Consider the following 243,793-nt stretch of genomic DNA (forward strand, 5'->3'; position numbering starts at 1 on the left):
CTGCAGAATGAGGTGATAATAGTACCCACCTCGGAGCGCTGTTGTAAGGAGTAAGCAAGTTAGAGCAGGTGAAGTGCTTAGACGTGCCTTTGTCACTGCTATTGTTAGATCATTCCATCTTCACTTTAACACTCTGCAGTGCTGTGACTCAGTGGGGGCTCGGGGGCCAGAAGGCTGAGTTCAAACCAGCTCTGCTGCTTGCTAGCTGTGTGACCTCCGGCAAGTCTCTTAACCTCTCTGTGTGTCCATTTCCTGCTCTGCACAATGAAGATGCCAACCCCTGCCTCCTACTGTTGTTGGGAGCAGTGAATGGGGTCAGCCAGGTAAGGGACCCGACTTCCTGGAGGCAGGCAGACCATTCGGCCCCTCCCCCCACGCATTCCAATTTCCAGATGAAGAAATTGAGACTCAGAGCCATTGGATGATTTGCTAAAGGACACAGATCAGTGAGACCAGGCTGCACCCCCAGCTCCATGACCTGTGCTGGGCCACCACGCCAGGGACTTCCCAAGGAGACCTGAGGCACTAGTGGCAGAAGCGTTGAGTGGGCTGAAGGGTGATCGTCTGTGAGGCCAGGCAGCAGGGGCCTCCCGTCGCGCAGCTGCGTCTCCTCCAGTGTCCCGAGCGTGCTGATGCACGGCTCCTGCGGCTTGTCGGTTAGGCCTGGGTCTTCCAGGCATGGGGTCTGAGGGTCCAACGCCTGCAAACTGCCCAGTCTCCAGGGCTTTACCATGTTACCTATGGGGAGAGACTGGTGCCGACCCTGCTGTCCCCTCAAGTCTGCTTCCCTATCCGCCTGCAAACTTTGGGGCCCACCAATGGTCTGTGTCCATCCATCTTTCCAGTGTTTACCCAGTGCTGGGAAACTTGGTGGTTAAGAGTGCAACGTCTAAAGACCTGGGTTCAAATCCCAGCTTGGCCTCTTCCATGCTGTGTGACTTGGGACAAGTTGTTCAACTCTGCCCCTTCGTCGTCCCGTTTGTAAGGTGGGGAAGAGAACAGTACCAACCTCATCATGTCGCTACAGACACACAGTACCTGTTCCCAGTAAGCTTGGATTCCTCTGGGCTGTATCGTCATTATCAATGTTACCATTTTTATGGTTATGGTGCCTTACCCTGCAGACGATGCCAGAGACCCGAGGGAAGCAGAGGTGTCAGCCCTGTGAATGCTCACGGTCCTGTGGGAGAGGCAGACACAGGCACAGACAGCCCAGTGTGATCAGTGAGAGCTGAGGAGGACGGAGCCACGACTTGGGCCCTGGAGGAATGAGGTGGAAGGCAGGGTTGAGGGGCAAATCTCCTGAGCAGAGGTCACTGTGAGACCCTGTGCAACCAGTTCATGCCAAGCGGATCAGATACAAGGCCCTGTAGGACCCCGCCTCTGCCCACCTCTGCAGCCTCATCTCTCGTTCCCCTAGCCCTGCACTGCACACAGCCCTCCTGGGGCCTGCAGTGGCTGTCCCCACATGGCTAAGGCTTGGTATTCCCGGACTCTCTATTTGGAGCCTTCCCCAACCCCCTAGCCTTAAAGCCTGCCCTGCCCTTGCCCCAGAAAGACTTATTCTGAGGCCCTGTGTTCCCTCCATCAGGGTTTACAGCCCAGCACACAGCAGGTGCTCTGTGTGGAATGAAGGCCACCCTTAGGTTTGTGCTTTGCGTGGGAAAAGTGCCTGGCTTGGGACAGGCTCTGCCGGACGCTTTGGGGGGCTCCCCACTCTGTTAAGCAGAGGCTTTTTCTGGTAAGTTGTCTCCTGGAGGGCTGTGAGCACGAGTTCAGGAGGCCTCCCTCCTGGCATGCTAGAGTTAGCAGGAGGCCCCTCCCAAGAGGAAGGAGAGCTGGGGCCACTGAAGGATAAAGGTGAGGGCGGTACTTGTGCTCAAGAGAGCCAGCGAGTGAGAGGAAGGACATCCGCCTGCCGCTGAAGGCACCGACAGCCCAGCTCACTTCGCACAAGTCACTGATCTGCCGAGCAGGGCCAGTCTCCTCAATCAATCCATGCTGACAGATGGTAGCGGAATCAGTGACCTAGAGGCAGAAGGCTCCATTTGTAATCCCGGAGTGGCCCAGGCGCCTGGAGGAGGGCAGAGGAGTTTGTAATAAAGGGAGTGACACAGGGTTTCCAAAAGCCATCTTGGAGCTGGAGGAGGAGGGAAAGGATTAATTTTGCTTCTGGAATTGAAAACACTGATTCAATTCAATATGTAGTTTTTGAGTGGACTGGGCTAGAAGAGAGAGAGAGAGAAAAAACAAAAACCAAAAAACCCCCAACTAATCTACTGTCCTTTCCTTAAACTGTGGTAGGAAAAACAGGATTCTCTTGGGATTGACATATATACACTAATATGTATAAAATGGATAACTAATAAGAACCTGCTGTATTAAAAAATAAAATTGTAAAATTAAAAAAAAAAAGAAAGGATTCTCACAGGTGAGACAGTGAGAGAACAACAGAAGACACTAATGTGATCAAAGAGGAGGGAGCTCCCAGGTATTGTGCTCTGGCCACTACGGGGTCCTGAGCAGTGACTTAACCTCTCTGAATCTCAGTCTGCTTGTATGTCCACATCATAGAACTGTAGCTATTGCTAATGTGTGCCTGGTACTGTACTGAATTTTTTATGCATTTCTCTTTAGATTCCCATAATACCTTATGAGTGAGGTCATATTATCCCCATTTTACACCTGAGGAAACCAAGGTTCAGAGAGGTGAAGTGACTAGTCCAGGGCCACACAGCCCAAGCGTAACTCAAATCTATCTGTTGGTCATAATGCCCACACATGTTCTTTTTCCAAATGGTACTGAAAGGGAAAGTGGCTGTTAGGGGTGAAGAAGTCCAGGCTGGCCTGGCCCTAGGACTGGGGAAGTTTCCAGGTGGAGGTTAACTAGCCATTGTTCCGGCAGGGTCCAAAGGGGTGGGGAGGGGGCTGTAGGGTCAGTCTCAGGACAGGAGGCAGGAACAAACAAGAGCCTGGACTTCAGTTATCTGTCTGCATTCCTTCCCTTCTGCATGAGGCTTTGCATGGCTTGTCACCATCCATTTCACGTTCTGGTCCCCGAGTCTGAGACCTGAATGAGCTGAGGAAGAAGGGAAAGGAAGGGAAGAACGATGGGGCAGGAGACTAAGGAAATGGGCTTCCCTTTTCTTCATGAAGTCTCTCAAGAAATTGAGGGTGCTCCCACCACCAAGTGGAGGCTCTCATGTATCTTTCTGTGTTTGTCCAGAAAACATGGGTCTGTGCTGAGAGTTCCCTCTTTCCCTCTGTAGCTCTGACTCAAGCAGAAGCCAGCACTGGCCTTTTGAGTCTTGGTGCCAAAGAATTTGAAAATGAAACTCATAGAACAATGGGAACAGCCAGAGGGCAGGGCTTGGCGGCCTGTTCAGCTCTGCCCCGGAAGAGACCGGAAGAGACCGGCACCCTGCCTGGCATGCAGGAGGTGCTGGGGAATCAAGTCTCCAAGAATAGCCCTGACCCACATTGGAGCCGGCCCCCACTTTGTGTGATTGGATAGAAGCCAGGAGAAATCACTGCCTTCCCCCGCCACATCCTCCTGGGGTGCCAGAACCAACTCAGGCCCTACCTTAGATCCCTTTGCTGGGGGCAGGTGCTGCCACAGCCAGGACCCTCTTTGCATGGCCCAAGGCAAGGCAAAGTGTTAATGTCTCTGTCTAGGTGGGGTGAGAGGTGAAAGGGTAGATCCAGGCCCTGGGGAGTTATGGACCTCAGATATACTGAAACTGGGCCCCCAGGCCACACCTGGTTCCTATCAGCCTCCACCTGCTACCCTCTTCTTTCAATTCCAATTTACTTTCAAGTTGGGTTGCTTCAGGAAAGGAAGCCACATACTCCCTTAACATCTAGGGCAGATGGGGTCTAATTTAGAATCAGCAATTTTAGTCAACGTTAGGGACATCCAGTCCACACTCTTCTCCTTCCCATTGTACCAACGGGAAACTGAGGCCCGGAGTGGGGGGAGAATTTGGCCAGGTCTCTGGGTGAGCCAGAGGCAGGATCACAAACACTCCAAGCACAACCTAGCCTCACTGGTCTTCTCACTTTTGATAGCAGTGGGTCAGGCGGCACAAACATCTTGTTTTACAACCGAGATATTCTTTAAAAAAAAGAAAAGAAAAAAAATGTCAACCATTCCTTTGCTCCATAAAACATACATGAGATTTGCAAAAGAAGGCTGGGAACGGCCCGAGGCCTTGGCACCGCAAATCCTCCACCTTATCTCCAAATTAATTCTGGACCCTGGGTCCAGTCAGCCAGGCATGGCAGCTTTTTAATGCCGCCTCAGGCGAAGGCGGCTGGCGTTTGGTGAGCATCTATTTTACATGTGAGGTTGGTGGGCCTCCCCACTCCTTGCTTGTATTGCGGAGGAAACTGAGTCCCAAGAGGGCCCAAGTCATTCATCCAAGGACACGGGGCGCCAAGGGGCAGAGGCGTTGAGGGCACTAGGCCTGATGGCCGGGTGGGCGCTAGGCGGGCAGGAGCCGGCACCACTAAGTGGGTTACGGGGAGGAGAGTGGGCCCTCGCCCGCGGGCTCCCCAAGGGTGACAGAGACGCGATTCTGGCTTTGGCGGCTCCAGGGAACTCCAGAAATCCCAAGGAGAGATTCCGGGCCACCAACTCCCCAGAAAGTTGGCTCGCGGCCACTCCCAGGACGGCCGGGAGCTGCGGGCCAAGATGGCATTGATCGAGCGGCGAGACACGCGCGACGCACCCCACGGGCGCCGAGGGGACACCCGCGCGACCCCGGCCGCGGGGCGGTTGTATCCTGCAGCCCGGCTGTATCCTGCAGCCCGGCGCGCGCAGGCCTCAGCGCCGCCGCCGCACGCGGGTGGGCACGCGCGCGCCCGCCGGCCCCGCCCCCTGCCGCCCCGCCCCCGCCGCGCGCCCTCCCGCCCGCCCGCGCGCCGCGGCCCGGAGCTTCTCGATTGGCCGCGAACCGTCACCTGACACTCTGTTATTTCCTGTGTGTTGGGAGAATGGAGAGAAAAAACCCCGAGCCGAGCCGCTTTCGGCCCCTGCGAGGCGGCCGCGGCCTCCGCCAGGAGAGCCCGCCCTGAGGCGCGCCTGACCAGGGAGCGAGCGCGCGGGCCGGAGCGAGCCTCCAGGGGCCGCGGCCCCGGCCCGCCCCGCCGCCGGCCCCGGCGCCCGAGCTGGAGGCGGCGGAGGCTCCCCCACCCCCACCCCGCGCAGCGCCGTCCGCCGCCGCTCCCTCCCCTCCCGCCCCCGGCCGAGGCCGAGGGACCGGGCGGGGGGCTCCCACAGGTAACCACTGCCCGGGCCTGAGGGGGAGGGGTAGAGGTCAGGGTTGAGGAGCTAGGGCCAGGCCGGGTGTCTGGCCTCTGGGGCTGGGGGCAGAGGTCTTTGCCCGGCCCGACCTGGGAGTGCTGAGCCCCAGGACTCCGAGGCCGGGACTCGGGTTGCTGAGGCGACTGTCCCTGCCCGGCCCGACCCGGGAGTGCAGAGAGGAGCGGCCTGCCCTGGCCTCGGAGCGTTGAGGGGAAAGGGTCCGGCCTGGCCTCAGGGCTCTGAGGGGTCTCGGGCCGGCCTGGGAGTCTGGCCGGGCTTCGGCACCGGTCCTGGCCTGAGGGTGCCGGGGGAAGGTACCTGCTCGTCGCGGCCTCGGGTGCAAAGGCGGCGGATGTGAGCGGGCGGCGCCCGGGGATCGGCGGGGTCAGCGCTGCCCGCCCCGGGGTCCCTGGCAGCCCCGGGTATCCCGCGGCTCTCGCCGTTTCGCTGGGGGCGAGGCGGGCGGGCTGAGGGCCGGGCTTGGGGAGGGGCCGGGCGGGCTAGCGGGCGGGAGCGGAGCTGGGGCGCCGGAGCGCGCCCCTGCCACGGGAGGGCCGGGGGCCCGTTTATTGCCATGTGAACACCTGAAGCCATGTGGACGCGGCTGCTTCTCGCCTGTTGGGGGCGGAGGGCAGGTACCGGCTGGCAGGGCGCAAGGTCCCAGCCCTGGGGGCGGGGAGTGGAGCGCGGGACACACTTCCTGCGTGGGGTTTTCTCCCCCTCCCCCGCCGCGGTGAGCAGGGCGGGGTGTTTGATCCGGTGGTCCCCGTGTGCGAGCGAACGCTCTTTGGGGGACCCGGTGGTGCTCTAGGCTTCTCGTCCTTTTTCGGGTGGGGGAAAGTGGTGGTGGAAATAGAGTGGCCGATGCGGCCCAGCCCGCTCTGTCAGCGGCGGGAGGTGGAACATCTCCCGTGCGCCTGGATGGGAGTGGAATTTACTGAGTTGCGGGGGGCGGGCGGTGCAGAGGAGGGGCCACCTTCCTGGGCCCGTGGGTGGGGATTATTGCCTGTTTTTGTGGTTGTGGATACTAGCACTGTCTGCAACCCTTTAGTTTGCCCTTAGGGGACAGATCGAAATTGGGATTTTTCCCCCCCTTTCCTCTTTGCTTTTTTTCCCCCTCGAAGATTAGATGACTGATAAATCCTGTAAAATGGATGGAATTTTCGAGCTATTATCTAACAGACAGATCTTTGAATGATAATTGGACCCTTATGTTAACTGCCTCAGTGAGGAGTTTTATAAAACGTCTTAAATGGGGTGGCAGCTTGGTGAAGTGGGAAACTGCACTGAAGTTCGACTTGGAGGTCCAGGAATCTACTTCCAGCTTTACCACCAAATAAACTGTGACCCTGGCCAAGTTACCTACCTCCCCAAGGCTCCAGTTTTTTCATCCATTCAGTGAAGACTCTCCTTCAGGTCAAACATTACAGGGGTTTTAGGTAGTGCCCCCCCCCCGCCCCCATCTTGTGCTTTTGTTTTAGTCATAGGCGACTTCCTGAGAAATGCAGGCTGTCCCTTACCTGGCTTTTAAAAGCCTGTCTCACTTTTTAGTTTTCAGCCTGTTCCTTCTCCAACAGAGTGTAAGACTTGGTCGGGGTGCAGTTTTTCCTCAAATCCCAGATGCTGGTCTGTGCTTCTCAGAAATATTCTAGCCTATGCTGAAAGTGCCTTGTATTTTTTCTCTTTGCAAGAAGGAGTTATCAGGAAAAAGGTTTTTCAGAGAACATCTGACCACTTGGAGTTGTGGCTAATGTGTGTTTGGGTCTGTGTGTGTTGGTTGGCTCCTAGGAGTTCCAAGATCTTTCTCTGCAGGGTACTGTGGAGGGATCTTATTTAAAGTTCTTTCAAGGGATATTTGGTGTTTGGCTAACTTTTGAAATTTCCAGCTTTAGTATTCTCAGAGTAGGGATAAAGTGGAATTCCATAATATCGCCTGTGAAGTGGTGTGCTAGTGGAGTTAACTGTCACCTCAGGGTGCACTAATTATTTGCATCCCCATCCCCAATTTATTCCTTAATGGGAGCTGGACGTTTCCTCTCAGATGCTGAAGAACCCCAGTCAGTTTCACTGATTTTACGGTGTGTGAGGGCCTTAGGCCATGCCTTTGACTGGTTAGTCCTTCTGGACCAATCTCAGATGTTGGTCTTGCTTGTCTTAAATTTCTAGTACTGGGATGCTTGAAGAACATGTGCCTAATGTGGTGTAATATGTCTTTCTTGGACCTCTTTTTTATTCATTCAGTGCAGACAGTTTCAAAAAGGGTCACAGCATTGGGAGGTATGCTCATAATGCTGACTTTGGAGACGCCTTGGTAGACTTTTTATGTTAACATCAGACCTGTCACATAGGTAGACACTTTTATATGGCTATAAAGATTGATTATTTGGAATTTCCAAAACTAAACAGTTTATTCTATGTTGGTATTTGAATTATGACCTTGTGTTTTGTGTGGCCTTTTTAAAACCTTATAGTTACTTAAATTGTAAACAGTTACCACACGTTAATTTACATTTTTGTTGTAACTTATGAGGAAAACGTTATAAAACTCTTACCGAGGTAAAAGTTTGTTTGTATTTATGTATGTGAGATAAGGTTGCCAAGGTGGTAAGATGTCAGGAGATGTGGGTTTTAGGTTCTGCAACCTTTTGTTTTGTTTTGTTTTTTTTGTTTTTTTTTTTTTGCGGTATGCGGGCCTCTCACTGTTGTGGCCTCCCCCGTTGCGGAGCACAGGCTCCGGACGCGCAGGCTCCGGACGCGCAGGCTCAGCGGCCATGGCTCACGGGCCCAGCCGCTCCGCGGCATATGGGATCCTCCCAGACCGGGGCACGAACCCGTATCCCCTGCATCGGCAGGCGGACTCTCAACCACTTGCGCCACCAGGGAGGCCCCCTGTTTTGTTTTTTTTAACCTTCATAAAATGTAATGAATGTAGACCAAGAAATTAGATTTGGACTTCTGGTGAGTTCACCCTTCTCTTCAGAAAGAGAGGAAAGGATGCTAACATTCGTTGTAAAAAACAAAACCAGAAACACCTCAGGATGCTAGGTTCTGTCCGAGATATTTTAACTTATCTTGCAAAATCCACCCAGCAGACCTGAGAGATATATCACCTCTCCTTTTCCTGACAGGTCATAGAGCTAATGAGAGTCAGGGTTTGATTGTGACTGTCCTCCCCTTGGCTCCAGAGTCTTTACTAGGTCTGTTATAGCTCACTGCCAGCTCAAGACACAAATCAGCCAGTGGTAGGTTAGCTTTGGAATACAAATTTCCTGCTGTGTCCCCCTTCTTTTTTTTTTAAGTTATAATGAATCTGAAATCTGGACTCGGGCAAAATACTGGAAAGGATGGTTTTTGTTACTGTGCCATATAGTTTAGTGACCCCTGCGAGTTTTCTAAAATTTCGCTTTCCCCATACCTGGCCAATTTTGCCAGTGCACCTCAGATTTAATCTAAAAACTTCTCTTTCATACCCAATTCTGTCGTTCTATCTTGAGCTGAAAACTTCTTCTTATATCAGATCAAAGAGTGATACGATATGTAAGGGGCTGTCTCTCTTCTTGTCTGTGTTACTACTGGTTTACAATGCACAGGAATCATTATCTGGTGCCTGGTCTTAGTTTGACCAGATGGGACTCAAAAGATATATTTACAAAAGACAACCCTTTCCCCAGTATGCCTTAAGCTCTCTTCCTCATGGCGGCTTATGTTCAAGGCATCTTAGTGTTCGTTAGATCTGTCTGGGGCTTCTGACTTGGCTGCCTTCATTTTCTTTTTGTGGAGGTAAGAGTAACAAAATAAAACAAAACAATAAAACCCTATTTATATTGGAGCAATACTGTACATAAAAATTATACATTTGAAATATAGTGAAATCAAGGCTTTTATAGAGCATGATTTGGTCACATTGCACTTAGACTGAATAGTTTTTTTATATTATTAGGTAGCCTTGAAAGTTCTCTTAATACCTATGGTACATGCAGTATGGATGGAAAGATTCTCTTGGCAACAAACACAATCAGTACTTTCTGCATTAGAGCTGTGTTTGCTTTGTACGTAATGTGCATGACCCAGCAGGAAGAAGAACTATAAAGTGACTTATTGGTGTAGCTGTGGCTTGTTATCTGATGCTTCGTTGTGGGGAAGAAAGAGAAAACATTAGCTACAGGGGAAAATATCCTTGTTGCAGTCTGCATATGTAAGCTGTTCTGTGGGAAAGGGTGGAAGTTCATTGGAACACTTGAGTATCATCCTGATTGGAAGGTGGATACCATGTTTGAACATCATGTCCATAAACATGGGTTAAGGTCCTCTGTGTTCTAATTTTCATTAACAAGTTTTTTGTAGGCACCGTTCTAAACATGGGAGATGCAGTGGTGAGCAAGATAGAGAAGGCACCTGCTTTGGAGAGGGATTGTAGACAGTAAGTGAGAGCGTCTGGCGGTGATAATAGCTATGAAGAGAATAAAATGACAATATGGTAGTGACTCGAGGGGTGCTGCTTCAGAGTGGTCATGAAGGTGTGCCCTCTTATGAAGTGTTTGCTGCCAGCAGGGCAGTCAGACTTGATCTGTGGGACGGATGAAAATGGAATTAAACAAAGTAAATAATTTGCTTTAGTCCTGAGCATCTTGAGAAGTTAATCCAAAGAGTAGAAGTGGGTTGGTTGAGGTCTTCCCTCTGTTTATATCTATGCTTTGTGAATGGGGACCTGGCTCAAAAGAACTTAAGAGGGGTCATTAGTGGTACCTTATAAAGGTTAAGAAAAAAGAACATGTCTGCTTTATTAAAATTGTTCTCATAAAAAAGAGATGTGTAGGGAATTCCCTGGCGGTCCAGTGGTTAGGACTCCATGCTTCTACTGCAGGGGGCACCGGTTCGATCCCTGGTTGGAGAACTATGATCCCACAAGCCAAGCGTGGGGCCAAAAAAAAAAAAAAAAAAAGCCAGAGATCTGTTATTGTGTTGATGAGTGCTAGGCATTATTAGAAACATCGTTTCATTATGTTTATGTTTCTTTGTTGAGTTGGATTGGGGTGTTACAATCATTGTACTTTGTTAAAGCTTCAAATGAAGCCAGCAAAAGTTAGTGATAGGGCCTCCCTGGTGGCGCAGTGGTTGAGAGTCTGCCTGCCGATGCAGGGGATATGGGTTCGTGCCCCGGTCCGGGAGGATCCCATATGCCGCGGAGCGGCTGGGCCCGTGAGCCATGGCCGCTGAGCCTGCGCATCCGGAGCCTGTGCTCCACAACGGGAGAGGCCACAACAGTGAGAGGCCCGCGTACTGCAAAAAAAAAAAAAAAAAAAAAAAAGTTAGTGATAGCTGTATGCAGGACACTCTGCTAGGCATTGCTTCAGATGGAGGATCCCAGGTGACCTTGGGTTGGGGAGGGAGTTGTTGGAGGGAGCGAGGGTGGCTGAGAGTGGGGGCTTTGGCAGGAGAGGAAACAGCGCAGGTCAGACAGGATTCTTCATCCACAGCCAGGAGGGTTCGTCCTCCGCACTTTTCCCAGCCAGCCAGTGGCATCCTACATACCTTCACCCACCCTTTCTGTGCTCTCTGGTAGAGTTATATAGAGAACTGAAAGAAACCTAAGAAATCGTCTAGTCTGGCACTTTACAACTTCTTTTACAACTCAGGAAAGATGCCAAGAAGGTGGTGACCTGCCCAAAGTTATGTGGCTTTACACTGACAGTCAAGGCTAGGACCCTGTTCTTTGCCAGCGAGGCTAGTGTTCTTTCCACCGTAGCCCATGCTCTGACCAGAGGGTTGATAGTTAACAGTTGCTCCTGAGTAGAAAAAGAAAGGAAGCCTCTGGGTGCTAATGTATGCATTTAGGAAAAAACCTGTGTAGTTGCAATCTTAAGAAGTCAGGGAAAAGACAGTACATCAGTCTTGAAAGCAGAGTACTACTGTTAACTTTTCACAAAGTTAACGTAATATTGGTTTCTTTGGACCTACTGAGATACAGTCTCACCCTGATTATGTCTTGGTCCACAATGGACGACATGGAGAAGCTCTTTGCCACATTCAGCATTAGTTGTGAAGTTCAAATTAGGCCCTTTAGATGTAGGGAGAAATTTCTGGTATGTGGCTAAAATTGAGTTCTAGAATTGAAAAGAGGTAAGGCCCTAGCAGTCCTAAGTTTTTCACCTCTAGTGAAAAAGTTTCAGGGAAGGTTTCACTTCTACATTTAGAAGCGTCCTAAGATAAAGCATTACTTTGGGAGCCCGGAGATTATTCACTGTGCCTGACAAGAGTAGGGATTCTTGGGGCTTCCCTGGTGGCACAGTGGTTGAGAGTCCATCTGCCGATGCAGGGGACACGGGTTCGTGCCCCGGTCCGGGAAGATCCCACATGCCGCGGAGCGGCTGGGCCCGTGAGCCATGGCCCCTGAGCCTGCGCGTTCGGAGCCTGTGCTCCGCAACGGAGACGCCACAACAGTGAGGCCCGTGTACCGCAAAAAAAAAAAAAAAAAAAAAAGAGTAGAGATTCTTGAGCAGGACTACTTCCCTGGACATTTCCCTGACTTAGTACTCTGGTGGGTCAGTTACCTGGGGACAGGTTTGTATCCCTTTGACAGTAATGTGAGAGGACATTCTTGCAATAGAAAGTCCATGTGATGGGAAGTTTATGGAGGCAGCAGAGCATGTGAAGGAGGATGTGTGGCCTCAGTCTGGCTCCATCACTTATTAGCAGTGAGTGACCTTGGGCATTTTGCTTGAGCCACAGTTTCCTTGTCTGTAAAATGGAGATATATCTTCCTCAGGGCCGGTGAGAAAAGGAACTAAAATAGGAAAAGTATATAGTGGAGTGCACCACCTATAGGTGACACTCAGTGAATGGTAGTGTAGTTGTCCATTAAACAAACATTCCACATTGTACTGTGTACCAAGACACTGTCTAGAGCCGGGCTGGTTGCTGACAATCCTGTTGATTTTACATCCTCCAATATCTGCTCAGTAGAGAAGGGCAACTAAACAGGGCTATTGAAAGTGCTCTGATGGGGGAGTACATGGTGCTGTACCAAGATAGGTCCTCCTGACTTAAAAGGTCACAGGAGGCTTCTCAAGGGAGGACCATTCGCTTCCTCATCCAGGCACTTGTCTCAGCAATCTCTTCCCACCTCTGTGGCTCGTGCCTCCCTTCTTCTGCTTAACCGTTGGCATTCTCTGGACCCTCTTATTTCATTGCCCTTGCTCCCTGGGTGCTCTCAGATATCTCTAGGCTTTGATGATTGCCCGTAAGCTGGTGACCCGCATGTTGATACCTTCAGCCAGACCTCCCCAGCTCCTCCAGCTCCTGCTTGATGCGGCCATTTGGATATCTCACTAGTAACTTGAGCTTCGTAAGTCCAGAACTAGCACATATTCCTCAAACTCTCCTCCATTTGTCCCCTTCTCCGTAAGTGGCTTTACCATTTACCCACTCTCTCAAATCACATTCCTCCTTTTTCTCTCACCACCCTCCCTATCTCATCCACCACCATGTTACTGTCAGTGCTGTTTCCATAGTACGACTTGAATCTGTCCACTCTACTACCACAACCACTGAGCCACCATCCTCTCCTACCTGGAACATTGTGATTGCCTCTTAACACAGCCTCCCCATTTCTACCCGTCTGTCTGTCTCTATTCCAGTGTGCCCAGAGCAGCCAAAGAGTCACCTGTCTTTCCTCCCTTAAAATCGTTTAATGGTTTCTCATAGCACTTAATAGAAAATCCAAACTCCTTCCCATTTCTCCCAAGGCTCTGAGTCCCCTGGCCCATACCCACCTCTCTGGCCACCTCTCTGCTGCTTTTGCTTGCCGTCCTTCAGACACATGGACTTTCTCTGTGTCCTCTGAAGGCTCCAAGCTCTTTCCCATCTCAGGGACTTCGTTATATGCTGCTGCTTCTGCTCAGATCACTATGGCCAACCCAGCCTTTTCTTATCTTTCGGTATATTGGTTGAATGAAAATAAATAGCATGAGACAGGCAATAAATGGGATGGGGTAAGGAGGAAAAGTGTCCTTGGAGCGCATCTACAAAGGTCTTAAAAAAAAAAAGAAAGAAATATAGAAATGTTTGAAGAGCTAAAAGAGTGTCATTTTGGCTGTGGTGTAGGTAGTTATTCAAGCGAAACACCTGGGAGCCAGGCAGCAAGAACCCAAGTACACTGCTGATGAGGCTATAAAATGATGCCACCACTTTGGAAAACTATTTTGGAAGTTTCTTAAAAAGTTGAACGTTATGTCTACCCTGTGACCCAGCAGTTCCATTTCTAGGTATTAATCCAAGAGAAATGAAAATATATGTCCACAAATAAGCCTTGTACAAGAATCTTCTTAGGAGCTTTTTTCATGATAGTCGAAAACTGGAAACAGTCCAGACGTCCATCCAGTGGGAGAATGGATAAACAGAACGGTATGTTCATACAGTGGAAGACCACTCAGCAGTGAAAAGAAACAAACTACTGACACATGTAACAAGGAAGAAGGAAGAATTTCACACAAATTATGCTGAGTGAAAAGCCAGACACAAAAAAGTACATAGTGGATGATCCCATTTATAAGACATTTTAGAATAGGCAAAAGTAGTCTGTGATACCAAAAATCAGATCAGTGGTTGCCTCTTGGGTAGAAGGGGGTTCACTGGGAAGGGGGCATGAAGGAACTTTCTAGAGTGATGGAAATGTTCTGTGTCTTGATTAGGCATTCATCAAATCTTATTGAATCATATACTGTATGTAATTTTGCTGTATGTAAATTATACCTAAAAACAACCTACGAATTGTCCTAGATTTCTTTTTCCCCCTCTCACTCTCAACATTTAATCTCCCAGCAAGTTTTTTTCATTTTATGTCCAAAATACATCTTGTTCCTTCCCATGTCAAGCACCATCCCCTCTTATCCGGACAACTGTACTATTAGCTTTCTGACTGGTTTTGCAACTCCCAGTTTTTTTTGCCCTCCCAAACCATTTTTTCTGCTTTTCAGCTAAAGTGATCTTTAAAAATTCAAATTGGGTTATGTCAGTTGTCTTCCTACAACCCTCCAGTAGCTTTCCATTGTTTTCATGGTGGCCGACAAGGGTCTCTCTGACCCCTGCCTCCCTCTGAGCCCATCTGACCTGGCCTCCTTGCTCCCTTAAGTTCCAGCCTCTTTGACCTTCCTTCTGTTTCTTGAGCACCTCAAGCTCATAAGCTCATTTCTACCTTAGGAACTTTGCCCTCGGCCCTTCCCTCTGCCTCCTGGAACACTCTGCTTCCCAAATCTGTGTGAGACTTGTTTCTGTTTGTCATTCTGCTTCAGTTTATCTTTTTTTTTTTCTTTTTGGCCACACTGTGGCATGCAGCATGGAGGATCTTAGTTCCTGGACCAGGGATTGAATCCATGCCCCATGCATTGGAAGCACGGGGTCTTAACCACTGTGAACCAGCGAAGTCCCCAGGTTCAATTTAAATATTTCTTTCTCTGTGAGGTTTTCTCTAGCCCTCACAGCCTAAAGTAGTGCTCCATCACATCAGCCTGCTTTATTTTATTCATAACTTTTATCACCATCTGAAGTTGTCTCATCCTTTTATTTATTTGTTTGCCTGTCTCCTCCCTCTAGGATTAAGCTTGGCTTGTTCACTGCTGTACACTCAATGTCAACAGCAGTATTTGACACACAGTAGGCTGTATGTATCGACTAAGTGAAGGTCTTGAGGCTGATGATGACGGGATGAGAGCAAGCCTACTAGGAGGTGGATTTGTGAGGGAGAAGGAGCAACCAAGGAGCGTCAGGATTTCTGGCTTGGAAATTCGGTGGTGGTGATACCATTCATTGAAGTAGAAAACAATGGAGAAGAAGAAGATTGGCGTGGGTAAAAGTGATGGATTTAATTTTGGACTTAACTTTGAGATGCCTGTAAGGAAGGCATCAAGTGTTTGAGACACAGAACTGACATTTAGGAGAAGGAACTGGGCTATAAAGTAAGACTTAAAGGTTAGCGTGTATGTTCCAGCCTGGGAGTAGTTGAGACTGCTCTCAGGGCTAAACAGGGAATGTCAGTGTGTGGAGAAGTGGTTCCTTCCTTTCTTCCTGCCTGAGTGATGGGCGTCTCCCACCAGTAACAGGGACTTTACAGACCTCAGCCCCTAGAAGGTTTTGTAATTTTAGACACTCCCCACCCTCCAAGCCCATGCCCCAGTTATGTTATTGTTGCTAATAATGACAAGTGCTCAGAGGGTCAGGACAAAATTCTGAGGAATGTGAACATTTAAGGGAGCGGGACAGTGTTGAAAGAGCAGACAGGATGCAACCAGACAGTTTAGGAGGAAAACCCAGAGAGCATGGCATGGGGAAAGAAAGTGTCTCAAGTCAGAGGCGGTAGCTGAGGTTATTGAAAAGGGTCAGCTGGGAGGAGAGGGGTTAACTAAAGCCAGGTGGTTGTGTATTGATGAGAAAGTGAGGTGAAGAAGTGGAGACAAGTTTGGAGTCAAACCTTCCTAAAATTTGGCTGTTGAGGAAAGTAAAAAGTAGCTATAGGGAAAATCTTGGGTCAAGCGAAGACTTTTTTAAATGTAAGAGAACCTTAAGCATGTGTAAATTGAGGTGGGAAGGAGCCAGCCCAGGGCCGTGTTGAAGATGCAGGAGAGTGTTGGGTTGAGGACCTTCCAGTAGAACTCAGGGCCCAGTGTGATCCAGGCGATTGGCCTTGGGTAGTAAGAATACAGGCTTCCAGGGGAAAGCAAGGTGTGTGGGCGGAAAACAGATACGCATGGGGGCAGGAAGGTAAGGAGTGCTTTTCTGTGAGTTCTGAGAAGGTCGTCTTTGGAGGGGCAAGAGCGAGGTGGAGAGTTGGAAGCTTGAAGAATACAGGAAAGGTCTGCAGAAACTGCTGCGGCAAGCAGATAGAGCCGGCTAAGGGAACAAGAACTTCAGGGGGAAGTAAAAAGTAGTTAAGATGAGCTTTCTGCCTCCAGGATTTTAGAGAAATTGGTCAGACCTTTACAGTTGTTTGTCTAGTTTTGGATTCCAGTGATTTAGACTGAGCTTTTCCTGCCTGGTGTCCCCATAAGCTTCTGCCATTCCCATTCATTAGACCAGTGACTTATACATTATGCCAGAGCTCTCGTGCTTTATTTAACCAGTGCTTATGAAGCGCTCACTGTGTTAGGTAGGTGGCAGTGTTCTCAGTGTTGTATCAAAACAGGAAAGGTGGGGGATAGATACTCTTATCCCCTTGGACCTGAGGTGCCCCAGGTGGCCTGGCTGTAGTGGAAGAAGTAAGTCATCCTCTTCCCAACACCACAGCTAGAGCAACTCTCACCATCTCTCTCTCCTTACCTTGGGTATCTGTGGAAGACTTTTGCTGGAAAAACTGCAAAGTATTTTCGAATACCACTGCACTAGGCTCTAAGGTCCTTGCAGTCAAGGCTGTGTTTTATTTTACAGTCCCAGCAGCTGGCACATTGCTTATCAATGCATTGACAGTGAATGCACCATTTTGCTTCTGAGCCCCTGCCTGGAATGCCCTATCTTTCTCCTCTATCTTTATCCATATATTACAGTGATGTATGTCATACGTTAACAGTTACTATGGAATGTGTCTGTTTCACCACAGGATTGTATTCCTAGATGGTCACCATGCCTTGTTAATCTTTATTTCTTTATGTCCCCTTCACATAGTATGTATTAAAGTAATGTTAAATTTGGATTTGTTGTAAAAAACTTGTAAAGCATCTTTAAGAGTAACTAAAATAGTTGAAGAATAGGGGGAAAATTCAGAGAAAATATCAGCCAAAGAAACGAGTTTATTTAGCCTGATAAAGTATCCTAAGCAACGAGTTAATGAGGGTCTTAGGGTATGTTAAAGAGTGATGGCCTGCTGTTCCTCAATCTGAGAAGGAAAACAGCAGCAGATGAGGTCGGAGGGAGTGCTAGTGGCTTGGGTAGACAAACCAAAGAACTCCCTGCCCTGTGAGGAACTCTGGGAATTTCTCCTAGAGAGTTTTAGGCAGTAGAATAGACTCATTTATGTGCAATAATTCCTACTTGATGGCAGAGGCATGGCGAACATGCCTCCAAGATTTCAGCCAAATGACTCCTACACCCTCAACATACACAGTGTAAATGAACCTAAAGACTTACAGGCACCTGTACATTAGTGAACAGACATAGCAAAAAAGTACACACACGTTGCATTGAATTTAGTGCTGCTGTTCTGTTTTGCTTTTACCTAGTGGATATGTGAGTTTAAACATACCGGGAGTAAAATTTTCATCTTTTAGTTAAGAAGTCTTTGTGGAAGTGGAGTTAAGTTCTAACATATTGAATAAGAGAGGTTTGAGTTGGAGTGAAGGACATTGCAGCCTGTGTCACTTATTAAATGTCTTTTTTTTTTTAACTGAAATTTTGCTACCTTGGTTAGCAAAGTGCTAAAAGTTGGCTATTACTAAAGAGATGAGAGACAGAGGCCAAGTGAAGCCTGTGGGAATGAAACATCAGAGAAAATACAAGAAAAAGAAAATTTCTATTTCAATTCAGCCCAGATTGCTAAATCTATACCATGCTAGGCACAAAAAATGCAAAAGTAAATAAAACGTCTTCCCTTTCCCCGGAGTTCAGTGTCTGTGGGAGAGTCAGACATGGAAAATTAACATTCATAAAATCTATATAGGATCTGCAAGACTATAATAGTGATGCAGCCAGAGTTCTAGGGGAGAACTAGGGAAGAGGTTTACCCCTGATTAAGAATGGGAAGAATATCAGAGAAGACTGAGGGGAGGGGACCTGTGAGCAGGATCTGCGAGGATCGATAGGAGAGAGCATTCCAGGGAAGGTCCTTCAAGAAGCAAAGCTTGGAAGTATGTGGCATGTTATATATATATATATAGCAAAGTGCAGGCTCTTAAGGGGGCCTGGAGATTACAGGGAAGGGACTGTCAGAAGGAAGTACGGGCCAAGGGTGAAGTGAATAGCTTGATGATGGGCCTTGAATCTGGGCTAGAGCAGTTTATTCTCACTAATGAAACAAGGTTTTGTGAAGAGAGTTGTGATATGTGGTTGAGAGACTTGTCGATTGTGAGGAGAGGTGGAGGTGGGAAGGAGATGGGAGGGCTGGAAGCAAATGATGAATTGGTCATCTTTTCCTGTTCCTGTTCCGGAGGTTTTCCCATGGCCAAATCCCTAGTCTGCATGAGAAGGAACTAAAGCTGGTTTAAACAACATGGGCTTATAGGAAATGTTGGCATCAACCCACTTTAATTCCAAAACACATAGGCAAGGATATTTTATTTATGAAAAACTTTGAATAAATAATAAAATAAATAATTATGTAATTAAACACTTGAAAATATTAACCCGCTTAATTCTTATAAAAATCCTATGAGGGTATACTATTATCTCCATTTTTTCAGGTGAGGAAACTGAGTGCTTTGCCCAAGTTCCCGTCTAAAAAGTAGCAGAGCCAGGATTTGGAATCAGGCATCCTAACTCCACATTCTGTGCCCTTAACTTGTGCACTGTGTGATTCTGTGCTTCATTTGATGAACTGGAAAATAACTCCTGCAGAATAAGTTTGTGACACCTTTGAAGGGGAGAGTTTGGGTTTGGATTTAGGGGGGAAAAAAATGGAGTGGAGTCCAGAGTTGCCATTTTGGGCCTACTTGTTAGAACAACATCTGTGTGAGGGCGGTTCCCCATCATATCCTCGGCACCTAGAATAGTGCTTGGCGTGTAGTTAGTGCTCAGCAAATAGTTTTTGTGTGAATTAATAAATGAAGTAGAATTTTCCTGCCAGCTTTCAAAGGACTGTGCCATGGAAGCTTCAGTTTCTTTTTCCCCTTTCTGAATTAATGAGTTCCATGCGTTTATTACCTGTTTTTATTGAACTTATCTCACTCAGCTTTCAAAGGATGCCAGCCCAGTCTACTGTTCTCTAGATTAGAAAAAATCAGCAACTTATTTTCAAAATCAAAATATTAGGTTTTAAGATTTCGGCAGAAATCTTTTTATATAAACAAGATTTCTTTTGTTGATGCTTTTTGCTTATATTTAAGATGTAAACCTCGGAAATGTTATTAAGAATTGAAATTGGGCTTCCCTGGTGGCGCAGTGGTTGAGAGTCCGCCTGCCGATGCAGGGGACACGGGTTCGTGCCCCGGTCCGGGAAGATCCCACATGCCGCGGAGCGGCTGGGCCCATGAGCCATGGCCGCTGAGCCTGCGCGTCCGGAGCCTGTGCTCCGCAACGGGAGAGGCCACAACAGTGAGAGGCCCGCGTACCACCAAAAAAAAAAAAAAAAAAAAAAGAATTGAAATTGACTTCTAATTATAGTAGTTGATTATATGTTTATTGAATCTTTTCTCAGCAGACCAAGTGTTATCTCTACTTCCCCTTTTTTGCCAATTCAGATATTCTTAGTATTCGATACTGGTCCTTCTGTATCTGCTGAAGAACCTTCCTCAGTGAATAATTCGTTAGGAAATCTCTTCCAGGAACCCAGTGATAATACTACTCAAGAGGTGTCTGCTAATGTAAAGTCACAACACTGACTATGTATAAGTCACATACCTGATTTCATTAGCAAATTCATAGGTGATATAGGTTCTGAGGAGGAGAGATATGTTTTCTCTCTGCTTTAGTTCATTCTAAATTAAATCATTTGGGACAGGAAAATGGGAAATTTTGTCTTTCCATCTAGAGATACATAAAGACTTGGTTCCATAAGCCAATATATTGTTTTTCTTGTTGACTTGATTCAGATTATTAATACTGTATTAAGAGATACACTTCATAATATTTTGTTTCCTTTTAAGAATAAGATTTAACTCTACTAAATTAAAAATTTGAAAAAAATCCTACTACTCTAACAGTATTTTTGTTCTGAGTTAAAATGGTCATATGAAAATAGTTACTTTTGTTGAAATAGTTATACATGGAAATAATTACATATGTTAAAGAAAAAATGTCAAGAATGTTAGCATTGTGTTTTAGTTGAAACAACTTTTAGAACTTTTTTTTCTTGAAATGTATCCTTTTATTATAAAATTAGTACATGCTCTGGTTGTAAAATTCAAACAATACATAGGTGTATAACCTTACTCTCCAGAGATAACTATTGTTTACAGTTTAGTGCATATCCTGTACTTTAAAAAAAAAAAAAAGGCTTTATTTTTTAGAGCAGTTTTAGATTCACAGCAAAATTAAGAGGAAGGTACAGAGATTTGCCACATACCCTCTACCCCTGCACATGCACAGCCTCCCCCATTATCAACGTCTCCCACCTAAGTGGTACCTTTGTTACAATTGATGAACCTACCTTGACACATTTTCACCCAAAGTCCATAGTTTACGCTACAGTTCACTCTTGGTGTTATATTGTATATTCTGTGGTTGGGAGAAATTTATGACCTGTATCCATCATTATAGTATCATACAGAGTAGTTTCACTGCCCTAAAAATCCTCTGTGCTCTATCTATTCGTCTCTCCTTCCCCCTAATCCGTGGCAACCACAGTTTTTTTAACTGTCTCCATAGTTTTGACTTTCAGAATATGATATAGTTGGAATCATACAGTATGTAGCCTTTTCAGATTGGCTTCTTTCACTTAGTAATATGCATAAGTTTCTTCCATGTCTTTTGATAGCTCACTTCTTTTTAGCACTGAATAACAGAACTGCCTTTTTATTTGTAGATGAAGGTGGTTCTTAATACTGTTTTACAAAATATTCCGAGGTTTCTGTTTGCAGGTGGTTCATCTCCTGAAGACTTCTTTTTTAAAAGATTTTTAATTAATTAATTAATTAGTTAGTTTATTTATTTATGGCTGCATTGGGTCTTCATTGCTGCGCGGGCTTTAGTAGTTGTGGCTCGCGGGCTCCAGAGCGCAGGTTCAGCAGCTGTGGCTCATGGGCTCAGTTGCTCCGTGGCATGTGGGATCCTCCTGGACCAGGGCTTGAACCCATGTCCCCTTCACTGGCAGGTGGACTCCTAACCACTGCACCACCAGGGAAGTCCCTCCTGAAGACTTCTTAAGTATTTGTTTCAGACAGTTGATGCTAAATTATTACCTAGTTTTTAAATATTGCAGTGCAAAAATTTTTACTTTGTATATTAAACCACTGATTTAATGACTAACATTTATACATCCTTTACCAAGTGCCAGGCACAGTGCACAGTATTTATTTTCATTATTTTATTTAATTCTGATGAAAAATAGCTGGAACCCAACTCTGTGTGGCTTAAAACCTTTTTCTCCCTTTTAATATAAAGTGTGTACCTTGTAAAAATACATACTGCATCACTGCTTCCTTCCCCCCCATCTGAGCTTAGAACCCCCCCCCACACACACACAGGTTTTCTCCCTCTGCGCCCCACTCTTTCTCCTCACAGCATTTAAACGACATTTTTGGCTTTTATCTTTTTTTCCCCCCAACTAAAATGTAAATTCCATGGTTAAAAACTGTGCTTCCTTCACCTTTGCATCTCTGTTGCCTAGAGCAGTACATGGCACCCAATAGGAGCCCACATATTTGTTATGAAGAATATGTACCATAGGCTATATCAGTCTGTAAGATTTGCTTTTAATTACTTTTCTGGACAAACTATTATTTTTCTTTTTGTATAGTGATTTAAGTGAGGGAGTTGAAGGAGGGGCCTCTTGAAAAGATGCTGAGGAACCGGTTGACAAGGCTGTTGTGGAAGTGGGGACTAGAAGTGGTTTGGACGAGTGTAGTGGGAGACCTGCCTGAGCTCTGTCAGAGCCTCTTTTTTTTAAAAAATTTATTTTATTTATTTATTTTTGGCTGTGCTGGGTATTCGTAGCTGTGCGGTCTTTCTCTAGTTGTGGCGTGCGGGGACTAGCCTTCGTTGCGGTGCATGGTCTTCTTATTGCAATGGCTTCTCTTGTTGCACAGCATGTGCTCTAGGCACACGAGCTTCAGTAGTTGTGGCACGTGGGCTCAGTAGTTGTGGCGCACGGGCTTAGTTGCTCCGCGGCATGTGGGATCTTCCAGGACCAGGGCTCAAACCCTTGTCCCCTGCATTGGCAAACAGATTCTTAACCACTGCGCCACCAGGGAAGCCCTGTCAGAGCCTCTTGAATAGTAACTCTTCTTCCCTGGGCCGTGGTTCGGTCTCTTCCTAACAACTGCCAGAAGATCTTCTAAAATACACCTTTTGGGCTTCCCTGGTGGCACAGTGGTTAAGAATCCACCTGCCAATGCAGGGGACATGGGTTCAAGCCCTGGTCCGGGAAGATCCCACATGCCGTGGAGCAACTAAGCCTGTGTGCCACCAATACTGAGCCTGTGCTCTAGAGCCCGCGAGCCACAACTACTGAAGCCCATGCGCCTAGAGCCCGTGCTCTACAATAAGAGAAGCTACCTCAATGAGAAGCCCGCACACCGCAATGAAAAGTAGCCCCCGCTCACCGCAACCAGAGAAAGCACGCACACAGCAGTGAAGACCCAACGCAGCCAAAAATAAAATAAATAAAAATTAATTAATTAAAGAAATAAAAAATAAAAATAAAATACACCTCTTGTGTGCCGAAGTAAATGTAGATGCCTTGCTTTGTTATCCGCAGTAGGACCCTTTCCTGCCTTTCCAGCCCCATCTCCCAGTTTCCCTACACGTATTCTCTAGTGCAGCTTCTGTGTTCCCATTTCCATGCATACATCTGTACCCTCTTTTCCCATTCTCTGTCATCTATTGGGGTCACCATCTTTCAAGGCCTTTCTTAAATGCTCTTCTTCCATGAAGCCTAACCTTCCCTTACCTGGGTGTTTCTCTCATGGCATTTTGTAATCTTCTTGTGTACATTTAATCTTCACTTTTTATTATACCCTCTAAACATGTTCTTGCCCTCCCTTCCCAGTCCTCTTTGAGGCCAAGGATTGTGGTTGTCAACACTCCTTATATTTTCTGCAGTGCATTGAATATGAGAGCAGACTGAATAGTTTTTGAAGTAGAGAAGAACAGAAGTAGGCAAAGCACAGAACTGATGGTACAGTTGTCCCCCAGTATCTGCTGGGGATTGATTCCAGGAGACACCACCCCACCCACCCCCACCAGGGATAGCAAAATCTGTGGATGCTCAAGACCTTTATATGAAATGGCATAGGTTTTGCATATAAGTTATGCATATCCTCCCATATATTTTAAATCATCTCTAGGTTACTTATAATACCTAATACAGTGTAAATGCTAGTTAATAGTTGCCAGAGTGCAGCAAATACAAGTTTTACTTTTTGGAACTTTCTGGAATCTTTTTTTTTCTCCCAAATATTTTCAGTCTACGGTTGGTTGGATCCGTGGATACAGAGGGCCAACTGTATTTGGGCACAGGGAAGGCTTGTCCATATCCACGGATTGTTTTGGTGGTTAGGAAACTTTTGGAAAAAAAGTCAGGATGGAGGTAGGTAAAGAACGAAGTGTAGCAGGTCTCGTATGTTGGAACAGACGACAGGAAGCCAGAAATGACTGGGTGAGCAGCAGCAGTTGTTTTTCAGAGGTCTGGGATGAGTCCCAGCCAGCACTTGTCCTCAGGGTGTTCAGCAGTATAGTGAGGGAAGCAAACAGGTAGATCAGTGATTATACATTGTAAAAAATGTGGCCGTAGAGAAGAGAAGGTGCTAGAAAACATTTGTTGATTCTAGAGAAGTGAGAGCAGTAAGAGCCAGCAATCTTAGCAAGATTGTGGTCCTGAACAGGTGGGCAGAAATGTTGGCATCATGCAGCAGGAGGCAGTCTTAGGGTCAAGACATCCATTGTCCTGTCCCCCTTAAATGAGCATCGCAGAAGGTATCACAAAGATATTTTAGAACAATGTTGGTGAAAGGTTAGCTTTTAGTGTTTATGCTCAGATCTTAAGGGAGAAGTAGGCTAGTATTAAAAGAAACAGTGGTGAATTTAGTGTTTGAAACCCATATAGCAGCTCGTTCTTCAGTACTTCACGTGTTTGCAGGACTGGCGATTGAAAGTCACAGGAGTGAGCCAGGATTGAGGGATATGAGTAAGGGTGGGGGGCACCAAGTAATAAGATTACTCACTCTTGGGTGTCCTAGGTTCAAGATACCTCCTTTGGGTTTGGTTTTGTTTCCTTTTTTTTAATTGATGTGAAACTCACACAATATAAAATGAACCATTTTTAATATAATACATTATTATTAACTATACTAATCATGCTGTAAATTAAATCTCTAGAATTTATTCATTTTACACCTGAAAGTTTGTACCCTTTGACCAAAATTAACTATTTTTAAGTGAACAGTTCAACGATTCAGTGGTATTCAGTACATTCACAACATTATGCACCCACAACCTCTATCTAGTTCCGAAATATTTTCATCACTTCTAAAAGAAAACCCCCATACTCCTTAAGCAGATGGTTCAGTTTTCCCCTTCCCCCAGCCCCTGGCAACTACCAGTCTGCTTTCTGTCTATGGATTTACCTATTTTGATTATTTCATATAAATGGAATTATACAGTATGTGACCTTTTGTGCCTGGCTTCTTTCACTTAGCATGTTTTTAGGTTCATCCATATTGTAGTATGTATCATTACTTCTTTCCTTTTTTGGCTGAATAATACTCCAGTGTGTGTATATATCACAATTCGTTTATCCATTTACCTATTGAAGGACATTTCTGTTGCTTACAATTTTTGGCAGTTTACTAAGTTGCTGTAAACATTAATGTGCAAGTTTTTGTGTTTACATAAATTTCAGTTCATTTGGGTAAATAGCTAGGAACCTGGCTGCTGGATTATATAAGACTATTTTAACTTTGTAAGGAACTGCCAAACTATTTTCCAAAATGGCTGCACGTGGGACTTCCCTGGTGGTCCAGTGGTTAAGACTCCATACTTATATTGCAGGGGACACAGGTTCTACCCCTCATTGGGGAGCTAAGATCCTTCATGCCGCACGGAATGCCTCCCCCCCCCAAAAAAAAATGGCTGCACGTTAACTTCTCTTTTTTTTATTTTGGTAAAAAAAAAAGTATATGACAAAGTTGCCATTTTAACCATCTTAATTTACTTTCTGTCTCTTTGAATTTGCCTGTTCTAGATATTTCATAAATGGAACCATACAATATTTGTCCTCTGTGTCTGGCATATTTCGCATAGCTTAATGTTCTTAAGGTTCGTCCATGTTGTGGTACATATCAGAACTTCATTCCTTCTTATGGCTGAATAATATTTCATTGTATGTATATGCCACATTTTGTTTATCCATTCATCTGTTGATGGACACTTGGGTTGTTTCCACCTTTTAGCTGTTTTGAATAGTGCTGCAGTGAACATTGGCATACAGGCATGTGTTTGTGTCTCTGTTTTCAGTTCTTTTGGGTATATACAAGAGTGGAATTGCTGGGTCATATAGTAACTCTGTACATAATCTTTTGAGGAACTGAGGAACCATTTTCCAAAGTGGCTGTACCATCTCACATTCCCACCAGCAATATATGAGGATTCTAGTTTCTCTACATCCTGCCCAACACTTGTAATTTTCCCTTGTTTGATTATAGCCATCCAAGCGGGTAGGTGGTATCTCATTGTGGTTTTGATTTGCATTTCCCTAATAATGTTGAGCATCTTTTCATGTGCTTGTTTGCCATTTGTATATCTTTGGAGAAATGTCTGTGAAAGTCCTTTGCTTATTTTTTAATTGGGTTGTTGTCTTTATATTGTTGAGTTGTAAGAGTTCTTTATATATTCTAGATACTAGACTCTGATCAGATACCAGATATGTGATTTACATTGTCTGAGAATTTGGGATTCTTTTTCGCTAGTAACATTTGAACAAGTTAGTTTAGACACATTGTCTTAGTTCCCTGACCAGGGATTGAACCTGGGACCTGGCAATGAAAGCTCTGAGTCCTAACCACTGGACCACTGGAATTCCCAAGACACATTGGTTTATTTATTTTTATTTTTTTGACTCATTGGTTTAGATATGAATAAGCCTGTATGCACATTTGAACAGTACTTGAATCCTAGAAACAGAAGAAATTTTGAATGATTTTGAAGTTTGTTTGATGTCTGTGTATTTAGTCTTGTATTTTTTCCTGATCTCTTTGAAGCCTGTACAGCTCAGAAGACTCATGAGATCTGGAGAAACCAAGCTTTGAGAGGCAGACCTAGTATGCATAAAATATTGTAAGCCACTTTATCCCTAGACAGAGACATTTACAGTTATGTATTGAATCATGTCTTTGTGTTTTAGTCTGAAGGTCATACTCCAAACACAGAATCACAGGAGCGCTCCCAAGTGATGGACAGCCTATCCTGAAACTTCAGTAGCACTAGGCTTCAGAAAGGGTTTGTCTTATTTCCTCAACACATTGCTGGGTGTATCACCTGCTTCTTTGCATGTCAGCTTTCTGACTTGGGAGCAGGGTTTATGCATTAATGCCAGCTCCTCTCCCACTTGATTCCCAGTACGGGGATGTACATGCTACAGAAGCTTGAGGGAAGGGCAACAACAGAAGCTATTTCCCTCCCTGTGTTTTATCTCCTTGGATTAGAGGGTTCCCTTAGCAGTTTGAGTTTTCTAGAAAGCAGAGATCCTTGGGCTTTTTACAAGATTGATTTTCATATAACTTGAGGATTCCATGAATTATATTTTCACTTGTTTCCTGATTATCTGCTACAGGTAGTGTCTGTTCCCACATGACTGCTCTTCACTCAGCTCCTGGTGGAACTCTCCTTCCTTTGCCTGATCTTCCAAGAGCCAGCTTCTCCACATTGTCTCAAGTAACAGAGGAAAAGATGCTCGTTAGAATTATTTATGTCACCATGAATAGAGCCAAGAGCTAAGTCAGAATTGTCTGTTTAGATTTAACATTTTAAAAAATTTTTAATTAGGTAGACTGGGGAGAAGGTATGAAGAAAAGATTCTTCTTTGAATTTCTCATGCCAAGGACTTTGAGTTTAGATTGTGAGGTATGCTTAATTAGCACAGTGAACAGAATGGAAATAGCATCTAGGCCTGGAACTCGGCTAACATTGGAGTGTCCTTACTTTTACTCCTGCAAGCGCCTTTTAGTTTATTGCCTTTAAGCTTAACCCATTTTCCTTTTAAATACTTCTCTCTAGCATTTTTTTCTGCCTTTTCCTTTTCTTTTCTAACCCCCCTTCTTTTCAGTAGTGCAAAGGTAGAGAGAGTATTAGATTATTGTGATTTTACCTATCTCTTCTAGCTCTTCACATGCTGGGAGCGTTAAGTCTTTACATTCTCTATGTCTGGCCCCTAGTTAATTAGTTGTGGCACTAAACTTACAGAACAGGCCATGTTATTTTTAGAAGACGTTCTAGGATAATAAAGATCACTGATTTTGATTCACCAGGCTTCTTGAATCTGTGGCTTGATTTCTCTCATCTGTTCTGGAGGATTCCCAGCAATTCTCTCCACATACTGCTTTGTCCCCATTCTTTTCTCATTCTGCGACTCCAGTTATATGGGTATGTTAGACCTTCTCACTGTTTCCTTTTGATCACTTATCCCTTCTCCTATATTTTTTATTCTCTTTATTTTTCATTCTGGGTGGTTTCTTTTGACCTGTATTGCATTCAGCCAGTTCTCTCTTTGACTAATCTGCATTTAATTGAAATTAAGAACTCAGTGGATAGGTTTATTGTATTGAAAAATACAATAAAAACTGAAAAGTTTGGGTCCTTTCCAATTTGCTATGTTGTTTTTTATGGATTCCTGCTCCCTGCTAAATTTTTCAAGCTTGGCTTTTATTTCCTAAAACAGGGTGAATATAGTTGTTTCATAATCTCCTTTTCTCTCAGTTCATTTATCTGGAGTCCCTTTGGGTCTTTGACTGTTTATGATGGTTCTTACTCATGGTGTTTTGTCTATTCATGTGTTTGTGTGCTGGATGTAGTATTTGAAACATTATTTATAGAAATAATTAGAGGCCTTCATGTCTTTTTCCAAGGAAGATTTTCATTTGCTTTTTCCAGGTCCCTGAGGGCACTAGCGAACTAGGATTACTTTAATCTGGGTTGAGAGTTTGAGATCTTACCCTGGTGATTTGAAGCTGAGTCCATGAGAAGACTGGTTTACTTCTAGTTCACTCTTACTCCTAGGATGCAGCCCTTTAGGGCCTCAGTCCCCTGGTTTGGGGCTGGGCCGAGGTTACCGAGTGTCTCCCTATGCAGGGCCTAGAAGGGCAGGCATGCCACTGGGCCCCTTGACCACCTCTGGCAGATCAGCAGTCTTATTACATCTTTGGGTTTCCATTCCTTCTAGGATATTAACTTGGTAATTCCTCACTATCCTGTTAGCTTCTTGTTACTTTTTAAAAGATGTATATATATTTCATTCAGTTTTTTTCCCAAATTATTTTATTGAATGCAGAAAATGAGACCTTATTTTCATGGGCTCATTTTTTTTTTTTTTGGCGGTACACGGGCCTCTCACTGCTGTGGCCTCTCCCTTTGCGGAGCACAGGCTCCGGACGCGCAGGCTCAGGGGCCATGGCTCACGGGCCCAGCCGCTCCACGGCATGTGGGATCTTCCCGGACCGGGGCACGAACCTGTGTCCCCTGCATCGGCAGGCGGACTCTCAACCACTGAGCCACCAGGGAAGCCCCTCATGTTGTTTTAACATTCACCTTGAAACAAGTGACCATAAGGTGAGAGACACCACACTGTAGTCTTGGTTACATCTCAGTGTGACACTGAGTACAAGATGGCACACTGGTCAGGAAAACCAAGCAGCGTTGGTCAGAGGATTCTCTAAGAATCAGTATCTAGAGATGGTCTCCAAAGCCAGTTACCCGATTTTTGAATCCCAGCTCTGGCACTTACTAACAGTGTGACCTTAAGCAAATAACTATTCTGTGCCTCTGTTTTCTTGTCTAAAAAATGAAAATATGAATTGTACTTACCTGTGGTCGTGCTGATTAAATTTGTTAATAACTAAAGCTTTTAGAATATTGCCTGACTCATAGTAATCACCAGATAAAGTTTAGTTACTGTTATAACCATCTAGAAAGTTTGGAAATTGCTGATTTTTCAGAAGATGTTTATGTTGTTTTGACTTTTATTTTCAAAATTAGGGATTCCAAGTGGTGATGCCTTTTCATCAGCCACCTGTTCTCTATGGGCTTATTTCAAAACAACTAAAGTTGGTGTTTGCTAATTCCATGCCAGTGTTCAGGGAAGGAAGAGACACTCCCCTGCTTGTCAGAGATGAACTGCCTCCAAGTGGGTCTTGACAGTCAAGCCCGCTGTCCCTCAGTGGGGAAGGTGGAGATTTGTCTTGTGGCTTGCGGCTCCTGCCTATAGAATAAGAATGCGCTCCGTTGGCATTTTGATTGTGAATTATGAGCACTGATGAAGATTTGAATTTAACCCTGCTGTGATTTTTATGAATGGACTACAGACCCCAGGGTATGGGAGCTTTCTTAATTAGAGAATGACACAGAAATTAACTGTCACAGAGTGGTTTTCTATCAGTCATTTGTTATTTTGTTTTTTAGGGTTTTGTTGTATTTTGTTTGTTTGATTGATTGATAGATAACTTCTCCTAGTTTTTTTCCGTGTTGCTTGTCTTTTGCCTGTTTTGTCATTGGTTCAGACTTTTACCTGGCAAAGTGAGAGATGATGGTAGTACTACTGATAATGATCACTTTAATTTATGTGGTACTTAGCAGTTTACAGATTTATTGTTGAGCATTCCTGTGAGGCAACAAGGTAGGTAACTCCATTTTTGCAAATGAAGAAAGTGGGACTTTCAGGTTAAGTAATTTGCCCAAGTCACAGAACAAGTGTGGCAAAACTAGTATTTAAATATAAGTTTCCTGATTCTAAATGTAGTATTTTTTCCAATGCATCACTCAGGAGAATCTATTGAAAACAGGTTTAATAGGGAAAGCAATTGTACCTTGCAAAAATAAAGTTGTATTTTTGCTCATTTGGGTTACTAAAATAAAATTCTATTTCCAGAAGGTTTTTTAAACATGTTTTTCTTGGTCTCTTTCTTTAAGACATTCGGTTTGACTCCTAGGTGAGAAAGCAAGGCTTGGTACTCTCACTGTCCCGTAAGGGGAGAAATGGTTGTGTGCTGATTGGGCGGGGGCAGTCAAGGAGGGCTCTATGGTTATTGCTTTGCAAATCTCTCTTTTAAAAAAAATATAAATTTATTTATTTATTTATTTTTGGCTGCGTTGGGTCTTCGTTACTGCATGCAGGCTTTCTCTCTAGTTGCCACCAGCGGGGGCTACTCTTCATTGCGGTGCGTGGGTTTCTCATTGCTTCGGTTTCTCTTGTTGTGGAGCCGGGCTCTAGGTACACGGGCTTTAGTAGTTGTAGCACGCTCATTCAGTAGTTGTGGCTCGCGGGTTCTAGAGCGCAGGTTCAGTAGTTGTGGCGCACGGGCTTAGTTGCTCCACGGCATGTGGGATCTTCTTGGACCAAGGCTCGAATCCGTGTCCCCTGTATTGGCAGGCGGATTCTTAACCACTGCGCCACCAGGGAAGTCCCGTTTTGCAAATCTCTAGAGAAAGACAGCAAACAGTTGTCAGGAGTAGTTTCTTTTGTCTCTCAGTGCCTGTTACTTGTACACTTGGCACTCTCCTTGTTATGGTTATGGCTTGCCCTTTTTTTTTTTTTTTCCTTTTTGAAATGAAATGAGAACATAAAATACAGTCGAGAGCTAAAGCCATTCACGAAGATCCTACGCTACTGAAATGATCTGTCTTTGTATTTCTTTAAAATCCTCCAATCCCAGATCAATTTGCTGATTCTTGAGGCTCTTCTTGGAGACTTAAAGTTGACTCTTTCTCTTTAGTTTGGAGTTGGAGTTTAGAAGTTTGTTACATGTTTGAAACAATTCTTCCAGCTATTTATAGGTGTGGAATTTTTGTGGTTTTTTTTGTTTTGTTTTTTGTTTCTCTCTTTTTAAGTGGGAAGCTCAGTAATCTTTAGAAGGACACTTAGCTTATACATGCATTTAACAGGAACCAAAACGTTGTCCCTCAGTATTTCCAGGTTGTGGTGAGTTTGAGGCAATGGTGCAAGTTGTAGAGTGTGTCCACTTGGCTCACCTCAGCTCCTCCTAACTCCTGTGCGCTTTCACAGGACTCAGTCATCCAGATAGTATCCCTCCTATGCCTGCATCCCCAGCCATGCGGAGAGGACCCCATAAACTGTAAAAAGGTCCATTCGCTTTTATCTGGAGTGGACTACACCCATAGAGCTCAGTTCTGCCTTTGCTTCATTTGGCAGGTTGACCAGTGGTCTTGGTGTACCTCCAGTAAGATCAAGTCTTAATGCTTCAGTTGACTGCATTTCTCATCGCTTTACCCAGGAAGCTAAGGACATGTTAAAATCTGTTCATCCCATCCTGTATTTCCTTTCTAAGATTGCTGGGGCAGTGCTCTTGTTTTACAGTGTGTTGTTCGTTTGGTCTCAACTTCTGCTCATAAATTCAGATGTGGTCAGATGGTGCTAAAAGAGCTTTTTGCATTTTAAGCGTGTCTGATTGACTAGCTCTCGTCTCTCCGTGTTTATGTGTATGTATAGTATCTTAATATTTTTACATTTCTTTGTGCTAAACTTAAAAAATACTTTTTTGTAAAGGTCAGAGCCTTTGGAAAAAGGTAACCAATTTTCAAAACTATTTAAGATGTCTAAAAAAAAAGTTTTGATTTACACTATTTACATTTTTAAATAAGTTACATGGTTTTTGTTCACCAGAAGTGGCGATCTATAATGTTCAGCTTTTGTGGAAGAGGTGCAGAGAGGTGAGGCTGAAAGCGGGGAGTGAGGGAGGGATCCTAGAAACTCGTTCTCAAGATTAACTTCCCTCACAGATGAAAGCTTTTGGTCTCCATCTGTTATCTTTGCTTTTGTCAGAAGGAGAATTTACATTGTCAACTTAATTCACCCAGCCTTTGAATGCTTGCTACATGTATGGCAGTAGGAGAGCCAAAGCACTAGCTGTTGGGGAAATAGAGGGTTTAATTACTCTCAGGTAATGTTGGTAAACTCCTCTAGGGAGGAGTTAGGGGGAAAGCAGAATTTGCACTAGGCCTTAAAGGTGAGTGGCATGTCAGCAAAGCTAACATTATTCAGGCAGAGGAACCAGCCAGAACAAAGGAAGGATGCTGAGGTGTATGTGGGGGCACTGGGGAAAGCACAGAACAGGAATAAGGACAGGAGAGGTTAAGGGCACATTCTTTTTAGACCTGGGTTTAAATCCCAGCATCTCTTCTTCACTGACTAGCTAACTAACCTTGTGAGAGTTACTTCAACTTTCTGAGCCTCAGTCTCTCCATCTGCAGAATGGCTAATAACTACATCATAGACTTGTTAACATTAAATGAGACTATAATATATTGCCTAGCACATAGTGTAAGGACTCAGTAAAAGTAGCTGCAGTCATTAAATTTCTTTGCTTTTTAAATTTTATTTGTTTTAAAGTTAACATGTTCATTAAACCAGTTCCTGGAAGGTGACTGTCCCCTGCAGTCTCACTCCAGAGACAGCTGTTGTCAACAGTTTGATGAATGTCTCCTTTTTAATTTCATGTCTATACATCTTTTTTCTTTATACTTGTTTTGACTGCCATTGTTCCAGGTTTAGAGTGTTCGGGAGGCAGGGAAGAGGAGCGCTGTATGGCGTTCCTAGAAGACAAGACTGAGTTGTCTGTGTGTTGTACTAATGATTAGGAGCCAGGGAAGGTTCTAGAGGTCAGGGAGTGACATGATCAGATCTGTTTTAGTAATAATGCTGAAATGTATTTAAATTGGGTTGTAGTGGGGAAGCAAGTCTTTGCTCGGCTGTTAGAATGCCAGGCAGATGTCAGAGAGGTTTGTTACATGCTTTCAACCATGTAGCCCTAGTTGGGGAAATGAGGCACTCAGCTGAGGTAGGGAAGTGAGGACCAGGCAGGGACCAGGCACTGGATAGTGGTGTGTGGACAAGAAATGCTGTAGCTCTTCAGGGAAGGCAGGATCACTGAGTGTTTCCTGAAGGCTTCAGTGAGGAGGTCAGATGTGAGCCAGGCCTTGAAGAATGACGCAGATTTGGGAGACATTTTTGGGAGGGGCAAAGCACAAGTCAAGAGGTAGGAGTACAGGTATTGACACTTGGTCTAGATGGAATGGTGGACTTGAGTTGGCCAGCAGTGAGCAGTGTGGTTGGAAAGGAGAACTGCCCGGGCCCTCGTCAGATCTGCTACATGCTCTGCCTTGTGGCACTGACCTCACTGTTTGCAGTTTTCTCCATTCCAGAGTGTAAGCTTTTTCAAAAGGGTGGAATAGTTTTAGTCATCCCTGTATTCCCAGGCCTGGTAAAGAGCCCAGCACATGGTAGGTGCTATTAAAAAAAAATAAAATTGAACGACTGAATATTTGCTGTTTATGGAAATTATAGACTGGATATCCTGTTGTCCCCTCAAAGTCAGGGTCTAAAGATCCTAATCTTGTTTCTCTCCCCTCCCCCTTTCATCCTGCCCTCAGCTGTGAGGCCTTAAACAGGTCACCCTCCCCTGTGCTTCCACAGCACTGTGTGCTTACCTCTCCATCCCATAATCATTTGTGTACACCTGTTTGGAATCACACTGCACAACCCTCACCAGCACATCTGGAGTCCAGCGTGTCACACTCCCTCAGCTCCGGGGATCCCACATTGCCTTTCTTCCTCAGTAGCTGTTTCTTCTCTTCACTCTCCTTTTCTGGCTTCTTTTCCTCTTTCCCAGCCTCTAAATGTTGGAGTGATTAAGGGATCAATCCTACACATAATCCCTAGACCAGTGGCTTTAAACCTTTTTTTGACCAAACTACACACCAACCTGGTATACACACACTACATTCACTTATGCACCTAGACACTCACGCCTGAAGCAGAAGTTTCATAAGAAAGTTCTCATACTTCATCTTACTCTGAGCCATGGACTGTTATTTTCCATTCTGTTCTATTTCATTTTTTTTAAGTACCGTTCATGACCCACTAAATTGATTTCACAACCTTCAGTTTGAAAAACTGCTGTGGGTGATCTCATCCACTCCTTTGGCTTTAAATACTATCTCTGTGCTGATGACCTTCCCATTTATATCTCCATCCCCACCATTCCTCTGAGATCCAGACATGCCAGCTGTCTACCTGACATCTCCACTTGGACGTCACTAGAAATCTCAAAGTTAACATGTCCAGCAAAGCACTCTTGGTTTCCTTCAGTCTCTCCCCCTCCCTGCCTTGTCCCTCTCCATAAATGGTGCAGTGGTCACAGTTGCTCAGTAAGGGACGGTGCTGGAGTATAAGCTCCGTGGACCTGGCGCTGCCGCCTGATGAGCTTTGAGGCCTTGGGCAGTTGCTAAACCTCTCTCTGCCTCACTGTCTTCATTTTAATAAAGTGGCGTTTTCAACTATACCTTCTTCCTGGGACTGTTGTGCAGACAACACACAGGTTAAAGTCCTCCTGGACTTTAACCTGTAAAGGACATAGAGCAGTGACTGGCACATGGCTGCTGCTATTTGTCATCATTGTTGGGTCCCTCACATCCAGTTCTGATCCATTAGCAATTTCCATTAGCTCTGACTTCAAAATATATCCTCTCTTTGACCACATATCACCACTTCCAGCAACACCACATCCATCTCTGCGGCCAATATCTCTTACCCAGGCGACCAAAATAGCTTAACTAACTCCCCGCTTCTGCCCTTGCGCCTCCCAAAGTCTGTTTTTCACAAAACAGCCAGAGTTGCCATTTGAGAATTGAAACCAGAGTATGTTGCTCTCTAGCTCAAACCCTCCAAAGCCTTCTAATAAAATCCAACATCCTTATGTGGCTTAAAAGGCCTTTCATCTGTACTTCTCAGACTTTCACATGTATGTGACTCACTGTTGAGTGTGTTAACATGCGGATTCTGATTCTGTGGGTTCACAAGGCCTGAGACTCTACATCTCCAGCAAGAACCCAGACGGCAGTGCTGCTGGTCTGCAGACCCCATGATAACAAGGCCTGTGTGCTCAGGGTCCTTTCCTCTGGCTGCGCCTCCCTCTGTTCTCCCTGCACTTGGCCATGTCGGCCACTTTGTTGATCCTTTCACCAAGCCCTTTCCTGCCTCACCTCTGTGCTCCTTTCCACAGGTCTCTGCACAGCCTATCCCCTCACCTCCTTCCAGTCACACGTCACCTCCTCAAAGAGGCTTGTCTTCCTGTGTAAACCATCCTGTTTAAATCCCACCCTTTTCCCTACACCCTTCTCTCTGTCCCCTTAGCCTCCCTTACTTCTCCCTAAGCATTTCTTAGTTCCTGGCGTGTATTTATTTGTAATTGTTTTGTCTTTATTTTCTGTTTTCATGGAAAGTTGGGACTTGAGACTTGTTCATGGCTGTCTATCCAGAACCTAGAATCAGTGCCTGGAATGTGATAATTTGCTCAAATGTGTATTGAAAGATGAATATACATATGTGCAAATGTTTCTCCTGTTAGACATGGGCCCCTTGAGGGAAGGCACCTTCCTTACTCCTTTTTGCACGTTAGGTGTTTAGCCTGAATCCTCATTCTGGTCCTCTCATACCCCTCCTCACCCTCATAGCATCAGTTTTCAATGTTTGTTAGCTACTGTTTGCCAGACCGTTCTGGGGGCTTTCAGTAACCTTTTTTGTCTCATAACCAAACTTTTTTTATATAAGTAACACATGACTTTAGTCTTACTAAAAAAAAAAAATCAAACAAGTAAAAAGTTATTCCTCCCCTAGTTAATGTTTTGGTATGTATCCTTTTCAGCCATTTTCTAGACTTATTATTTTGAAATTTATCAGTAATAAAGGAAAAGATGGGACTTGCTTCCAGTATCAGGAGAAATCTTCTTAGTGGAATAGTGCACTGTATCTTTCACCTTATCAAGGGCAAACTCCAGGGCAGTTCTGTTCTGCAGTTGAAGAAACTGAAGCTTAAGAAGTGAGTGATGTGCTCAAGATCTCACTAACAGTATGGTGCAAAACCCAGTTCAGAATCTGACTGTGTCCGGGTTCAGAGTCCATGCATGCCCTTTCTGCTACATCATGCTGCCAGGAGCTGTAGGGACAGAGACAGGAGTGGTTGGCTCACTGGAAGGAGGCTCCCGAGGAAGGGATGTTTGAGCAGGTCTTCATGGAAGCGTCTTAGTTAAGCAGATGGTAGAAGTGGACAGAGAACTAGCATTCTAGACATGGTAACAGCTTGGGCAAAGACCTGAGGTCTGAAGCACCTTTGGGGTATGGAGAGAAGTTCGGTGTCACTGGAGTAGGAGGTGTGAAATGAGGTCATGAAATGTGGAGCTGGAAATGCTGTTGGTGTCAGAAGCTGAAGAATCTTAAATTCCATGCTGTAAACTCTGTGGTGTTTCCTCAGACTGGTTAAGTGGGAAACCAGAATTTTGCTTATTTGCAAAATGTGTCAAACATACAGAAAAGCACAGAGTCTAATGACACCTGTGTACCCATCACCCAGATTGAACAGATGTCACAGTTGGATCCTCCTGAGTACCTCCCTCCCTCCACTTAGAACCATATTCCCAAACACCAGGCCTTTTTCATATGTATCATTTCTAAAATTTATCCATGTTCATACCTACAGAGCTAGAGAACTAGTTTGGAATTTTTCCATTGTTAATTCATCTAATATAGTAAAAAGAATAAAAGCTTGATCCTACAAAATCACAAGTACCCCCTCAGGCTGGTTTGACGTGTCTCCATTCGGCTGAAAGTATATCCTGGCTTTCTGGCACGGTTGAAGTTATTATAGGCTTATACCTTGTACTTTGCCCCTTGGAGGATCAGCCATTTTTCTAAGAAGCCTGGGTTCCATTTAGTGAGGAATGGCATTTATAAACTCAAAACTGAATGTCAGCTTGGTTCCCTAGGATTATTAGCGTTTTCTTCTAAAATTACAATGCCTGTGTGTGTGTGTAATGTTTAGCTTTCTAATTCACCTGGAGTTTATTTTTATGGTTATCATGAGATGGGATCTAACACAATTATTTTTCTTGCTGAAAAATTCCAGAAATGTAGCATGTTATCCCAATACCCTTTAATTTATTTTAATTATAATTTAGAAAAAGTTATGATACACGGTAGGACAAATATCTTCTGACTTTTCAGTTTCCCAAATTTTCTTGACTAGCTTCACATGTTTTCTTTAATTGAGCTTTAGAATTCATTTATCAAAGCCTCACAGAGACAGTGGAGAGTCCTCTGGTTGAGGGGGTGATGGTGAGGAGACTTGAAGAATGAGGCTTCAGAGCTTGGGAGATTAGTTATGTTGAGCAAAATAAGTAAATTGATTAAGCAAGTATGTAAGTATATATTGAGGAAAATGGGAGCCAGGTGTCTTAACTGTCTGAGGAGGGAATTACAAACATGGAAAGATGGAAGGTTGGAAAGATCCTTGAGGGTGTTGGGTTGGAATTGGAGGTGTCAGGATGAACGCGTGGTTCTTAAACGTATATACAACTGTAGATATAGAAGTACTTACAGGTGTGGGTGTTCGTGTACGTGCATAATATTTTCTAGCTAGAAACAGTGACATCCCAATAGCAATGAACAATCCTAGCACCCAGATCCTTGTTTCTAAATATTATCCTCCTCTAAAATGAATCAAGTGTCCTTGGAGAAATGGCTAGTTCCAGGGGTGGGGGTGAGGAAAGTAAATGATGAGCCTGAAACATCTTGTGCCAGGAAGTAAGGGAATGCTCAAGGAATGGAACATGTCAAAAGGATACAGGAGCCAGTTTGAAGAGGTCTCCACTCGCCAAATGTGGATAGTTTGAGAATCAAATAAATGAATGAATACATGGGTGAGGAGGGAAAGTTCTGCCTGCTAATGATGGATAGAGGATCACCATTTGGCAACCATCCTAGACGTGGTTGATTCACATGGAAGTCATCAATGAGTGGATGTTTTGACAAAGAACAAGATGTTGGCATAATCTCAGGATTCTCGCATGAGATACTCAACCGGTTATAGAGGTAAAGTGGTAACTTTACAGTGGAGAAACCTGGCAGAGGTGGGCTTGACCAGGTGAATGGGATTGACATCACCACCAGTGGAGGGATGGCTTGCCATCCATCCCTGATGTGATACATTGAAAACAGCACAGCATCACGTCTCTGATACTGCTGCCAAGATAGCGGGACCCGAGCCTGGACGTGCAGGTTGAGGACCATCGTACAGAATGAAAGGGCTATGCTCTGTTAAGGACTTGGAAGTCAGGAGAACACTGGGGAACTATTTCAGATTGGCAAGACACTGGTGAGACATGACAACTTGTATTCCTGGATGGGATCCTGGGCCAGGAAGGAAAAAGAAACGTTGTTGGGACAGTTAACAAAATTTGAGTGGACTCAGTGGATTGGATTGGTGGTGTAGTATGAATGTTGATTTCCTGGTGTGGAGGGTTTTATGCTGGTTATGCAGATGAATGTTCCTTTTTTTGGAAATGTGCACTGGACTATTTAGGGGTGATGGGGCTTCATGTCTTCAGCCCACTCTCAAAGAGGTCAGGAAGAAGCTAATAGGTATTTATACAGGGTGTATATAGTCATCCCTCAGTATCTGCAGGGGAGTGGTTCCAGGACCCCCTCAGACACCAAAATCTGTGGATGCTCAAGTCCCTTATATAAAATGGCATAGTATTTGCATATAAACTATGTACATCCTTCCATACATCATCTCTAGATTACGTACAATGCCTAATACAATAAATGCTACATTACATACACGTAGTTATAAACTCAGTGTGAGTACTGTATATTATAAATAGTTGCTGGGCAAGCAGCAGATTCAAGTTGTGCTTTTTGTAACTTTCTGGAATTTTCCCCCTAATATATATTTGATCTGTGGTTGGTTGAATCTACAGATGCAGAGCCCATAGATAACAGAGGGTTGACTGTATAGGTAATGAATATGTATAGGTAGTGGAGCAAAGGATATGAAATATTAACTAAAAAATAAAATGATATTATCAGTTGGGGAATCTTGTTGCTTTCCTGTACATGTGAAATTATTTCAAAATAAATTATTTTTTAAGGGGCTTCCCTGGTGGCGCAGTGGTTGAGAGTCCGCCTGCCAATGCAGGGGACGCGGATTCGTGCCCCGCTCCGGGAAGATCCCATATGCCGCGGAGCGGCTGGGCCCGTGAGCCATGGCCGCTGAGCCTGCGTGTCCGGAGCCTGTGCTCCGCAACGGGAGAGGCCACAACAGTGAGAGGCCCGCGTACCACAAAAAAAAAAAAATTATTTTTTAAGACCCTACTGAGATTTTGACCAGAATGTTATTAGTTTTATAAACTGATCTGTGGAGACTTGACCTCTTTATGATACTGTGTCTTTTCATCTAGATACGTTATGTGTTTCCCTGGTGGGTTGGTTTATTTTGTTTTGTTTTTGAGCTCTTCTTTTGAGTCCTTTGGTAAAGTTTATTTCGACATGTAGCTTTTGCCTACTTCTACTTTGGATTGGTCCTCTGGTATCTTTTTAATTTTGTTGCTGTTATAAAATGAAGCCATTTTTGCCTATAAGTGACAACACTGATTGCTTTCTGTGATCCTTTTTGCCTGTGAAGGTTTAGAAATTATGTACTCATACAACCTTTAAGTGAGAAAAAAAATAACATCTCAGAAGCCCTCAGGCTCAACAGTTAGGAAAAACCCACAGGGAGCCCCAGCTAGCTCCAGAGATACCACCAGCTCTACCCCTTTTCCAAAACTATTGGCCATCCTGCCCACAGTTGAGGTCATCTAGATTGATCTTGTGAATATGAGACAGGCAGCTATCTAATGGGAATGGGGTTGAGCCTCTTTGGCCTGTCCAGGAGAAGTTTATGGCATTTCCATGCAGTTACAGAAACATGTGGTGATAGGATGCTGTGGTCTCTTAGCTATTTGAGATTATGTCTAAAAATAGGGCTGCCCACTCTGGGGTGGAATTCAGCTGTTTTTAGGTCTAATTCTGAAAAATAGCTCAGAGAGCCGGTATTTTCTGTGTACACACTCACTTGGGCACCACAGTGTACGTGTGGTGTTGGTGCCAGGTTTTCTAGAGCGAGGATTCCTGCTTGACATTGCCTTTCTCCCCAACCTGCCCCTGGGCTTGTAGGGTCTCCTCTGCCTTCCTTTTTCCCTTCTCAGTCAGGGAAGTGCTTTGCTGTCAGCAGAACAAAGATATTTTTGAGATAGTGTGAGAGGTATAGTTTTTAAATAAGATAAATGAAATTTTAAGTGATTATTTTCTATGCAAGTATTAATGTCTATAGAAATGAAAATGCATCCACAGTCCTGCCACGCTGAATAATAGAAGGGTTTTCATTTTTCCGTACTGTTTGGCCCTGGACTAAATGACTTCCAGATAGTTGTAACCATAGCACAGATATGGTTACTTTTCTTCATCTTAGTATGTAAAATAAGCATTTCCTATGGTGCTAGAATCTTCACAGTTGTTTTCAATGACTATGTACTATTTCATTGAGTGAAAATACCATAATGTGTTTAATCATTTTCAAATGCTAAAAAGTTAGATTCTTAACCATCTTTTCTGCTTATAGATATCACTGGAGTGAATATGTTGGTACCTTGGTTTTTACTTGATTGTTTTGAGATTTCCTTAGGATAGAAATCTAGTAAATATTGATAGAATCACTGGGCCAAAAGATGTTAATATTTATATTACCAAATTACTTTTCCAAAGGGTTGTAATAATTTATGCTGCTTTTGCTATTGTTTGTACCAGCTTCACCCCAACCTCACCAGGTGTCATATCATCTCTGCTTTTTTTCTTTTTTTAATTTAATAGCTATAAATTTGTGCTTCCACTTTTTGCCAGCATGTATTTGATCGTGGTTGAAGTTTTTTATAGCTTGCATGGTTAATACAAAACAGGTTTTCACCCTGGCAAACTTCTTACATCTGTAGCACTCTGGTGGGTGTCTTTTCCTCTAGACGACTGACTTGCAAATTCTGAGTTGGTTCCTTAAGCTGCTTTCTGGGCTCCCAAGCCAGGGACAGGCCAGTACCATCAGCACATGATCTTACTCTTAAGGCCTAATTGTACTGAGACACCTGTCAGCCACCAAGAAAGGTCTAGGCTCTGTTCATCTGCAAATATGATATAGAATATGAAATATCAAATCAAAATCTTGAGCAAATCTTTTTGCCTGATCTACTTAGGAAGATTCCATGTTTGCACATATATAGAGCAAACAACATAGAACTATCCAGGTATAGAAAGTCAACTCAACTCTGGAAAATTTCAAGATTTCCTTCTAAAATAACTCCCAATCTGTCAAAGTCTTGCTGCTGTTTCACGGAAGGCTTCTGTCAGAAGTACAGTTTGGGTTCTGGGGTGGGCATTCCATATCCCATCTGTCTGTTTAGTATGAATGTTTTGCTTGTTTAACTTCTCTGAGCCTCACTTTACAAAAAGGAGCACTAATAGTTGTTAGAGCCTGGTGAGGATTAAATACATTAATATTTACTTAAAGCTCCAGGTACAGTGTGTGGCTTGTGTTAGAGATGCAGGAAATAGGTGATAGCTACAGTTATTGTCTAAGTGTTAGGATTTTTTTTTTTTTTTTTTTTTTTTTTCTGGCTGTGCTGCTAGGCATGTGGGATCTTTGTTCCCTGACCAGGAATCAAACCTGTGCCCCCTGCAGTGGAAGCGTGGAGTCTTAACCACTGGACCACCAGGGAAGACCCAAAGTGTTAGGAATATTTAAAACCTGGATTTAAGTGCTCCTTGCTCAATTTGTGATACAGTGGAAGAAGAGAAAGTGGGTTTTAGAACCAAAAGAATTTGAGTTATAGGATATCAGCTTCAGTTTATCCTAGAAGAGTGACTTTTGGCAAATTACATAATTTATCTGTTTTTTTTCTCACCTATAAGTTGAAATATATGTAAAACTACCCAGTGCCTGACACACAGAATAAATGGTAGCTATTATCATCAGTAGTGCATACCTTTAGATAGCGGTTAAAGGCAAATGCACTTCACTAGGTTTGTTTTTACTAACAGAGAAAAGCCAACAAATGACCTGCTTTAAGGAAGACTTGTGGAAAAAGTCAAATTTCAGGAGCTCTTAAGATTCTGGGAACCATATGACCTGACTCAGTAGGAAGGAATTTGTGGACCTAGGGATGTTTCAGAGATGGCTTCAAGGTGAGGGCAGGACGATGGCCCAGAGCAGACGGAGCAGGTTTGATTGAGAGGGTGGAGGTGAGCAGAAATTGCGTTGGGAAGATGCCAGAGGGCTTCAAGGCATGTGGGGAGGCAGTGCTGTCAAAACAGCAGCTGAAGAAAAGCTGTTCCAGGTGATCGGTTCTGGGAAAGAGACCTTCTAGAGATGTTATTCTAGTCCAAGAAAGATGAGAATGGCAGTGACAAGGCTGGAGAGGTAAAGGGCAAATCCAAGAGGTGGAAAAGTCACAGGATTAGGTAACACCATAAATACAAAGAGTTCAAGGAAGAGATGGGTTTGAGGTTGTTCTAAAGCATCTTGCCTAGGGATATCTAAGAGGTGATTGTGGTTCTCCTTGGGGATAGGAAGTTGGGTCAATTGAGGAAAGAACATTTTTGTCCTTGAGAATGAGTCGGTGACTGCCTAAAAATGTATTTTGTCATCTTTATGGAAATTAATCCAGGCACAAGTGACACTGCCTAGAGTCTTTACACGCAAAAGTGACTGTTCTGTCTCCCCACCACCACCAAAAGAGGGCTGGAGGCCTTGTCATTAAAACCATTACCATATGGTTAGTAAGTCCTGCACACCTGACCCACCCCATCCCTGACGGTCAGAGTCCCAACCAATTTTGAATCCTGGGCATTTCTTTCTTCCTTGCAGCTTGGCTGTGCATTTTATCTGACATTTATAGGTGTTTTGTTATGGGAGGATTTTTAGACCCTCTGGTATGTTGCATGAAATAGAAGTCTCTCCCTCCCCAAGTGATAATATTCTACTCTGAAATCCTAGGAATGAGAGAAGAACGATATTAGTCAGGGTCCTGGCGGGAAACAGATGGCACACTCAGACTGGGTAATTTAAGGAGCATTTAATTGTTTCATTCAGGCAAAGGGAAGCTTTCTATTCCAGGTGTGAAGAGTTTTGATAGAGGAATTAAGGATTTACCCAACTGTTGGAAGAACTGGGATTGGGAAGGTCAGGGAAGCTGCTACCGAGCATCTCACACTGAAACACCACAGTGAGTGGTTCTCGTGAGCTCACGGGGAAGCCGCTTATGAATCCATGTCTGCTGCAGCCACCTCCAGGAGTATTACCCTCTCCTTTTCTTCTGCCTTTCAAATCTTTCTTGTGCTCCTCTTTGTAAACTCTAACCCAGATTATGCTGGAAAAAGGGTTCTGAAAAGGTAGCTCCCAGGTTCTGATCTGCAGAGGAGAACTTAGAAAGAGGGTGGTCACAATGCTGCTGAGTTGTCCACAGTGCAGAACTGGGACTATTTACAAAGGGCGAGCAGGGACTGGGGACACCAGTGTCCTGGGCTAGCAGTAGCAGGAGGTGTTAGTATCCCTGGGCCTGGAAGGCAAGAGGAGGAAGCTGTTCCTCGAGCCTGGAGAAGGCGGCTGCTGAGGTTGCCCACCCGGGGCTTGGCCATTGGTGGGTCATCTCAGCCAGCCTCAGCCACTGCAGGGTGGGAGCCAGGAGGGTAAATTCCTCCTCCTCACCCTCTTCCTGCCTCTTCCAGTCAACTGGACCAGAAGCCAGAGGGGCAGTGGAGCCTCTTGACCGTCCCTATGGTGCTCCCTCCCAGAGACAGTAGGATGGAGGTGGGTGAGGAGTAAGGTTGGAGGGAAAGCAGAATAATCCACCAGACAAGGGCCATAACTAGAAGTATTTGTGTTGTTAACATCTTGAAGATTAAAGCATTTTTTCAAGGTAAGGGAGGACAGTAAGCAGAAAATCAAAGGTTAAACCTGAAATAAAAGAGGAAGCAGGTACTTGAAAAGATCTCTCAAGGAAACTGTCTTGAATACAGTTTGGAAAACTTTGTGGAGAAGAGAACGGTTTGGGGAGTGGGATGATATTGGACACAGGAGGAAGAAGGACAAGGAAGGCTAATGTTGCTTTTCTACAAGACGGCGAGGCCGTTGGCCCTGGGGATGGTGGGGAGTGCAGCTGCAGGGGGAAGCCGTGCTTGTAGTGAGGTCAGTGTGGACTCTGGATCATGGACCATGGAACACGTAAGGCACTACGTTCTGGACTTCACCAGTGCACCTCCATAGCCCTCCCGAAACCATTCAGAAGGTTAGGAAAATGGGAGAGAACCAGGAAAGGGAGAGTTGGGGAGGGAGGCGAGTTGGTAAACCTTTTTCATATTAGGTATAGAAATTCCTTATGGGTGACTTGGCTTCCTTTTAGAGTGTCAGATTTTCTTTACTTCATCTGTACTCATTCAAACGAGGAAATTCAGGCATTTGTCACTATTAATCATGAAGCTGTGAAACTGATTACACTGATGCTCTGCTTTTCTTAAATGATGGGACAGTATTGGAATTATCTATTAGTAGCTTATTTTATACACTAATGCTAAAATTAGTACTTTGGGTTTACATTTTCAATTGCTGGTATACTTGGTTTTCCTAATTGCTTTACTTGGAAATACTAAAAAATGAACTTGCACCCACTTTCTGGTGATGAGATACTTCATGTGTACTGAGAGTATTTAACTTGACTAGTACCCTGCGGGAGATACATGGCTGTGGTTTTTTTTTTTTCTTTTTTCATCTAGTCCATAAACCAGAACAATAAGAATAGGGAAGAGGATGACATCATACAGGACAGGAAACCTCTGAGAAGGGCTGAGAGCACACCTCCAAAGGAACTGTACCCAAATCTGTCTCGCACTCTGGAGATGGGATTCTCCGAGGAGCCAGGCAGCCGGAGGCGGAGGCGGGAAGTGCTGATGTTACAGTGTTCTTTACTTCTTAGCAGCTCTTGCTGAGGAAAAATTTGGAGCAAGTGGCAACATTGTTTATACACTCCTTTTTCAGAAGACTGATTTTATTTACAGAAGGATTAATTAAACAACATGTAAGATGTTTATTTATGGAGAGATGATCTCTCAAGGAAGCTTTTCATTAAACTGCCAGATTTAGTCTTTTTGTTCTCTTTAGCCCATCAGCTGCCTTTTATCATGTAGAGAAAGCCATTGGCATTGAGAGCCAGGGTAGGAGGACACCACAAACAGGAAAAATGCCTGTGTGGACAGAATTGGTCCTGACAGTCTTAGCTCCTAAGGTGGTTACTAACTTACCCTAAGTGGCTTAGTGGGGAGGTCCTTGTGAGAGGGGAATAGAGAAGCACGTAACTTCAAAGCATTGTTGGTGGGGTCATCCACTTTCAAGGCTGACCTCTGACAGGACAAGTGGCAGTTGTCACTGACTGCATATTAGATCCTCTGGGTACTGGAGTGTTAAGAACGTGGCCTGAAGGTGCAGACTGCCAGGCCAGCCTTGTGAACTCTGGAAGATGAGCATACTGATTCTGTGAGGATTCAGTGAGTCAGTGCTCGTAAAGTGCTGGTAGAGTATCAAGCACTCCAGTAAGCACTCCAGTAGGAGTTAGCTGTTGCCCAGCAGATTCACTGGAACACAGAAAATAGCTGTCTGTTGCAAAGGCATTTTGAAGAGGATGAGAAGAGGTTTCCTTTAGATTCTGAGATTATTCTTGAATGTTTAAAGGTGACTTTGGGTCATGTGATTATATAATCAAACTTAATATCCAAGTAGTAGACTCTTGTCTAGCTATTTAGACTTAAGATAGTTCAGGAAGAAGTGGGTCAAGCTTTCAGAGCTTAGAGTTACTGACCATCTTCAGCTGTGGTCCATGTTTAATTTCTGCAGTCTCCTCACAGCTCTCATGTGGACTTAACTGGGGTTTTCTCCCTCTGGAACTGGATAATTTTACAGGCAGCATCTCAAGCATCATCTAGCTCTGCTTTCAGATCAGTCATATTCTATTTTCTCTTCCTGCTCTTCTGTCGTCTCACTGCCACACCACCACCTCTGAGTATGGAAGTTCTCACCTGATTCTCTGAGGCTTACTTCTTGTGCGTTTACTGGTTTATAGAATGCCTGCTGTGTGCTCCTTACTGTTTTAATGACAGGAGGATTACAGCAAGGCACCAAGTCTCTGCCCTTGGAAGTTTACATTCTAGTGGGGGCCAGGGACAGATAGTATAGAAGTAGCACATATGTACCTGTTGGGAACAAATACTGGGGAGGAAACAAGGCAGGGGAATCAGGAAGGCCCAGGTGAGGGTGTGGAGTTAGCTGTTTTTTAATAGGATGGCCAGGGGAAGGCCAAGCTGGTTCCTGGAAGGAAGTAAAGGGGAAGGTCGTGTGCCTCTGGAGCAGGAGCATCACCGGCAAGAGCAAAGTTCCTGTGTAGAAATAAATGCTGGCGGCCCGGCCCAGAGGCAAGGAGACAGCAGAACTAGGGCAGAGAGTGGCAGAGGAGGACGTCAGAGAAGTTAGGAGGTGGGGGGCGGGACTCCCAGACCAGCTTCACTTGGGATGAAATGGGGAGCCACTGCAGGGCTTGGAGGTACGGAATCCAGCTTACCAACTCACCTTTTAAAAGAATCACTGACGTTCCTGCCGGCAACTTCTTTTTCAGCTCCCCTGAGAGGGAGTTAAGAAAGTAGATTCATAAGTCATTGTAGGAAAACTTTGTCTTAACTTACCCTAGCCCATGTGTGTTTTGTAATTTCTTTTTTGAATAATTGATTTTAAAGTCATTTGGAGCAGTTTGACCTTGTCTTATTCATCTCTGACTCTGAGAAGACAGACCCAGGCAAAAGGTGTAAAATAGAGAGCTAGTGGGAACCTGCGGTACAGCACAGGGGGCTCAGCTCGGCACTCTGTGACGACCTAGATGGGCGGGATGGGGGGGTTGGGGTGGGAGGGAAGACCTAGAGGTAGGGGATATATGTATACATATAGCTGATTCACTTCATCGTACAGCAGAAAATACCACAACATTGTAAAGCAATTATACTCCAATTAAAAAAAAAACAGCTCTTGATTAATTGTTTAAGAGGAGTATTATATTACATGAGAATTACATTAGCAAAGGTAATGGAAAGTGTTGACCCAATCAGATGACTTTGGGAAGAGTCTAGGTCCTAGGCTTGGTGAATTCTTATTTTCCTCTATATCTTTTGCTGTTCTCCTGTGTGACTGAGTTCCCTCTTTCATAGGAATGGCCAATAATAACTTTGTGAATACTAGATTGGTAAGTCAAAAACTACATGGGGGGGCTTCCCTGGTGGCGCAGTGGTTGAGAGTCCGCCTGCCAATGCAGGAGACACGGGTTCGTGCCCCGGTCCAGGAAGATCCCACATGCCGCGGAGCGGCTGGGCCCATGAGCCATGGCCGCTGAGCCTGTGCGTCTGGAGCCTGCGCTCCGCAACGGGAGAGGCCACAACAGTGAGAGGCCCGCGTACGGCAAAAAAAAAAAAACTACATGGGGGTTAGAGATGCTAAAACTTCTTGCAAACCTCCGGAAAGAATCTGGACGAATAATCACTGCTACTTTGGCTTATGATGCCTAGCCCTTTGTACCTGGGAGTTGAGGATGGGGGCGGGTGGTGGGGCTTGGACATACTTATGTGTCAAGAAGAGGTTAACCCCTAAGATTGTATAGCTGACTAAAGCAATAAGGAATCCATACAGTGTTAAGAGTTGAGTGTCCCGGGGTCACCCATCATCACAGGTTGTTGGTAATTATAGTAAACCTGCAGTCACATGCATTAGGATATAAGGAGCTGACTTCTGTTCTCAGGCCAGTTCCATTTCTCAAAGTCGGGGGGGAGAGTAACTGCCTCATCATTATGTGAGACTCTCGGTTCAATAATCAGTCTAATGATACATGAAACAAACTAAAAGTGTTTTTTCCTCACCCCTCCCCCACCATAACTGGAAGACTTTAAAAAAATTGTTGGATTTTTTATTGACAATAATAATATAGCCCCATATTTAACCCGGTTGAATTTTGGGGGCTCATTTATCTAATAGTGAGGTTTTTACTGTATTGAATTTGTATTTACCCAGAATGTTTCTTTTCATACTATCATAGACTTCTGCCTCACTCTTTTGGATGTTTCTCTGCTTATTTGCAGCTTCAGAAATGGATAGGATAAGAAATAAAGGAGATGAAATTCAAACCAGTTAACTTCATCTGGGCATCTGAATTTTCACGTCCCCTCCATCTCTAAACTTGATTTTATTTGTACTGAGGAGATGCACGTCTAATACTCGTTTTTTTTCCTTCCATTACCAGGAGGGCTGTTGGCCTGCTGCAGTGCTGCTGAACAGTATGCAGTCCTTCCGGGAGCAAAGCAGTTACCACGGAAACCAGCAGAGCTACCCACAGGAGGTACACGGCTCATCCCGGATAGAAGAGTTCAGCCCTCGCCAGGCCCAGATGTTCCAGAATTTTGGGGGTGCAGGTGGCGGTAGTGGTGGCAGTGGCGGCAGCAGTGGTGGTGGACGACGAGGAACAGCGGCTGCTGCTGCAGCAGCGGCAATGGCCAGCGAAACCTCCGGCCATCAGGGCTACCAGGGTTTCCGGAAAGAGGCTGGAGACTTTTACTACATGGCAGGCAGCAAAGACCCCGTGGCAGCCGGAACCCCGCAGCCTGCTCAGCGAAGGCCTTCTGGGCCCGTGCAGAGCTATGGACCCCCCCAGGGGAGCAGCTTTGGCAATCAGTATGGGAGTGAGGGTCATGTGGGCCAGTTTCAAGCACAGCACTCTGCCCTTGGTGGCGTGTCTCATTATCAGCAGGATTACGCGGGACCTTTCTCTCCAGGGAGCACTCAGTACCAGCAGCAGCCTTCCAGCCAACAGCAGCAGCAAGTGCAGCAGTTGAGACAGCAGCTTTACCAGTCCCATCAGCCTCTGCCGCAGGCCACTGGCCAGCCGGCGTCCGGCTCATCCCACATGCAGCCGATGCAGCGGCCCTCAACTCTGCCAGCCTCTGCCACTGGTTACCAGTTAAGAGTGGGTCAGTTTGGCCAACACTACCAGTCTTCTGCTGCGACCTCCTCCTCCTTCCCTTCACCACAACGTTTCAGCCAGTCTGGACAGAGCTATGACGGCAGTTACAGTGTGAATGCTGGATCCCAGTACGAAGGACATAATGTGGGTTCTAATGCACAGGCTTACGGAACACAATCGAATTACAGCTATCAGCCTCAATCTATGAAGAATTTTGAACAGACGAAGATTCCACAAGGGACCCAGCAGGGGCAGCAACAGCAGCAGCAGCAGCAGCAACAGCAGCAGCAGCAGCAGCAGCAGCAACAGCAGCAGCAGCAGCAGCAGCAGCATCCTCAGCATGTGATGCAGTATACCAACACTGCCACCAAGCTGCCGCTGCAAAGCCAGGTGGGGCAGTACAGCCAGCCCGAGGTTCCTGTGAGGTCCCCCATGCAGTTTCACCAGAACTTCAGCCCCATTTCTAACCCTTCCCCGGCTGCCTCTGTGGTTCAGTCTCCAAGCTGTAGCTCTACCCCATCTCCTCTTATGCAGAGTGGGGAGAATCTCCAGTGTGGGCAAGGCAATGTGCCGATGGGTTCCAGAAACAGAATTCTACAGTTAATGCCTCAACTCAGCCCAACCCCATCAATGATGCCCAGTCCTAATTCTCATGCTGCAGGCTTCAAAGGGTTTGGACTAGAAGGGGTGCCAGAAAAGCGGCTGACAGATCCTGGGTTGAGTAGTTTGAGTGCCCTGAGTACACAAGTGGCCAATCTTCCTAATACTGTTCAACACATGCTACTTTCCGATGCCCTGACACCTCAGAAGAAGACCTCCAAGAGGCCTTCTTCATCTTCTAAGAAAGCAGACAGCTGCACAAACTCCGAAGGCTCCTCACAGGCTGAAGAACAACTGAAGTCCCCTATGGCAGAGTCACTGGATGGAGGCTGCTCCAGCAGTTCCGAGGATCAAGGTGAGAGGGTGAGGCAGCTAAGTGGCCAGAGCACCAGTTCTGACACCACCTACAAGGGTGGAGCCTCAGAGAAAGCAGGCTCCTCACCAGCACAAGTCACTCAGAACGAAGCCCCCAGACTCAGTGCCAGTCCTGTAGCCAGAGAAGAGACCGCCTCACCAGGTGCTAAGGACATGCCATTGTCATCCGAGGGCAACCCAAAAGTCAGTGAGAAGACAGTTGGGGTGATTGTCTCCCGGGAAGCTATGACAAGTCGGGTAGAAAAACCTGGTGGGCAAGAAAAAGGCTCCCAAGAGGATGATCCTGCAGCCACTCAAAGGCCACCCAGCACTGGCGGGGCAAAGGAAACCAGTCATGCGTCACTTCCACAGCCAGAGCCTCCGGGAGGAGGAAATAAAGGAAACAAAAATGGAGATAATAACTCCAACCACAATGGAGAAGGAAACGGCCAGAGTGGGCACTCCACAGGGGGCTCTGGTTTTATAGGCAGAACTGAGCCTAGCAAATCTCCTGGAAGCTTGCGCTATAGTTACAAAGATAGCTTTGGGCCAGCCGTGCCAAGAAATGTCAGTGGCTTTCCTCAGTTTCCTACAGGACAAGATAAGGGGGACTTCACTGGCCATGGGGAGCGAAAGGGTAGGAATGAGAAGTTCCCTAGCCTCCTGCAGGAAGTGCTTCAGGGTTACCACCACCACCCTGACAGGAGATATTCTAGGAGTACTCAGGAGCACCAGGGCATGGCTGGTGGCCTAGAAGGAGCCACAAGGCCCAATGTGTTAGTCAGTCAAACCAATGAATTAGCTAGCAGGGGCCTTTTGAACAAAAGCATTGGTTCCCTATTAGAAAATCCCCATTGGGGCCCCTGGGAAAGGAAATCAAGTGGCTCGGCTCCTGAAATGAAACAGATCAATTTGGCTGACTATCCAATTCCCAGAAAGTTTGAAATAGAGCCTCAGTCATCAGCCCATGAGCCCGGGGGTTCCCTCTCTGAAAGAAGATCAGTGATCTGTGATATTTCTCCACTAAGACAGATTGTCAGAGACCCGGGGGCTCACTCACTGGGACACATGGGTGCCGACACCAGACTTGGGAGGAATGAACGTCTCAATCCAAGTTTAAGTCAGTCGGTCATTCTTCCAGGTGGGTTGGTGTCCATGGAAACAAAGCTGAAATCGCAGAGTGGGCAGATAAAAGAGGAAGACTTTGAACAATCCAAGTCCCAAGCTAGTTTCAACAACAAGAAATCTGGAGACCACTGCCACCCTGCTAGCATCAAGCATGAGTCTTACCGAGGCAACGCCAGCCCTGGAGCAGCTACCCATGATTCCATCTCAGACTATGGCCCACAGGACGGCAGACCCACGCCAATGCGGCGAGTCGCTGGCCGAGTTGGTCGGGAGGGCATGAGGGGTCGTTCCCCTTCTCAGTATCATGACTTTTCAGAAAAATTGAAGATGTCTCCTGGGAGGAGCAGAGGCCCAGGGGGAGACCCTCATCACATAAACCCACATATGACCTTTTCAGAGAGGGCCAACAGGAGTTCTTTGCACACTCCCTTTTCTCCCAACTCAGAAAGCCTGGCCTCTGCTTATCACACAAACACTCGCGCTCATGCTTATGGGGACCCCAGTGCAGGTTTGAATTCTCAGCTCCATTACAAGAGACAGATGTACCAACAGCAACAAGAGGAATATAAGGACTGGAGCAGCAGTTCTGCTCAGGGAGTGATCGCTGCAGCTCAGCACAGGCAGGAAGGACCCCGCAAGAGTCCAAGGCAGCAGCAGTTTCTTGACCGAGTACGGAGCCCCCTGAAGAATGACAAAGATGGCATGATGTATGGCCCACCAATGGGGACTTACCATGACCCCAGTGGTCAGGATGGTGGGCGCTGCCTCATGTCTAGTGATGGTCTTTCTAACAAAGGCATCGAATTGAAGCACGGCTCCCAGAAGTTACAACAAGAATCTTGTTGGGATCTTTCTCGGCAAACTTCTCCAGCCAAAAGCAGCGGTCCTCCAGGAATGTCCAGTCAGAAAAGGTATGGACCACCCCACGAGACCGACGGACATGGGCTAGCTGAGTCTACACAGTCATCCAAACCTAGTAATGTTATGCTAAGGCTTCCAGGTCAAGAGGATCATTCTTCTCAAAACCCCTTAATCATGAGGAGGCGTGTCCGTTCTTTTATCTCTCCCATTCCCAGTAAGAGACAGTCACAAGATGTGAAGAACAGTAACGCTGAAGATAAAGGGCGCCTTCTTCACCCATCAAAAGAAGGTGCTGATAAAGCCTTCAATTCCTATGCCCATCTTTCTCACAGCCAGGAGATCAAGTCCATCCCTAAGAGAGAATCCTCCAAGGACCTTCCAAGTCCGGATGGTAGAAACTGCCCTGCTGTTACCCTCACAAGTCCTGCTAAGACCAAAATACTGCCCCCACGGAAAGGACGGGGGTTGAAATTGGAAGCTATCGTTCAGAAGATCACATCCCCAAACATTAGGAGGAGTGCATCCTCGAACAGTGCGGAGGCTGGGGGAGACGCAGTTACTCTCGATGACATCCTGTCTTTGAAGAGCGGCCCTCCCGAAGGCGGGAGTGGTGCTGTTCAAGATGCCGAGATGGAGAAGAGAAAAGGTGAGGTGGTATCTGACCTAGTCTGTCCAACAAACCAGGAGTTGAGCGTAGAAAAGCCTCTTGCACGGTCTTCGGAGGAGTGGCGTGGCAGTGGGGATGACAAAGTGAAGACCGAGACACACCCAGACACGGCCCCTGCTGGAAAGGAACCCCCTGGTGCCATGACGTCCGCCACCTCACAGAAGCCTGGGAGTAACCAAGGGAGACCAGATGGTTCCGTGGGCGGGACAGCACCTTTAATCTTTCCTGACTCAAAGAATGTACCTCCAGCGGGCTCATTGGCTCCTGAGGCAAACCCCAAGGCTGAAGAGAAAGAGAACGATACAGTGATGATTTCCCCCAAACAGGAGGGTTTTCCCCCAAAGGGTTATTTCCCATCAGGAAAGAAGAAGGGGAGACCCATCGGTAGTGTGAATAAGCAAAAGAAACAACAGCAGCCACCACCTCCACCCCCTCAGCCCCCTCAGATACCAGAAGGTTCTGCAGAGGGAGAGCCAAAGCCAAAAAAGCAGAGGCAAAGGAGGGAGAGAAGGAAGCCTGGGGCGCAGCCAAGGAAGCGGAAAACCAAACAAGCAGTTCCCATCGTAGAGCCCCAAGAACCTGAGATCAAGCTGAAGTATGCCACTCAGCCACTGGATAAAACTGATGCCAAGAACAAGTCTTTTTTCCCTTATATCCATGTAGTAAATAAATGTGAACTTGGAGCCGTTTGTACAATCATCAATGCTGAGGAAGAAGAACAGACCAAATTGGTGAGGGGTCGGAAGGGTCAGAGGTCCCTGACCCCTCCACCCAGCAGCACTGAGAGCAAGGTTCTCCCAGCTTCATCCTTTATGTTGCAGGGACCTGTCGTGACAGAGTCTTCTGTTATGGGGCACCTGGTGTGCTGTCTGTGTGGCAAGTGGGCCAGTTACCGGAACATGGGCGACCTCTTTGGACCCTTTTATCCCCAAGATTATGCAGCCACTCTCCCCAAGAATCCGCCTCCTAAGAGGGCCACGGAAGTGCAGAGCAGAGTTAAGGTGCGGCACAAAAGCGCTTCAAATGGCTCCAAGACGGACACTGAGGAGGAGGAAGAGCAGCAGCGGCAGCAGAAGGAGCAGAGGAGCCTGGCCGCGCACCCCAGGTTCAAGCGGCGCCACCGCTCGGAAGACTGTGGCGGAGGCCCCCGGTCCCTGTCCAGGGGGCTCCCTTGTAAAAAGGCAACCGCTGAGGGCAGCAGCGAAAAGACTGTTTTGGACTCAAAGCCCTCCGTGCCCACCACTTCAGAAGGTGGCCCCGAGTTGGAGTTACAAATCCCTGAACTACCTCTTGACAGCAATGAATTTTGGGTCCATGAGGGTTGTATTCTCTGGGCCAATGGAATCTACCTGGTCTGTGGCAGGCTCTATGGCCTGCAGGAAGCGCTGGAAATAGCCAGAGAGATGGTGAGTACAAGAAATCCCTTACCAGTTGCTCTTTTTGTTACTTCTTTTTGATTCCTTTTCTTCCACCTTCACTTGTTTCAGCCGTATTTTTTATTCTTTCACATCACATGGTGATTCCTCCAAATTAAAGCCCCTAAACTCATGTACAACACAGGGAATATAGCCAGTGCTTTATAATAACCGTAAATGGAGTATAACATTTAAAAATCGTGAATCACTATGTTGTACACCTGTAACTTACATAATATGGTACATCAACAATACTTCAATTAAAAAATAATAATAAAGCTCCTAGACCCAAATAACAGAAAATTAAGTAATTTGGACATTTGTTTCACTTTTTACTTTTATCAGCAATATGTGTTCACAGGTTACAGGGTCATGCTACTGTCCTCCAGCTCATTAAACCAAACGTCCCTGTTTCATCCCTTCTCAAACCTGATTCCTCTGCCAGTTTCCTGTGTTTCTAAACGATAAGTTTTTACTGCCACTTGTGTTATCTACGGATCTTTTTTCCCATTTTTCAACATCTGACTCTAATACTTATGAAATATATGCTATGGATATAACTTCTTTTAAAACTTTTCACTTCTCTAGAATTATTAATTCATGTTTTTATTTGCTTTTTATTTTCTTGGACCACATCTTTCCAATCCAAACGGCTCCTTCCACAGGGGTTTTTGTTCTTCAGGTCTTTTTTTTTTTTTTTTTTATTGGGGTATGGTTGTTTTACAATATTGTGTTAGTTTCTACTGTACAGCGAAGTGAAGTAGAGTTCCCTGTGCTATACAGCAGGTTCTCGTTAGTTATCTACTTTATCCATAGTAGTGTATATATGTCAGGTCTCTTTCATAACTTTCCTGGGGCGTTCATCATCACAATCATCATCATTTACTTCTTCCCTCTGTGGAATGCTCTTACCTTACCCATGTCTTTACCTTACTTAGTCTGGGTCCTTATTTAATGGAGTGCATCATCCTTTAGGATTTTCCTGAGAAAAAGGATGCTTGGGAGGTAAATACATTGAGGTCTTATGTATCTGGACGTCTTTATCCCATCCTCACATTTGATGGAGGGTTGGTTGGGTATAGAATCTAGTTGCCTCTCACAATCTTGGAGTCATGCTTCCTGACCTGTCCTCTACCTCCTAGTGTTGCAGTCGACAGGACTGGAACCACTCTGATTTTCAGGCCCTTATATGTGTGTTGAGTCTTTCTCCTCTGGAAGTTTAAGGATCTTCTCATTTCCCTAGAGTTCTGAAATCTCAAATGATAGGCCTTGAGGTTGGCCTTTTCTTGCCATCTGTAACTCATGGCTGTTAGATCAGGAAGTTTATGTGTTACTTCTTTGATAATTTCCTTCCCTCTGTTTTCTCTATTCTCTCCTTCTGGAATTCCCATTAATTAGGAATTGTACCTCCTGGATTGATCTTCTGGCTTTGTCTTTTCTTTCCTATTCTGTGTTCTTTCTGTCTTTTTGTTCTGATTTCTCCATGCTTTCTACAACTTTATCATCTAATCAACCTTTTATATATTTATTTTCATATCTGATATTTTCAACAACTTTCTCTTCTCTGAATATCCCTTTGTGGGGACAGTTACCTGGTTAAACTGGGTTGAGTAGGGGACCTAACTCCTCATACAGGCTTTGAGCTAATGTTCTGGTTTCCAGCCCCACCTTGTACCCCCCACTTTCTGAGACACCAGTGCTTCCCAGGCTCTGTGCCACAAGGTGGCTGGCTTTCTAGTGGCTCCTCCCCAGCACTCTCCCCTCTTCTTCCCTTCAGTCTGCTGAAGCACTTGCTCTGTTTTATTTCCAGTTTCCAGAATTTGGACATCTCCTGTGTGTTGTTTGTTTCCCCTCCCATTCTTCAGGTCCTCATGAATTTATAAGTTTATCCCTTCGTTTTTGTGGAAAGGAAACAGATGTGTAAATGTATGTTCAGTCTGTGATGTTTAATCAGATGAGAGTTTTTTGTATTGATTTGTATTTAAAACTTTCCATGCTTGACAGATGTACAGGTAACTTTCAGTCATACTTAATAAGGGTTTTATCAGCCAGGATCATAGTATTCTTGGACACTTCATACTGTCCTCTCCTCCCCACTACATCTTCCCCACAATGCACTGTATTTTATCATTGCATTATCCCCAGAATTTATAACAGTGTCTGATGAAAAGGAAGTGCTTGTAAACTATAGTCCAAAAAAGGTAATTAATGTAAAATTTACATATATTTTAAATTAGAACATTCTAATTCAGCCACACAAGGAGTTTGCTTTTCCCTCCAAGACATTGTCCCCACCCCCCCACTTCCCCACAGAATCTTTTTTCTCCCTCCTTCACCCTCTGCACCACCATTGTCACTCCTAAAGCCCCAAGTTTGAAATAGATTTGCTTTTTAGACACAGTGGCTTTTTTTTTTTTTTTTTTTTTTTTAACCACACTTCTTGGCTTGCGGGATCTCAGTTCCCCGACCAGGGATTGAATCCAGGCCACGGCATTGAAAGCCCAGAATCCTAACCACTAGGCCACCAGGGAAGTCCCCCACAGTGGCATTTTAAAATGCAGAAGTCCTAAAGGGACATAACATTTAAGACTGTAAAGTAAACACAAAATTCTTTAGTCAGTTCTGAGAGCTCAGTAATCCATTAATCATCCTCTTGCTCCAGTTGATGGCCTGCTTGCCAACTTCACTCTGATGGTTACAATATTTGGTGGGTTGGTTTGTTTTATTTGTTACTTTTTGGTGTGTGTCGCTATCTGCCCATGTTTTCTTTATTTCAACATAGAACATTATTGACATCTCTCAGAGTAATTTTTATGTGTAAACTTTGGAACATTCTCTAGTAATAACTGGTAACCAGTAATCAGCAGGCTAAATCCTTCTCAGCAAACCACTAGATCCCGTGTCTCAATTCAAGGCTAGTTTATAGAAAGTAGAAAGCACCCTATAATGATGCGACCACCCTAAATCACAGCTCCCTCCATCCTCAAAAGGGCCAAACAGCAGGCCTGCCTTCTAAAACTCCTAGTCAGGAATCATGTCTTCAGAAAGTGACAATTTAGTCTTCTACTTGTCAGCTTTGATCCCAAAATAAAATCTGGAATGTTATAATTGGAACAAATACACTGAATATGATAAATCAGTCTCTTTAACCCATCCCTCATAGCTTTCATTGACTAAATGGTTAAAATAACATGAAGGACATTAGGTAGAGAACATTGAAAATAGTTTTTGATTTTTAAAATATTAATTGCAGCCTCAACTGTTTAAGTTGGAAAGTTTCATTTAAAGGTAAAAGGCATAAAAACAGGTATTTTTGTCCCTACACTTTTTCTATATAGTAGAGGCTCTAAACTTAGATCTTGGGGTTCTGTGATGGCACCATCAGGGCTGCAGATTCCACTCTCCTTTAGTAACTGGTTTTAGAACAGTTGACCAACCTTTTTTTAAAAAATTGAGATGTAATTGACATATAACATTATATTAGTTTCATGACCAATCTTAAATTAAATCTCATACTGCAGCTTTAAGCTTATTTTCTTATATTGTACTCATTCACTATACCAGTGCCCTTTAAGAATATTACCAGGCTTCCCTGGTGGCGCAGTGGTTGAGAGTCCTCCTGCTGATGCAGGGGACATTGGTTCGTGCCCCGGTCCGGGAAGATCCCACGTGCCGCGGAGCAGCTGGGCCCATGAGCCATGGCCACTGAGCCCGCGCGTCCGGAGTCTGTGCTCCGCAACGGGAGAGGCCACAGCAGTGAGAGGCCCGCGTACTGCAAAAAAAAAAAAAAAAAAAAGAATATTGCCTTTCTCTTCCCTTGATCCATTCTATTTTTTTTACATCCCTCTTTTAGAATAGAATGCTCGCTTTGTATATTGAATTTTTTAGTACACTGCACATCTGTTTCGTTCTCACAAGCCACTCAGTGAGATAGGAAGAGAGAAGACACCATTCCATTACCCTCAGAATAAAGGACGGCTTGGCTTTAGTGACACATGCTCAGGTAGTATAGCCCAGTGATGTGCTGATTTTTAAAATGGTTTAAAAAGTTACGCTTCTTGGCTCTTGGAGCTGATGCTCTGCTGTGACTACAAGATCCTTTTCAGTTTTATTTGCCTAGTTTTTACTCTCCTTTTCTTAATGTACTCGAGAACAAATTACACTAACTTGCCTTCTTTTATTTAATTTGATGGATGCTGTTTCCATTTGTCAAGGTCACTTTGAGTCTAGTTTTATCTTGGGTTTTAGCAGATGCCTTCGATTTTGGTCTGCTTAATAAGCGTGCTCTCAATCCTGTCGTGTTGCGATAAGGCCACATATATTTGATTAAAGATCCATTTTGGCCTATGTATTTATCAGGTGTTTTGACAAGCATGATATTATAACAGAATAATACAAAGTCTTTGACAAACAATAGCTCCTCTCCCTGTAAACTTCACACTAATCTAAAAATAGCTGAAAACTAGAACATTCCTGTACAGACGGCCTTCACTGTCTTTACTTTTCTGAGTGTCCTCTTTGGTTTTGTCTAACTATGACCTCTGATTATTTACCTTGATGTAATTATATATGTGAATCCTCTGACATGGATGGTATGACAGAAGTAATTGCCTCTAAATAGACATACAAATAATTTGTTACATAAAAACCTGTTCAATACGTTTAGGAATGGGAAGGCTTTCAGGGATCTGGTGGCCATGGATCTCTGGTGTGTCCCTTGAGACTGCACATCTCAGCTTTGCCGGCCTGTGCTTATTCCCTTCCCCTCCTCCACTACCGAGGCTGGTGGCACCGCTTCCAAATAGATTGTTTTCAATCTTGAAAAGTATATTAAAGATTATATTTAAAGGTTATTTAAAGTATTTAAAGGTTTATAGTATTTAAAGTTTATTTTTATTACAAGTTTAAATAATGGGCAATAATAATTTGCCTTCACACATCTAACAGGCTAACATCCTCCTTAATTTACTTTAAATTGTGACAAAAAACATAATTTGACAAGTATAAAAGTAATAATACGTTGATTATGTTGTGAAAGTGTGACTATGTGTTAAAATGTCAAAAACAGGTTAGTTAGTTTCTCCGGTTATTTGTAAAATAAAGGCATTGTCCCATATTCTCACTGAATTCCCATCTATGTGCTCCTTAAGTTAGCAGCCTGGCACGGATGCTGCCACCAGCCCATGTCCTGCGGAAGCCTTCCACAGACTCCTGGTCTCTGCTCTTAGCTCCAGTATCCTTCTTCCCCCATTGACTCTTTCCTTTCCCTCATCCCGTGCCCCCAGCTCATCGCCCCTGCACGCTCCTCTACTCTGCCCCTCCCTCTCTCACATTCCCACACTCTCTCTCATTCTCCTCTTCTGTCTTCCTCACACTCCCTCCCTCCCCAGCCCCCGTCACTTGGTCTTTGTCATCACAGTTCTCATTTCTGTCACAGCCTGTCCACATTACACATTAAGGCACCGAGGCCTATTCATCTCTCTATTCCCATGACTTTTATCATACAGCAGAAAGTTGTGTAATTATCTTATTTCCTATTTTTCTTAACATTTACCTGTGTGATAGATATCTCTTTTTATAACACTACATGATGGCCTTGAGACTGAACCTACAGAGAAAGGGTTAATTTTCTTTCAGAATTTGGTTTTTCTGAATTCTAGGGAATCTCCTGTGAAATTTGAAGCTTAGAATTTTATTTTTGTTTATGTTACCTTACAAATGGAAAGACTTAGTGTTCCTACAATCTATTTCTTTATTTCTTTTAGGGATGAGAGAAGCATTACACCTGATTTTTAAATAAAATTTATAAGGGGCACACTCTTCTTTGAAAATGCTGAAGGACCATAAATAAGAATATTGACAAGTCACTGTATGTTAGGCCAGATAATTCATCCCTGAGATGTTAAGCTAGTTATTGCTGATATGTTAAAAGAGCTCACATGATCAAATAGTATGTAAAAGTAAGTATTCATTTCAATTCAACAAATATCTGAGTCCTTGTTAGAAAACCAATAGAAGTCTGAAGTTAGAATGCTGTGAGGGACCTTTGTCACTTCACAGGTGAGTGAGCCTCAGCCCCGGGCCCCAGGGCTGGTGCGTGAAGAGAAGCCCTGTGTGAGGGCTCCTAGACCTTGTCAGGAAGGTTCGTGCGCTTCCTGCAGAAAGCAGTGCCTTGCCCCACACAGCTCCTGCACGAGGGAGGCACAGCTTCCTTTACCCAGCTTTGTTAGAAAAATGGAGCTTCCTCCCCCTCATCCCAAGCCAAGGCCAGTTTTGCAGGCACCTGAAGGCCACAGCCGAGACCAGTTTCTTCCCATCTTCCCATGTATTGGAAAGAAGTCTAATAAGGGAAAGTCCAGTCAGCTTAATGGTTGCCCTCAAAGATCGTCCTCACCTTTCTGCCTTTGCCGTTCTGCTCAGCAGCTGTGTGTGTGTTGGCGGGGGAGGGGGCTAGGTCAAAGACCTGGAATCATGTTGCTTCCTGTGAATTTCCTAGCTGGTCACTTGCTCAAGTCACTAACCTCTGTACTTCACCTTCCTCATCTGTAAAATATGGAAGCTGATGGCACCTGCTGTAAAGAGGGTTGTCCTGAGCATTAAATGAGTTACTCTTTGGAAAGTACATAGAGAAATGCTTGGCATGTACTGTGGGCTGGTGTCTGCCCTAGAACGGCATCCTCACTTGTTGTTTTGGCGAAGATGTGTTCCTGTTATAAGCTCGCTCAGTAAGCTGTGGTTTATATCATTCCATCCTAGCACAGTTAGTGATTCGTCCCAGGAGTGTCCAGAACGTATCCTCCTGGATAGCAAAGTTGCCCTGCATGTGAAACAAACAGTTTCTCCTCATTTTTATTACTCTGGTGGGAAACTCAAGTTTGCGGGGAGCGGGGAGCGTGGTGTTTAAGGTGTAATGTTAATTACTGTCTCATGAAATAGCATTAGCCCACACGAACACTCTCAGGAATTCGAGTCCTCAAGGAGAGGAGGCAAAAGGAAGAGAATAAAATCTGTCTACACATTAAGTAAAGACATTAATATTCTTGTGAGTTGGTAAATTTTTGATAATGATTATCTAAGGCCACAGTAAAGAGTCTACCTAGTAATAAAGTTTTTTAAATAAACATTTTTGACAGGTCAGCACTATAAAGGAGATCCAAAATTATTAAGAATTCATGGAATGATTTGGGACAACCACACTCCACCTCCCACCAAAACTAGTTAATATGTGTAGTATAGATGGACCACAGAGGGCTCTATTGTAGTCTTGGGGTTGAGCCTTTATAATTTATGGGCACTGCGAAACCACCAGCAGTTGGTGGGTTCCAAACCATTCCTGGAGGCTTTTGAGTTGTGGTTTTTAGATGAAATAAGTACTGTGGGCTGATGTTAGTCCTAGAAGGTGTCCTCACATGTCATTTTAGTAAAAATGTGTTCCTGTCATTAAGCTTATTGGGTAGAAGTCAAACCAAAGAGAAAATTCAGCCCTATATGACCCTGTCCCACTAATCCAGGTACAATGGAGTGATTTTGGCTATGTGTGCTTATGACTGACGCTTGATTTGAATATATTGGCAGCATACTGCTGTCAAGTAACGTGCATTGTGAGAACAGAACTAAAGAGCTGCTACATAAGCAGACGCGTGAGACCAAGGCCAACAAAATAACAAACTTCAAGTCTGAAGTGGTGCAGGTCCCTTCTGATGGGAGTGAGACCCAGCTGCAGTGACATCAACTTTTGTTTTTTAATTTTATTGGAGTATAGTTGATTTACAATGTTGTGTTGTTTTCAGGTGTACACCAAAGTGAATCCGTTAAACATATACATATATCTACTCTTTTTTAGATTCTTTTCCCATATAGGCCATTACAGAGTATTGAGTAGAGTTCCCTGTGCTATACAGTAGGTCCTTATTAGTTATCTATTTTATATATAGTAGTGTGTATATGTCAATCCCAATCTCCAATTTATCTCCCACCCCTTACCCCCTGGTAACTGTAAGTTTGTTTTCTACATGTGTAACTCTATTTCTGTTCTGTAGATAAGTTCACTCGTACCGTTTTTTTAGACTCCACATATAAGCGTATCATATAGTATTTGCCTTTGTCTGACTTCATTCAGTATGACAATCTCTAGGTGCATCCGTGTTGCTGCGAATGGCATTATTTCGTTCTTTTTTATATGGCTGAGTAATATTCCATTGTATATATGTACCACATCTTCTTTATCCATCTGTCGATGGACATTTGGGTTGCTTCCATGTCCTGGCTATTGTAAATAGTGCTGCAGTGAACATTGGGGTGCATGTACCTTTTCGAATAATGGTTTTCTCCGAATATATGCCCAGGGGTGGGATTGCTGGATCATATGGTAGTTCTATTTTTAGTTTTTTAAGGAACCTCCATGCTTTTCTCCATAGTGGCTGTACCAGTTTACATTCCCACCAACAGTGTAGGAAGGTTCCCTTTTCTCCTGTGACATTACCTTTGAAGGCATTTTATTTCTCACCTGTTTTACTAAGCAGCTAGTAGAAGAGTTTCTAGTAAAACGTATGCTCATTTAACAACCCTCAGGCATACTCATTGTGACTGGCTCCGTGGAGATGCCAGGTGGTTCCAGACTTTGAAAATAGTGTCTATGAAATTTAAATCTTGGTTCAGACAGATATCAGATGTAGGTCCTTTGTTTGCTTGAGAGTTACTTTTTTTTTTCCATTCAAAAACTACTTAAAACTGGTTAAGATAAGCAATAGGGTAATTGCCAGATGGTTCTCTTTGCTTGTTTCTAGGTAGAGTTCTCTCTGGAAAGAATCAAAATATATTAATGCTTTGAAAAGGCAACACCTCACAATATATTTGTTTGCTGACACAAGCCCTTGCACCTCCCAACAGGCCTGGGCATTTTAATCCACTGTTGTTCATGAAAAGCACATGGATTTTAAAAAACCAGCTCACCTGTCACCTGGTTCCCCAAGCAGCAGGTCCCCAGCACTCCCATTATACCTGTTGCACTACTTAGCACCGTGTACTGTGACTGTCTTCCTCACCAGATTGGTTCCCCAGGGGCTAGGTCAGCCCTCGGGCGCACTGTAGAGAATGACACAGGGCTGATCAGCACAGCGTGAACCTGTGACTTAAGAAAGACATGTAATGAGCAACGAAATATCTGGTGGAGGAAGGTGGGCCTTTGGATGTCATTTAAAGTATTTTTCGAAGCATGTAATAATTGAAGAGAAATGTTAAAATGTGTTTTGGTAATGAGACTGAGTGACAGTTTTTTCTATATGCCACTTCATAGTTTCAGCAAAAAAAATTAATGGTTAAGAGATAGTCAACCATGGTAGTGTTAATTGCTCATCCCGGTAGTTCTTTGTGAGGCACAGCATACAAGGCACTCACCAAAGGTTTTGTTGTTTGTGTGTTTTATTACTGTGTGCCCTTCGAGACAAAAATGTGAGATGGAGGTCAGTCACCCAGAGCCCTAACACTGGTTTATTGTCCTAGACTGACCACCTAGAGGAGAGATTTGACTCAGAAGGGAGAGGAACAGTCCCTGTATGAGAATATGACCTAATGACACTCAGAACTCATGTTCCAGATCTGTCTATGAAGCTGCCCACTGGCCTCCCTCAAAACCAGCATATGTGTGTCCCCTGCCTAGTTCTGTGCTCTCCTCTGCCCCAGCCAAAACCCTTGGAGCCATCATAGACTCCTTCCCTTGTTTCCTATTGAGACAGTCATTGTTCTTGTTTCCTAGAGAACTCAAGTCTCTCATATCTTCATTGAAACACCCCAGCCCCCCCCAACCATCATCTTTTCAATTAGGTACCATCTTAATCAGTCTCTCTACTCTTTAGTTTGACCCCCTTCCATTTTCCACTCTAAAGAGATCCTTCTAAAACCCAAGTGTGGCCATGCCGTTGCTTACAACCTTGGTTTACTTACACCCTTTACTAGTTGGCATCTGATAGGTGCCAGGAACAGATTGGTGCACGTAATTAAAAGAAGACAATGTGGTAGAAAGTAACCAGGTAGCTGCTTTAGGTTGGGAGCCCAGGGGAAGTTCCTGGAGGTGCTGAGGTGGCAGTGGTATAACGAGCCAGCCTTTGAGATCAGAGAGGTACAGGGTACAGGGGCTGCAGGGAGGAGTGGAGCTTGGTGGATTTGAGGGTCAGGAAGAAAGCCAGTGTGGTGAGGCTGTAGCAGAAAAGAGGAGAGGGTAATGAGGTTGGAGAGGTCGGCAGGAGCTATCCCCATGGCCTGTGTGGGCAGCAGTGGAAACAGCAACTGGGCGAATGCGGTGCCATTTCTTTAAACAGGAAAGCCTGGCGGAGGAACAAGTTTTGGTGGGGAGATCAGGAGGTGTACCACGTCCATGTTAAGTCTAAGATGCCTCCCTTTTAGACATCCAAGTGACCATCTACGAATTAATGAATTTCTGATGGATAGTTCCTTGCAGCTAAGAGCAGCTCTAGATTAGCTTAGATCAGCACGTGTGTAAGGACTGTGAGGGTGTGGGGTCTCTGTAAACACCGAAAAGCTGCATCTAACTTGGGCGAGGGGAAAGGTGAGTCAGGAAGGCTCCGGAGGCCCGACCTGCCCAGAGTTACTGTGCGCTCGGACCAGCCCAAAGCTCAGAGTGAGCGGTGGGAAAAATAGGCCCACGTCACGATCCACACCTTCCCGCTTTCCCAAACCCCTCCATCAAGCCCTCTGAAACTCACAGTCCGCCAGGAGCACACTCTTAATTCTCTTCTCTGAACGACCCCTCCCTGGCTTTCTCAGTGTCACTACCTCTGTCCCCTTATCCCTCACAGGTGGACACAAACAGTCATTAATATTTGCACCCTCACTCTGGTCCAGGTACTCTCCAAGAGTGACATGTCAGCCCAGGGGTATAAGCAAAGCACCCGCAGTAGGAACTGAGGAACAGCATGCAAAGCTACCATGCGCTTGTGGGTGGCGTACTTACAAATGGCTGCTGCTGCCTCCTGGCAGGCGAGGCTTTGCAGTGCTGCAGACCTTTTCCTCATTAAAGCCAGTCACCTCCAAGGATGCTGCCTCTCCAGCAAGGGAATTCCGTTCTCCCATGCCATCTACCCCACCCACACTTAGCAAAAAAGCGAATTCCATTTAAGTTGAATATGCCAACAAGATCTCGTTGCTCAGCTCTGGAAGGCTCTCCATTCAAAACCTTCCAAATTAACTTTCAGAAGCCCAGGAAATGATCCAGCCACACATACACACACACACTGAGACCACCAGCAAACACCAGTTGTTGCCTTTAGCTCCTTAATTTGACTTGGGAATTATGAAACCCCATCTTCTGTTGCTTCTTTGTAATCTCACTCATGAAAGAAAACCCACATATATGGTGGAACCACCTTTCATCACATAAATACTGTGTCCTGACCAGGCTGCCCAGAGAACAGGTACCAGAAGGAGAGCAAAAGAGGTTCTTGGATTTACCCCACAGATGGTCTCCGAAGACACCAGAAGAGATTGTTGGGAAGGAGTGCTGGTGACAGAACGTTGTAGATCTCAGTTTTTCCTTCATCCAAATATTGGTAGGGGTTGACTTCTTGGAAAATTGTAATGGTAGACAAGTCACTTCAGCCTCTCCCAGCCTAATTTCTTAACCTGTGAAGTGGAGATAATAACTGATCTACCCTGTCAGGTTGTAAGGGGTAAAATGAGATATGTCAAACAGTCACTTGACATTAAAAAATTGAAGGTGGAGGAGGTAGTCGTTGAATTTAATTAATTCTGATCTTGGTCATATTATCTCCGAGTTCCCATTTTCTCCATCTGTTGAAGTGAGGATTGGCCTCTTGCTGAGTATCTTCCTGCTCTTGAAATGAAGAAGAAAGTGTCCCCATCCACGAAGGTGGATTGAGCCAATAGCTGTTAGACTTTCTTGGGGGTAAGAAACACCTGGAATGCTGCATGTTCAGTCTTCTTGGGTGGCGGCCACGACGCTTCTGGTGATGCCGGGACAGGTGACAGACTGAAATCAACTCTGAAAACTCAGTGTTTAGCTAGTCAGCTAACTTTGGTACCAAAGTTTCCATTCTAGGTTTGGACCAAGTTTTTTTTTCCAGTGCAGGGTTTCTGGGAAGTCACGGTATGGAAGGACCTGAAATGTCCTGTGAGGTGTCTCACACATTATCACCTCATTAAGTGGCCCCATAAAGCCTGCTGAGAGAGTTGGTGGGATCTGGCTCTAGGGTGTGGGGACCAGTGACCCTGTGGATAGTTGAATTGGCATGGCAGTAGCTTAAATATGCCAAGATGTCCTCATTTTTTAAAGTTCCTTTCTGCTGGGACTATGCCCCCATATAAAAGTGCCTCTGCTGTCTGTCCCTTTTTAGGCTGCCCCTGCCCTTAAAGAACCTGCCACTTCCAGGAATAGGGTGGCTTTGCCTGACAAGATCTTGACTTGCAATACTCAAGTTGTTCTGTTGGGAAGATGGGGATGGGTGAGGTGGAAGCAGATCTGGTCAAGAAGGTATTAAACAAATGCAAGTAGGAAGAGAGGCAGTGAAAATAAGGAAAAAGATCTCCAAGAGTTTGGAACTTCTTTGGAGCTTTAAGTTCCAGTATGAGCTGCACAGGTTTGAGATCTTGCTCAAGGAGGCCTGTTGTGGCAGCGAGTTCATCATTTCTGCCACCAAAATTGTAAACAGTTAAATATAAGTGCCTTTCTGGATGCATAGACCCAACTCGGCGCTGGATGATCAGTGGAGAGGAGCAGGATTATCCTGAGAGTCACTTTCCTGGCAGGTGATTTCTTTAAAAAAAAAATGCCTTTTTAATGCAGACGTAGAGAATGGACTTCAGGACATGGGGAGGGGGAAGGGTAAGCTGGGATGAGGTGAGAGAGTGGCATGGACATACGTAGGCTACCAAATGTAAAATAGATATAGCTAGTGGGAAGCAGCCACATAGCACAGGGAGATCAGCTTGGTGCTTTGTGACCACCGAGAGGGGTGGGATAGGGAGGGAGGGAGGGAGACGCAAGAGGGAGGAGATATGGGGATATATGTGTACATATAGCTGATTCACTTTGTTATAAAGCAGAAACTAACACACCGTTGTAAAGCAATTATACTCCAATAAAGATGTTTAAAAAAAAAAGATGCCTTTTTAGATTCAGAAAGCACAAAAGGCAATCATTTCTCCTTGTAGGCCAATCCACTGTTTGAGCAAAGGGTAAAAAAATTAAGCTAGTATGTGGTCTTGTGCAACTTAAATTTCAGTGTTTTAAACTCTGTCTATAAGCATTTATCTGTACACTTAGAGAAAGCTGTTCTCTTTCTTCTCACAGGGCTTCCGCAGGGCTCCTCCTCCTGCTGAGCTAGCCTTTCTCAGGTTCTCAGCTGCTATTCAGAGCAAGCATGCTAATTACTGCCTTAAACCTCCTTTCTAACTTCTTAAAGGGCACACATCCCTTTTCTTCCTACCATGTGGAAACTCCCCTCAGACAAAATATATAATGTTCTCAACAGAGTTACAGCTTTCTGCTCCAGCTATAAAAGAAAACCTCTGATTACAGTTGTTTTAATGGAGTATATGTACCTGTGAGTTAGATAAAATGCAAACTGTTTCAGGAAAAAACCAAAGTCTGGTTAAGCCAAAGAAACATCATTAGAGAGGCCTGTGTTGACTTTCTTGTAAGTGGAATTATGAAGAATATGTATTTACATAGCAATGTACATTTTAAGATCAAGAGAAAAATGATTAAACTAAGCCTTTTTATAATGCTTTAATATTCTAGAAGGGCAGGGATGAAGACTGGTTTTAACTTAATTGTGGCAGGTAGATACATTTTATCTGGGATATTGCCTTGTATTGCTTTGGTTTTGCCTCTGTAAATTTGTTATTGCTGAATCTGAAGACTATTAACCCAGGAGAATGAGAATTAGACCAGGAATTATAGGATATTTAAAACCCACAGTGAATGGCCAGCATCTGTGCCCACCATATCCACGTTTGAAGTTCATTCCATATGTGATCATTAAAACTTTAAGCTTTGTGAGCACCTTGGTAGAAATAATGACTAGTACCTGTACTAATACATGTTTAGAGAACATTATCATCATTTTTTAAAAGTCATTAAATACCGTGCCTGTCCTATTAAAAAATGCTGTTGTAATAAAAAGATAAATGTTCAAAACAAGTGCATGAAAGTGGCAACATTGCTGGGTGTAAGCATTAGTAGTGGATTGTTTTACAAGCTAGCTCCTCCTGGATGCCTGCACTGCCATCCCCAGCTTCCTGTGTCCTTGCAGATAAGCCCAAAGGTCTCTGCTGTTCAGGAGGCCATCCTGGGACTGCTGCTAGGCCCTCATTTTCCCTACTTTTTTTTTTTTTTTTTTTAATCAATTTTTTTTTCCTGGCCATAGGCATGCGGGATCTTAGTTCCCTGACCAGGGGTTGAACCCGTGCCCCCTGCAGTGGAAGTGCGGAGTCTTAACCACAGGACTGCCAAGGAAGTCCCATCCCTTCTGTTTTTATACAGAGTGTCTTAGGAATACCCTACACGTCATTTAAAACATACTCTTCTCCTTCACTGTCAAGCACATTCTGGGTTGATTGGGGGGATTTGGGGTTTGTTTTCCTCATTGATTTTCTTAAAAGATTCTCCACCCTCCTCCTTTTTTCCCATCTGGGTACTGTTCCCAGTTTACTGTTGAGACGAAATTGAGGCTGAAATTAATTAACTGGCCCAAGCTGGTCTAGCGGAGGAGGCAGGACCGGACGCTGGTCTCCTGTCTCCTGTGGAGCCCCTGCTGCCGGTCCACCTCCACTGCCACTTCCCTGGACAGCTCCACCCCAGGAAGGAACCCAGAGCCTCCTCTCCAACCCAGCTGTCTCTCCATTTTTCTCCTTTTGTGTCTTTGTCTCTTTTTAGGCTGCCTATATTTGAGGCAGGAACCAAGAAAAAGAGCCCACTGAATATAAGGCAGGCAAATCCAGGAGATGTCAGCAACGACTGGAACATGTCTTTAACTGGATCGTTTTCTCCCTTCCACTTTAGGATAAACAAGAAAATGATAAGGAAAAAAGCTTGATAGAGATTTATTTTGAAAAGCAAGTTTTAAGTTATACCTCCGAGTCACTTTGATTTAAAAAAAAAAAAAAAGCCTAGTATCTTACAAGAGTATTCCTAATAATAGAATCATCACTCTGAGGCAATAGAGAATAATCAGTTTAATTCAAAATAGTGTAGACTCATGTGTTCAAGAAAGGGTTTCTAGTTTTACCTTCAGTTACCCAGAAAATGTCATTTGAAATTAAACCCTTTCCTCATCATTTCAGCTGAGATATTGCTCAAAGTCCACGACATTGTATCCTTAACTGGAATTTTTCTAAGAGTAAGTAGCTTTTAGAGCAGGGGCCACTTGTGTCCTCTCCTCATTGGAGTCCTGCTGCACAGGTGCTGGAAGGGCTCCCCTTCCACTGTGCCTGCCAAGTGAGGGTCCCGCCACTTACGCCACACACACCTAGGGCTCACGAGACACATCTCAGACCCCCGTCTCAGACCCCCGTGGCTGTGGCTGTAGCTTATCACCAGGTCCTGTTGGTTTTATCTCCAGATCTCTAAGTGCAGCCTCTTGTATGCACTTCCACCCCCAAACCCCCGTACCCAAACTCTTCTGTGACATGCCTCACCCAACAACAGGCCACCTTTGACCCCACATTCCTGCGCCACTGTGTCAGCTCTCCACACCCTGAGTGCTTGTTCCTACAAGGCAGTTTGTTCCTTCTGCCCTGACATCTGAATGCTTTCCTGACCTGCCTCACTAGGTCAGGGATACTACCTCTAAGCTCTAAAGTACTATTTACCTCTTAACACATCACAATTTTGGTGTCTTACCTACAAACCATTCCATAAGTTCCCCAATGGCAGACTTTTGATCTTCAGTTCAGCCCCCTTGCCTGGCACATAGGCAGGTAAAATTTGTTGAATGAATAAGAAGGAAAGATGATTACGTTTCTGAAGTTAATACCATTTAAGAAAACTTAAATATCAAGGCAAAGACCACCGAGAATCAAAGGCACTTTGATCATATGGTCTCTTACAACCTTGAGAGAAACCAGGATATTAGAGGGAAAGATAAGGAATAGAGAAAACTTGAGCCAACACAGACCAAACTAATTGGGTTCTTATTAATTTTCTTCTAGCCCATGTTTCCATTTTCTCGACTTTGCGGTTCTATGCTGTAGACTCAGAATTGACGTGTTAATAAGGCAAATTAAAAGTCCCAAGAACAGCTCATTAGGAAGTCAAAATCCTTTCTTTTCAGTAGAATAACTTGTATTTCGTGATTCTGTAAAGAAGCACCAGCCTGGCTTTTTACTGTTAGCCAGTGGTTACTCACCTTCACCTCTGATGGAGGCACAACAGATGCGTTACTTCTAGTGCACCTAACGTGTGAAAGTCCAGATGTGTAAACTAGCAACAACAAAAAAAGAGATGTGATAGAATCTTCTAGAGAAAAGACACCCTTCCCCAGCTGCATCTTAGACCTAATAAGTTTTCATTATTTGTTTGCTGAATGGTAAAGTGAACAAATCCATTGTAAAAAGGCATGTGCACTCTAAATGTATTCTTCGTGTGCTCAAGGTTGTGGGTAAATTCTGGCCTCCTCTGTTTGGCAGACGAAGTACAGAAAAACAAGAAAGGATATTGTTAATGAAGAAAAAAGTCCTTTAATCCCAAACCTTGTAGCCTAATTCAAAGCATCAAAACTTCAGTGTAAACCCATCTGCAAGTACAAAGACAGTAGGAAGGGAATTCAGGGAACAGGCTTTCCTCGTGGATCAAAACAGAGGCCAGGGATGTAACTGGGAGATGCTGCCAGAACAGCCACACTTAGATTTTGACCTTGGTCATGCTGTCATGCGTTTTGTTCCACTTCCAGGGCCAGTCACCCCTCAACTCCCACTGAGCCACAAAGACATTTTTTATATGTTTATAATGTGGTTTGAAAAGCTTTCTCAAAGAAGCTAATATTTTTCAGGGTCAGCAGCAGAACCGCTTTTTGACTGGGGTTTTTATGGGAGGAAAATGGGAATCTAAATGAGTAATTTTATCCCAGATTTTTATATCTAAAAGATGACAGTTGGATTAAAGAAAGTTGTGCATGTGTGTTTTCTCTCCTGGTTTTGAGGGGAAGCAGATGACTCTATCCTGGAGGCAGAGAAGATGAGCCACTAGGCTCTGGGTGTGTTGTGAGGATCAGAACCACCAGCTGGGTCTCGGCCCCTCATCGTGAGGGATCCAGAAGCAGAGGTGGAAATTATTGTAGATTATCCTGACGTGAGTGAGGGGTTGCATAACAAGGGTGGGGACAGGCTGGGAGAACTGTGGCTAGGAGCACGTGGCAGGTGACACTGGTGCAGACAGCCTGAGTCAGCGTCATACAACAGGCAGGGGGCAGTACCTACAGAGCACAGCAGGCCAGCCCACAGGGCCCTTTTCCTCATTCTGGTTTTGCTCAGCTTTGGACACTTTTGACCTCCTGCTAGTGTTTAATTTGTACTTGATTGCTTTATTCCTTGTTTGTTAAATTTTATTATTATTTATTTTACTTATTTATTTTTGGCTGTGTTGGGTCTTTGTTGCTGTGTGCAGGCTTTCTCTAGTTGCAGAGAGCGGGGGCTACTCTTCATTGTGGTGTGCGGGCTTCTCATTGCCGTGGCTTCTATTGTTGCGGAGCATGAGCTGTAGGCGTGTGGGCTTCGGTAGTTGTGGTTCGCGGGCTCTGGAGCACAGGCTCAGTAGTTGTGTCACACGGGCTTAGTTGCTCCGCGGCATGTGGGATCTTCCCAGACCAGGGCTCAAACCCCGTGTCCCCTGCATTGGCAGGCAGATTCTTAACCACTGTGCCACCAGGGAAGCCCCTCCTTGTTTATTTAAAACCTTTCCTTCCAATGCAAAAGTGCTTCACAAAACATTAAAAATACTTCCCATTAATCTGTATTGTTCAAGGACAGAATTAGGAGGGGAAATAAAATGAAAGTAATAGTGAATAGTAGCTAAGAGATGCAGTGTTCAGAGATTTGGCCAAGAGCTGTCCATACACACCCTCAGAGGTGAAATACTGTTGAAACACACACAGCAACTCAAATTACAAAAAGACTGACAGCAGATGCTCAGGACCACCCAGGGTTTGCTTGTTTCAGGCAGTATTCTAAAGGAAAAAATTAGTTCCAAAAAACAATTTTTAAACTTACTTTGTCTTAATAGAATCTACTTGGTATGTGTTTTCTAATTTTGACATCAGTAACTGCCAAAAATATGACACATAATAGGGACTTCCCTGACAGTCCAATGGTTAAGACTCTCTGTGCTTACACTGCAGGGGGGGCACGGGTTTGATCCCTGGTCATGGACCTAAGATTCTGCATCCCACACTGTGTGGCCAAAAAAAAAAAAAAAAAACATGTTAAGTCCTAACAATTATGTAACTTTCTAGTTTATAAAACACTCTCACACTTATTTCGAACAACTTTATGAAGAAGGAAAACAAAGTTGACCCTTGAACAGCACGGGGATTAATCCGAGTATAACTGATAGCTCTCCATACCCTCGGTTCCTCCACTTTTGCCGATTCAGCCAACCACGGACTGTGTACTACTGTAGTGTTTACTATTGAAAAACATCCACGTATTAAGACCCGGCAGTTCAAACCTGAGTTGTTCAAGGGTCAGCTGTATTGTTAGCCCCATTTTGCAGATGATAAAATTGATGTGACTTTTTTGGCTTTCATGCAAGAGCTGACACCCTCAGGTTCTCTTTTCGTTGGCCCCTGTGCTGCTTCACACGAGCGTAGTATTTACATTAGACCATCCATGTTTATTCTGAAAAGCCGGTCAGACGGGGAGCTTTTGTCTTAAGGCACAGTTAGCCGTTAGCCAGTGAATGCTGCTGACATGACTGATGGTATTTAAACTAGTATCATCATAATTTTTTAAGATTTAATGGTTTTGCTGGAACAACTATGGGACATAGATGCTACTTTAAAATATATACCTCTCGTAGCACTGAGTAAATGGATGGGGAAGGACTGGGTGTCTCTCCCCCCTGAGGGGGGCTCTGAAGCCTTAGTGGTGCTCTGGGCTGTGGTGTGGCCTCCAGAGGCCGGTGCCAGTCTCTTCTTCCAGGTCTTGAGAATGGCAAACAGCAGCAGAACTTTCCAGCTGGTCTCATGAGCTTTCAGGGGACATAAAGAGATTATCAAACTCTAAGGAAGCAAGAACCCAAAACATAGAGGGTTTTATATGTATTGCTTTGGCCAACACATTGAAGTGCTCTTGAAAGAAAATTGACAGGGTGCAGAGTTGCCTCAAAGAAAGCTGCTCCCAGGGCAGCTCTACCTGTAAAGAGGGCAGCTCTTTACAGGTAGGCTGTGTCGCTGCCACGTGGCTGGAGTAGACTGCTCGGGCGGCAGAGGCTTCTGTCCTAGATATGGAAGGCGTAATTAAAAGGAAAAGGAAGATCTTGCTGGTGGCCAAAAATTAACACATAACTTGTTCCACATGTTCCACGATCTACTAGCACCAGCTTTTTAACTCCTGTTGAAGAGTATCCTCGTCAGTTATCTCCACGTTCTCAACTGTGTCAGGCATCGCGTTCATTCCATCAGCCCACATTTACAGTTCCTACAGTGTGCCGGGCCCTGAGGATACAAGAATGAGTCTCGCAGTTTTGTGTGTGGGGGGGGGTGCGTGGAGGGTGGACAGACATGAAAAAGTTAATACCGTAAGCACGAGCAGAAGTGTGTGCAATGCTGGCTAAAAGCCATCTTGGGCACAGTAGTGGCAACGTCTGTGATCTTTAAAGCTCTAACGGAACTGATCATCATCAACACTAACAATACCCTGACCCAAATGCTTCAGTGCACTGAGGCTGCTCAGAGATGCTCGTTAAGCAGAGCGACTATTCAGGTCACCGTTACATCTCATAGGAAAGACATTTCTGTAAATGAAGAGGCATGCAAAATTCTCCCTCAGAGCTTCCTTTAGATATGAACTAAACTGCTTTTAGGTGATTCGGCACCAGCAATTTGCCACCTCCAGTATTTCCCAAGATCTACAGTATCAAGAAATGCACAGTTGCTTAAAAATAACTTTTATTCCCCCCTAAATAAATGAAAGATTCATGGTTGAGATGATTGGACCGTTGCTTGTTGTAAAAAGTACTTTGATTTAGAAACCATGATTGAAAAGTCCCACTGTGTGTCTCACTTGTGTGGGGAACAATATTGTGTGGACTTATCTCTCCTGGAGATGAATATCATTAAACTTGTAACAACAGTGGTGTCAAAAACAAAGGACATTGGGCTTCCCTGGCAGCGCAGTGGTTGGGAGTCCGCCTGCCGATGGTGGGGGGGCACAGGTTCGTGCCCCGGTCCTGGAGGATTCCACATGCCGCGGAGCGGCTGGGCCCGTGGGCCATGGCCGCTGAGCCTGCGCGTCCGGAGCCTGTGCTCCGCGGCGGGAGAGGCCGCAGCAGTGAGGGGCCCGCGTGCCGCAAGAGGGAAAAAAAAAAGAAAAAACAAAGGACATTTAGCTGTACACTGACTTTATTAAATTATTTGCACTATGGGAGAGTGGTAGTATACATAGTTTCTTCAGGTAAAAACTAAAGAACAAAAAATCCAGTTGGAAATGGTACTGCCCTGGGTATTGATTTTAGGATAGAAGGGGCGAATAGAAACAGAAGCTATTATACAGATAAGTTTTTATATTGTCTTTGGCACCTGGCATGTAGGAAGTACTTTTCAAATGTTGGATAGTTGAGTAAATGAAGGGGACTAGAAGGCAAGCACAGTGTGGTATAAAGAATGGTTGAACCTTGGTGTTCAGAAGAAAAAAGGCTTTAGTTCTAAGTTCTGGTACTTCTAGTTATGGGATCTTCAGCAGGTCACCTTGCTTCTAGCCTCTTTTTGAACCAGAAAAAAAAAAGGTGTTGAAGACAGACCCAGTGTCTCTTCCAGTTCCAGTGTCACTGATCTGATGCCAGACAAGTCTGATGCCTAATAAAAAGAGTGAGTGAAATTGTGGGGGTTTCCATGAGGGAGAAACTTGTTACACTGAGGGATGTAACAGGAAAATGAACGGTCGCTTCTCTTACTGTGAGATTCTCAGGAAATCCCCACTTACTAGATTTCTATCACTGCTGTAACATATTACCACAAACTCAGTGGCTGAAAACACACACTTGTTATCTTACAGTTCAGATTAAGGCATCAGCAGGGCTGTGTTCCTTTCTGGAGGCTCTAAGGAAGAATTTTTCTTGTCTTTTCCAGCTTCTAAAGGCTGCCCACATTCTTGGCTCATGGCCTCTTCCTCCATCTTCAAATCCAGCAGTGTTGCATCTCTCTGACCCTGCTTTCATTATTACATCTCCCTAAAGCCTGCAGCTCTGATACTTCTGGGAGAGGTTCTTTACTTTATGGAACCGTGTGATTAGATTGGGGCCACCTGGATAATCCAGCTTACCCTCCCCATCTGCACAGTCCCATTGCTGTGAGGCAAAGATTTTGAGGATGAGGTTGGACATCTTTGACATCTTTGGGAGTCAGTTCTGCCTATCATGCCCCACTGTCTACATTAGTCTGCCGGGGACAGAAGTATAGTGGCGAAAGCACTAAATGGCTCCCAGGAATTCTGAAACCCTACCTCAGCCAGTCATAGCATCTCTCTGGGTCTTTGTTTTCCTCATCTAAAAAGTTGGGGAGTTGATGGGACTTCCCTGGTGGTCCAGTGGTTAAGTCTCCGCGCTCCCAATGCAGGGGGCTGGGGTTCAATGACTGGTTTGGGAACTAAGATCCCATGTACCGCAACTAAGCCCGCACACTGCACTAGAGAAGCCCGCACGCCACAATGAAGAACCAGTGCAGCCAAAATAAAATTAATTTTTAAAAGTTGGGGAGTTGAAATTGGACCAGTGGTTCTCAAACTGTATTGGAGCATCAGAATTGCCTGGAGATTTGTTGCACATTGACATGGGGCTTGAGAATTTGGATTTCTTTATCTTTTAAATTCTTTTATTGTGCTGAAATACACTTAACATAAAATTTACCATCTTAACTTTTTTGTTGTTTTTTATTGAAGTATAGTTGATTTACAGTATCATGTTAGTTTCAGGTGTACAGCACAGTGATTCAGTTGTACATATATATATATATATATATATTCTTTTCCAGATTTTTTCCCTTATAGATTATTACAAAATATTGAGTATAGTTCCCTGTGCTATACAGTAGATCCTCGTTGTTTATCTATTTTGTATATAGTATGTGTATATGTTAATCCCAACGTCCTTTTTTATCCCTCCCCACCCCCCCTTCCCCCTTTGGTAACTGTAAGTTTTGGAAATAAGTTCACTTTTATCTTCCTTTTTTTTTTTTTTTAAGATGCCACATATAAGCGATATCATATGATATTTGTCTGTCTCTGTCTGGTTCACTTCACTTTGTATGGTAATCTCTAGGTCCGTCCATGTTGCTGCAAATGGCATTATTTCATTCTTTTCTGTGCCTGAGAATATTCCATTGTGTATACATACCACATCTTTATCAAGTCATCTGTTGATGAGCCTTTAGGTTGTTTCCATGTCTTGGCTATTGTAAATAGTGCTGCAGTGAATATTGGGGTGCATGTATCTTTTTGAACTATAGTTTTCTCCATATATATGCCCAGGAGTGGGATTGCAGGATCATATGGTAACTCTGTTTTTAGTTTTTTAAGGAACCTCCATACCGTTCTCCATAGTGACTGTATCAATATATATTCCCACCAGCAGTGCAAGAGGGTTCTTTTTTCTCCACACCCTCTCCAGCATTTATTATTTGTAGACTTTTTTATGATGGCCATTCTGGCCAGAGTGGGGTGGTACCTCAGTGCAGTTTTGATTTGCATTTCTCTAATAATGATGTTGAGCATCTTTTCATGTGCCTGTTGACCATCTATATGTCTTCTTTGGAGAAATGTCTATTTAGATCTTCTGCCCATTTTTTGATTGGGTTGTTTGTTTTTTTGATATTGAGCTGTATGAGCTGTTTGTATATTTTGGAAATCCCTTGTCAGTCACATTGTTCGCAAATATTTTCTCCCATTCTGTAGGTTGTCTTTTCATTTTGTTTATGGTCTCCTTTGCTGTGTAAAAGCTTTTAAGTTTAATTTGGTCCCATTTGTTTATTTTTGTTTTTATTTCCATTACTCTAGGAGACAGATCCAAAAAGATACTGTTGCGATTTATGTCAAAGAGTGTTCTGCCTATGTTTTCCTCTAGTGTAGTTTTATAGTATCCAGTCTTACATATAGGTCTTTAATCCAGTTTGAGTTTATTCTTGTATATGGTGTTAGAGAATGTTCTAATTTCATTCTTTTACATGTAGCTGTCCAGTTTTCCCAGCACCACTTACTGAAGAGACTGTCTTTTTTCCATTCTATATTCTTGCCTTCTTTGTCGTAGATTAATTGGCCATAGGTGCATGGGTTTATTTCTGGGCTTTCTGTCCTATTCCATTGATCTATATGTCTGTTTTTGGTCCAGTACAGTACTGTTTTGATTACTGTAGCTTTGTAGTATAGTCTGAAATCAGGGAGCCTGATTCCTCCAGCTCCATTTTTCTTTCTCAAGATTGCTTTGGCTGTTCAGGCTATTTGTGTTTCCATACAAATTAAAACTTTTTTTGTTCTAGTTTTGTGTAAAATGCCATTGGTAATTGGATAGGGATTGCATTGACTCTGTAGGCTGACTTGGGTAGTATAGTCATTTTAGCAATATTGATTCTTCCAATCTGAGAAGGCAGTATATCTTACCATCTGTTTGTGTCATCTTCAATTTCTTTCATAAGCATCTTACAGTTCTCAGAGTACAGGTCTTTTGCCTCCTTAGGTAAGCTTTTTCCTAGGTATTTTGTTCTTGTTCTTTTTGTTTGGCTGTGCCATGCAGCATGTGAGATCTTATAGTTCCTTGACCAGGGATCAAACCCGTGCCCCTGAGGTGGAAGCGTGGTGTCCTAACCACTGGACCGCCAGGGAATTCCCTATTTTATTCTTTTTGATGAGATGATAAATGAGATTGTTTCCTTAATTTCTCTTTCTGATCTTTTGTTGTCAATGTATAGAAATGCAGTAGATTTCTGTGTATTAATTTTGTGTCCTGCAGCTTTACTGAATTCATTGATGAGCTCTCGTAGTTTTCTGTTAGCGTCTTTAGATTTTCTATGTATAGTATATCATCTGCAAACAGTGACAGTTTTACTTTTCCAGTTTGGATTCCTTCTGTTTCTTTTTCTTCTTTGATTGCTGTGGCTAGGACTTCCAAAACTATGTTGAATAAAAGTGGCAAGAGTGGACATCCTTGTCTTGTTCCTGATCTTAGAGGAAATGCTTTCAGCTTTTCACCATTGAGTATGATGTTAGTAGCTGTAGGTTTAGCCATTTTTAAGTATTAGGTTAGCCAGAAGGTTTGTTTGTTTCTGTAAGATGGCTCTAGTAGCGCTTGGTTGTCTTTAACTTCATTCGAAACAATTTTGTTAGATTGTATCGTGACAGCTGTTGCATCAGCATGCATTTAAAAAATGACATCAAAATTGGTGAATTTTTGTGTAGCCATTTTAATATTGAAGATGGAAGGAAAAAGCAACATTTTTGGCGTATTATGCTTTGTTATTTCAAGAAAGGTAAAAACCCAACTGAAACGCAACAAAAGATCTGTTCAGTATATGGAGAGGGTGCTGTGACTGATCAAACGTGTCAAAAGTGGTTTGCAAAGCTTTGTGCTGGAGATTTCTCACTGGATGATGCTCCATGGTCAGGTAGACCAGTTGAAGTTGATAGCAATCAAATTGAGACTTTAACTGAGAACAATCAATGTTATACCATGTGGGAGATAGCCAACATACTCAAAATATCCAAATCAAGCATTGAAAATCATTTGCACCAGCTTGATTATGTTAATTGCTTTGATGTTTGGGTTCCACATAAGTTAAGCGAAAAAAACCTTCTTGACCATATTTCCGCATGCGATTTTCTATTTAAATGTAATGAAAACATTCTATTTTTAAAACAAATTGTGACAGGCGATGAAAAGTAGATACTGTACAATTATGTGGAATGGAAGAGATCATGGGGCCAGCGAAGTGAACCACCACCAACCACACCAAAGAAGTTGTATATGGTGGAATTGGAAGGGAGTCCTCTATTATGAGCTCCTGCCGGAAAACCAAACAATTAATTCCAACAAGTACTGCTCCTAATTAGACCAACTGAAAGCGCACTCTACGAAAAGCATCCGGAATTAGTCAACAGAAAATGCATAATCTTCCATCAGGATAGCGCAAGACCGCATATTTCTTTGCTGACCAGGCAAAAACTGTTACAGCTTGGCTGGGAAGTTCTGATTCATCCACTGTTTTCACCAGATATTGCACCTTCGGATTTCCATTTATTTCCGTCTTTACAAAATACTCTAAATGGAAAAAATTTCAGTTCCCTGGAAGACTGTAAAAGGCACCTGGAACAGTTCTTTGCTCAAAAAGATAAAAAGTTTTGGGAAGATGGAATTACAAAGTTGCCTGAAAAATGGCAGAAGATAGTGGAACAAAAGATGCATATGTTGTTCGATAAAGTTCTTGGTGAAAATGAAAAATGTGTCTTTTATTTTTACTTAAAAACCGAAGGTACTTTTTTGCCAACCCAATACATCGTTTTTAAGTACATAGTGGTATTAAATACCTTCACATTGTTGTGTAACCATCACCACCATACGTCCCTATAACTGTTTTCGCCTTGTAAAACTGAAACTCTAGGGCTTCCCTAGTGGCACAGTGGTTAAGAATCCGCCTGCCAATGCAGGGGACACAGGTTCCAGCCCTGGTCCGGGAAGATCCCACATGCCGCAGAGCAACTAAGCCCGTGCGCCACAACTACTGAGCCTGCACTCTAGAGCCCGGGAGCCACAACTGCTGAGTCCGTGTGCTACAACTACTGAAGCCCACATGCCTAGAGCCTGTGCTCTGCAACAAGAGAAGCCACCACAATGAGAAGCCCTCGCGCCGCAACTAGAGAAAGCCCGCGCACAGCGATGAAGACCCAACGCAGCCAAAAATAAATAAATTAAATAAGTTAATTTAGAAAAAATCTGTGTGCAGGTTTAAAAAAAAAACTGAAACTCTATACCCATTAAATAAGACTCCACACTTTCTCCTCCCTCCATACCATGGCAACCACCATTATACTATGATTAAATTATTCTAGATACCTCATATAAGTTGAGTCATATAGTATTTGTTTTTTGCTGACTAGCTTATTTCACTTAGCACAATGTCCTCAAGGTTGTAGCATGTGTCAGAATTTCCTTCCTTTTTAAGAGTGAAAAATATTCCATTGTATGCATATACCATATTTCGCTTAGCCATTCATCCATCGATGGACACTTGAGTTGCTTCCACATATTAGCTATTGTGAATAATGCTGCTGTGAACATGGGTGTACAAATATTTTTCATACTCTGCTTTCATGTTGGTGGGATATATATGCAAAAGTGGACTTGCTGGATTATATGATAATTCTATTTTTAATATTTTGAAGAACGACCATACTGTTTTCCATAGTGTTTGTACCATTTTACATTCCCACCAATAGTGCCCAAGTGTTCCCGTTTCAACACTGTGCTTTTCTGTTTGATAGTAGTTATTTTAATGGGTGTGAAGTGGTATCTCATTTTGGTTTTGATTTGCATTTCCCTAATGATGAGTGATGTTGAGCTTTTTTTCCTTTGTTTATTGGCCATTTGTATATCTCCTTTGAAGAAGTGTCTATTCAAGTCCTTTGCCCATTGTTGAAATGGGTTGGGTTTTTTGTTTTGTTTGGGGTTTTTTGTTGTTGTTGTTGTTATTTGGTGAAGTTTTAGGAGTTCTCTATATATTCTGGACATTAATCCCTTATCAGATACCTGATTTTCAAATAGTTTCTCCCATCCCATATGTTATCTTTTTACTCTGTTGCTAGTGTATTTTGATGCACAACATTTTAAAACTTTCACGAAGTCCAATTTGTCTACTTTTTGTTATGTGGGCCTTTGGTGTCATAACCAAAAAATCATTGCCAAATCCAATGTCATGAAACTTTTGTTTCATGTTTTCTTCTAAGAGTTTTATTGTTTTAGGTCTTACATTTAGGTCCTTGATCCTTTGTTAGTTGATTTTTATATATGCTGTTAGGTAAGGGTCCAGCTTCATTCTTTTGCATGTGGATATCCAGTTTTCCCTGCATCATTTGTTGAAAAGACTGTCCTTTCCCCATTGGATGATCTTGGCACCCTTTTCAAAAATCATTTAACCATATATGGAAGGGTTTATTTCTGGGCTCTCTATTCTATTCCATTGGTCTATATCTCTGTTTTTATGTCAGTGCTACACTGTTGACTACTGTAGCTTTGTAGTAAGCTTTGAAATCAGAAGTATGGGTCCTCTGGCATTGTTCTTTTTCAAGATTGTTTTGGCTATTCAGGTTACCTTAATATTCCACATGGGAATTACCTGCCGGTCCAGAGGTTAGGACTCTGTGCTTTTACTGCCAAGGGCCCGGGTTCAATCCCTAGTTGGGGAACTAAGATCCTGCAAGCTGTGTGGCACAACAACAACAACAAAAAAGATTCCATATAAATTTTAGGATAGGTTTTTCTATTTTTGCAAAAAACGTCGTTGGGATTTGATAGATTGCATTGACTCTGTAGGTCACCCTGTAGATCACTTTGTAAACATTTTAATAACACTAAGTTTTCTAATCCATGAGCATGGGATGTGTTGCCGTTTATTCATGTCTTCTTTAATTTCTTTCAGCAATGTTTTGTAGTTTTCATTGTACAAGTCTTTCACTTCCTTAGTTAATTCCTAAGTATTTTATTCTTTTTGATGCTATTGAGAATCAAATTGTTTTTGTAACTTCCTTTTCAGATTGTTCATTGTTCATGTACAGAAATGCAACTGATTTTTCTGTGTTGACTTTGTATCCTGCTACTTTGCTGAATTCATTTTTTAGTTCTAGCAGGGTTTTTGTTTTTTGTTGTTTTGTGATCTCTAGGGTTTTCTACATGTAAGATCATATCTTCAAACAGATAATTTTACCTTTTTCTTTCCAGTTTGGACCCCTTTTATTTCTTTTACTTTCTTAATTGTTATGGCTAGAATTTCCAGTGCTATGGTGAATAGAAGTGGTGAAAGCAAGTGTCCTTGTTTGTTCCTCATCTTAAAAGAAACACCACTTGTCTTTTACCATTGAGTATGATAATCTTTCTCTGTTTTTCATATACGTCTTTTGTTTCCTTCTATTCCTAGTTTGTTGAGTGTTTTTATCATAAAAGGTGTTAAATTTTGTCAAATGTTTTTTCTGCATATAATGAGGTGGTCATGCATGTAGTTATTTCCCTCATGCTATTGACGTAACGTATTACATTGATTTCTGTGTGTTGTACCATCCTTGCATTCCAGGAGTGAATCCCACCTGGTCATGGTGTATAACCCTTCTAATGTGCTGTTGGATTCTGTTTGCTAGTGTTTTGTTGGGGATTTTTGCATCACTGTTCATAAAGGACATTGGTCTGTAGGGTTTTTGTGTCTGTGTATGTGTGTGTCTGTGTGTGTGCGCACGCACCATTTTCTGGCTTTGGTATCGGGTGATGCTGGCCTCAGTAGAATGATTTTGAAAATGTCCCCTTCTCTTCAATTTTTGGGAAAAGTTTCCCAAGGACTGGTACTAGTTCATTCTTAAATGTTTGGTAGAATTTACCAGTGAAGCCATCATCGGGTCCAAGGCTTTTCTTTTTCAGGAGGTTTTTGACTACTGATTCAATCTCCGTACTAATTATAGATCTATTCAAACCTTTATTTCTTTGTGAGTTAATCTTGGTAGGTTTTGTGTTACTGGAAATTTGTGCATTTCATCTAGATTATCCAATTTGCTAGTGTACAGTTGCTCATAGTACTCTCTTATAATCCTTTTTATTTCTGTAGAATCAATAGTAATGTCCCCGCTTGGGTTTTTCTCTACTATTCTCTGTCTGTTCTCTGTTTCATTTATTTTTGTTCTAATCCTTATTATTTCCTTCCTTCTGCTAGCTTTGGGTTTAGTTTGTTCTTCTTTTCGTAGTTCCTTAACATGTATAGTTAGGTTGCCTGCCACTTGGCTGGGAGTGGGAGATGGGCAGAATTAACTGCTGTTTACCATCCACATCTCCCCTGGAAGTTGCAGGTCTTCAACAGACTCCAGAGCTCCAGAGCAGTTACATCAGACAGATTCTGCCAGTGCAGTTATTTTCCAGGTGTGGGGACAGATTCCCAGTGCTACTACTCTACAATCTTCCCAGAATCCCAAAATTTGCATTTCGAACAAGTTCCCAGCTGATGCTGATGCTGCTGGTCCAGGGACCACACTTTGAAAACCACTGACCTAAAACTCTTTAAGGTCCTTTCTCTAAGGCCCTACCTAATAGGTCATGCAGGGTCTTTCTCCTCTGGAAGTAATATAGTAAGTTAATTGTGCTTTTTTAATTGAAAGAAGCATGCATCATTTTATTGATGTGATTTCCTGGTGAGGGATGGGTTTGCTTTCTTTATGAGAAAAATGGGGCCTGTGGGCTGGTTCAGGGCAAGAAGCTTTGAGAAGCCCTGCCGGGGGCAGAGGGGTGTGTGTTGAGGTAGGAAGGAAATGGACAGTGCTCGGATCCGAGGGTGATGACAGGGCTGCTCCACAGGTGGCTGTTTGTCAGTCTGTGTCATGTGTCTGGCGCATGGTCATCTTGGGTCACATTTACGGAGCATTTTTGATCCAGCCACTGTTGTAAGCCTGGATTAACACATTGAACCCTCACAATATCTCTGTGAGGTAGATTGTATTACCAGGTCTACGTTTGCAGCTTGAAGAAACAAAGTTTAAGACTTTGGCCAAGAACAACACAAAGATGGTCAGTGGTAGAATCACTTACCAGGGAGTTATTTAGGTTCCAGAGCCCACATCCTTAACCTTATACAGCAGGGCCTCAAGTACTAGTTCCCTTCCTGTATCAATCAGGATATTTTGACTGCAAGTTACAGAATTAAACTAAAAAGTGATTTTTTTTTTTTTTTAAGAAAAGTGTCCTCCCCCTTAACAAGTCTGGAGATGGGATGGTCCTGGGGTTGGTTACTTTAGTGCTAATCATGTCACAGAAATCCAGGTTCTCTCCATCCTGTCACTCTGCAGCCCTCAGCAGGTTGGGCTCTGTCTTCAGAGCTGTCCCCTTGTGGTGACAAGATGGTTGCTACAGATCTCACCATCCCCTTCTCACAGAGGTCGAGCGAGAAGATGGCCTGTTCCTGCCTTTCTGTCTTGTGTCCTTGTTAAGGGTGCAAAACTTTCCCAGAAGTCCCTTTCCCTGCAGACTTCATTACCAGAAATGCTTGACCCACCCATTCCTAAATGGCCACCACTGAGATTCACCCCCCAGGGGTGTGGGGAGGGCCTGGAGCATGAGTCCTCTGGATGGCTGACCGTTCGAGGCTCCTTTAGGAGGAAGGGGTGTAATGGGAATGGATATGGGTGACCACTGAGAAATTAACCATGTTCATTCCCTCTGGTTGATGGTGAGACCTTTGTACTGAAGGTGCCCTGTGGCACTGATAAAAGCAGATAAAGTCTAGGGCTGCCGAGAAGCTGCCAACTGTCCTTGGTTTACTCTGGGCCAAGTAGTCTTTTGTTTCTTGGCAAGGGTGTGAGGGCACATGATAAACATTTACCGGTTGTCAGCACCCAGAAGAATGTTGGTCTTCTAGGGCTGTCTTACAGCCCCGTTCCTGCTGCATTTGCCTCTGGAGGATGCCAGGCGTGGTCAGCTGGGATCAGCTCTGACCTGGAGCAGGTTACTTCCCCTTATGGTGCTTTAGGAACCTCATTTGTAGAGTGGGGATGTTGCAGGGTAGTTAGGAGGACCAAATGAGCCGCATCATTCGGGTGATGCCTGACGCATTATTCAGGGTGAGCGTTGGGCTGTGCTGTTGGTGGCATCTGTGTGGTTTTCCATCAGCATCAGCATTAGGGAAGCTTGATCCAGCTCCCTGTCATCCTGCTCCTGCTGCTGTGAGTTGGAGGTGTTCATTCCATGGCACCGTCCAGGTGGGCATCACTTCATTAGGTGAGGCATTCCTGACTGCTGCAGGCCTGCAAGCCACACAGACCCTGATAGGCTGACATCCCAGGCAACAGAGAAAAGAGGGAAGAGTGCCCTTTGGTCGCTTTGCCCCAGGAAGGGTGCAGTATATGTTGGGGAGCCATTTTCCACAAGTGTAACTGCTTATGGCGCACCTTTATTTTCCCTAGAATCAGAAACAAGTGTCTGTATCATTCAGGTAGCCTTAGCTGTGTGTCCTCGGCCACCAGAAGGGTCTGCATCTTTCCTCAGTAGGGCCAGTGTGGTTTTTCCAAGTACGATTATTGTTGACAGGACACAGGACTGAGCGCTCATAGCAGCTGCATCACATGATAGAGATGTGCCCCACTTTATGAAAACCTGACCGAAGAAGGAGGAGCATCTCAATTACAGAATAATGTCTCAGCCAGAAATTCATGGCAGGTTTCCTAGTGCCTTTAAAATAGGATTTGTGTGTAAAAATACCGTTTGCACACAGGAGCCCATATTTTCTGAAAAGAGAAATATACTTGTATTGGGCATTTGGGATAAGCAGAATAAAAATAAAATCTTACGAAAATAAAAACTAGAAACCAAATTCCACTTTTAATTCTAAAAGGTTTATATATAACTCTACTATCGTACCCTCTTCTCCTACCCCAGACTTCCACAACAGAAATAGATGGGCAAGATCTGTAGGCAGTTCACCATAGTGGTGAGGACTGAAGAGAGGACAGGCAGGCTCGCAGGCGGGTGGACAATGGGCACACCAAAGGCAGGGCTGGGCGCCTGTGTCTTGTTTCATTTATTTGTGAACATTTGTAAGGCCTGGCCTAAAACATTACTGCTGGATCCCTTGCGTGGTGTGGTCAGTGAGTGGTGGTTAGAAATTGACAGCCTGTCCTGCTGCCAGACTCCTGTAACCGCAGAGACATGCGCTGAGGTCTGACCCATGGGGTCTGGGGAAGGCCTGGGGGAGAGGGGTGAGGTTGGGATGCTGACACGCCTGACTTCTTCCTTGCTTTCAGAAATGTTCCCACTGCCAGGAGGCAGGCGCCACCTTGGGCTGCTACAACAAAGGCTGCTCCTTCCGATACCATTACCCGTGTGCCATTGACGCAGGTAAGATGGGACCACAGACCCCTTGTTCAGAGCATCTGAAGGGTAGGAAATAGCATTTTGATTCTCTCTTCTTTATAGTTCTTTTTGTCTCTTCTGACCTTGTTCTGTTTGTAAATTCTGAAGGAATGCAGAGAAGATAATAAAAAGGAATTAAATGGGGTGATATTTTTTATAAATTTTATAATTCACAAAAGATTTACCTATTTAAGTGTACAATTAAATGATTTTTACCATTATATTCACAGAGTTGTGCAAGCACAACCACAATTAATTTTAGAGCATTTTCTTCACGTCTTAAACTACTACCTGTTGGTGGTCTCTCTCCCTCACCCCCAGCCCCTGGCAACTACTAATCTACTTTCTATCTCTGTGGATTTGCCTTTTCTGGCCATTTCATGTAAATGGAATCACAGAATATGTGGTCTTTGTGATGGGTTTCGTGTGACTTAGCTTCCTGTTTCTCTGGTTTATCCACATCGCAGCATGTGTCAGTACTTCATTGGTTTTATTTTCTAACAATATTTTATTGTAAGGATATACCATATTTTATCATTCTTCAGTTGATGCATGTTTAGGTTTTCCACTTTTGTATTATTATACAATAATAATACAAAATAATGCTGCTATGAACATTCACAGACAAGTCCTTGTGTGGACTAAATGTTTTCATTTCTCTTGGGTATAAACCTAGGAGTGGAATTACTGGGTCATATGGTAACTCTGTGTTTAACTGTTTGAGGAACTGTCAGACTGTCTTCCAAAGTGGCGGCACCATTTTACATCCCTCCAGCAGTGTGTGAGGGTTCCGGTTTCTCCACATCATCACCAACACTTGTTTTTATGTCTTTTTTATTATGGCCATCCCAGTGGGCAAGTAGTGGTATCTCATTGTGATTTGAGTTTGCACTTCCCTGACAGCTAATGATATTGAGCATCTTTGGTGAAGTTCAGTTTATCTGTTTTTCTTTTGCCACTTATGCTCTTTGTTGCTTGTTGCTTTTCTTATATTTAAGAAGCCATTGCATAATCCAAAATCACAAAGATTTATGCCTGTGTTTTCTCCTAAGAGTTTTATAGTTTTAGCCCTTACACAGGTCTTTGATCCATTTTGAGTTAATTTTTGTATGTGGTGTGAAGTAGGGGTCCAGTTCATTTCTTTCCATATGGATTCCAGTTGTCCCAGCACCATTTGTAGAAAAGACTACTCTTTTCTCATTCTATGACCTTTGTCGAAAACCCGTTGACCACAGATGTATGGACCTATTTCTGGACTCTCTCCAGTACCACACCGTCTTGTTTACTGTAGCTCTGTAGTAGATTTTGAAATTGGGAAGTGTGAATCCTCCGACTTCGTTCCTTTTTTTCAAGATTGTTTTGGCTATTCTGGGTCCTTTGCTGTTCTGTATGAATTTTAGGATCAGCTTATCCATTTCTGAGGGGGGCGGGATTGCATTGAATCTGCAGACCAGGTTAGGGGTTGTCACCATCTTATAAAAAAAAAATAGTGTGTCCTCCAACCCGTGATCATGGGGTGTCTGTCTTTGCATTTACTTCAGTTTTTAATTTCTTTCAACAGTGTTTTGTAATTTTCAGAGTACACATTTTGCACCTTTTTTGTTAAATTTATTCCTAAGTATTTTATTATTTTTGGTGTGGTTATAAATGGAATCGTTTTCTTAATTCCATTTTCAGATTGTTCACTGTGAGTGTATAGAAATATAATTGATTTTGGTGTATTGATCTTGTATCCTGGAACTTTGCTCCACTCACTGATCAGTTCTAATAGTTGTTTAGTGGATTTCTATATGCAAGATATGTCATCTGTGAGTAGATTGTTTTACTTCTTCCTTTCCAATCAGATGCCTTTTCTTTTCTTTGCCTAGTTGCCTGGCTAGACCTTCTAGATAATGTTGGATAGAAGTGGCAAGAGCTGGGACTTCCCTGGCAGTCCAGTGGTTAAGACTTCACCTTCCAGTGCAGGGGGTGCGGTTCGATCCCTGATCGGGGAACTAGGATCCCACATGCCTCGAGGCCAAAAAAACAAAACATAAAACAGAAGCAATATTGTAACAAATTCAATAAAGACTTTAAAAATGGTCCACAGCCAAAAAAAAAGAAGTGGCAAGAGCTGACATCCTTGTCTTGTTTCTGGCCTATTATGATGATAGCTGTGGGCTTTTCATAGCTTTCTTGACGCAACTGAAGAGGTTCCTTTCTATTCCTAGTTTGTTGTGTGTTTTTATCGTGAACTGGTGTTGGGTTTTGTCAAACCTTTTTTCCAGGTCTCTGGAGATGATCAGAGCAGTGTTTTGCAGTGTGATAACTGTTGAAAGAAGGACACCATTTGTCTGAGAAGCGCCATCCAATGAGCAATGCAGAAGACTGGAGTTCTGACTCAGAGCTTCAAGCAGCCTGGGAAATCCTCTTTCTTCCTCCTGACTTTTGGCTTTTTGTTGATTGTTTTCACCAGTTACTTTTTGAGCATCAGATGGGTCTGAGACCTTCACCTAGCAGGTTCTCATGCTTTCAGTCAGGATGGAGGAAGAGAAAATGGGAAGACAAACAAGAGTGCTCAAGTGGCCGGGTGGCTGACCAGGTGATGGGAGCAGGTACAGAGGCGTAAAGCACATGGAGTCGGATCCGACAGGTGTGGGAGGAATCTGAGTTCCTCTCGACCACCCTTCCTCCCAGCGCTCCTGATGTTTGCTTAAGCGCATCCCCCTGCCTTTCACATCCTTCTCGTTGCCCCTCCTTTCCACTTCCCTCTTTTCTTTCCAGGTTTCTGTAGGGGGTGCAGCTAAAAAGACCAAGAAAGGGAATTCCCTGGTGGTCCAGTGGTTAGGATTTCGGGCTTTCACTGCTGGGGGCCTGGATTTGATCCCTGGTCAGGAACTAAGATCCTGCCAAGCCACACAGTGTGGCGAAAAAAAAAAAGAAAGGTACAGAAAGATGATGCTTATGCCAAAGTTAGATGCTCACGAAAGTTTGTTTGCATGTGCTGAAGGGCAGCTGGTGGCCAGGGTGCCGTGTGACCAGAGGGATAAGTGGGCAGTAAGAAGAGAGCCTTGAGGGCTTCCCTGGTGGTGCAGTGGTTAAGAATCCGCCTGCCAATGCAGGGGACACAGGTTCGAGCCACGGTCCGGGAAGATCCCACATGCCACGGAGCAACTAAGCCTGTGTGCCACAACTACTGAGCCTGCGCTCTACAGCCTGTGAGCCACAACTACTGAGTCCGCGTGCTACAAGTACTGAAGCCCGAGCGCCTAGAGCCCATGCTCCGCAGCAAGAGAAACCACCACAATGAGAAGCCCGCGCACCACAACGAAGAGTAGCCCCCGCTCACCGCAACTAGAGAAAGCCCGCATGCAACAACGAAGACCCAACACAGCCAAAAATAAATAAATAAATAAATTTATTAAATTTAAAGAAAAAAGAAAGAAGAGAGCCTTGAAATGTCAGTTCAGGGAGTTTGGGTTTCATTCTGTCCCTTCCATCCTCTGTCCTCCTCTGCATGTTTACTTGTTGAGCCTGAGCTGTAACTCACCCGGGGTCGCGGTCTGGCATGTTCTATAGAACAGCCGTTAAATCCTCTTTCAGAAGCCCAACCACTGCCTTTTCTCATTTCCATGATACCGCCCAGGGTTACATCAGAACGTTTTGTTTCTTTTTCTAGTTTAAGCTTCGTGGTTTTTAATGAAGATGTTCAAGTTCTGGGTTTTCGGCAGTTGTGTGTAACTCTTTTGTGGGGAATGCTGCAAGCATTGGCTTTCCCTGTCGGTGGGCGGTGAGAGGTGGTCTCCTGCATGGAGGCTCTACCCGGCAGCCTGAGGTGAGCAGCAGGCAGGTGCCTTGTCCCCCGAGCGAGCGTGCTCCCTGTGTGCACACAGGGCACCTGCCTCCAGGTACAGTTTCTCCAGGGGTTGAGTGGAGTCGCTCGGTAGAACTTGCTGCAGTGAGGGAATGTTCTAGATCTGTACTCTCCAATACAGTAGCCACAAGCCATGTGTGACCATTGAGCGCTTGGAAGGTGGCTAGTGGGAATGAGGGACTGAGCTTTTTCTTTCGTTTAGACTCCCATGGCCATGTTCAGCTGGCCGCTGGAACGCCCTGCTCTAGCCCAGGCGCTGGGGGTTCTTCGGGACAGGCACTGGGCTCTCCTCCCTCAAGTGGAGGCCCTCCAGCGCGCACCACCAGCAGTGAAGCAGGGCCTGCTCTACCAGCTGAGTGTTAGGGAGCAAAGGCTGCCCAGATACATTGGTAACGTCTCTGTTTGGCAGAAGTTGGTGGCCGAGTGTCCAGGGAGAGGACGGCTGTCTGGGTCGGGGCCTTGGCCCTCTGGCTTTGCTGTCCCAGCTGCTGCAAACTGCTCCTCCATGCGGAGCTGGGACCAAAGAAGCAGCTTAACAAGGTGACCGTGTCTTTGTTGGTCTCTTGGATGACCTGAGTCACAGTGACCCGGAGCCTGCACTGCTCTGTGTAGCTTGATGCTTGTATTTATCCCACACAGTCTTCTCAGGAATTCTGTTCTATATGTAATGGATCTTTGTATCCAGGAAAGGCATTCATTGATTGACTTTCTTTCTAGTTATAATAAAAATAAGTCCCTGAGTTTGAGTCCCCCATCTCTGTATGGAGCAAGGAACAGTTTGTCATTTTCATCTCTGCCCTGCTGCCAGCTGCCCAAACCTTAAAGAGCTGTTCATAACGAAGGGAAAACTTTTATCACCGGGGACATCTCCATGGAAACATGAGGATCTGTGGCTCCTGCAGCGTTTCCCCTTCCTAATAGTGATTGCACATTTGTGACATCACAGTTTGCTCTGTTGTGCTGCTTGTTATGTCACAGGCATAGGATTTGTCTCCAGGTGGGAGAATGTAGTAATAAGAACATGAGCGCTGTTTAAAAAAAAAAAAAAAAAAAAGATTTAACGTATTTAATGCAATAAGCCACAACAATTAATACCAAAGGAAAAAAGAGCTGTGGTAGCTCATTTATAATCCCACTGTGCATATAGAATCTTGCCTAGAGGGGCTTTTTCTTTCACCCTCATGAGGAAACGCAGCTGGGAATTTCACTTCTGTAGCCACCCTTCCAGCAGCATTTTAAAGCTGCTCTCTCCGCTGCTGACTTTGATCTTGCGGCAGTGGGTTCAGAGCCCCAGATGGGTCATACGAAAGAACTGGTGGTCTGGCCTCTCCCTGGAGAGGAGCTCTCTGCATCACAGGGCCTTGCTCCTGCCTTCTTATTCCCCTCCTTCGGCCCCAGGAGCTGAGGCTGCCTCTCAGCGAGGTGGGGTGAGGCTGGCGGGTCCCTGAGTCCCAGCCTGGATTTTGCCATTATGAGTACTAAGCGTAGCTCTGAGGAGACTGTAGCTGAGTTGGAGACTGTCGGGGCCTGGCAGATCCAAAGGACGCTAGACATCCTTTCGTTTTCTCCCTTCCCGGGCTCACCATCCTCAGCATGGGGTATATATGGGTGCATGTGGGTATCTGAAGTGCCACATAGCTTGTTATGAGGAGCTCAGCAGAGTCCTCTGCCTTTAAGCCTAAAGAGAGGACTCAGAGTGGAACGCTGTTCTGGGGCGCTGACGTTTGTGTCTGGAAGCCACCCTGCCGACTAGACAACCTGGTGAGTCTCTTCCAGCCAGCGTGATGATCCAGCCGTTGACTCTGACCTCACTGTGGGGAAGTGCTGACCAGGCCCTCTGCACAGTGCGGGATGTTGCCAGGGGCTTAAAGGAATCAGACGAGAGGCTGGCGGGCCGGCAGTGTGGGGCCAGGCGCCTGTCCAGAGCCCTCAGGAGAGCTTTTACTGCACTTCCTGCCACTCTTGGCTCTTCCCCAGCAGAGCCTGGCTGGAGGCAGCCCAGGAGAGGCTCCCCGGCCCCTTGCAGGTGTCTAAGCCCTCCAGCTGTGGTTCTCGCCCTGCCAGGAACAGGAAGTGCGGTTCCTGATGGCCGGTGGGCATGACGAGAACGGGGACAGCCTCTGCCTGCTCGGGAGGCCTAGCCAAAAGATGCACCCTGTCTCGTAGATTCGTTTCGGAGACTTCCATCCCCAGAAGTACCTGGCATTAGTTCCAAGTTGCCTTTAGTGTTTACTGACATTGTTTTATTTCTTCTTTTTAACTTTGAGGGAACATGTTTCCTAACTTTAAGCATGTTTTACTAATGGTCCATCACAGCTGGTCACTGTTCCGTGGCAGTGAGGGGCCCTGAGCCACCTCTGCCTTTCTGATGCATCTTTTCCAGCTGACACGGCCCCCTCCTTATTTCTGTAAACCGCTGTGGTGTAAGGGTGGCCTCCCCCCTCCGCGTGGCCTGTGCCGTTTCTCTTCGGCCCAAACTGTAGGCTCTGCCAGCATGCGCTGCTGCCTCAGCCCAGGTAAGGAGAAGGTGCTTCTTCCCCGGAGCTCCAGCTGTCCGTCTCCTGCTGTTCGTGAGCTCTCTGGCACGTGGGAGCAGCAGGAGCCTCGGTCACACCATGTACTTGTGGGTTTTAAATGAACACGTTTCATTTACTGCCTCGCTGTTTGCTTGGAGGAGGGAGGGGATGGGGATGCAAAGGTTAGCAGGACTTGCTGTTTCTTGTGCCCCGAGGCTTGCCCCAGGCTCGCCCCGGGAACTGTGAAGACTAAACCCGTCTGACCCTAGAGATTCTAGGACTCCAGAAGGGGAGGTGGCTTAGCCGAATTATGCAAGGGTCTTTATTTAAGATTATAGAGGACCTCAAAAGTTTCCATTGGTGTGCTCCCTTGCTTATTACTGTTTCACTTGAAATCTGTGGGTACACAGGCCGCTAATCTGGACCTCACTTTATTTTTTTTATTTATTTTTATTAGTTTCTGCTTTATACCAAAGTGAATCAGTCATACATACACATCTGTTCCCACATCCCTTCCCTCTTGCGTCTCCCTCCCTCCCACCCTCCCTATCCCAAACGTAAGGTAGATAGATAGTGGGAAGCAGCTGCATAGCACAGGATGGACCTCACTTTAAACCTGAGTAGAACTGGAAATTTAACAAGGCTGAGTACCACGGCCGCCTCCCGCCTTGGTGCCTGGGAGCTCTCTGCGAATGTGTGATCAATAGTTATTAACATTCTGCCACTGCGTCCCGCACCAGCGACCTGGCTGTCCGTCTCCGGGAGCTGTGGTGTGCAGAGTGAGCTCGTTAAGTCGGTTTCCTCGCCCTGCTCCGCGCACGACGCTTGTGCCGCAGAGCACAACGCCCCTGGAGGCGGGTGCGCATCCTTGCCGTCCTGGAGGATGTGTCACCACCGTGTTAACAGTTGGAATGAGTGATTTTCCTCCAAGGATTAATCGCCCCCTCGTGGGATTTCACATTCCTCTGAAGCATTTAGCAGGGATTATGGAGCTTCTGCAGTGTGTCCATGGGTTGTGTGTGGGGCAAGGGTGGCAGCGGGGCTCATGGGCCTGGCCTCCTTGCTGTCTCTGACCTGTGACTCCACGGGGGAGAAAAGATGCCTCCAGATTCAAAGTGTTTTCACAAAGAAGCTTTGGCGTGGGCCTGTGGAATGGCCTTAACCTAAGATAAGGAATTTTAAAAATAACATTTATTGGAGATTGTTTCTGATGATTAGAATAATAGGATATGATCATGGAAATACAGAAAAAGTAAAATTAAAATTACCTATAATCTTACTATCCAAAGAGAACCACTGTCATATTTTGGTAGATTTCCTTTGTCCTTTTTTATGCATATAAAATATTTTGGTAAAATTGGGATTGTACTTGTACATTTATGTATCCTGGTTTTTTGAGCAATTTGCATCGTGTTCACTATTCTGAAACGTTTAATGTTGGACTGACATTCCACCATGTTGAGGTGCCATAGCTTATTTGGGGGTGTCTTGCGTGTTTTCCTATTAGAAATCATAGTGTGGAGACCTCTCATCTCCATGTGTGACCCTGTCTGTCCTGGCCAGCATGGCCCCATGCCCCTCAGGCTGTGCCGCACGCCAGGCTCCTCCTGACTGTCCCCTTCTGTCTTGCAGATTGTTTGCTCCATGAGGAGAACTTCTCGGTGAGGTGCCCCAAGCACAAGGTGAGTCAGAGCCTGCAGGACTTGGGGGTGGTGGCGGGGCTCCTCCTGAAAGACCTGGAGACCAGACATTGCAGGGTCACGGCCACACCGCCAGGGCCCGGGCTGCCGGGCTGCCGAGCACTCCTGGCCCCAGGAGGGCCGAGAGGCACATGGGAGGGAGCCCCGTGGCTTGAGTCGGCACCCATGGGGTGGCACAGCTGGGGAGAAAGGTGTTTGTCTGTTAAGAGAAATTGGAAGAGAAACACACAAAACTCCTGGTTTCCCCCGCAGTTGAGTGGAACCCCAGATCACAGGTCGGCGTGAGGTGAGATTGGTTGTAGGTCTAGGTACATAAGCAGAAGTGTCTTCCCAGACTAAAGAGAGTTGACTCCAGGCTTTTGGGGAAACTCACAGACAGTCTCTCCTCCAGGTTTTACTTCAGCCGAAGCAGCCAGTGATGCCTGCAGCTGATTGAGGAGGTGGTCCCTTGGTCACCTCTTAAATTTAGGAAAGGAACGAAGATGGGGGCGGGGGTGTGTGTGAATGGCCTGTTTCCAAGACACCATATGCGTGTGTGGAGACGGGAGGGCGTGGAGAGAGGGACCCCAGGGAAGGACTGGGATGGTGGAGACCCACCACCTGGCAGTCCCTGCAGCGGCGGCTCTCCTCCGGCTGAGGTCACACTGACCCCTGGTGGCCACTGGTGCTCACAGTCTTCAGTCTCTAAGTGGGGCCAGAAAGTACTAGAAAGAGGTCGTCCTGACAGGTCTGCCCTCAAAATGCTTCTGAAAGATGCTTGCTTATGCTTTTCTTTAACAGTTATTTCCCAATATGGATCATAGGATCTTACAATTTTCTCTCCCATTTTTTACTTAGTTTACATGTTTTTATTTTTAAAAACTTCCCTTTTTTAATGGTCACAGTTTACCTCAGAAGACCCTGTCTGAGTATCTCCTGTTTGTCACTCAGCACTGACTCTGCTTTTTCTTTCCTTTTCCATGTGCGTTCCTCTCCTCACCTCCGCCTGCCCTGACCCCCACGCTCGTTCTCTGTCCTTCCTGTCCTGTCTCCTTGGCTTTGCCGGCGTCAGCCTCCCCTCCCGTGCCCTATCCCCGCCTTGCAGAACAAGACAGCGAAAGGCAGCCTCAGCACAGAGCAGTCGGAGCGGGGGTGAGGGGGGCAGTGTGCTCGTGGGAATGGAAAGTACAGCAAGCACAGGTGAGTCGGGGCCGCCACCCCTGCCGGACTCCGAGGGGGTGTCGGGGCCTCTGCCTCCTGCTCGCCCCGGGCCAGGCTGCCCCACCGGCATTTAATCGCATGGACTGCCATCACCAAGTGGATACAATGTCTTTCCATCTGTTGCTCAGCTCCCCAGAATACGTGTGGAAAGGTGGCATGGGGCTTTAAAATGGTCCCATCCTCCGCTGGGGTTCAGGCCTTGTGTGTGGAGTCCCCGGGGGCTTCGGGGACGGAGCCTCTGGCGGGGCGGCTCTCCTGCCAACAGCCCTCGCTCTTTCCCTGTCTCAGAAAGGCTTCTCACCAGAGGCCTCTTCTTAATTTACTTAACATCTCTAAAGCTTATGATGGGTTCTCCTTTGAAAAACAAAAAATACCTCAGGTTTTGTTTTTTGAAATCTTTTTTTTTCCCCCAGGTCTATGAAGGATTCCTTTTCCTAGAAGTACGAAGGGAAGGAAAATCCCCTCAACGATTTAGTAGACTTTAGCATCCCATTTAACTTTGCTTTTTAAAATCTCAGAAGGTTGAGTTGTGCTTTTTGTGAGTGTGTCTGGGGGCTCGTGGTCCGGGCTGGCAGCGTGTGCCTGTGAGAGCAGGATTATGGGACTTGGGTCTCTAGAAGCAGCAGGCCTGCAGTGCTCCCACTGCCTTCCTCACCTGCCCCGTCCTCACTGAGCAAAACAGATCATGAGAAGAAAAGCCAAAATGTAACTTGGGGCACTTGCTTCTACAGGACGGGGTGGGGGGCTGGTTGTCGCAGAACTGTTCGTTAAGGGATTATTTCTCTGCAAGTGAGGGCGTCCGTGTTTGCTCCAGACACTGAGACCCACACAGGTGTGCTAGGCCTGGCTCTCTGGGGCAGCAAGCACCACGTGCCTGAGTCTCTGTGGAATGTTCCCTCCCCCTTGTTACAAGTCGGGGTTGGGGGTGTCTGCCTTTCTCTGGAATACCTAACAGTAATTTGAGGAAGAAACAGAATTCACCTCAGAATGTGGCCGTTTTCATCTGGGAAGTCATCTGCTTCTTAGGTGGGTGCCGGTACTGACCTCCAGAGAAGGCCCCTGTGCTGAGGGATGAGTGTCTGGGGCCAGTGGGGGTTACAGTGCTTCCTGAGGGGCTGTCGAGTGAGGACTTTGCACTCACACTTTTCTGTCTTGCTCTTCCAGGGAGTCGGGCTGGGAGTGGAGCGAGCAGAGCAGGGCGGGAGGGTGGTCCTCGCACGGAGCCCCGCGCATGTCTAGAACCCGCGGGGGCCGCTGACCCTCAGGGCAGGCAGCAGTCGGGGGGGTTTTCAGGACTGTTTCTGTCGGCCCGTCTTCTGTGTCTAGGCGGCTCTGCCACCTTCCTGGCCCAGGTGGTCAGGGCTGGGTTGTATAGGAGACCACATGGAATGTTCCTGGAAGTGTCCGGGAAGAGCCAGTTAGGGAGAGAACCATTGGTTACTCAGTGCCTTTTGTTCCCGTCCTGGAATCCCAGCCCGTGTTTGAGAAAAAGAAGAACGCTAGGCCCTGGGCCTGGTGGGCAAATCTCCTCTTAGAAATTTTAATTTTGTTCATCACGCTTTTCTCTCTGTTCATTCTTGGGCTCTGCCAGCTGGCAGAGCCCTCGGCTCTCGTGGGACAGTAAGCTTCATAGTTCATTCCTCAGAAGGTTGCTGTTCTCGTTCCTGTTTATACAGAAGAAATGAGGCGCTGAGCGATTAAGTGGTGTGTCCCTCGGTTTGGGGTCGTTTCGAGTCTGTTGAGGTCAGACCTTCACCTCTTGGAGGGAAGGAACGTACATGCGCCTCTGGTCTCGTCCACCTGAACTGCTTGTCATCGAGTGCTTCCCCGCGAGGCTGGAGCCGTCGTCCTGGGTTCGCGGTTCAGCAGTCACGTTGTGGGCCTTCACTGTCAGCCCTCTGCAGACTGTGCGGAAGCCCCAGTGATTGGGGACAGAGACGCAGCCCCCCACCTCAAGGAGCATTCATCTCAGTGTCCGTGCTGAGGACACAGAGCCACCATCGTTGGGTCTCCCGACAAGGTGGGGAAGGGACAGTGATTGTACACGTGAGTTCTGGTTCGTGGTGCCCCACTTTCTCACCCAGAGCGGTGTGGAAAGTGCTGTGTGAGCAGGATCAGGCACTTAATGTCTCTGTGCTTCAGTTTACCTTCTATAAAAAGGGGGATAGCAATGGCCAACCTTGTGAGGATTCAGTTAAGAAATGCCTCCACCGTGCCCAGCGCAGCCTGGCCTGGGGTGCAGTGTCAGCAAGTGCTGGGCGCACTGCCCTCTCAGCCATGCCCGGGAGGAGCAGGAGGTTCAGAGCCGCAAACCGGACCCTGCAGCTGCCCTGTCTGGCAGAAAACCCCAGGGCTGGGGCGAGGAGATGAGAGTTCTAATCTCCTGCCACCACGTGAGATACCTGGCGCTTGTCCCTCACCAGGCCAGCAGTGCCGCAGAGGACAGGTCCTCGGGCGGCCGTCAGTGGGCCGCCTCCTCCCAGCTCTGTGGATGAGGGAGCCGTGTGGCCGGCCTGTGCTGCCCTCTCCCCGTGCTGAAGCCTCCCTGGCTCAGGGCAGTGAGTGGGCAGGGCTCTGACCGCGGAACCCCGCCCCCGGTCTTCCATTCTCATCTGAGTAAACAAGGAGACCCACCCCCCAGGTCTCCTGATCCAGTGGGCAGGAAGCAGTAACCTCCATCCATCTGCTGCCTTGTCCTGGGTGCCAGGGGGTGCCAGCTGCACACAGCAGCCTCTCTGCCCTGGAGCTGGGCCTTCCTGAGCAGTTTCTGTGGTCAGAACGTCACACAGCTGGCCCGCGTATGAAGAGCGTCATGTCCCGGGGCTCCCCTTCCCTCCCACCCCAGCAGCCCCTCACTGCCTCCCACAGCTGCAGCTGCAGAGGTTCCCGTCCCCAGTAGGACTAAGTCCAGGCTGCTCAGCACGCCTCTGAGCTTCCTCCTGCGGAGCTCTGTGCTCGCGCTTAGCTCCCTGGGCTGGAGCGCTGTGCCTCCGTCTCTTCTCTGGGTCTCAGCTTCAGTGTCACTTCCTCACGTCAGCCCTCCAAGTCCCCTTGTCCCCACTCTGCAGCTTTCCTGGCATCACCACAATCTCGAGTCATTTGTGTGTTCACGTATTGTCTGCATCTCCACTAGACTGTCTGCCCGGTCCTCAGGGGCCGCTGTCTGTGTCCCGTCGTGCACTGGCCGGAGGGGGCACACGGCAGTCCCTGTCCTCGCAGGGCGGACGGCCGAGTTAAATAGAGGAGCACCTGCAGCGCAGGGAGGAGAGTGCTGACCTGACGGCGCCTGGGTGGGTACAGGTTGAGGACAAGGCCACCCTCCACACCCTGGCCAGGTCCCGTGGGGCTGAGGGGGTGCCACCTAGCCGCAGGTGGAGAGGGCAGCTTGGCATCAGACGCAGGAGGATTTGGAGGACAGACTGACCCGGCCCAGGTTCAGGCCACGGAGGTGAAGCTGAAGGGCAGCAGGAAGGAGGGTGACAAGGGCGGGGGTGTTGGAAGGCTTTGGCCCAGCATGAAGTCCCGTTTGCCTTTTTACAGAGAAGAGTGCAGGTCCTCAGCACAGAGGGCCGCCCGCTTGCTCGCTGGCGCGGCGGCTCCACTCCTGCTCCGCGGCTCTGCCTGGGGTGCTGCCTTCTCAGCCATGTCCTGTGCGTTTGGATGGGGCCCACAACAATGGAGGCTCGAAGGCAGAGTCCCTGGGGCCCAAGCAGAGGAGCTTTGCTGGATGTGAGCCCCAGTCCCACTTCTAAGCAGCCACGTGTCACTGCCCTCAGGTGCCTCATCTCCAAGATATGGGGGTCGGGCCTCTCAGTGTTACTGTGAAATAATGTCTGTAAAGCTCCTAGCATAGTGCCTGGCCCCTACTCGGTGCTTAAAGAATTTTCTTCCCGTTCTCCCTACTGAAGGAACAGTTTTGAGGAGCAACTGAGAAGTGAGGGTCCCATTACATTCAGGGTATCATGTGTTTGGGCCAGTCTAGTATCAGACCCTGGGGAAGGTCCCTGCTGGGAAGGCTGGAAGGCAAAGCCCCAGGCGGGAGGTGCGGAAGGACCGAGGCTGCCTGGACCACCAGGTCCCCCTGTGGCACCAGGGGAGGAGCCCAGGGTCAGCAGCCTGCACAGCCCACCGGCCAGGCAGAGCCTGGTGCCGAGACGGCCGCTGGGCTGGGGCCTGCTGTTGTGAGTAATGATCAGGATAGGGATGCAGGCCCAACCAAGACTGTGCCAAGCACTGGGGAGAGGGCACACCCTGCCCTATCCTCCCTCCACCAGCAGAGCGTTGCGGGATATGCACAGCACCTGTCCTCTGTCCTCGCCTGAGAAGGCTGCTTCTCCCCCCCTTTCCTGGCAGCCTTAGCCTCAGGAAACCAGAGTGAGGAGTGGAGAGTGTCCGTGCTGGGGGAGGGGGAAGCATGGACCACATAGGTGGGGCCAGAGCCACCATCAGTGCTGGGGAAACCACACTGTGGCCGGGGACGTCCTGAGAATGGCTCAGCTGCTGGCCCACGTCCCCAGGGCCTCCAGCTGGAGTCCCGGGGTTTGCTTTTACCTGAGGGTGGCGACATTGTCCTGCTGTCTCTGTGAGTCTCTTCCTGTTTATTCATGTTTTCTGTCAAGCAGTTAGGAATCTCTTCATGGCTCGTACACACAGACCAGTGTTAACTATTTTGCGTATTAGTGAGTTTTATGGAAACAGAAAAGGGGATAGTGGTGTCTGGGTTTTCTTGATGTTTATTGGTTAGAGGAGGGCACCAAAGAGGGTTTGAGGAAGAAGCAAGGTGAGCCCTCCGAGAGAGAGAGAGAGAGAGAGAGAGAGAGAGAGAGAGAGAGAGAGAGAGAGAGACTTTCCAAGAGTGCTGTGCAGAAAGGTGAGGGTGCCACCACTCTTGGCTTCTGGTGTAATTTTTCTGGACTGAATTCCTTGGAAATCGCTGTGTCTCTCTGAGATCTTTGCACATGTAATGAATGACCCACGAAGCATTCTGAGGAGGCCCTTGGTACAACCTCACGTACCCCATGTGATCACCAGGATAGTCTTCCTGAGCCTGGAGCCTGGGCTGGAAGGAGAGACTCCAGTGGCAGGGCCTGGGGAGCCTCAGAGGATGAGCTGAGACCTGCCTTCCGTCAGAGCTCCTGGGAGGAGTGTTCACTGTTAGAAATTAAGAGCTGCCTGTGACTGGAGGCCGCCATCACGTGGTCCTGAGCCGGCTTTTCCGCAGACTGGCTGGGTACTCAGCCACCTCTGTGAGGACTGGTCCCTGCCACCAAGTGCCAAGCCCAACCCAGCTGCAGGCCCCAGATGGTGGGGTCCTGAGCAAGGGGTTGCCCCGAGAGCTGCCCCACTCCAGGGCAGCCCCACCTGGCGGGTCAGAGAACTCTCTCCTGGTCTTGGTTACTTCCACACACCCGGGATGGGGCACTCAGAGTCGGTTCCTGGTGCAGCTGGCCGGGCCATTGCTGCCTTTACCCTGTTTCAGGCCCAGAGCCACACGGTTGGCTCCGCCATTGGTCTTGGGTGTCTGCAGTGTGAGCAGTGTGTTCACAGGGGTTCTGCAGCTGCTGGACCCTGCAGAGTCCCCCTACCCCGGCGCTGCCACGGAGCAGGGGCTGTTGGCTACAGCACCACACGGGGGTTCCCAGCACCCAGTGTCTGCTTGTCTTGCAGGTGAGACTGTGGAGATGAGAAGGTGGTGGACCCTTGTGATGGAATGGAAATGGTCCTCCTGTGCAGCCACACCCCACCCCGCCCCACCCCGCGTGCCTGCCGTGTCAGCACTTCCTTCCTAAGTTCTTACATCACTCTCAAACTGGTGACACCACAGGAAAGAAAGACCCAAGAAGTTGGAATGGCTGTTTCCATGGACACAATCTCCATAGTGACAGTGTGGGGGGAGGGGGGAGGGGGGATGATGGGAAAGGGTGGGGGGAATTAAAAAAGGGAGGGATAAAAATATATATATATAAATCTATTTTTAGTCTGGAAAGACTTTGTTTAAATGAAAGGTGCGCTATCCCTTTTGATTCTATTTTAAAATTATCTAGCTTAAGAATTCCAAATTTGTTCCAATAACAATGAAATTTAAATGTGAAATTGAACTGAACAAACTCTCATCTCACAAGGACAGGGCTAACTTAAATCCTTAGCCCAACTTACACAATTCAGAGATTCTAGACCCAGGGTTGGAAGAGCAAACAAACCACACCAAACTATTCTTTTGTCAGTAATTTGTCTCAAAGTGGGAAGGTCAAGGGGGAGGGAAGTGGGGATGGTCCGTGTTTTCAAGAGTGGGAGAACGAGTTTAAACACAAAAATTTTTTCATTTCCAGAAACACTATTTATTTATTATTTTTAAAATTTTTATCTTTTGGGGGGGTGAAATTGGCACATGCCCCAAGGTTACAGCTGCGTCCTGGGTCACTGTGGCTGGTGAGAGCCCCGAGCATCCCACTAAGTGGCTCAGCTGGCAGGGTCAAGGGATGGCCGCCTCTGGGCATGTTTCAGGCAGCTGTGCCCTGACCCCCAGGACAGATGGGATGGAAACCTAAGCTGTAGGAGTGGACACAAGGAGGGACAGTGTCAGGTATGATCATGTGAGGTAAGCTGACCAGGAACACCCACTCCACCCTTTTTTCTTTTGCTTTCATTTTTATAAAGGAAAAGAGGGCCTGTCGGTTGAGCAGCCCCATGCTACATGATTCTTTATGTTGTGTTGTTTTGTTTTGTTTTGTAAATTGTACAGTTTTTAAATATCTGAGTTTTAAAAAAAGAAAAAAGTACAAAAAAAATCTTGTTAAGGCCTTAAGAAGGGGTTAGTGCATCTTTCAGGGGTCACTCTGCCGTGGGGATAAAATAGCTGTTTCACAAACAGTTTTATTTAAAAAACAAAACAAAAAATCAAAAAAAATAATAAACTTCATTTTAACCTTGTTTCCTTTTTTGTTTAAAGCAAACGCGTCTCTTTCTCCTCCCATCCCAGTCCCCAGGGTGGCTCTGGTTCTGCTGCAGGGGCGGCTGCCGGCTCACTGGTCCAGCCGTCCTGGCCTCCCGCAGACCCAGCAGCCCTTGCAGCAGAGCCTGGAATGAAACAAACCGAGGACTCCTGCCACTCGCCCTCGAGGGTGGAACTCAGCTACGTATGGGGATGGCCAGATTGCTTAAGTTGATATGAGGACATATTTCCAATCGACATTAATTTTAAAGGTTATTAAAAAATAATGCAGTGTTAACAGACTTTATTTTTAGAGAACAGTAATACTGGAAGGAATGTTGTGAAGTAGAAGTAAGCAATTATAAATGAGTTCTTACGTGCTCATCAATTTGAGGCTGCAGAAGTGGCAGGTTAATTTTGTTATAATAGCTACAGCAAGCAGTGCGGTCCATTTATAATTTTGCTCAGCCAGGATGGAGCTGTGTGGGTGGGTGTGTTGTGTGGGCCACGGAACCTGCATAGAAATGACAGTTTTTTGAGCTCCTTGGCTTCCCATCTGGTCTGGACTTGGCATTAACACAGTTCAAATGAAATTGATAGATTTCAGGTGTTGAGAACTAAACCACAGAACTTGGAAGATACGCATCTTAAGGAAAATATTTTCCTGACAGCAAATGGTTCTTCATGATTTTGCCTTTTGTTCTGTCCTCTTTTGACTTGCTGATGATACTCTGAGTAAGGCACTTCTGATGGTTCCTCAAACTGGCTACTGAAATGACCGTTAACTGGGGAGTGGCGCTGTTCCAGGCTCCACTCCTGACTCTAGCTTTCCTGGTTCTGCAGGAAGCCTCAGCTGTTCATGTGCATTTCAACTCCTGCCACTTTTGAGCTCTGTGTATTTTTTTAACCACTGTATTTTCTAGAGCAGCTTGAGGTTCATAGCAGTGTTAAGCAAAAGGTATGGCGGTTTCCCTCGTATGCTCTGCCCCCGCACACGTGCACAGCCTCCCCCAGTATCAGCGTTACCCACCAAAGTGGTGCTTTTTCTTTATGACTGGTGAACTTACTTGACACATCACTGTCCCCCAGAGCCCATAGTTTACGTTAGGGTTCACTCTTGATGGTGTACATTCTGTGGGTTTGGACAAATGTTTAATGACATGTATCCACCATTATAGTACCATGCAGAGTAGTTTCACTGCCCTAAAAATTCTCTGTGCTCCCCCTCTTCATCCCTCCCTCCCCTGAGCCCTGGCAACCACTGATTGTTCACTGCCTCCATAGTTTTTGCCTTTTCCAGAATGTCATATAGTTGGAGTTACACAGTATGCAGCCTTTTCAGATTGGTTTCTTCCATTTGGTAATAGGCCTTTAAGGTTCCTCCTCCATGAAAGGTTCCTCTTTTCATGGCTTGATAGCTCATTTCTTTTTTAGTGCTGAAGAATATTCTATTGCCTGGACATACCACAGTTTATCCATTTACCTACTGAAAGACATCTTGGTTTCTCCAAGTTTTGGCAATTATGAATAAAACTGCTATAAACGTCAGTGTACAGGTTTTTTTGTAAGGAACAGCCCAACTGTCTTCCACAGTGGCCGCACCATTTTACATTCTCCCTTGAAGTGAATGAGACTTCCTGCTGCTCCACATCCTGGTCCGCATTCGGTGTTCTCAGTGTCCTGGATGTTGACCACTCTAATAGGTGTGCAGTGGTGATGTATTTTTTTAAAGCAATTTTTACGCCGTGGTTTAAAAACACAGCAAAACTACCATCTTAACCGGTAAGTGTACTGTTCAGTAGCGTGAGGCATATTCGTATTGTTGCGCAGCCGAGCTCCGGAACTTTTTCATCTTGTCCAGCCAAAGCCCTGTTCCCGGAAAACTACGGGAGGGGCCGTCCATGCCCGCCCTCCGCCCGCCCTCCGCCCGCCCGCTAGCTTCCTCGCTCTCCCGCTGCCCGCCCGTGGCGCTCCACGGCCACGCCCCCCCCCCACCCCCAACCCCGGCTGCCGGGCCAGCCCTCCACCTGGATCCCAGCGGGCCGTTCCGCGAGTCAGATACCAGCTCCCACTTCTGTCCCCCGGGAGGAGCGGGAATTGAAGGGTTTCTGCCGCGGGGGGAGGGGGAGGGGAGCGAGCAAAATGCCACCAACTTTCCAGCGCGGCGCTGCAGCTCTCTACTTGCTTTCTAGAGCTCTCTCCAAGGTGTTTGCTCCGCATCGCGTTGGGGTCCCAGGGCTGGGTCTCCGTGCTTGGGGTCCCCAGGGGCTGGCGCTTTCTGGTCCGTCATCTTGCTGACTCAGTCTCAGGTCGCAGTGTCCAGTTGGGCCTTCCCTGCGCGGGCGAACACCTGTGACACAGATTGGGAGAGGGGAGGGAATGGGGGGCTCATCCCTCTAGCACCAGCAGCTTCACCAGAGCAGAAACCAGCAAGGGCAGGCTGAGTATGTTTCTAAAATAATAAATTTCAGTAACTTAAATGCTGGCCCTCATAGAAGTTTGTCCACTGTAGAGCAGTGGCTCAGAGCGTGAGTTTTGAGATAGACCCTAATGGTGCTCTGTGACTTTGACCCCGTGATCCCTGAGACTCCAGTGCCTTGGGGACCATAAAGCCACCTACCTTACAGGGTGTGGGGAGGATGGGGAGTGAACAGCAGTGCCCGGCATGTGAGTGTGCACAATGACTGAAAAAGGCCATTGGCCTCACGATCACAGGTTTTCCTCAAGGCCTGTCCTGGACAATAGGCCCCCAGTAACAGAAGGCACTGCCTGAATTACAGGCGTGTCTGTCACTGCCCTTCGTATGTCCATTAGAGTGACTGGGGAGGGCATGACACATCCAAAACAAAAGGTAGATGCAATTTATCGAGGGCCGCTGTGACAAACCTGTGATGGACCATCCTGCCAGCCCGACGAACACCACCTGATTCTCTGGCTGTCTGAGCCCCGATGAAAGACCACAGGCTGGATCTGAGAAGACCCCAGGGTGCCCATGGGTCTTACCCTCTCAGTCTTTTGAGTGGCTTCAAAACTGGTCTCCCTGCCTCTTTGAGGCCCAGCAACCCTGGTTTCCCACATCCAGTCCTCTGCCGGACGTGCAAAGCCCCAGCCTCAAGTTGCCCCGGTCCTGCTGTTTTGCATTGGTGCTTTAGTCCCGCTGCCAGGTCACCTTGGCTTGCAGAGCCAAGCCAGCTGAAGTCCTCTGGGAAGTTTTCCTGGAAAGTGTGCTCCAGCCTGGGTCAATGTCCCCACAACCCTCAACACAATCCCTGCACTGCTGGCCTGGTGGTCAGCTCTCTGGCTCCCACTCCTCTTGGTCGTGAGCACCTTGAAGCAGGGGCCCACCGTCGGCTTCCCGCCATGCTGCCAGTGCCCAGCCCAGCACGCAGCACCCAGCACAGGGTGCATCCAGACAGGGTGGGACAGAACCCGAGCCTTGGCCAAGGCAAGATGCAGGAAAGGCCAGATAAACTGAGGAAGGCCCAGTCGGGCCCCAGCCAGCTACACCCTCTGGCCCTGGGCCTGGCAGGAGAGTGGAGATGTGGGAATCTGGAAGGGGAAGAGCAGCTTTCACAGACCAGGGATTGCAAATGTTAAAAGCCAATACCTGAAGGCCACAAGCACTCTGTGTTGTCCTGCACCCAGAGAAGAACCTGGTCCTCTCCCCACTGGGGAGTGAGATGGGAGGGAGGGAATGGGGGTGTTGGGGTATGGGAGTGGGGAGTGCCTCCTCCAGGCTCTCCTTAAGCTAGGGGTGAGCACCTCCAGGACCCTGGAATACTCCAGCTGTTTTCAGAAAGAGAGGTTGCCTCACATACTCCTGGGATGAGTGAGGGGGCTTGACCCCTACCCAGGAAATGCCACAATTCCAGCCTGGAGGTGGCACACACTGGTGCAGGGTGGTACCAAGGTTTGCACATTTCGTTGAGGACTGGAGCCACTGAAGGGGACCAGAGAGTCAGGACTGGAAGGTGTGGGGCTGGAGCCAGGGTGGACTGGACCCATGGAGAGGGAGGAGGCCGGCAAAGGGAGAGGCCTGACTATTCTTTGTGGTCCTCAGCAGGCCTGTGAGGGTGTAAAGAAATTACATCCCCATCTGGTATCCATGCCCTTGTCTTCTAGAGTTTGAACAGCTGATGTTCAAGGACAAATCAAGGAGGAGGAAGCAGGCCCACTCCTCTGAGGACAGTCACAGCCTATGCTAAGCCACCCTAGTACCCTGAGCTTACTGGCAGTCCAGTCAACAAGGTAAAGTGCCCACCTCACATGTCTCCAAGTTAGGAAATGGGTACAGGCATGTAGGAGATTCATCACCTGGGTGGCCACAAGAGCTAGAAGGTCCAAGGACCAATTTGTAACAAACTTAGGAAAGGGTCTCTGGGCCATCAGACCAGCTGGTCATGTGACTAGGGAGCTCTGAAGACAATCCTGCTGCCTCCCCACCCCCAGATTCAAACTTGTCATGGCCACAACCAGGTGGAAACGGGCAGAAACCAAGGAAGCTGAGCCAGCAGCCAGCCAGGTGAAGGTCCCCAGCATCAATGCGAGCAGCCTCGAGGTAGGAGGAGGTGGGTTGGGTCCAGGCAACCACTGAGAACTACGAGGACTTGGTGCTGGGTCTCTGTGCAAGCGTGTAAGTGGTACATATGTGTTAATGTGTCTGGCTTTGTGGGTGTGTAAATGTGCATGTGAGCATGTGAGTAGGCAGTATGTGAATGTGTGTGTGGTTTATGAGTGTGTGATTCTGTGTGTGTGTTGAGCATACTAGTGTGAAGTGAGGGGACACCAAGAACTTTATCCCCCTACAGTGGTCCCTCTGATCATTAGGACCTCCCTCCAGCACTGGGCAAGGGCCAGAAACAAACTTGGGAGGTGAAGGCCGCTCAGGAGGACGCAGGTGATACATGGGAGGACAAGGACATGTTCTGGGGATGAGGCTGTGAGCACATTAGAGTGTGAGCCTGAAGTGACAGGTGGGTGGCAGGATCAAGTCTGAAGACCCCTGATTCTTCCTTGGAATCTTTACAGAGCTGGGGAGTCAGGCTAGGGGGAGGGGAGGACTTCTTGTGTCCTCCCCCTACCCTCCGTAAGCACGTGGAGAGGGCAGGAGGGACAGTGGCCATCTGTGCACCTGACTTTCCCTGACCCCTCCCTGCACCCTCTGGCAGCACACTCTCCCTGGCAGGTTGGCTCAGGGCAGAGGGCAAAGGCCAGTCTCAGCTCCTTTTATAAAGAAGACCCAGACTGGTTGAGCCCTGGAGGTGCAGTGAGGGTGCCCTGCCTGGCCTAGTCCTAGGTGTCTGATGTGGTGAGCAGCCCACTGCACACTGAGGCAGTCATGCTGCTGACTGGGGATACACTGGCGACCCTGGCCGTGGCCATCTTCCTGCTCTTGGTGGACCAGATGCACCGGCACTCACGTTGGGCCGCACGCTACCCACCAGCTCCCATGCCACTGCCTGGGCTGGGTAACCTGCTGCAGGTGAACTTCCAGGACCCACTTCTCAGCTTTAGCCAGGTGAGGAAGGTGGGGGTGGGAAGTGGGCAGCGGAGGTCCTAGGGACCCCACCTAGCAGCAGACAGTGGGTGGTGGAAGTCACAGGCTGGAAAAGGAACTGGGCCAAGAGGAGGCGGCAGATTTGAGAGGTTTCCTGAGGGAGGGCATTTGTTCAGGGCCCAAGAACAGTTTGGATTTTCCCAACAGAGGTCCAAGAGGGCAAAGGCCAGGGGGTGGGGGAGTACGACTTGGCAACAGGCTGGGGATTCAGCTGGCCAGCTCTTACATTACGTGAGCCTGAGTCCCTTATGATTACATCAGGAGGAAAGGTCTCGAGAATGGGGGAGAGGAGTCTGGTCTTGAGCCCTGTTTAAATCAGGTAGTTGAGGTTGAGAGAGGTACAGTGATCTGGTTCAAATCTTTTGCCACCGTGAGACCTTGGACCTCACTGCTAACCTCTATGAATTTGTTTCTTCACCTGTAAAACGGGATGCTAACTTGGTCTACTGACAACTTTGGTGACCTCTGCACAGTCATAGCTGGGTGGTCTGATCCAACTTGAGGTCCTCGACTGTGGTGGATGTAATTAACCCCCAGGCTCACAAGACTGGATAAAATCTTTGCACCCCCTCGCTCCTGGTGGGGGCCCAGGGTTCCCGGAGGGCTCACGCCATGAGGCTGGGCCCACAGCCTGGCAGGGACTGGGCTTGACAAACGCCCTCGACCTTCGGCCTGCAGCTGCGGCACCGCTTCGGGGATGTGTTCAGCCTGCAGCAGGTCTGGACTCCCGTCGTCGTGCTAAATGGGCTGGCGGCTGTGCGAGAGGCGCTGGTGCACCGCAGCCAGGACACCTCCGACCGCCCACCTGCGACAGTCTACGAGCACCTGGGTTACGGGCCGCGCTCGGAAGGCAAGCGGAGGAGGGGACAGACCGCGTCCCGGCGGGGACTGGGCCAGCAGTGACCCGATACCTGCAGGGCCAGGCGGAGGCAGGGTCGCGGACATTCGGTGCAGGGAAGAGCCAGCGAATTTGAAAGGGCAGCAGGAGAAAGGAGTCTGCGCCAAGGGACGGGGGAGGAAGACTGCGGGCGAGGCAGGAGGCGGGGCCTTACGGAGAGAGGGCGGCCCAGGGCCAGAGTGGGCACGAAGGGGAGGTCAGGGTGGGCAGGAATGAGGACAAAGTCAGAGTGGGCGGGGCAGGGCGGGGCAGGGCCGGGCCAGGACCTTCCCCGAAGAGGAAAGGGGGTCCCGGTGGGCAAAGTAAAAATTGGAGCCAAGACCTGACCCTAGCAGGGCAGAGAAGGCGAGCAATGCGGGCGGGCAGAGTGGCACCGGTCCCCAGCTGGAAGGGGGTGTCAAAGTGGGCGGGATTTGTTTGGGAGGGGAGGGTGAGTTGGTGTGGGCGGAGCGGGGGGGCGAGGCCTGCCCCCAAAGGGGGCGGGGCTGTGTGAGCAGAGCACCGGGAGGGGCGGGCCGAGGAGGACTGGCGAGCCCGCCAGCGCTGTGGGCGAGCAGAAGGCGGGGCCGGCACACACCCGAGCCACGCCCACGTGCCCGCTCCGCCCCCAGGAGTGATCCTGGAGCGCTATGGGAAAGCCTGGCGCGAGCAGCGGCGCTTCTCCTTGTCCACCCTGCGCAACTTCGGCCTGGGCAAGAAGTCGCTGGAGCAGTGGGTGACCGAGGAGACCTAGTGCCTCTGTGCCGCCTTCGCCGATCAGGCCGGTGGGTGCTGAGGGACAAGGAACAGGTTTGGAGAGGCTGGGGAAGAGGAGATGGAGGCGACGCCCTGACTTGCACTGTTCCCTCCCAGGACGCCCCTTTAGCCCCAACGCCCTCCTGAACAAAGCGGTGAGCAACGTGATCGCCTCCTTGACCTTCGGGAGCCGCTTCGAGTACAACGACCTTCGCATCCTCAAGCTATTGGACATATTGGAGGATGGACTGAAGGAGGAGGTTGGCTTCGTGCGCCAGGTGAGGGAAGGGAGCTTCATAGAGGAGGCCTCCGTCCTGCAAACGGCCTCCCCCGGAGGAGGATTTGCGTAGAGGGTCAGAGGAGGAAAGGGCATTCCGGGAGAGGAAACTGCAAGGGAAAAGGCCTGGAAGTGGGGAAATGACAGACAACACAGATGGGAGAGGCGGGACGAGGGTCAGCGGGCTTAGGGGAGGCAGGGTTCCTTCATTGGAAGGCACCGGCACCCATGAGAGGTAGACTTTAGGTTTATCTTTCTGGGCCCAGGGCCAGGAGAGAGGGGCGAGGCCTGCACTTAGGGAGGAACAAGGTCAATGGTGGGGACATCCTGGAGAAGGCTAGGACCTGACTGGTCCAGGTGAAAGCCTGAGCACCACAAGGTCGCAGGGCCCCAAAGCTGTGACCCCCACAGGTGCTGGAAGCAATCCCTGTGCTCCTGCATATCCCAGGGCTGGCTGCCAAGGTCTTCCCGGGGCAGAGGGCCTTCGTGGCCCTGATTGATGAGCTGGTCACCGAGCACAGGATGACCCGGGACCGGGCCCAGCCATGCCGAGACCTGACTGACGCCTTCTTGGACGAGGCGGAGAAGGTGAGGTGGGTTGAGGGCCCCGTGAGGCAAGCGTAGGCCTGTGGATCACCCCGTGATCAGACACCTGGGCTGACAGGAGCAGAGTGGGAGGCCATGTGGAGGCTTCCTCCCTCTGTCCCTGCACTTACCTTCTCTGCGTGGCCCAGGCCAAGGGGAACCCCAAGAGCAGCTTCAGCGATGAGAACCTGCGGCTGGTGGTGTCTGACCTCTTGTCTGCTGGGATGGTCACCACCTCGACCACGCTGGCCTCATGACTCTGCACTCAGATGGGCAGCGCAAGCCTAGCCCGGGGGCCAGGTGGGATGGGGAGGGGGAAAAGGGGCAGCCTGAGGCCCCTGAGCTTGCTGGGTTTGGCCACCAGCAGCAGCTCTGTGCAGAGGTCACAGTGGCCTCCCCCTCCGAGTGGGCACAGCCCTACACAGGAGTCAGGAGGAGGTCAGAGCCCAGCCCTTGGGTCTGGCCACTATGAGGCTGCTTGTTTTTCCAGGACGTGTCCAACAGGAAACCGATGAGGTGATAGGGCAGGTGAGGTGACCAGAGATGGGGGACCAGGCCCTCATGCCCTCACCATGGCCGTGGTCCATGAGGTGCAGCACTTTGGGGACATCATCCCACTGGGCCTGCCCCACATGAGAGCCCATGACATCGAAGTTCAGGGCTTCCTCATCCCAAAGGTAGGCCTGAGGCTCTCCTCACCCCAGCTCAGCACCACCTTCCCCCTGGTAGCCCCAACGTGGGCATGGCCAGGTGGGGTCAGGACTGGAATCCAAGCCACCCAATCCTCATTTCCACAGGCACTGAATGTCCCAGGCTGGGTGGGTGTGAGGATGAGAGCAGAGGCAGGGCTGGCCCTGTCCATTCAGAGCCCGTAGTCGGGTACGGAAGACAAACTAAAGCGTGTCACAGGGTGTTGGAGGAGCTCGTTCACCAAGGGACAGGTGGCAGTAAGGGCACCCATGGGAGGCAAGTCACTTACCCTGCCATGGGGACAGGGAGGGTGCCGAGAAGCTTCCTGGGCTGAGGGTTACTTGAAGAGTCCAGGTGTGTGCCAGGCAGAGGGTGTGTGCCCATGTGTGTTTGGTCGCAGAGGTCCAGACCCCACCCATGCCAGACATTTCCTGCCAGGGGATGACGCTCATCACCAACATGTCATCAGTGCTGAAGGACGAGACCATCTGGAAGAAGCCCTTCCACTTCCACCTGGAGCACTTCCTGGATGCCCAGGGCCGCTTCGTCAAGCAGGAGGCCTTCATACCCTTCTCAGCAGGTACCTGTGGGATGCCCGGTTTGCTTACCTGTCCTGAGGGAGTCTTGGAGGGGTGGAGCCCAGGCCCACAGGCTCAGAGAGCCCCCATGCCCACCCACAGGCCACCGCTCGTGCCTTGGGGAGCCCCTCGCCCGCATGGAGCTCTTCCTCTTCTTCACCAGCCTCCTGCAGCACTTCAGCTTCTCAGTGCCCGCTGGGCAGCCCCCCCCAGTGGCCACGGTGTCTTTACCTTCCTGGTGACCCCATCCACCTACCAGCTCTGTGCTCTGCCCCGCTAGAGGTGGGCACCAAGCCCCCAACCCACTCCTCAGCAGTAGCCCTGATGTACAATAAACCAGTCTGGTGGCTCCAACCTGGCTTGAGTCCCACCAGGGGCCCCTGACCAGCCCCTTGGCACTCATGGGGCCTCAGCAGCCTCCCCAGATCCATCCCCTACCCCTGCCTGATCCATCCTTACCTGGCATTTGACCCCATTTGAGAGATGGGTATACCGAGGCTCATAAGGTGACACCTTACCCCCTAGTCACCCTTGGAGACCCAATACTGGTTACTTGGGTTAGTGACAAAGTCTATAAATAGGTCCTGGCTTCTGCCAGAAGGAACTAGAATAGGCTGGTGAGAGATTTCAGGCCCCAGTGGGGATGAGGAGGGCCCCACTAAACCTGGATGCCCACATTTCAGGCCCAGCCACCCTCAGCTTGCACCACAGGCCAGCAGCTCAGCCAGCACCATCAAGTCTGCTGCCCCAAAAGGTGGCGAACTCAGGGATGGCTAGGAAGCAATAGGCCGGGTTAGCACCCACAGCTCAGTCTTCAGATGCCAGAGCTCTCCCTGGGAAGCCTGATGGCAGCCCAGGAGTGAGCCACCTCCCTGGGCCTCTTAGTCACCCCAAGATAGGATGGGCCCCCTTTCCCTGCCCCTTAGGGATGCTCATCTCCCAGCCCCTGCCCAATAGGAGTTGCCACTCACGGCCACGCTGGAGTGGGAGGACACTCATCTAGCCTCCAACCCGGGCTCCGTCCTCTGAGTGGCCAGGTCAGGCCGGACACTCAGGAGGCTTGGCAGGGGCCGGGAATGAGCCCCTGTGGGCCGCAGGCATGCCCTAGGGACAGGGGTCAACCTTGGACCCATGTGACAATGGGGTGGCCAGAGCAGAAGGAGGCCATGTGGGGAGCTCAGAGGACACCCTGGCTCTAGTCCTCGCTCTGCTACGACACTGTGTGACCTCAGGCTTCTATTCCCCTTCAGCCAATGAGAAGTTTGCACCAGACGGCTGCTGGGGCCTGTCTTCCTGCTCTGACTCTGGGGCTGGGACCTCATTAGCCTGGAGCCCTAGCTGAGGGTGGGGACGGCCGTCTACCTGTGCCCACCACCCCGACAGTTGTTCTGGCCTCTAAGCACGCACAGGCACCACCCAAGGGCTTCTAATGACTGTCTGCTTACCTGAGTCATAAGCAGATTTCCTGGTGCATTTAGGTTAAGAGCTTGGGGACCACAGACACCCAAGGCAGAAACACTGCCCCCAGCCAGGCCACTTTTGCCTTCATGACAATGAGCTTCACAGTTCTTAGCATTCAGGGAACTTGGCCTCTCCCTTGGCACTGAGTCAGAAGACCAGCCAGGGCCCCGTTCAGTCTCCAGCGTATCCCCTATCGTGGGCTTAGTGGCAGGAGGTGGTGTTCCCGCAGCTTATTGGAACAGGGAGCGTGGATGAAACCACACTGAGTTTGTGGAAACTTGAGGCCCCTGAAAGGAGGCAGCCAGGCCTGCAGAAGCAGCAACTGTGGATTTATTGGATGTTTTGTCATTCGTGGCTCTGAGTCTTGGGGATGTCAGAGGCTGGAGACCAGCCCAGCCAGAGCTTCCTCAGGAGCTGGGGGACCCAGCCCCCAGGCCTCTCCTCCATGAGGTCCACCTCAGAAGCCTCTAAAAAGCACAAACAGACATGCCCTGTGGGTTCCTTGCTGGGAGGAACCTTTCCCCAGGGCCAGGTACACTCTGGTGCCAGGGGAGCAGGTCAGCGCTGATATAAGGCTAGGCATTCCTCCAGCCCACGCACAGTGGCCTCAAGTCCTGCCAACCCAAGAAGGAAGCAGGAGGCAGCGGGGGTGCTCATCAGGAAAAACAATGCATCTGGCTACCTGGGTTTCTTTCCTCCCCTCCCTGGGGCGGAGGGTCACTGTCTGTGGCCTCTGAAGGATCACTGAGCTTAGAGAGGAGGGCAGCCCTGCTACAGCAGGGTGGGGTCAGTTGTCTTACCAGAAGTATATGCAGCAATCTCCTTTCGGACCTTTTTATTTTCCTGGGAAGGAAGAAGGGGGACGGTGGTGGGAAGAGACAGGCTCTACACTGTGCAGATGGGGAAATAGGCCTCACTTCACAAGAAGTCAGGGGAGGCCAGGATTCAGATCTGCTCTCTGCTCAGGCCACGACTGCTCCTCTCAGCTCCTCACAGAGCTGTTGCTCGACTGAGATGGCAGTTTGGCTCAGTCATCTTGGGGGTGCCCCAGCCCCCGCCCCCCATTGCCCTCCTTCCCCACGGCCTCTCCACTCCACCCTGCAGACCCCTGGGGCCTCTCAGTAGGACCTATGCTGGGATGTCCCAGTCGAGGCACCAGGCTTCCTTACCTCCCAGCCTGGGGTCCCTGCCACCTCCTCCTCCTCAGATACCTCCTTCCCGGCAGGAATGGAGGAAGGAATGGGGCTGCCTGCTTCCTCTCCTGGGGACCTCATCTCCCCCTCATCCGAAGACAAGATATCAGTCTCCTCCTTGGGGGCAGCATCATTCGGTCCTCCTGTTGCCTTGGGGGTCATGGCCTGCAGGGAGGGACAAGAGGGCAGAATATGGGCAGAAAGGCCCCCTGATCCCCTAGCCCCTCTCCCTGTTCTCCACACCTGGAGTGTGTGTAGTTCTTTGTTTTTCCAGGGAAGCCCCTCCCTTCTCAGCTCATGCTGTGGTAGGGTTGTAGGTTTCCTAGAAGGGCCCTGCCCCTCTCCCTGGGACCCCTGGCCATGAGCTGGGGCATCCCTGAGCCTCAGGGAGCTCTGACAGGAGACAGCCCCGGCCCCGGGCCCTTGCAGGGCAGGCCTCCCTTACCTCAGAGTCTTGCTTCTCCCCACTCTTGACTCTGCGTCTCTGCAGAGGGAAACAGGGGAAGTGACATTCAGCTGTGAGTGTCTGGGAGTCCTTCCCTGCCTGGCCCATCCTCTTATTGTGTGTGCCTACCGAGGGTGCCCAGGACAGCCACCCCACCCCAGGGGGAGAGGGGTCCCCAGCCCTTACCCACCTGAGCGGTCACAGGATAGCATTTATCCATCAGTCCCCACACTGGCCTTAAGGTCTCCCCTAAGGGCTGCATGACAAGGAGAAAGAGAGAGAGAAGGCAGGCTGAGGTGACATATTAAGGGCTCAGCTATGTACTAGTCCACTGTCAATGCCTGCTGTGAAGACACCTAAAGACTACCAAGGATTTAAGGAAAACTTCACACAGACAATAATTGATGGCTTTAGAAAGATAAACTTTGCATTTACAAAACAAGTATAGGCGCTAAAATAGAAATGTTCAAACAACAATCTCTAATTCTTCAAAAACAAATATGATATTATAATAGGAATTAAAAATTAAAAATCCAGTCAAATTGTAGAAGGTAAAGAATAGAGAGAAGAGAGCGGGAGATCCAACAGCTAAATCATAGATCTTTCTGAAAGAGGGAACAGAGACAACAAACTGGGGTGGCAGGGAAAGATACCAAATAAATATGTTCATTTTTTTACCAAGACAATTTCCCAAAGATGAGCGACATGAGTTTCCAGAAGAGAAGGAATCGCCAAGTGTCCAGGACAATGGATGAAGGAGACCCACCCCAGATTATGCCATCAATAAATTTCAAAACACTGAGGATGAAGAGAACCTAAAAACTTCCAGAGATATGAAGAAAAAAGTCCGTTTTAGGAACTCAACTTTCATCAGACTTTTCAACACCAACCCTTCGAAGCCAGAAGAAAATGAGGACCTTCAAAACCTGTCAGAAAATTATTTCTAGTCTAGAATTCTATACCTAGCCAAACTGAGTTAAATATGAATGAAGACCTTTCAGATATGTAGTATCTCAGGACGACCCCTCAGGAAGCAGCTGGAGCTTGTGCCCGCCCCCAAATAAAGAGTAACATCAGCTCCCACACGTGAAAGAAGTGAAGCACTCCCCACAGTGACGGTGAAGGGAGGTCCCAGGACAGCTGAGCAGCAGGCCTCAAGGACGTCCCGTCCAGATGGAAAGAGGAGGATGGAGGGCTCCATGAGATATGTCTCCAGGGGAACGATCATACGGATAAAACACCTAATTTGTCTAAGTGTATTGCAAGGAGATTAATTTTTTTGGTAGAGATTTTGGATGAATTAACTATAGGTACAGAGAAAACTAAAATTTAAAAAAAAGAGGAAAAAACAAAATTATACACAAAGAGTAGTTACAGTACACTACATGACTCAGGAATACTATTTACATAGTTTTAAAATGTAAACCTCGGGCTTCCCTGGTGGCGCAGTGGTTAAGAATCCGCCTGCCAATGCAGGGGACACGGGTTCGAGCCCTGGTCTGGGAAGATCCCACATGCCGCAGAGCAACTAAGCCCGTGCACCACAACTGCTGAGCCTGCACTCTAGAGCCCGCGAGCCACAACTACTGAAGCCCGTGCGCCTAGAGCCCATGCTCCGCAACAAGAGAAGCCACTGCAGTGAGAAGCCCCCACACTGCAACGATGAGTAGCCCCTGCTCACCACAACTAGAGAAAGCCCGTGCGCAGCAACAAAGACCCAATGCAGCCAAAAATTAATTAATAAAAAAATAAATAAACACAGTGTAAATCCTCAATATTGATCTAAATAAAATTACAATACAAGCCTATTAGAATGACTAAAAAAAAGGTAAACGCTGGAAATGATATGGAACAAATGGACCCTCTCATTCATTGCCAGTGAGAATGCAAAATGGGTGCCAGCCATTTTGGCAAGGTTTTACAGTTTCCTACAAAACTAAATATACGCTTGCTGCATGACCCCACAATTCCACTGCTAGGTATTTACCTAAGTAAAAGGAAAACCTATGTTCACACAAAACTTGTACATGAACACTTACAGTGGTTTTATCTGTAACTGCCAAAAAACTAGAAACAATCCAAGTGTTTCTTGCTTGGTGAATGGACAAACCGTGGTACATCCATGCAATGGACAACTACTCAGCAATAAGAAGGAACAAACACTGCTACACACAACTGGGTGGACCTCAAATGCCTTGTGCTAAGTGAAAGAAACCAGGCTCAAAAGACTACATACTGGGGAATTCCCTGGAGGTCCAGTGGTTAGGACTCTGTGCTTCCACTGCAGGGGGCCCAGGTTCAATCCCTGGTCAGGGAACTAAGATCCCACAATCCTGCTGCACAGCCAAATAAATAAATAAAAGACTACATACTGGATTTTTGTTGTTGTTGTTGTTTATTTATTTATTTATTTATTTAACTTTTGGCTGCGCTGGGTCTTTGTTGTAGCGCACGGGCTCAGTACTTGCCCCATGGCATGTAGAATCTTAGTTCCCCGACCAGGATTGAACCCACGTCCCCTGCATTGGAAGGCGGATTCTTAACCATTGGACCACCAGGGAAGTCCCTGGATGTTTCCATTTATATGACCATCTTGCAAAGGCAAAACTATGGGACCAGAAAACTGCTCACTGGATGGCAGGGGCTGAGAGTGGGGAAAAGGGTGACTATAAATGAGTATGGGGGAATTTTTTGAAATGATGAAACTGTTCTGTATCCTGGTTGTGGTGGCAATTATACAACTGCATACATCTGTCAAAACTCACAGAACTGCACACTAAAGAGGATGGATTTCACTCTGTATAAATAATACCTTTATTTTTAAAAAATGAGTGAAAAGAGCCCACTGTGTGGGAGAGGGACTTAAAAGCCAAAATGAGGACTTCCCTGGTGGTCCGGTGCTTAAGAATCTGCCTGCCAATGCAGGAGACACGGGTTCGAGCCCTGGTCCAGGAAGATCCCACATGCCGCGGAGCAACTAGCCTGTGTGCCACAACTACTGAAGCTCGCGCGCCTAGAGCCTGTGCTCGGCAACAAGAGAAGCCACCGCAATGAGAAGCCTGTGCACTGCACGAAGAGTAGCCCCCGGTCGCCGCAATTAGAGAAAGCCGGCGCACAGCAACGAAGACCCAACACAACCAAAAATAAATAAATAAATAATAAAAATAAATTATTTAAAAAAGCCAAAATGATATAAAAGTCAGCATAAAAGCAAAAATGATACTTAAAAATTTTTAACAACTGAAGATGTCATTACTCAGAATAAAACATTTACAATGCCAAAAACTAGGATATAACTATACTGGAAGACTAGAGAAAGGTGAGATGTATGTTGGAGGAGGCAGTAAGTGTGCAGCTGTTACGAGAGCTAAATTCTCATCTTTCGTTATAGGAATTCATTGGATAATGTTTAAATCTGAAAAATTAAGACAAAGCAGGATAAGCTTTCTATTTAGAACCATGGAGGCAAAATCAAAGGCTTCAGCTAGAAAATTGGAAGCTGGAAAGACTCCCACCCTGGGTTGTGGGAATCATGGGTGAAGAGGATTGGGACAAAAGACAGCTAGTTTTTTGTTTCAAGTCTTAAAACTTTGACTCCTTGAACTATGTATATGCATATCTTTGATGACAATACAACTTTTTAAAATGAAAATCTGGTTAATTTAAAAAAAAAAAGGAAGCAACACAGGGCTCCGTCTCTAAGGCACCTGCCAACATGGGCCTTATTAGGGGCTCTCCAACCTCTGAATAGTCCCTCCCTAAATATGTAGCACACACTTCTCAGTGTTGCTGGGTCACAGATAAGCTTATACCCACGAAAATCCTCTCTTCCCAATAGCACTAGATGGAGAGCAGGAGGCCTCCAGAGACCAGGTATGTGGCTCTGTCCTGTTACCTTGGGTAGCCTCGGTCTAGTCACTGTCCCTCTGGGAGCCTACGTTTCCTCCTCTATAAAGTGGGAGCTGCTGGGTTGCTGGGAGGTTTCAATAGATGGGCAACACCTAATCCAGCACATGGCCCTTAGTGGGCATCCAGTGTCCATTTGTGTTTTCCTGACAGAGGGCTGGGAGGAGGGGCTTCTGCCATAGGTTCCTGGACCTGGGACGTTAAAGAGGGTATGTAACCCCAGGCAGGTGTCCTGCTCACCACCACCCGATTCACATATGAGTGTTGAACCATATTCCAGGGCTACTCACATGCATTAGGGGTCACCTGTTCCTTTAGGTTTGTCTAGGTCAGTGCTACGGAGCCCTGAGGTGAGCTTACAGCCAGCCCATGGTGGGTGGGGCCTCTGTTTGACACTTTGCCAGGAACACAGGGAATTTCTCCAGAGCCCTCGCATTCTCTCTCTCTCTCTCTCACACACACACTCACACACACACACACACACACACAGTTGGGTGACCATTTGAGATCAAGGAGTATGACCTCTGTTTTTGCTACAGTGAGACGGTCCCTCTAAGCTATGACAGAGGCCCTACCTGTGATGCTTCCCGAGTGATCTCATGGTCAGGGGCTGTCTTCCCCACACACCCCTGAAAATAGTAGTACACCACTCCTGCAGGTAGATGAAGAAAGACTAGTTAAAACATTTAAAAGAGTGATGTAATTATTTTTAAATGTCAGTATTTACAATATGCCAGAAATTATATCCTTTTAAACTATTTTAATGTGTGATGAAAGATATTAGATATTAACTTACAATGTGTGAAGGGATAGTTTTTCAAAAGGTATGCAAGCAAAAATTTGAAGATCACTGCTGCAGGACATTATTTGGTTGTATGCGTTTTTTGGTTTGTTTGCGGGTTTTGTGGGGTATGCGTGGGTTTTAGAGTGAGATATGGGTTCAAATCCCAGACTCACCATGAAGGTGCAGAGGGAAGAAAGGGGGAAAGAAGACCAGCCTTGGCTCTGAGCAGTGTGACCAGCCCTGGGGAGCCAGGCACATGGCAGTCTCAGGAGGGGACCTCTGGGAATCCCGGTGAGTAGCTGGAGACTGGGGTCCTGCCATCATCCCCAAATTACCCCAGCACCCAGACTCTTACCTGCAAGAATGAAGATGTTTACTACATACAGGAACTTGTATAGCCTGGAAGGAAAGCAGAGCTGAGTTGAGGCTGGGGCCTCGTGCCCTCACCAGTGGGTGCTGGTTTTCCTCCCCAGTCCAAGCCCCAGGATCTATTCCACCAGCACTCGTCCAGTCAATACTTGTGGATGAATGAATCCATCAGCTGTAACAGGGCTCAGCCTGGGCTCCCTGCTGACTGGCCAGCATGCTCTGTGCCTCTGCCTACTGCTGAGAAAGCCAGACTTGGCGCCTGGAACCCACAAGGACCCCCTGACCCACTCCATTCTCCTTTCCTTCTTTACTTGTTTATACAGGTCCATCTTGCCTCTCCAGCCAGAAGGCAGGGACTTAGTCTTGGCTGGACATTCATAGGTATTCATTCAAGTGCTGCATTAGCTCTTCCCCCCAAAGCCCTCCAAAGCCCTCCCTACTCTGGACTGACAGATCCCACAACCTGGATTAGAAATAATATCTCTGTCCATCCTCCTCTTCTAGGACCCCTCCCTTGGGACAAACAGAGCATCATTAAAAAAAATATTTTTTTTGGATGTGCTGCGCTGCGCTGCATGCAGGATGGTTCCTTGACCCGGGCCTCCACAGTGAAAGCGCCAACTCCTAACCACTAGGCAACCAGGGAACTCCCTCAAACAGAGCATCTTGGCACTGCCAGGATGATGGCTCCCTGCCTACACACACACACACACACACACACACACACACACAAAGGCATGTTCCACCTGTCAGTACCAGGCCCTCCACTCTGACCCTGAGTCCCAGAGATACTATAACAGTCAGGGAAAAGAGAATATAGAACCCTATTTTCCCATCCTTGAGGCACCAAGTGAGGGGTCCCCTTTCCTGGTCTTTTGGGGCATGGTAACAGGGCCCATCTAAACTTTACCTCTCTCTCTGGCAGCACAGACCAAACACCATTTTCAGTCTAAGAAGAAAAGATGGCAACAGTCAATGCATCACATAGAACCAGGGTCCTGGTGTTCCTTTACTCTGTGGCTTGCAGGGATTGCAATGGGCTAGAGGCAGTTGGGGGAAATGGCAGGACCTCCATAAGCAGGGTTCATCCAGGGGAGAGCCTGCTGGTCACAGCTGGAGGCTAAACTCAGGGTGGAGTGAGCTAGCACTAGGAGCTTGGAAAACGCTCAGGAGTTTCTCCCAAGACCTCAGAGCCCCAAACAAAAGCTGGTTTCAATGTCCTCAGAGCCGGAAAGGTAGGTCCCAGGGAATCAGGATGGGAAAAGCGGGGTTGGGAGAGGATTAAGGAAAAAGGTAGAGCTCTGTTAAACATTTTGTGTAAAATGACCCCAGGTGTAGGTGGCTAATTATAATAGTAAATAAAAATGATTAGAAACTAAAAACAGTTTAAAGTATTTTCTGTGTTATGCAGCATTTTTGGAATGATCTTGAGGGTTCTGGGGGAGATTCCCTAGCCGCCTCAGAAATTCCCTCTCTGTCTAGAATCCCACCTTCAGTGTCAAATTGCATATAAGCTGACACTGTGGTACAGTCAAGGTCTCCAGGGTGAGGTGGACCTCAGTGTGGCCTGGTGAGCCTCTGCTTCCCAAGTGAGTTCCCCATTCTCCACAGGGACTATTTCTGAACCTCTCTTTAAACCTCCAGCCCCTCCTCTGCCTTCCTCACTTTCACCAGGGAACACACGCACTATCAGATGGGTGTTCCCTAGACTTTCTGCCACCAAACTCACCCATTCTCTGCTTCTCACAGGAGGGGGGCTACCCCCCTCTTGTAATCCATTCATCTGGTCTTCTCATAACCTGGGTGTTTGGAGGTCCCCTCTCTCACTTGTATATTCATCCTTTCCTTTTCTGGCTCCTTCCCATCAGTATTTAAACATATCACTCATCTCTTCCACTAAAAACAGAAAGGCCTTCTCCCTTGAACCCATATCCCTTCTCCAGATACCATCCTTATTGTCCCCTACCCTTCACACCAGTCTCCTTGAGAGAGCTGACTGCGGCACGTGTCGTCACCCCTCTTCACCTCTCCCTCACTCCACAGCCCACTTCAATCTGTTTCTGTCCCCATCAACCTCTGAAGCCTCTCTCACCAAGGTCACCAATATGCTCCTAGTCACCAAATCCAGTGGGCCTTTTTCGGGCCTCAGCTCACTTCACCTCTCTGCAGGGAACTACAGCACCTCCCTTCATACTGAATTACCTTCTCTGAGAATACTGCTAGCAGTATACTCAACAGTAAGCTTTTTCGTTGTTTATAACTTGGTGTGAGCAAAGTTATCAGGCTTTTTCTGAGGGAAGGTTTGGAGGAGAGAAAATGAGTCCTGAGTGAGAGAAGAAGAGGGGGAAAGGAGGAACGTCAAGTAGAAAGGGATGCAGGACAGGCAGGCTAGGAGTCGTAAAGACAATTTTCACCTGCTTGGGTGGTTTATTGAGCGCAACCTTTTGAAACTGCTTACCAAATCTACCAAGCCTGATGATGTTAGTGATTTGCAGAGTATCCTTTGACCATATCAGTGTACAGGCAACCTATTCACCTCCCCTCTGGCTCCAGGACTGAGACTGAGAAGGGCACCGGGGGTCAGCTAAGTCTGGCAGTCCAGTGCACAGCCCCTCCCTTTCACAGGAGAGCACTGTCTGTGTGTGACATCATGTCTTAGGGGGCTTTATGACAGGACAACCTCTCCAACCTTGGCCAGAGTAGCTTGTCATTGCCTCAGGGTGGCTTTAAATCCCAACCAGTCAGAGAAAGCACCTTTGTAGGTATCTCTTTTGTTCCATTCAATGCCATCAATGCTGCTTTAGCACCTGCAATGTGCCAAGCTCTATGCAAAGTCCTGTAGGGACACAAAGACACAAAGGTGTGTAAGACTCAGTCTTGTCACATAACACAATAATCTTCTTTTTAAAATAAAAAACAAGAACACAGCCTGACCATTTCTAAGTGTAATCCATTTATTCAACCAGTGTCTGCTGAGCTTTCATTCTGGTCCAGGAATAATGCTGAGGGGATAGAAAGGTAAACAGGACACACAGACTGCCCTCAAGGTGCTTGAAGAAGTCAAATAGACATCTTCTGATTCAAGACAATAGCTTTTATACCCTCCCCAAATTACTATAAATGTAACTAAATAATAATTACAAAACTATGGTGGTTAAAACTGAAGAATGCCTTAGTTTCACATACACATGAAATATTTACCAAGAAAGACCATATTCTCAACCATGAAACAAGTCTCTGTAATTTAAAAGATTTAAGTAATTTCAAGTACATTCTTTGACCACATGGAATTAAATTATAAGTTAGTAACAGAAAGATCCCAGAAAAATCCCCGAATAATTGGAAACTAAACAACACACCTTTAAATAATATATGTGTGTCAGATGTAGAGAACAAACGTATGGACACCAAGGGGGGAAAGTGGCAGGGGAGGTGAGGTGGTGGTGTGATGAATTGGGAGATTGGGATTGACATGTATACACTAATATGTATAAAATGGATAACTAATAAGAACCTGCTGTATAAAAAAATAAAATAAAATTCAAAAATAAGTAAATAAATGAATAATATATGTGTGAAATAGGGAATTCCCTGGGGGTCTAGTGGTTGGAACTCTGTGCTCACTGCCGAGGGCCTGGTTTCAATCCCTGGTCAGGGAACTAATATCCCACAGGATTCGCAGTGCAGCTAAAATATATATGTGTGTGTGTGTGTATACATATATATGTATATATGAAATAAAAAATCAAAAGGAAAGTTAGAAAGCATTTTGAACTGAAAGAAAAGAAAAAATATCAAAATTTGTGGGATGCAGCTAAAGCAGTACATAGAGGGAAATTTATAGCACTAAAACACCTATATTAGAAAATAAGAAATGTCTCTAGAAAACAAGCTTATGGTTACCAAAGGGGAAAGAGGGTGGGGGAGGGATAAATTAGGAGTTTGGGTTAGCAGATACAAACCACTATATATAAAATAGATAAACATGGGACTTCCCTGGCAGTCCAGTGGTTAAGGCTCTGCACTTTCACTGCAGGGGGCATGGGTTTCACTGCAGGGGGCGTGGGGGCATCAGGGAACTAAGATCCTGCATGCCACGTGCCACAGCCAAAAAGTAAAAAAAAATAAAAAATAAAAAACAAGGTCCTACTGTATAGCACAGGGAACTATAATTCAACATCCTGTAATAAACTGTAATGGAAAAGAATATAAAAAAGAATATGTATAACTGAATCACTTTGCTCTACACCAGAAACTAACACAACATTGTAAATCAACTATACTTCAATAAATAAATAATTAAAAAAGAAAATAAGAAATGTTTCAAATCAATGACCTCAGTTTCTACTTTAAGAAACTAGAAATGGAAGAGCAAATAAAAGCCAACATAAGCACAAGAAATTTTAAAAATCAGAGTGAAAAGAAATGAAATAGAAAACAAAGAAAAGAAAAAAGTCAATAAAACCAAAAGCTCAACAAAGTGTACAATCCTCTAGATAGAATAGATAGGAAAAAATGAATAAGATGCAAATTATCAATATCAAGAATGATAAAGGTGACTGATGCAGATTCTATAGATACTAAAATAAGGGAACATTATGAACAATGCTATGTGGATAAGTTTGACAAGGTAGATGACATGGACAAAATCTTTAAAAGACACAAAGTACCAAAGCTCATGCAAGAAGAAATATATAACCTGAATAACTCTATATCTATTAAAGACATTGAATTTATTTAACTTTCCCACAAAGAAAACTTCAGGTCCACATGGCTTTACTAGCAAATTCTACCAAACTTCTGAGGAAGAAATAATGCCAATTCTACACAAACTCTTCCAGAAAAAAAGGAGGAAATAGTTCCCATCTTGTTTTATGAGGGCAGCATTATCTGATATCAAAACCAGACAAAGATGACATGAGAAAACTACAAAACAACATCCCTCGGGCTTCCCTGGTGGCGCAGTGGTTGAGAGTCCGCCTGCCGATGCAGGGGATACGGGTTTGTGCCCCGGTTCGGGAGGATCCCACGTGCCGCAGAGTGGCTGGGCCCGTGAGCCATGGCCACTGAGCCTTCGCGTCCGGAGCCTGTGCTCCGCAATGGGAGAGGCCACAACAGTGAGAGGCCCGCGTACCACAAAAAAAAAAAAAAAAAAAAAAGAAAAAATAATCCCTCATAAACATTGATGCAAATATTATTTACAAAATCTTAGCAAATTGAAACCAACAACATATAAAAAGATAATACATCATTACCAAAGGAGTTTACCCTCGGGAATGCAAGGTTGATTCAACATTAAAAAACCAATCAATATAATTCACCATATTAATAGACTAAAAAACAAAAATCATATGATTATCTCAACAGATGCATAAAAAACATTTGACAAAATCAACATCTGTTCTTGAAAAAAATCTCCCAGCAAACTAGGAGTAGTTGGAACATCCTCAACCTGATGAAGGACATCTATGAAAAACTTAGAGCTAACAATATACCCGATGGTAAAATACTGAAGGTTTTCCCCTTAAATTCAGGAATAAGGCAAGGATGTTTGCCCTCATTGCTTCTATACAACATTGTACTGGAAGTTTTAGACAGTGAACTAAGTTGAGAAATAGAAGTAATTATCCCTACACCATCAGTAAACCTACCACACTCCTGAATGGGGCAATGATGTCAAAGAAAAAGCATAATATCAGATTTCCCTTACCATGCCTAATCTAGTCCAGTAATCAACCTAAAATCTGATTTATCACTTGTTGATTTTTTTCCTGAAGTCAAATTGTATACTTTTAGTAACAGATTTCTAGAGACAGAACTTCATGACTGCGATGATTCAGCCCTTTACCTGTATAACTTACAAAACCACTTGTGTTAACATTCTCTCATCAATTTATGCTGCAAATTGCAAATGAGACAAAAACCTCTCACTTGCATCTATATCATAATTTTGATCATTGATTAGACTAATGCTTCTCAAATTTGATACAACCAGCCATTAAATGATGATCACTTCTTTCAATGAACTACAAAGATTCAAACTAAAAAATAAAAGAGAGAAGTAAAAGGTAACCAGATTGGAAGGGAAGAAATAAGACTGCCTTTATTTTGTAGACAACATGATTGTGTACAAAATCCTGTGGGATCGTCCAAAAAGCTACCAGAGTTTAGCGAAGTGAAGGATATAAGATCAATATATAAAAATCAATTGTATTTGTTGTGAACCTAAAACTGCTCTTAAACAAATGTATTAAAAGTCAATTGTTCATAGCACTGAACAATTGGGAACTGAACTTTTAAAAATACCATTTATTATAGCATCAAAAATATGAAATACTCTGACAAAAAATATGTGGAAGATCTATACACTAAAAACTACAAAACACTACTGAAAGAAATTAAAGACCTAAATAAATGAAGAGATAAACCAAGGTCGTGAATCAGAAGATTCAAAATTATTAAAATGTGAATTCTACACTCAAATTGATCTATAGATTCAGTGTAATCTCAATAAAATTTTCAGCAAACTTTTTTGGTTGTTGAAATTGATACGCTGTTCCTAAAGTCCATATGGAAGTGCCAATGACCTAGAATTTTGAAAAAGTAAAGTTAGACAGTAATCAAGACAGTATGAGATTGCTGATGTCAAGATAGATGGAACAGAATAGAGTCTAGATATAGACCCATATATTGTCGGTTGATTTTAGACAAAGGTGCAAATGCAATTCCTTGAAGTGAAGGAAGCCTTGACGCTTAAATCATATAATTTTAAATTGACAATGAGGTAAAAGTAACACAAAGGTTTCCATATGTATACATATCCTGGTTAAGATTTTTGAACATAAAGAACAAGAAAACATTAAGGCAGGAAAAAAAAAAAGGTTACCTAAAAAGAATAAAGAATCAGAAATCAGAATGGCATAAGAATTACCACATGAAATACTAAATGTTAAGGACAGTGTAGTCATGTTCTACAGAGTTTTGAGGGAAAATGATTGTGACTCAAGAATTCTATGCTGAGCCAAGTCAGCTTTCGGTGTCAAGACAACAGAAAGGTTCTCAGGAGCCACTAAGGCCAGACATCAGATTGCCATCTGTGTACGGTGCCTCTCTCTCCTACCTCAAACAACAGAGGTAAAAGAAAGTAGATCTTTAAATAAATCCATAATAGCGCTGGAAAGCAAAATGTGGTACCCTGTTGAACCAGAAGCCATAAGGAATCTCTCAGAAATGGAAGGCAGGCAGGATGAGGTTGACAGAGGAAACCAAAGAACAAAATACAGGCAGGAGAATATCACTGTGAGAGGCAGAGAGTCCCTGGGAGTCTCTGTTGGTCAGAGTGACAGATCTGGGGAGCAGGAGAGAAACTTATTGGGATGATTGGTTTGGGGATTCATGTGAAGCAAAAAGACGACTGACTTCCTCTCTTTCCCCACCTGTGGCAAGCAGACAAAAATAGATGCATCAACCACCAGGTGAGAGCAATGATTGTGAGGGCCCTTGCTGGATGGCTGGTAACACCCAGCAGGAATGGGGACCCCCCAGTATCCCAAAGTCTAACCACAAGTGTACCCTGCCTATCAATGTCTTATCCTGACTCCACAGAGACTAATGCCACTTCACAGTAAATAAAACCATTCAAGGAGAATCCATCAGAGAATCTCAAAGACAGACTTGAGCACTTAGCCAGAACTTGCCAAGTATTTGAAGAAAACCAACAGTAGAAAAGAGAGGCACAACACTATACAAACAAACAAAACTAATGACTAAGGAAAAGAGTTAATAGAGAAAATCAAGAGACTTTAAAGTAAATATTAAAATCCTCAAAAAGATAAGAGAGGCTATGGCACCATAAAAGTGAATTGTCTATTAGGGAAAAGAAACAGCTACAGTGGAAATAAAAATAGAGCTGATGTGGGCTTCCCTGGTGGCGCGGTGGTTGGGGGTCCGCCTGCTGATGCAGGGGACACGGGTTCATGCCCCGGTCCGGGAGGATCCCACATGCTGCGGAGTGGCTGGGCCTGTGAGCCATGATCGCTGAGCCTGTGCGTCCGGAGCCTGTGCTCCGCAACGGGAGAGGCCGCAACAGTGAGAGGCCCGCGTACCGCAAAAAAAAAAAAAAAAAAAAATAGAGCTGGTGAAATATCGGCTTCCCACTAAGACTTATCAAAGACTTAAAAGTTTCAGCCGTGAGGGAGTAGCTGGTATTGGATTTACCTTCCCACAATAAACAAACATAAAACATAAAAGGGGACAAAATACATTCAACTACTTATAGGCATGGAGAGCAACCAGTGCAGATTTTCTCCTGAGGGTACTTCCCTAAGTGTGACCTGGCGTGGTTGAGCCAAGACAGAGAGCAGAGTTCTTACTGGGTATAAGAGGCAGAGCCTGGGGTTTAGGGCTGCTAGTGTCACAGAATTTGAGGGTCAGGGAAGTGAAGTGGAGGTAATCATAGGCAAAGAGCCTGAAAGGTCTGAGTATAGATGTTCGAGTCCTTGGCCAACTGCTGAGCTGAGCAGATAAGACAGCGTAGCATAACAACTCTGGGGAGCTGAGAGCACATGGGGAAATTCAGAGTCACAGAGTGCTGGATGACATTGGAGACTGGGCCTGGCCAAAGGGAAGAGATTTTGGTGCATACTCCAGGCATTCAGTTAAGACTCCAGAAAAGCATCACCCTAGGAATAAGGACTGCATCTCCAACTATGGGCAAAACTAAAATACTTCCAGGGCTTCCCTGGTGGCGCAGTGGTTGAGAATCTGCCTGCTAATGCAGGGGACACGGGTTCGAGCCCTGGTCTGGGAAGATCCCACATGCCGCGGAGCAACTAGGCCCGTGAGCCACAACTACTGAGCCTGCGCGTCTGGAGCCTGTGCTCCTCAACAAGAGAGGCCGCAACAGTGAGAGGCCCGCGCACCGCGATGAAGAGTGGCCCCCGCTTGCCACAACTAGAGAAAGCCCTCGCACAGAAACGAAGACCCAACACAGCCAAAAATAAATAAATAAATAAATTTATAAAATACTTCCAATCAACTGAAATGTAAATTCAAGCCTCAAAGCCTGCCAAAACAAAACTTGATGTTCCTTTTTAATTTTTTTGTGGTTTTTAAAAAAATCGTTTATTTTATATTGGAGTATAGTTGACTTACAATGTTGTGTTAGTTTCAGGTGTACAGCAAAGTGATTCAGTTATACATATACATGTATCTATTCTTTTTCTTGATATTCCTTTAGAGAAAAATTAACATAATCTACAACATATCCATGATGTCCAGCTAACAATAAAAGTTACTAAACTTTGGGACTTCCCTGGTGGCACAGTGGTTAAGACTCCACGCTCCTAATGCAGAGGGCCTGGGTTCAATCCCTGGTCAGGGAACTAGATCCCACATGCATGTCACAATTAAGGAGCCCGCGTGCTGCAACTAAGGAGCTGCTAAGCCACAACTAAGGAACATGCCTGCCACAACTAAGGAGCCAGCAAGCCACAACTAAGACCCAGTGCAACCAAATAAATATTTTTGTTAAAAGTTACTAAACTTATAAAGAAGGAGGAAAAATTAACTGATAATTAAGAGATAAACAGTCAAAGAAGTTGACCCAGGGATAATCTAGATATTGGAGTTAGCAGATAGGGGCTTTTAAAAATGGCTATGATTAGCATGTTAAAGAAAATAGACAAAAAGATAGACAAAACAGATGAAGAGCTAGAGTAATTCAACAGCGAATTCACATCAGTAAAAAATCAAATAGACACTGTGGTAGGACAGCCTCTAAGATAGTCACTAATAATCTCCACTTCCTAGTATTCATTTAAGTGTGGTCTGGATTAATTGAATAAATTTGGTAGAAGTGAGATGTCACTTCCAAAATAAGTTTACAAAAAAGACTGTGGCTTCCATCTTGAATACTGTATTCACTTTCACTCTCTGAACACTTGCTATGGGGGAAAACAGTTGCCTTATAATGAGGCAGCCCTGTGGAGAGCCCCAAGTGATGAGGGCCCAAGGCCTGCCAACAACCATGAAGTGGATGCCACCTCACGCTCTCTTCCCCAGCCCAGGTGAGCCCTCAATGATACCACAGTGCCAGCTGACTGATGACCACCTCATGAGGGACCTTGAGCCAGAGGCACACAATTAAGCCTCACATGGATTCCTGGTCCATAGGAAACCATGAGATAATAAATGTTTGTTGTTTCAGTTGATAAGTTTTGAGGTAATTTGTTCATAGCAATAGATAACGTAGACATTCTAGAACAAAATACAATAGCTAACATTAAGAACTCACTGGACCAAATGGGTTAACAGCAGACACAGCAGAAAATAGAATTAGTGTGGGGAACAGGTACAAGATGCTTTGTGAGTAACAAATGCTCTGTTCTCTGATCCCCATCCAAAGGTCTTGAGTTTCTCTTAGGGTCTGAATATACATACACATACTATGTGTAAAGCATTCTATGTTCCCTGTTAGGAAAACTCAGCAGTATAAAGATGTCATTTGGGGGGGAGGCCACACCCACAGCTTGTGGGATCTTAGTTCTCCCACCAGGGATTGAACCCACACCCTCAGCAGTGAAAGCGCAGAGTCCTAACCACTGGACAGCCAGGGAATTCCCAAGATGTCATTTCTATATTCAATTATAATCCATATTTAATGCAATCTCAATCAAAATCCTGATGATATTGTATTAATTTTTTGTTTAGTTTTTTGTTTCCAGTTTTACTGAGAAATACTTGACATACATCACTGTAAAATTTTAACACATACAGCATGATGGTTTTATTTACATATATTGTGAAATAATTACCACAGTAGGTTCAGCTAACATCCATCTTCTTATATAGATACAATAAAAAGAAAAAAAATTTCTCCTTATGGTGAGAACTCTTAGGATTTACTCTTAAGAACTTTCCTATGTATCATAGAGCAGTGTAAGCTATAGTCATGTTGTGTATTACATCCCTAGTACTCATTTATCTTAAAACTGGAAATTTGTACCTTTTGACCTCCTTTCTCTAATTCCCCCTCCCTCTACCCTCTGCCTCTGTGACTTTGGTTTTTCTGTTGTTGTTGTTTTTAGATTCCACATGTAAGTGAGATCATACAGTATTTTTATTTCTCATACAGAGACTTATTTCACTTAGCATAATGCCTTCAAGGTCCATCCATGCTGTTGCAAATGGTAGGATTTCCTGGTTTTTCATGGCTGAATAATATTCCATTGTATATTTAGACCACAACTTCTTTATCTGTTCATCCATCAGTGGACACTTATGTTGCTTCCATGTCTTGTCTATTATAAATAATGCTGCTATGAACATGGGGATGCAGATATCTTTTCAAGTTGGTGTTTTCATCTCCTTTGGCTACATTCCCAGAAATGAAATAGCTGGATTATATGGTAATTCTAATTCTTAATTTTTTAAGGATCCTCCATAGTGTGTTTCATACTGGCTGTACCAACTTACAATCCCACCAACAGGGCTTCCTTTTCTCCATAACCATGCCATGATTTGTTATCTCTTGTTTTTTTGATGATGGCCATTCTAACAGGCATGAGGTGATATCTCATTATGGTTTTAATTTGCATTTTCTCAATGACTAGTGATGTTGAGCATCTTTTCACGTACATGTTGGCCTTTCATATATCTTCTTTGGAGAAATGTCTATTCAGGTCCTTCGCCCATTTTTTAATTGGGTTATTTGGTTTCTCTGTTCGTTTGTTTTGCTACTGATTCTTTACATACTTTGGATATTATAACTAAAATAAAGGAGAAACCTTGAGAGTAGCCAGAGAAAAACAAATCTAGGACCTATATGAGAAAAATCAATTTGAATGACAGCTAATTTCTCATTAGAGGCCAGAAGGAAGTGACACAATACTTTTCAAGTGTTGAAATGTCCATCCAGAATCCCATATCCATTGAAAATATCCTTTAGGAATGCTGGGGGAAATCAGGAAATTCTCAGATGAAGAAAAACCAAGAGAATTTGTCACCAACTGATAGGCTCAACTGACTTTTTTTTTTGGAGGTAAAATTGGTGTATTACATTTTATGAGTTTCAGTTGTACAACATTATAATCTGATATTTGTATACACTACAAAGTGATCACCACCAAAAGTCTAGTTACCATACATCACCATACAATTGACCCTCTTCACCCATTTCGCCTACTCTCCAGCTCCCTTCCACTCTGGTAATCACCAATCTGTTCTCTGTATCTATGAGTTTGTTTTTGTTTTATTTGCTCATTGTTTTTGCTTGCTTTTTGTTTTGTTTTGTTTTGTTTTTTAGATTCTACATGAGTGAAATCATATGGTATTTTTCTTTCTCGAGATCCATCCATGTTGTCACAAATGTCAAGACTTCCTTCTTTTTTCCTTTTCACTCTTTTCTGTTCTGTTGATCTGTCCATTCGTTTTTTATGCCAATACCATACTGTTTTGATTATTGTAGCTTTTAACTGAATTTTGATAAGGGTGCAAAAGCAATTCAATGGAGGAAAGCTGGCTTTTCAACAAATGGTTCTGGAGTAATTGGACATCCATAGGCAAAAACAAAACAAAACAAAACAAAACCCCTCAATCTAAATCTAACAGCTTATATGAAAATTAACTCAAAATGGGCCATGTACTTAAATGTAAAACATAAAACTCTTAGGAAAACAATCATAGAAAATCTTCTGGACCTAGGGCTAGGGTTCTTAAATTTGACACCAAAAGCACAGTCCACAAAAGGAAAAAAATTATAAATTGGCTTTCATCAAAATTAAACACTCCTGCTCTGTGAAAGACCGTGCAGAAAAGATGAAAAATCAAGCTACAGAGTGGTAGAAAATGTTTGCAAACCACGTTATCTGACAAAGAACTAGCACCTAGAACATACAAAGAACTCTCAAAACTCAACAGGTCAACAATTTAATTAGAATATGGGCAAAAGACATGAAAAGCCATTTCACTAGAGAACATATAAGATGGGAAATAAGCACGTGAAAGGATGTCAACATCACTAGCCATAAGGGAAATGCAAATTAAAACAATAATGAGCTATTCCTACACATCTATCAAATGGCTAAAATTAAAAAGTTGCTTCACCAAAAGCAGAACAGGAACTGGGTCACTCAAATATTGCTAATCTGAATGCAAAATGGTACAGCTGCTCTGGAAAACAATTTAATAGTTTCTTACACAACTAAATATGCAACAAACACATAACCCAGCAATTGCACTCCTGGGCATTTATACTAGAGAAATGAAGACTTGTGTTAACACAAAAGCTGTACACAAATACGTACAGTTATAATAGCCCCAAACTGGAAACAACCCAGATGTCCTTTAAGGGGTGAATGGTTAAACTGTGGTAAATCCATACCATGAAATACTACTCAGAAATAAGAAGGAATAAATCACTGATACATATATCAACCTGGATGAATCTCAAGAGAATTATGCTGAGTGAAAAAAAAAAAGAGGCCCATCCAAAAGGTTGCATACTATATGATTCCATTTATAAAACATTCTTCAAATAACAAAATTATAAAAATGGAGTCCCTTTATTAGGGAGGGACTAAGGAAGGAAAAGGATGACATGAGGGATCCTTGTGGTGATGGAAATGTTCTGTATCTTGATTATATCAATGTCAGTATCCTTGTTGTGATGTAGTACTATTGTTTTACAATATGTTACCATTGGGAAAAACTGGGTAAAGGATACATCTGACTTTTCTGTGTTATTTCTTATACATATGAATCTATAATTATCTTAAGAGCTTAATTTACAATGTGTAGTATAATACAGGGAAAATTATAAAAGCTGCTTTCCCTTCCCTATAGGGGCCAGAAAGAAAAGGCTGAGTATAAGGCGTGTGGCTGTGTATCTTAGCCCTGATGGATCAATTCCTGATACCTCCCCCTTGCTTTTGCTTCCATCTTGGGACCCTATGATCCCATATACCACTGGAACCCAAAAGACCCTCTGCTCAAATCTCTGACTCTAAGGTGGTGGTCTCAGGAAGAAGGATGCAACCATTTTAGATAGAAGAGCTTTAAATCAAGGCCAAAAGTGGGGTGAGAGGAGGGATGGAGTAGAAGAACAACACCGAACCCACGTAAAAAATTCTGGGAGCTGGGACTTCCCTGGCAGTCCAGTGGTTAAGATTTTGCCTCCAGTGCAGGGGGTGTGGGTTCGATCCCTATTCGGGGAGCTAAGATGCCACATGGCTCGAGGCCAAAAAAACAAACATAAAACAGAAGCAATATTGTAACAAATTCAATAAAGACTTTAAAATGGTCCACATCAAAAAAATCTTAAAAAAAAAATCTGGGATCTAGTTCTCACTCCACTACCAACAGCACAATTATCTTAGAACCCTGGGACATATGGTGGAAGCAAAGCTATACAGAGAGAATCTTACACAGAAGATTACACATACACATTCACAAAAAGAGAGCAGGGGGAAAAATCAAAAATCTTGCTCTCCAAGTCCACCTCAATTTGGGATAATTCGTTGTAAAAAGAGGAAAAGGGTGAGAAGTCTGAAATCTTGCTAAGTCCACCTCCTTTATTTGGACTAATTCGTTGTACAGCACAAGCATCTTAAGTGCTGAGGTCTTCAATTCAACCCAATTTAACATTCACTGGGCACCAACGACAGTGGCGAGAGGTGGCTAGGGGTAGTGGTTAGTCCTTAACCTATATGTACATCAATGTCCCCTACCACAAAAAAGTAATATTCTTTTCTACAGAAAATTGACATTTAAAAAAAAATCTTGGGTTAAATGTTCATAAAATCACCTTTAGAAATCTCTATTTTTACTAATCCATAACATATAATGTAAGTAAAAAATGGGGGCTTAAGATGCAAACACAGCATCTAGGCAATCCCCTGGGTGCATTCCAACCCTCCCACCTCAACAAGACTACCACCCTCCACTGGTTCTTGGTCACTAGGATCTACTCTGTAAATGTGTTGTAGGGATTGAGGCTAAAGAAAGTTAACAGGATTCTCATAATCTGATTAGTAGGCAAAGGAAAGAAAACTGACATTTATCAAACATCTGTGTGAAGCAGACACTCTTCCAGGCACTTCACAGTATATACATTATCTCATTTAATCCTCTCAACCCTGTGTGGTAGCCATTGTTATGCCCGTTTTACAGATGCAGAAACCAATGTTCATGGAGGAAAGGTAACATACAGCTTGTAACTGATATCAGGGACTGACAATAAATTCTTTTCACTATATGCTACATTGCCTCTAATTTTATAGAGGATATTTATTTTCTGTACTGTGCTGTCCTGTCCAATTTCCTAAAATCAATGTTTTTAATAAGGACAAATAGGGTTTTTTCCTTTTTTTAAGGTGATGAAAGGAAGAAGGCATTATTAAAATACACTGGACTTCACACATTTGAAAAATCATCAGACCTTTTTTTGGCTGCGCTGTGTGGCATGTGAGATCTTAGTTCCCTGACCAAGGATCGAACCCATGCCCCCTGCATTGGAAGCGCGGAGTCTTAACCACTGGACCACCAGGGAAGTCCTGAGACCATTTTTTTCCAACAGCTTTATTGAGATATAATTTTCATACCATAAAATTCATTCCTCACCCATTTTAAGTGTACAATTCAATAAATTTTAGTATATTTACAAAGTTGTAACTATCACCATGAACTAATTTTAGGGCATTTCCATCAGCCTAAACAGAAACCTTATGCTACATTTACTCCTCATTTCTACTCAGCTCACTAATCTACTTTCTGTCTCTATAGATTTGCCTTTCCTGAACCCTTCATACAAATGGTATCATACTGTATTGTTGTGTGTCTGTCTTCTTTCACTGAGCAAAATGTTTTCAGGGTTCATCCTGGCTGAAGACTTTTCTATTGTATGGAGGTACCATGTTTTGTTTATCCACTTAAAAAAATTTTTTTGGTATATCCAGTTGATAGACTTTGGGTTGTTTCTACTTTTTAGCTATTGTGACTAATGCTGCTATAACAATTCACTTACAAGTCTTTGTGTGGACAAACCTTTTCATTTCTCCTGGGTAGATACTAGGATTGGAATTGTTGGATCATATAGTAAGTCTATGTTTACCTTTTTAAGAAACTGCCAGACTGTTTTCCAACGTAGCTGTACCATTTTACATTCCCATCAGCAACGTACGAGGGTTTCAATTTCTCCATGTCCCCACCAACACTGACTGTTGCCTGTTTTCTATTTTAGGCGTTCTGGTGGGTGAGAAATGGTATCTTACGGTTTTGATTTGCATTTACCTAATGAATGTTGAGTGTCTTTTCATGTATTATTGGTCATTTGTATCACTTCTTGAGAAAAACAGCTATTCAAAGCCTTTGCCCATTTAAAAAAATTTTTTAAAGGCTATTTTTTAAGAGTAGTTTTAAGTTCACAGAAAAACTTGAGTGCAAAGTACAGTTTCCATATACCCCTTGCCTTGCCCACCCTCCAGCCTCCACCACTACCAACATGCCCCATCAGAGTGCTATATTTGTTGCAATGGAAGAACCTAGATTGACACATCATTGCCATCCAAAGTCCACAGTTTACATTCGGGTTCACTCTGTGGGTTTGGACAAGTATATAATGACATGTATTCACCATTATAGCATCATTCAGAATGGTTTCTGACCTAAAAATCCTCTGTACCTATTCATCCCTCTTTCTACCCTAGTCCTTGACAACCAATGATCTTTTTATTGTCTCCATAGTTTTGCCTTTTTCTAGTATGTCATATAGCTAGAATCATACAGTATGTAGCCTTTTCAGATTGGCTTTTTTTTTTTTTGCGGTACGCGGGCCTCTCACTGTTGTGGCCTTTCCCCTTGAGGAGCACAGGCTCTGGACGCGCAGGCTCAGCGACCATGGCTCACGGGCCTAGCCACTCCGCGGCATGTGGGATCTTCCCAGACTGGGGCACAAACCCGTGTTCCCTGCATCGGCAGGCAGACTCTCAACCACTGCGCCACCAGGGAAGACCCAGATTGGCTTCTTTCACTTAGTAATATCCATTAAAGTTTCCTCCATGTCTTTTCATGACTCATTTCTTTCTAAAGCTCCAGAATATTCCATTGTCTGAATGTACCACAATTTATTTATTTGTTCACCTCCTGAAGGTCTCCTTTGTGGCTTCCAACTTTTGACAATCATGAATAAAACTGTTATAAACATCCATGTGCAGGTTTTTGTGTGGACATAAGTTTTCAACTCATTTGGGTAAATACCAAGGTGTGTGATTACTGGATTATATGGTAAGAGTATGCTAGTTTTGTTTGTTTGTTCGTTTTGGGGTTTTTTTGGCTGCCCCTCACGGCATGTGGGATCTTAGCTCCCGGACCAGGGATCGAACCCAAGTCCCCTGTGGTGAAAGCACGGAGTTTTAACCACTGGACTGCCAGGGAAGTCCAGAGTATGCTAGTTTTGCAAGAAACTGCCAAACTGTCTTCCAAACTAGCTGTATTCTCACCAGCAATGAGAGTTCCTGCTGCTCCACATCCTCATTAGCATTTGGTATTGTCAGCTTTGCTTATTTTTAAATTGGCCTATTTTTTTTTGAATTGTGTCTTTTATATATACCAGATACAAGTCCTTTATGGAATATACGATTTGCAAATACTTTCCCCCGGTTGTGAGTTGTTTTAGAGACCTTTTTTTTTTTTTCAATGAATAAGAATATTAAACACTAAACTCATGACAGTGGTTACTCCTAGAGGACGCAGGAGCATGAACCAGGTTAGAATTACACAGGTAGGTATCAGAGGTAGAGCGCAGACTCTGGCGTCAGCTACCTGGGTCTCAACCAAGTATTGTCAAGTAACTTGGCCTCTGTTTCAGTTTCCTCATCTGTAGAATGGGTATAAGAGCATCTATCTCACAGGTGTGTTTCAAGGCTTAAACAAGTTAATGTGCCTGGAGAATGTAAAACAGTGGTTACCAGGAGCATGGTACACATTACATAAATCTTAACTGTACTACAACTTCTTGAGGTGGGTACTGAAGTTCAAAAGTTCCCATTCTACCATGCTTTATCACTTACATATGTTACATGCTTTTTTTAACTTTTGGGGAAGGCTTTTATTCTTGGTTTCTATTTCTTTCCACTACCCCATCTCACAGTTACCACATTTTTATATTTCAAAAGTGCTTTCTTAACTAGTATCTAGTAGATGCCTTTAACAGCAGGCTATAGATACATTGTCTCATTTTATCATCTCAGCTCTTTTTTTTTTAACATCTTTATTGGAGTATAATTGCTTTACAATGGTGTGTTAGTTTCTGCTTTATAACAAAGTAAATCAGCTATACATATACATATATCTCCATATCTCCTCCCTCTTGCATCTCCCTCCCACCCTCCCTATCCCACCCCTTTAGGTGGTCACAATGTTACATGCTTTCTTTTCATGCATAATTCATTTAAATGTACAAATACATTTTAAACAATAATACAGGGAAAAAATCCAAATTTTTACTCTTTAAAATGGGTAAGACTGGTCTAGATGCAGGGCCATCCCCCATGCTGGCTGGGGTTCCAGAGTTAAGCTCAGCCCTGACCCCTGCTCCTTCCCCAAAACTCACAAAGTATCTATCAACTGCATTTTCAGAAATGACCAATGGGCTCCAGGCAGGAGTCAGTTTGGGGCAGAACCTAAAATGGCAAGTGACCTAGGCTGCACCACCTCAGTTTCCTCACCTGTAAAGTGGGGATGCTAACAGTACCTACCTGATCTATGAGATTAACTAAGTAGAATATCTACGCAAGGCCTGACATGTTGTTAGCTGTTATTTTTCCCTTTACCCTTCCAGGCTCCCCTTGATGTGCAGAGATATCCTCAGTAGAAAAATGCTGGGAAAGGGACTTCCCTGCTGGTCCAGTGCTTAAGACTGTGCTTCCACTGCAAGGGGCGCGGGTTCAATCCCTGGTGGGGGAACTAAGATCCCTCATGCCCTGCAGCAAGGCCAAAAAAAAAAAAAAAGAAAAAGAAAAATGCCAGGAAAGAGAAAGGTACCCAGAATGGACGACCTAAGGTTCCTTCCAGCTCCAAAATTCTGGGCTGTTTTTCATAGAGATCCAGAGTTTGGGATGAAAACGTCCCCGTCTATGGGGCTGATGATATAACCCACCTACCTGGGCTGTGGAGAAGGGCCGAGAAGCTCAGAAGCTCAAGGCCAGGAGAGCGCTTTCACGTCTCTACCCCACTTCGAAAGAGTTGGTTTATAGGGGGGATAAAAGCTATTGCGGAAAAGCCGCAGAGGTGCCAGGCCAACGCCACAGCAGCCCAGGCGCCATTACTTGCCTCAGCAGGGCCCACGGCCCGAGCGCGGAAGGAAGATCCACGACGTGCGTGCGGATGGGCGTTACCACACCAGCGCCCGGGGCAGTTCGCGGGCGTCACGCAGTGGGCGCCAGACAGCAGGCACGCGCCAACTCGAGGCACAACGGCTGGCCTGGGCCCGAGCGCCCCCTGGCGGCGAGGTCGGGCGACCGTTAGGACGTTCAACGGCCGAGCGTAAGATTCCGCAGGTGAGCCTGCGCAGCCTCCACCTGCCTCTCACACAGAGACGGAGAGAGGGGGAGACAGAGGGAGAGAGGGGGAGAGGGGGAGAGGGAGAGAGGGGGAGAGGGGGAGAGGGGGAGAGGGGGAGGGAGGGAGTGGGAATGGGTGGGGGGAGAGGGAGAGAGGAGAGACAAAGAGAGAAAGAGAGAGAGAGAGGAGAGAGAGAGAGAGAGGAGGGGAAGAGAGAGAGAGAGAAGGGAGGGGAGAGGAGAGGGAGAGGGAGAGGGAGGGGGGAGAGAGAGAGAGAGAGAGAGAGAGAGGGAGAGGGAGAGGGAGAGGGAGAGGGAGAGGGAGAGGGAGAGGGAGAGGGAGAGGGAGAGGGAGAGGGAGAGAGAGAGAGAGAGAGAGGCTTCTCAGCCAATCAGAGAGCCCCATAGCCGTTATCCCGCCCACCAGTAGTTTAGGGGCGGGACTTTAAGTTTTAGCCAATGAGAAAAAAGATTCGTCCCTCGGCCGGACTTAGGGTTGAAACGGGGTGAAGTTGGGAGGTGCTTTCTTTCGCAAGATGGCGGCGAGCGGCCTCAGTCGGGCTGCTGCTGCGGCCAGCATCTCGGTGAAGCCCATTTTCAGTCGGGACATGAACGAGGCCAAGCGGAGGGTGCGCGAGCTCTACCGCGCCTGGTATCGGGAGGTGCCGAACACTGGTGAGAGGCAGCGGCGCACGCGGGGCCCCGGAGGCAGCCGCCCAAGGTCGCCGCCGTCCCGGCCTCCCATTTCTGCCGGGCCGAGCCGAGGTCACCAGCTTGGGCAGAGGTGATTCCGAGCGCTTCAGGGAAGGAGGGTCACACGAGCCTTGGTGGGCCTGACCTGGCGGCGGCGGCGCCAGGGTCAGACCATTCGTGCTCTGCGTCGGAACCGCGCTGCTAGGGCGCCCTTGCCCTTTTGTCCCCCGGAATTCTTCCCGAACCTCTGGGAGGGAGAGCAAGGACTGTCAGTGACACGCTCACTTTATAGGTGAGGCAGCTGAGGCACCTAGAGGCGAAGTGATCCGCGCAAGGCCCAGAGCCAGCCCCTGGTGGATCTGGAACCCAGAGTCAACTCTTCCTGAATGTGTTTACAGACATCCATTAGGTTATATAAACAAAGGGGCGGTGGGATTTGAGCGATCATCTGGTTCCCACATCCCCCACAGAGAAAGAAGCAGAACCGGAGCAGGGAAGTGACTTTCCCAGGGTCATCCAGTAAGACAGTGGTGTCTTTTCCAGCCCCTCCGGGTAAGGTGCCTCCCTCCCCAGTCTCCGAAGTCTTTTTTTTTTTTTTTTTCCCTTTGGTACGCGGGCCCCTCACTGCTGTGGCCCCTCCCGTTGCGGAGCACAGGCTCCGGACGCGCAGGCTCAGCGCCCATGGCTCACGGGCCCAGCCGCTTCGCGGCATATGGGATCCCCCCCGGACCGGGGCACGAACCCATGTCTCCTGCATCGGCAGGCGGACTCTCAACCACTGCGCCACCAGGGAAGCCCTCCGAAGTCTTTTTACCTAGTTCCACAGGCCCCTAGTATTCCTTAGGAACTCCTTCCCCTGCCCCCCCAGAACCCCTGACTTCGCTTAGATGTCAGAGAACCAATCTGTTCACCCGAAGGACTAACATATAAGCTCCCCGGGTTCAGAGACTGTTCTTTCATCTTGGCATCCCCCTCAGCGCTGCCCAGTGTACCCGATGAAAGAAAACTTGGGGAAAATCCCATCTGAACTGTCAAGGACAGTACAGATGTCAGGGGCTGTCGATATTTGGTAATTTTGTTGATTTGATTTAGTGTGTTTTATCGTGTTTTTAAGTGAGCTGGAGCACCATAGCACCCCTTAGGGTGCCACTTCCTTGTCTGAGTGTGAGAAGCAGTAAAATGGGGTGGTTACATGGACTTGCCTCCACTTTCCCCTTAGTAGCTGTGTGACCGTGAGCAAGTTGTTTCATCTCACTATGCCTCAGTTTCCTCATCTGTAAAATGATAATATATAGTATCTTCTTCAGAGAGTTGCTCTGTTGAATAGGTGAATGCATCTAAAGTACTTAGGATAGTGTCTGATACTTAGACACTCATTAAGTGCTGGCTGCTACTGCTGTCTTGTTATTATTGTTACTGTCACGTGTAGGGCTCACTCTCCGTGCAGAACCCAGCTGTTTAATGTATGGGAGCTGTGTCAGCTCCAGTGTCACTTGTCCTCAAGCTGACTTTTTGAGAGGTTGCCCATGACCATAACTTAGACCCACAGGATACAAGGGAGGGAGAGACCAGAGTGATTGTGGGCGGGTTCAGGGACTACAAATATACATGCCTTCAGGGGACAGATGGATAATAGGCTTAGGGGAGTGACAGTAGCGCGTGTGTGTGTGTGTGTGTGTGTGTGTGTGTAGGGTGTATTCAAATGCAGATGTTTAAAAGCAGGTTTGCCTAGCAGAATACATCTATGAGTGCCCAAGAATACTTTCTTGTTGCAGGGAGGAGCAGGGGGTGGGGAACAAGACCCAGATGGCAGAAAGAATAGTTGGCAAAGGGTAAAAAAATCAGTGACTGAGTTGAGGATAGAACCCAGGTATCTAGCTCATTCAAAATCAACACCCTCCGAGACTTTCCCTCAAATACTGTTTGAGAAGATAAGCCCACAGTCAGAAGGGTCCTGAGAAGAGGAGAAGGCAGGGGGTTATAGGAGCCTGTAGAGCAGGGGGAGGTTGGCGGGGGGTCAATGGGGAGGATCAGTGATCTGTAGCTTGTCGTTTGCTCAGGCCTGTGTGTACACTGGTGTCATGACATCCATCACTGGGGATTCCAGCTGAGGATCCAAACTAAGGACTGGGAATAAGTAAAAGTATTGATAATAACTAACGTTCATTGAAATGCATACATGTGGCCCAGCACTATGCTAAATGCTTTACATTGCCTCATTTTAGGGTGGGTTCTAACTATTTCCCTGTCTTACAGATGAGAAAACTGAGGCACATAAACTTGTCTCACATCACACCATTAGTAAGTGGAAGAGCCAGACTTCAGACCCTGATTGTCCAACTGTTACAGTTGGCTCAGCTTCTGCTGTAGTTTTCCCTGAATCTCACGGGACCCAGTTATGCCGTGCTTGTGGAACAGAGTGCCATTTGCCTGGGTGGTTGCCTCTGCATGGGAGCACAGAACGAAACTGCCTTGGATTCCCTCCTTTGAAGAAATACTACATGCTGCTTGCTGGTTACAACACAACAGGAGACTTTCTATAGAAACCACTCATTTGTTTAATTTCCATTTCATTGGGTACCTCTTGTACTACAGGGTCAGTACTGGATGCCTAGAGAGATATGAAAGTGACTAAAACACAACCCTGCCTCCAGGGTCTTATGGTCTAGTCAGGAAGATAGGCGTATATAACCAGATCATTAAAACCCCCAATATAATAGCGGTATGGGAAGTAAGTGCTGAAATTTTTAATAGTTAACATCTGTATCGATGCTTTACTGTTTATAAGATGTTGTCACTTGATTTTCGCCACATTCCTGTAAAGAAGTTAGGTAAGAGGTTATTGTCTTCCCTATCTTGTAGGTGAAGAAATAGACTGAGGAGGCTGTACCCCAGGCAAGGTCCTAGTTCATGATGGTGTGGAGACCTTACCCAGCTTGTTTGACCCCAGATCCCATGTTCTTTTTTCATCCCACCATGCTGCCTTCCCATCTAAGGATCTCCCGGCAGTTGGTATGAATGCTACCAAAATGAATTGGAGCAGACGGCTGAGGACCATATCAGTGTCATCCTTCCTAACCTGTCAGAGCCTCCCTGACTCAGAAAAGCCTTAACAATAACTTGAGGAAAACACACAGACTATGGAAGTCACCTTCATCCAAAAGGGGCACTTCCATATCTTCTTTTTGTGCCTCTCAGATTTTTTCAAATCGAAATTAAAATATTCAGGATTCAAAGATTAAGCCAGGAATCTGTGAGTTGAGAAAGAACAGTTGGAAATGATTTACACCAGGGCTTCTCAACAGTGACATTTGTGCTGGATAATTCTTTGCTGTGGAGACTGTCCTGTGCATTGTGGGATGTTTAGCAACATCCCTGGCCTCCACCCAGTGATGCCATTAGCGTTCTCCCCCCTGGTTGTGATCATCAAAAATGCCTCCAGATGTTGCCAGTGTCCTGGTGGGCAAAAATCGTCACTGGTTTGACAACCACTGATTTAGACCAAAGAACAGTCCAGTGGGCTATAGCTTAGGCTGTTTCTCACTGGTGGAGGGGGTGTGTCCAGGGGGTTGAGGTGGGAGAAGGATGACTAGGAGAAAGCTATGAATTTGCCTCTTTAGAGACAAGGATTCTTAACCTGGGAGGATGGGCATTCAGGGATTCGTGAACTGACATTGTAGGCAAAACTTTGCATTTGTGCCTGTGAATATTTACCTGAGGAGAAGATTCATACACCCAGTGCTCTGGTGTGTGGTTCAGGAGATCTTGTGGAATGGGAGGAGGTGGACACCAGCTCCCCCAGTATGCACAGAGGCACCTTGCTTTTTTCTCCCAAGGTTGGGCAGGATTCTAATATGGAAACGCAGGAAAGGTAAGCACTGATAGCAGGGGAAGATTCCTCATACTCCTTTCCTTAAAAGAGCACAAAATTGTAAATTAAAAACCAATAAGCAACCTGGATTCTAGGCCCATGTTTGCCAGGGACCAGTAGTCTGACTTAAGGCAAGTCCCCACAGTCCTCTAGTGATAAGATTCTAAATTCCAGGATCCGTATTAGTTTGCATTCATTTGTGTCTCTGTCTTCTTACGGTCCCTTTGTTTGCTCTTTTCTAAAATTCCACATGTGATACTGTGGTGTTTAACAGCTAACTCTCTGTCAGGAAATCTAGATTTATAGTGTTTACCATTTTCAATGATGTAAATGTTCCCACCACGGTTGATTTTAAGCTATCAAGGTGAAGTCAGTGACGGCCGATCTGGGAAGAGATGTGTACAGTTGGCTCACCACGGCAGCCTGCTCCAGCACACCACTGGATCCTGAGTTCTCTCTCATGTGATCCTGTCTTCTCTGTTAACACTTAGCTACAAAGCTGGGATGCAGCTTCTCCTACTAGGTTTCTGCTATTGCTTATTCTTTGGTTGAATCAGCCTGGCATGATCTCTCCCTCAGCAGAAGCTTTATTTTTCTATTGCCATCACTAAGTTATGAGTATAATTAAAGATTCAAACTTTGTTGTTGGTTAATTCAGTCACTAGATAGCCCTCGTGGTTTTCAGAGCTGGTTGTGATAGTTCCATAGACGAGAGTGGACCTGTCACAGGAATGGCCACACCACAGGGTATCCTCACCAAGTGAGCCCACTGCCCTCCTCAACCACAGTGCTCATTCTAGCCTGTGAGCCTTGGTTAGGCTGTCCCCTGAGCCTCGCGTGCTCCTCTCTTCTGTCCTTATTCCACCTACCACACAAGGCCCTGTTCATGTCCTTGCCATCAGCAAATCCACTGAAGGCCAACTGCCAGAGGATGAGAATAAAAACACCTAATTTTCAAAGGACATCTGTATGCCTTGTCAAACTCCCAGGTCACTGAGTCTGTGCCACTATTTTAGCACTTAATCAGGGATTGCTGAATATTATGATTTTAATATGGGCACTCATGGATTTAAGAGCAGGAGCTACATCTTAAACTCCTCTCTTTCCTCCAGGTAACCTAATGTGGTAGTAATCGTTTGCTGGATTGATGCCTTTCCCTACCTGCACACGCAGCAGTCTCCCTCGACTCTTAAGTTTGCATGGTGCACAAACCTACACCATATCACTGTACATTAATTTCAACCATGTCATCTTTTGTCAGTTCCATGTAATAATAATGCTAACATTTATTGAGAGCTTATTCCATGCCAGGCACTGTTCGCTCATAGAATCCTCACAACAGCTCTGTAGTTACATGTGCTGTTGTCGTCCTTACTTCACTCACAAATAAATACACTCAGGCACAGAGAAGTGAACATACACAGAATCATATAGCTGATAAGTGACAGAGCTGGGATTTGAACCCAGGTTGTTCATGCTCTTGAACTGTGCTATGCTGCCTCTTCAAATGCAGGGGGCTTGTCGCCCCAAACAGATTTATGCTCTTTGAGAGCAAGTGCCATATCTCACGCTTCCGCACATCCTCAAGCACCTAGCTTAAGGTCAGGCTAGTATTTGGTGAATGGAATGAATGGGCAACCTATGTGTTCAATGACTAGCCGTTGACTCAGTTCTTTTAAAAACACGTTTTAACCATCTCTACCCTGAATCATGTTTTCTCTTTAGTGCATTTATTCCAGCTAGACATCTCTGTGAAACAGGGACGGGATAAAGTCCGAGAAATGTTTATGAAGAATGCCCACGTCATAGACCCCAGGGTGGTTGATCTTCTGGTGATTAAGGTAACTAACTCTCCCTGACTGATTTTAAAGAGCAGCCAGCTTGTCCAGAGCTTCTCAGTCTTCTCAGATGAACATTTTATCTCCAAGTTTAAAAGCAACGACTAGGTCAGCAACTGTTACATAGTGTTTCAAAGGAATAGTTCAACTTGGAGGTTCTCACCTGGTTAAATAGATTATAAGATTATTCAGGGGAAAATCCACTGGGGCTTACATTTTAAAACTAAAAAGAGGAAAGTTTGAACTCTTCTTGAACCTCATCCCCGGAAGTTACTGCTTCACCTGGTTGCCAATTTTCAGCCGGAATAGCAGGCCATGGAGTCAGATCCTGCGCCTGATTCTGTCTCTCTGGTCCGTCTCATTAGCATCAGTGGCAACTTCAGCATGTGGGCCAGTAAATAACACGGAAAGAATGTTAAGCAGGAATGTAGATTAAGCCAGTCAAGTTAGGCAGTCGGGGCAGAGGCCTGGTAACCTGAAGTCTCTTCTTGGAACCAGTCAGCCAGAGAGTTAAGGAGTATTTGAAAGATCTCAGAATTACTTAGTCCAACCACCTCATTTTCCAGATGCAGAAAGTATGGTCTAGACACAGTATGTTACTTGCCCAAGGTCACTCAGCAAGTCAGTGCCAGAGCAGAGAATCGAGTCCTGGCCTTCATTGTTGTATTCCTTCCACTCAACCACTCTGACTGAAGACCTCTCCCCTCACTTGTGCAGGGAAAGATGGAACTGGAAGAAACAATTAAAGTGTGGAAGCAGCGGACACACGTTATGCGGTTTTTCCATGAAACAGAAGCACCAAGGCCAAAGGATTTCCTGTCCAAGTTCTATGTTGGGCATGACCCGTGAAATCACTCAATGGAAAAGTGCATGTTGATATTTAAATATTTTAGAGCACAAATAAACTCAATATATGATGGTCATTTCATGATAGATTTCCATTGGTGAACCAATGAGCAGCTCTACTTCTGCAGTCTCGCTTTTTGTCTGAACAAGTTGAACACACCACCTGTTCTTTCCTGTCTCCTGAAGTGTGGTGTTTCCATTAAATTAGATTCTCTTTTCTCAGAGCCTTGCATGTTGGTAAACAGGAATGGTGAGGCCATCTGCTCAGAAACTGCTGTTCTGGGTGTGATGCTGGATGGCTTTGTTAACTTAGCTGTGTTTCTGCAGCCCCCAGGATTGGATATTTTGGTGTAATGGCACAGATTATCCAAAATCAGCCAGCTCTTGCTATTGGAGGAGGATCTGAGCAGCACTAAAAGGCCCAGAAGTAGAGCTGACAAGCTGGGCTATTTTTCCCTGGGTTTCCCTGAAGAAAATGGCTGCTCAGAGGCCTAACCCCCTATCTGCAACAAGCACTGGTCCTTAAGATGAAATTAACTTCCTTGTCAATCAGGCATCCTGCTAGGGACCCAGCTGTTCAGTGCACGCACATTAGTATTCCCTTTGCAAACGGAGTGTAGCTCTAGCGATGAGAATAAATCTTGACCCAGGTTAAAGACCTGATCTCTGTTTGCTTTGGATGGTAGTCTTCTCTGTGCCTTCCCTGGACAGTCTAAATGCTGGAGAAAGGGGTTCAGTATCTATAGGTACAGTCGCCCTGAGGATTCCCAGATTTTTCAGCACCAACAACCCCCTTATTTTTTTTGTTGTTATTTTTAACACCTTTATTGGAGTATGATTGCTTTACAATGGTGTGTTAGTTTCTGCTTTATAACAAAGTGAATCAGTTATACATATATCCCCATATCTCTTCCCTCTTGCGTCTCCCTCCCTATCCCACCCCTCTAGGTGGTCACAAAGCACCGAGCTGATCTCTGCTACGTGGCTGCTTCCCACTAGCTAGCTATTTTACGTTTGGTGGTGTATGTGTCCATGCCACTCTCTCACTTCATCCCAGCTTACCCTTCCCCCTCCCCGTATCCTCAAGTCCATTCTCTAGTACGTCTGTGTCTTTATTCCCATCTTACCCCTAGGTTCTTCATGGTCATTTTTTTTAAGAGTCCACATATATGTGTTAGCATACGGTATTTGTTTTTCCCTTGCCCTTTATTATTTTTTCATCTAAGGAATCCAAGTTTTGAAAGAATTCTAAAAAGTGGTATTTCTCAAGGAGTTTTAAACAATCAAAGCTTCTTCTGATTGCATGGGATAACTAGCCAGTGTTACTCAACACAAAAGCTTGAGCCTTCAGTTAGCCTGTGCAGCTGTTGGGCTTTTGTAAATAATGAAAATTGGTCCCAGGTCCCCATGGTTACCTTGTGGATCCATAGGGGCCTGGAGGCCCTGCGTTGTAAATCAGACCTATTTGTTCAGCTGATAGAGATAGGACAGCAGAGTGAAGAAACTGCAACTAGAGCCTACTTGTATTGAGAAACTTCAGCCATCACTCAGTCATACAGAGCTGCTGTTTATTATGTTTATTCATAATTTGATTATGCTTAGTGGACAGCACATCGCCAGGAACCTCCCAGAGCCTGGGGATCTAAGCTATGGTCACAGACCATGCAGGAGGCTTCACGGGGGTTGGGAGGCTGAGGGCTTTCCCTGGGCCCATCTGCTGATAGGGAAGGAGGAGAGGCTGCGAGCATCACCATTTCTTAAGTTAGGGCTTTCTCCTTTCTGTACTTCTCCATGCCCTGCAAGAAAGGAAAGCAGCAGTCAGTTGGGTGACAGAGCCGTCCTCTTACCATATACCGAAAGAATTCCATAGAGTGGTTCTACCAAACACGGCAGGAGATAGGCAGTTTTGAGTACATTCAATTATTCATTCATATATATACTGAACATTCACCAGAGACCGGGCACTGGGGGCCTGAAGGTATAAAAAGACATGTTCCCTACAGCAAGAATATGGTCAAGTAGAGTTTAGGGTATATCTTAAGCATATAATACTGACTGTCACAAGAGGTACTGGTCAGGAGACGGAGCAGTCACTTTCAAATGGAGGAAAGACTTCATCAAAGATAATGAAGAATTGGTGGAAATGAGAGCAGTGGGAAATAATCTTTCAACTGGGAGGAATAATGGGTCACTGGGAGTGGGTAAGAGAGAGAGTAACTCAAGAGATAGTGAATATTGGGGATAGGTATGTGGTTGGGAATGTGGAAGATAAGGCTGGAAGAACAGGTGTGACCAGATCATAGCAAGCCTTAAATGCCACACTAAAGAGTCAGGAGGGTCCTTGTTTATAACAGTAATGCAGCCAGTCAGCACATACTAGGGCACAGGAAGTCAGCACAAGAAAGCTGAATGGAACTGGCACAGGGGAGGGGTTTGTGAGCAGTGTATGAACCAGGCAGCAGTGCCTGTGTACAGGCTGTGCTGGTGCAGAGCTTGGTAACCAGAGCTCACTGATGAGGGCCTGCAGTTTCTAAATTTCAATGTGGAGCTGGTGAGATGAAGTTGTTTGTGGTGGGTGTGTAAGGCATATTAAATTGTCAAGAAAATTTGTGGGTTGAGAAAATTGAGTGTACATGAAAGGGCAAATAGAAAAGGCTGGCTGGGATCCAACCTGGTTGGAAGAGACGCCAGTGAATTTATAAGTCAGTAAGATAGTTTCCTTCATCCAGCATAGGGAAAAGGTGACATAAAAACATTAGTCACCAAGTCAGTCAATGCATTAAAAGTCTGTGCTTCTGCTTCGAATGTCCAGATTCTGCTACCAAGCCAAACTGCATCACAGTTTCATCAAAAGCAAGTCTTACCTATTAGTCGTCATCATCATCATCCTCTGGAACAAAAATATCATGCTCCTCAAGTAGAGCAGCAAAGTTCTTGCTAATTAGCGTCCCGACATAGAGAAAGGGGATCACAATGGAGAACACACGGAGAAGGCCGAAGGACATCTGCAGAGGGTCAAAGTGGTGGCTGTGAGCGCCAGAGCCCATTCTAGTAGGACCACAGAAGGCCTGGCCCTCTCGGGGGCATTCCCTCCTGTGGACCTGAGATCCATCATAAGCAACTTGATTTTAAAGTCCTTGGAAAAGTTCAGAGCAAGAAAAAAAATTACAAGAAGAGATAAAGTGATTTTATGGCCATCAAACTGTACACTGGAAAGAGAAGCACAAGGTACTCACAGACATCTAAAAGTTAGGGCACAATCTATTAATTACTTGCAGATACTCATAAACAGGTGAGAAAGTACTACAAGCTGGACTAGCGAATAGAGTTCAGCTCTCCTTGAACAAACTACTAAATACATGAAAATAGATTACAAAAAAATGAACATGTACAGTGAAGGGATATTCTACACAGTTCTTTAACTGGTTCCCTGATGCCTGAGAAATCTGATTTCACTACATTAAATTTTAGAAATATGTTTTGAAAATTGAGCATGTCTTTATATTAAAAGACTAGCTATTTAAATGCACTGGCGGAGTTTCAGTAAAATTTCAACATTTCCTCTCATATCTTCCTACGGAGTTTCAAAAAAAAAGTTGTTTTTTTTTTTCCTCTTCAGTTGTGCCTCTTTAAAGGCATCTCTTCCCCAACATGACCGTGCTTCCTGCTGTGAAACAGCCCTGAACTCACCTTGTGTGACCTTGCGTCGGCCAGACTAGCTTTAAAAGAATGTTTTGTAACTCTCACACAGCGCTGGAGTCAAAAAGCAAACTTACTTGGTATAAGGGACTGTTCCTGTTTTACTGAGAAAACTCCAAGGGTACTGAGGGCATGTGATAACACTCAGTGGTGGGAAAAAATAGGATCTGGTGGGAGTTGTACCAACAGGAAATCTGAATTCCGGAACCTAAGTCAGCTGCTAGCTTTGGACACTGGCTTCACTAGTCAGGCCCCTGATTCTTCATTAGTAAAAACACTGATAGTAATGATTCTCTGCACACCCAATCACATGAAATTAAATACTAGGTCAAAACTCGCAAAAAGATAAGGTCTGTCCCACTTACCCTTTATTTACAAAGTCATTCCACAATTCGTTTTTCATCCCATCAACTCTATGGTAGAGAGGTTACATGACTTGTCTATACTGGACGCATAAAGCGGAGTCTTGTGGCTCCGGAGAGCCAGGGCACCGCACTCCTCACGATGAGCTAGTGCAAAGTGCCGTCTTTCTCCGCTCTTGCCCCCCATCTTCTTCTGTCTCCACGAACCCTGCTCAACTCCCGGATCTAACCCGACCATTTCCTCCCATTTGTCAAAATTAGCAGCGCATTAGCGCAAAACTTTGTCCTTGATCCGTCTTCCGGTCTAAGGCGGTCGTTCGACTGGCCTTTGCTCCTATCAATCAGCGTGAGCCCGCACACACTCCCCACAATGACTGTCCTCGGCCCCTTCGCCCCGCCTCCAGGCAGACACTCACTTTCACCGGTTTGGGCAAAATGGCGCCGCTGCGAGTAACGATGACTGACCTCGATGGTACCAGACTCCGAAATAAGCCGCCCCGTCCGGTGGAGACATCGCCACCTTTCCCCAGGCTCAGCCCGCTCCGGAAAGCCCCAGATCCGACGGGTGCCAGCGCCAGCCAGCGACCCGCTCCGGACGCCATCTCCCAGCTGCCCCCCCTAGTCCGGGCACCTGCAACCCACCTCCCGGCCCCCGTGCCGCCCTCGGGAAGAACGCCGCCCGAAGCCTCGCGAGGCTTTAGGGATCAGACGAGAGGTCCAGCTCACAGACTTGCGCAATGCGCCTAGTGCCTGTTGCGGCCCGACATGGTGACGTCAGGAGGATGACGCCAAGGGCCCGGTACACCCCTCATTCCGGGCCTGGTGGGCGGGGCCACCTGAGTGGAGTTGTCCTTGTGAAGCCTTCAGATTTCTGTCATTGTTGCCGCACCCGGGACCGCCTGGGCGTGGCAGAGCAGGGGGCTGTTGAAATGAGAAACCACTTTAATTGAACTTCAAACTATTGTATTTTTTTTAACAATTTAAAAATCCAAATTTGTTACTCGTGCTACTTGAATGATTTTGGAATTTTATTTCATGCCAAGGTATATGTTATGTATAGCTAAATGGAAAATATATCTGAAAAGGGGGGAAATGGGGGCTTTCACACAAACTGTCCAGGTGATTGCGAAAGTAAACGAGCCAAAATAAGTAATAAAAAAACATAATGTTTTAATCGTATAAAAAGCACTGTAACAATAAGCAAGATAACAAAAAGCCCGTAGTGTCTGTGTATAAAACAAGATGCATCGGGGCTGTGGGGCTCCCATACAAGGCTGGGAAGGTGGCCCCTCTTCTTGGGAAACAGGCCTGGCTTCCTAGGAACTGGTTCAGGACCCTGGATGGCATGTCAGCCTCCTGAACTTAAGAGGCTCTGAGCCGAAGCCTCTAGCTCAGGCTGTCCAAGGCCCCAATAAGGGAGAGAGGCTAAGGGGAAGATTGTGTATATTGGAGGAGGGGGATGACTGGACCAGGCTCTGCATCTTCCATCCAGCCACTGCCACCACACCCCTAGGCTATCAGGCTGATCTGGCCTCTGGCTCTGTCCAACCAGCCACTTTTCCTCTCAGAACAATCGATAAAGCAAATGCTTGGCGCCATGCTGGTGAGAGAGTAGGAACAAGAGGATCTTGGCAGGTACACACTGGGTGCCGAGCAAGACTGTGCACGAGTTCCTAGGGGGTTTCAGGATCAGGAGCATCTCTCTGGGAGTCCAGCCAAGAGAGAGGAGTTTATCACAGCGTGCCAGGAAGCCTGTGCCCAAGCTCCTAGATGCCCAGGACTGAAAACCAAAGTAAGAAACTGGCTTTCCCAGGGAGCCTCACTGCCTCCCCACTTCAGCTTCCCACTTGGCAGCTGAGGACAGAGTACAGGAAGGATTTCTGCTGACATATAAAAGCTACTGGCCCTCCTGGGGCAAGGACCAAGCACTGTCTGTTGACAGGGCAGCCAGGGAAAGAAGATGGGGCCCTAACACTTTCAGAGCAGGATAAATCCCTCTTGACTGGCTAAGTGCCCTCTCCCTCCAAAGGGTCCTGTCCAAATTGCAGAGTGGGGGTCCCATGCCCAATTTTCTCATCACTCAGAGTGAGCCGGGCCCCAGAAACCCCCATAACACAGTAAATCCACTTTTTCTGACAATATCAGTCCCTCAAGCCAACACTGCAGCCAACTTCTGGTATTTATACAAGATTCCCCATGTTGGAAATTGTGTCTGTAGAATCGTGTGTAGGTGAAAGGCAGAGCGGCCTGTGGTCATGTAATATTCCCCACTTCCTCCATTTCATTAATATCCCCTAAGAGAGGGGCAGTCAGGAGACCTAGGTCTGTGGCTGCTGAGCAAGCCACCTCTCCTCTCTGGCCCTCAGGAAATAAAGGGGTTGAAAGTTAATGATTCCTCAGTCCCCTCTAGGCGTGAGGGTGGATCTGTAACCTGAAGCAAGCCTAAAAAGCAGGAAGGGGAGAACTCACATCCAACAGCAACTTCAGAAACCAGTAAACATTAAACTCTTGAAAAAGCACTGGCACTGGTGTCCTGACCAGCAGGACAAGGGCCCAGGCTCAGGGCCTATCCCGTTCCTCACATTCTGGCTGGCTCCCCTGGGCACTCTGCAGCCACGCCCGCCTCAGCTCCATAATCTCCTGGCCATACCAGTCATGTAGAGTAGAGAAGCAGGAGGTCTCAGGGGACACGGGGCTCTGCCCCCTGCCTAGGAGGAGGCTGGCAGGGCCCTGCAACTCCCATTCGGCCAAGCCCCGCCCTACTGGCCTGCTGCCCCCTTCTTCCACCGAGGCCATAGGTCTACAATCTCTGGAGAGGGAGTGACCGTTCTCCAGGCCAGGAGACCAGTGGTCAGGAGCCTGGGGCTTACAGCGGCTGGGAATGGCCTTCCAGGATGAGTGGCGATGCAGGTCCAGGCTGTGGCGGGCATCACGCAACTGGCTCTCCAGCTCACGCACCACCAGGCGCATGTAGCCAAAGCTTGCCCTGGACAGTGCCTTCACCCAGGCCTCCTGGGCCGCTGGCCCATCTGCCGCGAGCAGGTGTGGGCGCACTCCAGGGGCATCAAAGCGGATGGCAAAGGCAAACTCTTCAGGCACGGGAGCCTCGGCCAACTCCACTGTGCAGCCCTCCAGCACCACTAGGCTCAGGGGGGCCCGGCCCTCTCGACTGTCAAAGGAGAACAGCAGGTTGCCTTTAAGGACAAACCAGCACCTTCGGCCAGTGCCACTGGGGGTGGGTGGAGTCCCTGCGCCCCCCCAAGTGCGCAGGAAGCCTGCGTGGTCTGCTGGGGAGTCGCTCAGGGCGTAGTGGGCCACACTCCTCTCGTTCAGCTTCATGGCTCGCATAAGAACTGTGAGGTGAGAGAGGTGGACACAGATCAGAGGGAGGCAGCCCTTGTGCCCCTGTGGGAAAAAGAGCACTGGCTCTGGAAAGACCTGGGCCCCAGGCCTGTGGGCTCTTCTCACTTGCTGTGCCCTGAGGCTCTCAGTGTCTTCATCTGTGAAATGGGCTAGTCTCCCCTGCCTTTTCTCTCAAAGGGCTATTGTGAGGATCATGCAAAAAATTGGACATCAGAGGACTCAGAGAAAAGGATAATGTGATTGTATCAGACCAGGAAGTATGGCAGGGCTTTGACACAGCTGTTTAAAACCCAAAGGAAAAGGTATCAGCTGAGCTGAAGTGGATCCCAAACTCATAAAAACCATTGTGCTTAAACCATCCCCTAATCTGAGGGCCCCTTAGCTCCAACCCTGAAGCCAAACATCCAGGGTTTCTGTGACCCCTGTGCACCCCTGCTGGCCTCTCATTTGTTAATGGCACAGCTGTCCTTTAGTAGCCTTCAGGGCCAGATAGGGCTGGAGTGGGGCAGGCCTGCCTCATTCCTCCATCAGTGTGGGTTCGGACAGGGACCTGCTCAGTAAATAAGAGCGAAGTACAAACACAGGGCACGGCTGAGTAGGATCAACCTCAACCACTGAACGCTGGTGCCCCACAGGTCACAAGTGGCATCTCATCCAACTGTCCTCCTGACTCGCAGAAAACTGAGGTCAGGACAGTGAAGGTGAACTGCCCACGGTCACATGGCCAGTGAGAAGCGGAGCTTGGTCTCCTGATTCCCTCCCACCCTTTGGGGGCAAGTCTTGGCAGTGACCCACTTACCAGCAGAGCTCACTGGGCAGGGGCAGGGGCCTCTCTTGTCTGGCCACACAGCTCAGCCCTTTGACCACGTGGTTTCCGGGGCACCTGCAAAAGAATTCTCAAACCCAGTCAACCCATCCTAAGGGATGAAAACTCCTACTCAGGCTTTGGGGACAAATGAAACCACCGCCTCCTCCAGGAAGCTTTCCCTGACCACCCCCCCATCACAGGACCACCCAGGCCCCGCGCTTATGAGCAACTTAAGGAGCTGAGTCCCATTGTCCCGATCATCACTCTTCAGACCTCACTGCCCTGCCCTCTAATGCTAGGTCAGCGTTAAAGTCCCTCATAGCTTCTTGCTTTTCCCTTCTAGCACTTGTCACAGTTTATTTGTGGTCGTTAAGTAAGCTAATCTGAGAGGCCTGTCCTGATCATTATATCTAAGGTGGTCCTGAACACGAAGGTGGTCTGATCTAAGGTGACCCAACCAGCACATCCCTCACTTCTGTTTTCATCCCGCAATGATCTCCTTTGTGTTTACACCGCTGTCCCCAGCCCCAGAATGTCTCCCAGTGTAACCCCCAATATCCAGCCCCTTGCAGGGCTTGGGAAAGCCCTCTGAAACTATTTGTTAAAATAACTGTGACTACAACAGTGGACAAAATAAAGTCCCTCCCTCCTGGAGCCTACATTTCAGCGAGGGAGACACGCTGTAAAAAAAAGACAAAAATAAATAATAATTAGTGAATTTTTAAATTAATTAAATAATAAATAACGTAAGGACCGGTCTTGACAAGGGCTATGGAGAGAAGCAAGCAGGGTCCTGAGATGGGAAGGGGCCTTTCTCCGATGGTGGTCGAGGAGAAGGAGGGGGAGAACACAGATGTTTCCTCGAGGAGTGGCCTCACCTCTGGGGCGCGGAGAGGGGTTCCGGAGCCCACCGAACTGTCTCCGCACCCCCTCACGGGGACAGGCGTCTTCTCCCACCCACCTCCCCGCTCCGGGGATGTGAGGCCCGGACTTCGACCCCGGCGGGAAGCCGGTGCACCGCGTTTTTCTGAATTCTTTTGTTAGAGGAGCGGCGGGCTGGGGCCGGGGACTCGCTGGCCGGTGGCCACCGCCGGGAGCCCCTAACCCGCTGTCTCCCTGAAAGAGGGTCGCCTCACCGGGAACTCCCCGGCGAGCGCCGCAGACTCCGGGTGCGGCGGCCGCCTCGGTTTCCCCATCGCGCACGGAGCTGTCCCGCCACGTCCCCGCGGGCCACGCCCTCCCGGAGGCCGCCGCCTCCCGAGCCCGCCGGGCCCGCTCTCACCTCCGCGCCCCCAAAGCCCAGGGGGGCGACCCGCGGGGTGGGCTGCGGCCGCGGCCAGGGGCGATTCCGGCTCGGGACCCCTCGCCTCCGCCCGGGCCGCTAACTTGGCCACGGGAGCCGAAAGACTCCGCTTGGGCGGCTCGAGTTACCGCCCCCGCCCCTCCCCGCCCACTACTCACTAGGCCTCGCGATCCGCGAAGCCGCCCCGCGATCCATGCCCGAGGGAAACTGAGGCCCGACAGGCCGTGACCCGCCTGAGCCACAGTGCTGGTCAGTGGTGGGAGGCCTCGAACGCAGAGTCCCACCTCAGGCCGTCCGAGGGCCTCGGACCCAGTCCACCTCCCAGAGAACTCGGAGACCTTCCCTTCCCCCCTCCAGTCCCCCTCTCCCCGCCCGGCCCACTTCTCCCGCAGAGCCAAGTCTGGGACGGCCTCGGCCCAGACGCCTCCTCTGGGCGGGCTCCTATCCAGCCCGCGAGGCCCGGCCCAGCTTCCCAGCCACCCAACCCGGCCCCTGGAGTCTCCGGGACCTCTGCTTCTGGGGATTATCCATTTCTGCTTCCGCCACTCCCGCCGGCCCGAAACGCAACTTCAGGGCCCAGACTCCGCCTGGAGTCAGTCGACAGCTAGGCCTGCAGTGAAGGTTGCAGGAGTGCACAACCAAACGCAGGAGGCTAGGGTTTCCCAGCAGCCCTGGAAGCCGGTGAGCTCAGAACATCTGCCCATGAATTTGCTGGTCCCCACGTCAGAGTTCTGCCCTTGCAGTTCCTGCAGCCTAGAATGCTCTTCCTTCTCAAGCCTACCCCTCGGCTCTAACTCCTCAGGGCTCCTTCACATCATTTAGGTCTCAGCTCAAATGTCCCCTCCCTGGCCATGAGAAAGTAGCCTACCTGCAGGTCTCTGTCACATCCCTGGGTTGTATTTTCATTATAGCACTAACCACTTATAAGAAAAGCTTCCCTACACTCATGCTTTTATTTCCTGTTTATTATGTCTCCCCCATTAACTTTTATTCAGTTAATAATAGAAACCATGGGCTTCCCTGGTGGCGCAGTGGTTAGGAATCCACCTGCCAATTCAGGGGACACGGGTTTGAGCCCTGGTCCGGGAAGATCCCACATGCCGCAGAGCAACTAAGCCAGTGTGCCACAACTACTGAGCCCGCGAGCCACAACTACTGAAGCCTGTGCGCCTAGAGCCCGTGCTCTGCAACAAGAGAAGCCACCGCAATGAGAAGCCCGTGCACCGCAATGAAGAGTAGCCCCCGCTCGACACAACTAGAGAAAGCCCGCTCACAGCAAGGAAGACCCAAGGCAGCCGAAAAATAAAATAAATAAATAAATAAAATTTTTAAAAAGTAATAGCAACCATAATAAATGTGTTAGAAGGCAATACATTTTGTGGAAAATATAGAGCAGGGGCAAGGAGACTGGGAGCTGGGGCAGTAGGGCGGTTGCAATTTTCAAAAGAATGGTCAGGGTAGGGCTCACTGCGAAGGTGACATCTGGGAAATACCTGAAGGAAATGAAGGAGCCAGTCGTGCCAAAATCTGGAGGAAGAGTATTCCAGGCAGATGGAACAGCTAGTGCAACGGCCCAGAGGCCTGTTGTGTTTGAGGAACTGCAAGGAGCGGGGGCAGGGAGGAGCAGCTGGAGGTGGCGTCAGAATGTGTGGCCTGGGGCTCTGTAAACCTGTGAGGGCTGTTACTCCAGGCTGAAATGAACACGGTCTTGAGCTATGTTTGAAAGCAGCGGTCCCCAACCTTTTTGTCACCAGGGACCGGTTTCGTGGAAGACAATTTATCCACGGAAGTGGGGAGCGGGGGCGGTGGGGGGCTGGTCAGGCGGTGATGCGAGCGACGGCGAGCGGGGAGCGGCAGATGAAGCCTCACATGCTTGCCCGCCGCTCACCTCCTGCTGTGCGTCCTGGTTCCTAACAGCCCGTAGACCTCCGCGGCCCGAGGGTGGAGGACCCCTGTTTTAAAGGATTTCTCTGGCTGCTAAGGAGAGAATAAATGTGGGTGGAAGCAGACGGGTGAGGAGGCTGCTGGAGTAATACAGGCAAGATGTGATGGGGGCTGGGAGAGTAGAGAGAGGTGGCCAGATTCAGGATGGGCTTTGAAGGTAGAGAGCGCAAGGTTTGTAGAGAGGTTGGCTGCAGGGAGTGAGGGAAAGAGGAGGCAAGGAGGACTGCAACGTTTTGGCCTGAGCACCTGGAAGGAGAGTTGCCATTACCTGAGACATGGAAGCGGCAGGTGTCTGGGGCCAGTTATATCTGAGATGCCCAGTGATCATCCAAGTGAAGGTGCTAAGAATAAAGTGCTTGGTTCCGAGCGGTTGCTCAATAAGTATTTGATGAATGAAAGAGGAAGGAATATGCAAAGTGCCTGGATAAGAATAATGGGTGGTCCAAGTGTCAGGTAGGGAAGAAGAGTCTCCTGGCTTTGAAAGAACTGTGTCCTCCACCTGGTTTGCTTTTTCCCACCCATCCTCCTCGTGGTGCCTATTCATCTAGCCACTACTGGCTTTTTTTTTTTTTTTTTTTTGTGCGGTATCCGGGCCTCTCACTGTTGTGGCCTCTCCCGTTGCGGAGCACAGGCTCCGGCGGCGCAGGCTCAGTGGCCATGGCTCACGGGCCCAGCCGCTCTGCGGCATGTGGGATCTTCCCGGATCGGGGCACGAACCCGTGTCCCCTGCATCGGCAGGCAGACTCTCAACCACTGCGCCACCAGGGAAGCCCGCCACTACTGTTTTTGAGCGGCTTACTACGGGTCCTGCTTCAGGGCATTCTTCCATTTTTCTTAAAAAGGCCCTCAGCAGGTATTCACGCCACAGCTATTTATTGAGCATCATCTACAGTGCACTATCCTTGCCTTCAGGGAACCCAACAGAGGTGAAAGGACTAGCTTCACGTGAAGCCTCGGTTGGCTCGTGCCTGCCTCGGGGGCGCGCAGAGCCGGAGCTCGAAGGAGGTGGGGCTTTGGGAGGTTCCGAGGGCTTACTGGGCCGGTAGAGGGCGGGGCAGGACGTTGCTAGGGGGATTCTGTTAGGTCCTCCGGGGAAGGTTAGCCGCAGTGAGGCCCCGCCCTTCTGGTACGCCGGAAGCGAATCAGGTGACTGCGGTGGTGGCTGGTTCCAGAGACCGAAGCAGGCGGCAGTTCCGCGGGAGTTGGAAGGGGTGAGTGTCAAATGTGGACGACTCTGGTTGGGGTCCCCGTGCTGGGCCGCTGGGCCTGCGGTCTTTGGGGACGGGGGGCGGCAACCCAGACCTGTAGGGAATACGGAGCCTGGTTCCGGCCCGCCGCTTCCGTTCTTCCTGGGCGTCCTCGAGCCTGTCGCTGCCTCTTCTCTGACCCCAGTCTGGCAGAGGGCCGCCCTTGGGCGCTCGGGGTTCCCAGCAGTGCAGAAGGGGTGCGGTCTAACGTCCAAGATACCTTGTTTAGTATTTCCTCAGGAAGAACCCAGGATCGGGGAAGTGATGGCTTGTTGGGGGGGAGCTGTGAGAGGGCTTGGGGACCCAGAGTGGGATCCACACCCAAGGTTAAGGGCGGCAGGGCTAGCCAGGCAGTAGTGACCCCAGTGCTTTTCTAACGTTTCTTAGCTTCCAGAGCCCAACATATAGAGCTGGTCAAAGCAGAGCAGATCTGGTCAGGTCCTGAGACGCTGAGTCCAGAGCGATGTTGCTGAAGACAGGTACCTACACGGACGGGGGTGGCTTTGGGAGGGTAGGTGACCAGTTGGGGGTGTGAGCTACCTGGAGGAAGTTCCAGTCCTGTGGTGTCTGGGCCTCCTTCCCTGATGTGGGTATGTGGGGAGACATGTTCCTCTCTTATTCTTGGAAGTGGGCCAGGAAAGGAGGAGGTGCTCCCCACCTAGGAATCAGTTCCCCTCCAAAGAGGCCTCTTCCTTGCTCACCCCCTCTACCCCAAAGCACAGAGGCCCTATCTGATTAACATCAACATGTAATGAGAACAGCCCTGTAAAGTCAGTACAGTGATTCCATCTTGCAGATAAAGAAACTGAGGCCCTAGAGGGAAAGTGAGCTGGCTGGGTGCAGGTCCAACCAGCTGGCCTCTTAAGCCCTTCTGAAGCCTCTTGGGTGTCTGTGGAGAACAAAGAGCCCTGGATGGGATTCAGGAGACCTGGAGTCTGGCTACAGTGTGCTGTCAAGTTCTGTGTGAATGGAGTGGGGGGAGCTGGTCAGGGTGTAGAAAGGATATGACCTCAGGTGTTAGTTTCTGATAATTCCAGCACTGCTGTGGTAACAGCAAAGTGGGAATCCGGGCCTCAAACACATTGCCCCACCCCAGGCACCGTCCGCCCACCCACAGCACTCCTGGAGCCAGGAGTTGCAGGAAGAGCCCATTCCACCTTAAGCATGAGAGTCTAGTTCCCCTAATGTGCAGGCCAGCAGCCTCTGCAGGGCTGGGCAGCATGTGGATGGGGTGGGGTGAGGGCTGGAGCTACAGGAGCCACCCACAGTTATCCTTCCAACCCCCTGCAGTGCTCTTGCTGGCCTTGGTGGCCCAGGTGCTGGTTCTGGAGAACGGGCTCATGCGGAAGCCACCCATGGGCTGGCTGGCCTGGGAACGCTTCCGCTGCAACACTGACTGTAACGAGGACCCAAAGAACTGCATCAGGTGAGTAAGGTCTGCACCACCCAACAGGCTTGCCTAGGGCCCTCACAGAGTGGGATCAGCGAGTGGGGGTCAGCTAGGAAAGAGGGCAGGGTTAGAGCCCCCCATCCCAGAGAGAAAGCAACCAGAGGTGACTTTTGAGACCTCTGACACTCAGCTTCATGACCAGCTTGGGGCCTCTGTGGTGACCTCAGGCCTGTGGGGCAGGGACCCTGTGGTGGACGCAGCCCCTGAGATAATGGAAAGGAGGTAACAGTTAAGAGCCAGGCCAGACCCCGCGTGCTTCCCACTGGCCCGGTCCTGCTTCTTGGCTTGGGGGCCATGTCACTCCTCTGGCTCCACCGTGCTCACGGCTCATGACATAATCCTTGGTACCCCTCACACTTGTTACCTGGCTTAGTCTTCGGCTGACAGCAAGGCCATGGAACTTGTAGGCTGGATTCACACTCAGAGCATCTAAGAAGTTTGAAAAGCTCTGAGGAAGGGGTGGTGGGGTTAAGGTTAGGCCCGTGCTGGGCCACTGAGCAGCCCTGTCCCCTACCCCTCGCCAGTGAGCGGCTCTTCATGGAGATGGCTGACCGGCTGGCACAGGATGGATGGCGGGACCTGGGCTACGAATACCTTAACATCGATGACTGCTGGATTGGTGGACGTGATGCCAAAGGCAACCTGGTGCCTGATCCCAAGCGCTTCCCCAACGGCATGGCCTTCCTGGCTGACTACGTGAGCCCCACCCCAGCCCTGCCCCTTGGCCTGTGGGCCAGACCGGTCTTTCCACCCCATCCTACTTAGGGCTCATTTCTATAATCCCTGCTTGAGAACTCACAGTCTGGTGGAAGAAATAGATACATGGACAGGTAGTTTTGACCCAGTGTAGTGGGTGAGAGCAAGGAAGGACATCTTATTCAGCCTGGGATTTCAGGAAGGTTCTCCGGAGGAAGCAATTCTTGAGCTGATACCAGAGAGATGGCATTCAAGGCAGAGGGAATGGCAGAAGCAAATGCCTAGAGGCCAGAAACAGCCCATGCAAGGTGTGTGTGTTGGAGGTAGGGGAAGTATCATGGTTGGCAGAGGCCAGGCCAGCAAGCTGAGACCCTTTCCTTTGGGCTTTAGGAAGTCATTGAAGGTTTTTATTTATTTATTATTTTTTAATTAATTAATTTATTTTTGGCTGCATTGGGTCTTTGTTGCTGTGCGCAGGCTTTCTCTAGTTGCGGTGAGCAGGGGCTACTCTTTGTTGGGTGTGCAGGCTTCTCATTGTGGTGGCTTCTCTTGTTGCAGAGCACGGGCTCTAGGCTCGTGAGCTTCAGTAGTTGTGGCATGCGGGCTCAGTAGTTGTGGCACATGGGCTTAGTTGCTCCGTGGCATGTGGGATCTTCCCGGACCAGGGCTTGAACCCGTGTCCCCTGCATTGGCAGGCAGATTCTTAACCACTGTGTCACCAGGGAAATCCCATCATTGAAGGTTTTAATGGGGCCTGGTCAGATGTGCCTGGGAGGTGCCTCCTTGAGGTCCTGCCTGAGCCCAGTGTGTTCTCAACCCCCCATAGGCTCATTCCCTGGGCCTGAAGCTGGGCATCTACGAGGACATGGGCAACTTCACCTGCATGGGTTACCCAGGCACCACGCTAGACAAGGTGGTCCAGGATGCTCAAACCTTCGCCAAGTGGAAAGTGGACATGCTGAAGCTGGATGGCTGCTTCTCAACCCCCGAGGAACGGGCCGAGGGTGGGTCCCACAGCTGGCTGGGGGCCATTAGGTAGACAGGGAGGGGTGGCCATGGAAGGCCCCGCAGTGCCCATCTGTCTGTATGGCCCCTAGGGGGTAGCGTCTCCCAGTTCCCCTCACCCAGGGCCTAGGGGGATCTTGGCTCCCAGGCTCCCTAAAGATGGGTTGGTACCATGCCCTACCTGGGAAGTGTTTGCAGCTCTGGGTACAGGGGAAGCACCTCCTTGAACCGTAGTTTCCTCCCATTTGGTGGGAGGTTTGGGCTGAGGCCCCAGATTTCATCTTGTGTCTCTTCATCCTAAAACGTGAGGGTTGGACTTCTCCAGGGTACCCCAAGATGGCTGCTGCCCTGAATGCCACAGGTCGCCCCATCGCCTTCTCCTGCAGTTGGCCAGCCTACGAAGGGGGCCTCCCCCCAGAGGTAAGCCATTCTGTGCACCCGCCTGGCAATGCTCCTCACACCCAGGCCTCCTTGCCTTCTGTGCAGTCAGGGCTCCTCTCATCATAGTTGCTCACGTGCTGATTTGCAGCTCTAGGAAAGGGTCATAAGTACCTGAGGGGGCCTGAGCCAGCCCAGGGTCTTAGAGGAGACACTTGTCAGGTGGGCTGAAGGGATGGGTATCCAAGGCATGGGAACCATATGTCATGTGCTGACACAGCACCCAACAAGCAGTCAGAATCCTGGGTTTTGCCGAGTGGGCTAGGAGATCCAGAAGTCTGGTGAGGCCAGGCAGGTGGGGCTTGGCCTCTGAAAGGCCTTGTGGGCATCTCACCAGGGACCCTTCAGCATGTAGGGTGCTAGAAAGGGTGGAATCAGACTTGCAGACCGGAGGGAGAACCCTGGCAGAGGGTGGGACTCACTGAGAGAACACGGGGGTGGGTGTGTGGTAGGGAAGGTTATGGGTACACCAGCCTGGGTCCATACCCTGGGCTTGGCCCCAGCTGGCGGGAGCGGGAGGGGTCGGCTTCTGGCACCAGTGCGCATGGAGAAGAGGCCGGGCAGCCCCAGAGCAGGGCCACTCCCTCCGAGGCCTTCCTCATCCTGAACACGCTCAAGGTCTGTTCTCTTCCCCCTTCCCTACCCTCTATGTCTCCTGCTGAGGCTCCCCAGCCCCTGTGCAGGGCTCCAGGCAGCAGAGTGTGACTCTGGTGTTGAACTCTGCTTTCCCCCCAAATCCAGGTGAACTACACTCTGCTGGCGGACATCTGCAACCTCTGGCGCAACTATGCCGACATCCAGGACTCCTGGAGGAGTGTGCTCTCCATCCTAGACTGGTTTGTGACCCACCAGGATATTCTGCAGCCGGTGGCAGGCCCTGGGCACTGGAACGACCCAGACATGGTACCAGCATGGAGGGGGATGGCCCAAGGCCCACTGCCTTATGCTGTCTTCCTGGACGCTCATTGCCAGGTTCTAGATCAGCATATCAGAAACGTGTCCTTGAACCAGCCATGCTGGACTTGCCTTGGGGGCTTACAGTTCTGTTCCCAGGGCCCCACCCCACCTCTTGGATCAGAATGTTCAGAGAGGGCCTGGGAATGCCCATTGTTAAGTCTTCCCAGGCGGTTCTGATGTGTCTTGAAACTTGAGAACTTGATCTGTAGTGACTCTTGTGTAAGACATTATTCCTCCGTAGGGCGAAGGTCACAGATAGTCCGCACTCTCTTGCCACCCCTCCCTAGACTCTTTGCCAGGTCTGCCTCTGACCCCTCTCTCAGTGCTCTGTAGTGTTACCCTCCACAGGCAGAACTGGCCTCTCATACCTACCTCACTCATAGCCCTGATCACTTAAATGTCTTTGCAATTTATCTTACAGTTTTATAGCTCTCTCTTCATTTAGTCAACGAGTATTTACTGTCAGTTATGATTATAATAATTATAAATACTAGGCCAGATGGAGAGGTGCCTGGAGAAACAGAAATTGACCTGCTTTAGAGTTCCAGCTCCAGCTCTGCCACTTACCTTGGGCACGTGACTTAATTTTTTCTGTGACTCAGCTTTGTCAATTGGAAAATGGAAATAATAGTAGCTGCTATATATATATAGGGTTGTTTTGAGGGTTAAAAGGATGACCCTTTATTTTTATTTTTTTTAAGGCCAGCACATGGCTGATGTTGCAAACAGGACTCAGCTCCCTGGGGTTGGGGGGAGCTGACCTTCATTGACCTACTCGGCACCAGGCCCAGGGCCAAGTCCTTTTTTAAAAATTATTTTATTTTATTTTTTGGCCATGCCACATGGCATGCGGGATCTTAGTTCCCCGACCAGGGATCAAACCCATTCCCCCTGCAGTGGGAGTGAGGAGTCCTAACTGCTGGACCACCAGGGAAGTCCCCAGAAGGATGACCCTTTAAATGCTTGGCATGGTTTGGCACATATACAGTGCTTAGTTAAATTGGTGTCACTAAGTACACAGCAGTGTTGAGTTAGCAGTAATCGTTTGTGTCCTGTTGGTGTATTGGTTGCCCTGGGGACAGGAGTGCCCGTTGGTGTAGTCAGCTGTCGTTAGGGCAGGTGGATGGCTAGTGGCAGGAGCAGAGACTCTGTCCAGGTCTGGTTTACTACCATCCTGGCTGTATTTCTTGACTTGCATATTCCAGTTTATAAACGCTTTTGGCAACAGGATCCATTGGATCCTCTGAACAACCTGTGACATGGTCAGAGCATATTATCACCCCCATATTCTCACCCCCATATTCTTGATGGAAGAAAAAACCTGAAGCTCTGAAAAGTGACTTGACCCACCCCAAGGCCACGCTGCTGGGGAATGGTGTTTGCAGAAGCAGGGCCCACACCTGGCCATCCTCCCCCATCTGTCTTCTCTTGCTACAAGTTTAGGGTTGGTCCCCACGCCCACCGCCCTGAAGAGGGCAGAGCTGAGCAATCCTCTTTTCTGCCCCCAGTTGCTCATTGGGAACTTTGGCCTCAGCTTCGAGCAAGCCCGGGCCCAGATGGCCCTGTGGACGGTGCTGGCGGCCCCCCTCTTCATGTCCACGGACCTGCGTACCATCTCCGCCCAGAACATGGACATTCTGCAGAATCCACTCATGATCAAAATCAACCAGGATCCCTTAGGCATCCAAGGACGCAGGATTCTCAAGGTACTGCGGGTGTGGGAGCAAGGAAGGGAGGCTGAGAGACTGGGCTCCCCTGGAAACAAGTCTGCAGTCCAGAGGTTCAGGGGTCGGGACTGGGCCTCTGAAATCCGCTCAATCCCTCCTAGTTGAAGTCTCTACTGGGATCGACTGTCCCTCACTTACCTGGGTAAGAGCAGGGCCAGAGCGCAGGACAGTTCGTGGGATTTGGGGAAAGGAGACATCACCACAAGTGCACACGGGATCAGTGTGGCCCCTCGGTTTGGAACTACGAGACTTCTGCACAAGTCTGTGATGGCTGGCAGAGAATTAGGGCTTGCCCTCAGAGTTTAGGAGTTGTTTGAGCCATGGAGTACAACTACTACTAGTACTAGTGTATACTAGTTGTTGAGCACCTACTGTGTGCTAGACATTCTAGATACATTTTCTCAGAAGGTCGATGCTCCTTCCGTTTTACAAATGAGGAAACTTAGACTTGAAGAGTCTCAGTAACTTTATACCAAGGCCACACAATTGGTAAGTGGTACAACAGGACTAGATGCCAATAGTGTGACGTCAAAGCTTGTGCTCGTTGCCCAGATCCTTGCCTCTCTAGTAAAAGGAAATCTACACCAATATAGAAGGCACCTGCTGAACTGGTGATGCCGAGAGGTGATAACTAATCCTGCCAGGGGGGCTGATGGTGGAGCCAGGCCCAGGGGCCTTCTGGAGGCTGTGGCTTCACCCTCCTGGCTGCTCAGGGCAGAGCTCATCGTTCTAACTGGACGGTGCCCTCCAGTCCAGTGCCAGGGGCTGTCCACGTCTGTCTCTCCCGTTATCCTGTAAGCTCTCTGAGGCAGGACCCCATGCAGCATTTATCTGTGTCCTGGCGTGGGGCCTGGCACAGAGTAAGTGTCGGGGAGTGTCTGCTGAGTCAGGGAAGGAAGAAAGGAAGGTGGAGTTAGACGAGTTGGGTGCTGAAGGGCTGTGGTTTCCCCTCCAAGCTTCTGCCTGACCCGGAACTGTGGGCTGGCGAGACCCAGAGCTCAAGGGCGGGTTGGGAAGGGAGCTTCAGGGCCTGCTGAGCAGGGACCCCAGCCAGTAGCCATCTTCTGCGCCCAGGAGAAATCCCACATTGAAGTGTATGTGCGGCCCCTGGCCAATGAGGCCAGCGCCATAGTCTTCTTCAGCCGCAGGACAGATATGCCGTATCACTACCAGACCTCCCTCGCCCAGCTGAACTTCACCAGCTCCAAGGTGTATGAGGTGAGTGCCCTGCTACCTGCAGCGCTTTGGGTTTCCCTGAGGGTGTTGCTGGGTCCTCACTCACATGGGCCCCTTCACTCACACACCGTCCCCTAAGCTGTGGGCCTTGGGTCCTCTGGCTGGTGCTGTGCTCTGCACTGGTGTTTTCAAGCTACACAAACGAACTACTGTGTGTAAGTGAGTCCCGTCAGCCCCCGAGGCCGCGTGTTTCCCCTCTTCCGTCTTGTTGGCACATTTCTCAGGTTCTTGGTGGCTGGGCCCTCACCACTGCCAGTACTTGGGCATCTGTTGGCTTTGCCAGAGGGTAAGTGATGGGGACTCAGGCTCCCACTTCTGTAGGGCATACTGGAGGCTCAACACAGGCCAAAGTCCAGGCTCTTACATCCCCTGGAGTGTGGGGGGGGTTGTCCTGTGCAGCCATTCTTAGGGTGGCACAGTGCTGTCCTCCCCACTGCAGGCCCAGAACGTCTACACGGGTGACATCATCAGTGGCCTCCGGGATAAAACCAACTTCACATTGATCATCAACCCTTCCGGGGTGGTGATGTGGTACCTGTATCCTATCAGGAAGCTGGGGACGCCCCAGCAGTGAGGAGCTGGGACGTGTGACAGGCTGTGGCAGCACCACTGAGCCCAGACCACGGAGGTTCCACGTGCTGAGGGCCAGTAGGTGGGGTCTTCTGCTACCCATCAGACCCAAAGTGCAATCTCAGGGCCAGGTTCTACGCGCTGCATAAGTGTGAACTCTCTTGGGAACTTGCCTTGGGGAGACTTCCTGTGGCCCTTCTGGCCTCTACCTCATCTGTTCAGCCCCACGGACGTTGCTGAACAACTCGGCCAGCCTCCTCAGCCCCCACAGGCAGAGGCACCGATACGTGTCAGGATTCTAGCCTCTGACCTTCTTTTTACTGACTCTGAAATCAGGATTTGGAATTTTCTTAAAATTAGGAGTGGAGCTCTGACCTCTTGTCGGGAAGTCCCATGAATTATGTGATCGACTTTGCTGCCCGGAGAAGGCCTTACAGGCTGACACTGCCTGGGAGTGACCTTGGTTCCTTCGGGTCACCAATAAAGCTGTTCTTTAGTCAAGTAGTTGTAATATGGACCTGGGGCCATGGGCTGATCAGGTAGGGACCCTGGGTGGCACTACACAAGGTGCTGGTTTCAGATTTCACCTCACATGGAAGATGTGTGGCCTCTTCTGGCCCCTCATTGCACAGTGACCTGCAGGTTGTACTTCCGGCCATGCCAGGCCTGCCTCCCGCCCCAGTCGTCCCTGCTGTGCCCAGCATCGTGGTGGTGGTAACAGCACAGTGAGGCGGGCTAGTGATGGTCCCAGGCCCTCTTCCCCACCCCATTCAGATGTTACAGGGTCTGCCAGCCGCTACCCGCACGCAGCAGCCCCTCTGTTGCACAGTGAAAGGCCCTTGATCTGCTAAGGAAAGTTGCGTTACTGTCTTCAGCCTCTTTCAGCTCCTCTCCCTCTTTCTGACAGGGCTTCACTCACTGACGCTCCTGGGCTGGGTGCAGCCGAGGGCAGTCAGCTCTGCCTTTCTCCCACAGGGCTTGTGTAGCTTGTCCTCTGCCCACCAGGGCCCCCAGCTCCTCCCTTAGTTTCTCCTCTCCTAACCTGTCTGCAGAGGAGTTTCAAATCCCTCAGCTACGTCCAAAGAAAGGTCCAGGGGCTCTTTGTGTCTTAAAATATATATCCTGCTCCTCCTCCTAGGGCAAGGGATATTAAGGTAAAGAATGGCAGGTTCTTGACTGCCTTCCTTTGGTTCCCATTTCCCAAGCCCTCTTTTTAGCTAAGGCCTCAGGGCACCTGTCTTCCCTAGTGGCTCTTGTTCCCCTTTGGAAAGCTGGCAGCAGACCAGGGTAGGTAAGTTCTCCTTGTGCTTTGAATGTGGGAGCACCCAGTGTCTCAGGCTTTGCATGGTCCTGCCGTGTGGGAACTCTTCTGGGTGGAGCTCCCATGTTCCCTCCCTCAGGGTTTAAGGTCGTTGTATTTGGAGTATGTTATAAAGAACTCACAAATGTACATTTTATAGTGTAATTTAAGATTTCTGGAGCTTCAGTGATTGAGTCTGGGGTCATCAGAGGAAGCTCCGTTTCCCCAGTTGGTGTCTTGAGGCTGTGGGTCACTTAGGAGGACAGAAGCCTACCTCATCCCAGGCCTCTGCCCTTTGAGGTCTGCCACCCTATGCATAGCTCCAGCTTCGAGTCTTGGTCATAGTGCTGTTCAAGCCAAGTGGAATGGTTTTGGGCAGGAACACTTCTTTTGCTAGCCCCAGGAAAGAAATCTTTTCCACCCCCCTGGGATGTGGTGGAGACCACCAGACTTGGGAGTTGGGGCCAAGGACCAGCATGGATTTGACCAGTCAGTTCCTTTGCCTTCCAGACACAGAGATAGTTACATGTCTTTACTTGCTGTATAACTTTATCCTGAGGGTACCTGACTGGTTCTATCACGTTAGCCTTTATTCTCTTAATGCACACTCTATCTTCCACGACATTGTTTTACTCCCTTCCGCCCAAGGCCAGTATGGGACTAAATTAATTTTTCCCAGTTCAGGGCAGCCTTGTCTGGACCCAAGGTACCCCTTCTGTTTTTTTTTTAAATTTTATTATAGAAATTTTTGAACATAAAAATAAAATGGTAAGTGAACCTCCATGTACCCATCACCCAGATCCAACAACCATCAACATGTGCCATTATTTCATATCTCTCGTCCCACACATACTTTTGCATGTAAGCTGGAGTATTTGAGAGCAAATCAAAGAAAACTGTAACCACCACTATGTAGCTCTAACAGATAATAGGGTCTTGAATATACAATTTTCTTATCCAACAAAATAAAATTTTTAATCTGATAACTGGTCTGTGTTCAGTTTTTGCCAGTTGTGTTGGGTTTTTGTTTGTTTCTGTTTTGTTTGTTGTTTTGCTTGTTTGTTTGTTTGGCTGCACCCTACAGCTTGCGGGATCTCAGTTCTCAGACCAGGGACTGAACCGAGGCCACAGCAGTGAAAGTCTGGAATCCTCACCCATGTGGCCACATGGTGGGGACACACATGTGTCCCCATAACAACTGGTGGGGACTCCCACCAGTTGTTTCAAAAATATTTTTCCATAGTTTATTTGAATCAAAATCCAAGCAAAGGGTCAACAAAAATGGTCCCGTAAGAACCACCGAAAGTTTGCTCTCTCTAAGACCAATGAAAAGTCTGCCATATATAATCAGAATCAACTTTAAACTCTGGAAATTAACCAAAGGCTTTTAGTAACCCAGAGAGTGTTCAGTCAAGAAAGACAGTAGAATCTTGGTAAGAACAGAAAGCTTTTTAGAGTTTTTAACTTACCCTAGTACCAGATTTTAAGTCAGCTATTTAAAATACATTCAAAGAGCTAAAGGAAACCATGTCTAAAGAACTAGAGGAGATAAGAATGGTGTCTCACCAGATAGAGAATATCAGTAAAGAGACAACTAATAGAAAGGAACCAAATAGAAATTCTAGAGTTGAAAAGTACAATAACTGAGAGAAAAATTTCACTAGAGGGGCTCAGCAGACATGACCAAGCAGAAAAAAATCAGCAAATTTGAAGATAGGTCCGTTGAAATTAACCTATCCAAGGAATAGAAAGGAAAATGAAGAAAAATTAACAGAGGCTCAGAGACCTATGACACACCATGCAGCATAGACATAAGGGGACGAGAAAGGGCAGAAAGAATATTTGAAGAAATGATGGCTCAAAACTTTGCATATTTGATGACAAATACTAATGTATACATAAATAAAGCTCAACAAACTACCAGTAGGATAAAGTCAAAGAGATCCATACCTAGACACATCATAATCAAACTCTCAGAAGACAAAGGGAGAATTTTGAAAGCAAGACAAGTGACTCATCACATACAAGGGAATATACTTTGAGATGAATGAAAACAAGTACATAACACCAAAAATACTAAAACAGAACATACCAAAACTTATGGAGTCAAAGTAGTGGCCAGAGGGAAATTAATAGCTGTGATTTGACTATATTAAAAAGAGTGAAAAGACAACCCACACAATGGGAGAAAATATCTGCAATTCATATATCTGATAAGGGACTTGTATTTAAAATATATAAGTAACTCGTAACTCAGTAAAAAGACAACCTAATTTTAAACTGGGCAAAGGATCTGAATAGACATTTTTCCAAGGAAGATATGCAAATGGCCAATGTTCAACATCACTAACCATTAGGGAAATGCAAATAAAAACAACTGAGATACCACTTCACACCCAAAAGGGTGGCTAGAAGAGTCAGATAATAGTGTTAGCAAGGATGTGGAGAAATTGGAACCCTCATATATGCTGCTGGTAGGAATGTAAAACTGGTACAGCTACTGTGGGAAATGGTCTGGCAATTCCTCAAATGGTTAAGCAGAGTTACCACATCACCCAGCAGTTCCACATCTAGGTATGTACCCAAAAAAAGTGAAAACGTGTCTACACAAAACCTTATATACAAATGTTGATAGCATTGTTCATAACAGCCAAAAAGTGGAAACAACCTAAATGTCCTCCAACTGATTAATGAATAAACAAAATGGTTAACCATACAATGGAATATTATTCAGCCACAAAAGTAAAGAACTGACACATGAGGATATTAGGCTAAGTGAAATAAGCCAGTCACAAAAAGACAAATACTATATGATTCCATTTATATGAGCTATCTAAAGTAGTCTATAGAAACAGAAAGTAGGATGATAGTTGGCAGGGGTTTGGGGGGGGAAATGGGAGTTCGGTGGGTTTAGTGTTTCAGTTTTGTGAAATGAAAACGTTCTAGAGATCCATTGCACGACAATGTGATAATGTGATTATAGTTAACAGTACTGCAGTGTACACTTACAAATGGTTACGAAGATAAACTGTGGTTTTTTTTTTTACTATATATATATATAGTAAAAAACTATATCTATCTATCATCTATCTATCTATATCTATATCTATATCTATATCTATATCTATCTATCTATATATCTCCATCCCTGAGAGTGAAGCAGAAGATGCCCAGCATTTTAGGGATGGTGGCCGTGAACAAGTCCAGGTCAATAAGAGGCCAACATGGCTAGAATACAGTACCTGAGCTCATGGAGAATACGCTCAGTCTGGATTACAGGCAGCAGCATTCCTCAGGAAAGCAACAGTATACACAAAAAGGGGAATCCAATCCAGACGTGCACATCTTCCAGCCCTGGGATGCCCAAGAGAAGGAATGAAGGATAGAATTGGGTGTCATTAGGAATGGACATCTTCTCTACCACTACTGGTGATTGTGTGTATCAGATATATCAGAGTCAGATGTCAGCTTCCCATTAATGATTCTTGCTCTATTTCCTTCTTTTTCCAGACTCCTGGTAAAATGCAGTACAATCTTGTAATATTCCCTTTCTCCCATTCAATGTTATCCAAACTTTTCTGCCGTCTTTACCCAATCAGATGGCTCCAGGAATAGAACCATCCTCACTCTTTCCCAGATCATTCCCATCCATGAAAGGGTGAACAAGAAGAGAGGGAAGAAGACTATCATCTGTCAGTTGGATATTCAGGGTAAAGAGTAAGAATTTTTCAAGCGGGGTGATATCAGCAACATGGCTGAATAAGATAGCCTTCACATACCCCTGCACTCAACAACAGTTTGGCATCCATCCACAGACAGAAGTGCCTTGTAGCACCTGTGGGATCCAGCACCATGTGTCAAGAGACCCAGGAGAAGTCTTACCCACCCGTGCATCAGGTAATAGGCATGCGGACCTCGGTCCTGGCTGTAGACCCTGCAGCGGCCTGTGAACTGGCTCCAGCCCCTCTCAGCCACAGTGTTGGAGACCCTGGAGAACAATGCCTTAGACAATCACCCACAGACGAACAAGCTTTTGTGGAAGTCCAGGTTTCCAGTGGAGAAGTTCCAGCACACCACTGGAGAAAGAAAATAGAGGTTTGGACACATTGGAGAGGAAAAGAGGAAGAGTTTGATTTTACCCACATCCCCCCTCCCCCAAGGCAGCACAGCTCAGTACCGGGTGAGACGTTCTTGGCCGTTGATTTCTCCCACAGGGGAAAGTGAAGCATGCCAGTGCGCACCTCACTTCCCCAGCTGTGTGGGGCATTGCCAAAGAGGCACATTCCTCTCTCACTCCATCCAGAGTACAGAGTCGTGAGCTGGCTGATGCAGGGGTGGGAAAAGGCTGGGTGAGTGGCACATAGGGCTCTCGGAGGGCATTAAGGGATGCAGATCCTACTAACTGTGCTGCAGACTCCAAGGAGCCTGCCCAGGAGCTGCTGGGGACACGTTGCTTGCAGATCCCCCACCTGGCCTGTAGGCACCCCCAGTCCTCCGTGTGCCTCACCCACTCACACCCCTACCCGTGGCCAGCTCTCTGTGCACACTCCTGGTGGTGGTGAGAGTGAGCTTTGGCAGACGGCTTGTGAGCATATGTAGAAAGCCAGCCTGAGTCTGCAGGCGAGGGAGAGACCACACACTTGAGCTTTAGCTCAGCCCCTGGGAAAACAAAAGGGAGGCTGTCAGCTCCTGGCCTGGTGTGTTGCAGGATCAAGAGAAGGCAAACAAGCTTAAGAATTCTGCCTCAAGAGGGAGAAAGAAGCATGGTGGAGGTGTATCCACAGATGGTCTGAGAAAGCCTCAGAATCTCTAGCAGGACTGATGGTAGGGATTTCTGTCCCAAAGTCAGGTAGTGAAAACTGGAGAAGGTGCCCGCCACTGCAAGTGTGAAGACAAAAATGTGAGACTCCAAGGAACGTGAAAAACTAAGGAAACATGACACTACCAAAGGATAACAATAATCTTCTAGAAACTGACCTCAAAGACATGGAGATCTGCAGTTTACCTGATAAAGAATTCAAAATAGCTGTTTTAAGGAAGTTCGAGCTACAAGAAAACACAGAAAGGCAATTCAACAAAATCAGGAAAATTATACATGAATAAAATGAGAAGTTTAACAAAGAGATAAATCATTTAAAAAAAGAACCACACAGAAATTTTGGAGCTGAAGAATACAATGAATGAAATGAAAACTGCAATAGAGAGCATCAATGACCAGCAGAATGGAGCAATCAGGAGAAAAAAAATCTGTGAATTCAAAAACAGGAACTTTAAAATTACCCAGTCAGAGGATAACAAAGGAAAAAGAATAAAAAAGAATTAAGACTACAGTAATCAAGACAATATGGTACTGGCACAAAAACAGAAATACAGATCAATGGAACATGATAGAAAGCCCAGATATAAATCCATGCACCTATGGTCAACTAATCTATGACAAAGGAGGCAAGGATATACAATGGAGAAAAGACAGTCTCTTCAATAAGTGGTGCTGGGAAAACTGGACAGCTACATGTAAAAGAATGAAATTAGAACACTACCTAACACTATGCACAAAAATAAACTAAAAATGGATTAAAGACCTAAATGTAAGACCGGACACTGTAAAACTCTTAGAGGAAAACATAGGAAGAACTCTCCATGACATAAATCACAGCAAGATCTTTTTTGACCCACCTCCTAAAGTAATGAAAATTAAAACAAAAATAAACAAATGGGACCTAATGAAACTTAAAAGCTTTTGCAAAGCAAAGGAAACTATAAACAAGATGAAAAGATAACCCTCAGAATGGGAGAAAATATTTGCATACGAATCAACAGACAAAGGATTAATCTCCAAAATATATAAACAGCTCATGCAGCTCAGTATTAAAAAAACAAACAACCCAATCCAAAAATGGGCAGAAGACCTAAATAGACATTTCTCCAAAGAAGACCTACAGATGGCCAAGAAGCACATGAAAAGCTGCTCAACAGCACTAATTATTAGAGAAATGCAACTCAAAACTACAATGAGATATCACCTCACACCAGTTAGAATGGGCATCATCAGAAAATCTACAAACAACAAATGCTGGAGAGGGTGTGGAGAAAAGGGAACCCTCTTGCACTGTTGGTGGGAAGGTAAATTGATACAGCCACTATGGGGAACAGTATGGAGGTTCCTTAAAAAACTAAAAATAGAATTACCATATGACCCAGCAATTCCACTACTGGGCATATACCCAGAGAAAAACATAATTCAAAAAGACACTTGCACCCCAATGTTCATTGCAGCACTCTTTACAATAGCCAGGTCATGGAAGCAACCTAAATGCCCATCGACAGATGAATGGATAAAGAAGATGTGGTACATATATACAATGGAATATTACTCAGCCATAAAAAGGAACGAAATTGGGTCATTTGTAGAGACGTGGATGGACCTAGAGACTGTTACAGAGTGAAGTAAGTCAGAAAGAGAAAAACAAATATCGTATATTAACGCATATATGTGGAATCTAGAAAAATGGTACAGATGAACCAGTTTGCAAGGCAGAAATAGAGATACAGACATAGAGAACAAATGCATGGACACCAAGGGGGGAAAGCTGGCGGCAGGGGAGGTGGTGGTGGGATGAACTGGGAGATTGGGATTGACATATATACACTAATATATATATAATAGATAACTAATAAGAACCTGCTATATAAAAAAAATAAAATTCAAAAAAAAGAATTAAGAAAGCCTATATGATCTATAGGATACCATCAAAAGAAGCAATCTGCAAATTATTGGAGTCCCAGAAGAATAGAGGGAGAAGGCAGAAATAATAGCTGAGAATTCCCAAATCTGGGGAGAGATATCAGTATCCAAGTTCATGAAGCTTATAACTCACTAAGCAAACCCAACTTCAAGAGATCTTCTCCAAGATACATTATGATAAAAAGTGTCAAAAATCAAAGACAAAGAAAAACTATTAGAGGCAGCAAGAGAAAAGAAGCTTGTAACTTACCAGGGAATCCCCATAAGGATATCAGTGGATTTGTCCACAGAGAGCTTATAGGGCAGGAGAGAATGGGATGATATATTAAAAGTGCTAAAAGAATAAAACTGCCAACCAAGAATACTTTATCTGGCAAAGCTGTCCTTCAAAAATGAAGAAGAGATAAAGATCACCCCAGACAAAAGCTGAGGGAGTTCATTACCACTAGATGTGCCTTACAAGAAATGCTGAAAGGAGCTCTTCAAGCTGAAATGAAAGTATGCTAATTGGTGACATGAAAACATATGAAAATACATAACACACTGGTAAAGGTAAGTATATAGTCAAATCCAGAATACTCTGATACTGTAATACAGTAAGTCCCCTATATGTGAAACTTCAAGTTGTAAACTTTCAAAGATGCGAACGTGCATTCCCACATCCAGTCATGCAAGTTAGTTCATGTGTCTGGCGTACATTGTCACATGCATGCATCCTCTATAAGTGGTTGTGCTTTTGTGTACTTTGCTGTACAGTACTGTATAGAGTACAGTGGTACAGTATCATTATTTCAAGCCCAGGATGTCTGGAAGCAAGCATAAAAGCAGTGGTGATGTAGCTGGTACTGCTAAGAAGCACCAAGCGATAACGATGGAAACAAAAATGAAAATAATTGAGAGAGTGGAGCGACAAGAGGAAGAAGTAACTGAAGAACTGAAGAGATTCACGATGCAGGAAATAGCAAGGGGATTTTCTTTATTTGAGGAGGCACTGTTAGTTTTTGAGGCACAGGACCCGAATGTAGAACAGTACATGAAGGTTGCAGCAACTGTTCAGAATGCAATTCAGTGCTACCGTGTTATCTATGACGAGAAAAAAAAGAGCTACTACCCAGACATAACTGGATTGTCTTTTCAGGAGGGTAGACAGAATTGAATCCAGCAAGGAACCAGAACCTGTCCCATCAACGTCAGGCATGAGTGAAATTGCAGCTTGCCCTCCGTCTCCTGTTGCTGGTGATCCTTCAGCTCTACCATCTCCCACCTCCTCTCCCTCCTCCAGTCAGTGACTCTTCTTGCCTGTTCACTTGATGCCAGCCCCTGTATGCCAGCTGTTGTACTGTACTACTGTACTTTTCAAAGTACCGTACTGTAAGATTAAAACTGTTTATTTTTTGTGTTTGTTTGCTTTTTATGTATTACTTGTGTGAAAAGTATTATAAACCTATTACAGTACAGTACTACGTAGCCGATTGTGTTAGTTGGGTCCCTAGGCTAACTCTGTTGGACTTATGAACAAATTGGACTTATGAACGTGCTCTGGAACGGAACTTGTTCATATGTAGGGGACTTACTGTATGGTGGTGTGTTAACCACTTAACTCTAGTATAAAAGCTAAAGAACAAAAGTATTAAAAAATTATAGCTACAATAATTTGCTAATGAATTCACAATATAAAAAGAGGTGAATTGTGACATTAAAAACATAAAGGGAGAGAGAGTAAAAAGGTAGAGTTTTTGTATGCAATAGAGTGAAGTTGTTATCAGCATAAAATAAACTGTTGTATCTAGAAGGTCTTTATGTAAACCTCATGGTAACCACAAAGCAAAAACCTACAGTGATACACGAAAGATAAAGAGGAGAGAAACAGCGCCTACCACTAAAGAAAATCATCAATTCGCAAAGGAAGGCAGCAAGAGAGGGAGAAAGGAACGAGGGAACTATAAAACCACCAGAAAACAAAAAGATGGCATTAGTAAGTCCTTACCTATCAATAATTACTCTTTTTTTTTTTTTTTTTTTTGGCCAAGCCATGCAGCATGCAGGATCTTAGTTCCCCAACCAGGGATCAAACTATGCCCCCTACAAAGGAAGCATGGAGTCTTTTTTTAAAAAATAAATTTATTTTACTTTATTTATTTGTTTTTGGTTGCATTGGGTCTTCGTTGCTGCACGCGGGCTTTTGTCTGGTTGCAGCAAGCAGGGGCTACTCTTCGTTGCGGTGCGCAGGCTACTCATTGTGGTAGCTTCTCTTGTTGTGGAGCATGGACTCTAGGCACGCAGCCTTCAGTAGTTGTGGCACGTGGGCTTAGTTGTTCTGTGGCATGTGGGATCTTCCCAGACCAGGGCTCGAACCTTTGTCCCCTGCCTTGGCAGGCAGATTCTTAACCACTGCGCTACCAGGGAAGCCTGAAGCATGGAGTCTTAACCACTGGACTGCCAGGGAATTCTCTCAATAAGTACTCTTGATGTAAATGGATTAAATTCTCTAATCAAAAGCTAGTTAGAGGGCTTCCCTGGTGGCGCAGTGGTTGAGAGTCCGCCTGCCAATGCAGGGGACATGGGTTCATGCCCCGGTCCTGGAAGATCCCACATGCCGTGGAGCGGCTGGGCCCGTGAGCCATGGCCGCTGAGCCTGCACATCCGGAGCCTGTGCTCCGCAACGGGAGAGGCCACAACAGTGAGAGGCCCGCGTACCACAAAAAAAAAAAAAAAAAAAAAAAAATTGGGGAGAGGTTTCGAATAGACATTTTTCCAAAGAAGACATACAAATGGCCAACAGGCACAGGAAAAGGTGCCCAACATCACCAGTCGTCAGGGAAATGCAAATCAAAACCACAATAAAATATCACCTCACACCTATAAGAATGGCCACTACCAAAAAGACAAGAAATAACAAGTGTTGGCAAGGACGCAGAGAAAAGGGAACCCTTCTGTACTGCTGGAGGGAATGCAAAGTAGTGCAGCCACCAGGGAGAACAGCATGGAGGTTCCTCAAAAAATCAAAGCTAAAACTACCATATAACCCAGCAGATCCACTTCCTGGCATTCATCCTGTCAAATACAAATTGGCACTTGTCATCTACCTCTACAAGGATTAAATAATGTGCTGCTGCATCTGCTGACTTTCAACACCCCCTGAAAGGAACTCAGGGTGGAGAGCAGAAATGAGGTTCTCTGTGCTCTGGGAAAACTGTCAGAACAGGTCTTCAGATAGTTAGGTATTTTCAGGAGCTGATTTTATGAGCCCAATTCTTATATCTCCTCATATCTAGTAAAGCACTAAAATCCTTCAGGGTGATGTCTGCTCCTCGTGACTAGCAGTAACCTTCTGCAAAAAGATATGTACTTGATTGCAGGTACTCCCCCTTCACCAAAATCACATATATAATGACCTCCCCCACTACCTCTTTGGAGCAGTTTCTCAGAGCTATCTGAAATGCTGTCTCCCAGGCTATAGTCCTCATTTTGCCCCAAATAAAATTTAACTTGCAACTCTCATGTTGTACATTTCTTCTTAAGTCAACAATCCAAAAGAAACAAAATCACTATCTTGAAAATATATCTGGGGCTTCCCTGGTGGCGCAGTGGTTGAGAATCCGCCTGCCAATGCAGGGGACACGGGTTCGAGCCCTGATCTGGGAAGATCCCACATGCCATGGAGCAACTAAGCCCATGCGCCACAACTACTGAGCCTGTGCTCTAGAGCCCACGAGCCACAACTACTGAGCCCGCATGCCACAACTACTGAAGCTCATGTGCCTAGAGCCCGTGCTCCGCAACAAGAGAAGCCACCACAATGAGAAGCCCACGCACCGCAATGAAGAGTAGCCCCTGCTCGCCGCAATTACAGAAAGCCCATGTGCAGCAACAAAGACCCAACACAGCCAAAAATAAATAAATAAATTTATTAAAAATAAAAAGAGGGGCCTCCCTGGTGGCGCAAGTGGTTGAGAGTCCGCCTGCCGATGCAGGGGATACGGGTTCGTGCCCCGGTCTGGGAGGATCCCATATGCCGCGGAGCGGCTGGGCCCGTGAGCCATGGCCGCTGAGCCTGCGCGTCCGGAGCCTGCGCGTCCGGAGCCTGTGCTCCGCAACGGGGGAGGCCACAACAGTGAGAGGCCCGCATACCGCAAAAAAAAAAAAAAATAAAAAAAAAAAATAAAATAAAATAAAATAAAAAGAAAAGAAAATATATCTGCACTCCAGTGTTCAGTGCAGCGCCATCTGCAATAGCCAAGACAAGGACACAACAAGAGTTCATCACGAGATGAATGGATTTTTAAAAAATGTGGCACATATACAATCAAACATTACTCAGTCGTAAAAAGAAGGAAATCCTCGGGCCTCCCTGGTGGCGCAGTGGTTGAGAGTCCGCCTGCCGATGCAGGGGATACGGGTTCGTGCCCCGGTCTGGGAGGATCCCATATGCCGCGGAGCGGCTGGGCCCGTGAGCCATGGCCGCTGGGCCTGCGCGTCCGGAGCCTGTGCTCCGCAACGGGGGAGGCCACAACAGTGAGAGGCCCGCATACCGCAAAAAGAAAAAAAAAAAAAAAAAAAAAAAAAAAAGAAGGAAATCCTGCCATTTGAGACAACATGGATGGATCTCGAGGGCATCACACTAAGTGAAGTCAGACAGAGAAAGACAAATACCAATACTGTATGATCTCATAGGTGAAATTTTTTTTAAAAATCAAAAACAAAAAAATGAAACTGAAGCCATAGATACAGAGAACAGATTGATGGTTGCCAGAGGCAGTGGGTGAAATGGGTGAAGGTGGTCAAAAGCTACAAATTTACAATTATAAAATAAATTAGTCATGGGTATGTAATGTACAGCATGGTGAGTATAGTTGATAATACTGTATTACATACTTGAAAGTTGCTAAGTGAGACTTTTTTTTTTTAACCAGTCATCTTTTTTTTTTTTTTTTTTGCGGTACGCGGGCCTCTCACTGTTGTGGCCTCTCCCGCTGCGGAGAACAGGCTCCAGACGCGCAGGCTCAGTGGCTGTGGCTCAGGGGCCCAGCTGCTCCGCGGCATGTGGGATCTTCCCGGACTGGGGCATGAACCCGTGTCCCCTGCGTCGGCAGGCGGACTCTCAACCACTGCGCCACCAGGGAAGCCCTAACCAGTCATCTTTTATTGGGTGTTAATTCTGCATCAGGATATGAAAGGATTCAGGGGTGCTGGGCAAAAGTCATGGTCAGGAACGCAGAGTGTGCCCTCTTCAGAGGTACTCATTTGGCTGCTCATGTTTAAGTTCCTTGTAAGAACTGCAGTAGCTGAAAAGCACATAAGCTGCCAGCAACATAGAAAGCCCTACAATGCCCCCTTTCTTCATGTTGAAATACTTGTTGTAATACCAGTAATAACCTCTTTGAAACGCTCCAGCAGTTCCTTTAAGGATGAAATCCCGCATTAGTATCCAGCTTGCCAGCTCCCTTAGTTTGACATTCAGGAGTTTCTTCTTCAGTGGTACAACTGATTCCATCTTGGAGTCCTGGCTGTCTGCCCCAATATCAACTTTTCCATGTTGAACAAAGTTTGAGGCATAAGTAAAGGTCTTCCGACATTCTTCATCTTCATAGGGTTTCTCACCACTATGAATTCTCTGATGCAGAAGAAGAGATGAATGTTTTCCAGTTATAAACGTTTTTCTATCACTGATTATTTTATAACTTGAATCCAAATCTGTACTCCAGTTTGTTTCTTCCCTCACAACCATCCTGGGTTCTTTTCCTTGCTCCAATAACACAATTATGTCTGGCTTAGAAATGGAATGCCCCAGTGAGACCAAGTTACTATAGTTCTCCATCATCACATTGCAGTACAACTTCTTCTGAACAAGGTCGAGAAATTCCCATTCATGCTGAAAGAACTCTATGGCCACATACTTGAATGTTATTGGTCCATGGGCCATGATTTTAGACCTGCAAGAGCTGATCAGTCCTCAGGGTTCCTTTACCAGAAAAACACAAGAGTCCAGAAAACCCAGACCATCCCTTGCCAGCTTGGGACTACCTCTGCACAGTCATTTCACAGCAACCTATGCTAGTTTCTCGCTTGGATGGAGGCCACTTACAGGCAGTTCCCAACAAGGAACATAGAAAAAGGCCCGAGGTGGAAGTCACCTCGTTAATTGTCTCAATCATTTTTTTTTTTTTTAGTATTTATCTATTTATTTATTTGGCTGTGCCAGGTCTTAGTTTTGGCATGCAGGATCTTTAGTTGTGGCATATGGGATCTTTAGTTGTGGCATGTGGGATTCAGTTCCCTGACCAGGGATCGAACGCAGGCCCCCTGCATTGGGAGCACGGAGTCTTAGCTGCTGGACCACCAGAGAAGTCCCTGTCTCAATCTTTTTCATGTTTGTAAATCTTTAGAGATAAAAATTCTCATTTCAAGTTGCGTTTATCTAACACTAGTGAGGTTGAACAAACATCTTTTCAAATGATTCTTGGTCATGCTATTGCCTCAGTTAATTGAGAATTCACATCTTTTGTCCATTTTTTCTTTTGGGTTGATTTGCAGAAGTACATATATTCTGACTACAAACTATTTGTTTGTTTAATATATATGTTGGAAATCAGTTTCTCCTAGTCTCTTGCCTATCTTTTAACTTTGGTCATACAGAAGTTTCAAATTTTGTTATAGTCAAATTTATCACTGTTTTCCTTTATTTCTTCATTGTTTTTGGTCTTCTTATAGAAGGCTTCCCCTACCTCTAGATATCATTTTCAATGGCTGCATAATATTTCATTGTATGGATATACCATAATTTGTGAAATTCTCTCTCACTACTGAAAATTTAAGTTGTCCCATCCTTTCACTAATATAAATAATGCTATGCAAAACAACAAAGTGTTCAATTTGATATTTTTAAATATATATCTTAGTTCCTAGCAAAATGAGCATAATAAATGTTTCTTGAATGAGGGAGGGGAAAATGCAGGACATTTTTTCCACACTCACTCAAGGCATGTTAAAAAAAATGCAGCCCAATGTACACCAAATTATTGGAGAATTAGTTCTACAATTCTACTTCTCCTTTAGCCCATCTAATCAAGAGTTGACTCTGCCTCTAAAATCTAGGCATGGAAGTAAAGCTTCATCTTCCCTCTAAGGTTGCCTTTCCAAAGGATGTGACAACTATCTGAGACAGGCCTTTAACCACATACCTGAGTCATCCTTCTTATTGTGACTTCAGTTTTAGGGTGCCCTTTGCTTGGTGAGTCTTCAATGTTTACTTCTTAGAAGGTGGTAAATGAGCCTGAGAAGATGAGGTACATGGAAGAGGAGCCTCCAGCTGGGCTGCCACAGATTTGTGAGAAGCAGCTCTATTTCCAGCAGGTGGAGCTTCATATGCTGGAGGTGGGACTTCATTTCCAACTGGTAGGGCTCCATATCCTGCAGGCAGGGCTTCATATGTCACTGGTGGGGTTCCATATCCTGCAGGTGGGGCTCCATATCCCCCACACGGGGCTTCGTATTCCACAGGTGGGGCTACATATTCCCCAGGAGGGGCTCCATATCCCCCAGGTGGGGGTCCATATCCTGCAGGTGATGCTCCATATCCTGGTGGTGGGGGTCTGTAGACTACAACTAGGTATGCTGAGAAGGAAAAAAATCAGTTAGTCATTTTTTAGAGTAGACAAGGAATAAGTAAGAAGGAGGTAGAAGATAAAAAATAATACTGGGGCTTCCCTGGTGGCGCAGTGGTTGAGAGGCCGCCTGCCGATGCAGGGGACACGGGTTCGTGCCCTGGTACGGGAAGATCCCACATGCCACGGAGCGGCTAGGCCCGTGAGCCATGGCCGCTGAGCCTACGGGTCTGGAGCCTGTGCTCCGCAACAGGAGAGGCCACAACAGTGAGAGGCCCGCGTACCGCAAAAAAAAAAAAAAAAAAAAGAATCTGCTTGCCAACGCAGGGGACACGGGTTCGAGCCCTGGTCCGGGAAGATCCCACATGCCACGGAGCAACTAAGCCCGTGCGCCACAACTACTGAGCCTGTGCTCTAGAGCCTGTGAGCCACAACTACTGAGCCCACATGCCACAACTACTGAAGCCCATGTACCTAGGGCCTGTGCCCTGCAACAAGAGAAGCCACCACAATGAGAAGCCCCTGCACTGCAACGAAGAGTAGTCCCCGCTCGCTGCAACTAGAGAAAAGCCCTCATGCAGCAATGAAGACCCAATGCAGCCAAAAATAAATAAATAATTAAAAGTAGAAAATAATAATAATAATACTGAAGCAAACTGACACAGGAAGAGAATTCAGGCAGAACAATGCAGAAGCCATATTCTTCAGCCATCACCATCTGAAGGCTTTATCATTTCTTGTTGTGGAAGAATTCAAATCAACATGAAAACAACCCTATAGTTATATCTCTACATTACTTAGAGTTGTACCCAGATACATACTTAACTTAATAAAGTTTGTTTTGATGATAAAAAAGTAATAAATGCTCAATGAGGAATATGTGTTTGGGAAATAGAGAAGAGATAAATTTTTAAAAGTCATCTATAATTCCATCATCAAACACAAAAACAATATTTTGGTGCATTTATTGGTAGGATCTCTGTTAATCTTTTTTATACAATCATGATTATAACAACCATACAATTTTTTAAAAATCTGGCTCTTTTTACTTGACATTATGAGAAAGTTCTTTATATTATTAATGTATTTCATAGATTAAAAGCTGAACTATATTTTGTCATGCTGATAAGTGCTACTTATGATAAGTGCTCCCTGGTTGCTGGAGAGCATGTTGCTTCCAAATTTCCAATTAATATTATAATAAACATGGGTTTTATTTATTTCCTTGGCTACATTCCCTAAGTGATTTAACTGTATCAGTGTGAATGGACAACTGTCAAGTTATTTTTCTATAATCCATATTTATGTTTAAGCTATGTAGAAAACACATTAAAAGAACTGTCATAGGGCCTCCCTGGTGGCGCAGTGGTTAGGAGTCCGCCTGCCGATGCAGGGGATACGGGTTCGTGCCCCGGTCTGGGAGGATCCCATATGCCGCGGAGCGGCTGGGCCCGTGAGCCATGGCCGCTGGGCCTGCGCGTCCGGAGCCTGTGCTCCGCAACAGGAGAGGCCAGAACAGTGAGAGGCCCGCATACCGCAAAAAGAAAAAAAAAAAAAAAAAAGAACTGTCATAAAGATGCTCAAAGAACTAAAGGAAAATGTGGAGAAAGTCAAGAAAATTATATATGAACAAAATAGAAATATCAATAAAGAGATAGAAAACCTAATAAGAAAAGAAACAAACAAAAAAATTCTGGAGCTGAAAAGTACAATAACTGAAATGAAAAAATTCACTAGAGGGATTCACATTCAGATTTGAATAGGCAAAAGAAAGAATCAGTAAACCTGACTACAGAACAATTAAAATTGCTGATACTGAAGAACAGAAAGAAAAAGACTGAAGAAAAGTGAACAGAGCCCAAGGGACCAGTGGGACACTACCAAGCAGACCAACATACACATTGTGGAAGTTCCAGAAAAAGAAGAGAGAGAGAAAGATGTAGAGAAAATATTTGAAGAAATAATGGCTGAAGACTTCCCAAATCTGATGAAAGACATGAATATAAACATCCAAGAAGCTCAATAAACTCCAAGTAAGATGAACTCAAAGAGATCCACACTGAGACACACTATAGTCAAACTGTCAAAAGCCAAAGATAAAGAGAGAATCTTGACAGCAGCAAGAGAGAAGTGAATAATCACATACAAGAGATCCTCAATAAGAAAGTCAGCAGATTTCTCACCAGAAACGTTGGAGGCCAGAAATAAACTGTCCAACAAGAATCCTATATCTGGCCAAACTCTGTGAGAGTGAGAAAGAAATTAAGATGTTTCCAGATAAACAAAAGCTGAGGGAGTTCATTACTACTAGACTTGCCCTGCAAGTAATGCTTAAGGGAGTCCTACAGGGTGAAATTAAAGGACACTAGACAGTAATCTGAAACCATATGAAGAAATAAAGATTTCAATAAAGGTAAATCATTGAGCAATTATAAAAGTTAATATTATTATAACAATGGTTTGTAATTCTATTTTTGTTTTCTACATAACTAAAAAGACTAATGCATTTAAAAGAATCATTAGATTATATCTTAGGGGGAACAATGTATAAAGATGAATTTTGTGACATCAACTGAAAGGGGTGAAGACAGAGGGGCTGTAAAGGTACAGAGTATTTGTATGTTACTGAAGTTAAGATAGTAAAAATTCAAATTAGTGTTATAACTTTAGGAGTTAAATGTAACCCCCATGGTAGCCACACACACACACACACACACACACACACACACACACACACAGAACAGCTATGAAATATAAACAAAAGGAAATGAGAGTAGTGGGAGTCAAGATGGCATTGTGGGAAGACATGGAGTTAGTGTCTCCCCACAACTAGGGCACCTGCCAGCCACTGGTGGGGGACTCTGATGCCCAAGGAGACAGGAGGAACCCCAAAGTGAACGAGTAGGTCGTAGGGGGACTGAGGGGGGAGGAGAAGTGGAGGCCAAACAGGATCAGCCTCCCTGAGGCTGGGGAGATCAGGAGAAGCAGGTGCGAGGGACTCTCTGGGAAGAGCAGGAGAGAAGTGGAGGGTGATTGCCTGGCCCACTCGGGCCAGGGAGCCTGCTGAGCTCCCAGACCGGTACCCACCCCTCCAAAGCCCCATCCAGGCCGCGTGGGTCCTGGGGGCATAGAAGGGAGGTCAGGGAGATCAGGAGTCAAAATAAACTAAACACAAAAGAAGACAGTAATGCAGGAAATGAGGGTCAAAAAAGCTATAAGGCATACAGAAACCAAATAGTGAAATGACAGAAGTAAGGCCCCCATCATCAGTAATTACTTTAAATGTAAGTGGATTAAATTCCCCAATCAAAAGACAGAGATTGGCAGAATGAATAAAAACTCATGATTCAACTACATGCTGTGTGTAAGAGACTTATTCTAGATACAAAGACATAAATAAATTGAAAGTAAAAGGATGGAAAAAGATATTCCATGTAAATAGTAACCAAAAGAGAGCAAAAGTGGTTATACTAATATCAGACAAAATAGACTTTACATCAAAAAGATTACGAGAGAGCTTCCCTGGTGGTGCAGTGGTTGAGAGTCCGCCTGCTGATGCAAGGGACACAGGTTCATGCCCCAGTCCGGGAAGATCCCACATGCCACAGAGCGGCTGGGCCCGTGAGCCATGGCCGTTGATCCTGCACATCCGGAGCCTGTGCTCTGCAACGGGAGAGGCCACAACAGTGAGAGGCCCGCGTACTGCAAAAAAAAAAAAAAAAAAAAAATTATGAGATAAAGAAAATTACATATTAATAAAATGTTCAATACAGCAAAAGGATGTAACAATTGTAAACATTTACACACCTAATGACAGACCATCACATATATGAAGCAAAAACTGACAGAATTGAAGGAAGAAATAGACAGTACTACAATAATAGTAGGAGACTTCAATATCCTTCACTCACAATGTGGCTAGAACAACCAGACAGAAGATAAATAAGGAAACAGAGGACGTAAAAAATACAACAAAGCAACTGGATCTAACAGACATATATATGACACTCTACCCAACAACAATAGAATACACATTCCTCTCAAGTATACATGGTACATTTTTCAGAATAGAACATATATTAGGCAACAAAGTAAGTCTGGATAGATTTTAAAAGATAGATGTCATACAAAGTAGCTTCTCTGACCACAAAGGGATGAATTTACAAATCAACAACAGAAGTAAAACTGGAAAAATTACAAATTTGTGGAAATTAGACACCGCACTCTTAAACCACAAATGGATCAAAGAAGAACTCACAAGGGAGGTTAGAAAATACTTAGAGATGAATGAAAATGAAAACACAACATACCGGGACTTCCCTGATGGTCCAGTGGCTAAGACTCAGTGTTCCCAACGCAGGGGACATGGGTTTGATCCCTGGTCAGGGAATTAGATCCCACATGCCACAACTAAGAGTTTGCATGCCATGACTAAAATATCCCACATGCCACAACCAAGACCCGCTGCAGCCAAATAAATAAATAAATTTTTTGAGCTTTTTTAAAAAATTTTTTATTTTTTATTTTTCTGCGGTATGCGGGCCTCTCACTGTTGTGGCCTCTCCTGTTGCGAAGCACAGGCTCCGGACGTGCAGGCCCAGCAGCCATGGCTCACGGGCCCAGCCACTCCACGACATGTGGGATCCTCCTGGACCGGGGCACAAACCTGCATCGACAGGAGGACTCTCAACCACTGCACCACCAGGGAAGCCCCTAATTTATTTTTTTATACAGCAGGTTCTTATTAGTTATCTATTTTATACATATTTGTGTATATATGTCAATCCCAATCTCCCAATTCATCCCACCACCACCCCCCATAATAAATAAATATTAAAAACAAACAAACAAACAAAAACACCATATACCAAAGCTCAAAGGATGCAGCAAAAGCAATGCTAAGGGGGAAATTTATAGCTAAAAACACACTAAAAAACAAAAAAGATCCTAAGTCAACAAACTAACTTAAAAACTTAAAGAACTAAGAAAAGAAGAACAAACTAAATCCAAAGCTAGCAGAAGGAAGGAAATAATAACAATTAGAACATAGATAAATGAAAAAGAGAATAGAAAAACAATAGAGAAAATCAGTGCAGCCAAAAGCTGGTTCTTTGAAAAGATCAACAAAATTGAGAAACCTTTAGCTAGACTGATGAAGAAAAAAAGAGAAGATTCAAATTATTAAAATTAGAAATGGAAGTGGGTACATTACTACTGATTCTACAGAGATAAGAAGGATTATAATACGCTACTATGAACAACTGTATGTTAACAAATTGGATAGCTTAGAAGAAATGGATAAATTCCTAGAAGCCTAAAACTGATAACACTAAATCATGAAGAAATAGAAAATCTGTATAGACCTAGTAAGGAGACTGAATCAATAATTTTAAAAATCTCCCAACAAAGAAAACACCTGGACCTGATTGTTTCACTGTTGAATTCTACTAAACACATAAAGAACTAATACCAATCCTTCTCAAGCTTTTCCAAAAAATTGAAGATGGGGGAACACTTCCTAACTCATTTTATTACCTATTGTGAATAATGCTTCTATGAACATGGTGTACAAATGTCTCTTAGACCCTGCTTTCTATTCTTTTGGTATATACCCAGTAGTGGAATTGCTGGGTCATTAAAAATGTTTTTAGGAACCCCCATACTATTTTTCACAGTGGCTGTACCATTTTATATTCCCACCAACAGTACATAAGCATTCCAATTTCTCCACGTACTTGCCAACATTTGTTGTTTACTGTTTTTTTTGATAGCAGCCACCCTAATGGGCAAGAAATGAAAACTTATGTTCACACAAAAACCTGTACCAAAACCTGCAACCAACCCAGATATACTTGAGCTGCTGAATGGTTAAACAAACTGTTGTACATCTATACCATGAACTATTACTCAACAAAAAGAAGGACAAATTATCGAGACGTGCAACAACCTGGGTGAATCTTGAGGAATAATGCTGAGTGAAAAAAGTCTATCCCAAAAGCTTACATACTACATGATTCTATATATATAACAATCTTGAAATGTCAAAATTATAGAAATGGAGAACAGATTACTGGTTGCCATGCATTAAAGAGGAGGGGGAGGAAGGGAAGTAGGTGTAGCTATAAAAAGACAAACAGGAGTGATCCTTGTGGTAATGTAAATGTTCTGCATTTTTATTGTATCCATGTCAATACCCTGGTTGTGATATTATACTATAGTTCTGCAAAATGTTACCAGTGGGAGAAACTAGGTAAAAGGTATAAAGAATATCTCAGTATTATTCCCAAAAATGTATGGGAATCTACAATTATCTCAAAATAAAAAGTTTAATTAAAAAAACATAATTATAGCAATAAACAATCCAAAAAGGAAATTAAGAAAACAATTACATTTACGATAGCATCCAAAAGAATAAAATACCTAGGAATAAGTGTAACCAAGGATGTAAAAGACTTGTGCTTTGGGACTTCCCTGGTGGTGCATTGATAAGACTCCACGCTCCCAATGCAGGGGGCCTGGCTTCAATCCCTGGTCAAGGAACTAAATCCCACATGTGTACTGCAACTAAGAGTTCGCATGCCACAACTAAGGATCCTGCATGCTGCAACTAACACCCAGCTCAACCAAATAAATAAATAAATATTTTTTTAAAAAGACTTGTGCATTGAAAACTACAAAACATTACTGAGATAAATTAAAGAAGACCTACATAAATAAAAAGAGTTCCTATGTTCATGGGTTAGAAGACTTAATATTAAATTAAGATAGCAATTCCCCCAAAACTGATCTACAAATTAAATGCAATCCCTATCAAAATTCTAATGGTCTTTTTGCAGAAATGTAAAAGGTGATTCTCAAATTCATATGGAGCTATAAGGGACCATGGATGGCCAAAACAATATTGAAAAAGAAATACAAAATAGGAGGACTCACACTTCCCTATTTTGAAACTTACTACAAAGTTACAGTAATCAAAACAATGTGGTACTGGCATAGGATAGACTCATATATCAATGGGAATAGAACTGAGAGTCCAGAAATAAACCTAAACATCTATTACCAATTGATTTTCAACAAGGGTGCCAAGACCACCCAGTGAGGAAAGAATAGTGTCTTCAACAAATGATTCCTGGACAACTGGATAAGCACATGCAAAAGAATACAGCTGGACCCTAACCTTACTCCATATACAAAAATTAACTCATACAGACTTCCCTGGTGGTCCAGTGGTTAAGACTCTGTGCTCCCAATGCAGGGGGCCTGGGTTCGATCCCTGGTCAGGGAACTAGATCCTGCATGCCGCAACTAAAAGATCTCGCATGCCACAATGAAGATCTTGCATGCAGTAACAAAGATCCCATGTGCCACAACTAAGACCCGGTGCAGCCAAATAAATAAATATTCTTTAAAATTAAAAAAAAATTAACTCATAATGAATCAATAACTGAAATATAAGAGCCAAAATTATAAAACTCTTAGATGAAAATATAGGGGTAGATCTTCATGACATTGGACTTGGCAATGGAGTCTTAATTTGATACCAAAAGCACAAGTAACAAGAGAAAAAAATAGATAAATTCATCAAAAATTAAAACTTTTGTGCATCAAAGGATATTCTCAAGAATGTGAAAGATGACCTACAGAATGGGCAACATATTTGCAAGTCCCATATCTGATAAGGATATCCAGAATATATAAAGAACTCTTACAACTCAAACAATGAAAAGACAAACTACCCAAGTTAAAAATGGGCAAGGACTGGAATAGATATATCTCCAAAGAAGATATGCAAATGGCCAACAAGCACATGAAAAGATGTTCAACATCATTTATCATCAAAGAAATGCAAATTAAAATTATAATGAGGGCCTCCCTGGTGGCGCAAGTGGTTGAGAGTCCGCCTGCCGATGCAGGGGATACGGGTTCGTGCCCCGGTCTGGGAGGATCCCATATGCCGCGGAGCGGCTGGGCCCGTGGGCCATGGCCGCTGAGCCTGCGCGTCCGGAGCCTGCGCGTCCGGAGCCTGTGCTCCGCAACGGGGGAGGCCACAACAGTGAGAGGCCCGCATACCGCAAAAAAAAAAAAAAAAAAAAAAAAAAAAAAAAAAAATTATAATGAGATATCTCCTCACAATCACTAGGATGGCTTTAATATAAACAACAAGCAAAAAAAGTAAAATAACAAGCATTGGCAAGGATGTGGAGAAATAGGAACTTGTACATTGCTGGTGAGAATACAAAATAGTGCAGTTGCTGTGGAAAATAGTTTGGTGGTTCCTCAAAAAAGTTAAACATTAAATTACCATATGACCCAATAATTCCAAATGTAGATATATACCCAAGAGAAATGAAAACTTATGTCCACCTGGAAACCTATATACAAATATTTGTAGGAGCTATTATTCATAATTAACCAAAAGGTGGAAACAAGCCAAATGTTCATCAATGGATGAGTGGATAACAAACTATGATACATGCAATGGAATATTAGTCAGCCACAAAAAATGAATAAAGTACTGATAATGCTACAGCTTGGACGAACCTTGAAAACATTTTGCTAAGTGAGATAAGCCAAACACAAAGGTCACATGTTGCTTGACTCCTTTTATGTGATATACACAGAATAGGCAAAGCAGATTAGAGGAAACCAAGAGATGTGGGGAGGGGACAATGGGGAATGATTACTTAGTGGGTATGGGGTATTCTTATGGAGTGATGAAAAAGCTTTGTTGTTTTTTTGGCCTCGCCACGCAGCATGCGGGATCTTAGTTCCCCGACCAGGGATCAAACCTGCGTCCCCTGCAGTGGAAGCATGGTCTTAACCACTGGACTGCCAGGGAAGTCCTGAAAAACTTTTGAAACTAGAGAGAACTGACGGTTGCACAACATTGTGAATACACTAAATACCACTGAATTGTACATTTAAAAATGGTTAATTGTACGTTATGTGAATTTCAACTCAAAAACATTTTTATAAAACTTTAGCAACACTTACTTTTAGATTTTGAATATTAGATTTTAGTTACCCTTAAAAGCTAAGGTAACTATTAAGACTATAGATAACTATCCTTCAGTTGTATACAAAACTAAATAAGCCAATGGACATGTACATCATGCTCCAAGGAGAACCCAAGAAACAGCCTGCATTTGGGGGTCTGTTGGTAACCTGTTAGGAGACTTTTTGTGGTCCACCAACAGACTGTGGCCCATAGTTGAGAATCACTGATCTATGTCTCCTGGGAACATGACTCAGCAGCTATGGACAGGCACAACTGTTAAAGGAAAGTGTACAGGGCATAAAGCCGAGGACTGGAGTCCTCAGTGAGGTTGAAGGGCATGGCACAAGCATGATGGCTATGCTTCTGTGAAAGGGGAAGGGGGAAGTTGGCAAGAGCACATGTTTCTGCTCAGGCTGTAAGCAGGAAGTGGCTGTTCCCACTGATGGGAGTTGCCCAGGTATGCTCCATATTTGTACATTATAGTTAAAAGTAAACCTGAAATGGAAGCCTGGTCATTTACTGACTTGCCACTGAGTTTTCGTCTGGAAATGAAATCATGGACTCAACCATTTTCCAGCCCCCCAAACCTCTGCTGCTGCTTCTGCAGCCGAATTGGAGGCAATGTAGCAGTGAATAGATCTTTGAGCCCCTGGCATACCTTTCCACCTCCCAGGAAGAACCTCCATGCCATATCTTACCTGGACAAGGCGTCTGTTGGGTGCACATCATGCCCCCTGGTGCCGTAATTATATAGAGTCCTGAAGTGCCGAACCAGTAATTTACACTTCCAAGTGGAATTCCTCTGGCAGCTGAGAAGACAAGTTTGGCAAAATAGGGACTCTAATTCTTTTAAGTCAGATGTACAGCAGCTAGCAACCAAATAATTAACAGAGTATTAACCATCACCTTACATGTGTGTCCAACAATGTTCCCAGGATACAAGATTAAAAATATACATTGCCCTTGTCCTCAACTGTATGCTTCTTGAAGGCAGTGATTGTGTATATTTCCCTGTGCTTATTGAAGGCCTAGCATAACACCCACCATGATAGGTATTCAGAAAAAAATTTCCAAGTGAGGATTCTATCAAGTTGGCAAGATAAGTCCATTAAAGGCCAATGTAATGGCAGTACTGAAGAAAGCACTTCTGTTTGTCTCCCTCTGCCTCTCTCTTAAAAGGACACTTTTGATGGTATTTGGGGTCCACTTGAATAATCTAGAGTAATCCCCTCATCTCAAGATCCTTAATTATACCTGAAAAGACTTTTTTTTTTTTTTTTTACAAACAAGGTAACATTCACAGATTCTGAGGATTAGGACACAGATTATATCTTTGGGAGCCATTATCAGCCTGCCACACTAATTTCTGGCCTATGGCATATGATCAGAAGTAATGTACACCGCTTCCAGGCCTGACCCATGAAAACTTCCCAGGTGAGATCTTTACTCTCTTCCTCTCTCTGCTGGCTACCCAAAGAGGTCTTGGAAGCCATGTGTTAACGATGGCAGAGACTCTATTACCCTGGGTCCCTGAAGGGCTATGTAGAACAGAGTCCCCTTTCACCCCTGCTGATTGGCCTTTATATAAGCAGTAATATCCATTATCTTAAGCCACTGATAATTTGGGGTTTATCTGTTTCAATAGCTAGCATTATCTTAACTAATTCACTCTGAATCTAAAGTTGTCATCCTTCCCTGTTACCCTCCCTTTCAATATTCTATTAGTATCCCCTTTCAGAATAATAAGTCATTATTTTATTCACTTACATGTTTGCTTACTTCTTATATGACTCTCACTAGACTGTAAGTTTAACAAAAGCAGGGACTATGTACTTATGTCTCGTTCACTGTTGTGTTCCCAATTGTCGCTCCTAGTGTTTGGCACACAATAGGTACTCAGTACATGTTTGCTAAAAACTTAAATCAAAGAGCCCTGACAGGGGCTTCCCTGGTGGCGCAGTGCTTGGGGGTCCGCCTGCCGATGCAGGGGACGTGGGTTCATGCCCCGGTCCGGGAGGGTCCCGCATGCGGCGGAGCGGCTGGGCCCCTGAGCCATGGCCACTGGGCCTACGCGTCCGGAGTCTGTGCTCCGCAATGGGAGAGGCCACAACAGTGAGAGGCCTGTGTGCAGCAAAAAAAAAAAAAAAAAAAAAAAAAGAGCCCTGACAAAGCAACTCTGCTGAGGGGAAAGGAATCTTTCCTGGTCAAATAATCAGATCATGATGCATGATGGGTGTTTAATTAATTCCAAAGGCCTCAAGGAAGCCCATTCACAAGACCTGACTCTTGCCAGGGGAGTAGGCATAGGTTTCCACAGCTAAACCATGACATAATCAGACCCAGAGCAGTTCCAGACATTGGGCCAAGTTCATATAAGTTGCCTAAATCCTTTCCAAGTGGCTGTGCAATGGCTGAGACACTGACCTACCTTTGCAGGCCAGGAAGCAGAATTTAATGAGAGCACAAAGAGAATCCCCTGAAGTTGCCTGACCCTTATCTCATAATCCTAAAAATAAGCCCCCTCTTATTGTGAGGTCACTGTGAGGTCAAAAATAAGAGTGAACTCAAGACCCAGAATGTAATTGTCCCGAGTTCCCCAGACATCTGTAGCAAAGGGGAACTGGATTTCCAAGTGTCCTCTGACCCGATTCTTCATAGCTACACTCCCTCTGTCTGTAGGACACCCTGTTATCCAATGTCAGGCTTCCAGATGCTGTCTGCCCTCTGGACCATGAAGAGCTGCCAGTTGGGTACAGCTTGTGAACTCCTTGGCCTTTATATATTTGCACTGTATTTTTAACAGTAACTGCAACAAATTTTCTTACTCCTCAATTTTCTCTAATATGGTTCTTCATCACCTTTCTTCTCCAGCAGTTCACTGAAATCTCTTGATAATTCTGCCAAAACCCTCAAATTTCCTCATGCAATGCACATTTTTCAGTCTTCATTTTACCAAACATCTCTCCAGCAGCTGACAGATGACTACCCAGTAATGCTTGAAACTTTCTCCTCCCTTGACTTCCAGGATAATGAACTCACTTGATTCTTCTCTCACCTCTCAATCAGCCCCTTCTCAATCTCCATTGAAGGTCACCCCTCCCTACCTATCCTTTAAATGTTGAGGACCCTTGGCATACATCCTTAAGTCACTGAATGAGCCCATCATTCACATGGCTTCAGAGATGACCTGTGTGCTGAGGATTTCCAAATCAGTCTCTTGATACAGTGCATCTTTGGAGCTCCAAGCTGCATGTCCACTGCCTCTAGCAGCTTGTGTACCTCACACTTAATATGGCGCAGGGGTTAAGAGTGTAGGCTCAAAAGGACACAACATCATTTATACAGTATTCCTGCCAAAATACGTGACCTGAATATAATCATGAGGAAACAGACAAACACAAATTAAGGGATATTCTATGAAACAATAAGGCTGTATTCTTTTTAAAATGTCAGGGTCATGAAAGACAAAAAGAAAGGCTGAGCGCAGACTAAAGGAGACCAAAGAAATAGGACAACTGAATTCAATATGTGATCTGGGATTAGATCCTGGATTGGAAAAAAAAATGCTATTAGAATTAGGAATAGTAATGGTCAATCATTTGAATTTGAATAATCAATAGTATTGGTTTCAGTGTTAAATTTTCTGATTTGATAAGCACACTGAGGTTAGATGAGAGAATGCCCTTGTTCTTAGGAGATACACACTCAAATATTTAGAAATGAAGGAAATGATCTTTGTGACTTACTCCCAAATAGTTCAAACAAAAGCAGAAAAAAAAAAAGAATAACATAAAGCAAACGTGGGGACTTCTCTGCTGGCGCAGTGGTTAAGAATCCACCTGCCAACACAGGGGACACCAGTTCGAGTCCTGGTCTGGGAAGATCCCACATGCTGCAGAGCAACTAAGCCCACGCGTCACAACTACTGAGCCCGCACGCCTAGAGCCCGCGTTCTGCAACAAGAGAAGCCACTGCAATGCACCACAGTGAAGTGTAGACCCCACTCACCACAACTAGAGAAAGCCTGCGTGCAGCAACGAAGACCCAACACAGCCAAAAATAAATAAATAAATAAATAAATATTTTTATAAAAAGCAAATGTGGGGAAATGTTAATAATGGGTTAATCTAGATGAAGGTCCATGTGAGCTCATTGTGATATTCTTAAAACTTTCTATAGATCTGATTTTTTTTCAAAATGAAAAGTTTAAAGAGAGAGAGAGTAGGTTTAAGGTTCAAATTCCAGCTCCACCACTTGCTAACTGTATAGCCTTGGGAAATTATATAACCATCACTGACTCAGTTTCCCCAGCTATACATTGGGGATAATGATAGAACCTACATCATAAGTTTTTGTGAGGATTAAATAAATTAACACATGTAAAGGCCTTGGAACACTGCCCAGTATATGATAAGCATTCAATAAATGTTAGCTAGTATTAATTACTATGTCTAAAGTTGAACTCAATTCCTCTCCAATTTAGACTATCACTTATAGTCTTTTTTTTTTTTTTTTTTGGTCATGTGGCTAGCAGGATCTTAGTTCCCTGACTAGGGATGGAACCCAGGCCGATCCCCAACCACTGAAAGCATTGAGTCCTAACCACTGGACTGCCAGGGAATTCCCTAGACTATCTCTTATACACTTGACTATGGTCTATAGCATCATGATCCAGTCAGTCTTCTAAGGTAGAAAATTCACTACATTCATCTGTGTGTCCCCAGAACTTTGCCCATGCCTCTGTTACAGCACATGCCATAAGATAGGATAATGTATTTGCATATGTCTATCTCTACTGGACTGTGTTTGTCTCAACTAGATTGGAGTTGGGGGTGGAGGAGGCAAGGGAGAAAGGGGAAGAGCATTCCAGACAGAGCAAATAGCATGAAGGCTCAGAGATGGGAGAGCAAGGCACAAAGAATCCAGTTGGATTGGAGTACAAAAGGTGAGAGAATGAGGGATATAAAGTGAGGCTAGATTGAATTAAAATATAACATAAAAAGATTATTTGTATCCTCTGGTACATCCATTAGATCAGTGCTGCAGGGCTTGATGGTACCTCTTCCCATGCTTTAGTTCCATGGAAGATGGGAATTAAACCTAAGAGAAGCAAAGGCAAAGTCAGAAAGGAGAGAAGACAAAAAGCCATGCCAGAGGAAGAAGAGCCAAGGCCACCCTACCGAAAATAAGACTACTCAGTGATACATGAGACTGGCACTTAAATGGACAAAAGACTATCACGTATAGTTAGCTGTTCAGGTGTCTGACGGTAAGCTCCCTTTAGATTGCAAACTCCTTCAGGACAGGGAGGGACTAAATCTTGTGTTCCTAGCACGTAGTATGTTACTTGGCACATAGTCAGTAGGCTCAGGAAATGCCCGCTGAATACATGTGCAAATATCAACTGCCTGACCACAGAGGCCAGAAGTCTTCACTAGCTAACAGTCTTACTTCAATTACACAGGCCCCCAAACCCCAAAGCGCTTGATAATTTTATCAGCATCGCTCACCAGCAGAGGCAGTTTTCATCATCAGCTGGGCAAATTCAATGGCACCTCCTTTTCTGAAGGATAATTTAAAAATAGCCTGTCCTTCCCAGCCACCTGGAGGAAGAAATGGCACACACTCACTAAGAGGCTGGCATGCTGTAACAGAAGGACTGCCACAATCACTAAGAGAAGCACTACCCAATGAAGCAGGGGCCAAGTCTGAATCTTAAACCTTCTGGAAGCTTTTGAGAAAAAATACACTTCTGAGGGGGGACACTTACCATCCGGAGCTGCCTGAATGGTTCCTTTAATGTAGTTGGGGGCAAAGATTGGTTGTTGAATGGTGCAATTACTCATCCGACCAAATGGCATCAGAAAAGAAAGCAGGGTGTCATTGACTAAGTGTGAAGTCACGAAGATCACCTAAGAGAGAAAAGAAACTTTGAAAAAGGAATGCAATTTATCCATGGATTGAGACATATAAGAGCAATTCTGAAGTTAAGGCTGCTTTGGCATTCTGGCCTAATTGAGAAACATCACCAATTTTCTTCCCTCACACTTCAACATGGAAAATCTCAAAGGAGAAATGGTTTAAAATACTTTGAAAGTCAATGTTTAACCTCTCTCCATTTTAAGGAAAACAAATGTAGAGTTAATCAGATCAAAGTAGAAGTAGAAATTACCCGGTATGAAGTGAGAAACAATGTTCCTCTTTTTGTACCATTAAAGAGATCAGATCCCTCTGGTTGCTGTAGGAAGGAGAGGTCCACATCCTGACTCTGCTTCAAGACACTGCAGAAAAGACAGGGCAGACAGCACACAATTTAGAATCTATATAAAATTATACAAACAGAGCTCATAGCATAGTTTCTAGCCTGGAGGGAAATTTTAATAAATGTTACTTGCTGCTGCTACTGCTACTACTATTTTATTAAAATAGAAAGGAATTTAAATGATCTTATTCTCTGACAATTCACACTTCTTCTTCTTCTTTATCATTGGGTTCTTTTTTTATTTTTTATTTTTTTATTTTTTATTATTTTATTTTATTTATTTTTTTTTTTTTGCGGTATGCGGGCCTCTCACTGCTGTGGCCTCCCCCGTTGCGGAGCACAGGCTCCGGACGCGCAGGCTCCGGACGCGCAGGCTCAGCGGCCGTGGCTCACGGGCCCAGCCGCTCCGCGGCATATGGGATCCTCCCAGACCGGGGCACGAACCCGTATCCCCTGCATCGGCAGGCGGACTCTCAACCACTTGCGCCACCAGGGAGGCCCTATCATTGGGTTCTTTTTTTAAAAAAAAATTGGTTCCCCCACTCTTTTATTAATTAATTAATTAATTTATTATTTTTGGCTGCATTGGGTCTTAGTTGTGGCACTCATTATCTTTCATTGTGGCTCACAGGCTCTTCACTGCGGCACGAGGGCTCTCTAGTTGAGGCACATGGACTTAGTTGCCCCACAACATGTGGGATCTTAGTTCCCCGACCAGGGATCGAACCCACCTTCACCTTCATTGGAAGGCGGATTCTTTACCACTGGACCACCAGGGAAGTCCCATTGGGTTCTTCTTTCTTATCAAGCCTAATTCTATTCTTAATGTATATTCATTAATTCTTCTACTTCTTGTGCAGTTGGTATAAAGCACTCTGTTAACGAAAATGTTTCTTGGACTCTGGTAAAGAACGTAAGGCACACGCAGAGTGCTCCTGAAACCTCTGACATGTTCCCTCTGTCTGTCATGTTCTCCCTGCACTCCTAATCTGAAAAACTTGGGCTCATCCTATTCTTACTCATAGAATCCTACTGGGTTTTTTCCCTTTCTTAGTAATTTATATATATAAATTATAAATATATAAGTGGGTGCTACTAAATATTGAAAGAATGAGTGAATGAAAACATGAATATAGATAATAATGCAAGAAATATATGACATACATCACATAAATGGAACAAAAATATCATGGCAGTTTGGTGGAAGGAGAGATTAGCTCTTGGTTGAAGTAATTAGGAATGACTTTACAGAAAGGTTGACATTTGAGCTGATTCTTTTTTTTTTTTTTTTTTTAGGCCATGTTGTGCAGCATGCAGGATCTTAGCTTCCCAACCAGGGATCGACCTGCGCCCCCTGCATTGGGAGTGCAGAGTCTTAACCACTGGGCCACCAGGGAAGTCCCACTGAGCCGATTCTCAAGAGATGAATAGTGTTTCAGTAGGCAGAAGTGAGGGTAGAGGAAAATCCTGATGGGGAGCAAACAGCATTAATGGAGGTATGCCGTGGAAAGAAAACTGCATACTTGGGAGCAGCCTACCAGTGTGAATTCATCAAAACAGCATGGAAGTGAGACTGGGAGGAATAGTGAGATAAAGCTGGAATCATGCTGGGACTAGAGCTTGGAGACATCATTCAATAGGCAAGGCAGAACTGTGACTTGCAGCTGTCTCAGCAGGGAAGTCACATGATCAAGGAAGTGGTGGTATGTCAGAGGGATCCATTTAAGAGTTCCTAAAATAGTTCTGATATGAGGTAATAAGAACTGGGACTAGGATGGTGGTGTATGGATAAAAAGGGCTTTTTAACTGACTATGAAAAAATAGGATGTCAGCAAAAATGGTGGAATAAGGAACTCTAAATGTCAGCCTAGAACTCTAGAATCTAATCAAAAGTTTATAGAAACTAGGGGAATGTTTAATCAAGAAAAATATAGTTGAATGTCAATAAGAGAGCTTTATGCACTTTAACTTGCCCTAGTACTATCCTCCACTCCCCAGTTTGGCAACAGCCTTGACAACAACAACCCATATTCTCAGTATAGGTGCCAACTACTGGGGGGAGGAGAACAGACCTTATTGTGGTTGTCTGTTTTGACCTGTCCAGTGGCTTCCTGGAGGACTAGCTCTAAGGGCATGTGCCTAACTCAGAACTCTCTTGGGACTTAGGCAGCTACCTAGGGCACATTTGTCAAAAACATTTCAAGGCAAATGTGTTAGAGCTGCTATCTGGGGCAAAGAATGACATTTTGGGCAAGCAATAAAAAAACTGAAAAGTGAGGAAGGAAAGACTGGGAAATGAGATACTTTGAGGAATAAAGGCTTTGAAAACCTCTGACATGTTCATGGGAATCTAGAAAGCACCACACATACATTTTCAGGGCTGAGTTCATGCTCAGAAGAAACCTGATAAGGCCCTAAAACTGTTACCTCTGGTTGACAGTGAGGCTCTGCTCAAGTAGGCAGTGAAAGCTAAGACAGAGTTTTAAACTGCCTAGCTGAGTGATAAAGACAGGCTCCAACACACACACAGGCCATCTGCAAAGGCTGGGATTTTGTTGTTGTTGTTCCAAACATACAAGTAAACTGTCAAATCACTAGCTAGCCTCTAAATTAACATAAAAGAGGCCACACATGTCATTAGCCACACATAACAAAGAATATAGACTTTACAAAATTAGTTCAGAAAAATCACTAAACAATAACTACAACATGCAGCAACAACACCCTGTGGAAGAGGGAGAGTCTGATTTCCAGAGTTGCCACATTATAATTTTTTAAAATGTCCAGTTTTCAACAACAACAAAAAAATGAGGCATGCAAAGAAACAAGAAAGTATGGGACTTCCTAGTGGTGCAGTGGTTAAGAATCTGTCTGCCAACGCAGGGGACGTGGGTTTGAGCCCTGGTCCAGGAAGATCCCACATGCCACAGAGCAACTAAGCCCGTGTGCCACAACTACTGAGCAGGCACTCTAGAGCCCACGAGCCACAACTATTGAAGCCCGTGAGCCACAACTACTGAAGCCCGTGTGCCTAGAGCCCATTCTCCGCAACAAGAGAAGCCACTGCAGTGAGAAGCCTGCATACCGCAACGAAGAGTAGCCCCTGCTCGCCTCAACTAGAGAAAGCAGGCACGTAGCAATGAAGACCCAAAGCAGCCATAAATAAATAAATAAATAAATAAATTTATTTATTTATTTATTTTAAAAAATTAATTGAAACTGCCCCTTAGGAAGCCAAGAAATTAGATTAACTAGACAAAGACTCTAAATAAACTATTTAAAATATATTCAAAAAGTAAAAAGAAACAATGACTTAATGACTTAAGGAAAAGGATGAAAACAATGTCTCATCATGTAGAGAATACAAAAATAAAAAGATAGAAATTATAAAAAGGAAAATAGAAATTCTGGAGTAGAAGGCTATAATAACTGATATAAAAAGTTCAGTAGTGGGGGACTTAATGGCATATTTCAGCAGGCAGAAGAATCAGTGAACTTGAAGATAGGTCAGTTGAGATTAATAGTTACTACCTGAGTAACAGAAAGAAAAAAGAATGAAGAAAAAGGAACAGAGTCTAACAGACCTGTGGAACACAATCAAACATATCAACATATGTATTATGCGACTGGCAAAAGGAGAGGAGAGGAAAAAAGGGGGAATAAAGAATTCTTGAACAAATAATGTCCACAATTTTCCCAAATTTAATGAAATACATGAATCTACACATCCAAGCTCAAGAAACTCCAAGTAGGATAAACTCAAAGGGATCCAAACTGAGACACATTGCAATCAAACTGTTGAAAGCCAAATACAGAGAATCTTGAAAGCAGCAAGAGAAGAAAATTATCATGCACAAGGAATCCTCAATAAGACAAACAGCTGACTTCTCACCAGAAAATATGGAGGTAATGGGATGAAATATTCAAAGTGCTAAAAGGAAAAAAAATGTCAACCAAGAATTCTATATCTAAACTATCCTTCAAAAATTAAGGAAAAATTAAAACATTACCAAGTGAACAAAAACTGACAGAGTTTATTACTATTAGATCTGAACTATAAGAAATGTTAAAGGAAGTCCTTCTGCCTGAAATAAAAAGACACTGGACAGTAAATGAAATCAACACAAAGAAATAAAGAACACTGGGAAAGATAATTACATAGGCAAATTAAAAATCAATATTAACGAATTTTGGGTTTGTTCATTTCATCCTATATGATTTAAAACACAATTGTATAAAACAATAATTGTAAATCTATAATCATGAGCACACAATGTATAAAGATGTAATTTGTGACAATCACAATATAAGAGGGCAGAGCTATGTAGGAGTAAAGTTTCTGCATATAATTAAAACTAAGTTGGTATTAATTTGAACCAGATTGTTATAAATTAAGATGTTAAACATAATCTGTGGGGCAACCACAAAGAAGATAACTAAAATACATGCAGCAAAGGAAATGAAGAGAGATAAAGATGGTACACTAAGAAATATCTGTTAAACACAAAAAAGCACTCATGGAGGAATTGAGGAACAAAAATGATATAAGAAATATAGAAAACAAATAGCAAAAGAGCAGAAGTTAAGTTCTTCCTTATCAATAATTACATTAAATTTAAATGGATTAAAGTCTGCAATTAAAAGGCAGAGAATGATAGAATATATTTTTTTAAAAAAAATATTACCGCTATAGACTGTCTACAAAAACTCACTTGAGATCTAAAGACACAAATAGGTTGAAAGTAAAAGGATGGAAAAAGATACTCCATGAAACAGTAACCAAAAGAGAGCTGAAGTAGCTATACTAATATCAGAAAAACATAGACTTATTTATCTCTTGTAAATATAAAATACAGTGTGTGTGAAAAAAAAATTATTACAAGACAAAGAGGAATCTTCTATAATGAGAAAAGGGTCGATCATCAAAAAGATACAACAATGATAAGCATGGATACATCTAACAAAATTCAACTAGACCTAACATATAAGGACACTCCCCCCACAAAGGTAGCATACACATTCTTCTCAAGTGCACATGGAACAGTCTCTAGGATAGACCATATGTTGGGCCACAAAACAAGTCTCACGAAATTTATGAAGACTGCAATCATGCAAAATATCTTTTATGACTACAATGGAATGAAATTAGAAAACAATAACTGAAGGATATCTGACAAAGTAACAAATATATGGAAATAAAACATCACATTCTTAAACAACCAATGGATCAAAGAAGAAATCATAAGTGAAATTAGAAAATACTTCAATCTAAATGAAAGCAAAAGCATACATACCAAAACTATTTAGATGCAGCAAAAGCAGTGCTTAAGAGTGAAATTTATAGCTTTTAATGCCTACATTTTTTAAAAGAGAGATTTCAAATTAATAATCTAACTTTCCACCTTAGGGAACTAGAAAAACAAAAGCAAATGAAACCCAAAGCTAGCAGTAGGAAGGAAATAATAAAGATTACAATGGAGATAAATGAAATAAAGAATAGAAAAATAGAATCAATGAAACCAAAGTTATTTCATTGTGAAGATCAACAAAATGTACCAATCTTTAGCTAAACTGACCAAGGAAAAAAGAAAATTCAAATTACTAAAACTATGGATGAAAGTGGGGATGTTGGGTTTCCCTGGTAGCGCAGTGGTTAAGAATCTGCCTGCCAATGCAGGGGACATGGGTTCAAGCCCTGGTCCAGGAAGATCCCACATGCCACGGAGCAACTAAGCCCGTGCACCACAACTACTGAGCCTGCAAGCCACACTACTGAAGCCCACTTGCCTAGAGCCCATGCTCTTCCACAAGAGAAGTCACTGCAATGAGAAGCCTGTGCACCACAACAAAGAGTAGCCCCCACTCACTGCAACTAGAGAAAGCCTGCATTCAGCAACGAAGACCCAATGCAGCCAAAAATAAACAAATAAATAAATAAACAACATTTTAAAAAAAGCAAGACAGTGGGGATGTTATCACAGACCTTACAGAGATTTAAAATAAGATTATAAGAGAATATATGAACAATTGTATGGCAACAAATTAGATAACATAGATAAAATGGGTAAATTCCTAGGGAAAAAACCCACTGAAATTGACTAAAGAAAGAAAATCAGAATAGACCTATAACAGGTAGAGACTGAATCAGTAGTCAAAAAACTTCCAATAAGAAAAAACAGAAAAATATTCATGTAAAAAATCCTCAAAAAAATACTAGTAAACTGAATATAACAACACATTAAGAGGATTATACAACATGACCAACTGGGATTTATCCCTGGAATGCAAAGATAGTTTAAGATATGAAAGTCAATCAATAAAATAAGAATAGAACTACCTTATGATCCAGCAATCCCACTTCTGGGTATATATCCAAAGGAAATGAAAATAGGATAGCAAACAAGTATCTGTACTCCCATGTTCATTGAAGCATTATTCATAATAGCCAAGATATGGAAACCATGTAAGTGTCCATCAATGAATGAACAGATAAAGAAGATGTGAGATAGATAGATATATATGGACAGAGCGAGAGAGAGAGAGCCACACAGAGAAAGACAATACTGCATGGAATCACTTATATGTGGAATCTTTAAAAAGTCAAACTCAAAGAAACAGAGAAGTAGGGTGTTGCCAGAGGCAAGGGGCCAGGGTGGGAGGCTGTGGAGAGAATAGGGACAGGTTAGGAAAGGGATCAAACTTAATATAAATTTTTTTAAAAATAGAGATTTTTTAATGAAAATCAATCAATGTAATATAGCACATTGACAAAATGAAGGACAAAAAAACATATGATCACCTCAATTGATGCAGAAAAAGCATTTGACAAAATTTTACACTCTTTCATGATGAACACACTCAACAAACTAGGAATCATAGGAAACTACCCCAAAATAATAAAAGCCATTTATGAAAAGCCCACAGCTAACATCATACTCAATGGTGAGAGATGAAAGCATTTCTTCTAAGATCTGGAAAAAGGTAAGGATGCCCACTCTCACCACTTCTATGGTCAAATGATCTTCAACAAGGGTTCCATGACCACTCAATGGGGAAAGAACAGTCTCTTCAACAAATGATGTTGGAGAAACTAGATATCCACAGGCAAAAGAAGGAACTTGGACCTTTAACTTATACCATCTTAAAAATTCGACTCAAAATGGATTAAAGAACCAAACATAAGCTCTAACACTACAAAACTTCTGGAAGAAAACATAGGTGGAAATTTTCATGACACTGGACTTGACAACAATTTCTTGCATATGACACCAAAAGCACAGGCAACAAAAGCAAAAATAGACAAATGGGACTATATCAAACTTGAAAACTTTTGTGCATCAAAGGACACAATCAACAGAGTGAAAAGTCAACCTATAGAATGGGGGAAAATATTTGCAAACCATAAGAGGTTAATATCCAGAATATATAAAGAACTCCTACAACTCAACAACACCAAAATAAAAACAAACTGATTTAAAAATGGACAAAGGACTTAAATAAACATTTCTCCAAAGATGATATATAAATGGCTAAAAAATATGAAAAGATGCTCAACATTACTAATCATCAGAGGAATGCAAATCAAACCCATGAATGAGATATCACCTCACACCTATTAGGATGGCTACTATTGAAAAAAGAAAAGTGTTGCCTAGGATGTCGATAAATTGGAACTCTTGTGCACTCTTGGTGGGATTGTAAAATGGTGCGACAACTATGGAACAGTATGGAGTCTCCTCAAAAATTAAAAATAGGACTACTCCATAGTCCAGCGATCCCACTTCTGGGTATATATTGAAAAGAATTGAAAGCAGGGTCTCAAAGAGATATTTGCACACTCACGTTCATAGCAGCACTATTCATAATAGCCAAGAGGTGGAAGCAACATAAAAGTCTATCAATGAATGAATGGAGAAACAAAATGTGTTATATGAGTAAAATGGAATATTATTCAGCCCTAAAATGGAAGGAAATCTTGTCACATGTTACAACATGGGTGAATCTTGAGGACATTATGCTAAGTGAAATAACCCAGACAAAGACAAATACTATATGATCTCACTTACATGTGGAGTCTAAAAAAAAAAAAATTCAAATTCACAGAAGCAGAGAGTAGAACAGTAGTTATTGGGGGCTGATGGGATGGGGGAAATGGGGAGATGTTAAGCAAGGTTACAAATTTACAGTTAAGTAGGATGAATAAGTCTAGAGATCGAATATATAGGCATGAAGACTATATTGTACTTAATAATACTATATTGAACACTGGAAATATGCTAAGAGACTAAAAAAATGATAATTATGTGAGATGACATGTTAATTAACTTGACTAGGAATCATTTCACTATGTATATTACATCAAATTACCATGTTGTATACTTAAATATATACAATTTTTATGTTTTTAGTGGCTAAGATGGTAAATTTTGTTATGTGCTTTTTACCACACAAAAAATGAACAACTTTGGGACTTCCCTGGTGGCGCAGTGGTTAAGAATCTGCCTGTCAATGCAGGGGACATGAGTTCGATCCCAGGTCCAAGAACATCCCACACGCCGTGGAGCAACTAAGCTCGTGGGCCACAACTACTGAGCCCACATGCCACAACTACTGAAGCCCGCACACCTAGAGCCCGTGCTCTGCAACAAGAGAAGCCACCGCAATGAGAAGCCCGAACACCGCAACAAAGAGTAGCCCCCGCTCGCCACAACCAGAGAAAACCCGCGAGCAGCAACAAAGACCCAACATAGCCAAAAATAAATTAATTAATAAATAAATAAATTAATTAATAATAAAATACAATAAAAATAAATATATATATTTATTAAAAATGAACAACTTAGCAAAAAAATGGAGAACAATTTATGAACCAAGAAGATTTACCAAATACATATAAATAGTCAATAACCATAAGACAAAAATAATTTCACTAGCAATTAAGCTTTAAAAAAAGATTTCATTATTCAGATTCCATGATCAGACTGGCAGAGCTATCAAAGATTAACACAGGGTGTTGGTATTGGGCACTCAAAGTATTAAAAGGAATGTAATTTGATATAATTCTGTAGGGTAATTTTGCAATAAATATATTAAATATAAAATATATTTAATATTTTAAAATATTTTGACAAGGATTTTCATATTAAAAATATTTTTTTTAATATTTTTTTAAAAGTCTGTGTCCTCTGATCTCACAATTCCACTTTCAGGCATATATCTGAAAGAAACATTCTGACAGGTGGGCAAAGATAAATCTTTAAAAAGTTCACTGCAGCAATGTTTATAGCAATGACAAATTAAAATCAGACTATCCGGGACTACCCTGGTGGCGCACTGGTTAAGAATCCACCTGCCAGGGCCTCCCTGGTGGCGCAAGTGGTTGAGAGTCCGCCTGCCGATGCAGGGGATACGGGTTCGTGCCCCGGTCTGGGAGGATCCCATATGCCGCGGAGCGGCTGGGCCCGTGAGCCATGGCCGCTGAGCCTGCGCGTCCGGAGCCTGTGCTCCGCAACGGGGGAGGCCACAACAGTGAGAGGCCCGCATACCGCAAAAAAAAAAAAAAAAAAAAAAAAAAAGAATCCACCTGCCAATGCAGGGGACACGGGTTCCAGCCCTGGTCTGGAAGATCCCACATGCCGTGGAACAACCAAGCCCATGCACCACAACTACTGAACCTGCACTCTACAGCCTGCGAGCCACAACTACTGAGCCTGCGTGCCACAGCTACTGAAGCCCGCGTGCCTAGAGCCCATGCTCCGCAACAAGAGAAACCACCGCAGTGAGAAGCCTGCGCACTGCAACGAAGAGTAGCCCCCACTCGCCCCAACTAGAGAAAGCCTGTGTGCAGCAACGAAGACCCAACGCAGCCAAAAAAAGAAAGAATATATCCTCCTTTAAAAAAAAAAAAATCAGACTATCCCAGATACGGGCTGGAGCAAATATGTATGCATACTGGAGTACGAGATACTGAAAATAATGATGTAGATACCGACGCTGGAAAGCATCCCCAATACATTGATAAATGAGAAAAACAAGTTACAAAGCAGTCTGACAGGGGAAGGTGTGTATATTTCCACAGGGGAAAGTACAGAAGGATACATACCAAAATGTAAAAAGCACTGGATGTAGGAATTTGGGGTAATTTAAAATTTTTCCCAATTTTTCTACATGGTTTTACCTGCACACATTTTTGAATATGGATTTAAAAAAAAACAAAACTCAATGTCTTCCCTTTTTACCAGTAGAGTCTAGCCCACACATTTATGACTTTTCAGCTGGGATCAGAAAAAAATCTCCACACAACACAGCCAAGCTGTGATGAATTTCTCAACTGTGTATTGTGAGTAGTCCAGAGAAGTCAAAATATAACCAATCTTCTCCCTCTCAAGCTATTTCTTTAAAGTGGTTTTTATCCAGGAAGCCAGGGCACCTACAGAGACTTCTTTGCTGAGAAGAAAGAAGAGAAGCAGTCCTTTTCCTTTTAGAGGGGCAGCCAGAGTAGAGAAGTGGATGCACAGTACCTAAGTTCAGAGCTCTCCCACATGCACTGGCCATGTGATTTTAAGCAAATTACTTCTCTTTCAGTTTTCCCACCTGTGAAACGAGGAAACTAGTACTGATCCTTATTGCAGATAGAGCAGTTATAACTATAAAGCCCTTGCACAGTGCTCAGCTATGGTTATCCATTCAAGAGCACACAAAGGACGCCACAAAGGTAATCAAAGGACCATAAAATCAGTATATGTTACAATTTTTTAAAACCATGCTTCATTCCCTGCCTCCAGCACACAAACAGAAAAGCAGACAGACAAACTTGTAGCCTGAATGAGAAGACACCCAAACACCAGATTAGATGTGGCTTCAAGGCACAGAGCCACAGGCACAAAGGTCAGCGTTCTCTAGGCCAGTGTGCACGCAGTCAGAATGGTGGGCAATCATCTCCTACTACAAAACTGAACAAACAGCAGCGGTCCTTCAGGAGCAAGGGAGAACCTACCGCCTTGACGGCGCGTATAAATCTGTCAAGAAAATATTCTGGGGAAGGAAGCATAGAAAAAAGATCTGGACATCAGCGTTTGGTACTGACTTAAAGGGTCTTCCCGACAGATGCATTCAAAGCGACCTAGGTGTGCTCTGCCTCACCTGAGCACAGCCCTGGGTTTCTGAGTCTCACTGCTAGGCGAGCTCAAAGGAAAACGAGGGGGCTTCCCTGGTGGCGCAGTGGTTGAGTCCGCCTGCCGATGCAGGAGACACGGGTTCGTGCCCCGGTCCGGGAAGATCCCACATGCCGCAGAGCGGCTGGGCCCGTGAGCCATGGCCGCTGAGCCTGCGCGTCCAGAGCCGCAATGGGAGAGGCCACAACAGTGAGAGGCCCGCATACCGCAGAAAAAAAAAAAAAAAAAGGAAAACAAAGGCAAATCGGAGCAGAGAGGAGCACTTTTACGAAGTGCCGGGGAGCTGGAGCAGGCCTCTGGGAAAATGGGGGCGGGGGATGACGGAGGGGAGTGGGGCAGAGTCGAGGTGTTAGGTGGGGAGGTGAAAATGGGCGGCTCCGGGCTGAGCCTGACAGAGGCGAGAGGAGAGGGGCGAGCGGTGGTCACCGTTAGCACCACACAGAGCGATCGGTGCAAACCCCAAGGCTGCCATGGGAGGCAAGAGAGCGTCATTCTTCCTAGACGCGTCTTCTTCCGGTCCTGATCTTTTCAAAAAAGTAAGACCAGTCATCTCCTTGGTTGGGGCGAAGATGAGAGAGGGCTTTTCGAAGTTCTGAGAGTGAGGAGAGGCCCCTGACAGTTCGGGATCCTTCCAGAAAGATTCCAAAGACACTCATGCCTCTTCTACCTCCCAGAAGCCTGGGACCTTGTTCCCGTCACTCTACAAAGGTAGCGCACTAACAGCAGCCGCAAGCGACCCGGAGGGTCGGTGCCACTCCCCACTCCCACCACTTCACTTCCACCTTTCTTCTGAGGCAGCACGCGCCCTTCACACACGCTACAGCCCCCGCTCCGGCCTTCACATTCCGAACACCCGCGAGACAGCAACGCCCTAGCGTCGGGGCGGAGCCACGCCCGCTGCGCACGCGGAAAAGGCGGGAAAGTCCCTGATGCGCTGAGAGTTTGCGAGCCGCCAGTTCCCCGTGCATCTGCTGCCTCCTCTGACAGCTCCGCAGGCTTCCTTTCACGCACCTTTCGCCGAAGGGGATGAGGGCCACGCCACGGTTCTCGGTGTGGCTCTGGTTCACTGCCATCCTGCCCCAGGGCCGCTCCTGCCGCCCCTCAGGTGGGAAGGGGCGGGGCCTGCGCCAAGCAGTTGGGTGGGGCTCTGAAGGGGAGGGCGGAGATTATGGCGTAAGGGACTGAGGCGGCTGGTCACGTGAGGGGCCTTGGTCAGAGGACCAGGCGGAGTCAAGGTCGAGACAGCCCTGATGGGGAAGGGGGAGGGTCCGGGGAGTTGACTCCACCCCCGGAGCGCAGAGGAGTGAGTGATGAGTGGCCTCCTCGACAGCGATTCACCGTCTTGGCCCCTATGTGGCTGCCCCGCTGCCCACGGGTATGAACTTGAATTGGTCCTGTTGGGAATAAGAATTAAAAGTGGAATTTTCCTACGCCCTGCCTGGCCTGAGTCAGGAAGCTGTTGCCCTTTGGAGAAAGGGTCCAGAACGATTCCTCACCTCTCCTAAGGCGAGCAGATCTTTCTTCCACCAAAGAAAGCCTGGGATCAGAGCCGATTTCTTGTGAGGCAGCATCCAGGAAAGGGTGCGTGAGCTGGGTCAGGAAATCAAAGGGGGAATTTCGACCCTGTGTGCGTCTGTTCCAGCTCCAAGATGGAGAGAGCCTTTTGTCTCTGTGGCACGCATCATACCTGCCCTGCCTCCTCCAAAGGGTGACTGTGAAGATCAGGCGGGATACGTTATACCAGAATTGCTTTTAAGACTAAAATGTTGTATGTATTCTTATTTCCTTTAAACTTCACCAATAGCACCAGAGGGCTTCAAACAGAAGGATGTTAACATCTTCTGGACTACCTACCATATTTCATCAAATTTAAGATGTTGTCAGTTGTAAAATGCACCATTTTAAAGTGTAACTCGAAGGAAAAAAAGTTGCCAAATAAACGGACATCAGTGGTAAGACGTATGCTTATTTCAGAAATTTTTTTTTAATTTTTTTTTTTAGGGTGCACCAAGCATAATGCAAGATCTTCCCGTGACCAGGGATCGAACCCGTGTCCCCTGCATTGGGAATGTGGAGTCTTAACCACTGGACCACCAGATATATATATACTTTTAAAGCATGACAATAGGAATGGCGTGAAACAGTGGAACAAGCACCGAGGTCTAGGCCCTGTTCTGCCTTGGTAACTAAGTGTACAACCTTGGGCAAGACGATTATGCTTTCTAGACTTGTTTCCATATCTGTTTGAAGGAAGAACTAGAACTCTTAGGTTTCTTTCAGCTGTGGTATTTTATGATTCCCACACTGCTCTGTCAGTCAAATCTTCTCACTTCCCTCCATCTTGGTGTGGCCTTGCCGTTCTAGTTCGAGTCCTCATCATTTTACTTGAATGACTCCAAGGGCCTGCTGACCTCTCTTCCTCTAGTCTTGACTCCCCACCATTCACCTATACCTTGTGCTCACCCTACAGAATGTTGAGGACCCAAACACAGTTGCACGTGATTGTCACATTCAAATTCAGAGAGATAATATACAGGTAGAGTTGTGTTATTTGCTGGCTATAGAAGACAGTGTGAACCTCACAGAGAGGAAGGATTGGTTTAAGTTTGAAAAAAACAATACAAGCTAGTGCTTTAAGTTTAGCTCTTAAGTCTTCACTGCAAAAAAGGCAGGTCTCTAGGCAAGATAGGTCCACTCCTTTCCTAGATTTGGTTTTATGCCTTCTGGAAAAAGGAGGGTGAAAGCTAGGAAATTAATTGAATGAAAATAGACATTGTTTCCATTAGAGACAGGCTATGCAGAGCACAGCATCCCTCAAGGTAAAGTGTGATAGCTCCATCACTCATTTTGGATACAAAACTCCAGGGAATAATGACGGGGGTCCAACTTCATGCCAACTGAAGATGAACCGACCTCACAAAAACTTTTCCATCTCTAATTTCTGTGTCTACTTCTTACCAAGATGGCCCCTGCCTCACCCTCCACACATGGGTGAGATGATGTAATAGCTAATTTGGCCAAGGATTGAAGAGCAAAAATAAAACACAGTTCAGTTATTGTTCAAACAGCAATGTTTAGTTGTACAACACATAAAGTCTAGCAACATTTACACAACCAGTTTGAGTGTCTGTTTGCTTACTTTCAATTGGGAAAATTAACCATAATGTCACCAAAAGGTTGGCTGGGACTGGTAACATTTAAGAAATGGGTCGTTCTTGCATCCCCTAGGCTTGGGCCTCTTGCTCCATCAGGACTTGGTTGTAGATGAATGGCCCGCAAGTCACCAGCCTTTGAGCAAGTTGTGTCCAGGTAGAAATGGTGGGGCAGTGGGCAAGGGGTATTCCATAAAGACATAGCGTGTGGGGCGGTGGCAGCCGACATTCGCAAACATTCATGCATCTGATGCGGGGCTGTGCCCTCCACTGGGGATTTTCCACTAGCCTACAGTGACCAACTGTGGCCAGGCTGATTCATTACTCACGTTAACGGAGTGGGGGAGGGGTGGGGTGGAGTAGTCAGGGTGGGTGGGAAGAGATTCCCTCTTATTGCTAAGTGGACAGAAGGGTGCTTTTTTCCTCCTAGAGTTCACATCCTGTGACTTTCTGGAGTTTTGTGTGTGCATTTAGTTCTTATTTAAAGTTTGAGGATAAGGAAGTCAACTCCAGGAATGTCTCAGGAAAACCACGCTCCCTAAGTGGCTGCATTACGGGGCAGGGAGGGTGTGTGACTGCCCTCTGGGCCAGCCACAAGCAGTGATTTTTTAAAAAGTGATCCTAGCCCTTGCTCCCCCAGATCTGTAGTGACCCATCCTTGTAAATAAGCTTTGAGCAATGAAGGAGACACCCTCGTCCCAACTTGGGGCTCACATAGCTGACGTCAACAAATCTGACAAGCAGAAAAGTTGCTTTCTTGACCCTTTAAGGAAGCCAAGAGTAGCTCATGCAGATGAATGGACAGGGAGCCATGCCACTTCCCTTGGAGATGGTTACAAGTAGCCGGTATGGGTTTGCAAGGGCAGAAGGAGCTCTTGGTGAGCTTTCACCCTACAGATGGGCTAGGACCAGCTGACACAGACGATGGAGGGCAGTGCTGGCGAGAACTCCATTCCACTGGGAGGATAGGGGGTGGTTTGGATGAATGGAAGAAGCAACTGCCCTAAAGGGGCAGCCGGCCCCTCCCACCGGCTGAGGGCTGAGAGGGGCCGTGGTGTTGGCTGGACACGCACAGCACTAAAAAAGGGCGTGGCCCTGCAGCAATAACAGCTGAGAGGAATGGAGGGAGGAGCGGCGCTTGAAATGGCCTTCATTCTGCAGTGGGGCAGGGGGTGGCTGGCACAGGTGGAAGGACAGTGCCCAGGAGGCCTTCTCCCTGCAGGGGGGTTGAGAACGGTTGAGGGTGTGGAGACCAGCAGCTGGCAGCAGACATATAAGACAGCTTCTCCAGGGAGGCTGAGCTCATGATTTAGGGGCACCCAGCATCAGTCTCCTACTCAGCCTCTCCAATGCCCCCCCATCACCCCGAGACCTCCCCCGCTAGGCCGAGGTGTCTAGTCCCACGTCTCCATATAAGCCAGGAATCCCTCTTCTGTTGAAATGTGGCAACCTCTGGGCTCTGACCCTGCCGCTATTCTATCCTGCCTCGAATAACTTTGTGGGTGAGGGAAGATGTGAGTTGGATTGGTAAGGAGCTTCCAGGAAAGACTGTGACCATGGTTTTGGGCCACTGGCAACATGATCACCTGCCTCTTTCTCCTGGGCCACTGAATCTTGGTCTTAAGTCTATGTGTTTTCCTAGCACCTGAGTGATAAGGGACTATAAACGCTGGGATCTGCAGGGGGCCAGTAAAACACCTAGGGTTAGACCAGCAGATGGAACAGGAGGTCGTAAGAGGTTACTGTAAACTGTACCACTCGTTTTCCCTTGCCTAAGGCTAAACTGTTTCCCCAGCCCCAACTTTCAGCCACCTTACAGACTAAGGAGAAAGAGTAACTTGTTTGTAAAACAACAGGGGAAACATGCATTAATAAATACAGGGCTGAAGGGAAAGGCAAGAAAAGGCTACATGTATGATTGTGGGTATCGCTGGGAATGTCTACAGGGGTCAGGAAGAGGAATTGGGGAAAAGCAGAGAAAGACAGACAGAAATGTAATTAGCTTCAACATGAGAGAGAGAGTGAGACAGAGAGAGAATAGAAGAGAAGTAAAGTGCGGGGGGTCAAGTATACACAAGAAGAAGAGAGAAACAGAAGCCAGCTTTAAGTAGGAAGAATCCTGATAGAGAGAAGGGACGTGTGGTTTAAAATGGCCAAACTACCAAGAAAGACAAATACTGTATATTGTTCTTGATACTTCTTTAGACTCAGTTCTTCTAGAACTTAATGCCTAAAACAGGTTGTCTCACTTGACCAGCACATGCTTCTTTAACCAGTGGGCACCGCGTAACTCGCTGTGTCTCCTCCTTTGCTGGGCTGCCCACAAGCTCAGGGCCATTTTCAGCGCTCAACTGCAGAAACTTTCTTTCCCATGCCTCTCTATAAATCCGATTTCTCTTGAAATCTCAGTTTGTACTGTCCCGTGATTTAAGCGATGATTTTATTTTAAGTGGCCTAAAGTCATTTTTGGAAGTAGACTGGGCATAAATCCTAAATATAGAAATGAAGCTAAAGTGGATTAGGGTAAAAAGAAGTGAAAAGTCAGAGGGGGCAGAATGAAGGAAGGAGGGAAAGGGGGGAAAGGAGAGAAAGTGGAAGCCGAGGGGAGCAAGGCAAGGGGAGTGCGGAAAGCAGCAGTCTTTGGCAGTGACAGGTGGTAGCTTTTGGACAGTGAACGCGACACAGACCGAAGGGTGGAGCTCTCTCCTCCACTTCTAGGTACTGCTTCTTTCTGCAGGAGCCCAGCTCTGGCCTACTTCTCTGCTCTCCCCTGGCCTTTCTTTTCCCAGATAGTCCTAGCCTTACCCCAGACCACCCCGGACTTACAGGGAGGGTTAAGTCATCCACTCCCCGTCCCCTCCCAGGTCTAGCTCCACAGACTGTCCTTGGAGAATCTCTGCAGTACCTGTTTGCAGGTGGGTTTCAGAGGTAAGAAAGTGTTACCTGTGGCTCACCTGCTCCCATCATTTTTAAATGAAACCTCCCCCAGACCACTTGAGTGAGGCACACGGCTTTGTTCTGGGACACAAGGAAAGGAGACAGATAATGGACAGCCATGGAGGAACCAAACTTACAAGGGACTTTCCAGGGAGGGCAGTAAAAATACCTCACCCCTGCAGAGGCGCGCGCGCGCGCGCACACACACACACACACACACACACACACACACACACTGTAGACAAGATGCTCCACAATTACCAGATAGGACACACACACACACACACACACACACACACACACACACACACACACACACACACACACACACACACACACACACACACACACACACACACACACACACACACACACACTGTAGACAAGATGCTCCACAATTACCAGATAGGCCTGTGGGACAGGAGAGAAAGGAAGAAGGTGGTTGGTGGTGGTTTGGGGATGTGTGTGCGTGGAGAAGTGGGTATGTGTGATGATACAGAGAAAGGGTCATCATGGGTTACTGTCGTGGCTTTCCTCTGTGTCCACGCTCACCGGAGGGAGGCCTCCATTGTCATTGAGCCGCTTGGCCCTGTAGGTCTCATAGTGGATGTTGTGTGTCACTTCCTTGAGGTCCTGGAGGTGGGTCCTGAAGGACACAGGGTGAGAAGAGACAGGGATGTGATTAGGGGCGGGAGGAGGAAGAGGGGACCCATGTCTGAGGTCCACACATCACATCCATGGCCTGGACCCACTCCAAAGAGCCAATGATACCTCTTGAGCCCCTTTTCCTTCGAGTCGGGAGCTGGGACTGGAGCAGAAAGCTCTGTCAGAGAGACCTGGGGACTGAGGAAGTGGATCTGAACAGATGGCCTCCATACCCCAAATAATTAAACCTGCCATCTGACGGGAGGGGTGCATCTTACCTGATGACAAAGTCTCGAAGCAGGGCAAACTCACAGTGGTTGAGGTTTTCCACTGTGAACAGAAAAAAAAAAAAAAAACAGGTGGTCATTTCACTAATGCAGCAACACCAGCAGGTGAATTTCTGTTCAGGTCATGGAGGCATTTAGGAAGGAACCACGGGTCAGGCTATGGTCACCCTTTCAGAGGTGTGCTCATCTTGGCACTTCAGTGCACTGGATTTTACTCATTGAACAAGTATTCATTAAGTAGCTACAGGGGCACAATACTACTCTAGACTCTGTGGAATAAGCACTATTATATTTCCCATTTTATAGAAAAGGAAACTAATACACAGGGAGTCTAAGCAACCTGCCAAAGGCCTAAGACACAATTCCTATCTCTAAGGAGCTTATAATCTGATTGGAAGACAGTACCACACATAGAAAATAACTGCGCCATCTTAAAAAGGTCATGATGGCTTGATAAATTTAATTCAACATAGACTGAGTGCCTACTATTTGCAAATCACTTGCCAAAGACTGTGGAAGCAGAAGAGGATTAAGTCACAAACCCTCTTGTCTCACAATCTAATGGGTAGGACAGATATTCTCATAATTCAAGGCAGATGATGAGAAAATGCTATTTAAAAAAAAATCCCAACAAAGGGTCATAGAAAAATGAGAGACAGCACGATATAATGGGATGAACTTGGTTTTGGAATCAAAATATCTGGGTCTAAAATCCAAGTTTCACCACTAACAAGTCACGTGATCTTGGACAGGACACTTAACCTGTCTGAGACTCAAGTACCTCAGCACTTGATGTTCTGAGAACAGCCACGCCTACCCTGCTCCCTTCTGAGGGGTATCATAATGCATGTGATCAACTGAAGCGATTCTCTGAGAACTTTCAGAATCATTGTGACCTTCTCAAGGTCACAACGTTCCTAATAAAATGAAAATGGCAACATCTGAACAACCCTTCAGGAGTTTTTCAGATCATGCCCCCTTTCATGTGAAAACCTTTCTCCGTTTTTTCCGATCCTTATTAATCTCTCCATGTTCTGAACTCCTTTGACCCTCGAGCTAGTGCCTCCCGGTCAGGTGCTAAATCCATCTTTTATTGCTTCCTGCCTGTGAGCCTCATCTTCCCAATTCGACTGTAAGCCCCTTACGGCAGGGTCTGGCTGACACTCATTTTATATCTTACATCCTAGGACTGTGCCTTGACCTATAGATGCTTAATAAACAAGCAAAATTGGCCAGCGGCCAGTTCTTCAAGAAGATGCACTGAATTACCTTCAATGATCCCCCAGGGAGTTTTTCTGCCGAGGACCCGCTTGCCATTCACTTGGTACTCCTTGTCACTTCCCACTACGGCGAAAGGCATGCTCTCCTGCTGACAAACCAGACACACGTGCATGTCATCCTCCTACCATCTGGGCCTCCAAGGGCAGGATGGAGTACGGTCCTGGGCCTCTAGCCTTGAACTGCACATTTCTGAAGCTCATTCAGTGATCCCACTGATGGCAAGGGCAAGGCTCTTGTCTCTTAAAAAGAGAACTGGACTGAGAGTCCGAGGGCCTGGGTCCAACCCCGATGGCTCCCCTACCTAGCTGGTTAACCTCAGCAAGTCAGCTTTCCTACAACTGGAGAATGCTTCATGCTCTTCAGCATTTTATCAGGTTTGGTTTGATTTGGAACAACTCTGGGAGATAGCCAGGAAAGACAGACCTCTTAAACGACACCTACACAACTGACTGCCAAAGTAACTGAAGCTTTACACTGTCTCCCCCACGGGCAGAGGCCCACACCCGCTGACCTTCCAGAGCTCAAAGGCTGCTTTCTGATGTGCGTTGGCCCCCCTGCTCCACCAGGTGTCTGTTCCCAAATCCTTTTGCCTGGTGTGTACTTGTTGCTGCAATTGGATAAATTAACTATTATATAAGCTGAGGACATATCAGTGGGGAGAGTTGTTTCTCTGAAAATTAAGTTGAATGTTTCAGAAAGACTCCATAAAGGTGAGTTGCTTTTGCATTCAGAGCGGACTTACCTTCAAAGAAGAGGGCTTGTCTCTCTATGAAAAGAATGTTTAATGAATGTATTAAAACACTTAAGATTTATATTAAAACATTTATTTTAAAACATTTAAGATTAATATGTTTCATTTTTAAAATAATTTCTTCACTTCAATTGATTTTTTCAATTAACTGACCAACTACCTGTCTCAACTACATCAGGTAAGGGGCTTCTACCAGGCTACCACACTTGATGAAGAAGGAGACCAAAGCAAATGAGTGATTTGTCCCAGGTTATAGTGGTTAATGGAAAAGCTCAGACTAGAACTCAGGATTCTGATGTAGAATCACGGAATAGTAGAAGATTAGAATTGAGAGGGATCTTAGAAATCACATAGGTCCGTGGTTTCCAAGCCAGGTTTCATGAAGCCTTAAGATTCCCAGGAGAAGGACTTCCCTGGTGGTGCAGTGGTTAAGAATCCGACTGCCAATGCAGGGGACACGAGTTTGATCACTGGTCCGGGAGGATCCCACATGCCGCAGAGCAACTACGCCCATGCGCCACTAGAGCCCGCGCACCACAACTACTGAAGCCCACGCACCTAGAGCCCATGCTCCACAACAAGAGAAGCCACCGCAATGAGAAGCCTGCGCACCGCAACAAAGAGTAGCCTCCGCTCGCCACAACTAGATAAAGCCCGCGCACAGCAACGAAGACCCAACACAGCCAGAAAAAAAAATCCCAGGAAATACCCTAGGGGCTGCTCAGAAGGTAGGGCTGTGCCTGTGTCACTTAGCCAAAGTAGCTCTATTTTCGTGTTTTACATATTGGAGTCTGTCTGACATTTAATTTTTTTAAGGGTTCTTCTAGGGGAAGAAAAAGAAAAGAGCCTATTAGCCTCTGAATTTTATAGAAGGGGAAACTGAGGCAGAGCTCTGATAGAGTATAGATACTTTGGACCCCAGCCTGAAGCTTTTCCTGCCTGTGCCCTTCCATCACCCCATACCTTGGTTTTACTTGGCCCTGTGGGGGAACGAGAGGCTTCTGTGTGGTCTGGGGATGGACGGGAGCACTGGCTTTCTGGGTGCAGGGTTCACAGTCCTGGCCAGCACCCCAAGTCCTCATCCTCTCCCATGACACTTCTGGTCTGGGTCAGGCAAGGTGGGGCAGGGAGTATGGAAAGGGAAAAGCCGGTTGAAAAACAGAAGTGGTACATGATACACATCCCAGGGGGACTAAGGCGGGCATCCGTGTGATGAACAGAGTCCCAGGCACCTACCCGGATTTTGTCATTCTCTGTCTTGTCCTCCAAATCCTCATCAAATTCCTTCTGGGGGTAGAATTCAATGCCATTTACTTCAAGCTCCTTTCGAACCTAGAGGTGGGAAGGAGAAGCATGGTAATGGGAGAGAGGGCTATGTGTGCGTGTGCATGCATGTGCAAGTGTGTGCATGCTGAAGTCAGAGGGATTAATGCAGTCTTTGATAATCCAGTTGTCTCTGAACTCTGAGGCCCTGGGCAGCAGGAGGATCCTGAACATATGGGAGACCCAATCCTACAATTACCATAGCCCACCCCAGCCTGTGATGGGGTAAGATTAGGATTCAGACAAGCAGTACAGCTGGGAACAGATTCCACATGGGCAGCGCTCATGCCATACTTGTTATATTCCTGTTTGCAGGGAAGAGAGGTGCATCGTCCCCACCCCCAGCCTCTCTGTTTATCCTCTTTCAAAGCTCGGCTTAAGTCTCCTCCTCCAGGAAGCCACCCAGTATCTTTTCAGTAATCTACTTGACTGTAAGTTTCTTAAAGGCAGCAACTGTCTTTATACTTCTTCTGCATCTCCCCAACCCCGTCACCTTTGTGTCCGACACAGGATGGAGCTTATGGAAAATAACAATAAGGACGAGCAGGCAGTTGATTAATTAGTCCTCCAAGCAGCCTAACAGTGAGGAGGGGTTTCTCATGTTCATGGTGATTTATGTGTTCAGAGGTCTTTGCAGGTAAGTTTGGAAGGCAGGAAAAAGGCTAGAGCTGCACTAACTTCTCTTCACTGTCGGTCCCCAGATACCACCAGCCCAGCCTCGTTAATGGTTGAGTAGGGGCTGGGTGGGAAGCGGGGTAGAGGGTGGATATAATAATGAAGGATAGGAGAGGGCTTGGACCAGAAGAGGGGAAGGCAAGGATGGGGACAGGAAAAGGAGGAGGGGGCCTTCTCACCCTTTGCTTGAATTCAGACTTCTCCTCCAGGGTCATGGTGTCAGCCTTCGCGATGACAGGGATGATGTTTACAACTTTACTGAGGTGTTTCATGAACTCCAGATCGAGAGGTCGCAAGCTGGGGCCCAGAGAAGGCAGGGTGTCAGAGCCACCGTGCCTTCCCCCACTCAGCCACTGCCACCATTCCAGGGGCACCCTTGCGACAGGAGGACTGGGCTGGGAACTGGCTGAGGCCAAGAGGCTGCTCCCTTTCCTATCCGACACACATCCACCCTCTCAATGTGCAGGAGAGACCCCGACTCTCTACCCACACATGGTCCACCACCTCTCTTTCTCTTCCTTGGCTCCCAAGCACATCCTGCCTTCTTTAAGCCCCACTCGAACCACGCCTTCATGACATCTTTTCTGACCTGAGATTTCTTTCTCCTGGGAACAGCTGTGGACTGCTGCCCCTACCCAAACGTCCTTGTGTCACGGTTACACGTGTGTGTCTATTCTGCCTACAAGACAGCACTTTTTGACAGGCCTCCTCCCAGCCCCCAGTTAGTCCTGCAGGGGTCCATCTGGGGGCCTGACCCCTCCCCCATCTGCGGGGCCAGCTTCCTCTGGACTCTGGGGCCCCAATCTGGCTCTAGGTTGCAGTCTAGGGGACTCATTCAGTCACGCTATCTGCCGGCTTGCTCTGACCTTGGGTCCAGGTTCTGGCAGGGATAACGCAAACTTTTTGTCGAGTTCCTGAGAGCCTCCTTTGAAAACCTGCTGAATATCTGATTCCTCCAAAATTGGGGGCCTGCCTTGCTTGTGCCATCTTCTCAAGAACTGAACTAAGCTGGGCTTAGTGATAAATTACGAGACACCCGCCCTCTGCTCGCCTACCTGGATTGCTCCATTTTTTCCTGGTACTCCCTATCATGTAGCCCCGCCTGATACTCAACAACCAGAGCCCCCAGCATGCTCTGCTCATTGCCAGTCTTCATCTCTAGACACCTGGCTCCCCATGCTGAGCTGGCCGCCCTCCAAATGCCTACAGCTGGGTCCCCACCCCGCAAACACCAGCCCCAATCCAGTAGCCCAGCCCCTCCCCATGTCACCCTTTATACTGCCCCCGACCCCAGGCTTGTGCAAAGCAGGTATCTCTTGAACAAATGAGGAGCATTTTGCACACATAAACCAACTTCTCTCTGCCGGCACAGTCGTGCTGTGGTGCTAGAACAGCAATGGGCAGCGTAGGGTCTGATGTTGGTCAGCTTCACCCTCCTGGCAAGAAACTCTGGGGAATCACCGGACTGTAACCATACTGGGGCCCATCTGGCCCTCCCCAGCTGAGTCCACGTAACGGTTACCCACTACAGGTTGGGCAAGATGATGCAAACTAAAGCCAGGCCCAGCAATGGGGGTGGGACTGGTACATACGAGTGTCCCGTCGGGGAGATGAAGTAGAGACAGCAGTGGACACGTGTGTCAGGGATGCGTTTCTTCCGGGCTATGTTCACCTCCTCCTTCAGGAATTTCTCATATTGTTCATTGATGTATTTCTCAATGGGCTCCCAGCTGGGGGGTGGGAAGAAAGCAGATGGATGTCCCAGAAGGACAGGACCTGGGAGCTCACCTTAGACATGGTCAGGTAGCAGTCCCCTCACGTCCATCTCATGTCCTACCTCCCCTGGTGGGTCTAGGTTACCTGCTGACTATTCTCCCTCTGCCTCCCATGGATGGCTTTCCTTGTGAGCAAGGGGAGAGCTCCCCTGGGGACCTAGCTCTCTGCCTGGGCTAAGGGAACCTGCAGAACCCCATTCCACTCCCGACAGCAGCACACACTTTCCCCACATCCATTACTTATTAGCTGGGCAGCTCTGGGGAAATCTCTGCCCCTCTCTGAAGCTGTTTTCTCATAAGTAAAAAGAGAGTAACAATAGGTGCCTGGCGAGATTCATATAAGAATCAGAAAGAACAGGTATAGTATTTAACAGAGCAATGGCACATAGAAAGTACTCAGTCATGGCAAAAATTCATTGATAACAATGAATAATAACCCTTCTCTGTCCAGGAGTGTGTGTATAGCCAGAAAAGAAGGCAACCAGCCACTTCTCTAAGATCAATATAGCCAGTTCCTAGGTGTGCTGCTGAGGGTCCTGTCTGGGGCAGACCCCAGTTTCCTCACAGAGGCACAACTGTCACCATCCCTGTCTGGGAGCAAACTTCTGCCTGGAACCTTCTGTAAAGTGGGGAATGTCACTTGCCATCTGGTTCTACAAGGATTAAGTCATTAGTCACTGCAGTCGCTGACCTACAATATACCCTGAAAGGAATTCAGAACAAAGAACAGGATAAGGCTCTCTGCACTTTGGGAAAACGGGGAAAACAGGCCCTTAGATAGTTCTATTTCAGAAAAAAAAAATTTTATGGACCCAAATCCTTGCACCTTCCCCTACTTAGAAAAGCACTAAAATCTTAACTGAGATATCTGATCCTCGTGATGAGCCTTTTGCTGAGATGTTTGCTTGACTCTCCGTATCCCCCAGCCAGAAGTCACACATATATTGCCTCTCGCCCACCTCTTCAGAGCAGGTCCTCAGAACCATCTGAGAGTCTGTCTCCCAGGCTACAGTCCTCAGTGAGACAGTGAATGAAACCCAACTCACAGCTCTTACGTTGTGCTTTTTTTTCACAGTCGACCCTTCCGTCTATGTCTGGGCAGTGTATTTCACCCCTTCTTGGCTGGACGCTGACTGCAGCTTTACTCTGTGGATTCCCAGAGGCAAAGATTCTCCATGGAAACTCCCCTTCCTCTTGTTTTCCACCCATCCTCTCTTTGTCCAGGGCTACAACATCTGGCTCTCAGGCCAAGCTCCCTGCCACAGCCTTCAGGTCAGCCTGGATTTGCACCCCAGTTCCCCTTGCTCTGCCTCTCCTGCCTATTATGACAGATCCACTCCCGTCTCCAGGCAATCCCTCGGCTGACATTCCCTCTATACTGTCCCCCTCCACCCCCATACCTGGGCCCCATGTGGACCTCTTGCCTCCTGACAAAGCCCCTCCCCTCTTTCAGCAAGTCTTCCCGCTTAACCCCTCAGCAGGGAGGGCGCAGACGGTTCTCAGTGTGAATGAATCTGCGCCACATTCAGTATCTGCCTTGCAGAGTCTTTAGGGTGGAAAATCTCACAGGCAGACATACCAGTTTTCATTGTTGATCTGGTCTCCAAAGCCTGGCGTGTCGATGACAGTCAGCTTCATTTTGACACCGCCTTCCTCTATCACTGAGGAGTGAACAGAAAAGGCACCAGGATGCCGCAGAGCAACTAAGCCCATGCGCCACAACTACTGAGCCCACGTGCCACAACTATTGAAGTCTGCGTGCTTAGAGACCGTGCTCTGCAACGAGAGGCCCCCACAAGAAGCCTGCACACCGCAACAATGAGTAGCCCCCGCTCGCCGCAACTAGAGGAAGCCCGTGTGCAGCAACAAAGACCCAACGCAGCCAAATAAAAATAAATAAATAAATAAATTTCTTTTAAAAAGGCACCAGGGAGGTCACTCCTCCAGCTGACACCAGGTGCCCTACCAGCCGGGGGGGAACTGGGCTCCTTCCTTCTGCAGGACTGATTATTGGAAAAGTCGAGTTCAGGGTCTTCAACACCTTTGTCCATGCTGTTCCCTGTGCCTGAAATGCCCTCCTTACCCCTTCTGCCTGTCTAAATCCACCCAGCCTTTGTCATCCAGCTCAGATCCTACTTCATTCCTTTCTAATTCCCTCACCTCCTTTCCTGGACTTACAGTCTAAGGAGTTGGCTCCCTCGTGTTTAGGGCTTAATTCTATTCTGTCTTGAGGTTGCCTTTCATCTCATTCCCCAAGAAGCCCCATTCTTTCCCTTTCCTGGCAGAGGCTCCTCTGAACAATGCCCATCGGGGTCCCTGCCTGGTCCCCACCGTGCCCGATAGCTTTGATCTCCACTGTCTTGGGAATCTTCTCTTCCCGGTTCCAGCTGGAGGCCTTGCGGCTCACTTGGGATTTGAAGAGGGTGTTGACTAGCGTCGACTTGCCCAGTCCACTCTGACCTGCAGCAAGACAGGAGGAGGATGAGAAAGCAGGGAGACCCCATGCCCACCCACCGAGTCTAGTATCTCTCCCCTGAGCTTACAGAATTCTAGAGCTGTGATCCAGGCCCTTGACTGACAGCTCACTGGGGAGGCAAGGGGCTGAGTAGGGAAAGCGGGTGGGTGGGAACGGTTTCCTACTTACTGGTGAAGGACCTGGGGGAATGTTAGTTGGATTCCACATTCTCTCCTTCTGGAGCCCCAGGACCACTGGGAAAGGAACAACCTCTGCATTTGTCTCGTGTAGTGGTTTTCGGTTTGGTTTTGTTTTTGCTTGACCTAAGTTTTTAATATTTAATCATACTAAAAGTAAAGACAGAATTACTTGGCATACTGACACTGCAGTTCTGCAGAAGATTTCATTCCCAGGGAGAGTTCCGCACTAAAAAATATTTGAAAACCACTGGTCTGAGCAGTGCTTCTCAAACATGCACAAGAATCACACCGGCAAGCCTGGCAACTAATGAGCGGCACTGGCATCCCCTGGATGCTTGTAGGAAGTGAGGTATCCCAGGCCCCACCCCAGCCCTATGAATCAGAATCTGCATTTTAACAGGACTTCAGATGAATCAAATGGGCAATAAAGTCTGAGGTGTGCTGGTCTAGAGCATTCCTGTCATATATTAGGAAATGGGCCCGGCAGGGGGCTGGAGCCTAAGGTTCTAGACTCAACTGTGCTTCTTCCCTGAAGCCTTGGACTAGCCATGTTTGCTCCTCTGGGTCTTAGTTTCTCTTTACTGATAGGACGGTGGGGAGGGAGGGAACTGGATGAGACCAGGGATGGCAAATAAGGTACATTTCTCAATCCAACTGATCAACTGGCAGTAGCCACCTGCCTAATATGTTTAAAAGGCTACCTCTGGGCTCGGTACTGACCGCGCGCAGTGACTGACCCGTGACGAATGCCACAGGCACTACCGGGGAGAGAAGTGGCCCAGCTTGCTAGAACTGGCGGTAGAGTGGTGAACAAGACATCATCCTCACCCTCAAGGAGCCATTTGGTGTGAGGGAGGCAAAACATAAGCGGACAATGCCAAAGGGAATCTAATCCAGTCTCTCTGGGATCGAGGAGGACTTCTACGAAGAAGCAATAACTAAGCTAAAACCTAAGAATGACTTCAAATGACCCATGAGAAGCTGGGAGGGCGGGTTGTAGAGAGAGTGAACAGCATACACAAAGGCTAAGAGGTAGGAAAGAGCATGGCAAGTCCAGGAGAACTGTTCCTTGTAAGTGAGCAGTCGAATGCTACATGGGAAGTGGTAAGAGATGAGTGGAGAGGTAGTACCAGGCCAGGCTAGGAATTTAAACCCTTAAACTTATGAAAGATTTTAAGTAGGATGTGTGACTTGAGTTTTGCAGGGTGGAAAAATTATTCGGTCACTGGTGGACAATGGATTGAAGGAGACAGGAGACAGAGAACCAGGAGAAAAAGAAGTTCGCACCAGAAAGTAAATCAACTCATGTCACCAAGCACAATGTTTAGTTTAGCCGATGTTTTTTACAGCAAGACTTTCCAGATGATTTACACTCTGGCCTAGCTCCTTATGTTTGAGCAGCACTGAGTCAGGTGGCCCTGGTAATTCAGGGGAGAGATCCACTCAGCCTAGGGTGGTAGCAGTGGAGATGGAGAGAGGTGGACAGACTTGAGAGATATTTACCAGGTAAAATTGACCGTATTTGATGATTGACTGGATTGGGGGATAAAGGAGGAGGAAAGAAGGATGATGCCCAGATCCCAGTTTCAGCAACAGAGAGAATATCTCACTGAGATCAGGCAAAGGCCCCTCTCTGCTCTTACATTCTGTGACCCAGTGACCCTACTTAGTGACCAGTGTCCTGGAAATTCTCTCTAAGCTTGAAAGCACACAAAAGATCAGAAAGAAGACCGCCTTTCATCCGATCCTCCCCCAGCTCTTGAAGGCAGGGGAGGACACTGGTGATGCCCCCCGTGTGCCACACACACGAAGGCAACTTGAGCACAGCTGCAAGGCTGCCTGTGTACAGCCAGGTGGTGATGGGGCCACAATGACCACCCACCCACAGCTCCCACCCTTGGATCGGCCAGCCTGAGGGGAGAAAGGGGTCAGGCCTTTGTGATCAGCACAGTGAGATCTTTCCTCCGAGAAAGAGCTCATTCTAGAGAAGCCAGGGCTGAGGCCGTCCTCGAGAAAGAATCGGGATCCTGGGTGCTGCCCGCCACCAGGGCCTCCAGGGAACCCACGGCCTCCATACCAACGACCATGATGTTGAAGTCAAAACCAGTCTTCATGGTCTTCTTGCGCATCTGCTCGATGATGGTGTCGATGCCAATGTAGCCCAGCAGGTTGGGGTTGATGCTGACGGGCTTCATGGGCACTGCCGGCTTAGGCCTGGGCTCAGGCACCAGCTCTGACATGGCTGTGTCCGTCCTGGTCTCCGGGAGCCCTGAAAAGCCAAGGTGGGAGGGGTGGGCTAGAGGAAAGCAGAGGTCACATGGAAGGCACAGTATTATTCTCTGGATACAGAACCATACAGAGTTGGGCCTGGAAGGGACCTTACATGTCATCCAGTACAGGTCTCTCATCTCACAGATGAGGAGACTGAGGCCTGGGGGGAAAGGGCTTGCCTAAGAACACAGAGCAAGTCAGATGCAAAATCTAGACCAGTACCCAGACCCTCCAGTTGCTGGGGCACTTTCATATGCATCTTGCTGCTCCAAAGAACCACATCTGTGTCTCTAACCCAGGGGTTTCTCCACCTTGGCACTATTGACATTTTAGGCCAGATAATTATTGCAGGGAGCTGTCCTGTGCATTGTACAATGTTTAGTGACATCCCTGGCCTCTACTAGATGCAGGTAGTAGCCCCCTCAGTTTAATGCCCAAAAATATTTCCAGACAGTGACAAATGTCTCCTGGGGACAACAGTGCCCCAGCTGAGAACCACTGATCTAAGAGATGTCTGGGGTTATTCCGATCTGAGTCCTGCCTCCCCCAGAAAAAGGGCAAAGACCTTTTAGGATACTGGACCTAACATCTGTTGACTGCCTGTCACTGATCCAGTTGCTTGTCTTTTAGAAGCACATGGGGAGACTTCCCTGGTGGTCCAGTGGCTAAGACTCTATGCTCCCATTGCAGGGGGCCCAGGTTAGATCCCTAGTCAGGAAACTAGAGCCCACATGCCACAACTAAGTGTTCACATGCCGCAACTAAAGATCCCACACACCGCAACCAAGACCCGGCAGCCAAGTAAATAAATAAATAAATATTTTTTTTAAAAAAAATAGGAAGTACATAGGGCTACCCCATCTCTGCAGCGTGAGCATCACTCCTGTCTCCCAGCCTCCGTGTCCCCTCTGTTCCACAAGCACTGCTGCAAAGTAAGGAGGTCTGTGCCCTGAGGTGCCCCAGACACCCTCAGAGCCTTAGTTTTGAGTCTGAGGGGGAATAAGTCTCCCCTTTTGACTGTTGGGGAGAGGATGAGACGCAAGTAGGGGCCATCACTGACCTAAGATGACATGACACAATGTGTTCTTGGGATGGTGGGTGGCAAAAGAAAGGGGAGGCTGAAATCACAGCCCTTCCCCAGTGGAGAAAGGAAAACATCCCTCTGGGTTTGGCAGATCATGGGTATATTCACATACAAGAGAAATCTGTGTGTTTCCTCATCAGGCCACTGTCCACCAGGGTGGGTTTCAGGATACAGCAACTCCACTTCCCTCCCCGTAAAACGGGGGTGTGTGGTGACGCGGAAAGAGCCTGGCTCTGCTGCTTGCCAGCTTTGTGGACTTGGGCAAACCACCCCCCCTTCCCATGCGCCTGCTTCCTCCTCTGTAAACTGGTTAGGATCGCGATTAAGGCTGTAGTGACCACTGCACACGAGGTATATGCCTAGAAGCGCCTGCACAGCGCCTCACTGTTCCAGACCCTCTTGCTCCTGTCCCTTTCAAGTTCACAGCCTGTCAGGAGGGGAAATGAAGTGGTGCATGTGAAAGCACTTGTTAAAGGGAGGTGCCCCAGATACTAATTACACAGCACAGTTACTGGACTCCACGCTCTCCAAAGGCCCTCCTCCAGCTCTGCCATTCTAAAATCCTATGGTTCATGGTTACCACCCTGCAGAGTCTCAGGCTCACAGAGAGAACTGATGGAGCAGCAGATGGGAAAGAGGGTGAGGGGACAGGAGTACCTCCCTCCCCCACCCCCAAACCCAGCCAGGAGTCTGTTCTTGTACCCCTACCACCTGGTCCTTCCACTGGTCCTGGCAAGACTCTCTCTCAATTGGAAACCATTCTTTCCTTGTCACTCCCAAACACAGCCAAATCTGACAAAGTCTCAGGACCTCCCCAGGGTCTGGCGTGGCTCCCTCCTGCTTCCCAGGAAGCTGTTGCTAGCCAGGCGGCCCCAGAAGGCAGCAAGATTGGCTCAGCCCTGCAGCAGCTCTCAGCAGCCTGGCCTCCACTTCCACTCTGCACATGGCTCCCGGACCCAACTCAGCACACCTGCACTGGGGGCCAATGTCCCATTTTCCCTGCCCAGCTGCTCACACGGCTGGCCCCATTCATCTCCCTCATGCCTCCACAGCCAGCCCATTTGGTCTCCACAATCTGTGTTGTGAGATAGATTCATCGGTGTGTATGTGTGTGTCGGGCAGGCAGGGACTTACCTCATTTTACAGACCTGGAAAGTGAGTCTAGTATTTATTTATGGGAGTTTTTTAAGTATTTTTATAAAGTGTGTGTCCTCACCATGGCCTGCTCAGCCCTGGTCTGTCAACTGCAGCATCTTCAAAGATCATTCCCAAAAAGACAGACCCTGGTTGCAAGAAGGGGCCGGCCTACCAGATTCCCAGGCAACTTCTAGGGGCTACAGCAGGCCCGCTGCAGGTCCAGAACGGGAGCAGATCTCACCTTCATTCTTCTATCAAGCACCTACGAGCACCCATAGAGCTCCTGCTGGCAAGTTGCCCCTCCCAACCACATGGCAATTACAACCACCCATCAGCCACAATTACTGCAAACCTGTGGTGGGTCACTGTGTTACAGCCTTTGCTGGAAGACCCTTTGCCCACTCCAGCCCCTAGCTAACTCGGACTCTTTTTTCACCATTCAGCCCAGGGGCTACCCCTCAGGAAAGCCTCTGCTTTCCCATCTCGTGTGGATGCCCCTCTTCTGTGCTGCCTCGGCCCCCTGACTAACTTTCTAGTCATCACATTCATGCATTCACTCACTCCATCCCATCCATCCCATCCAGGCCTTTCCACATGCTGTCAAATGGGAGACTACTCCAGCCAAACTTTAGATTAAATGCCAAGGACACTTTTGGACCCCAGACAAGGTCCTTGCCCCCAAGGGCCCACTGTTTGGTGAGGGTGCCTGACAAGTACATAAAGCCCTCCAGGGCACAGGACAAATGCAGCTCTGGAGCTGAATTCTGTAGCTCCATCCTCTGCCCTTACAGCTCCCCTGGTCCTGCCATGCCAACTCCAGATGGCCCATACTTGACTCCCAGCTGGATGACCCCTGTGAGCCTCAGTGTTCTCCTCAGGAAAATAGGTACAGTACCTACCTTGCTGGGTTGCTATGAAGCTTATACAAAAGCATGGACATAAATTACCTGGCACTGAACATATGCCAGTTCCCACCCTTCTTCAGGGCAGGAGCCACGTCTTATTGATTTCTGTGCCCCAATGAACCTAGTATAACAAGACACTCAGCAATGAATGAATGAATGAATGAATGCATGCAAGCCTCACTGCAAGGCACATGTTACTTCAGAGCCATCACTTTTCTCCTCCCTCAGATGCTGCTCCCTTGGCAGAGCAGCTGACCTCCACCCAGCAAATGGCTCTTGTGTGGGCCACAGTCACGGAGGTAGACTCTGTTATGAGACTTTCTCCTTCCCCTGCAACAGGGATTGGAGGGGGGCTCCCCAAGGGTGGGCAATAGCTCAGGATGGGGTCACAGCAGGATGTAACTCAAATATGCCATCCTGCCTAAGTGGTTCTTGGGGCTCCTCTTAAGCTCCCAGCTCTCTCAGGGTCCCTGGAGAGGAGGGGATCTGTCTGCAGCACCCCCTGCCAGGAGCCACCTGCCCATCAGTGCTCCAGGAAGAGACACTGTCCACCCCACTCAGCTCTAGCTTAGTCCCCACAGAAACAGCACCTCCCACCATCCCCGTGCCAAGCAAGGACCCTGGTGCTTTCTTTTACAGGCAAATGAATGGCTTTGTCTTTGTCTGGCCCAGGGACCCCACCCCTCTGTTGGGAAGGTGGCAGCAGGGGGAGGGGACCTTTCCAGAATAGCACCTTCCTCCCTGGCTTAGTGGGGATCCAGGGGATGGGGAGGCTCTTCCATGGGGAGCTGCAGATCTTCCCCAGCCCCCAGCCCCTAGCAGCCTTCAAAACACCACCCCCACCCGCAGAGGCAATTCCAGTCCACCCCAGCTCCAGCCCCCGGCTCTCAGAAAAGGAATCACAAAAGATATCTTAGTACTTTCCCATTCACAGAAGCAAAGGGCCCTGGGATACCCCTGCCTCCATCCCAGTCCTCTGGAGGCCAACGAGTTCCCTTGGAGACCACCAGCTGGTGCCTGTCTCAATGTGCGCCTGTGGGGGGGGAGGGGTCTACGTGTCAGCGCACAGGTCTCTTGTCTGGCTGTAGGTGGTCCTGATACCTGTGCGTGGTGTGCATGTGTGTGCACTTCTTGGTGTGCTCCAGTGTGGAGCTTTCTGTGCGCATCTGGGTGCCTCCTCGCTTCCTCAGGGCTCTCTGTATCTCTCCGCGTTTCCATATGTGCATTTCTCCGGGCTTGTACATCTTGGGGTGTGTGCCACCGTGTGTGCGTGTGTCCGTGCGTATGTCACCGCGCATGGGTTCCTCAGCGCATCAACCCTCCCCGGGTAGCATCTCCAGCCGGGCTTTGGGGGCCGCAGCCTCCTCCCGGCGCGCGCCGGTGGCCGCGCCGGCCTTCCTACCTTTGGACATGAATCCTCCTTTGTCTCCGTTCCTCCGGGAAGATGCTCAGGGCGCGGGGCTGCAAGGCTGAGCTGGACGCGGGCTCCTCCTGGGCCGAGCAGACCCTGCAGCCGGGCCTCGCCCCTCTGCGTTCTCCGCCCACACGCCCGGCCCGCGGCCCGGCAGCGCCGTCCCCGCGCCCCGCGCTGCCGCGCCAGCCCGGGACTTCGACTCGGCTGGCTCGGCGCAGCGCTGCCCCTGCCCGCTTGCACCGATGCCGCCGCCGCCGCCGCCGCTGCCACCCACACCACGTGACCCGCCCACCCCGCCGAGGGCCCCTCCCCCTCCCCCTCCCCCTCCCTCGGCGTCCTCGCCCGCACCGGCTCCCCTCCCGCCTGCACACGGGAGCGGGCACCCAGGGCCGGTTGCGGGCCGCCGGGGAGGCGCGCGGGGGCGCTGTGCCTGCAGGTTCGAGGTGCCGGGCGGAGCATGGTTCCCGCATCCCAGTCCCGGTCCCTCCCCCTCGATCCTGCTGCCGGCCTGTTACCCTCTAGGCCGGGGAGGGGCGGGAAGGGCAGGGGACCTGTGGGAGCGGCGGGAGGCGGTGAGCGCGCGAGAGTCACGCGGTGGCTGGGTTGCTGGGCTGGTTCAACGCGGTTCTGCCCGGACGCGGGTGACTGTAGAACCCTGCGTGATTCAGGAGCCCGGGTTCCAGGCCTGGCTCTGGGTTGATGAGCCCTGTGACCTTGAGCTAGTCAGGAACTTTCCTGAGCCTCAATTTACCCGTCAGAAAAATCATCCTTGCATTCAATCAACTTGAATGGACAGCATATTGCCAGGCCTTGAGGGGACAGGAATAAGGATCATCATTTCTGCCCTCAAAGAGCTCTGGGTCTGGTGGGTCAAGACAGAAAGCTGGACTGTCCTAATGCAGGGGGTGGGGTATGCACAGGGTACTGTGGGTGCAGGGAGGTGGGCACCCACCGGGTACTGTGGGTGCAGGGGTGAGGGCCCTTGGTGGGGGCCAAGATGGAAAGGCAAATATAGGTGCGAGGGAAGAAGGGAAAGCAGTCTATGGAGAGACCCAGAGGCAAGAGCTGCATGGTGCTGGGGACAACAGAGCTCCTGGGTGCACCAAAGCAGGGAAAAGTCCAGACAGGGATATAGAGTTAAGAGGCTGGAGAAGTCCAAAGCCTTGGAAGCCAGGCTAAGGAGCTGGACTTATCAAAGAAGATAACAGTGGGTCACCAACAGCTGTTCAGCAGAAAGTGCTGCCATGAAATATATGAGTCCCTGTGGCAGTTGTGTGGAGGGTCAGGGGGTGGCCTCACAGGGACAGGAGGATGGAGAGGAGGGGAGAGACAGCCAAAGACTGAGGAGGTTGATCAACAGAGTTGGAATTAGACTGGATGGGATGAAGGAGAGAGAAAGATGAGGAAGAGGAGGATACCCAGGTCTCTGGTATGGTGCCTGCAGCTGAGGGAGTGAGATCAGGGAGGGCAGAAGTCAGGAAGAAAGGGGCTACTTCTAGATATGCCCGGGAGTTGTCTGGGTAGAGGGGTCCGGCAGGCCACTGGCTGTCTACACCTGCATTTTGAGAGAGAGGGCTGGGCTGAAGATGGAGGGAGAGCTGAGGTCCCGTAGGGAGGAGGGAAGACCAGAGCCTGGGTGGGCTCCCCCAGGCTGAGTGTGCAGAGGGCAATGAGAAGGGGGCTGACAACCCCCAACGCCAATTAAGCCACTGGACTGGATGCTTTCCAAGCATCTGCCAGACCCAGAATCTCTGAGCCTTTGAAATGTTGGGAATGAGACTGCCCAAAGTAGAATTCCAAGATCTGGGTTCCCATTAGCTTACTGCTATCAACCAGCTGTGTGACTTTAGGCATGTCACCGCCTCTCTAAGACCAAATGAACTTCTAGCCCTTGTGTTGACCTGTTTTTACTTCTATGTAGGACTTCCAACCTACAAGTCCCCAACTCACCTTTCAGGACTAAAGGGCTGGGGGTAGGGGACTGAGAAAAAATTCCAGGTGAGGCACCTTTTAAGCAACAGCCATCTTCCTGAAAGGCCGACTGGGGATGATTTAGAAAGTCTTGGGTGAGATCACTATTCACATCTAGAGGAGCCTGGCAGTGTCGACTGTTAGACAAATCACCACTTACTGAAGTGCTGGTCTATGTTTTCGTGTAGGTGGTTTGCTTTTCAAGCTGGACTCACCTATAGATCACCTGATTATTTCAGCTCTTCAGGGAACAAAGAAACAATCATGGAAGATGCTAAAGGACAGACTCAGCATAATTGCTCTCCCACAAATTATCCCTGTAAACCCTCCTTCTGATGGCTTCCCTCAACCTGATCTCTGACTGGTGGGGTGGGACCCAGTTCAGGGTGCACCCCCTGTGTTCTGCCACTCAACCCCATTCCCTTTTCTCCCAGCTCATTCAACTCTGACTTTAAAGTCCCCCAGATTTATCCAAGCATAATCCAGCTCCAGGCTCATACACCCCAGCAGTCCAGCGCATCCCCAGCCCAGCTCTTCGCATTTACCTTTGGTTTCTCTGGCCAGGCCCAGCATGGTGATCTCTGTGACCCGGTCTGTGGCAGCATCTGTTGTAGCATGGTCCAGGGCTGCATCTGTGCTTCTGCTTGGCATTGATGGGTCGGTGATACTGTCTGATCTAGTCAGCTTAATGACACTGTCCAGTGCGGTCTCACCAGTGACTGGGTCTGGGGTGACTGACACAACTGAATGCATGGCTGTGCCCAGCCTGCTTGTATCCAAAACAAGAGAATCTGTAGTCATGTCCAGCTTGGCTATATTCGCCCTAACCAACACCATGGCTGTGTCCAGCTTGACTGGATCTGGTGCTGCCACTTCCCTGGCTGTACCCTTTGTGGTTGTATCTGGCTTGGCTGTGCCTGCTGTAGCTATGACTTTGCCCAACTTTTCTGGGTCTGGGGTCACCACATCCATGACCGTGCATGGCTTGGTTGTGCCTGCTTTAGCCAAGTCCATGGCAGAGCCCAGTTTGCTATCCAGATGAGGGAACTCAGTGCTTGTGTCCAGTCTAGATGTGTTTGGTGTAGCCAAGTTGACAGCCAAGCCAGGCCTATTGGTGGCCATTGTGGATAAATGTCTGGATGTGCCTGGCCTCGCTGTATCCAGAGCAGCCAAATCCATGGCCGTCGCAGGCCCTGTGGCAGGGATGGCCCTTTGGAGATGCAGCCGGGGTCTCTGAATACCCCTGGACCGGGGCTTGCCTCTTCCTGGAGAAGCTCTGGTAGGCACATGGGCGGTCATTGGGACAGGGTGCCTCTGACCCACCAAGCCTGGCCCTGCAGGACCTGGTGGACCCTGAGCTAACCGGGATTGGAAAGGCAGGGTCAGGCAAGAGCTCACCAGGGGCTTCTCCACCGCAGACATCCTGTTGGGCTTGGCTAGACCTGGGCGACCTGGGTCCTCGGAGTGGACCCTGTCCCCTGGCACTAGGGTCACAGATGGTGAGTCAGGAGAAGGCAGCCTCCCTCCTCTGTAGGTGGCAGCCTCCCTGCCCGGGGTAGACACCTGTTCCCAGTGAGAAGGTAGGGGGCCCAAGGGCCATGCCTGGCTGTGCTGGCGGACTGTTAGGGAGATGGAGCTGAGCTTCCTGGGTGCCAGGCTCCTGCCAGTCTCCTGTGGGGGCACACTCCATGCCCTAGCTCCAAGGCCTGGTCGGCCGGAAGCCTGTGGGCTGTGGCTCTGGGGGAAAGCATCAAGATGGATGGTCTTCTTGCGAACAGGGATGAGAGGCGACACCCCTCCAGGGAGCTTTGAGGGGCGGGCAGGGCGCCCCAGTAGGTGGCTGCGGGAGAAGGAGGTTCCAGCGCCTGGGGCTCCATGAGGCTGCATCGCAAAATCGCGGTCCACCCAGCTCTTTTGTCTTCCCCTGATCAATAGAGAAAAGGGGCCAAGCAGGGGTGAGGTGCTCGAGCCTGCAGGTGCTGGCCTTCCCCCTCCTGACTAGCAGCTAGCACTCCTCTGAAGAGGCCTTGTTTGGGGGACTGTCAAGTCCTCAGTGGAGAACACATGTCCCTTCCTACAGCCCTCCTACAGCCCCCACCTGCTACATGCCTACACACCTCACACACATGGTCCCTCACACACACACACCTACCGAGATACCAGGCGAATGTGGAAGAATGTTCCAGCAATGGGTGGAATCCAATGAGCAGGCTGCCCCGGCATGAGGAAACCTCTCCCTTTGCAGGCCTGAGTGTGGCCCCTCTCTGGCCAACTCCATGGAGGTCACATATACATGTTCAGGAGCCCCAGTGGAGGGCAGTGGTTATTGGAAGCTTATCTGCTTCTTCCAGAAGGGGCCAGAGGACTCTGAGTTCCCACACACAGCAGCCAAAATAGGAGTTCAGGCGCCCAGGTAGGAGACCAAGAGATGACCAGTTTGGCTTGGGAACAGGGTCTGCGCCTGAGGCTCCTGCCCGGAACCAGGAAAGAGCCCTGGGCTGGCCTGCTGCTGGAGCTGAAATCGGAGCCAGAATCGGAGCTGAAGAGGGCCCTGGATGAGGTGAGGCTTGGGAAGTAGAGAAGTAATGAGCATTCACAGGGTACTTGTCCAGTGAACAAGCCACAGTATCTGCCCTGGGGGGACCGGCCATCCCCAGGGACACCAGACAGTGAAGCAGGCAGAGCTATGCTGGAGGTGAGCCTTGTGGGGGAAGCATTAGCTCAGCCTTTGGGGTTAAAGGAGGGAGGCTGGGCCTGGGCCTGGGGGAATTCACACAGAAGGCCCAAAGGTGAGGAAATGTGGTATCTTTCTGAAAATCCTCCATGGGGCTCCCAGGCTGTATTGTGGTGGAGGGGCGAGACAAGGCTGCAGGTGCGCTGGGGCCCAGGCCAGGCCACAGTGATGCTCAGGCCCTGGAAGATGACCTGGTCAGATCTGCAGGTGGCCACTCCAGGACTGTGTGATGGCCAGATCAGGGGGAAGAGAAGTGGAGGCAAGGAGGGAATTCCCTGGTGGCCTAGTGGTTAGAATACCAGGCTTTCACTGCCGTGGCCCAGGTTCAATCCCTGGTCCGGGAACTGAGATCCTGTAAGCCTCACAGCAAGGAGAGTAGCGAGTTGAAACACTCTGTGAGCTGGGGGTGGGGCTGGAGAAGGCTGAATAGCACAGAGGAAGCAGCAGCAGGACTGCCAGGACAGGGCGAGTCAGGGAGGGGGCATCAAGGACTCTGGCTGGTGGTCTACATGGATGAGCCATCTCCCGAGGGGGGTCCACAGCTCCCAGACGGCCAGCTGGTGCACACTCTGGGCTCCATATAACCCACCCTCTGGAACAAAGTTGTTTCTGTTGCTTTCAGCACAGCAGGTGGGGACATGATACTGCTGAGGGGGGCTGGCAGCAGGGGCTTATGGGGGGGAGTGTGATTTTATGGCTAGGGCCCTAAAGTTTGGAGCAGGGACGGGGAAGGCAAGACATTGGAGGGGTCTTCATCATCTTTCACGGTGGCACCCCAGCCCCTCATCCCCATCCAGTCACATATTTGTACCCAAGGCTGTCCCTGCCTTATCACCTCCCCACTTGGCTTATTCCTGCAGCCCTGCTTTGGGGCCCTTACTCACAACCACACATACCTGGGTACATGCATGTTTACCCTGCACTTAACCACAAACATCTACCCTCAGTGGGTACACACACGCACAGACACACACACACACAGAGCTGGCCAGAGGACAGAATTTCTGAGATCTATTTGTTCTAACATCCCCAGATCCCTTCCCATCACTGAGCATCCACCCGCCATCAATCACTTGGTACTATCCTCCCTCCACCCACAAATACTCACCTACCTTGATCAGAGAACAAGAAAGGTCTAGTGTTCTTCAGTCTGGGAAGCTAACTCTAGTGCAGGGCCCTCACCTCCTCCGCGCCCAGATTCTGGCTGTAATGACCAGCTCAGGGATCTCATCCCTCTGGTCCCCTCAGTCTCCAGGCTGTAGTCCCCAGGCCTAGGGCCCAGCCTTCTCCTGACCTGTACCACCAGCTACATCCACAGCTGGGCTGGGCTGTGGGGCAGGGAGGGGCCGGCTTCTCAGTAGTGGGCGTCAGTGAATGGCTGCTCTGAGCCTCTGGAATCCCAAAGGGCCATGGGAGGCTCGTAACAGCCAGGCTGGGCTGCCCTGGACTCAAGGACGTGTGGGGTGTGGTGCCCTGCTGCCTGCCCTCGTCAAATCTGCTCTGTCTCCCACAGACGCTGACCCTGGAGAGATGTCTGCGATATAGGAAGACTCCAAATATGGCCACGCTCCAGTGGTCCCAGAGCCGACCTCACTTCTGCTTTCCCTCTGCATTGCCCCACACCCTGTTTAGTTCTGTGACCCTCAGACCACCTTGGCCACCCATCTGAGGTCTTTCCTGAGGCAAGCTGGAGCTCCTGGAGACTAAAGCAGGGGCTTTCTGCTTCAACAACTATCCCCTGAGCCCGTGCTCCCTCCAGCTGGACGCTGTACTAAGGCCCTGAGCCTGCGAAGATGACCCTCCCCTGGGCCTGAGGAGACCCAGGAGGCCTCCCAGCCTGGCTCTGGCATTGCGGGCTGTCAGCAGACCCTGGCCCTTGGGCTGGGCTGGGTCCCCTCTTCTGCCTCTATCATAAGAATAGTAATAATAATGAAGGTGATAATAATAGCTACCATTTACTGAACACTTACTATGTGCCAGGCACTATGTCAGGGCTGGGAAGGAGCCCGCTTCTGCTCAGGAAGATGGGAACGTAAGTAGATCCTTACAGTAACTATAATACAGCAGTGACGGTGGACATCCTCCGAGCACTCACCCTGAGCCAGGAACTAGGCTAAGTGTTCTCCTGGCATCTTCTTTAATCTTTGCCTCATCACAGGGACCAAGCAACTGAATTTTTAATTTTATTTAAATTTAATTTATGGCGATGATATTGGACAGCACAGTTCTGAAGGGCCTGGATTTTATTCATCTCTGGGTCCCAGGGCCTGGTAAGAATTACCCTCATACGTTTCTGTAGAATGAATGAATAAAAGGAAAAAATGATTGAATGAATGGTGAATATGTGGACCTAGGAACTTCCCCTCTTCTTATTCATTCTCTCCCCTTCAAGCTTTAGGTTCTCAAACTTGGCTGTGCTCTGGTTACCAGGACAACCTGTTACAAGTCCTAGTGGGTGGGGGAGGGGATCTGTCTGGAGTTCTTCCCCTTCTCTCCTTGCTTTGAGGCCTGAGGACCAGCCTGATTCTAGGAAGAAAAGAGGTGTCTGGGGGAGGGGATAGCACAGCTCTCCCTGGACAGATTGAGTTGGGGGAGCATTTACCGCCCACCCCCACTGGATTGCATTATCTTTGAGATGCAGAAACCCTGAGCTGAAGTCAGGGGTCCTTACTCGCTGGCTTCTCTCCTCTCTTTGGCCAGTAACTGACTCACTGTGCAACTTCTATCAGATCTCTTGCCCCTCTGGGCCTCAGTTGCCTTTTTAAATAGGAACCAGATGCCTTCATGTGACCTCTTGAAGGTCTGGAATTCCTCCATCTTGCTCTCTGCCAGGCTGTTAGGACCTTGAGAGCAAGGAATGGGTCTTGTTCATCTCAGTATTCCTGCTGCCCACCTGCCCGTCTCTCTCCTCCAGTGTTGGGGGCCTGGACGAAACTGCCTGCCTGTTAATTACGCGCTTGGGTTCAGCTGCCCTCTAGTGGCCCAAAGTGGCAATGACCTCCTTGTGTCTGTACACAAGTTTTTTTCCCACCAAATGAAAGATTGACAGGCCTGAAAGTGGCCTCAAAGGACAGACCTCCACCCAAGCAAAAAACCATTGTGGTGGCCTCCCAGACAAGTGGCACAAGCTCTAGAGTCTCAAACCTGGTTTTGTTACAGCTGTGCGATTTTGGATAAGTCACTTAATCTCTGTGAGCTCCAGTTTCTTCATCTGTGAAGTGGGAATTATATCAGTCAAGATGGGTTAAATTATGTTTCAGTAACAAACAATTCCCAAATCCCAGTGACTTATAGTAACAACTATTTATTTCTGATTCATGCCTCATGTCCACTGTGGTCTGGGTCCACTGAGGCTCTGTTCCATGTCTCCTTCACTCTGGAACCCCGGCTGATGGAGCAACCGCCTTCTGGAGCCGTGTTGGTCTTTGTGGCAGAGGAAGGAGAGAGTGGTGAATCATATGGTAGCTATTAAATGCTTTGGCCTGGACTTTTCTGATCACAACTCATTGGCAAGAACTAGTTGGAGGAAGGTTAACCCTACCATGTACAAGAGCGGAAGAGCCAGGCATACTTGGTGAGCAGCACTGCTGGCCCCCTCACACGGCTGTAAGGATGCAGTGAGAAGTGCCATTGCACTATCCCGCATGCAATGAATTCAGTCAACCTTAGCCATTGAAATTACTGCCTTGTAATTCTGATTTCCCCTTTTATTTACCCTCGTGATTTTCTGTGACTTCCACATCAATTCCAACTGTTTACAGCTGCAGATACAGAGAGGGAAATGGACTTGCCAAGTTTCACACAATGAAACCATAGCTGGACACCCACATCTCCAGGCTCCAAATTCTGAGCTTCCCGCCCCCCACTTGATGGGGTGGAGGAGAAGGGGCTTTGCCCTCCCAGGGTTCTCTGTAAGGGTGTTGACTGACAGTGTGATGGTCTTTTGAGGGGGCCTGGAGCCGCTGCCTTCCTCCCAGAGCCAGTCTCTCAAGCCTTCCCAAGCCCTGCCCGCTCAGCCAGAGTGGAGAGCCGAGGGAGTAGAACAATGAGAAGCCTGTGCCGCCCTCGGGGGCCAGAGTCCGAACATCGCAGCCATTCCTACGCAGGGACCCTACACATTCCCGCCTCCTGTTTCCCTGTCCTGGGCCCAGCCCAGATATACCCACCATATCTTGACAGCAACCAGATGGTGGGAAAGGAAAGCTCCCAGGACTCTTTGAAACCTCCCAAAGCATTTTAAAAACCTGCACAAAACCTGACCCCGAGAAAGCCTCCTAGCATCTCTAAAATCTTTGTCTCTAAGCAGATGGGTGGCCCCTGGCAAGACATAGAGACAGGCCCCACTCCTCCGACAAGCGTGCTTTCAGGGAGGCCCTGCCCAGTGCCATGGAGGCTGCAGGCTGAGATAAGAAGATGCCGTCTCTGCTCTCCACAGACATGTGAAAAAAAATCACAACACAAGACTAGGGCTGTAATGGGGAAAGCTGCTGGTGGGGTCAGGGAAGCCTTCCTGGAGGACGTGGCAATTAGCAGCTCATCAGGTTCTCTCCCTGGACCTACGCCTTACTTGAAACACAACTTTCTGGTTGTTCATGCTCCTCTCCCACCACTTACTTGCCAGTATTCGGCGCTGCAACCACTCGACACCACTCACAATTCTCAGAAAGGTCTGGGTCCTCCCTAGCCTCCATGGCTTTGCACTTGCTGGCTCCTCTTCCCTTTACAGGGAAAACTCTTATTCAGCCTTCAAAACCCAGATCAGTAGTCATATCCTCCTTGATAACCCCCTTCCCTGGGATTCAGTTCTATTTTCAGTTTCTCACACATACTTCTCTTGCTAGGACAGTTGTAATTTGTTTACATATCCATCTGCCCCTCCAGTTTGTGAGTTCCTTTGATTCAGGGACTATATTGTCGTTGTCTTTGCATTCTTGGTGCCAGACCTAGTGCCTGGGGTAGAGCAGGTATGTGACATGCCTCTGCAGGGTTCTGGAGAATAGCTGTATTATGCGTGGGATTTATACAGTGCTTTCCTGCCAACTACCCCCTTCGACATTTACCCTAACCCAGTGAAGCAGGCAGGGCAGGAGTGATATAAAAACAACCAGCTCGGGCTTCCCTGATGGCGCAGTGGTTGAGAGTCCACCTGCCGATGCAGGGGACACGGGTTCGTGCCTCAGTCCGGGAGGATCCCACGTGCCACAGAGAGGCTGGGCCTATGAGCCATGGCCGCTGAGCCTGCGTGTCTGGAGCCTGTGCTCTGCAACGGGAGAGGCTGCGACAGTGAGAAGCCTGCGTACTGCAAAAAAAACCCAAAAAAACAACCAGCTCTCTACAAGAATCTGACATGAGCTGAGCACAATGCCAGGCACTGGCAGAGGACACTTATCTGGGCTTTAATCATCTGTGATTCTCAATGCCTGGCACACAGAAATGCTTGGTGAACTCAGTTGTCTGTCAGAGCAAGAAGCTCGCCCCCCAAAATGCAACGTATTGTTATTTTTTTAATATTTATTTATGTATTTATTTATTTGGCTGCGCCGGGTCTTAGCTGGCACGCAGGATCTTCGTGGCCATGTGTGGGATCTTCCTTATGGCGTGATGGATCCTTTTTTTTTTTTTTTAATTGTGGCATGTGGGATCTTTAGTTGTAGCATGTGAACTCTTAGTTGCAGCACGTGGGATCTTTTAGTTGTGGCCTGTGGGATCTAGTTCCCCGACCAGTGATCGAACCCAGGCCCCCTGCATTGGGAGCATGGAGTCTTAGCCACTGAACCACCAGGGAAGTCCCAAAAAATGCAATTAAAAATTTTTTTATTTTATTTATTTTTGGCTGAGTTGTGTCTTCATTGCTGTGCGTGTGCTTTCTCTAGTTGCGGACAGCAGGGGCTACTCTTTGTTGTGTGCAGGCTTCTCATTGCAGTGGCTTCTCTTGTTGTGGAGCACAGGCTCTAGGTGCATGGGCTTCAGTAGTTGTGGCATGCAGGCTCAGTAGTTGTGGCTTGTGGGCTCTAGAGCGCAGGCTCAGTAGTTGTGGCACACGGGCTTAGTTGCTCCGTGACATGTGGGATCTTCCCAGACCAGGGCTCGAATCCGTGTCCCCTGCATTAGCAGGAGGATTCTTAACCACTGTGCCACCAGGGAAATCCCCCCAAAATGCAATTTAAATGGACAGTTTTATAGGATTTACTATTGCCAAGCTCTGACCTCAAGTTGCTCCCAGTACAGTCCTCTGGCATGCCCTGGCAGATGGAAAAATCTAGTTCCATGGGCACTGGCCTGTTTCTGTAGGCTCTGCTATCTGGGTCAACCCTGCCCCTTGTATAAAATGCTGAGGGCACAGTCTACTGTGTTGCTCTTAACACTGAGACATTTCTTTTTAGTATTTGGAACCAGAAAACTTGTCTTTCATTAACAGTTAATTTCTCCTGCTATCACCTAATAGGAATAAAATGACCTCTTTGTGTTTCCCCTTTCCCTGTGGCTGCCAGGAAGCTCAGAGACAAGTAATAGTTTTACAGTAGGAGTCAGAGTCAGAATATTTCCTTTCCACCCCCATGTATGTGGCTCCTTCAGCTAAAGCCTTCTTGGGTCCTTTATGGGAGGAGCAAGTATAAGTAAACATTTATGTAATAAGCGCTGGGGAGAGCACAGGGAAATGATCCAGGTTTAAGAGCAGAAAGCTTGGGTGAATCCCTTACCATCTCTGAGCCTCAAGCTCCTCCTTGGTAGCCTGGAGTAGGAGACCCTGCTGCAGCTTTTGGACATTGCCAGCTTTCCTGCGATGAAG

The 243,793-nt window shown here is 46.5% G+C and overlaps 10 protein-coding genes across 25 annotated transcripts; 4 read left to right on the forward strand and 6 right to left on the reverse strand.

Moving 5' to 3' along the window:
- Positions 1-4,995: 4,995 nt before the first annotated feature.
- Positions 4,996-101,775, forward strand: TCF20 (transcription factor 20). Of its 3 annotated transcripts, none has more exons than XM_060112305.1 (5): positions 4,996-5,281; positions 48,572-54,304; positions 86,528-86,621; positions 94,638-94,687; positions 95,757-95,854. In XM_060112305.1, the coding sequence occupies exons 2-5, from the start codon at positions 48,608-48,610 to the stop codon at positions 95,838-95,840; spliced, it is 5,925 nt and encodes a 1,974-aa protein (XP_059968288.1). In that variant the 5' UTR covers positions 4,996-5,281; positions 48,572-48,607; the 3' UTR covers positions 95,841-95,854. The 3 variants fall into 3 exon arrangements, with proteins under 3 accessions (XP_059968288.1, XP_059968286.1, XP_059968287.1); XM_060112303.1 differs by lacking the exon at positions 95,757-95,854 and adding an exon at positions 101,573-101,775 and having other exon boundaries at positions 5,132-5,281; XM_060112304.1 differs by lacking the exons at positions 86,528-86,621; positions 95,757-95,854 and adding an exon at positions 101,573-101,775 and having other exon boundaries at positions 5,133-5,281.
- A 2,962-nt stretch (positions 101,776-104,737) lies between these two features.
- On the forward strand, positions 104,738-112,436 carry LOC132499557 (cytochrome P450 2D14). The gene is given in 14 exon segments (XM_060114209.1): positions 104,738-104,889; positions 107,286-107,394; positions 108,133-108,354; positions 109,072-109,243; positions 109,903-110,055; positions 110,144-110,304; positions 110,715-110,891; positions 111,038-111,134; positions 111,137-111,166; positions 111,379-111,453; positions 111,456-111,565; positions 112,017-112,158; positions 112,259-112,360; positions 112,363-112,436. Coding segments are annotated over 14 exon segments (1,776 nt in total).
- A 1,489-nt stretch (positions 112,437-113,925) lies between these two features.
- On the reverse strand, positions 113,926-140,135 carry LOC132498442 (uncharacterized). 5 transcript variants are annotated; one of them, XM_060112067.1, is made up of 10 exons: positions 139,641-140,135; positions 123,069-123,150; positions 121,225-121,263; positions 120,301-120,344; positions 119,737-119,813; positions 115,446-115,511; positions 115,256-115,294; positions 114,829-114,975; positions 114,418-114,460; positions 113,926-114,084 (listed from the first exon to the last, which is right to left on the reverse strand). In XM_060112067.1, exons 2-10 carry the CDS (start codon positions 123,092-123,094, stop codon positions 113,963-113,965), a joined length of 603 nt encoding a protein of 200 aa, XP_059968050.1. In that variant the 5' UTR covers positions 123,095-123,150; positions 139,641-140,135; the 3' UTR covers positions 113,926-113,962. The 5 variants fall into 5 exon arrangements, with proteins under 5 accessions (XP_059968050.1, XP_059968046.1, XP_059968048.1 ...); XM_060112063.1 differs by having other exon boundaries at positions 114,787-114,975; positions 139,641-140,133; XM_060112065.1 differs by lacking the exon at positions 139,641-140,135 and adding an exon at positions 139,472-139,593 and having other exon boundaries at positions 114,787-114,975.
- A 244-nt stretch (positions 140,136-140,379) lies between these two features.
- On the forward strand, positions 140,380-147,195 carry NDUFA6 (NADH:ubiquinone oxidoreductase subunit A6). Of its 2 annotated transcripts, XM_060112068.1 has the most exons (4): positions 140,380-140,545; positions 142,820-142,864; positions 146,160-146,275; positions 146,990-147,195. In XM_060112068.1, the coding sequence occupies exons 1-4, from the start codon at positions 140,407-140,409 to the stop codon at positions 147,119-147,121; spliced, it is 432 nt and encodes a 143-aa protein (XP_059968051.1). In that variant the 5' UTR covers positions 140,380-140,406; the 3' UTR covers positions 147,122-147,195. The 2 variants fall into 2 exon arrangements, with proteins under 2 accessions (XP_059968051.1, XP_059968052.1); XM_060112069.1 differs by lacking the exon at positions 142,820-142,864 and having other exon boundaries at positions 140,382-140,545.
- A 1,477-nt stretch (positions 147,196-148,672) lies between these two features.
- On the reverse strand, positions 148,673-151,871 carry SMDT1 (single-pass membrane protein with aspartate rich tail 1). The gene is made up of 3 exons (XM_060113097.1): positions 151,596-151,871; positions 149,983-150,123; positions 148,673-148,914 (listed from the first exon to the last, which is right to left on the reverse strand). The coding sequence occupies exons 1-2, from the start codon at positions 151,779-151,781 to the stop codon at positions 149,986-149,988; spliced, it is 324 nt and encodes a 107-aa protein (XP_059969080.1). The 5' UTR covers positions 151,782-151,871; the 3' UTR covers positions 148,673-148,914; positions 149,983-149,985.
- Positions 151,872-152,329: 458 nt separating this feature from the next.
- Positions 152,330-156,999, reverse strand: PHETA2 (PH domain containing endocytic trafficking adaptor 2). 4 transcript variants are annotated; one of them, XM_060113093.1, is made up of 3 exons: positions 156,812-156,999; positions 155,342-155,425; positions 152,330-154,532 (listed from the first exon to the last, which is right to left on the reverse strand). In XM_060113093.1, the coding sequence occupies exon 3, from the start codon at positions 154,525-154,527 to the stop codon at positions 153,739-153,741; it is 789 nt and encodes a 262-aa protein (XP_059969076.1). In that variant the 5' UTR covers positions 154,528-154,532; positions 155,342-155,425; positions 156,812-156,999; the 3' UTR covers positions 152,330-153,738. The 4 variants fall into 4 exon arrangements, with proteins under 4 accessions (XP_059969076.1, XP_059969077.1, XP_059969079.1 ...); XM_060113094.1 differs by lacking the exon at positions 156,812-156,999 and adding an exon at positions 156,633-156,762; XM_060113096.1 differs by lacking the exon at positions 156,812-156,999 and adding an exon at positions 156,487-156,625.
- A 2,704-nt stretch (positions 157,000-159,703) lies between these two features.
- On the forward strand, positions 159,704-168,424 carry NAGA (alpha-N-acetylgalactosaminidase). 3 transcript variants are annotated; one of them, XM_060113155.1, is made up of 10 exons: positions 159,704-159,808; positions 160,232-160,323; positions 161,135-161,270; positions 161,819-161,990; positions 162,817-162,994; positions 163,321-163,415; positions 164,175-164,336; positions 165,899-166,096; positions 167,192-167,335; positions 167,793-168,424. In XM_060113155.1, the coding sequence occupies exons 2-10, from the start codon at positions 160,308-160,310 to the stop codon at positions 167,925-167,927; spliced, it is 1,236 nt and encodes a 411-aa protein (XP_059969138.1). In that variant the 5' UTR covers positions 159,704-159,808; positions 160,232-160,307; the 3' UTR covers positions 167,928-168,424. The 3 variants fall into 3 exon arrangements, with proteins under 3 accessions (XP_059969138.1, XP_059969140.1, XP_059969139.1); XM_060113157.1 differs by lacking the exon at positions 167,793-168,424 and adding an exon at positions 167,578-167,776; XM_060113156.1 differs by having other exon boundaries at positions 159,717-159,808; positions 160,239-160,323.
- A 12,774-nt stretch (positions 168,425-181,198) lies between these two features.
- Positions 181,199-181,462, reverse strand: LOC132499559 (ATP synthase subunit f, mitochondrial-like). Its single transcript, XM_060114210.1, has one exon. The coding sequence runs from the start codon at positions 181,460-181,462 to the stop codon at positions 181,199-181,201; it is 264 nt and encodes an 87-aa protein (XP_059970193.1).
- Positions 181,463-183,214: 1,752 nt separating this feature from the next.
- Positions 183,215-211,093, reverse strand: WBP2NL (WBP2 N-terminal like). The gene is made up of 6 exons (XM_060113629.1): positions 211,018-211,093; positions 198,743-198,851; positions 198,341-198,482; positions 198,081-198,173; positions 193,269-193,379; positions 183,215-183,582 (listed from the first exon to the last, which is right to left on the reverse strand). Exons 1-6 carry the CDS (start codon positions 211,077-211,079, stop codon positions 183,215-183,217), a joined length of 885 nt encoding a protein of 294 aa, XP_059969612.1. The 5' UTR covers positions 211,080-211,093.
- A 3,215-nt stretch (positions 211,094-214,308) lies between these two features.
- On the reverse strand, positions 214,309-236,156 carry SEPTIN3 (septin 3). Of its 4 annotated transcripts, XM_060112125.1 has the most exons (11): positions 234,815-236,156; positions 227,565-227,756; positions 225,164-225,292; positions 224,412-224,493; positions 222,650-222,787; positions 221,237-221,354; positions 220,296-220,391; positions 218,297-218,396; positions 217,019-217,070; positions 216,648-216,741; positions 214,309-214,374 (listed from the first exon to the last, which is right to left on the reverse strand). In XM_060112125.1, the coding sequence occupies exons 1-11, from the start codon at positions 236,154-236,156 to the stop codon at positions 214,309-214,311; spliced, it is 2,409 nt and encodes an 802-aa protein (XP_059968108.1). The 4 variants fall into 4 exon arrangements, with proteins under 4 accessions (XP_059968108.1, XP_059968110.1, XP_059968109.1 ...); XM_060112127.1 differs by lacking the exon at positions 227,565-227,756; XM_060112126.1 differs by lacking the exon at positions 225,164-225,292.
- Between the last annotated feature and the right edge of the window lie 7,637 nt (positions 236,157-243,793).

The sequence above is a fragment of the Mesoplodon densirostris genome, chromosome 11, assembly GCF_025265405.1.
Source record: "Mesoplodon densirostris isolate mMesDen1 chromosome 11, mMesDen1 primary haplotype, whole genome shotgun sequence".
Classification (NCBI taxonomy): domain Eukaryota; kingdom Metazoa; phylum Chordata; class Mammalia; order Artiodactyla; family Ziphiidae; genus Mesoplodon; species Mesoplodon densirostris.

Coding starts and splice junctions, on each gene's coding strand:
- TCF20 (XM_060112305.1), top strand. CDS start 48,608: ATGCAGTCCTTCCGGGAGCAAAGCAGTTACCACGGAAACCAGCAGAGC. Junction 54,305..86,527: donor TGGAAATAGCCAGAGAGATG/GTGAGTACAAGA, acceptor CCTTGCTTTCAG/AAATGTTCCCACTGCCAGGA. Junction 86,622..94,637: donor CCCGTGTGCCATTGACGCAG/GTAAGATGGGAC, acceptor TCTGTCTTGCAG/ATTGTTTGCTCCATGAGGAG.
- PHETA2 (XM_060113093.1), bottom strand. CDS start 154,527: ATGCGAGCCATGAAGCTGAACGAGAGGAGTGTGGCCCACTACGCCCTG.
- LOC132499559 (XM_060114210.1), bottom strand. CDS start 181,462: ATGGAATCAGTTGTACCACTGAAGAAGAAACTCCTGAATGTCAAACTA.
- NAGA (XM_060113155.1), top strand. Junction 166,097..167,191: donor AAGGACGCAGGATTCTCAAG/GTACTGCGGGTG, acceptor TTCTGCGCCCAG/GAGAAATCCCACATTGAAGT. Junction 167,336..167,792: donor CCAGCTCCAAGGTGTATGAG/GTGAGTGCCCTG, acceptor TCCCCACTGCAG/GCCCAGAACGTCTACACGGG.
- WBP2NL (XM_060113629.1), bottom strand. CDS start 211,079: ATGGCAGTGAACCAGAGCCACACCGAGAACCGTGGCGTGGCCCTCATC. Junction 198,483..198,742: donor TGTTTCTCACTTCATACCGG/GTAATTTCTACT, acceptor TTTCTCTCTTAG/GTGATCTTCGTGACTTCACA. Junction 193,380..198,080: donor GATGAAAACTGCCTCTGCTG/GTGAGCGATGCT, acceptor TTGTCTTCTCAG/CTGCCAGAGGAATTCCACTT.
- NDUFA6 (XM_060112068.1), top strand. CDS start 140,407: ATGGCGGCGAGCGGCCTCAGTCGGGCTGCTGCTGCGGCCAGCATCTCG. Junction 142,865..146,159: donor TGTCTCACATCACACCATTA/GTAAGTGGAAGA, acceptor TTTTCTCTTTAG/TGCATTTATTCCAGCTAGAC. Junction 146,276..146,989: donor TTGATCTTCTGGTGATTAAG/GTAACTAACTCT, acceptor TCACTTGTGCAG/GGAAAGATGGAACTGGAAGA.
- LOC132498442 (XM_060112063.1), bottom strand. CDS start 123,094: ATGGAACAAAAGAGATACCTACAAAG. Junction 114,461..114,786: donor CAGGGACCCCAGGCTGGGAG/GTAAGGAAGCCT, acceptor CTTCCTTCCCAG/GAAAATAAAAAGGTCCGAAA. Junction 114,085..114,417: donor GATTGCTGCATATACTTCTG/GTAAGACAACTG, acceptor TGTGCTTTTTAG/AGGCTTCTGAGGTGGACCTC.
- SMDT1 (XM_060113097.1), bottom strand. CDS start 151,781: ATGGCGTCCGGAGCGGGTCGCTGGCTGGCGCTGGCACCCGTCGGATCT. Junction 150,124..151,595: donor TTTTGCCCAAACCGGTGAAA/GTGAGTGTCTGC, acceptor GACCCTCTGCAG/ATGTCCTTCGGCCTTCTCCG.
- SEPTIN3 (XM_060112125.1), bottom strand. CDS start 236,156: ATGCAGCCTCATGGAGCCCCAGGCGCTGGAACCTCCTTCTCCCGCAGC. Junction 217,071..218,296: donor TCCCTGGGGGATCATTGAAG/GTAATTCAGTGC, acceptor TTCTGTTCACAG/TGGAAAACCTCAACCACTGT. Junction 216,742..217,018: donor CTTCGAGACTTTGTCATCAG/GTAAGATGCACC, acceptor TGTGTCCTTCAG/GACCCACCTCCAGGACCTCA.